This window comes from Mus caroli, unplaced genomic scaffold (genome assembly GCF_978045245.1).
Source record: "Mus caroli unplaced genomic scaffold, Mus_caroli_1 scaffold_15, whole genome shotgun sequence".
Taxonomy (NCBI): domain Eukaryota; kingdom Metazoa; phylum Chordata; class Mammalia; order Rodentia; family Muridae; genus Mus; species Mus caroli.
Genome location: NW_028227270.1, coordinates 25,182,218 through 25,426,010, shown reverse-complemented (window position 1 = coordinate 25,426,010; position 243,793 = coordinate 25,182,218). Strand labels below are relative to the sequence as shown.

At 43.3% G+C, this 243,793-nt stretch overlaps 1 protein-coding gene, 1 long non-coding RNA gene and 2 pseudogenes across 3 annotated transcripts; all 4 read right to left on the bottom strand.

The window, feature by feature from the left end:
• Positions 1 to 791: 791 nt before the first annotated feature.
• Sv2c (synaptic vesicle glycoprotein 2C) lies at positions 792 to 181,526 on the bottom strand. Of its 2 annotated transcripts, none has more exons than XM_021180140.3 (13): positions 181,306 to 181,526; positions 137,550 to 138,230; positions 98,972 to 99,152; positions 78,711 to 78,862; positions 36,669 to 36,802; positions 36,102 to 36,191; positions 33,785 to 33,895; positions 32,987 to 33,075; positions 28,884 to 29,048; positions 25,223 to 25,356; positions 23,768 to 23,971; positions 22,962 to 23,121; positions 792 to 7,522 (listed from the first exon to the last, which is right to left on the bottom strand). In XM_021180140.3, exons 2-13 carry the CDS (start codon positions 138,127 to 138,129, stop codon positions 7,339 to 7,341), a joined length of 2,184 nt encoding a protein of 727 aa, XP_021035799.1. In that variant the 5' UTR covers positions 138,130 to 138,230; positions 181,306 to 181,526; the 3' UTR covers positions 792 to 7,338. The 2 variants fall into 2 exon arrangements, with proteins under 2 accessions (XP_021035799.1, XP_029340839.1); XM_029484979.2 differs by having other exon boundaries at positions 181,144 to 181,332.
• Positions 55,680 to 56,246, bottom strand: LOC110307890 (stathmin pseudogene; annotated as a pseudogene).
• LOC115029198 (U6 spliceosomal RNA) lies at positions 153,341 to 153,441 on the bottom strand (annotated as a pseudogene).
• A 1,726-nt stretch (positions 181,527 to 183,252) lies between the features above and the next one.
• Positions 183,253 to 227,309, bottom strand: LOC147000871 (uncharacterized). Its single transcript, XR_015045377.1, has 3 exons — positions 227,055 to 227,309; positions 183,837 to 183,900; positions 183,253 to 183,352 (listed from the first exon to the last, which is right to left on the bottom strand). It is a non-coding gene; the product is annotated as an uncharacterized LOC147000871 (long non-coding RNA).
• Positions 227,310 to 243,793: the final 16,484 nt, after the last annotated feature.

The following is a 243,793-nucleotide window of genomic DNA, read 5'->3' as shown; positions in this document are numbered from 1 at the left end:
TACTTTCTTTTGTCCTCTTCGGGGACTTCCATACACATGATGCATATTTACACAGACACATGCACAGTTAAAAATGCAAAGAGGCCATGATTTGAGCTGGTATCATGACTACCCTGAAAACAGAGGTAGGAGGGTCCCTGGAGTGCAGCCTGTCAAACACAGCTAGATCCTGTATTAAAGAAGAGCAGGGGGTACTGGGGTGCTCTGTTAAAACCAGTCAAAAGTCTTCTTTGGCGAACAGCAAAGATGTGTCTTTGCAGTCTCCTGTTTCTGCCTCTAATCTGAACACCGTCAAATATAGCTTTTCCCCCTCATTGTTCTCAAATGAATGTTCCAAACAGTCATTATCAATTAATTAGAGGTGATATGTGAGATAGAAATCTGTTAAATGTTCTTGCTTTAGGGCAAACTAACACAAGCATCTGGTTCACCAGCAACCAGCCCCAATACAAACATTTTCTTCATAGAGGCTCTAGGTAACCATTGGAAGGTATTCCTGGGAGATCAACAGCCCAGTACCATGGACCCAGCCCACAAAAGCAACTAAGACGGGCCTGTGCCAGAGGAACCGGCTTTCTCTGGAACCTAGGACATAAACGTGGGCTTTTGAATTTGTTCATTTGTCTTGCCTCCTCTCTCTACCTGGGATAGTCTTTCTGTGTGGCCTAGGCTGGCCTCAAACTCTCAATTCTCTCCCTTCAGTCTCTTGAACACAGGCTTGTTACCCCCAACTCCCCATCCCCCACCCTCAGCAAAATGTGCTTGTGCTTTTCGAGTTATTTAGAAGGGACTGTCAGTCACACGGCCATCTTTATTTGAATATAATGGAGCAAAAAATGCTCTTTTATTAATCTGATGTACATTAAATACCTTTGCAGCTGTTACATGAATGATAGTTACCTGGCATATAAATGTATACACACTTCCACATGTGATAGGTCTACGCTGCACACGAGCCATCCCACACGGAGCATGCCCTGTCACAAGGATACACATGGCCGTCTCCGGGACTTTTAGTGAAGGTGCACTTGGCCCAACATTTTGGCAATCAGAAATGAGACACGAAGGAGCATACCAGAAAGATGAGTTCACAGCAGGGCCAGCAGAACTTGATGGAGACTCCAGAAAGCTGACATGGGAGTTACTGAGGGTCACACATGCAGCACAGATATACACTACAACAGGGGGACTGGACCACACAGTGGGACAGCAGACAGAGCACTAAATATAGAAAAGAGAAAGAATACAACGCCTAACACCCATACACCCAAACCAAGGACAGGACCGAGTTGCCAAAAGCAGGGTGGGGTTATAGTCCAAGGTGGAAGTGGACCTCTTCTAGGGCTTTCCTTCAGCTAGACCCTGGTCAGGAGCACATGGTCTGTTCAATGTATTCCTGGGTCAGGCAGAGAATATAAAACCACATTTGGGAAAGTGCATGAAATAGCTAACTTATTGCAATTCTCCCTGAAGGAACAACACCCAGAGGCCAATGGGTTCTCTGCATGACTGATCCTAGTCTGAGCCAATTAGGAATATGGAGAGAAGCCTTTGAGTATTGACATGAGCACTTGCTAAATCTTTCCTTACCGTGGACTTATGAGTAATGTCATGCTGACTCACAAGCCCAAGGGGACATTCAACCCCACCTGGCCTGGATCAGTACGTTGGGAGGCCCCACCTCCTTCCCCAACAAACCCAGGACCCTGTGCACGCTACGGAAGCATGCTACTGCCAAGTTATGGGAAGTTAAACAGTCTTCATGGCTTCAGAGAGTGGTACATTGGCGAATGTTTACCAATGCCTGGGGTGCTATAGGGGTAGGAGGAGTCTGACCCCGAGCATTTGTCACTTTCCATGCTGTAATTGTTACTGCTGTGGATGAGCTCAGCATAATGTCACTGACCCTGTCATTGGGACACCATTATTACAGTACTTCCAAAATAGAGATGTAATAGGCATATCATACTTTCCTCAAGGGCATGACTAATAAAAAATGTAGAAAGAAAATAAGTAGGAAGTGATGAGTTTTGAATATATATTGCTTTAAAATATAGCTGATTTAATTACAATGACGGCTACATTTCTTGACTGCCTTTCAAAATTTTCTGAAACATAAGCCACTGGCTCTAAGATTAAGGTTGAACCTGTTCCCAGCCATGGCTGGCTTTAGATGACACCATCCTTTCTGGTCTGGCTGGTCAATCCTCAGAGCACCAGGGCGCTGCTCAGGGACAGGATCTCCTGGCTGTCAGGGAAGGTATTTGGCTTGGTGTAAAAGCTTCTCTGAGTTTGAACCAAAGGCTGAAAGCTGTTGTCCCTTCTTAGTTCTCAATTTTCTTAGCTCTAGGGGCCATGCAAATATGGTAGGACAGGCCAAGGATGGGCAATGGTTGTAGTTTAAGCATCTGGCCTTCAGTTCTGTGTAGGTATTTACACAGACAAGGAGTGCCAGAGACTACACCCTCTCTCTCTCTGTCTTGCTTCCTTGGAGGATCCAGAACCCCAAAGATCCTTTGCAGCTTCAAAGCACTTGGCAACAACCCTGCAGCCCATTTCAAACTAGAACCTGTAAGCTCCCTGGCCTCCTGCTGTCAGAGCCTGTTTTCTGGGTGACTTATCGCAGAGGCAAGAGAAGGGGAAAGTCTGCAAGACAGTGTGACGGGGTCACAAATCTCTACCATCAGAAAGGAAACACCCCCAGGAGGGTTGGCTTAGAGGCTGGTCTCTGGCATGCTGAGGCCCTGAAAAGAGAGCTTCTAGCATGCCCAGAGGGGACACACTTACTGCCTAGCTCCCCATAAAGAACAGCTCTGGAGAAACAAACTTCTCCAGAGAGGCACCGGCTCTCTTTGCTGCTGTGTCTTCTTTGATCAATATCTTAGTGCAATTTCCTGTTGAGACCATTTAAAGAAACATAGACATGAATGTGTGTGTGTGTGTGTGTGTGTGTGTGTGTGTGTGTGAAGTACTGTTTAATACACCCTAGAAGCAGTTCATTCTTTCTCAGGTAACCCCCAGTCATGCATAGTTCTTGTACTAACTGTTTGTTGTAGATTATAACTTGCTTAACACTTGGAAAAATAAGACATTGGTAGAGACCTAATACAAGATATACGACTGTCTTGTCTGTCATTCCCTGCTCTGTGTTCTCAAAGAAACACTACAAAGGGTTAAATATCTGAATACAGCCCAATGTCTCAACACCTAGCACACGTGAGGCCAAGCCTTAGATGGTATTAGCCCAAAAAGCATGTGAAAGAAGAACAGATGTACTCTACCCAACTCTCTCCTCTACCCAGCTCCACCGGTTTAATCAGTGAGCTAACAGACACACAGGCTGTGTACCCTGTGGCTCAAAATGCTGGGCTTATTAAACTGCATCTGGGTGTTGAGAAAAGTATAGGGAAGCCCTGGCGATCGATCAATCGATGGTTTGTGTGTGATTGGTGAGAGACTGTTGACAGGGGAATGGGACAGTCAAGAGTGAAAGCGACAGAACAGGACGTGGAGAGCTGCCAGCTTCCTGAAACAGGGAAAGGGCATGCACTATGGCTAAGAGATCCTGACAACTTCCTTTGGTCAGATGACAAGAGAAATTTTACCTAAAATAGATACTTTGCTCAGCAGAATGCAAATGTGAAGAAACACATCGGCTACTTCAGGGCGCTCCACTGTGTAGATGTGTGTTTGTTGTCTAAGCATGCCTATTTTTGGGGTTAGGGGGTGAGGGGTAGGAGTAGTTGGTAACTATGTTTGGCACAATATGGGATTTAAAGGAAACCTGATATAGAGCCACTAGGCCCCAAACAATATGGTAATTGTCTACAGTTCCAGGTGAAGGTCAAATCTAGGCATCCTGGTTTCAGAGCCTTTTGTACGTGAACACGTAAGGCATCTTGATGAAGAACTAGGGAAAAGCCTTTTTGATAGAAGGTAGACACAAATTGGAGAATATCATATTCTATTGTGGTTGGCAGAGAGTGTTCCCACGGAATGCTCTGGAAACAATCCTAGAGTTTAGAATGTCTCCCAGGTGTGCTAATCTCATTGCTGGAACGTTATCAATGGAGTCACACCCCTTCCTCCCCGTTGATCTCCTAAGATATTCTGAAATTGAGTGAGGTTTTGGTGCAAACTTGAGCTCTGATTGGATGAGATTTGCAAATGAGGGCCCATCTACCAATTTATGTGTAACCATTGAGAAGCACTAGATCCATTTAAGGCAGCATTTCAAGAAAATAGTGAAGTAGATGGATAGGGGACTCTAGGATACAGCCATGTGTGGTCTACTTCCAAGTGTCTGTCTTTTAACTGCAGGGTGTCTTCTGGGGTGGTCCATTCCCTGGGTAGATAACAATGGCTCTGAACTGAGAAGCACTTAAAACCCAGAGGGTGGGCATAGGCAACAGGACAAGTGCTCTAGCCTATTGTATGAGGTCTTCCCAAGCCAACACCCACCCTCCTTAGAGACTTGCTTATTCTCTTGGAGAATAAAATAGAACCATTCTTTTTCTCTATAGGTGGAGAAACTGAGGACCAGTGTGCCCAGTGACTCGATTCTTGGCCTTTTGGCTAAGATCAAGTTCCTTCTCCTTAGAAAGATCTCTGCCTGCTTAAGGACCCATTGCTCTTGGGTCGTGGGCGAGTAACTAGTATGAGATGAGTCGGGAAGGAAGTAGGACTGAATGTGAGGCTTATGACCCAATACATAGGGCAGAGCGTCTCATGGAAGCCACAGCTCAGAGCAGCTGCTTAGCTGGCGCTACTATTTGTTTTCCTTTCTTTCCTACTGAGAGGAGTCATGGGGCATTCTGGGCTGATTCTGAGGAGTAATGGTGGGGGTTTTAGCTAGAAAAGGAGTTCAAAATGCAGGCACAGATGGAGCTGTGTCACTTCTGAAACAGCTTTCAATGTCCTTTTCCTGTATGTGAATGACACGGGATAGCAGATGTCTACCCTGGTGTCAAGGCCTGTGACACTCACACAACTGGGGCTTCTGTCGAATCTCATGGTTGGATCTTAACCTCTAATTATACCTGAACAAGCCACGGCATGCATTTGAGAAGCAACTCGAACCCTGTCATGGAAAGGAAAGGTTACACACAGTGAAGAGGCTGAGGGAAATGTGTGGGGAGTGGGCAAGACGGCACCAAGAAGGCTTGTGACCACTGATCGTCCAGGAGGTTATAGAAGAGATCCCTCATGGGCCACCTGGGAAGCTTGGGGTAGGTGACAGAAATGGTTTTCCTGAAGGGGACAGATGGTCTTATATAAAGAAGGGTTCTGTTGGGTCATCCCATGCTGGCCTAACCCAGTGTCCAGATAAAATTCTGAATAACTATGTCTTGCAATTTGGAATGTACTTGTAGCTAAATCAGGGAGCAGAGACAATGTGAGAGTAAAGACTATCCAGTAAGATCACTACCACAGCAGGCCAGAGTAGAGAAAGCAATGCCTTTGCATTTGTATGGGTTTTTTTGTTTGCTTGTTTGTTTTGAATGGGAAGATAGGGATTCATATCTTACTTTTGCAGCAATTTTGTTGCATGCCACATTCAACCAAAAGGTCTACTCTGGGCCTCAAATATGTTTTGTTCAAAAAGAAAACAACCATGGTGCAAATAGGAGAGAGAAATGAGCCTGCATGGAAAAAAAAATAGAGATTCTCCTTAGGCTTTTGAAACACAGATTTGTTTCCAGGGATGAGAAACAGAAGTGAGTTCTGTTCTGGCCCTGCCTCGTTGGTGTCTTTCAAATCAATGATGCTTCGAAGGTTTCCTGGTCAGCTCTGCAGCTCTGGCTCTCATAGCCTTGATGTCCAGGCTCTGAGTACTCAGGTTATCTGCAGGGAACCACTTTCTCTCTGCAGCTTCCCATCTTAACTCGAGGCTGCCCCCTCTACCAAGCCTGCATTACTTCATGGGGACAGTGGATTAATGGCTTATGTTAATCAAAGAGCTTTTCACAGAATTTCAGCTCCAGGAGGGATCAGGGAACGCATGAGGGGAAGGGAGGCAAGGCAGAGGGGACTCCAGGGAGCAGGGCCATCCCTGAACAGATTCTTGGAAACAGAAGTTTCTTTTTTTCTGGAAGGCCCGGGGCTGTGGTCATGCAAGAAAAGCATAAAATAAGCAAAGAGGATTCCCCCTCCAACAAGACAGAGGCCGTTAAAAAAAAAGAATGCTGTTTAAACACAGGCCTTGCGCTGGTTGCTATCACAGGCTGCAAATCTACAGGGAGGCTTCAGATTTCAAAGACGTGTAAAAGGATGGGCCTGGGGGAGGGGCACCCGGCAAGAGACGCGAAAGTCCTTTAGCTGACAGCTGGCCCGTGGGAACGTCCTGCTGACCCCTCCTTCCATGCTCATGAAGATTCCAGAGGTAAAACAGATATTCACCCACCAGGAAATGCTGTCCTGCCTGCCGGAGGGTTGCTTGGGAGAGCAGGCAGGCTCAAAAATTGTCCAGAGACAAGGCTAGGAGCCCACAGCCTGGGGACACTGGAGGGACATGACCTGATGTGGAGATTTGGGCTAAAAATGTTAACAGTGGACAGTTGATCAAAGGAGGGTGGGTGGCGTTGACCCTCAAGGGACTGTATGAGAGAGGCTCCCTTCTGTGTCCCAAATGACTTTGGTTGTGAATTTCTTACCAATTTCTATCTAAAAATCTGCCTTGTGCAGCTCAGGTAGGGTTTTGTTGCCAATTGGGGATAGACTTTAAACTTTTCTTGTTAACAAAACCACCTTAATCATCCTGCCCCAAAGAGCCCCGCCCAGAAGTGCTTGGTGTCACAATTTTCTTGAAACACCCTGCTGTAACAGCTAGAGTGGCTGGCAGGCTGTCTTTTTTCTAAGTAAACAGGAAGCATCGCTCAGTATGAGAAAAAAGAAAGAAAGAAAGAGAGAGAGAGAGAGAGAGAGAGAGAGAGAGAAGAAAGAAAAAGAAATCCCTTTCCTCAGCACAAAATTATGCCAATTTAAACTTCCTGTTAGTAGAGCATCGCGAGCAGGGTCTATTTCTTACACCAGCACAGGCTTTTTAGATTCTTGGTGAATGTAGTCCTTGGGGAAGCCTGGTCAACTGAGACATGTTAGGAACACTTCCACTGGGCACTGAGAAGCAGGAACATCACAGTTAGGAAAAGCTAACAGTGCATGGGGGGGGGGGGCTGCAAATCACACTGGAGGGGTAAGACAATACGCAGCTACACATTACATCACAGCAAAAGTTTGTGTTCTGATACTTGGCCACCTTTCTATACATAAAAACTCTGAAGCTTTGAGTCAGGCAATACGACCGACCCACGGTGGGAGAAGGGAATGGCTTTTGTCACGTCACATCAGAACCTGGGTTCGTGTGTCAGGCAGGCGCAGCCCCACGAGTCCTCCACACACGAGCACAGTGGAAGCCAGCAGGATGGGAATTGCTTTGGTGATGCTGACCAAGGAGCCGAAGATTAAGTTTCCCAGGACGGCCGCTGCTTTACAGAGGGCGTTCAAGAAGCCGAAGCCCGTTGCTCTGCAAGGGACAGAAACACAGACAAGGTTTAGAAAATGACGCTCGGGAGTCCAGCTTTAAACTTACATGTTCTGCGCAGTCATTCTGATGGTCTTTACGTGGTTTGTGCCGTATGTCAGTGAAGCAGATAATTAAATGCTTGTTAGCAAACGCGGAGGCAGAGAAGCCAGCTGTCACTGCTGCGGCCGGTCTCCTGATGACGTACATACAACTCTACTGACTCTTATTTTGGTACAGAAGAAAAAAAAAAGCTCTTTCTTGGTCCAATGTGTTGGAAGGATAATTTCACTCCGTGTAAGTCCTCTCAGGATAAAAGCAGGCTTAAAGCCTCTTTCTGTAGGAGTCAGCTAGCCTCTGCTTAGCTTGGGAGAAGCTGGGCCACCTCCTCTGTCCAGGGAGTGGGACTGGGCGATCTAGCAGACTCTCATGTCTTTACAAAAGTGACTTGTTATTTGTTTTATGTGTCCACAATCTCGGTGACACCTCTTAAATAGAGGAAATAAGGAAATTCAAATTTTGTTCCAGTATAAAATACAACTGCCTTCTGTCAGACACTATCAGCCTGCTTCTCAGTGACTCAGCACCTGTAGTTTACTTACGTCAGCATCCGGTGCTGTGCATTTCGACCATAGCTAAGAGTTCCCATCATCGCTAAGAGTTGCTATGCAACACGGACCCTTTAAAGGGCATCTGTCAACATCACAGTGTGCCTGTGTTCTCTCTCTCTCTCTCTCTCTCTTTCTCTCTCTCTCATTTTGTCCCCCTCATTTTAACTGTCTCTCAGTCTGTCTGTCTCATGTCCCCACTCTGAGACTGTTTTTGCTACCCCACCCCCAAACCTCTTGCTTTAGGTCTGTTGCACAGGGTGCTCTCTTAACAGCACACCCGGACCCACCCAGGTCCCTTCCAATGCTTTACCCTATCAATAGTGATATGGCAATGGGTTTCTCTAGGCTTATTTTATTTTCACTTTCCTCTTATTAGTTATCTAAATGAATATTCCTAGATTTTATTTTTATACTCATTTATTCATCTAGTATGTATGTGGAGATCAGAGACCTTACAGGAATCAGTTAGCACTGAACTTTCCATCCTCCTGTCTCAGCCTCTTGGGAACTATGATTATAGGGTATTTGCTGCCAGGTCGGTATAATGTGCTCAATTTTTAAAACATTTATTTATTTATTTACTTACTTACTTACTTATTTCTTTATTTATATGAATACACTATTGCTGTCTTCAGACACACCAGAAGAGGACATCAGATCCCCTTACAGATGGCTGTGAATTTATTGAACTCAGGATGTCTGGAAGAACAGTCAGTGCTCTTAACCACTGAGCCTTCGCTCCAGCCCGTGCTTGATTTTTAAACAATTAAAGTCAACTGAATTTTCAAGAGGTGTGTCCTCCTCTTTTAGGTACCAAGTATGTTTTTGCCAGTGGGTGGAGAACAAATGCAGCCTGAGCACGCCTGATCTGGAATCTGTGGGACCTTAGCTGTTTCAGGTTAGAATTTGGAATGTGTGCATAGCCATTCCTAGTTGAACACTTTCATCCAGAAACGTGCAGTCCAAAGTGCTTTACAATCTGAAACTCACAAGCATGTGAACTTTCAGAGTAGTGGTGTTCAGCATTAGGAACGAGCAAGTTAGTTCATGGTGAGCGAATGTAGTGTCACCATGCGCTGAGAGATGGCTCATTTCGTGTAAGTTCTGACTGTGAAGGCAGGAGGACCTGGATTCAAACCCTCAGAGTGCATGTAACAAAAGCATGGCTTCCTTCTAATGCCTGTAACTCCAGTGTTGGAGAGGGGGCTGGAGGAGCGGGAGCAGAGAAAGGAAGGCAGATACTGGGAACCAGTCAGTCTAGCTGAAACGGTGAGCTCCTGGTTCAGTGATAGACCCTGTGTGGAAAGAAAGAGAGGAAGGAAGGAAGGAAGAGAGGAGGAGAAGCAATAAAGGAAGATGACACCCAATGTTCTCCTCTGGCCTCCACATATATGTACACTTGAACATAACACATGCACATACACCACATGCCACACACAGACACACAGACACAGACACACAAAGACAGACACACATACAGACAGGCACACAAAGACACACACAGACACACAGACACAGACACACAAAGACATACACAGACACAGACACACAAAGACAGACACACATACAGACAGGCACACAAACACACACACAGACACACAGACACAGACACACAAAGACATACACAGACACAGACACACACAGACACACATACAGACAGGCACACAAAGACACACACAGACACACAGACACAGACACACAAAGACATACACAGACACAGACACACACAGACACACATACAGACAGGCACACAAAGACACACACAGACACAGACACACAAAGACATACACAGACACAGACACACACAGACACACATACAGACAGGCACACAAAGACACACACAGACACACAGACACAGACACACAAAGACATACACAGACACAGACACACACAGACACACATACAGACAGGCACACAAAGACACACACAGACACACAGACACAGACACACAAAGACATACACAGACACAGACACACACTGACACACATACAGACAGGCACACAAAGACACACACAGACACACACAGACACACACACACACAGACAATCACAGTCATTTCCTTATCAGAATTCTCTGGCTAAGTTACAGAGAATCATATTGTCGGCCTAAAGATCCTGTCTGTTGTGTTAGCATCTAAGACCTGCAGGCATGTGAGGTCCTTCCTCTTCCTGTCTCTTGTTATCTGCTTCCTTCCCCTTCCTCACCTCTTCTCACTTCTTTTCTGTTTCTTCTCCCTCTGGGGATTGAACCCAGAGCCTCAGACATAGTAAGCTTTGTCCTATCACTGAGCTTCACTCGCAGCCCGGCCATGTATAGTTTTTGGAAAATAAAAATCTTCATCTGTTTAGTATTCACGTGTTGGGTGGTTTTCTGTGTCCTTTCAGGCAGGACACGTCAATTTTCCCATGATTTTACATTTACCGCCATGAGAGTATGTAAATTTCCTTCTGGCACTCTGTCAGTTCGCTGTTTTCTGGCCTCTTGCTGAGAGTCAGTGGGGATTGAAGGCAGATTAAGTGTACAGCATTTTTAGGCTATGTTTTCATTTAACCCACAAAGGAACTTGAATCTTCTGTGGTGCAGATTGAAGCGGTTAGCACACACCGGTCTGAGGTTGATTTGGAAGTCTGTACGTGTAGGGTTTCCTTTGACAACTGCTCATCACGGCTCATACAGAGACACTTCCTGCACTGTGCGTTTTCAGAATCTGAGAAATGCATTGTAGTTCCTATGCAGTCAGCCCCTTGCTATGCCACTGAAAGAGATCAGCCTCCCCAAGGCCTTCTCACCCCTGCGAGCTCAGGAGGCCAGTCTGGGTGTTCATACACTCTACCGGTGGTCATGCCAGCTCAGACACATCTAAAAAGAGCAGTAACAACAACAACAACAACAAAGCCCAAAATCAGTAGAGAGAACTACACGCCCGATTTCCCCACTGACATAGAGCTCTGGTGTAGAAAGAGCAAGGGTTTCTTTCCTTCCTTCCCTCGCCTATCAATCAGAAAAGAGAAGAACAAGAGGATCTGCTATCTCTCTGCTAAGTCTGCCCTCTGCATGTCTCTCTAGCCAGACCTTGTTCTGAATTCTGGCTTAGGCGAGTCTTTAGCATGTATGTCCTTATCCTATACAAATCCTGCCGCTTCGGAAGCTCCTGTCCCCGTTCTACCCAGGAGCTTTGATGGGCTAAGCATTAACTAACATCATCCATCATTAGTGGACTCTCACCGTCAACACTACGACTCACTCTGGGTGTTGAGCATCCTGTAGGGTCTGACGAATAGAAGATGACATGTTTGCCCAACAATATGGCAGCACTCAGCATAATCTATTGTCTTAAAAATCTGCCGAGTGCCACCTTTTCATCCTCCCCCCCTCCCCCACCCCCAGACCCTGGCTCCCCTTGGTCCTCTGCCTAACAAACTGTCATGAGCCACACCTTCATCTTCTGGTGTTAAGATAAAGCGCATCCTGCTGGGGAAAACAGCTAGAACATGTGTGTCGCTGATAAGAAAAAGGAAAACATTCTCTCGCTATGGTGAAGCCTAGGACACCCAAGCTGCAGAACGCCCCTTATAGGATAAACATCTGGGCTAGAGTAGCCATAGGTCACCAAGGCATGACCCTCTGCTGTGACCCAGAACAGGGTATAAAATCTGGAGAGATATCTCCTCACACTACTGGACCTGGAGCTGGGGACAGGGCAACTGGAGATGTCTGGGTGGCAGGGATGGCTTTGGGAACATCTGGTACCCAAGGATTCTAAAAGAAAGACGTCTTATTTCTTGATACTCTCTGTCTTCGTTTCCCCAGCTGAAGCAGTACTTCAAATGAAATCTAGCGTCAGCATTCAAGAAATTGTGCCTGCCCTTCTCTCAGCACTTGAATTATTCCTTCAAATATCCGCAGCTGGAGAGTGTGATGTTCAGTGCATCCGAGGCTCAGCTGTGTTACAGAAACCATTTCCAAAGCAAGTCTCCCTAGGGGCTATCTGCTTTCTCTGAAGTCAAGCTTTTACTCAGTTCATCTCTGCTTTTCCTTAAAGCAAGGGATTAACTTTTGCAGGTCACCTCATGCTTCCACCGAATGCTTCCATGTCCCTTGAGGGCAGTCTCTGCTTGATTTCTCAGCAGCAGGCTGGGCCCTGTGTTCTTTTTCACACTGAGATATTTCTCTATCTCCTTTTACCCAGGCTTCGTCAAAAAGGAGATAGAAATGGTGCTCTCTCTCGATATATCTCAAAATATCTCCACTCCTTTTGCTTTTTCCAGGCAGACTTTGTTCTCTACTATTGCTTACACACATATAACACATAATTCCTTTCCTTATACTACCCCATGCCTCATTCTATCCTTGTTCCACAAACTCTACTGTACCCCCTTCCCGAGGCCGAAACGTGACTGGTTCTTTGGAGGATTTCACAATGTAGTGGGTTCTAGTTTTTAGTTAGATTGTTTTAGGATTCAGTTAATTACATTTTATTTTATTATTTTTTATGTATGTGTATTTTGCCTGCATGTATATCTGTGTATCACTTGTATGCAGTGTCCAAGGAAGCCAGAAGAGGGCATCTAATCCTTTGGAACTAGAGTTCTAGACCACGGTGAGGTGCTTGTTGAGCATTGGAATTGAACTCGGGTCCTCTGAAAGAGCAGTCAGTGCTCTTAACTGCCGAGCCATCTCTCCAGCCCCGTTCTGCATTTTAATGGAGGTTGGGAAAAGACAACTGCTGTCTCCATTGTGGATGGAGGGAGACTGGGGTTGCCTAACAGCTTCTTCCTTTGTACCTTGTTGCTGAGTGATGCCTGTGTTTTGGATGAAAAGGAGGAAGACCATCAGGTGTTAGGGTCATGGCTGACATGTGTCAAGCACGATGACTAGCTCTTGCTTTAGCATGCTAAGTCCCTGTCCCGCCTACTAATGAAATCACTTTGTAGAGGCCTGGAATAGCAGAGTTCAGACTCCTTTCACAGATGTCACCTGCTGAAAAAAAAAAAAAAAAAGGAAAGCCTTGTCGCCTAGGCTGAACTTCTGGAAGGAGCATTTTTCCAGTCAGCATAGTCAAGTGATCCATAGAAGTTATAAAAAGAATCCTCAAGACTCAGCATGGGGTATTTGGAAAAGTACAGGCTGTGCTTAAATGGAGGCTACACTGCGATGTAAACATTCATCTGGAAACCAGTTATTTGAAACACACGAGTTTCATTCGCCTCAGAAACAATTCTGTGAACAAAGGCTGGTTTCTCAGGTCAACTCCAAGCTGTTTTGACACTGAACCTGCTTGATTTCACAAACCATGATGCTAACTGTCCTGGAAGCCCTCGAATGCTTGTTAAGCAAATTGATCTTATTTGCACTCCTAGGAACAGGTTCACCTATGCACTTATTTATATCCATTTAATGATCACTCATTAAGTACTTTTTATATTTCATTTGCTTATGTGCCAGACTCGTCTTGAACTCTTCAGCTTCCTGCTTCCACCTTTCGAGTGCTGAGATTGCAGGTGTGCACCATCACGCCAGGCATGGAGCAACCGAGCATCTCAGATGTGCCGAGCGCTGCCCTATGCTGCACTGGCTACAGAGCTAAAGGCTGTCTTTCTTGGCGAGGGTGCAGTCGGGGAAGATGTCACAGAAGGGATACACAAGGACAGGACCAGCCTTGTTAGGACAGCTGGAAATTACCTGCTGAAGGATAACATACGAACAGGTACTCTGTCTCTCACACTATTCATTTGTCTTATGTCACGGTTGGTTCCCACTCAGTCCACCTTATCACACCCATAAAGACTTCTTTAATGCCAAATGGGCTATCTCTCTCCAGCTCTGAGTGCATGTTTCCTGCCTTTGTACATAGCTGTTGTCAACTTAGGGTTAGGATGGCAAGCTGATTGATCTAAGGTATGTGGGCAGGTACAAACACTCCCCTGCTACATACCATCCAACCTTGTAGCTTTTCAAAGAGCATTGCCTCCTGGATTCAGTGGCGTATGCTTATAAACCCAGCACGTGGGAGGCAGCAGTAGAAGAACTGCAAGATTAGGACAGCCTGGGCTACATATAGGACCAGCCTGAGCTACATGGGTGATACCCTGTTTGAAAGCAAAACCCTGAGACAAAATGCAAACAGTAATGGCCCATAACAATGGCAAAGGCCACATGTGTGGGGTAAGGGGCTATGCACAGACAGCCTGGTCTCCAGTTTAGGTCTTGAACCCCATGGGACCCGGTGGGTGGTAATTTCCACCTACATGGGACAGAAGGCGTTTGATCATGTCTCCTGGACCCCTGGCTCCTGTCAAAGTTACCGTCCCCACAGCCCCCCACAAGAGAAGGCATGTGGCTAGCAGTCGCATAGACAATGTCTCAAGCTTCTGGCATTCTGGCTAGACTCCTCCCCACAGTTACCTAGCAACAACAAGATAGCAACCCACTACTAAGAGGGGCTGCTTGGTCCCTCCTCACTCTCTTTAAGCTTTCTTACTCTCTAGCTCTCCTTCTTTCTTCCTTTCCCTTCCCACCTCTCTCTCTCTAAGCTTTTACCTCTCTTACTCTCTAGCCTTTCTTCTCTCTCTTCCCCTTCTCTCCTCATGGTCATGGCTGGCCTCTCCCTCTCTCTTTCTACCTTCCCTCCTTTTTCCCTGCCTTTCTACAATAAAGCTCTAAAACCATAAACTGTCTCTGATCATGAATGCCTGCTGTGCTTGAATGATGGGGTAGGCTTTCTCCTATCAAGCCACGGCTAACCTCACGCCTGAAGGCCTTCCTGAGCTGCAGCCATTGACAGGACCAAGCGCCCCCTCTCCCCCGCCTTCTTCCCCTATCTCTGGGGCGAGTGCTGCCCCAGGGTCCCTATTCTGTTCTCAGCTCCTCCTCCGTATCCAGCATGGGATGCTAGAGACTGAGAACCTGGTACCTGGGGCTGCCCTTTGTCCACCACCCGCCATGTGGTGTCAGTGGCTTCACACAGTCAGATGCCCACCCAGGGCTGTGTGGAAAGCGTCCACCAGTCCTCCTGAGTCTGCCTGCCCAGAGCACTGGAACTCTGGCAGGACTCAGGTTCTCTCCCACCCCCCTCTTTCCCTAACACCCACGGCCCCGCACACATGCACAGAAGTTCTGATTTTATTGCTCTCTAAGGGTCTAGGCATTGGTATTTTTCAGAAGTCCTAAGGGACTGCAAAGTATGCCCAGGACTGAGGACGTTGTTATCTTCCCAGGGATGGATGCTTTTTAAAAGTTGACTTGGGTGTACTGTTAAACACCAGAGGAAATAACAAAAGAAAACACGCATTTCCCCTCTGCCAACACATCATTTTCTCTCCGAATCCTTTCTGCCTGTTTCCAGTAATGCAAATTATCACAAGCAGAGCTTTTATACACTTTTGCTTTCTTTTCTTTTCTTTCTTTCTTTTTTATTTTAAATCACTCACATAAGGCTTTGTGTCATGTTGTTTGTGTTTGACTGTTTCATTTAGTTTGTATCCACCATTTCTCTAACTGCACCCTTGGCTAGTGAGGCTTCCAAGCTTAGGGTAACATCTATGATACTGCAATTAACACTCAAATACATAACAGACTTTGTCTGTGTTCATTAGGGAACGTTGGGCAGGATAGAGCAGCCAGGAAAAAATGGTGAGGATGCTGCCTGGTGGTGACTGGCAGCTGCAAGATATGCTGTGGCTATGAGATGAGTGAGAGGAGAGAGAGAGAGAGAGAGAGAGAGAGAGAGAGAGAGAGAGAGAGAGAGAGAGAGGAAGGAAGAGAGCAACGATGAGAGGAGGCTACCCTTCCTAGTGTGCTCCTGCTTCTTTTGTTTGTTTTTGTTTTGCTTCTTCGTTTGTTTTCAAGACAGGGTTTCTCTGTGTAGCCCTGGCTGTCAGGGAACTCTTAGATCTGCCTGCCTCTGCCTTCCGAGTGCTGGGATTAAGGCCATGTGCCACCACTCCCAGCTACGCTCCTGTTTCTGTTTGCTTTTATTGTTGCGTTTGTTATTTTTGTATTGAGAAGAAACAAGTCGGATACAGTACTCTAACCACCCCTGCCCTTCCCACCTCCACCTTCTGTTCTGTTGGTTCCGGTGGCGCTTTGTTTTGTCTTAGACGCAGTCTCTGTGTAGCCCAGACTAACCAATAACAATTCTGCCACAGTTTCAGAGCATGAAGACTCCAAGTCACGAGCCACCAAGCTGGCTCCTGCTCCTGTTCAGCCTGCTTTTCACATGTCCTATCTAGTTATTTTACCAAGTACCATCAGCTTCTCCCTAACCATCAGCTTCTCCCTAACCATCAGCTTCTCCTTAACCATCAGCTTCTCCCTAACGATCGTCTCCTCTCTCCTGGCTCCTCAGGGTTCCTTCCTTGAGGTTTCTGCCCACACCGATTCTCTCAGACACTTGCCTGCTGCAATCCGGGGCATCTGCTGGCCTGAAGTTAGCCTCCCAAAGACTGGCTACATCTGCAGGGGCTGCACAGTCCTTGCAGCTGCTCACCGCGAGCCCTCCGCAGAGGCATAAGGATGCCTGGGGTACTCAGTACATGAGCAACTTCCTGGCTGCTTCCAAGTATGTCAGAAGTAGATTTTCTAAGCATTTATGTGGGCCATTTTGGACCTTTTCTTAGGTATTAGTTGGATGATGTCTGTTTATTTGACTCTAAAATACCATCTTGCTTTCCCCCCCCCCCCAGAGAAAATGGCAAGCCTGGATTCTCAATTCAGAACACGGAATACAGTTGCTTGTTCTTTGCCTCTGTGTGAGCAGTGGGGACTGAACCCAGACCCTCGCATATGTGAGTCAGGGAAGCCATTAATGAGCTGTACCTGCCCCTCCACAGCCTTCTGATCTTTAACGGGGAATATTTGTCTTTCTGAGAAGAGTAGCATCGTCCTCAAGGAGGCTAGACACCAGCCTGAACCCCCACCAACCTGCCTTCCTCACCCCTCAGGTGTGGAAAGAGTTCCCCACAAGCTGGGCCGAGCAGTCTCCCTAGACTCCAAGTGGCTGTCCCTGTCATCCCAAAAGTCCCTCTACCATCAAGGGGCTTCCGGTTACTTTTTAAAGGTCCCTGTTCCTCGCTCCTGCCGAAATAAAACATTCCCATGAAACCCAGGCAATAATGAGAGCCTTTGTGTCTCATCACTGAATCTGATAAACCTGACTAGAAAGTGTGTGCCAGGGCCAGGGTGAAGAAGAAGAGAGCGACCAGGAATGCTGGGCAGCAAAGATGAGAAGATGAAGCTGGGAGTTCATCTGAGGTCAAGCACTGTTCATGCTGGTGTGTAGCCCAATAACCCATGAGCTTCTGGCTTTTATGCGGGTTTTGTTGTTTTTTTGGATTTAAGGTATTTTTTTGTTTGTTTGTTGTTGTTTTCTTGTTGTTTTAATCACCAAGGCATCCACACTGGCCTTGACCTTACTCTGTAACCCAGGTAGTTCTCCAACTTGCAAGTCTCCAGTCTCAGCCTTTCACGTGCTGGCATTACAGGCTTGTGCCATCCTCCCCGGCTGGCCCCAGGAAAGCTTCCTGGACAGACTCCACACTGTGTCTCAAGCCTCCTGGGAAGGCAGAGAGCTACACCTGCCACCTGTCTGAGGCTAAGTGACCCTGGACAAGTAACTTTCATGACCGGCTCTCCTCCCCTCCTCTGCAAGAAGAGCAGAATAACTACTCTTGTAGGGTGCGAGCTTTGGGTAAAGTTAATGTCTGAAATTCTCTGCACAGCATCTCATTCTCCATTCAATTCACAGGGGAGAGAAACAAGGGCCTGGAAGGCTGAAGGACTTGCCCCAGTCGGCAGGCTGATTTCCAACAGGGCCCGCACCTGAATTCACAACAGTTTTCTCTCCTCCACTGGTGCAGCGGAGCCAGCAGGACCTAGCCGGCAATGCGATGTGAGGGAGGAAGCTGACGGCCATGGATCCAGAGATCAAAGAGCAGGTGGCAGAAGTGGCAGAGGGACACTGAAGGGTCAGTGAAGAGAAGCCCACACAATTGTCTGAATGGCCTGAGGACTCTATAGTCCATTCCCGGGTGAATTTATTTTTATAAAGCTTTTTTGGTATTAGTTTCTTTTTTTTTTTTTTTTTTTTGGTCTGAGACAAAGGCTATGTAACCTAGGCTGGCCATGAACTTGTGTTCCTTCTCTCTTTGACTTCTAAGTGCTGATGTATGGGCCACCGTGCTCAGCCTTAGATATGTATCTCATTCATTCAGCAAATAAGAACAACGCGTCCTAATTTTAAGAAACCATTGCTTTAGTTAGTCAGGTGGTGAACAGTAAAGTCACCAACGTCCCACTGACATGCGCTCTATGGTGTGGTTCACTATGGCGGCTCACCAGGAGTCAACAGGCAGGGAATGATTGCACTAGAAGCATCTATCATAGAAGCCAGCATGATGGTGTGTGTGGGGGGAATGCTAATAAGCACGACGATGGGTTTCCATTGGTGGCATGAGTAGGGTTGAGGGCACGCAGTTGATTGGAAACAATGCCCTGCCCTCAGCACAACAGGCAATCAGGTATTCCCCCTGAGCCTGGCAGACTCAAACCATGGTAAAGTCTGCTTGGTGTGATTCCAGGTCCTAGAAAACACATGCTTTGAGCTTACAGGCTGGTGTTAGTGTTATTACTACATCCCTGTGTCTGTGGCCCTTTGATGCGAGGACTTGGTCAGTACCTGGAGCAGAGAGAGGCGACTTCATAGAGCTCAGTGGGCCGGATGACCGTCTTCCTCATCTGCTCCTCCCTCCTCCACCCTGTTCTAACCTCCAGCAGCATCCGTCCCCATGGCAGTGTAGCTGTCAGTCTGTGGTGTATAGAGGCAGTGCGTGCTCCCCATCCCTTATGCTTCCCTTCATTTTTCAGAGACGGGTTTTGCTTCATAGCTCAAGCTGGCCTGGGATTTCTATATAGCTTAGACTGGCCTAAAATTTGTAATCCCAATCCTCCTGTCTCAGTACCCCCAGTGCTGGATTACAGATACAGGCCACCATACTCAGCTCTCACTCTCCCGAGACAGAAAGAAAGACTCAGCTGAATGGCCAATGTGTAAACATACGGGAAAATGCAAACAGATCTAACAGAATGACATGGCATATAGAGACCGGTAAACGGGGAGTTCATGGGTTGGTGACAAGAAGGCTGTCAGTAGAGGGGACTCAGCATGACATTTTCTTCATCTTCATCCCACATCTCAAACAATCACAGCGCAGGCTAGCTGAGTGGTCTCCCTACAGACACACCAATGGTCAGTAGGAGAATCAAGATTGCAGGTTGGCTGTGGGGAGGAAATGGAAATATCTGTGTGAACAGCCGTAGTCCTGAGGGGAGGGTCTTAGGGAGTTAACTCTGGTCTGTGGTTTGATGCTAGCTCATTGAGAAAGAGAAAAATCCCATGGACTAGAGGGACAGCACAAACCATCAAGACTAACAGGGGGTGGGGGGTATGAGCTGCCGGGAGTTTACACCTCTGGGATCATAGCTGGACTGTGCGTACATGAGAAGTGGCCAGGGAAAGGCAGGAACTCTCTGCAGGAAGGACATACACCCTGAAGACAGGGTGAGCACAGATTACTAGTCTGGTAACTGGTGTGGTTCCTGGCCTGGGCTCCAGGGATGGAGGGCCACTAGGGTGAAGGACACAGAAATGCGGACTCTGCCATGGCCACACGGTGGCAGCAGAAAGCCACTGGCGAGATGGCAGCCGTGCTGACCAAGAAGCAAAGTGTACCAGAGCATACAGGCCACTTGGCTACTTAGGATTTGAGGGAAGCCTACAGTTTGACAAGAAAGGAGGATTAAAAACAGAAGGATGGAGACATTGAATGGCGTATAAACCTGGCTTAGGCACTCCTCCAACTGGTCCCTTCCCCTCACACCCTGAGGGCCTTGCCACTTATTGTCACCTGTGTTGTGAAAGATCTTTTTCAAAGCATCAAATGTCACCTTACAGGATACACATCTCCCTGGAGGATGCCATTACAGTCACAGCTCTCCTTCATGCCAGCATCCTCTTTGTCCCTGGACAGTTTCATTTTTCTCTACAGCACTCAGAACCAACTGATCGGTCTACTTTACTTAGCTAGTAGTTTATTGATTGTCTTCTCCAGCCCTGTGTAGGCTCCATTCAGCCTAGGCTTGCTGTCTGACAACTCCTGTATCCCAGTGACTGAAACCCCCCTCAGGGACCAGGATATGCATTCCCTAAGTATGTTTTGGATCAATGAGTCAACCACGGGCGCTCTCTCTAGTTCAGGCATCTTTTTGCTTCCGATATAAATATTCCAATGCCCATTGGACAGCTCCATGCAGACATGAAAATTCACCCTCCTCCAAATGGAACCCACTATCTCCCTGACTGAAGTCTGAAGGCTCTGCTCCCCCAGAGTGTCCCTGCCTCAGCACGACGTAACCATTCTGTCAACTGTGTAAGCTGAAACAAGGATCTCCTTTGAGAACCTTCCCTCATTTCAGTACGTAGACAAGTATGCAGTTTCCATTTTCCCTCCCAAACCATTCCCCACGAACACGTGGAATTCTGACTTCTCCTTTTTCCCATCTACATTTTCTCTAGATTTTCTTCCTCCTCAGGATGTAATGCAAGTGAGATTCCTGCCTCCTCTCTGGGCATTAAGAGTGAACTCTCAACCTATGACTGATATCTCTGTGTCTCTATAAGCCCCCTCTTCTGTCTTCATGGGACGATCAATGCACTGGGCTCGGTGACTGAGTTTCTGCTGGACTTTGCTAGCTCTCTTCCTTCCAGGGCTTTTTAGGTGGCATTTCGCAGACTACCCGTTCCACCCATCTCTTTGTGTGCCTGCCACCCACTATTCTTCAAGCTCAAGTTCAGATACTGCCCTTCTAAGAAACTCTCTCTGACACAGTAACCTCCACATCTCTTCTTCCATTAACACAGCCGGACCACGCTGTAACTGTATGGACATGCAACTGTACATCCTTTGCCCAGAGGAAACATCACGCAGGGCTTACAGAGTCCTTGCACATCCAGTCTCTTCCTTTCCTCATCTTTAATGGAGGACTCAAGTGAACACACACAGCAAGCTTCCCTTTCCTTTCCTTGGCATTTCTCCTTTCTAACCTTAGGACCGAGGCAGACCGAGGTTACCCAGGGGAAAGGATTACTCAATCCTTGTGTTCTTCTCTTTTTCTTTTCAAAGTCAGTGCCCCTCCCCAAGAGAATATTCATCCCTCACCCTCCTGTGAGCTGTGTGACAGGTGATTTAATCTAAAATCCCATCAAACTCACAATGTAAGACAAACAGGAAGGAGGCTCTCTCATTCAGCCTTGCTTTAACACGGAGGGTGTGAATTAAAATGTCCAATTTTGCCGGGCGTGGTGGTGCATGCCTTTAATCCCAGCACTCAGGAGGCAGAGGCAGGCGGATTTCTGAGTTTGAGGCCAGCCTGGTCTACAAAGTGAGTTCCAGGACAGCCAGGGCTACACAGAAAAAACCTGTCTCGAAAAATAACAACAACAAAAAAGTCCAATTTTGTGGGTCCAGGTTTTAAAATGAGATGCTGATGAAGGAAATTCAGTGACCTCCTGCCACACAGAGAGTGAGCATAGTGTGGATGGTGCAGGGGACACTGTGTGCAGACTGTACAGTTCCCACTGCCGGAGAAAATGATGGAGAACTTACTAAGGATGTGAATGAGAATGTTTGATAAGTAGTCTTTTAGGCCCTTGGGCTATGGATGTTCTATAGGAATTGGTCCTTTATACGAAGAAATGCTGTAAAGATGATCCTGAGGGATAAATGTGTGAGTGCCCCCTGTACAGGAAATACCCAGGGGTGCAATACGCAGGACTGGTAACAAATCGAGAGCTCAAATGTCTCAGTGTAGTCCTTTCTTAGAGGGCGAAGAACACCCTTTCTTTTCAAAGGCTACAGCGTACTCCAGTGCAGAGGACATACTTGCATGGCAATCAAACATGGGACTTTTCATGGAATGAAAGGCGGCACAGGGCATACGTTTCAGCTCCTGTCAGATGGCAAAGCAGGGCTGTAATACTTTGTTACTATTCAGCTGCAGAGTTGCACCAAGCCCCCTCTGATATGATGCCCAAGGCATCCGTGCCTCTTTTGGGGGACTGTGTGACTAAGTATTCCAGCTGCAACCTTCTTCTTAGAAAGAAAGGGTGTGTGTGTGTGTATGTGTTCATGCAAGCGCAAATATGTGCAAGCCACAGTGCACTGTGTAGGTCAGAGGTCAACTTATGGTGTTCCTCTCTGCTTGCCCTGAGAGTGTTACTGTTCGCTGCAACTTGCCCAGGCTGGCTGGCCTGGGAGTTTCTGGGGATTCTCCTGGTTTGTCCTCTCCCACTGGGAGCACTGGTGTTTCAGAAGGCTGCTACTGAGCTCAGGTTTATGTGCGTTCTAGGTCTTCCCACTTGGCATGGCAAGTGCTTTACCCATCGAGCCATCTCTCTAGCCTTCTTTTGATAATTATCAATATTTTAGGCTTTCTTCCAACAGACTAGAAAGGCCAAGAGCCACCTTCTAGAAACTTCTTTGTAGTTGCTAGGACAGGAGGTAATGACCTTCACAGGACTGATAAATACTCAAAACGGAGGCTGAGACAGGCTACTAAATTCTAATGTTCATGGTGACATTAGTGCTCCCTGTTATTGTTAGCCAACACGATAGATCACAGATGTAATTAAATATCTCCACTGCCCTATGAGCACCTGCTAGGAGCCTTTTTAAAAGATACAAGCAAACCCTCCAAGTTCATAAGCTAGATAGTTTGTGGATTTTCACAGCTTGCATATTTCTGTGACGACCTTCAGTGGTCCTGTGTCAGCCTACCTCCGGTCTGTGGGGTACAGTTCCACCGTGACGACATCGAGAGAATTCCACGCTGAGATGGTCAGCCCATTATACAAGCACAGCATGCCTATCATCATGGATTCGCTGGTGCCAAACCACAGGAAGAAGCAACTGATCCCGGAGAGCACCATGGAGCCTCCTGCCAACAGAGGACAACAGCTGGAGTCTTTCCTGTCATCTCGGATGATGGAGGACCTCTGGGCCTCCAAGTTCTTTCAGGAAGATAGTTCCACGGGGAAGCCGCAGACTGGGCTCCATAGAACAAAGTCCAAGTGCATCCATCTGTTTGAAAGGCAGTCTACATGCCCCATGAACACAGCTAGTACAAATGCACAGGACCCCTTACTCATCTACTTAACCGGGAGAATATACATTAGTTATATATAACTAGTTTTTCAGTCTGTAACTCACGGAGATTGCTCGTATGAATTTTAATTAGATGCAATTTCCACTCCAGTTCAGTCCTAACGAAAGGCCTAAGGGATTTCTTATAAACATGCATTTTGGGCTGGAGAGATGGCTCAGTGGTTAAGAGCACCAACTGCTCTTCTGAAGGTCCAGAGTTCAAATCCCAGCAATCACATGGTGGCTCACAACCACCCGAAATGAGATCTGATGCCCTCTTCTGGTGTGTCTAAAGACAGCTACAGTGTACTTACATATAATAAATAAATTAATTAATTAAAAAAATAAACATGCATTTTTTTAAGGGACAGGGACAAGGTAGGAGACCTCTCTAGATCACAGGGGCAGCTCTTCTCCTTTTCATGAAGATGGGCACACACCTAGCATTGTTAAACGCCCGATCCTGTCCATCAGGAGAGCAGACACGATATTTCCTGGCAACACTGCCAATGTCCCAAGAAAGTTGACAAAATAAATCCAGTAGGCACTATAGTCATCATCAAAAGTGATCTGGCACCCCGTCTTGTTGTGAAGAAATGAACAGTTCTGAAATTCACTGTCTATGAATTTATAGGGCTCAAAATCTGTAGAAAGAACAACAAAAATATCCATTAAGCTCTTGTCAGGTGTAAGAAACAGATCTGGAGGGTAACAGAAAGCCACTGAGATGCGTCAGCCAAGATCATGGCACTGCCAGTTCCTTGAGGACCCCATGACTGGAGCTTGTTTGACTTGCTAGAACATGAGAGCTGGGGTGTGTGTGTGTGTCACCTTACCAAGCAGCAGCATGGAGGGTTCCCTTGGTTGGATAAGGGAATGAATAAATAAAAGTGTCATTTTTTTAGGGGCTCTGAAGCACACAGAGGGAACAAGTCACTCTTCGAGTCCTTGAAGCTGCGTTTATAGTTTAAGGTCTGTGTAGATAAATAAATGCACAGGTGAATGAAGACAAAGCTGAAGGCCACCAGCATTCTTTCTATGCATTCCGCTGGTGTAGCCCATCATATTCCTGGCTGGTCAGAGTCACCCCTGCTCCCTCGATAGAGTTGGTGGTCTTCTGGAGTCAAGTGGATTAGAAGACAATGCTGACCTCATTCTCATTGGAGTGGGGGCAGAGCTGGCTCTTGACTGAGCATCGGAAAGGCAGGGGTGCCAACAGGGCAGATCGCACCTTCTCGAACTGCCAGCATGTGATTCTAGATAACTGTGAGAACAGGAAAGCATGGACACTAGTCACATGTGCCAGAGCCTTGAGGTTGGATGCACAACACCACTATTGTGACCAAATCACTTAACTTTTCTAATCCCAACAGTCAGGAGGCAGAGGCAGGTGGATCTCTGTGAGTTTGAGGCTAGCCTGGTCTATAGAGTGAGTTCTAAGACAGCCAGGAATATACAGAGAAACCCTGTCTTGAGAAACCAAAGCCAAAACCAAAATAAAAAAAAAAAAAAGCCAAAACCAAACCAAACCAAACCAAACCAAACCAAACCAAGCCTATTCCCCAAAGGAATCTATCCTTCTATTCATCTATCCATCTATTCATCATCTACCCTATCTATCTATCTATCTATCTATCTATCTATCTATCTATCTATCTATCATCTATCTTTGAACGTGGGTGAGCTTCTATATTAAACTCAAGAAGGCAAAACAATACCAATTTGCTTTCAAATCAACCAATACAGGGAAATCGTTCCTTCACAATGTATTCTCCCCCTTGCCAAGCAAGCCTCTTGGTCCACTGTCACATGAGTATGACATTTCTGCCCAGACAAAGCCCTTTAAAGGGCTCCCTGCTGCCATCGAAGTGGCGTAAGCAGTATTGAGAACCTACCTGTGTTATCAAAAAGGGTATCAATAAACGTGCAGTTCTTGAAGTAGGTGTTGACTGAGGTCACGTCGTCGAAGGTGCAGGACTTAAACACTGAATCTTTGAAGGTTACTGATTTGAACTTGACTCCGAGGAATCTGTACAGTGCACACACACACACAAATGAATTGATGCCATTGAGTTTCATCTACTTGAGTTCAAAGCTAAGTCTAATGGATTTAGAGACGCAGCACCCATCTTTAAGTTATAAAGGGCATCCTGGATTCGTTGGGTTTCTAGGGGTTTCTAGGGGTTTCTAGGCTTTCCCCCTTTGGCCTTGGATATACTGGTTTGTCTGGCTGCACCACTGTTCAGTGTTACTTCTTGTCAGGAGAAACAATGACAGACACACGAGTTATTTCTTTGCAGTGGTGGCAAAGGGTCTTGAGAGCTAAGCATTCTTTCCCTGTGGCTCTGAGCTGTTTCGTTATCATTCCTACCCGTTAGCCTCTTCACAGATCCTTCACAGATCAGGAAAGTCTTGACTGAGGCTTATGCATCTATCTAACCTGAAGATGTACTAGAGTCTGAACTTTATATTCTTACCCATATTTACATGTTACAGTGGTGGAGATTGCAATGTTAGACAAGTGCTCTGCGACTGGGCTTCATCACTAGCCCTCCGAGTTTTTCATAAAAGTCTGGGCTCTAAGTTTAGAAGCTTAGATGGCAGGGCATGGGTGTTCTGATTCTTCCTGGGAGGGGTGACTGACAAGGAGGAGAAAAGGTCACTAGTTTCCTTCTCACAGTCAAAAGATATTGCTTGAGGCAAACTGAAACATGACCATCCCACCCCCCACCCCTGGCCATTGACTTTGGAGATATACAGAATGATGAAATGGGTTCAAATACATATTTAAGGCACTGCAATAGGGTTCTGGGTAGTGAAGAGGATAATGGCCTTAATGAGCCTCATGTTTCAAAGGAGCCCGGCAGTCACTGATAGAGACTCACTGAAGCCCCAGGAAAGTGCACACCACTGAGTCTTGCTTCTTTAGCAAGAGGCTTCTTTGGCAAACCTCTCTCAGAACATTCTGCATACAGACAAAGAGGGACTGCCTACATTATCTGTGCAGCCTGCCTGGAAGGTATTCCACTGGGGAAAACTCTCAGGGAAGCTACCTTTGACTCTCGAGTCAGCAGCAGTATTTCACATTTCTCTGAAAGACAACCCACCCAACCCTTTTCCTATCATCTCAAATGTGTAACAAATACAAAAAAGATGTTTGCAAGGTTTCCCTTTGCTTGGAGTCCTAATACCAACCAACCAACCAGTCTCTCTCCTCTCCCCCTTCTCTGTGTGCAGGTTTGTATATGGGAGAGAGTATGGTGGCTATGGCATACATGTAAAGGACAGAGGAAAGCCTTTAGTGTTGTTCTAACGTTTCCACCTTGTTTAGAATAAGGTTTCCTTGTTTTTTTTTTCACTACACATAGCCTAGGCTAGCACATAGCCCAGGCTAGCACATGGCCCAGGCTAGCTGGCTGTTGAGCTTCTAGTGAGTCTTCTGTCTTCACTCCCATCTCCCCATAGGAATGCTGGGATTACACACATGTGTAACCAGGTCTGGCTTCTGTGTGGATTCACCAGGCTTTCATGGCAAGTATTTCACCCACTGAGTCATCTCTCCAGCCTGGGTTTCATCTTTTCAGGTCTTTTCAGATTTTGACTGTGGAGGCTCAGGTTGGCCTTAACCTCGAAGTCTTTCTGCCTCTGGGATTACAAGTATGTGCCACCATGTCTAGCTCAAGGATTTTAAGGTAAAATTGTTAAAATTATTAATTATCATATATTACTAATACATTGGACATTAATAAATTGGGCATCCAGTTTAGAATGTTAAGTATTACTAAAATGATGGCTGTTTCAGACCCAAAACAATACTTAACATTTTTCTCCTTTGCTGTTGTTTTTGTTGTTCTGAACCACATTCACATTGTGTGGTACGCATTATGTATGGTGCTGGCCTCAAGTTTGCCATCTCCTGACTCCCCATCCCAAGTGCTGGGACTACAGGCATGCACTGCTACACCTACTGCACCTTAGAAACTGCTAATGGAAAAACATTACTTAAAAAAAAAACAAATATTCATTCCATAGTCACAGAATTTGATGCTCAAGTTTCTTTGAAATACAAGTGCAGATTATCGGTGGTTCAGGGGTGTGTGTGAGGGAGCCAGGGCAAGGGGGCGGGGTAACTGAGGCCGATGCTGTGTGGCCTGGGCTGTGATGAGGTCTCTCTTTCTGGTGGCTTAATTCACCTAACCTGATGGTCTCCAACCATCCATTTTCCATAGAGTGGTATAATTTCTTCCTTTATTAGTAAACTTTAATCATGAAAAACTTGAAGCTGGGTGGTGGCGGCACATGCGTTTAATCCCAGCACTTGGGAGGCAGAGGCAGGTTCTGTGTTTGAGGCCAGCCTAGTTTACAGAGTGAATTTCAGAGAAACCCTATCTCAAAAAACTAAAACCAAAACCAAAACCAATCCAACCAACCAACCAAACCAAAAAACCAAAAACCAAAAACCAAAAACCAAAAACCAAACCAAACCAAACCAAAACCAAACCACCTCCCAAAAAGATTGAAAAAAAATTGAAAAACATGCAAATAAATAAAACCATCACACCACACACACACACACACACACACACACACACACACACACACACACACTGATTAGGCCTCTCATTAAATTGCTAATTACAATAATGACACCCATACTGCCAAACTGGCAAGTATCCATTATCCAGGCCACACACATTCCATAGAAAGTCTTTTTCATCTTAATAAACATGTTTTTGCCTTGGGGAATTTTGATTACTTTTTTTAATTCATCATTTAAAAAATTAAGACAATTTTCTAAGAATAATGAGCTACTGTGAGTTCATATCAGTGATTTTTTTTTGCTCAGACAATGCATAAATGAACATGGTTACCTGTCTATCCCTTTTTCTCTTGGAAAGGATGAAGCAGCTCCGGCTCCCTGGCTCCCCTAAGTCTCCTAAGCACCTGGGTCCTGTGTGCATCCTTGCTCATCCTCTGCGGTCTCCACTGCCCTTCATCCGGGAGAGCATTTCTGCTCCCTCCTCCCAGGCTCCCTGACACACCCACGGGAACTGCCCCACTGGAACTGCAGCTCTCCATCTGTATTATGTTGTGACCGGAAATGTGGCCCTTTTCAGAAACGGGAGATTCTCGTGGACACTCCGGTTTCTCCCCTGAATCACACAACTCTCTCCTCCTTCCTGTTTCCTTCTGCGGTCCCCTCTTCTCTTTCCTAACTTGTCCATCGCGCTCTTCAGGGGCCTCTGAGCTCTCCTCTTCCTGGGAGGTCAGCTTAGTAAGCATGAGGCAACTCAGTTTCAGAAGTGGTTTTGTTGCTTTTGGTTTAAATTCCAAGAGGCACATGATTAATCCTCTGCCAGCTTCTGAAGTAGTTTGAGGTGACTGACAAGTGTGTATCTTTAAAGTGAATTTTAAGTTATTAAAATTCATCCACAAGTAACTACAAATCGACAGAATTGAAAACCCGGTAGACTTTAGTTATTGCTAATTGTACCCCACCACGCAGCCAGTCTTTGTGACTAGCTAGCAAGTTAAGTTATGTCAAAGTTTCTACACCTGCCGTTCTCGTATTCCATTCCAGTGTGGATCTGGTTCTCCATGGTAAAGTTAATGCTGAAGTTTGCATATTTATCCTTTTGCACATTCCTTGTTAGCAGTGCATACTCGTCAGACTGGAGATGTTTAATGACATCAGGGAACCAAACGGACAACCCATAGTACCTGCAAAAGCAAAGAAAAATCGTAACAGCATGCACACGGCCTCCCTTACATATTCAGAATGGCAGAGGCTCTTAGGAGCACTTTTAGGTATGACTGGCACCTTGGAACCTTTGAACAAATGATCACACAATATTCGATATACTACCCCTCCCCTTGCAAAAACTAAGTAGAGAGACAGTCGGAACATCCAGGTGTGTAATTCCTGAAGCCCTTTGGGAAGAGATATGAATCCCATCCTGTACCTACCCATAATGCTATGGTCTGAGTGTGTCCCCCTGTGACAATATTAAGTGAGGCTTTTAGGCAGCATGTATAGATGGAAACATATAGCATGCTGGCCCTGATGTTGTTCATCAACCTGGGCTCCACTGAGGAACCCTGTCTCCTAGTCTGGTGGAACGGAGTCCTAAGATCCAGGAAGGAAGAGGTCGCAGGATGGACTCTTTAGTAATGGACCATCTTTCTTGCTTCCTACATGACTGTGGCACTTATAGTCTGGAGTAGGAGCCCTGTTTCCCAAAGGGGTTCAAGGCAGCAGGAAGGGACATTCAGGCCCCTTCCTTCCCTCTCTTCTCCTCTCCTCCACTCTTCCCCTTCTCTCCCCTAGCCGTCTCTCCCTCACACCTGTCTTTCATTCTGACACCAGGTCTCATATAGCCCAGATGGCCTCAAATGTCTTATGTAGCTGAGCTCGGAAGGCCTTGACCTTGTAGTCTTCCTGCCTCCACTTCCCTGGTGGGATCAGAGGCATGTGCCACCATGCCTGCTTTTCAGGTGCTGGGGGATCAAACCCAGAGCTTCATGAATGCATGGTAATCCCTCTACCAGCTGAGCTACCTGATTCCCAGAGGGGAGGGGATTTCCACTCTCTGCCTCAGGATCTCTATTGTGTGATTCTAAGAGCTGTGGTGTGCTGCTGTGCTATTAAAAGCCACTTATCACAGGAAGCCACGCAGTCCCTGAAAGATGGCCAGTCCCACATGAGATGTGCTGACAGCACTGGGTTTTCAAGAGTTTTTTTTTTTTTAAAAAGAATGTAAAATCAGTTAGTAATAATGTTATATTGATCATAGATACTACTTTGAATATGAGTTGAATAAAACAGTATTAAAATTAAATTTACATAATCTTTTTCTTTTTGTGGGTGTAGCTACCGAAAATGTCAAAAGGGGTATTTAGATCAAAGCATATTTGCATCGGATAGTGTCACTCTAATATAGTAGATTTCAATTTATAATTCCTGGATCCACATCTGTGATCCTGGCCTGCTCCAGGACATGATGAATCTAAGGTGGAGTGCACAAGGGGATGTCTCTGTTGTACACTCCAGTATTCTTCTAGTTTAACCCGGGGATACAGATGCCCGGGGAGTGAGTGGTTTACCTGCAATGTGAACTGGGCCCCTTGGCTGACTCTTGGCTTACTACACTTATGGTGACCAGGATACAGGACTAACCACCTCCCATAGGCTGTTGCTCAGATACAACAGGATGCCAAGTGCCTATCACACCACGGGTACCCAAACGAGCTGTAATTATCCTTACTGTCACCAGAAATCCTCCATCATCTCCACCTCCGAGTTCCATAGATTCCCACCCCTGGGCTCCTCACAGCCTATGTTTTGGAACAGTGGAGGTGTGAGGGTGGTCATGGAGCAAGAAGTGGCTCAGAACTACAAAACCAGTCGGTTGCTCTCTAACTAGAGTCACAAGGCAAAGACTTGACATTGCGGAGGAAAATACATTTATCTTGGGAAGTCCACCATCCACGACACGGAATTTTAACTGATAATTAATCTGAATGTCCTTTCGGCAGGCAGTACTGAGATTTCAGGAAGGAAGAGGCAGCACCTAATCTCTAGGCAGCAATGAGAACCTTACCCAGGTGAACACCAGGTACTGGCTACACCGAGGGCTACCTTTTGGTCCATCTTTGTCTTTTTCATATCTAACTGTGCTGAACTAATGATAGGAACCCACACTACTTATTTTCCTCTCCATCTTTCTTCTAAACTTATGTAATTTAAAAGTCAGGAGAGATTGCTACACGAACATCCCTCTCCTTCCACCCCCGGGACTGGAAATGGAGTCCCTGACCTCACACATGCCTGGTGAGTGCTATGCCGCTGAGCCATGCCTCCAACTCAAAGCCTCTGAACTTAGAAATGGGGAATAAAATCACATGGCTAACCATAGCAGAAAGGATCCCTGCCCAAAGCCTTCCCCTTTCCCTTCCTCAGACTTTCCCAACACTAGGAAAGGGACCACTCTGGTTCCTTTAATAAAACCATGACTTGCCTTTGCATTCTGAGAATGAATATATGGCAGTTTTAGTCACGTGACAACTATTTACCGAGCCCTTTTTATGTATCTCATACTAAATATACCCCATTCCCTCACGGTGCTTCCAGAGCAGGCCTAACTTTTGGTCTTGAAATTCTGGTTGTGAGCATTAGGGTTTTTTTTTAAGATTTATTTATTTATTTTATGCATATAAGTACACTGTAACTCTCTCCAGACACCCCCAGAAGAGGGCATCAGATCCCGTTACAGATGGTTGTGAGCCACCACGTGGTTGCTGAGAATTGAACTCAGAATCTCTGGAAGAGTAGTCACTGCTCTTAACCACTGAGCCATCTCTCCAGCCTCAGCCTTAGTTTTTAATGGCTATGTGATCTCTCCAGCCCTCTTTTAGTCTTTACAGCGAATTTACAAACACTTCCAGGGAGCTGCAGAGATGGCTCAGCAGTTACTAGCCTTTGCTGCACCCCATCACCCCTGTAACAAGCTGGCATTGTGCAAACACCTGTAAGTCCAGATCCTAGGAATCCAGTGGTCTTTTCTGGTATCTGTAACATATGTGCATATGGCCACTGCTAGCATTCTATCTAAGCTCCACCCCACAGTTACCTGGCAACAGCCAGGTAGGCTGACTCACTATAAAAGGGGCTGCTTGCCCCCTCCTCTCTCTCTTGCCTCTCTCTCTTGCCTCTAGCTCTCTTGCTCTCTCTTTCTCCCCATTCCCTTCCCCCATCTCTCCATGTAGTCATGGCCGCCCTCTACTTCTCTACTTTCTCCTTTTCTCTGCCTCTACTACCCTATTAACTCCCCTCCCCATGCCCTGAATAAACTCTATTCTATACTTTACCATCGTGTGGCTGGTCCCTCGAGGGAAGGGATGTCTTAGCATGAGCCTGCCAAGGCACCCCTCTTCCATACCTCACCACACCCCCATATAACATATCTTATACCTCTTTATCTTTTTATAAACACATTAGCCACAGATATGTAAATAAATAAAATAAATCTTAAAAAAAAAAAAAAAGCCACAAGCTTCTCTAGGAGCAGAAAGTGCCACAAGGAATAATAAGGCTGAGGAGGGAAGGGGAGTGTGAAATGGAGGAATAGTGATTTAAAAAGGAAGGAAAGGAGGAAGGAGGGAGGAAAAAGAGGAGGGAGGGAAAGGAAAAGGGCACAGAGCTGGAGCTAACTCAGGGAAGAGGTGAAGGGGTGAAGGAGTGAGGGCAGCTGCCTGGGATGCAGTTCCCGATGGAGGATGGGGGGAACAGTGCCCCCAAGCTCAGAGAAGAGCAGACAGGAGACAGAGGGCAGCACACAGGTAAGTCATCCAGGGCTTTGTGTGACTTCCCAAATGTCAAATGAATTTTCCAGCAAGATCAATGCAAGGGTTAGTTTATCAGTTATAAACACTGTAACTGTCAGCAAATGTAAGTTGAAAAAAAAATCTACTTCTCAGCTCTTCCCATCAAATTATAAAAGAGCTGAGTTCTTACAGGGCAGAATTCTAGCAAGTTAGCAGAATTGAGTCATGATTTTTGTTTTTAAAGAAAGCAAGTTTAAAAAGGACAAAGAGAGAAGTGACTGGGAGCTACAATGTGACGGTTGATTGTGTCCACCAAGAATTCAAATATCACTTACCCGAAGGACAGGGTGAACCAGACAATCGTAAGCTTGATGGTGTTTTCCCTGACTGGGTAGTTGAAGCATCTCATGAATGTCAGCCAAATCTGTAAAACACCACGTGGGTCGTTTTCTCACAGAGCTACATGGCAAACCCACTCCCCAGACCTTCCTGGCACACTATAAAAGAGCTGAGTTCTTACAGAGCTGAATTAATTTCAACAAAAATATAAAGTCTTAAAATCAATACAGAAGCAAAGGCTGGAATTTTCCTCCCTCCCTCCCTCCCTCCCTCCCTTCCTTCTTCACTCTCCCCCTCTTCTTTCTTCTCTTCTCTTGCAGTACTAGTGACTGAACCTAGAACCTCATGTGTGCTAGAGAAGTGTTCCAGCATTGAAATACACCTCCAAATCCCCTTTTGCTTTTTCTGTTTTGAGACAGGTTCTCACTAAGTTGCCCAGACTGGCCTTGAACTTTCAATCCTCCTGCCTCAGTCTCCTGAGCCTACCTGACATTACAGGTCTTACCCACCAAGCCTGCTCAGGAACGCTCACTTTTCATCTTTCTGAAAAGCCAATAGATACCAAGATGGACTTTCATGACCGTAACTCCCGGCCTGACACCTTCTTTCCTCAAGGTGGCGCACATTCCCTAGCTCTGAGCCAAGAGAGGTCCTGTTTTCTGTTCCTAATGCAAGAGACAAGTGTCCTAGATTGAGGGACACTTCCTCCTCATTGGAAAGGCATAGTCAGTCCCTCTTTGACCACCCCAAATGTTGGATGTTGACATACAGGTTGCTACGCAACGCATACTTACTCCGTACAGTTCGGTGCGGATCCGAACGAAACACCTCCTGTACCAGGTTCCCGTGTCGCTCTCAATTTCAATCAGCTCATCTATTTGTTTGGGAGTCTTGATTTTATTTACCTGCAGACAGCAGCAGAATACAGAGTGCTCACTTCTCTCCTGGGAAGTTGTCACATTCAGGCTGCTTACGTTAAACCGAACTCTTAACCGAAAGTGGTATTTGGTAAGAATTGTTCATACATAGAACACTGGCAAAGAGCTACAGATGCAAAGGCCATCTAAAGGAACTGAACACAATTTAGTGAGGGAGATGCCATGGAGAAAGCGGGGGGGGGGGGGGGGGGAAGGGGAGCAAGCGGGATGAGGTGACAAGAGACAGATGTGTCCTGATTACTATAAAGACCCACACCGGCAGATCAAACACCCTAGAGACGAGCGTCTGCCTTGACAGTTACTTTGCTTGGATATTATTTGGGAGTAGGGGCACCTAGTTATTTGATGAATGTGGCTTTTAAATGTCTCATCTGTAGCGCATCACTATAACCTGTTCTTCCTTTGCCCACAGGCCACACCCATGGTTTCTGCAATGGAAGATGTTTCTATTGAAAACTGTCAACCCCAACGCTTCAGCCACAGAAGGGAAATGACGAAGGTTCAGTATGACAAGGCACTCCTGTGGCTTGAGATAGCATCTTAGAGCAGACTTTCAATACTGGGAAAGAATGATGGGGGTGGGGGTGGGGTGGGGAGGGAGAGAGGGGAGAGAAAGTGCATGGAGAACTCACCTTCCCCTGTTTGGGGATAAAGAGAGCATGGTGTGTATGCTATCTTCCTTGGGGGCCGAGCAGGCATTTCTGAAGAACCTGCCAATATTCTGTTGGAGATACAGTTTGGAGCTGGGTCGCTTGCTGTTTTCAAATTGTGCTAGGTAGGCTGGCTCTCCTATTGACTATAAGTAAAGACACTGAACAAAGTGTCTTAACATAAAACTACTTCTGAATTAAATGCGAGTTTTCAAATAAAGTATTTGGAGAACTTTTTTTTCTTTTCTTCTTTTGAGAGGGTGTCTTACTATGTTGCCCAGGTCATTTTTAAACGTGAGATCCTTTTGTCTCAGGCTCTGGAGCACTGTGCTTACAACAGTGTATAAGCAATGCCCACTTTAAACCAAACCAACCAATCAACCAAACCATCCAGTATTTAACTTTGGAGAGCTTCTACCTCCCCAACTGTCAATATTTGTTTTTTCCGTAGTTCACTGGTTTTCCTGTGATATGATAAACATTATGCACCACAAAGAAGCGAGAACCTGCTCGTGGAGGGAAACTGTATTCACAGCCTCCATTTTGACTTGGCAGAGAAAAGGCCTCCTGGACTTGGTCAGAGGCTGACAGGGAAGGATGCTATTTGCCAAGTGTGGGAACTGTGGAGGAAACTCCAGGAGGGAGGGATACCAAGTCAAGAACATCCCAGCGCAGGAGAGAATACAGTGTGCAGGGCATTGAGGGAGCGGTTAGGCTTCTTGAAGATGAGTGGCAAGATGCAGGAAGTAGCTGTGGCCAGCCAAAGAGAACACTGGAGGTTTACAGAGAAGTCAGCTGAGGTCTGGCGAGATGACTCAGCAGGTAAGAGTGCTTGCTGATGTTCAAAAGCAAGAGGACCTGAGTCTGAGTCCCTGGCACTTCTGAAAACACTGGGTCAAGACAGTGCTGTGCTGGCTGAAGAAAAGAGCCCCATGGGACACTGCTGGACCTTGGCCTTGTTACTTGGGCCTTGAAGCAAGCGAGTAATGGAACTGAGTTTTAAACTCAGATATATCTGTTTTACTCAAGAGACACCATGTTACCTTGAATTTCACGGTTCAGCAACATGGGCAAGTAAGTTTCAACTGAGGCGGGGGAGTGGCCTGACAGGGCAGAGACCCCAGTCTTCTCCAGTATCAAGACAAAGAGAATCTATTGGTGATCCCTACAACCAAGGCCGCTGGTATTGAGCCAGGAAGAGTAAATCTGAGTTTGAACTGTGGTCTTTCTGTCTCTCAGGTTAGTGTTATTTAACCAGCCACAGAGGCTTGGAGTTTTAGGTGTGAATAGGTTGGTAGTCTCTGGGCTAAACACAGCCCCCCTGCCTATTTGTATAAATAAAGTTTTATTGGAACACAGCCAAGGCCCATGGTTTAGACAGTCTCTACGGCTGCTTGCATTTACAAGAACAGAGCTAAGTAGCTGTGACAGAGACTCTATGACTGGCAAGGCCTTAAATGTCTGATTCCTTACAGAAAATTCCTGAACTCTGACCTCAAGGCTTCTCTGAGGAGCAGACTCACCGTGAAGACCTTCTCTGGCTGGCCCCGGGCTCTCATGTTGGTGTCATGAATTAACTTCAGAATCATCCAGGCTTCATCATGTTTTCCCACCTAAGAAATACAGAGGCAGTCAGAGGCTAGGGCATTGATAGGCCTTGCTTTTCAAGAACTGCTGAGTTTTCAGAAGTTTCACGTGGAAGGCGACCGTGCAGATGCGGTTAGCTCTCCTATTCTCTACTGATGCACACAGGCTGAGGGGACCACTATATAGCAGCAGTTCAAAGAATGTGCCTTCAACTAGAAATACTACCTGTGGACAATATTGCTTGATTTATTAAACAGTGAACACCATCCCACTCACTGAGTGGAAGCTATTTGCTTAGGGAGGAGTATGCTGTGAGACAGCTTTTACCCCCTTTGCCTAAATCATGTCTCCATGAAAACAAAACCCGCAAAATTCCGTGGTAGGAAGGGAGAAGCCATCTCCCAAAGAGGCAGGCTTGCTTTTCTGGGAACAGCAAGGAAGCCTTTCCAGTGTACGTCGTTCCCAACCCCCCACCCCCGTGCTTCTGTAACAACAGGCAGTACCTCCAGCAAGAAACGAGGGCTTTCTGGCATGAAGGTGAGAGCCACCACAGAGGAGACGCACGGGAGCGCACAGACGATGACGAAGACGCGCCAGCTGTGGAACTGGTAGGCTGAACCCATGCTGAAGCTCCACCCTGGAAAAGGACAGAAGAGTGAGGGAGAGCCCCGGTAACCTGTTGCTGGATCAGTCACCGCGTGGTGCGGCCCCTCTCGAAAGCCAAGCATCTGCCCTGTGGTGTGACTCCATTAACACTGCACTCTGAAAAGGCAAAACTTTTTTGTCTGTTTGTTGTTTTTTTCGAGATGGAACTCACTCTGTAGACCAGGATGGCCTCAAACTCAGAAATCCACCTGCCTCTGCCTCCCAAGTGGTGGGATTAAAGGTGTGCGCCACCACTGCCGGGCTGACAAAACTCTTAAGACAGAGGAGAGACCAGTCAAGGCTTCCTGTCCACAGAAAGGCGAGTGGACCTGTAAATAGTTACAAGGACCGGCTCAATTAAGATACCCCCCACCCATCATCATGGGCAGTGCTGAGGACAAAGGTGCAAATCCAAAGGACCACAATCTAAGCATGGGGTACATGCGGGGCTCCCGCCACTGCGAGTATCTTCCCTTCACACCTACAGATTGATCACGCTCCACTCTTTCCCATCTGTCTATCAGGAAATGGCTCTCAGTGGACTTCATCATCCGGTTCCCAGCCAGGTTTAGGGGTGAGATTCAGACAGGCTTTTTTGTTTTTGTTTTTTGTTTTTTTAATGTAGCCCAGGCTGGCCTTGAACTCATAATCTGCCTCCTCCTCCTCCTGACTGCAATGATTATGCCACCTCTTACCACACTTGCTTCCTAACTAGGTTTGAGTAGGACACAATTTCCTTCCCTCCCTTCTCCTGTCCTTGGACAGGTGGAGGAGTGGCGAGGCCCTGGATGTTTTCAGCTCCCGGCCTCTTCCTGCTTCCCCAGCGCTGAACAGCCAGCCCTCCCACCACTGGCCTTTGAGGCTCAGGGATGCCAATGCAGCTCGCTCGTGTCTTACTGGTTTCCTTTTGCAGTTCCTACAACATTGTAAACCATCCTTTCATTAGAGCATCTTTAAATGGCTGTCTGTGGGGAAAGCTGACTTCACAGTGTCCTTATCAGGAACAAGGGCTTTTATCTCTGCTCCCAGGCATCATAGGGAATAGCAAGGTGAATCCCAACTTCTAAGGAGATGCTATAAAAATGAAAGTTTTGTTACACTATAATAAGAACAGTCCCGGTGGGATGCAGACAGAAATCCCTTCGGGAACTGGCATTTGCATGAATGTGGAATGAAAAGAGAAGTCAGCCAGCTTTCCTGAGGAAGAATGAGGCACATCCAAGCTAAATGAAGCCAGAGCTGGATCCACAGAGGGACCGGTGAACAGTGTGAGGCGGAAGGCTAGCCACCAGCAAAGCTTGGTGATTAGAAGGTGTCTGTGAACAAAGGTGAGGTAGTCTCCGCTTCCTCCCCCACCCCCAGGAGAACTGTACATTTGTCCTTTGTGGGACTCCTGAAAGCCTCCAGAAGTGACATACTTCCACAAGCTGAAGTCACAAAATTTTTACTGCCAGGATTCAAGTTGGAGTTGCACACCAGCAGCCAGGCTTGTGGCACTTGTCCACTGTGCTGTCGGCAAGTGGTGTCCACACTAGTGGCACGCTGTATTAATTTTTGCATTAGTTTTGCTCTGAAAACTTAGTATGGGGAGACTATGTGGGTTGCTACATTAATTATACGATCAGCTTTTGGGAAGCATGATTACTTTTAACATCTTATATAGCCTAGACTTAAAAGCCTCACATATCTAAAATGGCAGAAGAAATTCTATGGCCGAACAAAGAGACCATAATGTGTTCATTTCACATGATCTCAGAGCTTTGTATAAACTCTCTTTAAAGAACTCTAAACTTTGTTATTCTCCACACCGGGGGAGGAGACTTCCGTGACTGAGTTCAATGTCAGGTATAACACTTTCCACAGGATAGAGGTAGGAAGAACAAAGGCAAGAGCTGGCGGGCTCTGGCGTTGCTGGTCAAAAAAAAATGAGAGTTCACAAGGTGACCCTTTCTATGGAAAATAGGCCAGAGAGATGTAAGCACGCACGTCTCTACGGTGGGTGGAGCAGCGCACTTCTGTAACAGAAAAGCAACCCCACCCCAACCCAAGGTTCTCATATCGACCTCCATCACCTGAGGATGCAGATGTTTCAGGCGGAGGGGATCATGATTGTTTATAAGCCAGGGCTCCCCAGAGAAAGAGGATAGCCGGTTCTACAGAGGGGAGCCAAAAGCCATTGTAAACATTCTGAGAAAGAAGACAGGAGGGGAGGCACAGGTTTGCATTCTATGACTGTGGTAAATACCACGACCACCAACATAGAAATACTAGATTTATCTCATCTTAGAACTTTCATCTGCAGTGAAGCCCCACGGGGGAAGGAACTCAGACCAGGAATCTGGAGGCAAAACTGAAGCAGAGGCCACCGAGGGACCCTGTTTACCGGCCTGCTTCCCCATACAACCCTGGACTACCTGCCCGGGACTGGCATTGCCCATAGCGAGCTGTGCCCTCCCAAATCAGTCATTAACCAATAAAGTGCCCTCCAGTCTCCTCTGCAGTCCAGTCTGAGGGAGGCATTTTCTTACTGGAGGCTTCCTTTGCCAGATGACTAACTCCTGTCAACTTGATGACAACGACCAATCAGCACACAGAGGGAAACAAAGAAAGGTAAGAGAGGAGGGTAGGAGGGACAGAGGGGAGAGAGATTGGGAGGAGCTGCGTTGCAGCATTGAGAGATGTAGGCAGGGGCTACTAGTGAACGCTCAGAGGAGACTGGTAGAAGCTAGGAACCGCAAGGACCACAGTTGTCTCCTAGAACTGCCAGAAGGAGGCCCGCAGAGTCCCCATTAGCATATTCAAACATGTAATCTAAATTTATTTTGCGTACGGCCAATGTGTTTGATATAGTGGCAAGAGGGACCTGGCATGCTAAGTTAAGTTGGAAAGCTGTAGGTCTGCTCCATTAGACTCCCATGAGTTATTGTCTCATAGCTGTGACAAAGGCCTGATTGATCAACTCAGGGAAAAAGGAACTCTTTGGGCTCATGGTGTAGTCTCCTGGAACAGAGAGGGTGAAGCCGTGGGAGAATCTTGGGCTGTGGCCCCAGGTGCAGGAGACAACTGGTCCCACCATCGCTGCAGTCTGGCAGTAGATAGGCAATCAAGGTGGGAACCAGTCCAGACCCAGGAGGCCTGGCCCCAGCAAGGTACAGCCTCTAGTGAGGCCCCACCTTTTGAAGAGCCCACATGAGCCTACAGGGACATTTCCTATCCAGAGCCTAACAGCTGCCGCACCTGTTACGAGTTGTAGTTTCAGATGCAAGTCAGAGCATTTTGCTGTGTTTTGTGAAACTCTCCCACAGCTTCACATGTGTGTGGCATGAGAAGTATCATCATGGCTTCATGTCCTGTCTGAACTGGTCTCCGAGGTGAGGCCACCTCCTTCAGCTCTTTCTCTTGCTCATGTAGTGCAGCACCACTGACCTGTCTCCAGAAGCCCAGCCGCACATACAAAAGGCGCCGCTGTGTGAGATGTTTTTTGTTTTTGTCTTGTCCCTTACTACTCTCATCCTCAATGTAGACCTAGCAGTCTACATACATGCATCTGATATTTTCCCTGTAGGAAAGGCTTTGCCTGAATGCTTTGCATGATGGCTGTCACCCTCACTCCTTCTAGTTTGGCTCCTCAGACACAGGCTGCTTTGGTGTCTTGATGGGTACTGTCTCCTCCCCATTCTCTCTCTCTCTCTCTCTCTCTCTCTCTCTCTCTCTCTCTCTCTCTCTCTCACACACACACACACACACACACACACACACACACATTCATTTTCCTGATAATCACCTAACCCGTTTTCCACCAGAAAAATAGGAACCCTGCTTTCCTGTCTTGCCAGTATCCCCCTAGTCCTGGAGGTGCTACATGTGTGTGTGTGTTGTGTGTACATGAGTGTGCGAAAAATCACTATAGGTTATCAAGAACATGGGTTCTCAGGTGATCTCTCTCTCTCTCTCTCTTCTTTCTCTTTTTTTCCTCCAAGTTCACACTAACTATCAAAACAGCTTTGGTTTATTTTGTCAATGCACATGGAGCAAAATTATTTTTATGTCTATAAAAATGTATTTGTATATGTCTATGAACTTGACCAGTGTGTTCTGTCACCCCAAGACACCCCTGATGCTAATTGTCCTTTCAGGGTCAACTCTTCCTCCAGCCACCCTGGTGACCACTGGTCTCTCCTCTGTCTTAAGAGTTTTGTCAGCCCGGCAGTGGTGGCGCACACCTTTAATCCCACCACTTGGGAGGCAGAGGCAGGTGGATTTCTGAGTTTGAGGTCATCCTGGTCTACAGAGTGAGTTCCATCTCGAAAAAAACAACAAACAGACAAAAAAGTTTTGCCTTTTCAGAGTGCAGTGTTAATGGAGTCACACCACAGGGCAGATGCTTGGCTTTCGAGATGAGGTCTTGCTGTACAGCCCAGTCTGGCCTTGAGTTCACAATCCTCCTGTCTCAGACTTCCCACGGGTGTGATTACAGGCACACATCACCATACCTGGCCGGTATGTAACTTTGTGAATAAGAACTTTGATTCTTATATTTAGCATGATACATTTGAGATTCATACAAATTGTCACGTATGTTAGTGAGTTAAAGGACGTTCCCAGTTTAGGGTATTTATTAATAAATCTGCTATGGACATTTATATGTGGTATTTATGTGCATCAGTTTTATTTTTTAAAATATAGACTTAGACACTTGAATCATATGTTGATTTTTGTTTGGATTTATTTGTAAATTTTTTATTACATTTTATATTTATTATTTATTTATTTATTTCTCACCTGTACTGTCTCCCTACTGTGTGGGCTCTGGGAATTGAACTCAGGTCCTTAGGCTCAATGACAAATGAGTTACCTCAGTGCCCCCAAATATCTGGTTAATATTATGGGGACTACTTTCCTTAAGTCAGAAATTTCAAATAAATTCCTTTCCTCATTTTGAGCTATGCACAGTGTCAACGTTAGAATTAAAGCCTGTGCTTACGAAGTAGGCACGGCCATCCTAGACTGGTTACCCTTTACCTATTCTTGTATAACTGACAACAGGAAGAGAGGGGGCGTGTCCTGGGCAGTGGGAGGAGTCCTGGCAAGGGAAATGGACGCCCCTCCTCCCATGCCTACTAGAGTCAAAGATTCACAGGATTACGCCGGGGCCTGTGAGGATGGCAGGCACCCATGGGTACATTGAGAAATGACCTTGCGGATGCCTTACAAGATGAAAAGACACGAAGGACTGAATCCCTGACCGCCATCACCTTGGCTCAGCTCTCCTGAGCGCCATTTCAAGGAAACTTAAATCTGAACACAAACTCTAGGCAAACGCTTCAGAACAATCACCAAGCAGGGCGAAGAAGAGGACTGTGGGGTCGAATCCCATTCAGCCGGGAAAACGGGCTGTGCGTTTCACGTCTGCACTTAGTGAAATGGATTCTTTGAAACCAAATCTCATCTTTTGGCACTGTGACCTTTATTATTATTTTGTCTTAAAAAAAAAAAGATCCTTGCAAAGTTGATGTTTCTAATTGTCCTTTGGATTTTGCTAAAATATTCATTAAAATGTCACGCTGTGGGATTTATCCACAGATAATGTAAATTCCATGCAAGGGAGACCTCAATTAGGGCGGTACAGAAGGCAGTGAAAGCCTGGCTCTAACCAATGTGGTGCTACTAAAGAAAAGAGGGACGGATCTTGCATAATAACCAAGGCCCTTGCCAGCCTCCCCCTGCTGTAGCTGCAGTGCCCTATGGCTGCCTCCTCGGCTGCCTTCCAGCTGCCTGTTGCTTAAGGAATGCAGGCAAAGCATATGACACACACATAGGACACTGGCGCCTACATTTCCCCTAGGCTTTAACCTGGAAGCCCTGCTATCTCAGAATCCAGTTTGAGGGCCTGAATTCTGGTAACTACTCATGCAATATTGTCAAAAAAAAAAAACAAAAAAAACAAAAAAAACCAAAAACAAAAACCAAAACCAAAAGACAAAAGAACCAAACCAAAACAACAACAACAACAACAAACTGTCTTTGTCAAGACAGGAGATTTTAGATGCAAGACTGAGATCCAATGTACTAAAAGAAATCAAAACTCTTCAGTATTTCTTGTACAGGATGTCAAGTCTGACTAGCTAAGAAATAAGTTATCTGCAAGACAAAGACCAGCTAAAATTCTCTTAAAGTAGCTCAGAGTTCATTTTCTGTAGTGAGAGTGTAAGGCAGGGGGAATGATCAGGTGGGTTTCTGATATTGCTACGGAAATAAAAAATTTATATCCTTAATGTGTCACGGGCTTAAAATATAAAAACTACACAGTCATTGTAAAACGTGACTCTCTGCTATCGACTCAGGTTGGGTAGCCAGTGCCATCTGTGATGTTAGATGCTACTTCTACTTGCAGCTGGGCAGTCCTTCAGTGCTGTTCATCTCCTTTTGTAGCAAAATAAGTCAAGTTGGAAATATAAATAATGATGTTAGCGGGCAAATGGGGAGCTAAGCTGTGGCACAGCCAGCCATGCGATAAAAAATCACTCGTGTGTCGGACAAGAATGAGGCAGCTCTCTCTGATGGAACGCGGAAAACCTCCAGTAGAGAAAGAGAAGCTCCCCCCGACAGGGTGGACAGCAAGTGATGTCATTTTTATATGCACACAAAAACATATTATCTGATCTAGAAAAGCCACGGTTTGGAAATGCACTATGCTGTCTTAGGTAGTGACACAAGGTAGGAGGAGGTGGCTCGTGGGCACTGTTCTCTTCTGACATTATTTCCTTAATTTATTAACTTTACATAGCCTTTTATTGCTTCTCACTTAAAATGAAAACACCCAAACAAAACAAAACAAACCCAAATCACAGCCCCAAGCCTTTGACTTTTGAGTGACTTAGGTGCCTGGAGGAAGAAAAGGGACACTGGAATTATAGAGGCACCAATATTCAACACTGGCATTTTCTCAAGAAACGGCAGGGATTCTGACTGTGATCAATGTGAGCTTAAAAATACAGTGTGGACCTATGGGGACCCAGGAGAAGAGACCAGAGACAACCCTGTGTCTGCATAGAAAAGAGAACTGGTGTCTCTGACTGACCTTTTAGTCCTGGGGAGTTGAGGATGGAGGGACATTGAAGAAGGAAGGTTGGGGTAATTTAACCAAAGCTTAGGTTGTATGCAAAAGCTGTATGGAAACCCACTTTGTAAGATAATTAAAAATAATTAAAAATTATTAAATAATTTAAATACATTATAATTAAATATACAATAAATAAAAAAAAAGGAGTTTGAACACAGATATCCTACATGGGTTGATGGATGACCAGAAGATATGAGTTATTGTTATTATTACTGTTTTTTTTTTTTTTTTGAGATAGGGTCTTATTAAGATCTCTGGCTGGCCTCGAACTCCCAGAGATCTATCTGCTTCTGCCTCGCTAGTGCTGAGACTAAAGGTGTGTAGCACCACACCTGGCCCAAGTTAAATGTATGGGGCAGGAGACAACACAGCACACTTCGGTTTTAGGATAGGCAGGTGTGGCGAAATGACTTAACATCAACTCTAGGGACTCTTCTAGAGGACTAGGGTTCAGTTCTCAGCACCCACAGAGAGGGTAACAATCATCTATAACTCCAGTCCCCATGTAATCTGGCGCCCTCTACTGTCCACTACAGGTGCTGCATTTATATGATGCCCAGATACACACATCAGGGAAAAAAAAATTAATTAAATAAATAAAAAAATGTAAAAACATGTCTAGCTGGGGCTGACCTAAAAACCTTCCTTCCTGCTGCATAGCTTTCATGGTGGTAGGCCTATGGAGTGCTAGGCAGGCTACTAGGGAAGGAGAATTGTCAATGTGTTTACCCAGTGCTGAGCTCTGAGTGTTACAATGACTGACCTGCCAGGCAAGATGTGTCCATTGGTTCAACAGTTTTCTGAATGTCATGGGGTAGCCAGCTATTTTCTATTTGTCCTTGAGGCTTGCTTGTCAGGAAACAATACAAGCCTGGCATGGTAAACCTGTCAAAACTCCATGATGCAGGAGGATACAGACCCCAGAGATGGGGTGGGGGTACCCACAACTGTTGTTTTGCTAAATAGACAAGATTTATAGTAAAAAAAATGCTACTAAGTATTTATATCTGAACCCATAGATTGCTCTCAGCCTTGGCCAGAGAAGTTCCTTTCTGCTGTGGGAAGCAGTGGATGCTGAGATTCAAGGTTGGTTGAAGTGCAGAGAAACTTGTGAACCAGAAATGTGGGGGCAGCCCGCCACGTTCCTTTCCTTCCTGATGGTGTCAGTCACTGAGCAACGCAGCTCTATTTCTGTGATTTTCCAAATTGTGTTCCTTTCCCCCACTCATTGTACCTTTTCTGGGCCGCCTTACTAGACAAGGGCACAGTTGGCTCGGGTCTGCACAGCTGCACCTGCTCATGGCACACTTACTTATGCATGTTGTGTTATTGCTCTGAGGCCTGAGCCTTGCATCGGCCCATGGGCTTCAGATGAAAGGCAACACCTGACCTGGAAGGGAGCCTCTGGCTTTCAGCATTTGGCCTTCCAATCTCTTATGACCAAGGCTCTGCCATTAAGTAATTTGCCTGCTGCTTCTCTAATAAGAGTTCCCAGATTCTAGTTGGCTTCTTCTAGCTTTTATAGATCATCAAGAGAATTTTGGGTAATAAAAATTAGATCACAGGGGCTGGAGAGAAGGCTCAGTGGTTAAGAACATTGGATGCTTTTGCACAGGACTTAGGTTCAGTTCCCAGCACAGCAGCTCACAACTCCCTGTCATTCCAGTTCCAGGGGATCTGATATGCTCTTCTGGCCTCTGCAGGCACCACACATGTATGCAGTACCCATGCATGCAAGCAAAACACTCATACTTGTAAAATACAAATAAATCTCTCTTTTAAAACCACATTATAGGACCGGAGAGATGTCTCAGTGGCTAAGAACACTGACTGCTCTTCAAAAGGTCCTGAGTTCAATTCCCAGCAACCACATGGTGGCTCACAACCATCTGTAATGGGGAACCGATGTCCTCTTCTAGTGTGTCTGAAGACAGCGACAGTGTAGCCCTTGCATCTTTTGTAACCTTGTTTCAAAGCATCTTTCTACAAACTTGCAACGTTTTAGAAGTTGGATAAATTGGCCATGGGCAGTGAAAGCTTACTGACAGAACCCAAGGGAGGATGGAAGGCTTCTTAGCCATGCTGCCAACTGGAGGCCTGCTCCCCAGCCTTCTCTCCCCTTCTCACCTGAGCCATGACTAGGCTTGTCCTATCTCAGTGTGATCTCTGTGGAAAATGGACTTCCCCATGGATTAATGAATTTATTGCCTCATGGACATAGCTAATACTCCCTCAAGCACATAATAGCCTTCCTTTTAGAAAACTAGAAAATTTCCCAGTCAGCAAGTCAATAAGGAACTCCAACGGGCAGGTCTCCCAACACATCTATAAAGCATGCTTTCCTTAAGATTGCCTGAAGGGAGACTTTAGTAGCCTCAATCAATTAAATGGTTGGGGAGACAGACTCAGTTTGCCCATCCCTGATTTATGACCTGGCACTAGACATGAAAGTGCTTTTTCTCCACTTTCCAATCCTCTCCCTTTTCTTTCGACCCAGTCAGCATCTACCCAGAGTAGAATTTCACCTTTGCTCTCTTGAAAGGTTGACGATGTGAGCCATTAATCTTGACGTTCCTGGCTGCAACCAGCTGTGGAAATGATTGGTCCTGCTGCATCCTGAGGCATGGTTCTCTAGGGCTACGGCGCCAGAAAAATCAAACCCAGAGTGACTTAGTCTGGGACTGATGCAGCCATTTTTCATTTAGCATCACCGACTGCTGTTTGTGAGAAATGATCTAATAACCCAGGGAGCCCACAGCGACAAATCACTGTAGCGGCACAGGCAGACCGATGCCCTGGCTGGGGTGATGGACGCTGGCTTTGGCTGGCAGGCTGGTTCCCAGCACTTCAGACTCACATGGGTGCTCCTTTATCTTCAGGCCAGGCCACCTGACTGATGGCGGTATTGGAAAAGAACCAGAGGCCTGGGTAGAGATGGGTGGAGCAGAATCGAGGTTCTTAGAGTTTTAATAATCCACCCACTGTGTGCCAGATATCCTTATGTCATCTTGTTTTGTATACCAACAATCCTGATAGGGTGGGCAGATAAAAATCCAGGATATTGTTTAAATTTTAAAAAATTCAAATTGAAAGCTCTCTCTCCTTTTTTCCTCTCTCCCTCCCTCCCCCTTCTCTTTCTGTATATGTGTTTGCACCTGAGTGCAGGTACACACAGAGGCATCAGATGGAGACACAGGTAATTGTGAGCTACCTGACAGGGAGTTCACAGCTCCCTTGCAACCAAGCTGGGTTCCACAGCAAGAGCAGTATGTGCTCTTAACTCCTGAGGCAACTCGCCAGCCCCTAATTTTCTTTTAAGTGGACAAAGGCAGCGTATTTGCTATGTCATATTTTGGATATGCTTATACAAAAAAAAAAAAAAACAAAAAAAAAAACCCGTTACTTATCTGAAATTAACATTTAACCAAGCATCTTGCATTTGCTAAGTCTGTTAACCCCAGGAGACGTCTGGCAATGTTTAGGGACATTTTTGATAGCCATAACCTTGGGGAAGAAGGGTGTCTTTGACATCCAATGAGTAAGGCCAGGTATGCTGAAGAAAATTCAATGTATGATATCTCTATCATCAGCCCTGAGCAAGAACGACCAGACTAAGATATCAACAGTCTGAGAAATCTCGTAAACAACCCTAGGCCTATCCACTGTGCATCAACAGTCTGATAAATCTCGTAAACAACCCTAGGCCTATCCGCCGTGCAAATGGGTCTGAGAGATGCTTTGTTTTCAAATGGAGGCAAGGGGAGAGATGTGTAGGAGACCCTGCATCCCCTTCCTATACGAACACTTCGTTAATGTTGGATTGGCTATACATTTATCTGTCCTGGGTGAGGAGCTCGCTCGCTGCTTTATTCTCACTGTGGATCTGTAGGGTGGATCTGTTTCCTATTTAAGCCATCTCTGTGTGTGAAATTCAATGTCACTACAAGTCTAACATTTCCACTGCCCATCCTCAGAATTGATTCTTATACCTGAAAGTGTGTGTGCTTTCCTATCCTCAGCCCCTGGTAACCTTTTTTTTTTCCACTTCCTGTCTACATGGATTTGCTTACTCATGACACTTCATATAAGTAGGACCATGCAAGCCTTCGTGCCCAAGTTACTTCACTTAGCACAGTCTCTAGGGTCCTCTGTGCTATAGTAGATCTCAGAGCACCCTTCCTGTATGGGGAATAATGTTTCACATGTGAACATGTGCAATCTGCTCATCTGCCGGGACGCAGACACAGACTCACATGCAGACGCACACGAACACGCACAGTCCTTTGGGGTTGTGTCTCTCTTCTGGCTACAATGAATGACGCTGCTATGAACATAGTAAAGGAACCTCTCTTTGGGCCTCTGCTCTCAGTTCCTTGTGGTCCATCCAGAAATAGAATGGCTGGGCCATTCTATGTTTATGTTAATCGAGGGAGCTCTCATATTGACCTCTCTTCTCTGCAAGGGCTAGCTGAGGCTGTCCTGCTAGCCAGAGCTGATAGGCCTGACCCAAGGCTCCTTCCTCACAGTCAAGACTCCCTTTCTTCCAGCTAGTGCTCCATGATGTGCCTACGATTATTCAAGAGGACCCCTCTTCCCCCATTTCATCTTCAGTCAATGCACAATCCATCACACATTGTACACACACACACACACACACACACACACACACCATGAGCCACATAGGATAGTTCATTTCAGCAGCAGCTGTGAGTGTGAAGATGAGTGAGCAAAATCATGTATTAGTTGGCAAGATTACCCAATAAGAAAGGGATGTCTTTGCTTAATCTGGTAGTTTGTGAAGTCTGGGGTACTTCAGAACCTGTGCAGGTTTCTGAGTGTTTCAAATGCCTGGTTTGACAGCCAGCCTAAGTAATACACAAATGGGAGGCACACTTTGATACAGACACAGATGGAAGAAAACGGGAGAAGAAAAGGTAAGGTGTCGGGTGCCGTTCAGTGGCCGGAGGTGGACAGAAGTTCAAATGGAGTTTTAGAGGGCAGTAAGTCCTCCTGAGGAAGCAGCATTCGTCATCTCTGGGAAGGTCCGAAAGAGAAGCACCTTGACCTTGTGTGGGAGGGCAGGGGATGCAGATCTGAAAAGCTCTACAAGCAAGCAAGCTTTGTCCTGGGCAAGCTACCACAGTGCCCGAGCTCTGTAATCTCAGAGTTTAAGAAGGTGAGGCAGGAGGATCCCCTTTTGGGGCCAGCTTGAGTGCCACACTGATTTCCAGAGCACTTTGGGTTGAGTAGCCAAGCCTGGGTCACACATGAGGGTGAGGGAAAAAAGGAAAAAGAAAAACAACCGACCAAACAAAAAGGATTCCCGCTGCGAAAAAACAAAACAAAAAACAAAAAACAAACAAAAAAACAAACCTGTGTTCCTCTCCCTAAGAACTCAAGTCTACACAGGAGCAAATCCAAATGTGTTTTAAATACCCCAGGAGCCCCCGAATGGGCAGAATGTTCAGTAGTTAAAACAGAGAGCTTCTGATAAAGTTGAGTCTGAGACAAGACCTGCAAGGAAGGCTAAGTGGTGCACATCCCTGCAGGGTGTTTTAAGGAACAGTAATTGTGATGAGCTTTAACCAACACTGGAGGGCACCCTGAGCTCACAAGACAACCTCCACCCCCTCCGTCTTTAGGTTCACTAAAAGCCTCCTCTTGATAGCTTTTACTTGTAAGCCTGAGGGGTCCTTCAAAGTAGGTCAGGCTCTGCGGATCTAAATGTGAAAACTCAGGGCTAGGAATGCTGCCATGATTGATTTCCCGTCTCCTCTGGTTCGCCATCATTTCCCCAGTCTCTGTGCTAAGTCAGCTGCTGCCATCTTACACACCTTCCAGCTCTGAGGCCTGGGATCCACCTTCCTTCTGAAACTCTAAAGGCCAAGTGTACACTGTCAGGAGAAATGCCTGCAGATCTATCTATGCATACATACATACATACACACACACACACATATCTCCAGTAATATGCAACGGTACACCTTGTTGGTAGTGTTCTTCTTATATCACCCAGGGGCAGAGCAGATGAGAGTCCTTTGTTCATCCTAGCTTGATGCCTGGTAGCCAAAGCTGTCTTATGCCTGGGACTCATAAAAATCAAATCATCAGATCAGATCAGATCAGATCAGATCAGATCAGATCAAATCCAGGCAGCACAGTGCAGGAGAAGGAAGACAGACAGAGAATTGTGGACTGTCATGCCACCCACAGAGCTGCCCTCCAGAGCATGGCACAGGAAGGCCATAGACACCTGCTTGCTGTCACTCCTAGCAGCGCGGATGGAGGATGTCACCCTGGGGCGTGCCAGCTGCGTGGTCAGCCTGCAGCTGGCACCATCATGATGTGCGAGTATGTGGTAGTCAGATGGGAGAGAATGCGGAAGAGGAGCATCTTGGGTATTATGAAGAGAGATGGAACTGGAGACTCCAGAGTGGAGCGGAGCAGCCTGTTAGGACTGACCAGCCCTGGCACCTGGGCCATGGTGAGGTCCCAGCCTGACCTGCCACTGGGTTCATGGTGGCAGAGGTCAGTTTAGATGTCCCTGGCTCATATAACCACTAGAGAACACAGGGATGTTTTGGGTCAGGGCTGAGGCTGTGCATAACTGACCCCACCCATTACTGGACATAGCGCTTGGCCCCATCTCTTACCAGGCAGCAGTACTTGGGAGAGCAAGGCCTGCACCTCACCCAGGCAGCACAGTGGAGCTGGTCCTGGTGATGTGGCTAAGCCTGCCCTGAGGGCAAGAGTGTGGGAGACCTGATCCTGCTACTTGTCTGCCATGGGGCAGCATGGGTACAGAGATGAGACCCCTACCCCCAGCCTCCAGTGGTTGGGAAAGCTGCCCACAGGTTCAGGAGCTCAGGGGAGCTAGCCCTGCCCCTCACCAGCTGCAGCACTTGGACAGCACAGCAGAGCTGACTCTGGTGGCAGGATGCCCAGGTAAGCCAGCCCCCAAAGACAAGAGCTCAGAAGAGCTGGCTGACCCTGAGACTCATCTGCTGTGAGGCAGTATGGGTATGAAGGTGATGCCTTAATTTCCTTGCCCCTCACCAGCTGCAGCAGTTAGGAGAGCTGGCCCCAGGGTTATAAGAGCAGGAGAGCTGGCCCTGCCCCTTGCTGGCTGCAGCACTCGGGACAGCAGGCCTTGCACCTTGTCTGAGAGGCACAGTAGAACTGGCTCTGGTGGAGGGGGCATAGGTGAGCCAGCCCCGAGGGCAAGAGTATGGGAGAGCTGGCTCTGCTGCCACCACTCATCTGGCATGAGGTGTCATGGGTACAGGGGTGATGCCCCCCTGCCACCTGCCGTAGCTGTGAGTGCTAACTCATGAGGGTGGGAGATCTAACCCTGCCCCATCATTGGCTGAGGCACTTTGGAGAGAGCCCTGCACCTCCCCTGGGCAATACAGTAGAGCCGGCCCTGATGGTGAAGGATTGTGTGAGCTGGGCCTGAGGGTGTGGGAGTGGGAGAGCTGTACCAGCCCCTCACAGGCTGCAGCACTTGAGAGAGTGAGCCTTGGACCTTGACAGGGCAGCACAGTGGAGCTGGTTCTGGAGGCACAGGTGCAGCTGAGTTGGCCCAAGGGCATGAGAGAGGGAGAGCTGCCCCTGCAGGACCTCCATGACACAGAGCAACATCAGGATAACTGGGAGGAGACCTGATGGGATCCAGTATTGATGTCACAGAAGTCAGAGACCTTGAAAATAACTGATTGCAATAAACATTTGCAAGCGAAGATGTGTGAACAGAGGGCTACACTGTGAGACACACACACATGCTTCCACGATGAGATGTTTTCTGTGTTTTTGTTGTTATTGTTTGATTTTTTTTTTTGCATGTGTGTTTTAATTTGGGTGGGAGGCTGCAAAGGTGAAGGGCAGATTTGAGGGGACAGGAAGATGAGCAGGACTGGGGTACATGATGTGAGACTCACAGAGCATCAGTAAGAATAAAATATATATATATTATATATAAGATATAAATATATATGTGTCAGTTGACATGTGTTAGAGAACTAGAAATTGGCTCCAATTTGAGGTTGAGGAAAGGGACACCCACCCACCTGAGCAGAAAGAGGGGGCAGATCCCAAACTACAAGAAATAAAAACATAGAAAGAGGGTCTCAACACTTCTAGTCTTGTCTGTGAGTGGAAAGATTCTACCTGCAGTCCAGAGAATACTTCAGGATGGCTAAACAGGAAAGAACAAGCCAGCCAGCATCACACCTCAGAGAAAGCGCTGTGGTTTTGCAGAAAGAAACTTCAATGTCCCTGGAATTTTATTATCTGTTATTATTTTTTATTTTGTTAGACAGGGTCTCATTATGTAAGAGCACTTGTTGCTGCTTCAGAGGACCTAGGTTCAATTCCCAGGACACACATGATGTCTCCTGGCCATCTGTAATTCCAGTCCCACAGGATCTCACACACTCCTTTGACTTCCAAGAGAACCAGACACACATACAGCGAACATACTTATGGACAAACCCCTAACACATGGGGAGGGGAGGGATGGATGTGGGAGTGGAACAGGGGCAGTTAGGGTGAGGAATTGGGGGTGAATGTCTCAGCCTGCTGACAGAGTCCCCACCAGGTGTCTTCTCTCAGTTCTCAAGTGATTCATCTGCTGGCAGTATGAAGTAGTCAGGATAGGGAAGGCTTGAGGAATGAGGGCATAAGGCTACGACAGGGCAGTCAGTAACTTACAAGCTAATGGCTGCCTTTCTGTGGGCAAGGGCAAGACGTCCTCTTTGCCTCCTCTTTTGATAAAATGGAATAGTGAAAAGGAATATACCCATCCACTGAGATGGAGATGGAGACCAAGGTGTGCCAAGGTGGCTATAAGAAACCGGCTCCATTAATTCATCTACTTCTCTGATTCTGGACAGTGCAGGTAGAGCCAATATCATCTCTCCCTCTCCTTTATTCCAGGCTCCTTACACTGACTCAAAGGTCAGCAGTAATGATATTGATCAAATATAGGGATGAGTGGTTCCTGGTTCATACGGCTCACATAGAAAGAACATCTGTAATTGTTTTTCCGAGTTTGCATTACCGTTCATGCATTACCACATGTTCAGGACATCTAAAGAACAAGTGGGAAGAGCTGGCTCAGAGACACTGCATCCTCATGGAGTCTGCAGGATGTTTCTACAGCATGTAGAAATTTGTACACAGGAAACGATTGCAGCCAGGTAGACTGACTTAGCCGCACTAAGTCACCGTGCCCTCAAAGAAAAGAAGCAAGCATCGGCAGTTGCATTTTTGGTGTGAGCATATGTTAGAAATGAAAGTGTGCACACAGCACACAGTCAGTGTTTTATTAGGTTTGGACCCTCCTTGATCACATTTAATGAAAGAGAGCATGTGGAAAAACAAGAACAATCAAATATGAACCAGAAAGAAAAAGCCTGGGAACGTGGTGGCATTTCTCTACCGAAGAGGTAACACCTGGATAGGCTAATAGATATAAAACTTACAACCAGCAACTGTTTGATTTTCACACACGACTTCTCTATTTTGGAGGAAGTGGCTTTGGAAGGCAGAAGAGCACCTCACCAATTCAGTGTTTAAACCTCCCAGTTGTGCAGCAACTGCCACCACATGCCTCAGTGCTAATAGTTAACTGCTACCACAGGAAGAAATCTCATTACTGGGATCGTGGCACAAAACTGAGCTGCTAGCTGGGCGTGGTGGCGCACGCCTTTAATCCCAGCACTTGGGAGGCAGAGGCAGGCAGATTTCTGAGTTTGAGGCCAGCCTGGTCTACAGAGTGAGTTCCAGGACAGCCAGGGCTACACAGAGAAACCCTGTCTTGAAAAACAAAAACAAACGAACAAACAAAAACCCTGAGCTGCTGAATGGCTGGCTGGGTCAGCTGCCGCTCTGGAAATTTATGTACTTCAGGGCTCTGCTGAGCCTTCCACGACATCCAGTCCACTGCTGCTCCAACCTGGTGCACAGTCTCTCATGTGCTGTCAGCGTTTGGATCTCAAGAGAATGAGACAGGGAAAGGCTTGGGATTCCTTACCTCGCCACAGAGAAAGCAACGCAGGCACAGCCTCAAAGCGAGAGGAACCCAAGTCCAGGACGTTTTTGTTATGGATATTAGTTACAAAATCAGTCTTCTTGCTAACCACATAATAGCAGCTGCTGGGACTGGCATGATTATTCGGTCCTCAAATCTTATCAGGATGCCTCTCAAATTGGCTCTAAGTCACAATGTCACAATATTTTCAAACCCAATCTAGATAATTAAATGGCTAATGTGGCCACATCATTCAATTTCCTGAGTTATTTATTTCCCATGCCCCCTTCTTTCTTACTTTGAAGTAACTTTGTCACTGCAGGAGGATGTAAAATGATAAATATTTTGCATCTGGTGTAGGGCATTTCTCATCTGTGTGACTCCATCCAGAATGACAATGGACTCTATTGTAAACAAAATCTGTGGGAGCAGCTAACCTAAGCTTCTCACAAATATGGAAGTTCATTGTGCTGTCAGCCTTAAATCATAACATACGATGGAAGCCCCCTTGGAGAGCTGCGATGTGTACTTTCATGTGTGTATCTCAGACAGAGCTCTAAGCTCCCTCTTGCTCTGTTGTTACAAAACTCATTTTATTTATGTTTAACAATGATTTAATTAAACGATATTTAATTATTGATGATTTGATGATTTAGTTGATATTAATGAGCTTGTTTGTGTGTGAGGAGTGCACATGTAGATGAGAGTTATGCATACATGCAAAGATCATAGGGCAACCCTAGTGCCAGGCCATGTAGGTTATATAGTTTCCCCCTTTCACAGCTTCTAAGAATTCATCTGTCTCTGTATCCTGTCTCGTCATCACTGTGACTACAGATGGGAGCCACTGAGCCAGACTTTCATGTTTGTCTTACGGACCCAAGCTTAGGTCATCAGGCTTGGGAGGCAAGCTGTTTTCTAACCGAGCTATCTGTCTAACCCTGACATAGCTGTGTGTGGTGGTACATGCCTGTCACCTCAGCACCTGGTGGTATGTGATAGGGGTTTCTTCCTGATTCTTTCAGGAGTTCAAAACCATGCTTGGGTACTTAGCCAGGCCATGTGGGTCCCCAAACCTTCTCTTGCTCCCCTCTTCCTGATTCACACTGCTGTTTAGATTCCCTGACATCCATCCCCAGGTAATTCTAGGATAACAGTAACTCAGGAAGACCTTTCCCGTGGGAACCTAGAGCTAAGGATTTAGCTGGCAAGTTCTTTGGACATCCCAGAGTTAGAAAAACAGGTATGGATTCCTGACAGGGTGAGCAGGAGGCACACATGACTAATAACATTTATCTGAGAAAACTTATCATTATTATTATTATTTACAGCACTGTGCAGTTTGTTAACCATTCAAGTACAGTAGCATCTGGTGAGATTGGGACAGAATTGGGATTGCAAAGTGGACAGATATTCAGCATCTAATGGGCTGGAAGAAGCCACTACATAATCTTCACAAACGTCTTCCACAGTCAATACAGTACTAGCCATTAACCCAGCACACCGAATGTGCCCGAGTGGAAAAGATGCAACGAGAAAAATAGCTACATTAGAAAGACCAACACTTTAAAAAAGAGTAAAAAACTTTCAGTTTCTCCCCTTGAGCCCCTAAAACATCTCACGGTCTGGATCTACCTATACAGTCCTACATCGGCTTCTAGACTATCTGTCAGGAGGGAAATGTAAATGACACTGGCCAGTACAGTCTCTGGATATTTAGGAAGGGGTCGGGGAGAAAGTCAGTTCTCAGGACAACTTAGTCAGCTTCGGTCTCATCCGCGGGGTCTTTGGATTCTTTGTTCTTCCGTACCTCTTCCACGTGCTTGTCCTTCTCTCGCAAGCGCTCTAGCTTGGCCGCCGACTGTGCCTCCCGGTTCTCTTTGTTAGCCTCCATTTTGTGGGTCAGCTTTTCCTCCACCATCTCCTCGATGGCTTTCTGGAGCACCTCCTTCTCGTGCTCCCACTTCTCGGCGAGCTGCTTCAAGACTTCCTCCTCATGAGACTTGTGTCTTTCTTCCGCAGCTTCTAATTTCTTCTGGATTTCCTCCAGGGAAAGGTCCTTCTTCTTCTTTGCTGGGGGGTTGGGGAAGGGGGAAATCGGGGACAGATTCTTTTGACCGAGGGCTGAGAATCAGCTCAAAAGCCTGGCCTGAAGTGCGCTTCTCCAGCTCTTTCACCTGAATATCAGAAGATGCCATGTCGAACAGAAGACAAGAGACTGGCTGTACACTCTACACAATCCACTGGCAAGAAAAGCCCTGCTCGGTCTGAGCCGCCTGGCCACACTCTCCTGAGAAAACTTATATATTACTAATAGTTATTTTTCTACTTAGAGAGAAACCAGGAAATTCTGTCATGCATCCAGGTTGGGCAATATCAATGCTTTTTGTAAAGAGACCTCTACATCTACCTAAGATGATGGGAGGGAAAGGAATACTCAGAAAGACGCAGAGATAAGAACTCACATAGAGTTGTAAAAATAGGAATTGATAAAACTCTATTTTTTTCCTCCCTGGCTACTTTACAAACACCCAGGAAGCCTCCTGAGGAAAACAGAGCTACGAAATTGGCAGTGTATGACAGGTAGCTTTAGGCACAGTGTAAGAAAATGTAAAAGATGCATATATCCCTCAGGATCCCACAGCCACCATCATCTCTACACGCTGGGAAAGCATCCTTTTCAGCCCTGTGTGTACATGGCATCTCTTGTTCTACCCTGTTCACTCACCTGCACACACACACACACATACCCTTGCCTGCCTACACCGCTCAAATGAGCGTCCTGGTTTTACTGTTTACAGCAGTGCTTCAGCGGGCCATTTACAAACTGTCTTACATGATTAATCACATCTCTCCTTCTTCTTGGCTCCGATAACTTCGTCCTTTAAATATCTTTAGATCGAATGCCCATAAATCACACGCAGCCCCAAGCCAGCTCCATATTGTGCATCACTTCAATTACATAGCAGCCGTCCTTTAGGGGACCCGCAGTAACGGGATCATAGCCAAATAAACAAGCCAGGCCTTCAAACCAAGTCTATTCACATTTATAATGCCTAGCACTTGGGAAGCAGTATTCTAAAGAATGTATGAATTTATGAGAAGACTCGGGGCTTCTAAGGTGTGCCCGAGTGTCTCTGAAGGCTGCTGTCAAAGCAGCCCCTGGTTAAATCTAATAGGTTCTTCTTAGCTTCGATGCTCATGGAACATTTGATAGGATAATTTGCACAAACGGAGCTTGGGTCTTTGTCCCTGTTATTGCATCCTGGTTTCCTTTTACACATCATTCCTCTGTTCCAGCCACGTTAGTCTTCTTCACATAAAGCTGGCCATTTATTCCATTAGTTCACACATACTTATTGAGGACTCAGCGCTGGAGGTCACCAATGACAATTTCCTAGCCACGCGGCATTTAAAAAACCAGTGAGAACTGGAAATAGCGATACAGAGAGGAAAATGAGAACATAGCGCAACAAGCTAAATAAAACAAACAAATAAAAAAAGAAACCAAAAAAAAAAACAAAAAAAAAAACCAGGAGCAGGACAGAGTGCCCCAACAGCTTATCGTTGAGGGGAGCTGACCCAACTGGGAAATCTATGGGAAAAGCCAACACACAAGCCTCAAGAATGAGATGAGCTCCCATCCAGGAGAGGATGTAGGCAAAGGCTCAGAGCTCGGCTCTCCTCTTGTACCATCTTTTCATGAGTGTGTTTGCTACCAAGTGTTTAAGCATCTTGACTGTCTGATAGATCTATGTTGTCCAATATGTCAGCCCCTAGCTGCCCATGGCTGCTAAGGTGGCCAGTGGGACTACAGTACTGAATGAAAGGTTGGTTAGTTTTGATGAATTTATATTTAGAAAATATTGGGAATGGTTGGAACACTTGCAGAGATTGTCTTCCACCAAAAGAAGCGCGTACATCTAAGGTCTGGTGTCCCTAAAACAAATAATCAATGCAGAGAGCAGTGGAGAGCTATCCCAGGCTGCCAGGCAGGTCGTGAGACTCCAAATCTACACTTTCAACTGGGAACTGGGAAATGGAAATTTGATTGCAAACTGAGACAAGTTTAGTAAACTTGCCAGATTTGAAGATTTACTGGCAGAAAAACTATGTAAATATCTAATTTTTCATGTTAAATTCTGTTTAAATGGTTATATTTTAGATGATTAGTGGGTTAATTAAAATATTATCATATAATAGTATATCCTTTTTACTTGAAAATGTACATGCATGTGCGTGCGTGTCTGTGTGTGTGTGTGTGTGTGTGTGTGTGTGTGTGTGTGTGTGCTGTGTGTGCATGTTCGTGTGTGAACTAAATAGTAAGGAGGGTTAGAGGAGTCATTGCTACAGAAAGGGTACAAATAAACATTTCGGGGGACATGAACCTCATAGCATAATTTTGGCCTCAAAGGCTGAATCAGTAACTATAGCAAAACCTGAGTATTCACTGGCTTTAAGTACACAGTGGAACACAAATACACTGCCTTTGACTGTGTTGGTTTTTCCGTCTGTACTGATTGGCAGTCCCTGCCTCAGGAAAGGCAGTGACTAATTCTGATGAGGTCTGGCTAGCATGTGCAGCCGCTCAAGCTTTTATCTGTTGATTACACTCTCCCGCAGGATGAGATTCTCATGTGAGATCCCTCACCCACAGCCACCTCTCTTTGTATACCAGGGAAGCACAGGCCGCCCTTCTGATTGGCTATAACATACTGCATAAAGGAAGTCAGTTTCCCACTAAAGTGTGAGCCAGAGGGGAAAAAGGGACACAAATGAGCAAATCAATAGCTCTCCCTTAAGAGGAAACCATGATTTATGACGCTCTTAGGTGGCAAGGACGGGTGTTTCTCAGGGCAGTGGCAGTGATGCCGAAGGCGACCAATCAGAGGAAGCTGGAGTCAGGGTGAGATCTGCTGATCTGGACTCTACCACAGGGCAGGACAGCAGATGGGAGGAACATCCCCTCCGTGAAGTGCTCTGTTTGTGAGTCACAGTAGGAAAGGCACAAGGCGCCCTCCAGACTCTGAGCAAGTTCAAGGCTCTGACTAACCCCTTTCCTCTGCATGTTCTCTAGATCTTTTGTATAAAACCACTGCAGCAAGCCTTGAACGCATTGAGCTGGCTTTGATGAGTGGCAGGTTATGTGGAGGTGTCCATGTGAGTCACGGTTTTCCTCAGAAACACACAGAGTAATGATGGCTGCATTATTCAGTGTGAATGTTTGATACATACGCTTAATTTCGTACAAGCAGAAAGGACAAATATTACATTGCTGTGGCCGGGCAGTGTTAGATGCAAAGCAGGAGTATTTCTAAATCATAGACTCCATTACACTTAAATATCTATTGAATAATACTTCATAGTTATAAAAATCCAACCAATATGCCCATATGCACCCTGGATTATAGCAGTGCACTCTACTCTAAAGAAATAAGAATTTATTTAAAAGAATTACATATACTGAGACCCCCTCTAACAGAGCTTGGTTCTGTGCCCTGAGTTAATGCAGCTACATTGTTGTGGCATGAAAAGATTTAAACAAAACAAAACCCACACTTCCTAAGATCAGAGGAAGCCACAGCAGCAGTAGGCTTGATGCCCCAGTGTAGGGGAATGTGAGGGTGAGGAGGTGGGAGTGGGTGGGTGGGTGGGGGCACACCGTCATAGAAGCAGGAGGAGGGGGGATGGGATAGGGGGTTTCTGGGGGGTAGGAATCGGGAAAAAGGAATAACATTTGAAATGTAAATAAAGAAAATATCCAATAAATAATGACTAAGCATAAAAAGAAGAAAAAAAGTGGCATCTTTTAAAAATGGACAATGTTATATAAGATATTTAGTGGGCATGGTGATCTCTGTGTGTGTGTGTGTGTGTGTGTGTGTGAGGCTATGGTGGTGGCATGGCTGTGTCTTCTTCGTTCTGGGGATGAAATCCAATTCCTGATACATCTGATGCATGGGTTCTGATGCATGGGTTCCCTCACTGGGCTACAGTGCCGGTCCACACTATGATGTTTTGATATACAGGGTGTTCGCATTGTGGGCTGATTAAATCAAGCTCCTTAACAAACCACTTATCCCACGTATGTGTCAAGTGGTACAGTTTCACTCAGATGAGGTGGGGGTGAGCTTTAGGGACCTAGTGCACAGCTCATCAGATGCAGCTGTTTGGGGACCTTGGAAACGGCTATCCAGTGTTCACAGCTGCTAATTAACTACAGATTCCTACACCTGGCCAAACAAACAAACAAAAAAGTCAGAGGGCTCTTAATCCACGCCCCGACTTTTATAAAGAATTTACTATTGGGCCACAGAATGCTATGGTAAGGAGATGGCAAATGTTTTCCAGCGAGTGAGCGTCAGACACGAAGGCTTGGAGACTCCATGGGTGCAGGAATGTAGATGAGGACAGGCCGTGTATTCTCAGTCAGGGTCTCACTGTGCTTCTGTATTTCTGTCGTTTCTATATCTTATGCTTGGGTGATGTAAATGCAGCAAGAACCCTTGATGCTGGTTTTCTTTTTAACCTTAGGGACAGAGGGCGGCATCTTCCACCACACCTTTTGCACGGCACTGTGTAAATGAGGCTCATCATTTTGTATCAGCATCCACTCCATCCTCCCCAGTACCCTCCATACAGATGAGGTGTTTTAAATCATAGATCAGAATTTGAGTAACACCTTCTAAAGTGGGCCGTGTGTCTTTTCTTAACAATAGCAACATGCTCTAGACGCTTTGCTCTTTTTCTTATTCCTTCCAGGCTACACAGTTTTATGCATTTAGACCCCACTCCACATCTGTTCTTAACAGACATGCGGATTCCACACCTTTTACATTACCCATTGCCCTAGTGATGGGAACCGGGGTTGCCAATTATTTTTTCCACAAACACTATAACTATGACTATATCCTTTTATGGCCCTTACGGTTCTGTCTATGCATTCCTCTGGGCATATTTGAGGGGTGGAATGTACATGTCTATATTGTTATAAGTATCATCAGGTGACCATAGGTGTGTGGATTCATTTCTGGGTCTTCAATTCTATTCCATTGATCTACCTGTCTGTCACTGTACCAGTGCCGTGCATTTTTTATCACAATTGCTCTGTAGTACAGCTTTAGGTCAGGCATGGTGATTCCACCAGAGGTTCTTTTATCCTTGAGAAGAGTTTTTGCTATCCTAGGTTTTTTGTTATTCCAGATGAATTTGCAAATTGCCCTTTCTATCTCAGTGAAGAATTGAGTTGGGATTTTGATGGGGATTGCATTGAATCTGTAGATTGCTTTTGGCAAGATAGCCATTTTTACTATATTAATCCTGCCAATCCATGAGCATGGGAGATCTTTCCATCTTCTGAGATCTTCTTTAATTTCTTTCTTCAGAGACTTTCTTCAAAGTTCTTATACAGATCTTTCACATCCTTAGTTAGAGTCACACCAAGGTATTTTATATTATCTGTGACTATTGTGAAAGGTGTTTGTTTTAGTCAGGGTTTCTATTCCTGCACAAACATCATGACCAAGAAGCAAGTTGGGGAGGAAAGGGTTTATTCGGCTTACACTTCCATACTGCTGTTCATCACCAAAGGAAGTCAGGACTGGAACTCAAGCAGGTCAGAAAGCAGGAGCTGATGCAGAGGCCAAGGAGGGATGTTCTTTACTGGTTTGCCTCCCCTGGCTTGCTTAGCCTACTCTCTTATAGAACCCAAGACTACCAGCCCAGGGATGGTCCCACCCACAAGGGGCCTTTCCCCCTTGATCACTAATTGAGAAAATGCCTTACAGTTGGATCTCATGGAGGCATTTCCTCAACTGAAGCTCCTTTCTCTGTGATAACTCAGCTGTGTCAAGTTGACACAAAAATAGCCAGTACAATTGACCCCTTGTCAACTTGACACACAAACACATCACTAGTAAGCCTCAACCCTTACATTCTTATTCATCCCCAAGATCTAAATAACTTTAAAAGTCCCACAGTCTTTACATATTCTTAAAATTTCAATCTCTTTAAAATATCCATCTCTTTTAAAACCCAAAGTCTTTTTACAATTAAAAGTCTCTTAACTGTGGGCTCCACTAAAACAGTTTCTTCCTTCAAGAGGGAAAATATCAGGGCACAGTCACAAAGCAAAAATCAATCTCCAACTGTCCAACGTCTGGGATCCAACTCACGATCTTCTGGGCTCCTCCAAGGGCTTGGGTCACTTCTCCAGCCATGCCCTTTGTAGCACACACGTCGTCCTCTGGGCTCCAGATGCCTGTACTCCACTGCTGCTGCTGCTCTTGGTGGTCATCTCATGGTACTGGCATCTCCAAAACACTGCATGACCCCTTCAGTCCTGGGCCTTCAATTACAACTGAGGCTGCACCTTCACCAATGGCCTTCCATGGCCTCTCACAGTGCTGAGCCTCAGCTGCTCTGCATGACCCCTTCATGCCTTCAAAACCAGTACCACCTGGGTGACCCTTACACATTACCAAGTCCCGCTGCAGAAGGAGTACAATCTTGCCTATCTCTGGAACACAGCCTCTTTGTGCTTTCAGAAAACACTTCCCAGAAGATGTCACCTCAACGATGCTGGTCTTTTCTTAATCACCGCTAATTTCTTAGCTCCAGCTAACCAGCATCAATAGTCCCAGTAATGCAAAGTTTTTGCTTTAGTAGTTCTGGTATCTTGTTAATCACAGGTGATTCTTCAGCCCCAGCTAACCAGAACTACAAAATCTTCACAATCAAAACAGCAACGGCCCTGAAAAGAGTCTTTAATTTTCCCTCTGAAATTTCACAAACCAGACCTCCATCTTCTGCACTGTTCTCAACATTATCTTCCAAGCTCCTACACAACATCTGACAGAGCTCTTAACAACGAATGGATCTTCAAGGCCAAAGTTCCAAAGTCCTTCCACAGTCCTCCCCAAAACATGGTCAGGTTGTCACAGGAATATCCCACTCCTGGTACCAATTTGTTTTAGTCAGGGTTTCTATTCCTGCACAAACATCATGACCAAGAAGCAAGTTGGGGAGGAAAGGGTTTATTCGGCTTACACTTCCATACTGCTGTTCATCACCAAAGGAAGTCAGGACTGGAACTCAAGCAGGTCAGAAAGCAGGAGCTGATGCAGAGGCCAAGGAGGGATGTTCTTTACTGGCTTGCCTCCCCTGGCTTGCTCAGCCTACTCTCTTATAGAACCCAAGACTACCAGCCCAGGGATGGTCCCACCCACAAGGGGCCTTTCCCCCTTGATCACTAATTGAGAAAATGCCTTACAGTTGGATCTCATGGAGGCATTTCCTCAACTGAAGCTCCTTTCTCTGTGATAACTCAGCTGTGTCAAGTTGACACAAAAATAGCCAGTACAGTGTTGTTTCCCTAATTTCTTTCTCAGTTCGTTTATCATTTGTGTAGAGAAAGGCCATTGATTTAAGTCAGTCTGAAGGTTCCTCAAAAAATTGGACATAATACTACCAGAAGATCCAGCAATACCTCTCCTGGGCATATACCCAGAAGAAGTGCCAACTGGTAATAAGAACACATGCTCCACTATGTTCATAGCAGCCTTATTTATAATAGCCAGAGCTGGAAAGAACCCAGATGTCCCTCAACAGAAGAATGGATACAGAAAATGTGGTACATTTACACAATGGAGTACTACTTAGCTATTAAAAATAATGAATTTATGAAATTCTTGGACAAATGGATGTATCTGAAGGATATCATCCTTAGTGAGGTAACCCAATCACAAAAGAAGTCACTTGATATGCACTCACTGATAAGTGGATATTAGCCCAGAAACTTAGAACACCCAAGATACAATTTGCAAAACACAAGGAAATCAAGAAGAGGGAAGACCAACGAGTGGATAATTCATTCCTCCTTAGAATAGGGAACAAAATACCCATGGAAGGAGTTACAGAGACAAAGTTTGGAGCTAAGATGAAAGGATGGACTATCCAGAGACTACCCCACCCGGAGATTCAGACACTATTGCATATGCCAGAAAGATTTTGATGAAGGGATCCTGTTATAGCTGTCTGGTATGAGGCTATGCCGGTGCCTGGCAAATACAGAAGTGGATGCTCACGGTCATCTATAAGATGGAACACAGGGCCCCCAATGGAAAAGCTAGAGAAAACACCCAAGGAGCTGAAGGGGTCTGTAACCCTATAGGTTGAACAGCAATATGAACTAACCAGTACCCCCAGAGCTCGTATCTCTAGCTGCATATGTATCAGAAGATGGCCTAGTCAGCCATCATTGGAAAGAGAGGCCCCTTGGTCTTGCAAACTTTATATGCCTCAGTACGGGGTAACACCAGGACCAAGAAGTGGGGGTGGGTGGGTAGGGGAGTGGGGGGAAGGGTATGGGGAACTTTTGGGATAGCATTGGAAATGTATATAAAGAAAATATCTAATAAAAAAATAAGTATCATCAGATTTTTTCTTGAATGTGTACACTACAGAAACGTCCTCCACATACTTTAGAAAAAAAAACAACCTTAAAGCCTGATCCCCCAATCTCTTCATAACCCTTTCACTTTTTTTGTTTTTTTGTTGTTGTCTTGAGACTGGCTTTCCCACCATGGGTGACAGGGGACATGGGTGACAGTCTAAGGTGACATCCCTTAGACTTCACAGAACCTCCCTGCTTTGCATTTCCTTTGCCATAATTCATAGACAGCCTGTCTGGTTACCTGAGCCTCTTTCAGGATATCTCAGTGCCATTTAAACCATGGGCACATGAGAAGTGTTTCCTCTGACAATGCCCGAGGGCATGCTATATGGCTGGAGAAGGGACATGTCCTCTGATACAACAGAGTACCCAAGAATGCCCTGCATACTACATAGAGCAAAGACCACAGATATGATGCACCAAAACTCAAATGTAAAGCACAGGCTAGAAGACAAGGTGGAAGTAAGAAATCCACCTAGGAGTTTGAGACTACATTCAATGACCACACCACAGCAACCCTTTAGCCATGACAAAACCCCAGTTGCATGATGGGTAGCGCCAGGGTTCCTTATGATTCTGCTAAGCTAGGGAATTGCTCCTATAAGATCCGACATCTTTTCGACATGCTAGAATGGAGTTCTTTCACTCCAAGCTCCATTTCTCATAACAACCCCAGGGTGGGAACCCCATTCCTAAGCACAGTGACTCACAGGGCAAAACTCAGCTCACAGCACAAGTTTGATTAAATGAGTCAGCTGGGGGCAACTGCCTTTGACTATATGTACAAAGTGCTTTGATGATGGGGGTTTATGAGTCACTTCAACAAAAGACTGAGGTCAGACTAGATCAGACCTTGTATTCAATGCAGTTGAGGTCATGATGAAACTTGACTTCTAGCTTTAGAGTCCAGTAATTGCTTGGAGGACTAAAGACATATTTGTCTTTTATTGAGGATGCAAAGAAAATCCAAGGCAGAGGCATGTGATGCATCGGGCACAGGAAGGCCTGGAAGAAAACCCCAGCAAGGCTTTGGGTTCACAGCCTCTTCTGTTTGGTTCTATTGAGACTACCTCGGAGTTAGATGGAGGTATGCTCCTTCCACAATCTTTCATTTATTTTTTCTACTCTTGTGGAGACAGAAGCTGTATTGCTTGCCTTGAGTACAAACCATACATAGCAGAGACAGAAAGGAGCATGGTCTAAGTGAGGGGCTGGCTCTGTCACTTGCCCTCTGCTGCTGTCCTCTGCCTGGCTAGTCCCCAAGGGCAATACATGATCATGCAATGTGACTTTTCTCAACAACCTAAGATAAGGCTTCTGAAAAGCTTCACTGCGACCAGGGGCCATTATGACAGAAGGTGCCATAGCCTGCTCCTCTGTTGTTTATGCCACCTGTGTAGGGTCAAGCATCTCTAAGTTGGCCATCTCTGCCTTAAACTGTTGGGTGAAGTGAGCCAGGACTCCTCTATCCTTCACAATTTAGCCCCTGTTCCTTCCTTATTTCCCCAGCTCCATGTGTTCTCTAGGTGACATGAACCTGCCTCCACTTAGTAACACCATTTCTAAGGTAAAGAACAGAGAATCCAAGATGGCTCCAGCAAAGTTTACTTCCCAAGTTTATCAAAGTACTGGATGAAGGAGTGCTTGGTAGCTGTTGGGTACTGCAAGGCGGATAAGCATCAGGGCCTTTGACCCTTCACTGTTACCCCATATGAGATGTTTCTCTGCACACCTATCTTAGCCTAGAGGCTCTGATGGCTTCTAGACTCTGGCCAGGAAGAAAGGTGGCCATTCAATAAATATTTTCAGACCCAAAGCATACAGGTATACCTTTATCAAATAACTTAAGTGAACATTGAGTCCCATTACTGGCAAGGGGCTCACTTCTTCACTGGGTAATGTGAAGACTTGTTTTTTTACATTTCCTGCACAATGTTTATGCCTCTGTGTGGGTCTGTGCATGTGAGTGCAAGTGAACATGAGGCTGGAAGAAGGCATTAGATGGCCTAGAACTCGAGTTACAGGCAGTAGTGAGCCACTTCAATGTGAGGATTGACCTTAGCAAGAACAGTGTGTACTCTTCACTGCTGATGCACCTGTGCAGTGCCACTGGAGAGTTGATAATTTAAAAACAAATAGATCATATATATTACATGTATTATATATGTATGAATGTGTGTGTGTTCATTCCATGGCCCTCAACCAACTTACAAACTCATGCAAGTCATGTCATTAAGATTCCCTACCGGTCGCTCAGAAGACCAGGCAATGGATGAATATACATTGATTTAATTATTCAATCCTTTCTCCTATTACACAATTGCACAAGAGCATTGCCTAAGATCTAACAGGCCTATTTGACCATATTCTTCTCTTGTAATATTTTTGTTTCTTTTGATTTTCGCCAGATTTTGAGCCTGACCTCACTTCTCAACTACTCAGGCTTACTGCCATCTTTTTCAAAAATGTTCCCTTAGAATCTTGAGCAACTGCCGGGTTTCTTACACATTCTACAGCGAGATGGGCTGCCTATTTGGAGGGGCATTCAGGGTTGAGCGTAAGAATGAAGAGTAAATGAGAAATGGAATTTACTCTGTCCTCAAGGGACCTGTATTGAGGCGTTTCAGAAAATACCAGACCATTCCTATGGATTTGGAAGTACCTTCCAAACTTGAACAATGCTGTACCATTTAAAGATCTTCTTCTAATAAGATGCTATTGTGTGTGGCTAACTGTGCATATCAGACAATCAGTCATACAGGAATACTGAACAGTACTTGTGAGGCACATTTGCTAAGACCTCCTTGGATTGCCTTGATACCCTCTAAAAGCAACTCACAACAAAACTAAGGTGCCTTGATTTTGACAGACACCTTCATGCAACCTAATCACCATTATCATACAGTAAGAGAGTAACTTACTTAGCATCCATACCTCCTGCTGGTAGGTGATGTGAGGCGATTAGGTTCGGCTTAAGTTATATAAATGGAAGAATATTATGTGCCACCCATCAGATGGGTAATGCTAAAACTTTTAACCTTAACCATCTTGGATAGCTAAAAAATAATTAAAGCTTCCAAGGACGGCACTACACACATGGAAGGAAAATGATATCCAGGCTCAGCAACTTGTACCCTGAGATACAAAGGAAGACTTCTCTGCTCTTCTGTAAAACTCCATTTGCTGCTTCTTGAGGCAGCTCAACATCATTCATGAGAGACTGAGGAATGAACACAAGGCACACAGAGAGGCATTTTGGAATGGGATGGGATGGCTTTTTATGTTCCTCCAGGTGGAAGCTCACTTAGAAGCAAAGCAGTTAGTTACCAACACTCCATAATGATGCTAAGTGTAAGCCTTGGCTGAGGGATCTAATTAGGTTAATGGTGAAATCAGCCAAGCAAGGGTGCTTTTAGTACAGTTCCTCTCAGAGAGTTCTGACTGAACTTCACATATGTGTTTTGTCAACTCCAAAATATGGAAATATGGACAGAAAGGAGGCAGGAAGTTCTATGGACCATACAGTTACGGCAAGACCTTGGAAAGAGTATTATCAGGTTAGTTTTTGCACTTTGTGTTGAATAGCAATAAATATTAGGAAAAAAAAAAGACTATAGTCCAGTATCTTCTGAGGGTAGACTTGTTTTCTAATGTCTGGAGGGTTCAACCCCCTTCCTTTTGTTTTTTCCTTTTGCTAAGATTATGGTCAATACTGCTATGGGTCCAATTGTGTTTCCCCAAATTTATAGCTTAAGTATTGTAGTATGACTGTATCTGAAGATAGGGCCCTTAAGGCTCACAGAGATCTTAAGGATGGAGCCCTAACCAAACAGGAATGTGTTTTATAAGAAGAGATCTTGCCACTCATGCCATGTGAAGGGGCAATAGGAAGAGGCTTGTCTGCACGTCAGAAAGATAGCTTTCACCAGAACTAGCCCTCTTGGGACTTTGGTCTTGGACTTCTAGCAAATCATATCTGACTTCCTCCCTCCCATTTTTGTATCCTGTTGATCTCCTTTTGTCATCTAATTGCTCTGGCTAAAACTTTGAGTACTATATTGAATAGGTAGGGAGAGAGTGAGTAGCCTTCTCTGGTTCCTGATTTTAATGGGATTGCTTAGAATTTCTCTCCATTTAGTTTGACGTTGGCTATTGGTTTGCTGTATATTGCTTTTATTATACTTAGGCATGAACCTTGAATTCCTGATCTCTCCAATACTTTACACATGAATGAGTATTGTATTTTGTCAAAGGGTTTATCAGCATCTCGTGAGATAATCATAATTTTTTCCTTTGCGTTTGTTTATATAGTGGAACCCAGGATATCAAAAACTATTCTCAACAATAAAAAAAAACCTCTGGGGGAATCACCTTCTTAGGCCTCAAGCTATACTATAGAGCAATAGTGATAAAAACTGCATGATATTGGTACAGAGACAGGAAAGTAGATCAATGGAACAGAATTGAAGACCCAGAAATGAACCCACACACCTATGGTCACTTGATCTTTGACAAAGAAGCTAAAACCATCCAATGGAAAAAAGTCAGCATTTTCCACAAATGGTGCTGGTTCAACTGGCAGTCTGCATGTAGAAGAATGCAAATTGATTCATTCTTATCTCCCTGTACAAAGCTTAGGTCCAAGTGGATCAAGGACACTCACATAAAACCAGCTACGCTGAATTGAATAGAAGAGAAAATGGGGAAGAGCCTTCAATACTTGGACACAGGGGAAAATATCATGAACAGAACACCAATGGCTTATGCTTTAAGATTAATGATTGACAAATGGGACCTCATAAAACTGAAAAACTTCTGCAAGGCAAAGGATACTGTCAATAGGACAAAACAGCAACCCACAGACTGGGAAATGATCTTTACTAACTGTACATCAAATAAAGGGCTAATACCCAAAATATACAAAGAACTCAAGAAATTAGGCTCCAGAGAACCAAATAACCCTATTAAGAATGGGGCACAAAGCTAAACAGAGAATTCTCAAGTGAAGAATCTCACATGGCTGAGAAGCACTTAAGGAAATGTTCAACATCCTTAGTCATCAGGGAAATGCAAGTCAAAACGATCCTGAGATGCTACCTCACAGCAGTCAGAATGGCTAAGATGAAAAATTCAGGTGACAGCAAATGCTGGCGAGGATGTGGAGAAAGAGGAACACTCCTCCATTGCTGGTGGGATTGCAAGCTGGTACAACCACTCTGGAAATCAGTTTGGCGGTTCCTCAGAAAATTGGACATAGCACTACCTGAGGACCCAGCTATACCACTCCTTGGCATATACCCAGAAGATGCTCCAACATGTAGTAAGGACACATGCTCCACTATGTTCATAGCAGCAATATTTATAATAGCCAGAAGCTAGAAACAACCCAGATGTCATTCAATAGAGGAGTGGATACAGAAAATGTAGTACATTTACACAACGGAGTACTACTCAGCTATTAAAAACAACGACTTCATGGAATTCTTAGGCAAATGGATGGAACTAGGAAATATCATCCTGAGTGAGGTAACTCAGTCACAAAAGAACACACATGGTATGCACTCATTGATAAGTGGATATTAGGGAAAAAAGCTCGAAATACCCATGATACAACTTAGAGATCATATAAAGGTCAAGAAAAAGGAAGACCAGGGTGTGGGTGTCCTACTTGGACAGGAGAACAAAATAATCATGGGAGGTGGAGGGCAGGAGGGACTTGGGAGGAAGAAAAGAGGGGAAGGGAAAAAAGGGGGGTCAGGATCAAGTATGGGAGGAGGAGGAGATGTACAGAGGGTCAGGAAATTGAACAGAGATATGTAGCAATGGGAGATGGGGAACGTGGTTAGCCACCAGAAAGTTCCAGATGCCAGAAAATCAAGAGACTCCCAGGACCCAACGTGGATGACATTAGCCGAAATGCCCAACAATGGGGGGAGAGAACCTGTAGAGACCATATCCACAGGTTAGGCATGGCCCTCCTGTTGAGGGATGGGCCCATTCACCCTTCACAAAATTTTAAGAATTGCTCCTGTCTAAAGGAAACACAGAGACAAGGAGTGGAGCAGAGGCTGAAGGAGGAGCCATCCAGGGACTGCCACACCTGGGGATTCATCCCACATGCAGAAACCAAACCCAGGCACTTGCTGATGCTGGAAACTGCTTGCTGACAGGAACCTGAAGTAGAGGTCTCCTGAGAGGCTTTGTCAGAGAGTCTTTTGGATGCAGATATGGATGCTTGCAGCCATACATCGGACTGAGCACGGGAACCCCAATGGAGGAGTTGGTGGAAGGACTGAAGGAGCTGAAGGGGTTTGCAACCCCATGGGACGAACAATATCAACCAATGAGGCAGTCCAGAGCTCCCAGGAACTAAACCACTAACCAAAGAATAAACAAGGCCATGACTGTGATGGCCTTGTCTGGCATCAGTGGGAGGGGAAGCCCTGGGTCCTGTGAAGGCTTGATGCCCCAGAATAGAGGAATGCCAGGGTGGTGAGGTGGGAGTGGGTGGGTGGGTGGGCACCCTTGTGGAGGCAGGGGGAGGAGGTGGAGTAGGGAGTTTTCAGGGGGGAAAACAGAAGTGGTGATAACATTTGAAATGTAAATAAACAAAATAACCAATAAAAAAGATTTATTTATTCATTTTATGTATGAGTGTTGTACCTGCATGTACACCTTCATGCCAGAAGAGGGCATCAGATCCCATTATAGATGGTTGTGAGCCACCATGTAGTTAATGGGAATTGAACTCAGGATCTCTGGAAGAGCAGTTGGTGTTTTTAACCACTGAGCCATCTCTCCAGCCCCAAGAATATTCTCTTAAGTGCTCAACACGACTCATCAGAAAGCTAAAAAAGTTCTGAGGCCAAAAGAAAAGGCAGTTTAAGAAAAAGTGTCACAGAATCTGTCGATTGAATATCACCGAGTGTCACCGAGTATCACAAGCATCCTTTTGGCATAATTTTTCATTAAGTCATGCGGAGTTGTTTTCTTTGTGAGACACAAGCCTCCAAGGACCACTTGCTTAAGTATATTGTTATCACTGGAAGATTTCATTATGTATAGATTACTTTCTATTCCCTTCAGATAAGATGCTTCATACATATGGATGTGTGCCAGGTACTATCTGAAGGGTGGGTGTCATTCAAGTAAACAAGGACGTTGTATGTTGTTTTAGAGTAGTTACTAGGTATTCAAGATCCCAGCCAGTGTACTTCAGACTTATTTGGTCCTCAGATCATAGGTGACTAGACAGCTAAGTCCTCTTCAAAGTAAATGTGAACCTGAACCCAACCAGTAGACTAGAGCCCCCCAAAATACTGGAGAACTTGACCTCCCGTAGGAAAAAGCAGACATTTTCTTCTATTGTGAACAGTCAGGATTATTGATGTTGGATTTTGCCTTAAGGACACATATTTCATTTTGTAGTGTGAAATTTTCTTTTAAGAAATGAGCAGAGGGCTGGAGAGATGATTCAATGGTTAAGAGCCCTGGCTGATGAGATGCTGGATATAAAGTGGTAGTGCCAACAAGCAGCGGCAGTAGGACAGGCACATGCAGCTCTCATGTCAACATCAGAGCAGAAAATCACTACAATTCACACCCTTGTGCTATGTGTCCATTGGAAACATTTGCTTCATGGACATGAGTGGAGAGTGTGGCTTCCTTGCATTCCAGGCCCCTGGGTTTTACGATGTTATGTTCTCCTGATTCTCTTCCTTTGTCTTAACTGTTAGGTCCTTCTTTCTCCCCTCCGTCTCATCCTCTGGGCAACTGTGTGTTGGCTCGTTCTTGTGATTTCCCTGTAGTTTCTGTGCTCACACTAAGTACAGACATCCTGGTTATCTAAGGTGGGGAAGGAATCCCACAGTCAACCTTTCTGCCACTTTGCCTGTTTTCCTGTGGTGCTGAGGATGGGACGCAGGGCTTTGCTCAGTGGGTAGGAAACTCTATCTCTGAGCCCCCCTTTTTTAAAACTTAAAAATTCTTGAGATAGGGTCTCATTAAGTTGCCCAGACTGGCCTTGAATTACTCTGTAGTCCATTGAAGTCATACATTTGCAACCTTCCTGTCTCAGCATCCAAATAGCTGGGATCACAGACCTCCACCAATAGGCTTGGAAGTCGTTGCCACTTTTGATGACTGGATATCTACTGGGATTGCTATCTTTTTCTTTTTTCCCGAGACAGGGTTTCTCTGTGTAGCTATGGCTGTCCTGGAACTCACTCTGTAGACCAGGCTGGCCTTGAACTCAGAAATCCACCTTCCTCTGCCTCCCAAGTGCTGGGATTAAAGGCGTGTGCCACCACCGCCCGGCTTGGGGTTGCTATCTTAGTTAGGGTTTTACTACTGTGAACAAACACCATGACCAAGGCAAGTCTTATAAGAACAACATAAACTTTGGGCTGGCTTACAGGTTCTGAGGTCTAGTCCATTATCATCAAGGTGGGAGTATGGCAGGCAGCATCCAGGCAGGCATGGTGCAGGAAGAACTGAGAGTTCTACATCTTCATCCAAAGGCTGCTAGTGGAAGACTGACTTCCAGACAGCTAGGATTAGGGTCTTAAGCCTATGCCCAGTAGCACACCTACTCCAACCAGGTCACACCTCCTAATAATGCCATTCCCTGGGTCAAACATACTCAAACCATGACAGTTGCCATGGTTGCCAATTTCCAATTGCTCATTGGCAGTGCCCAGGGAGAACTTAGAGGCTTAAGAGCTCAAGGGAGTAGTGGTGTACAGAAAGATACTACTGGTCATAATTCCTTTCTTCTGTGGTCAAAGAGATGCCTCCTTGTCCCTTCCTTAGCCAGCTGTGGTCTCCTCTCCTTTCCTCCTCAGTAAGAGAGAGACACGTGTGTCTCGTCCAAGGACAGGTAATTTGGACATCATTGGGAAGATGTGTATTTTCCAGGCCACCATCTCTCTGTGGTTGAAGGGGTGGGGTTCAGTGGTGGACTTTGGCCATACAGATGTGCGTTTGGTTCTCTGATGTTTGCAGTGAAGGATGTGCCAGATACAGCCTGCGGGGCTGGCTCTCGGGTGCTGGGTGCACTGTGAATGAGCTTTTAGGGCCAAAGCTCTTCATGCTAAAAAATCCTCTCCCTTAGCTGACTGAGCATCCTTGCTCCTCGCTGGGATGTCCCTGCAGAAAAGAACAGCTCAGCCGATGCACATCCTAGTTTACCAGAGAGTACAGTGACGAGGGAGTATAATGGAGCAGACAGCACTGCAGTGCAGTAGCATCCCCCGCGTCCCGGCCTCACTGAAGGCTTCAGCAGGGAGGGCCAGGGCGATGATTCAGCCCGGCTTCCATTTCCCCCGAAGGTAATTGGGTTTCCATTAAACGCTGATGAGTTCTCATTACCGGAGAGCGTGCAGAGGGAGACGAAGGGGAGTATGCGGAGGACTCTTCCATCTGAACTGTGTCTGTTTTTGAAAATCCTGCTCATTCCCACCCACGGTCACCGGGAGACCATCACCTCAGTGAAAACTGCTGCCCTAAAACATCAAGGAGCGCTGCTGAGGATGGGGAGGAAAGAGGAAACTCTTGAACACGGTGTTAAGAATATGCGTGGTACAGCGACCGCAGACAGCATTGTGAAGACGCCTCAAGAGGTCTGGTGATGGCTCAGCTGGTAAAGATGCCCGTTGGCCTGATTTCCATCTCCATGACCCACATGGTGGAAACAGAGGAAGGACTCCTGTAAGTTGTGGTCCGTGCTTGACACACGCACTGTATTACATGTGTGTGCATGTGCACGCACACAACAATAAATGAATAAATAAACAAAGGCAATACCTAAAAACAAAGTGCCTCAGGGGTGTAGAATGAGGTTCCAGCCTCTTCCGGGTTTACATCTAAGAAAATGATATAAGCAAAGAGCCACCTGCAAGCTCCCGTTTGTCACCGTGTGAGCCACAGGTGCTGGCAAGAATCAACCCAGGGCTGGGGAGATGGCGTAGTGAGTAAGGTGCTTGCTGTTGGTCCTGGTGTTTGATTCTCAGAATTCACATGGTGGAAAGAGAGAAGCTATATGTGCATAATGGACAATATCAACATAAGCATAATACAACAAATCTAGATAGTTATGGCAATACAACTTCTGAAGCAGAGGAAAACCTGGCTTGTCCCTTTATGTGCTGGTAGCAGTTTCCACTGGGTCAGGTTCTGCGAGGAGGTGCCCAGGAGAGCTATACCCTTAGTTATGGCTGTTATGGGCACCTAGTGCTTGAGGCCAGGAGTGCTCCCTGGCTTTGCTGTCTCCTCCCTTACCCCTTGTTCTAGTGACAATGCTTCAGCTATCAGGAGTGAATCGGGCATCCCAGCAGCTCCTGCGTGCAGGTGGAGAGCAGGGGAGATGCTGGAGAAGGGCAAAGCCTGCTGTTCTGGGTCTTGAGACTTAGTTTGCTGGGAAGGAAGGGTGAAGGGAGGAGGGAGACGAGGGAAGGGGGAGCGAAGAGATGGAGAATAAGGCAGGGCTTCACTGTGTAGCCCTGCTCTGCTGAAATGTACTATGTAGCCCTGCTCAGTGCTAGGATTACAGGTGAGTGATTTTTATACTGGAAATCTTCAGGTATTACCAACTACCTGGCTCTGGATAAAGCTTTAACTTTACCAAAGACTGAATGAGCAGAGAAAAGTGCCATCACCATCCGATGCTGGTTCAAAGCCTAGGCTGGTCCCGTTATCTAGCCTTACCTCCCACCACCATTAGCACTCATGTCTTAACTTACCAGGCCATGAAGCCATCAAAACTCTCTTTCTGCTGCTCAAGAATTCTTTCAGAAGCCTTGGGGCAAACTTAAGATGTGTTTTGCCTCAGAGGTTTGTGTGGCACCATGGCCTGTATCTCAGTTGCTTCTGGCTCGGGATCCCCACTGATGCTCGTGCCCTGGAGGCAGAAGAGAAGCATCTGGACTCAGGGTTGCCAAGAGAGCCGTGTGTGTGTGTGTGTGTGTGTGTGTGTGTGTGTGTGCATTTACCAGCTGAAACATATTTGCAACATAGAGGTTGACCATCCATCCACACTTTCCTTCCAGATGCTACTGTTGGCTTGAGAAAAGCAATACCTAACTTCAAGTCATGACACCATGCTCTCAAATTCCCCCTTACACAGCCCTACATGGATAGAGCTCATGGATGAGAGAGGATGGAGTGATGGAAGAGGAACTGCTACCCGCTCGTGTTTCTATGGGCTTCAGAGTCTTTCAGACAAAGCAGGCTTTCCATTGAGAGTATAAAGCTTGCCCCTAAACATTTTGTTCTTTGTCTATTAAAAAAAAATTTTTTTTTGCATTTATTCCTTTATTAATGGTGTGTGTGTGTGTGTGTGTGTGTGTGTATCTGGGTGCACCTTGGTGCCCACGATGAGTTCAGAGAACAGCTTTGTGGAGTCAGTTTTTTCCTTCCACTATGGGGATTCCAGAGATCTAACTCGGGTTTTACAGGGTTAGCCACATTGCACCATACAAAGTTAGGTTGTAAAAATCAACTATATATAATTTGGTTTGTTGTTGTTGTTGTTCATACTTTACGCTGGAAAGGGTAAGAATAAAAACAATGCTGAGTCCTCACCTTAGAGGATCCAATTTGAGTGTGGGGGAGTAGAAAAAGTTTACGAAAAGGGGTAATTTCCATAGAACAATGCGCATGTGGCTAAGTCATTCTGTGAGGGACGCCCCCAAGAAAGCTGTTGTGACGGCAACCTCACCTGCAGACACCTCAGCCTAGGAACTTTTGATTTCTTCCTCTTAGACTAGGTTTGGTTTGTAGCCCTGGCTGTCCTGGATCTCACTCTGTAGACAGAGATCTGCCTGCCTCTTCCTCCCAAGCACTGGGATTAAAAGAGTGCACGTGCTGAAAGATCCTGACAGAATATAAAAGGTCACAGAAGCCCTGAAATTGGCAAGATAGATGTCACTGTTAGCAGAACTAGCTTCACTGATTTAGAAAAATAGAGGTGCACAATGCTCTGGCCACTCCTTGAACCCGTGTGTCTGCCAATGTTTTGACCATTCCTTGAACCCATGTGTGTGCCCACTGATGAAGCCCATTGCCAGGTGTTTGTGATATTGGTTGCTGAGAAAGAGTCAGAAAATCTCCCCAGCAACCACAGCCCGGCCAATCCTGAGTTGCTACACCTGCACCAGACTCTTTCCTTGTACCCCTTCCATACCCATTTCTTGAGAATAGACATTGTTTAGATCTGGAAATCCCCTACTCACCCCCTTCTCCTTTTCCCCCTGAGGGCCTATAAAAACTGGGACCTCTTTCCCCTCGAGGTCGACTCCTCTACCCCTGCGTGGGATATGAGTCATCCCCAGAGCTCTGGCTTTCCCCGAATAAAGCCTCGTGTTGTTTACATCAAGCTTGGTCTATCATGAGTTCTTCGGTGTCCGCTATTGTCCTGAGGCCTGAACGAGGGGCTCCTCTCGGAGTCTTTCAGTGCCACTACAGCCTTTGAAAAAGCAAACAAAGCTCTTCAAAGCCAACAGCGAATCTAGCAAGGGTGTCTAAAAAAAATAAAAAATCCCCACCCCACCCTGTTGGCTCCACTTGGCAGACAGGACTTGATTGTGATGATTTGCTGTTAGTTCTACACTTGTGGTCATGGAAAGACTTCCAGAAATTTGGGCCCTAAGACTTTACCATCCCAAGGCTGACTTTACTCTCTGGGCCATTGTTTTCAAGGTTCTACCCACATCACAATCAAAGCCAATCGCAGTCATCTCATTCTGTTAAATTCTCACCTTTCACAATGTGATTTGTGACATGCCAGCTAGAGATGGATTGATTCATTTTGATAGATGAGTTAGTTATAGATGAATTAGTTTGCTCTGTTTGATATTAAAATGAAAGAGCTTACGTGTGCTTATCCCTGGGGGTCAGCCACTGGCAAAGGCTGGCAAAGAAAAAAAGTGTGCAGGCCATGCATAGGTACAGGAAGGGAAGTGTTAGGGAGAGTCACAGGGGCTGAATCCCTAGCAGGAAAAAAAAGCCAGAAGCTAATCTAAGAGGGTTAGCATGGCCTGGAGATGAGAGCTGAGTGATATGGAGGGAGGGGAGGGGCCAGGAGAGAATCCACAAGCAGCCAAGGAGCTCCAGAGAGAGCCGGCTTTAGTCAAGGAGTGGAGGTGTCATGAGCAGGCGAGACAATGGAAAAGGCCGTCTTAGAGAGGGCTAAGTAGGGGTAGGGAGGAAAAGAGAGAAACAGCAGAGTGAATGGGGAGCAGAGACACAGAGAGAGTTATCTCCCTCTTACCCATGCAAAAATATTGAATGGAGCTGCAGTTTTGCCCACTCAGATGGTACCTTTTTAAAAAAGGATTTATTTTTATTCTTTTTAATTATGTGTATGTGTTTGTTTGTGGAGGGATATGTGCACATGAGTACCACCAGTGCCCATAGAGGCCAGAGATGTTGGGTACCCCTGGAGCCAGAGTTACAGGTAGCTGTGAACTGTCTGATGTGGGTGCTGGGAACTGAACTCAGGTCCTCTGCAAGAGCAATGCTTGCTTAGCCATGGAGCCATCTTGCTGGCCACAGCACCTCATTGCCACAAAGGCTGCCTGTGGGCCGACCAGCAGTAGCTCTGGGAACAACTGTGAGTAGGGTTAGACTTTGCACAATGTTTGCATCTCCTTTTCTCGTCCTCTAGTTCCCACAGAGTAACATGTCAAGTGTCTTTCTCTTTGCTGGTCTGAGTTGAGAGGCAGAAGCGCCTGGACACGATGCTGCTCTACAACTGGAGGTCCTGAGGACGCCTGAGGTCCTGAGGTCAGCTGTAATCTAAAGACGAAAAGCTCACCACTTGGGCTAACACATCCCTCACAACTTCAGCACTCAGCAAAGGGAAGCTCTCTACAGACCAAGACCATTCATGTCTCGATTTTGTGTTCTTGTTAAATATAATTTTGACATTTACATAACCTTTTAGGCTTATCAAAGGAAAGAGCGAGACAGCACAAGTTCTGTACTCAATGCAGTGAAAAGAAGGATAGCCTTGGGTCAGTTGTGAAGGACTGAGTCAGACCTGTGGGACCTGACTCTGAATGTAGGCATACAGTGTCAGAGACAGGCTAGACTGAAGGAGCCCCAACTAAGGGAAAGGCAGTGATGGGGTGACCCGAAAGCACTGTGCAGAAATAGCACAGGAGTCTCACTGTCATCCATATGCCCAAAGGACCACGTGACAGCCTTACTGTACACAGACCTTTCCACCTCCCGAGTGTTATGAAAGCCAGAGCTCAGAACAGAGAGGAAACAAATAGAGAGGGAAGTCATCTTACCGTAGTGGGGAATGATGGCCCAGGCCATGGCGGAGGCGTAGATGCCGCCAATCATCCAGAACATGCAGAGCCAACTGAGGTGCTCACCCCGCTTCTCCCGGGCCAGGACTTCAGCGAAGTAGGAGAACACAGTGGGAATGGCGCCTCCAATCCTGTCAAGAAGTGCAGAGGACACATGAGACTGCGCCTGGGACAGTGAAGGCGGGTGAGGCAAATCTAGAGTAAACTCACAAAGCATATTCTCTCCCGTTCCCGGCATTGCCAGCAAGCGACCTGGTTTTTCTGTGTGTCCATGGTGAATACAGACGCATTTCCATACCCAAACTTAAGATTGCAATTCGGTCATGTGGACAGCAGGTGGCAGTGGAACCCCACTCATGTGGTTTACAGCTTCGCTTGCAACTCTTGTGCTCAGCGTTTGATAGTCTACCTGATATCTACTAAAAATTACAACAATCTGGTGGCTTCTAATACCTTAACTGACTCATTAAAACAGAGAAGCCCTGTGGTGTGTCTCACCCATGAGACTGATGGGAACGCTGGGCACAGCTGTAAACAGCTCTAGAGGGCTGTCCACCATCTTCAGTCCCTGTTGCTACCCCACAGCAGACCGTGTTCCAGCTTGGTGGTGTGATGTGCTGGCAAACACAGAAATAACAGGCTCACCTCCTCGATTGGTTCTAGCCTTTATCCAGGAGGTAGGATGGCTCAATGAGTACAAGGTTGAGAGTCACTACTAAAACCAAATGAGCACAATATATTTCAGGTGGTCAGGGTAGTTGTTTCTACATATGATCTTTTGTTTCATTCCTCTGACTTAAAAAGATATTTGTGTGTGTGTGTGTGTGTGTGTGTGTGTGTGTTGTATATGTATATGGGTACCCATGCATGGAGACCAGAAGAGGGTGTCAGAGCTCCTCAGCTGGCAGGTGGTTGTGAATCACTCACTCAATATAGGTGCTTCCAACTGAACTTGGATTCTCTAGAAGAGCGGTAACCATTTCTAACCACTGAGCCATATCTCCAGCCCCCTGGAAGGAGCCGCCGGCTGACTTGAAAATCTGTTGTGATTAGCGGGTAGACCACTCATGCAAGGGGCTCTCAAGTGACAGGCTATACACTTAAAGTTTTGTCTGCGCTAGTAGGTAAATCCTAGATTTCATCATAATTTCAAAAGTCTTGACCCTAAGTTTTGGGTCAATTGCTTCAGAAAACCATACTTATTTTCACTTCAAATTACTGTCTTCAACATATTGTTGAAGAAAGGTGTAAAAACGATATAACCAGGGTGTAGAGCCAGCACCTAGAGATCAGCCTCAAAATATGTGCTCCTTCATTTATGGTACCACAAGGTAAATTGCTATTGGCATTTCAAGTGATGTGATGTCAAAGAGTGAAACGTGCTGTCCATGCAACAACTAGTTTTTGTTGAGTCTTATATACAATAAAGGAGTATTAGTCATACCTTCAGCAAATGCAATTTAAGGAAAGGTCATTTCATAGCAAATTGACCTGAACGAATGAACCACAGAATGCGTAATGCTCTGTGTAAATTGGGAGGTCAAAAATACGGAGCCATGTTAAGCATCAGAGCCCACTCACGATGACGCTGTGGTCATCCTCGAGTGGACACGGCAGACAGCACAGGGCAGCGTATTCAGTCTATGAGCCGTGAAATCAATTTAGTAATCTATATAACATCTCAGAAAATTTGTTAGAAATGAAAATATTTGATTGAAACTCAAGGAATAAGGAAAGGCATAAGTCCATTTTTTAAAACCTTTGTTTCTATAAACATTTTTAGTATATATTATGTATTTGGTGTACATAACATATTATATGTGTTATAAACATATATTTATGAGTATCACAATGAGCCATAGAATGTCTTTCTTTCTTTCTTTCTTTCTTTTTATTAGATATTTACTTTATTTACCTTTCAAATGTTGTCCCCTTTCTTGGTTTCCCCTCCCAAAACCCCCTATCCCTTCCCCCTCTCCTGGCTAAGCAACCCACCCACTCCTGCTTTCTGGCCCTGACATTACCCCACACTGGGGCTTAGAGACTTCACAGGACCAAGGGCCCCTCCTGCCATTGATGTCCTACTAGGCCATCCTCTGCTGCATATGCAGCTGGAGCCATGAGTCCTACCATGCCTACGCTTTGGTTGGTGGTTTAGTCCCTGGGAGCTCTGAGGGTACTGGTTAATTCATATTGTTGTTCCTCCTATGGAGCTACAAACCCCTACAAGTCCTTGGGTCCTTTCTCTAGCTCCTTCATTGGGGACCCTGTGCTCAGTCCAATAATAGCTTGCGAGGATCCACCTCTGTATTTGTCAGGCACTAGTGGAGCCTCTCCGGAGACAGCTATATCAGGCTTCTGTCAGTAAGCACTTGTTGGCATCCATAAAAGTGTCTGGGTTTGGTGGTTGTTTATGGGATGAATCCCCAGGTGGGGCAGTCTTTGGATGGTCATTCCTTCAGTCTCTGCTCCACATTTTGTCTCTGTAATTCCTTCCATGGGTATTTTGTTCCCCCTTCTAAGAAGGATCAAAGTACCCACACTTTGGTCTTCCTTCTTCTTGAGTTTCATGTGGTCTGTGAATTGTATCTTGGTTATTCTGAGCTTCTGGGCTAATATCCCCTTATCAGTGAGTGCATAGCATGTGTGTTCTTTGGTGATTGGGTTACTTCACTCAGGATTATAGTTTCTAGTTCCATCCATTTGACTAAGAATTTCATAAATTCATTGTTTTTAATAGCTGAGTAGTATTCCATTGTCTAAATGTACCACATTTTCGGTATCCATTCTTCTGTTGAGGGACATCTAGGTTCTTTCCAGGCTATTATAAATAAGGCTGTGATGAATATAGTGAAGCATGTGTCCTTATTACATGTTGGAACATCTTCTGGATATATTGCTGGGTCCTCAGGTAGTACCATGTCCAAATTTCTGAGGAACTGCCAAACTGATTTCTGAGTGGTTGTATCAGCTTGTAATTCCACCAGCAATGGAGGAGTGTTCCTCTTTCTCTACAACCTTGCCAGCATCTGCTGTCACCTGAGTTTTTGATCTTAGCCATTTTGACTGGTGTTTGGTGGAATCTCAGGGTTGTTTTGATTTGTATTTCCCTGAAGACTAAGGATGTTGAACATTTCTTTAGGTGCTTCTCAGCCACTTGGTATTCCTCAGTTGGGAATTCTTTGTTTACCTCTGTACCCCATTTTTTTTCAAGACAGGGTTTCTCTGTATAGCCCTGGCTGTCCTGGAACTCACTTTGTAGACCAGGCTGGCCTCGAACTCAGAAATCCACCTGCCTCTGCCTCCCGAGTGCTGGGATTAAAGGCGTGCGCCACCACGTCCAGCTCTGTATCCCATTTTTAATAGGGTTATTTGGTTCTCTGGAGTCTAACTTCTTGAGTTCTTTGTATATATTGGATATTAGCCCTGTATCGGATGTAGGATTGGTAAAGATCTTTTCCCAATCTGTTGGTTGCCTTTTTGTCCCATTGACAGTGCCCTTTGCAATTTTATGAGGTCCCATTTATCAATTCTTGATCTTAGAGCATAGGCTATTGGTGTTCAGTTCAGGAAAATTTCCCCTGTGTTTGCTAGAGGCTCTTCACCACTTTCTCTTCTACTATTTTCAGTGTATCTGGTTTGAGGTGGAGGTCTTTGATCTACTTGGACTTGAGCTTTGTACAAGGAGATAAGAATGGATTGATTTGCATTCTTCTACATGCCAACAGCCAGTTGAGCCAGCACCACTTGTTGAAAATGCTGTCTTTTTTCCACTGGATGGTTTTAGCTTCTTTGTCAAAGATCAAGTGACCATAGGTGTGTGGGTTCATTTCAAGGTCTTCAATTCTATTCCTCTGGTCTACCTGCCTGTCACTGTACCATGCAGGGTTTTTTTTATTGATGTTGTTTTGTTTTGTTTGTGTGTGTGGGTTGGTTTTTTTTGTTTTGTTTTGTTTTTGTTTTTGTTTTTGTTTTTTAATCACAATTGCTCTGTAGTACAGCTTGAGGTCAGGGATGATGATTCCACCAGAAGTTGTTTTCTTGTTGAGAATAGTTTTTGCTATCCTAGGTTTTTTATTCTTCCAGATGAATTTGCAAATTGCTCTTTTTAATTCTGTGAAGAATTGAGTTGGAATTTTGATGGGGACTGCATTGAATCTGTAGATTGCTTTCGGCAAGATAGCCATTTTTACTATATTAATCCTGCCAGTCCATGAGCATGGGAGATCTTTCCATCGTCTGAAATCTTAGATTTCTTTCTTCAGAGACTTGAAGTTCTTGTCATACAGAACTTTCACTTGTTTAGTTAAAGTCACACCAAGGTATTTTATATTATTTGTGACTCTTGTGAAGGGTGTTGTTTCCGTAATTTGTTCTCAATCTGTTTATCCTTTGTGTTAAAGAAAGGGCACTGATTTTTTTGAGTTAGTTTTATATCCAGTTACTTCACTGAAGTTGTTTTTCAGGTTTAGGAGTTCTCTGGTGGAATTTTTGGGGTCACTTAATTATACTATTGTATCATCTGCAAGTAGTGATATTTTGACTTCTTCCTTTCCTATTTGTATCCCCTTGATCTCCTTTTGTTGTCTAATTGTTCTGGCTAGAACTTCAAGTACTATATTGAATAGTTAGGGAGGCAGTGGGGAGCCTTGTCTAGACCCTGATTTTAGTGGAATTGCTTCAAGTTTTCTCCATTTAGCTTGATGTTGGCTACTCGTTTGCTGTAGATTGCTTTTACTATGTTTAGGTATGGGCCTTGAATTTCTGATCTTTCTGAGACTTTTATCATGAAGGAGTGGTGAATTTTGTCAAATGCTTTCTCAGCATCTAATGAGATGATCATATGGTGTTTTTTGTTTTTTGTCTTTGAGTTTGTTTATATAGTGGATTACAATTGATAGATTTTCATATATTGAACCATCCCTGCATCCCTGTGATGAAGCCTACTTGATCAAGATGGATGATCGTTTTGATGTTGAAAGTGGAAAATTACTGGCTACCTGAACTCTTCACCCCAGAGTCCACCTGAACTCTTCAACTCAGAGTCCTACCCCTCCCATCTGGAGATTGTTCCCGGAACACTCCTGAACTCTTCACCCCAGAGTACATTCCTGAACTCTTCACCTCAGAGTCCGACCCACTCCCAATTGAGAACTGTTCCAAGAACATTTTTTAGATAAAGGCTTCCTGGAACAACCCCAAGAACATTTTTGAGATAATGTTCCAATAGATCGGGTACATTGCCAAATATAGGACATGACCCCTTGGTTATGGAAAGCCCCTTGGAAAAACCCTTGGCAAAACCCCTTAGTTATGCAAACTTGTACTTTTCCTACCCTGCTCCCCCCTTGGCTTTTCCCTATATAAGCCTGAGAAAAATTTGGGTCGTGGTCGATTCTCCTCTACACCATGCTTGGTGTATGAGTTTCGACCCCAGAGCTCTGGTTCATGTGCTTACTCGTTGTGCCTTTATTAAATCTTCCTTTCTATATTCTGAGTTCGGTCTCAGTGTCTTCTTGGGTTCGCGGCTGTCCCGAGACTTGAGTGAGGGTCTCCCTTCGGGGGTCTTTCAATGTGTCCTTGGAGTCAGTTTGAGAGAATTTTATTCAGTATTTTTGCATTGATATTCATAAGGGAAACTTGGTCTGAAGTTCTCTTTTCTTTGTTTGTTCTTTGTGTGGTTTATGTATCAGAGTAATTGTGGCTTCATAGAACAAACTGGGAAGAATACCTTCTGTTTCTATTTTGTGGAATAGTTTGAGGAGAATTGAAATCAGGTCTTCTTTGAAGGTCTGATAGAACTCTGCACTAAACCCATCTAGTCCTCGGCTTTTTTGGTTGGGAGACTATTAATGACTGCTCCTATTTATTTAGGGGAAATGGGACTGTTTAGATTGTTAATCTGATCCTGATTTAACTTTGGTACCTGGTATCTGTCTAGGAGATTGTCCATTTCATCCAGGTTTTCCAGTTTTGTTGAGTGTAGCCTTTTGTAGTACGATCTGATGATTTTTTTTTTTTTTTGGATTTCCTTGGTTTCTGTTGTTATGTCACTTTTCTTTTTATTTCTTTTCTTTTGTTTTGTCTTTCTTTTTGCTTTTTGTGAGACAGGGTTTCTCTGTGTAGACCTGGCTATCCTGGAATTCACTTTGTAGACCAGGCTGTCCTGGAACTCAGTAATCCGCCTGCCTCTGCCTCCCGAGTGCTGGGATTAAAGGCATGTGCCACCACCGCCCAGCATGTCTCCCTTTTCATTTCTGATTTTGTTAATTTGGATACTGTCTGTGCCCTCTAGTTAGTCTGGCTAAGGGTTTATCTATTTTGTTGATTTTCTCAAAGAACCAGCTCCTGGTTTGGTTGATTCTTTGGATAGTTCTTTTTGTTTCCACTTGGTTGATTTCAGCCCTGAGTTTGATTATTTCCTGCTGTCTACTCCTCTTGGGTGTATTTGCTTCCTTTTGTTCTAGAGCTTTCAGGTGTGTTGTCAAGCTGCTAGTGTAAGCTCTCTCTAGTTTCTTTTTGGAGGCATTCAGAGCTATGAGTTTTCCTCTTAGGACTGCTTTCATTATTTCCCATAAGTTTGGGTATGTTGTGGTTTCATTTTCATTAAACTCTAAAATGTCTTTAATTTCTTTCTTTATTTTTTCCTTGACCAAGTTATCATTGAGTAGAGTGTTGTTCAGCTTCCATGTATATACAAGCTTTCTATAATTTATATTGTTATTGAATCACTATGGTGATCTGATTGGATGCATAGGATTATTTCAATCTTTTTGTATCTGTTGAGGCCTGTTTTGTGACTCATTATATGGTCAGTTTTGGAGAAGGAACCATGAGGTGCTGAGAAGAAGGTATATTCTTTTGTTTTAGGATAAAATGTTGTGTAGATATATGTTAAATCCATTTGTTTCTTAACTTCTGTTAGTTTCACTGTGTCTTTGTTTAGTTTCTGTTTCCATGATCTGTCCATTGATGAGCGTGGGGTGTGCGGTGCAATGTGTGCTTTGAGCTTTAGTAAAGTTTCTTTTATGAATGTGGGTTTCCTTGCATTAGGAGCATAGATATTCAGAATAGAGAGTTCTTCTTGGTAATTTTTCCTTTAATGAGTATGAAGTCTCCTTCCTTGTCTTTTTTGATAACTTTAGTTTGGAAGTTGATTTTATTCGACATTAGAATGGCTACTCCAGCTTGTTTCTTGGGACCATTTGCTTGGAGAATTCTTTTCCAGCCTTTTACTCTGAGGTAATGTCTGTCTCTGTCACAGAGGTGGATTTCCTGTATACAGCAAAATGTTGTGTCCTGTTTATGTATCCAGTCTGTTAGTCTACATCTTTCTATTGGGAAATTGAGTCCATTGATATTAAGAGATAATACTGAAAAAAGACAGTTGCTTCCTGTTATTTTTGTTATTACAGGTGGATTTTTTTTGTGGTTATTTTCTTTTTGGTTTGTTAAAAGAAGATTATTTTCTTGCTTTTTCTAGGGTGTAGTTTCTCTCTTTGTGTTGGAGTTTTCTATTTATTATCCTTTAAAGTGCTGGATTTATTGATACATATTGTGTAAATTTGTTTTTCTCATGGAATATCTTGGTTTCTCCATTTATAGTTATTGAGAGTTTTGTTGGATACAGTAGCCTGGGCTGGCATTTGTATTCTTTTAGGGTCTATATGACGTCTGTCCAGGATCTTCTGGCTTTCATAGTTTCTGGCGAGAAGTCTGGTGTAATTCTGATAGGTCTGTCTTTATATGTTACTTGACCTTTTCCCCTTACTGCTTTTAATATTCTTTCTTTGTTTTGTGTATTTGGTGTTCCAATTATTATGTGACAGAAGGAATTTCTTTTCTGATCCAAACTATTTGGTGTTCTATAGGCTTCTTGTATGTTCATGGGCATCTCTTTCTTTAGGTTAAGGAAGTTTTCTTCTATAATTTTGTTGAAGACATTTACTGGCCCTTTAACTTGGGAGACTTCACTCTCTTCTATACCTATTATCCTTAGGTTTGGTCTTCTTATTGTGTCCTGGATTTCCTCAATGTTCTGGGTTAGGACCTTTTTGCATTTTGCATTTTCTTTGACTGTTGTGTCAATGCTTTCTGTAGTATCTTCTGTGCCTGAAAGTCTCTCTTCCATTTCTTGTATTCTGTTGTTGATGCTTGCATCTATGGCTCCTTATCTCTTTCCTAGGTTTTCTATCTCCCAAGTTGTTTCTCTTTGTGATTTCTTTATTGTTTCTCCTTCCATTTTTAGATCCTGGATGGTTTTGTTCAATTCCTTCATCTGTTTGGATGTGTTTTCCTATAATTCTTTAAGGGATTTTTGTGTTTCTTTTTTAAGTGCTTCTACCTGTTTAGTTGTGTTCTCCTGTATTTCTTTAAGGGAGTTATTCATGTCCTTCTTAAATCCTCCATAAGCAACATAAGATATGATTTAAATCCACATCATGCTTTTCCGGTGTGTTGGAGAATCCAGGACTTGCTGTGGTGGGAGATCTTGGTTTCTGTTGGTAAGATTCTTGCATTTGCCTTTCGCCATCTGGTTATCTCTGGTGTTAGATGTTCTTGCTGTCTCTGGCTAAAGCTTGTTCTTTCTGTGGGTCTGTAAGCCTTTGTCAGCACTCCTGGAAGACCAGCTCTATCATGGCAGAACTTGTGTACAGAGAGCTCTGGAACAACCCAAGCTCCCCGGTGCAGATGGTGACTGGAAGGATTCTGTCCCAGCTGCTCCACTGATCTTGTGCCCTGTGTGCTCCTGGCCAGCTCCACTCCACACAGATATTGGAGAGAAAGTGGCTTTCTCACCTCCGAGTCCAAGAGTAAAAACACTCCTGGGAGAACAGGTCTCTCCTGGCGGGACCCATGCACAGCGGGCTGTGGAACAGCCTCAGCTCCTAGAATGTCTTTCTTTTATTTTCCCCATTTTCCTCTCCCTCCCTCCCTCTCTCTCTTCCTTGCTTTTCTAGTGCTAGGGATCAACCCAAGGGCCTTGTGTATGCTATGCAAACACCATACCACTGAACAATATTCCCCAGCCCCACAGAGCATTTTTTGGCAACAAGTCCCTCACTTAAAGCATTTATTTCTTTTCTCTAGGATGTGAATATTGTGACTACCTTAAATTCCTAGTGAGGTGACTGCAAACGTCTTTTATTAAACACACGGTGATTAACATCATCGCACACATGGGCAGCAACCAGGTCCTAGTTCATCAACCAAATCCTCAAACAGGAAACAAGCATGTGGTAGACTAGTCAGTGAGAACTGGCTGGCTCTAGACCAGAGTGCACTTATAATTCTCTGTCTGGTTTTTTGAGGAGCACATACTAGGTCAGTTTTAAGTTTCAACAATGTTTGAACAGCTTTTAGTGGTTACATTACAACCCAGGATATTAGTGGGAAATAGAATGTCACTCTCACAAATCATCTCATGCTATTGCCTTTCCATCTGCTGTGTAGAATCTATATTTTCTGTGACATAATCTCCCTCTTCTACAGCATCACCCCGTGTGTGTATATGTATATGTTTGTCTCTCTCTCTCTCTCTCTCTCTCTCTCTCTCTCTCTCTCTCTGTGTGTGTGTGAGAGAGAGAGAGAGAGAGAGAGAGAGAGAGAGAGAGAGAGAAAGAGAGAGAGAGAGAGAGAGAGAGAGAGAGAGAGAGAGAGAGAGAGAGAGAGAGAGAGAGAGAGCATTTGGAGGTCTGAAGACAGATCCAGCTGTTGGTCCTTGCTTCCTACCTAGTAAGAGACAGACTCTCTTCAGGTTCCTTGGTCCCCCCTGCACGTGACAGCTTGGCTCTCCTGCAAACTTCCAGGGATTCTCTTGTCTCCACCTCCCACCTCTCTCCATGCTCACACCATGCAGTCAGCTTTCACATGACTTGAGGGGGGATTCACGCTCAGATCCCCATGATTGCATGCATAGCAAATACCTTTACCCACTGGGCCATGTCTCTAGCCCTGGCATTGGTTTTCAGGGCATAAAAGAATCCCTAGTTTTGATAGACTCTCCATATCTTAATTAATGTTTTATCAGGATACTGGACACTCTGAAGGGAACAGCTTTTACTCATACTTCATGAAAGCAAAATGACATGCCAAGGCATGTCGGGCACCTTGGAACTGAGATAAATGTACTCTGACAAGGCTAAAAATTTAAGACTGCCTGTTAAGTTTGCAATAAGTGAGAGTTAAAGGGAGAAAAAAATGCTCAAAGTATTCAGTAATCGAGCTGATTTTGCTTCGTTGTCTTTTTCTTTTTCTTTTTCTAAGGTGGTCCTTTTTGCATGGATAGCTCTCATCTGTACACCAAGCTGCAAAGAACTCTAATTAAAAATAAGTGAATCTAGCCAGATGTGGTGGTGCATGCCTTTAATCCCAGTACTTGGGAGGCAGAGGCAGGCAGATTTCTGAGTTCGAGGCCTGGTCTACAGAGTGAGTTCCAGGACAGCCAGGACTACACAGAGAAACCCTGTCTTGAAAAAACAAAACAAAACAAAACATAAAAATTAAAAATTAAAAAATTAAAAAATGAATCTGAGGAGGTAGTGTGGAGTGCTAGCAAATCCTTTCAAACTGTCTCTATTCTTCAAGATCTCTAAAGCAATCCAAACACTCACTCTTATTGTGGCCAGTCATCTAACATTACCATCTTCTGTAGGTTGATTTATTCAGAGGAAACCCATCCTTATTGTGCTGAAATGTCGCCTGTCTCTGGTGTTTCACCCTCTATGCAAAGAGAAGGTGCACGCTGCCTGGTGTGCATCTTGTGCACCCATCACCTGGCCCAGGGGGTATGCACCACATATTTTCTCCTAAGCCTTTCAGACTTTTTCATGGTGAAGTAGACACACCAGCACACTCTCCTGGACTATGCTGTTTTGATGACTTGAAAGATCCTGAAAAACAAGGGCACACACCACTTCCTAAATCAATATGACCATGCAAAAGCAGGGGATGTCGAGATGCCAGTACTGAGTCATGGTATGAGTCAGCATACTTCCCAGCATTCCTGAGCTACCTTGTACTGTAGCCACTGTGCCTTACCTTATCTCACTTGGAGCTGATCAGAAAGCGCTGGGCAACCCTGATGGATACCCCAGGAGCTCTTAAAACACCTGTGTGCCTTTCATAAAAATGTTGTAGCTTCAATAATTATCATCAATAAAAATTTCTTGATAAGAGGGGAAGGCAGGTACTTTTATGTCTTGTAAATATAATTTAGTTCCTACAAAAAATAGTGATACCAAGATGAAGCTGCCCCACAGCCCAGCCTCCATTGCTTATAAATTAAAAAAGGTTTTCCATTGCTGTTTTATATTAACATTTTCAGTGAGGGTCAAGTCAGAATTTACCTGAAAGAAAGAAAGAAAGGAAGGAAGGAAGGAAGGAAGGAAGGAAGGAAGGAAGAAAGAAAGAAAAAAAGAAAGAAAGAAAGAAAGAAAGAAAGAAAGAAAGAAAGAAAGAAAGAAAGAAAGAAAGGAAGGAAGAAAGACAGGTTGACAGAAAGACAGACAAACAGAAAGTTTTAAAAATATGGACTAAGAGAAGGTGGAAATGGAGCCTTTAAACACAGCTGGTGATTATAAGTTGGTAGTCGAGATTTCTGGTTTCTTTGGCGACTCAGTTGTGTCATGTGTTTGTTTTTCTGGAAACTGTCTTGTGGGAGGATACATGTAGACACATAGGAGCAGACACGTAGGAGGATGTTTTGCTGAGAACAGACATGTGGTATTTTTCTGGAGGCAGCCTAGAAAAGGGGTATGTGATGTTTTGCTAGAGCAGAGGCTTGAGAGAGCACGTGATGTTTGGGAAGGATATAAATACAGCCCAACGGACAGTGGACGGCACTGAATGGTGCTGGTTTGCCTTGCTATTCTTTGTTGGTCACCACTGGGCTTTGCTGATGTTGTATGGTATTAGTAGGTCTTTGCATTCTTTCTTTGTCATCATTTGTCATGACTTAATGGAGAGAAACACACCAAAAAACTTCGGATGGTGTTCTGGTGACTTTTTGCTGCTTCTACAGATTCAGGCCACTGGTGGCTTCTTGCCACATCCTCAAATTTGGGTCAATTGGTAGAGCCTTGCGGTTTCTTCTGGATCAACCAGCTGTTGCTGATTGGTGAATGGTGTTTGTGAGAGGATCGAGCTGCTGCTGCTGATGCATGTGAACTGAACTGTTGATATCCTAACAATGCAGATTGGATTTGCTCCAAAGAAATATTTCTAAACAGATCCACATCCTTGTTTGCTTTATTAACCCTTTCCTCCCCACTACCTCTGGTGGGTTGTATGCTAGTTTGAGGTTAAAGCACTTAACATGGTGTCTTAGTCAGGGTTTCTCTTCCTGCACAAGCATCATGACCAAGAAGCAAGCTGGGGAGGAAAGGGTTTATTCAGCTTACACTTCCACATTGCTGTTCATCACCAAGGAAGTCAGGACTGGAACTCAAGCAGGTCAGGAAGCAGGAGCTGATGCAGAAGCCATGGACGGATGTTCTTTACTGGCTTGCTTCCTCTGGCTTGCTCAGCCTGCTCTCTTATAGAACCCATGACTACCAGCCCAGAGATGGTCCCACCCACAAGGGGCCTTTCCCCTTTGATCACTAATTGAGAAAATGCCTTACAGCTGGATCTCATGGAGGCATTTCCCCAACTGAAGCTCCTTTCTTTGTAATAACTCCAGCCTGTGTCAAGTTGACACAAAACTAGCCAGTACACATGTTAAAAGTAAGGTTTTTGAAAAATCAAAGCTTATGAAAGTTGCTCAATCAGTATATAAATCACTATTCTGGAGTTTCTAAAATATGAAAATGGAATTGCCATATACAATCCTACTATAATACTTCTTGGTTTATATGAAAGGAGTCTAAGTAAGCATACTGCAGTGGCACCTGCATACCCAAGTTCACTGCGACACTATTCACAACAGTCCAGGTATAGAACAACTGTCTACCAACTATTAATATTTTGGGTTGTGTGTTCTTCTTTTCTTAGAGAAGTGTTCTATTGGTGAGTGGATAAAGAAAGTGTTGTGAATATACACAGCAAAGCTGTATTTGGACATAAGGAAGAATGAACTTATGTAATTTGTAGATTTCATGGGATCTTTCTACTGTCAAAATAAAAAGACTGAGAAAGACAAACAAGTTTTCTCTCATACACAGAAATAGATTATCAAAACAGTACATATAACCCCAAAGCAGAAGGAAGACACATCGGGGGAGAGGGAGGACTACAGGGGGTGGGGTGGACAAGAGAGGCTGAGAAGGCAAACAGGAGCAAAGCACGATGCTATGCAGGTATGGGAATGCAATGAAACCCATATGCTAGTCAAAAGGAAAACCACAAGGGGACAAAATGCCTAACTACTAGTTCTTGTTGATGGTGCCTACCACATTATGATATAATTTCTGAGAACACACCAGAGATAAATATTTTGGTGGGAGTTCTCACAGTGCATGTATCAGTAGCTCTTTTATTGTTTGTTTGTTTGTTTGGTTTGGTTTGGTTTTGGTTCTGTCTCCTTTAACCATGACTGGGGTTATCTTTAGATGTCTAGAACTATCCAGAGGCATTGTTAGTTTCCCTAACTAACTCAGGAGGTGCTTCTGGCATCAAGAGGGTAGAGGCCAGGGAGGGTGCTAGATATCTCTCAGTGAATAGTACAGGTCCCCAGGAAAAAGGAATTACCCACCTCCAATTATCAACAGTGTTGAGGATAAGAAACAATTACAGTGAATGGAGATTTAATGTGAAAATATAATTGGTTTTATATTTTAAAAATCCATAATGTGAGGATTAAATAATTATCTTTTATGCTACTTGATGGGTGAGACCTCCATAAATTAATTCCCTTAGCATGGAAAGCTTATTGTTCATTATATCATGATAGTTATTAAAAGCTGTCCAGGATCCTTACTTTCAAGGTAATCTGTGATGGAATGTTTACATAAATGAAGCAATCAGAGTAGAGTGGTTCAAAGGAACTTCCTCAGCCCAGACATTAAGTCTATCCTATGAGCCTCTAAAAATGTCAAGTCTTAGTTACCCTTGGTACACGAGCCACAGAAGTAATACCCACTGGGATCCACATTCTATAGGGAGAAAATTATCCAGTTATAAATTTATATAAATTTGCACAAATGAACTTGAACATCGATAATTGGCACTTCAGAGTTGAAACAATAAAACTTTAAATAATTAATAAGTAACATTAACTTCAGGTTTTTATAACAATATTTATAAAACTATAAAAGCAAGAAGTTATACACTGAAGTATATTCCTAGAATAAGTTGGGACTTCCATCCAGTACACACACTTTCTTAGGTGTATGTATGATTCAATTCAGGTATTGAAATCTAAGACAAGGTGGGGTGGGATAATGTGCAAGACAAAGAACACACCAGCCTTGCTGGCAGGAATTCCCCTTTTTTGGGAAATGTGAAGCAGGTTAGTGTGTAGTAGGTGATGGAAGATGCCAAGGATTATTATCTGCACAGATTTTCCAGAAGCAGGAAAGCTTGACTGTCTTAACTCCCACAATGCTCCAGTCCAAAAGGGAGAGTACAAATGGGTTCTTGGACCAGGTCATATGGAATTGTACAGGCTGCTTTGGCTTGATAAATTTTCTCCAAAGACCCAAGCATCCCAGGCTTTGTCCCCAGCCTACCCAACATTGACAGGTGCTAACTTCTATGAGGTGGCATCGAGTGAGAGGTGTCATGTTCACTGGGGATGTGCTATGGAAGGGAGTATTTGCACCATCATCTTCCAGTCTTTTAAAAATATTTCTTCTGGTTTTGATATTACAGTATAATTACACAATTCTCCCCCTCCCATTTCTCTGTCCAAGTCATCCCATTAAACCCTCCTTAATTCTCTCTCTCTCTCTCTCTCTCTCTCTCTCTCTCTCTCTCTCTCTCTCTCTCTCCTGCTTAATCTGAATATTGTCATTTGTGCGTATGTTTTCAGGGCTGACTGTTTGTTGTTGGACAGCCAATTGGTGTGCTTTCCACTGGTAAAGGCGCCCACTCTCAGCTTTCCTTAGTTGCCTCTAGTTCCTTGTATAGGGTTGAGGCCTCATGTTTCATCCTCATCCACTCTGTGATGCCATTGTTGCCCTGGCTCAGCTTGTGTTTAGACAGCCATGTTGGCGAGACTTTATGGATGTAGCTTCTGACATTTCCAGGAGATAACCTCACGGCAAACACCCTGATCCTCTGGCTCTTACAACCCCCTGCCCCCTCTCTGTAATATTCCCTGTTCCTGGTGTGGGAGCCTTAGATGTGTCAGTTAGGACTGGGCTCCACAACTCTGTATTTTGATTGGTTATGGCTTTCGGTAGTGGTCTATATATGTCAAAAGGAAAACTTCCTTGATGAGTGGGAGGACTATACTTCTCTGTGGGCATAAAGACAAATATTTATTAGTTAGGGACTGTGCTGCTTAGTAAAGTGGTTCTAGGTTCTCCTCCAAGATCTCTTTTTTTAACTTCCCAGCTTGCATGAGGTGAGCAGTTTACTCTACCACAGGCTACCTTCTTTTTGATGTACTGCTTTGCCACAGGCCCCAAAGTAACAGAGTCAATCAATCACGGACTAAATTCTCCAAAACAGAGAGGCCTTAGTGACACACAAAGCCCACCTCCTAATCCTTCCCAAACAGTTCCACTAACTAGGGACCAAGCATTCAAATATATGAGACTTATGGGGCCATTCTCTTTCAAATTATTGCAGAATTCTACTGAGTAATTTTGTTCCACTTTTAATTCTTCAGTAAACATGTGACAGAAAACAATTTTATTCTAGGGGCTGAGGTGGTGGTACAGTGGGTAAAGTGAAGTCATGAAAACCCAAGTTTGCATCCCCAGCACCCATATAATAAGCCAAGCTTGGTAACATATGTCTATAATCCCACCACTGAGAGGCAGAGACAGGTGAATTCTGGGCAATGAACTGGCCAGACAGTTTAGCAGAAACTGTAAGTTCAGGGTTCAGTGAGAGATCCTGCCTCAAAAAATAAGACAGAAAAGCAATAGAGGAAGACATCCAGACTTCAATCTGTGGCCTCCACACGGGCACCCAATGTATTCAACACACAAACACATGCGTATAAAGAATATTTTAACTACATTGATTCTAGCTTCTTCACAGTGTAATTATCAAACAATCCTTTTATCTCCACCTTTCATTTATGTTAGGAACTGAGAAATTATGTGAAAAATAAGTAAGGAGGAGGTGGGAGACTCACTGTAATGTTCTGAGCAGATGATAAGCAAGACTCAGAACCCACCAGGACCAGACTCTAGCAGTTTTTATTCAGATGAGCATTAGGGGCATATGCAAAGAACAGTGCATGAAGACAGAGCACTCACGTACATCAATCAATCAATCAATCAATCAATTAATCAATCTTTAAGGAGCAGCAGCCATCATGTTTAGGGTTTGGTGTCGTACACAGTCAAGAATCATTTCTGGTAGAATTTTAGATACAGCAAGCCCAGTGGGTATGACCATCAGCTTTTGAGCCTGACAGCGGGGGTTTGAAATCTGGCTAGATCACTCACTGTGTGCCCTTGGGTAGCTACCACACTTTAATATGCCTTACCCTTGTCATCTATAATATATAGATAATCATACCTGCATGATGGCATTTCCTCATGGGGACCAATGAGGTTTAGGTGAGTCAATTCATGCAAACTGCGGAGCCCATCACCTCCCACAAAGCAAGCACAATTCAGATATTTGATAAAATATATTTTAAAAGTCTCAAAATAATAAAAAAAAACCACACAATGTTTACCTTTTTGATATGATCAGCAAATTATTTCTTAGGAGAAAACACTATTAAGCAGAAGACTGTATAGTTCTAAGTCAGACTAAAAATCAGCAACGCCAGGGACTGGGGACCATTTGGAAACAACAGCTTTTCTTCTGCCTTGATTTTCTTTAATTAAGGGAAAACATTTTTCTAAAACAGTTCTGAAAATAAAGCTCATGGAAGAATCATAGTTGGTGGCAAGGAATTCTGCACAGCCATAGTGTTCTTGCTGGCACCATCAGCTAAGTCAGCTAATGCATTCTGCTTACAGCTTTGAAGTACGAGTGACTCGGCTCCACCCACATTGGGAGACATGACCTTTCTTTTGTTTCCAACACACAGGAACAAAGACATTTCACTCTCATCTCTGTTGCTATTCTATTTTCCTCCTGATCATCATGCTCAACTGTCCCCCAGTGAGCAGCTCCCAGTTCTGACATTGCCTGGCGTCCAACACATTATTATCCCCTTAATTAACAGTGACTGGAAACAAATAATTTAATTCCAGGGCAAATGAAAATGAATCAATGGTGCCAACTCCATTTCCCAGCTTTCTAATCGTTGGTAACAACAGATAAGAGGGGCATGTGTTGCCTTGGTGTGAGATTCATCTAAGAAAATAAAAGACAGACGGACAATGCGTGAGGTCTCACTCCTTACCCCAATAAACACCAATGTGCCCAGCAGGAAAATCTTTCTTTGGACAGAATAAACATTTAAAAACCACAGAGATCATATATGTCAGCTGGATATTGGTTTTTTTTTCCTGGGAAGATATGACTCAAGACCGGCTTGGTGAAAAGGAAAAAAAAAAGCAAAAATCTGAGCCTAACAGTGCACACCTATGATGCCAGCTCTGGAGATGCTGAGCCTGGCAGTGCACACCTATGATGCCAGCTCTTGAGATGCTAAGCCTGGCAGTGCACACCTATGATGCCAGCTCTGGAGATGCTGAGCCTGGCAGTGCACACCTATGATGCCAACTCTTGAGATGCTAAGCCTGGCAGTCACATCTATGATGCCAGCTCTCAAGATGCCGAGACAGGCAGGAGGGTCATGTGCTTGAGATCATTCATAGTATGACCCTATCTAAGGGGTAGGAGGGGATGAGAACACACATAGGAGCATATGTGTCTATTTAGAGACAGTGAAGCCATAAGTGCAGGCATATCTCAGCCTACACTGAAACCTCCTTCAATCCTGTTTGCATTCACAAACAGAATTCAGGAGGAAGACATGCAAGCCTTGGATTTGGAATGTCCCGGTGATTTAATGAAGATGCTGCAAGTCCAGGGGACCGAGGATAACCGTTCCTGGGTCTAAATCTGCCACATGCAGAGTGTGCTCTTGGTGACCAGGACTTCTCTTTACGTTTTAAAGTTTAAAATAAATGGATCTGGCGGGCAGATGCTCTGCCAAATGTTACTCTGGGACTGCCAGGTACATCTCTCCCAATAGAACATTCTGGAACCTTAGAATCAAGCAAGCACAGGATGGAGTTGGGGCCTTCTGAACTAACAAATTGCCTGAACTAACAAAATATCGCTGGTAGGCTCTGATGTCACTTCATTCAACTAGAATCCAGTCATTATCCAGTCAACTCGGAGAAGCCTATTGTTATTTATTTATTTATTTATTTATTTATTTATTTATTTATTTATTTTCTTGACACATAAGTCATCCCCTTTGGGGAAGATTGTGAAAAGTATTCACAACTAATCCCCAGTGACATAGTAGCAACCAGAGGTTCAGAGGGACCTGACTTCTGCCTTTCGAGAGGATTTCGGGTATATAAAGTGGCACCAGCCTGGTACTTGACTAAGGGGCCATGACCATTTTTAAAGATGTGCGTGAAAGTTTGGTTCATTCGGTATGGAACCTCTCTGCGTATACAGATCAGGTAAGAATTTAATAGCTCTCTATCTTACTTCTGGATCTGCTTACAGAGTTAGGTCACCAGTCTACTGAGTCAGCCATTGTATTATAGCTTGTTCTACTGGGTTTTCTTTCTTTCTTTCTTTCTTTCTTTCTTTCTTTCTTTCTTTCTTTCTTTCTTTCTTTCTTTCTTTCTTTCTTTCTTTCTTTCTTTCTTCCTTCCTTCCTTCCTTCCTTCCTTCCTTCCTTCCTTTCTTTCTTTCTTTCTTTCTTTCTTTCTTTCTTTCTTTCTTTCTTTCCAGTATGATGGCTATCTTCCCTCAGACAGTTCACATGTGGAGCAGCTGTCCTGTACATGCAGACTCCTGTATCCGTGGAGTCTGCTCAGCACATCCTGCCGATATTCGGAAAAACATTTGTTGTAGGTGAATGTACATATGTCAGAGAGGAATATGTTGGTCTACCCTGGCTTTGGTCCACGCAACTGTGTCCTGCTGTGTAGTCTGTGAGCAAGAGTTGGTGGTAACTTTTCAAACTCGTAAACCACTCTGCATGCCTTACTTCATTAAAAAGTAACTGCGGTGCCTATTAACATTGTGAAAGGAGTGTCTTTAAGCTGTCAATTGGGAGGCTGAAGATTTATATTTCTACAAAAGTTTCCTTGTCAAAGCAGAGTTTCTCATAGTCTTATAATCAGGCCATGGGTTTTCCCACACATGGATCCAGAGGAGTGGTGTGTGATTCGATCCCTTTCAAGAAGACAGCTACATCATTGACTCTCCTATGCCCTGCACGTGGATAGTAGGACAACTTCCGTTAACTCTGTCCCAATCAGGAACTTTCAGACAGACTTACTCTACCTCCCAAAGTAGGCTCTCCCTCTAGTTTAACACACATAGGCCACCTAGACCAATAAAACCACCGTTATTTGAGACAGCTTAATCCTGGATTTAAGAGCAGTCCTTAAATAATGGGAACAGTCGTAGTAGGTACACTGCTTTCTTACTTAAATCTTCAAAAGAAGCCTGAGTGTTCAAATGTTTTTGCTGTGCAAACGGAATTCCAACCTAAGCAAAACCAGTCTCCCATAAGCCACTCATAACACATCCATGCCCTGGGAACATAGGTGTTTCAGGACCTTTGTGGATTTAAAAGCAGATAACTACATTTCTTTCTTTCTTTTTTTTTAAGATTTTATTTTTTAAGATTTTATTTATTATTATATCTAAGTACACTGGAGCTGTCTTCGGACACACCAGAAGAGGGCGTCAGATCTATTTATGAATGGTTGTGAGCCACCATGTGGTTGCTGGGATTTGAACTCACAACCTTCAGAAGAGCAGTCAGTGCTCTTAACCGCTGAGCCATCTCTCCAGCCCCCGATGACTACATTTCTATGAATCAACATTGTAGCTTCTTAGGCTAACACAAAAATAGAAGAACTATGTTAAAAGTTTTGTTCTTGCTCCTGAGATCTTATAAAGTAATACTGTGTGCAATCACGAGCAAACACATGACTTTAAAATATGAAGGAGAAAAACCTTACCCGAATCCAGAAAGCAACCGACAGACGAGAAAGAAGCCGTAACCTTGGACAAATGAGGAGAGGAAGGCAAAGAATCCGTTGACAGACATGCAAATCAGAAGAGACTGCTTCCTTCCTACTTTGTCTGCCAGTCCTCCCCAGAAGAACGCCCCCACCATCATCCCGAGGTACACTATGCTGCCTGCAACACACAGAAAACAAAGGAACAGATCAGAGATTGGGAACAAACAGCACATTTAGCAGCAAGCGAGGCACAGGAAACACTCCAGCACTTTACGCTGGGAAACACCGCTAAACGCACATCCTTAGGGAGGCAGAACTCAGTTCTCAGGTGGAAGGTCAGCCCTGCTGGGTCTTTGGTCACCCTGACCTTTCAGAGGTACTGATGGGAGTTGTTCCTTTCCCATCATGTTTAGAAGACAAGCTGGTCACATTCCACCTTAGCCTTGAGTGGATCCGTATGCTGTGGGGAGGTGTGGAACATCTCTTGGCACTCCTGGAGTTTGACCCTGTGTTTCTTCTCCCTTCCCTCAGTGTATTACCATGACAAGGACTCCATAAGAAATGAAGTCAAGGATCCTCAAAGTCAAATGGAGCCCCAAACCATTTCAAATCTCTGCTTACACCAGATGACCTGTGCTATGGCCAGACCTTAACCCTTCTAGATGATTCTATAGCTTCTTTCTTATCTAGTCCCTCTTGAAGGCCCTGCAGTTGAGGAAAGTAGAGTGGAGTTGGGCTAGTTGAGGAGAGTGGACTTAGCAATCACAAGGCTTAAACATAAAGAGTTTCTAGCTCTTATCATCAGAGAAGGCTCTTAGAGCTCAGGGTTCAAAGAGAAGAGAATGTCTCAGTGTGTTGGGAAACGTTAATGTTGACTTTGATCCCTAGGGAAGACAAATGGAAAATTAGGAATAAGATGTCCTTCTTGCTGTCCCTTCTTGCAAGGGAACACTTGAATTTTCTAATTCCCTCTCCTTTAAGAAAAACAAACCCCATGTGAGGATGAAACAATGTTAGATGTTGCAAATGTCAGATCAGAAGCCTCTCTGAAACCAAAACGCCTGAGAGAAAAGAGGCCAGTGAAGGTTTCTTAGGTCTAGATGAGGCACTAAAGAGGCTGGTACTTCAGTTTTCATCCATTTTCTTTCCTCTCTGTCTCTGTCTCTATCTCCCCATTATCTATCTATCTATCTATCTATCTATCTATCTATCTATCTATCATCTACCTACACATCATCTACTCATCTGTCTGTCAGTCTGTCTGTGTGTCTGAACAAGATCTTACTGTACTTACTGACTGGCGTAGAACTTACGGTATAGACCAGGCTTGCTGTGACCCTTCTGCCTTAGGTTAGTGCTAATATTGCTAAGATCATCAGCATGAATCATTTATTTGTCCAAACACTATTTTTAAATATACACTCCTGATAGTCTGACATTGAAGTAAGAAGGGAAAAAAAGACTAATTTACTGGTGAGCTTAGCTTGAGAAATATCCTGCTTAAACATTCACAGCCTCCTAGTTATTACTGACCACATAACTGATAAGTCAATATGAGGCTCAGAAGGAAAACACTTGGCCTGGCCTCCCGACCATCTTATGAAGACTGAGGACGTGCTTGTACAGCCACAGAGGATGGTAAGTGTCAGAACAGCTGTGACATCGCCACTTTCTAATCAGACTGGGGTACTGCAGAGAGGTGAATAGAGTCTTTGTCCATGGCTGATGTCATTTTCTCTTTACTATAAATCTGGACACACACTTCCCCCTTCTCAATAGAGATTACTCATATCATGAGATCCGAAGAGATGCTACTTCTCCACTGGTGAAATGAGCCAATTCAATCCAGATTAAATATAGATGTAAAGAGGCAGGTTTATTGGGAAGCTGCTCTCAAATTGGATTGAAAACACTAGACTTGGGGATCTGAACCATCCATTGGGAGGGTCCTTTAGAATTCCCCTTGGTCTGAGTTAAAACCTGGTGATGCAGGTCAATGCCTAGTGCCATAAAAGAACTATTCTGATTCCCAGGATGCTCTGGTTACCATATTGAATGTCACCTTAGAAATACATATGCTCAAATCAAGAAGCAGGTGATCTAAACTAGGATCTCTCTAGCTGTTGAGTTTGACTGACCTCAACCTTGTTCCATGTAAGGAAGTGAATCTGTGTGCCAGAGGCAAGTGCAGTTAGCCTAGGTCATCCCCACCACCTAGACTCTAACCACCCATGATCCACCCCCCACTTCCTCCATCCTCTCCCTGCCTCTCCCCACCATAAAGATATCTGGATATTCAGCCTCTTGAGAAAACATGGTTTCTAGTCTGAGCAGCTTATCACAAAGTAAGTCAGAGAGTAACATCCAGGCTAGACCTTTCACTGCCTCCTGGGGATAAACAGGAAGTATAGTCTATGTTCTTTGTAAACATTCAAAATGTTTAATTAGATTACACGATCAACAAAATTGGAGTAATGGTGAAGTAGGTAGTGCATGTGCCTTTAATCCCAGCACTTGGGAGGCAGAGGCAGGCGGATCTCCAAGTTTGAGGGCAGCCTGGTCTACAGAATGAGTTCCAGGACAGCCAGGGCTGTTACACAGCTAAACCCTGTCTGGAAAACACAAGGTAAAAAAGTCAGAAAGGAACATGCGAGAGAGAAGACTCGGGATATTGAGGTTCTCCACTGCTGGCAGGTACCACCAGAGTGTAACATCAAGCCATATCTTCCTTCCAGTTTTGCTCTGGTTAAAATGCTTAAGTATCTCTTGTGGTTTATATTTACTTAGTATTGATAATTAGTCTATGCCCCTGGGCAAGCTATGGAAAGGATCACACCTACCAAACAGCTTATTTGAGAGAAGCACATGGAAATTAGAATTCGCATTTGTTGATCGTGTAATCTATTAAACATTTTGAATGTTTACAAAGAGCATAGACTGTACTTCCTACTTGTGTCCACCTTGCTGCTTTGTATTCATGGTGTTGACGGGGAGTCCTTGAGAACCCGGAGGAGCTGGACATTCTAGATGTGCGCCTGCCTTCTCTGCTCTCCATGCCTCATGGTGCGGTGCTGGTCAGGGTTAAGCAGGACCTTCAGACAGAGCACCTCATTAGAAGTGAGAAGTTCTGAGAAGTGAACTTGAAGTGAGAATGCGAAGTTCTCATTTTAGAAGTGAAAAGTTGTGAGAAGGCAGAATTTGAAATTGCATCTTTTAGATCTTTGTTCTTCAAACTATGTCTGACCCTTGGGCCAAGGACTTTGATAGAAACACAGGTTCTGGGGCTTTCCGAGGCTGATTGGTTGACTCTTTACTTGACCCTGATCCCTAAGTGACCTGTATGCTCATGTGAACCTGAAAGCCCTCTTAACTCGGCATGCTTTCCATGGAAACACCCTCAGAAATAATTTTCTTACTTAAGGTCTAATATGTATTAGAGGGGAGAAGACACAGGCTACAGGCTGTTCTAAGAGAACAGATCTTTTGTGTTCATATTCCATCTTAGAGAACCTGACCTAAGGTTGAACTCCTAGCACCACTTTCCAGATTTCCCTACAACAAGACCTGTAGCTAGCATCAGTTTCTAGGCTACCCCCAACAAGACCTGTGCCTAGCACCAGTTTCCAGGTTATTTCTCAACAAATCTGCGCTCCCAGGATATAAGCCTGCCCCTGGAACTTCACTTCCTAACAACCACCAGTCAGGAGGAAAACAGAAGTTAAATGTATGGTTTGGCTCCCAGCACCAGCCATACAGCCATAATGGCTCTCCAATCAAAAGTGTGCCAGGCTAGATATCCACTTCTTGCCTCTATAAATGCTCCCCTGAACCTGGGATCAGGGCTGCACCCTCCTGTTCTACTGTGTTAGAGATGTTGGTGTGGCTCAAGCTCCAGCTTGAACAGAGACCCTAATGCGATTACATCAGAATTGGCTCCTTGGTGGTCTTTTGGAGTTCACAAACCCTTCCTGGTACAACATTTCTACCTCTGAAGACAGACACAGGACAGTCAGAGAGAGCTCCCTGGAGGAGCTGAAGACACAGGACAGTCAGAGAGAGCTCCCTGGAGGAGCTGAAGACACAGGACAGTCAGAGAGAGCTCCCTGGAGGAGCTGAAGACACAGGACAGTCAGAGAGAGCTCCCTGGAGGAGCTGAAGACACAGGACAGTCAGAGAGAGCTCCCTGGAGGAGCTGAAGCTCTCAAAAGGGTAAGCAGTGGTAATAGCCATGAAAAGGCTTTTGCTCTGGATGTGGGGTCCTATGCCTTTGATCCCAGCACTCTCTGAGTTCAAGGCCAGCCCAGTCTACAGACCAAGTATCAGGACAGCCAGAGCAGAACAGAGAACCCCTGCCCCCTGCTATGAAACTTCCACTATTAAAAAAGAAAGGGTTGCTGCCCTGGGACCCATCTTCTTCAGGTCTGTAAGTGAGCCTTAAGCTTAATTTTGGGAGAGTAATGGAAAGACACTCTGGACTCTTGAGCTTTCTCATAAATTTATTTAATCCAGTGAGGCTATCAGGAGGTTGAACCTGGTGGGCAAAGCCCCTGCTCCCTCCCTGACAATTCGGGTGAAGGCCACTTTTGACCAGACAAGTGTCTTAGTCTTCAGAGATGAAGCCCAAGGCCCGGGTATGCTTCCTCATCAAGGCATTTACTAACAAGGAGGCTGCTTCAATCTGATGTAATCGTATCCTCTCTTCCCCTGATAAATATCACATTTCCATTTTTGTCTCTGCTAGGCTACTTTTGATTCCTTCTGACAGTCCCCGAAGGGGGTCACATCCTTTCTCCTAACATCAGTTTAAACCACATTTAAACAAAACAGAACACTCTAGGAAAAGAGCTACAGTTTTTTTTCCCCTCATACTAACTGCCCATTGGTTTTTAAAAGTGGTTTTAAACATTTTGGTTATCTATTACTAATGGGTGACTTTAGAATTCACTGCACAGTTTAGAAACTGATTTTCAATGAAAAGTTTTCTATGGTGACATGCTGAATTCACGGGGGTGGAGGTGGGGGTGGGAATCTCCATGAGTCAACAATGATCTTACCTGTTGCATGGAGGGTTTTCTTGTTTTTGTTTGTTTGTTTATTTGTTTGTTTTTTGCTTGTTTGTTTGTTTTTTTGAGACAGGGTTTCTCTGTGTAGCCCAGCTGTCCTGGAACTCACTTTGTAGACCAGGCTGGCCTCGAACTCAGAAATCCACCTGCCTCTGCCTCCCAAGTGCAGGGATTAAAGGTATGGAGGGTTTTCTTATGCTAAAATGTCTAAGACAATATGTGAAATGAGTCATTTTGAATAAATATAACATTTCTGTAAATGTTTGAAAAGATTAATATACCATAGTCTGTTATATTCATAGAAGAAAAAGTGCCGTTATTACCAGAATTGTGTTCTTTATTTCTATATATAACTTCTGTCATAAGCAGGAGATGCACTTATTTCCCTCAAGTAGAGTTTCCCCCCATCACCCCTGGGTGTGGCTACAGCAGGAACTCACCGATGGAGATTCTCTTCCTGACTAAGCCTATCCAGCTACACTCTTCCCATCTCAGTTAGGTCCTGACTTTTGGTTACCTGCATTCCTCTCTACGTTGTTCAATTTTAGCAAGGTTCCTACTAAGTCAGGGTTCTCAGCACATAGTGACATCCCTTGATACCTAATCGGGCTCCTCGCCCTCTACCATCCCCCAGTAGATGTCTACGTAGCCTGGCTTGCCTTCAGCAAGACCCCAGCTGTATCGACACGGTGAGGATTCCTCCTGCCCTATGCTTTGTTCTCTTGCTAACTTCCTACCCATCTCCTAGGATCCTTGGAACTATTCTCTCTGGCCGTAGATTCTGACTTTTCCTTTTAGTAGGTATGAAGCCCAGTTTCCGCACTGCAGGGATCCCTATGCCTACTGGGATGGTCTTCAATAGAGCCAGCATACTGTCCTTTAACAGTAAGAAACTTAAATAAATAACCTTTAGTTTCATACTACTTAGCCATGATTTACTTACCCAACTCACTAAGTTAAACAGCCTCACCCCGACCCACCAACAAGCACATTAGGACCGGTCACTGCAAGCCTTTAATTCTGACTCATGCTTCTTTCTTCTGCTTCTGTGGGTGGCACTCCATGATTAGACAAAGCTGGCTGCGCCTGCACCTGACCCATTCTTTCCAGTTCTGTTTGTTGTTAATTATACATTTGCTTACAACTCAATCACATAAATGGTGAGATGGGTGTGAGAGGAATGGAAACTCTAACTATGAAAATGAACTTAAGACCCAGGAAAGAAGACAAAGGAGATGGTGCTGTGAAGTCAACATGGGCCACATAATTAAAGACCTAAAGAGGGAGTCCATGTTTAGACTGAAGACACAAGCCTTACGGCTCTCACATTATATTAAAGAATTCTGAACCTGAAAAGTCAAGGCTATGAAGAGCTGGGAGAATGTAAAAAGATGTTGTTGAACTCAGGATTGAAGAGTGCTTCTAGTGAAAAGGCTGTTCTGCACTCAAGACACACAAATGAACGTATGCCAACATGTTAAACACTCATTTAAGGACCCATCTTTATTATGCTTTGTGCTGACTTTTTCCAATACCAAGTATCAGTTATGATTCAATTACTTAATGCAAGGTTTGTGAAGTCATGCCTTGTGCTAAAGGAAACCAGGCTTACAGAAGTCACCTATCACTTACTTGCTAATAGGTTTGTCTTATCACTAAAGAAAAACAAACCTAGTTAAGACCAGCTCCATGGGTCTCAGCCTTTCCCTCAACAGTTCCTTTTGAGAAAGATCCTGCATCGTATTTTTTAGTCTATACTCGAAAAATACTTGGAGTGAAGTCAAAGCATTTGAACCTAGTTTGAGTCTTTCTTTGATAATTAGTTAGAAGGTCTTAGGCCAGTCTTTCAAAGTTTTCCTGGGCCAAATTCTTGCACTAGGGTGAGTGTGTGGTTAACTCTGTAAAGATGACTTAGCTTTCTGCTTCGGTCTTGGGGTGGAGCTCTGCTATTGCTTGTTTCTTCCACATCTTCCACATCTTCCACATCTATCCACTTCCCTGGAAGTTTCTACATCTGCTGTAGAGTGGTCAGAGTGCCCAGACCTCCAACAATGTTGTCTGAATTAGTACAGGCTTCCCTTGGCCAAACACCACCATAGTCCATAAAAGTCTGATCTTAGTGGCTTCTTCCCAGCTGCCAATCCCTATGCCAACTCAGTGCTTGGATGGCTACAAGTTCCTTCTTTGTCTGGTGCTTGAAGTAGAATAAATTTTTTAAAAAATGTCAATCAGGTTCAGCCCTTACTTGTTAGACTAAGTTCACTGTACTGCTGACAAGCACCAAGCATAATGAATGGTAAATACCTGTAATCTGAACACTGGGTAGGTGGGGGGACAACAGGATCACATGTTCAAGGCCAGCCTAGCTAGCTAGCAAGCTCTTGTCTCAAAAAAGAAGAGAAGAGAAAAGAGAAAAGAAAAAGAAAGATACTTAGAAGTGATCCCATTATCAAGGCAATGAAAGTTGAGGAGGGAGAAAAAGGGAAGGGAAAACTTAACCAAAAAGTGTATTTTTGGAATTATTTCTCCCTTCCCATCATTTATCACTCTGAATACTGCACCAGGCAACAACGAGTTAAGAGCTCAGGCCTTGAAACAGATAGCCTAGATCTGTCTCTCCCATCCCTGGGCCCATGGTCCTAGGTAAGTAAGTTACTAATTTTTTTCTGTGCCCCAGTTTTCTTCTCAGTATAATGGGGCTAATAATAGTTCTTATCTCACAGGGTTTCTGAATGACCAAATGGGATAAAGCAGTTTCTTAACTGGGTAAAACATGGTTGCTCAGTAGCAGCAATTTCTAGTATTTCTATTGGTGAGGGGTAGACAGGAATGGGGGAAAAAAAGGAACGGATGTAAGCGTTGATAGAAGAGGAGGATCATGGACTGACAATGCCTAGCCTCTCTCAGCTCAAGCCCTGAAAAGGAGCTACTTGAAGCAGCTCTGGAGAAATACTATAACTTTTAAAATCTCGGATATACAGGTATACAAATGCATGTGCAGGAAATACACACACACCTTCAGGTGCACACACTCATGCATGCGCATACATATGTGTGATTTTTGCAATCAGAAACTTTAAGAATTCATCACTAATAAGTTTTACCTAAACACAACATCTTATTTCATTTCTTCCTTCTTTTAAAATTATTTATTCACTTATTTTCATGTATGTATTGAAATGCTGGGAGTTGAATTCAGGGTCTCATACATGCTAACCAAGTTCCCTACCTCTGAGCTACCCTTCCATCTCCAGTTTTCAATTACTATTTACAGTAACCACCAGTAGGTGCCATTATATGCTCAAATATATCTGTGGACTTTCACAAAGTCAAATAGAACCAAGGAAAATAAATCAAAGGCATATGAATGAGGGCATGGGGTGGCTTTTAAGTTTGCACTGGAGAATATTTACAACAAAAGTCAGCTCACCTTAGCTAGAAAGAACTGTAAATATCAGACGCCATCCACTGCATACTTCTGACTCACATTTGGAAAGCCTGACATTTAAGTGTGTCATCCAGGCAGAGGCAGAGACTGTCTGCTTATATGGGCAATGCTCCCAGTTTACCCAGGTCCACCTAGGCACTAAACAGCATATGAAGTTCAGAGACATTTTGCTAAATCCAGTGAGCAGGGAGACTAGATGGAAGTCCAGTCTATTCTCTAATATCTCTGGTCCAGTGGCTAGGATACAGCATGCTTGTTTGGCAGGAGAAGAGGCAGTAAAGGGCTCTTTACAGGCATGCTCTTCCCACCCTTGAAGCAGGCAATTGCATTGTGCTTGGTATTTGAAGCAATCATCATCATTATAATAACAACAGGTGCTAAGAAAGAAGATTAATATGAGTCTGTTCATAATACGTGATGGACACCATATATTTGTCACACACCAATGGGTGTTTTTTAAGCTTCTCCTACTCCAAGCTGTTAGTTAAGGAAGGAAAGTGGTAACTGGATTTACTATCCTTGATCCAATGGGGGTAGGGGATGGGGAGTGGAGAGTGATCACTAATTATCACATCTCTTCTTTGAGTTCCTGCTGCAAGCTAGACATCTTGCTAGGCATGAAGCACAGAGAGGGAAGAAAGACCAACAAGTGGGAATAGGACATGGCCTTTCCTCTTCTGTAGTTCACTCTGAAATTCAAGACAGCTTTAAACCTAGATGTACATCAGAACCATCTGTTATGTGACAAAAGTTTTCCTGGGGAGATGGAACACACACATCTTCTCATCCAAGATAGGAATCCCATGAGAGACCAAAGTACAGATACCACCAAAGTTCAACTTTGGTAAACCAATGAGTTTTATTTAAGTTACTTACAGGAGTATTGGTGAAGGGTATTTACAGGATTACAAATGACTCAAAGACAGCCGCATTACCAAGGCCCACCCCAGCTTGAGTGGCAGCTCACACAAACTGGGAAACATGAAGTGCACTGCACACAGCCTGCAGGCAGCTCAACAGATTGGAGACTGTCCCCTTCAAAGTAACTCTGGTCTAAACGTCCAGTCTGCTCAGCTCATTTCTGCTTCTTCCAGACAGCTGGTCTGGTCTCAGAGTCTTCTTGGCAGCCTAGCTTTGCTCCTTTGAGAGGGAGTCTTAGCTTTTACTGTTTACTCTGACAGTGAAGGGACCTAGTGAATCTGGTTAGTTTCAGGGACTTTCTGCAGCTACCATTTTGAGTTGTTTACCTTCCTGCCTAAGGAGTTTCTCTGTAGCATGGAATGTTTCTATCTCTGAGGATACTGTTACACATCACCTTCTGAGGAGGGCAGTTGTGATAACACACACTTGTACTTCCAGTGCTCTGGAGACTGACTTCAAAGCAAGCCTGGACCACAGAACAAGTCTGTGTCTCAAAAACAAGCAAAACACCTAAAGGGGTTCACCCAGGGGTTCTGTGCCGACTCTAGGCCCAGATAAATGAAATCTGTAAAAAATTTCCCACATGATTCTAATGTAAAGATGTGTCTTTGAATCTCTTTTTTTTCTTGCTAAAAGTAATTACCACAAAATCAAATACGTGTTGTAATTAAAGTAAGTGCATTATGCTTATGGGGAAAAAAGAGAAAGAACAGTTTAATTAATTCTGGGGACTTCTGAAAAGCTCCACAAGGTGTTTATGCTGGGTTTTGAGGGAGGGGGTATGAGTATGTAAGGTAATGGTGACACACTGGGACCAGCTTCAGGGAGACAGATCAACTTCACTTGGGGTGATTCAAGGATTGTATGTTTTGGGGGATGGAGCGGAGGTAGGAATGTGCAGGATGGGCAAAAGTCACTGGCGGAAGGATTAAGATTCTGAGATGCTTCATTTAGCATAGGGAAGCTTTCCAGGAATCTCAGGTGCTAGATGACAGGATTCTTATTGGGAGAAAGGAAGTTAGTTGAACCTGTAGTCTAACTAAGGCTACATGACACTCTTCAGGTAGAGGCATGAGAGGGTTAAGGTCAGAGAAGGGAAAACCCTGCTAGTAAAGGGAGTCCTTCATTCCGTGCGGAGCCCTGAAGGCCATCTGGACAATGGTAGATGTTGATCTTAATTAGTACAGTTTTCCCACAGCAAGAGAGGAGGCTAGAAGAGACATTGTAGGCAACTCAAGGGTTTCTCCTTTGGCCAACTGAATAACAGATTGGACATCATCTGCACCCTAAGAGACTATTTTATAACCACGTGGGAAATAAACAGGCAGAATGAAGTACAAGGAAGGTAGAATGAGAGAGAGGAAAGGGGCCATGGAAGAAAGGTAGATAACTGAGCCTGCCGTAGTGCTTGGAGCCATTTGCTGAGACCTTGCCTTCGGATGGCAACTGTATATTTCCATATATACAAACTAGGCACTTCCTGACATCCTGTGTTCAAGCCATTCTCTCTCTTCTGTCTAGTTCCAACTCTGACTGCAAAGACCAGATGGAGAGAAATCTCTACACAGGTAAGTCCAGCTGCCCAAGGAAGACGAGAAGGTGGCCTGGTCTAAGCTATGCTATCAGGTCTAAAGAAGGGAAAGTGGGTTGGAGGTATCTTTAGTAGGAAGTGTTAAAGTCCTTATAAGTGTTGAGATGGAGATTTTAAGATGAAGATGAGATGAAAAAGAGCTGAAACTCTCACTGAGTATTCCTGGCTAGCAGACACTTCCCACAGCAGCTATGTAGTGATGGAGAATTAAAGTGGAACTTCTGAGAGGCCATGGAAATCTAGATACCAAAGCTGGGGTGAGGGAAGGATGAAATTTGTTTGAGAGACACAGCATAATGGGGTAGTTTGTAATCTGTAAAACAAGCAATTATCCTGCAAGAATAAACAAAGGAGAACCAAACCCCAAGGGAAAATGGCCATATTTGGAGGATAGGAGGGAAAGGAAGGATTTTAAAAGGCTGGCAAGATGAGGAGGGTCCAGGTGGAGGGGAGGGGAGGAGAGGCAAGGCCTGGTGATGCTGCTCAGAGAGTAAGAACTCAGGTCGACTGTTGAGATTGTCCCAGAAGTCACTGGTGAAGCCTGGAAAGGAAATTTTAAGCCATTGTTAATGACAAACACTCACAGAGAAGAGGCGATGAAAGGTGACCAGGAGAGCGAGACGTAGCTCACAGTGACTGCACCTCAGAGAAGCCAAAGCACACAGCTGAGGGAAGGGATGCAGAGCAAATGCAGGGGGAGCATGGGTTGGAGGGGGGAAGAACCTCAGGTGAGAGGAGAAGCATCTAAGTGTCTAGAGACCCTGGCCAAGGATAACGGAACCTCTTTACAGCACACATAGGCAAAGTAGCCCACTCCAAAGTGGGCAATGATGTCATTTTGTTTTCTTGAGGATACATTTAAAAAAAAACAAGTTTATGAAAAAAAATCAATCTCCTTGAACCAAAGAATAACCGAGGTGATGAATGAGCTTCGCCCAGGTAAGTCTTTGTTATGTCTCCACAGTGAACAAGCAAAGCACTAAATTTTAAAAACAACTGGAAGCTTGGCTATGCTACCGTGGGAAGTAGGTTCCAGAGTGAACTCAAAGGTTAGCACAGTGCTCAATCAATAAAATTGTTTGGAAATAAATCATACAAGTCATCCAAGTCCCACTCATGAGAAATTCTCCACAAAGTTTTTTGTTTGTTTTGCTTTTGTTTTGAAGTTTATGTGATAGGCATCAAAATAACCAGAAGAATTCACAGCACTTTTTATGTGTTAGGGAAAATATCTTAGCATTGTGATGCCCTGACATAACCTTTCAAAACCTTAGGCCTTTATACAGTGTGCTTTGGTCATGTTCACCAACCACCCTCCCTTAACTCCTCCCAGATAGGCAGACAGCTAGGTTGTCGGTCCAGGGCAGGGAATGTGTAGATGCCCAATGTGTAATCCACTCCTGGCAGGTGAAGATGAGCTGAGTTCAAGGCAGCATTCTTGATACCTGAGATTTATTTTGTCATTAATGCTGAAACATCAGACAAGGGCTCCTCCACTGCAAACCATCAGAGCTGTTGGTTATGGCCAAGAAAAGTGTGCCACTGTTGCTTCCATGAGGCTGTGGTGCCACACAGGTTTTGTTGTGGTTCATAAGTGCTGTAGCTGGGTAGTACCACTGATTATTTCCTTTGGAAGCTCGTGTGGTGATGCCTTCTGGTACCATGGAAGCTACTCCTAGACAGGATGCAGTTTAGATCCTCCAGAGCATCCATCTGAGGTGCACGGTGTCTTCATCAACAGGGACTTATCTCCCACCTCTGGGAGGCATACAAGGGTAACGGCATCAGTGAAGGTTTGGCTCAAACACTAATCCTTCATGTCACAACTATGCAATTGACAGGGATAATGTGAATATCAAATTCTGACTATAAAATCTTGAGTGCCTCAAGAGAGTGTTATAAACTACACACTTAAGACTTTTTGCCTGGAGAAGTGATTCCCAAATGTACATGTATACAAGAGACATTGTGAAAACGTTCCCAGCAGGCCACAGGGAAATGAGAAAGGAAAGAACAACAATGTGGTTCTTCCTGAGAAGAAGTTGCTCCATGTGGAAGACAGTCTTTTGCTCTAAGGGCCTGTTCTCCCTCTTGTTTTATGCTGAAACATCAGACAAGGGCTCCTCCACTGCAAACCATCAGAGCTGTTGGTTATGGCCAAGGAACGTGGCCATATGAAACATGGCTTCTGTCTTATGCATTGACAGAAGCAGAAAGAATGGAGTGTGCAGTAACAAGTATTGATAATTTACAATTCTTTCTTAAGCCAACTAGATGCCTTCTGTAAACCTTCATTTAAAACATTATACTATAAAATCCAAAAGACTTGGAACCATTAATATAAAATTCCCAATGGTAGAAATAATCTTTTAGAAACATCGAACTCTGAAAAAGGGTTAGAGAAAGAAAATTCATTTGCTATAACATAGAAGAGAATAGGGATGCATCCTGCACACGTGCACAGTGACTACATAACACTGCTGTGAACTTTGTGATATCTCGCTCTTTGATCTTGATTGACAATCCCTTAAGCCAATGAAGTGTAGCGGAAGTAGTACTCCAGAGCTTCCTGGATAAGGTCACAAAAGGTCACAATCTACACCTTCTTGAGCAGGACATGTGCTTTTGGGTGTTTACATGTGTTTGTGAGTCTGAGTAGCCTGAGGTTGTCATGTAAATGGTACCAGTAGGTGCTCTCCTGGAAAGTCCCACCCGAAATCTGATGTGTCCACAAGGGAGGATGCCTTGTGGAGTGCTGTGGGGTTGACAGCCTCAGTGGACAAGGCTGCCTTATTTCAGAACTTACAGTTTTAGCTGTTGGAAATAGTGAGTTTTAGGATTTTCTCTCTCTTACATTTTAATTCTCTAGCCATCTGAGAGACATTTTAAATTATTTTTCTACAGTTCTATTCCCTCAGACTGGTGCTGAGTGTGTCCTGTCAGAAAACAAGTTGTCTGTGATTGGGGAAATGTTTGAGCTTGCCATCATCATTCTACTGGGTGAGATCATTAAACAACGGTGAAGGTCACTAGTGTCTAAACATTCACTCTTGAACACAGTGTCCAATTTACCTTTTAATTAAACCTGTGTGTATAGTTCTACTTTAAAGGATACATCCTTTATTTACTTATTAAATTGTCAACATAGGGTCAGCAGAGGCAGCCAGAGCCAGTCTCCAACTCCCGATCTGATCCTCCTGCCTCTGCCACCCAGTGCTGGGATTCGAGGTGTGAGAAACAACGCCTACATCTACATTCTCTTTGAATCTAGGTAGACTTAATCTGGGTCATTTGGCAAAATATGAACTTTATATCTTACGTTTCAGGTTCTTTCCTACTGTGGTTGGCAAATTCTAGCCTTCAGAAGGCATCAAAGGCACATCCCCACAATCCCAGTGCACCCACAAGGGCAAACCTGAAAAAACGATGCCGGTATCACTGGGGAGGGGATACTCTTTGGGATCAAACAGTTTTCATAGAATTGTTTCTCCTACATCTCCCACTGCGGCTCCCGGCCTTCTTCCCCCACCCTAAGAACTGACCTGCCGCTGTAGTTAGGACTGGTTTCCATGAAGTAGTATCAGCATTGTCTTGTAGCTTTCTTAAGTGCCTCCTGGAACCCATGATGAACCTTATTATCATCAGGGTTCAGATCACACAGGATTTACCCATGCTTTTGCTAATCTGACAATGGCTTGGTGTTGTGGGTGAAATTCTGTGTTACTAATGGGGCATATGTTGGTTTTATTCTATCTTCTCTGATTCAGCTGTTCTCTCAGCTTCAGAAACAAAATCCCAACTGACAGGTCTAAGATAAACTATGCCTTTATAAACCTTTCTAATACCCTTGATTCCTGGGTTTTCACCTTGCCCTCTACAACGAAAGAATTCTTACGAATATGGCACCATGTTCAGATGCTAAGTCAGTGTGCTAGTCACAGTCACACAGATCTGAGCCAGCCTTGTCACATCAGTAAACTGGAAGACATCTATTATATCACCATGGTGATTCTGGGAATTAGGATGCTTCTGAATAGCTCAAGATCCTAACCGGCATTCCCCAACGGCTAACCATCCAATGCTCTTGGATTAATTCATCTCTGTACACATTCAGAGCTTCCTTCCATTATATGCATGCCTTTATTGTGCTATGCTTTCTTTCATTCTTAGTGGAAATGCTTGACACAGGATCCCAGCCGGGGCGGCAATACTTTGTAAGCAGTAAAGAGTGAAAAGCAAAAGGAGGTCTGCAGGTAACTAACTCATCAGGATCAGTACTAATTCCCAAAGGATAATGGAGCAATGGTGTTTAGATAGCCAACTTAGAGGGCAGGGCAGGGTAGGCAGGCCAGGAGGACTTCTCATCAAGGTCAAGCCCATTACTGGAGCTCTGCTAGACCATTAGTTTAGAATTACTAACACCCCTATGGCACATTACAGAAAAGGGAGTTCATTTTATAGTCTAGGAGGAACTTGAATACGAGAACCTTTGCTCTCTGACCTTTCTAGTGCAGTACACATCAGAATGTCATTCACCAGCCAGAAGGGTAAGAACTAACCAGGAAAGGAAGAAGCTGTTGGCCTCAGGTCATTGCACAGGAGAAGCAAGAGTGGTGAGAGAAGCCAAAGAAAAGAGCTCAGCGCTGCCTCCTTCAACAGCCTTCCAGATGAGACTCGCGAACTTCTGGTCCATGATTGCCACTGGTCTCCTGCTCTCTATCGTATCTGGTCCAATAATATTTTTCATTTAATTACCCTTAGATGAATCTAATATGAGTGTTTCTAAATTTTGTGGGAATACTCTTTCTTTCAGCCTGCTTTTGTTTGTGGACAGAATGGGAGCAAAGTTCCGAATATCTTTGTCTGACTTATATGCAAGATGGGAAAAGAGTGATGGGGAGGGGGAGGGGGTTGGGCAGTTCCCAGAAGCCAGGAGCTGAGTCAATTGAAACTCAGACTGTGAAATTAGATCATAATTCAGACTGTCAAATTAGAATACAAAACGTCCTGTCCTGAATACTGTAGAGGGGACAGGATTCACTAAATGCATTAGGAAACTCAGGAACTGCTGTATCCTAACCATGCTTTATAGGGGATGGGTAGCCTTTGCAAGGAGAAATCAGTGGGAGAGAACCCAATCCATGTAGACTGTGAGGGTCTGGCCATCCTATGTGACTCCACCATCAATCCTCCCCCACATGAAAGCCATTTCTATGCCCCACCTACTAAGTTCTCGTGGTCTCTGTGGCATCAAGTGTCTCCTCCAGGTTGGTATCATAAAAAGAAAGCTTAAGTGTAGCATAGTTGATACAGACTTAGGAGCTGGGTATAGTAGTACAGGCTTCGAATTCCAGATACTCTGGAGGCTGAGGCAGGGTATTGCAAGTTAAAGGCCATCTTGGGCCATATAGCAAGTTTGAGAACAGCTGAGCAGTTTAGCAAACATCTAGTTCAAACTAAAATGAAGAGCAATGGGCAGGAAGAAGGCTGGGGAGGGGGTATAGTTTAGTGGTAGAATGCTTGTCAGCACATGCAGAGCTCTGGAGTCAATCATCAGAAGCACAAAATAGGCAAAAAGAACAAGAAGATGCTGGTTCCTGGACCTGAGGTTCTTCACCATCACCCATGTGTTCAGGCTCTTTATCCCTCATTGGACTTAGCAGTGAAACGTCAGGCAAACTGTCTTCTCTGGTCTTGTTATTTTAAAACAAGAATTATAATAGCATCTTCATCATAGTGTTTGTGGCCACTTGAATGAGATGTCTCCTATACATCTCAGGCATTAAAATACTTTATTCCCTAGTTGGTGGAACTGTTTTGGAAGGACTGGAGGGATGGCTTCATCAGAGAAAGTGTGTACTAGGGGCAGGCTTTGAGGTGTCAGAAGCCTACACCCTTGCCCATTGCACTGTTTCCTGCTTGCTGTTTGAGATACGAGCTCTCCGTTACCTGTCAATGTAGATGGGATTTGCTGCAAGGAATTATTTCTAAGCAGGTCCACTTCCCCTGTATCCTTTCTTTTCCACTGCCTCTGGTGAGTGGTGGGCTAGAAGGGAGGTTAAAGAGCGTAGAAACCATCAATAAAATCACTGTCTTCTGCCTCTGCCATACTAGCTTTGGAATCATAAGCCCCCCCCCCCAAATTCTTCCTTCTATAAGTTGCTTTGGTCATGGTGTTTTATCACAGGGATAGAAAGTAACTAATATAGGGTTATTATGAGGGAAAGTGAGTTATATGTGTAGCTGTGTATCTGGCAATCAGTAAAACTCAGATGAACATTTGTTGCTATTATTAGCCTGGCTCCCCCTGTTTGTTAAGATAAGCCAGTGCTGCCTACTTTCAATTCTTACAAAAGCTTTGAACACACACATGCAGCTCAGAGCATTATGGCACCTACATACAGATCAGTTACCTCCAAGACCATTAAGGCACAGAACCAGGGAAAATACAGAGATGGAAAGGACGCTCGAAACAGGAAAACTATTCATTTTGTAGATAAAAGTAAAGCTAAAATCTGCTGTGCTGATAGTTTTATGTCAACTCAACACAAGCTAAAGTCATCTGAGAGGAGGGAGCCTCAATGAAGAAAATGTCTCCATGAGATCAGATTGTAGTAAGTCTGTAGGGTATTTTTGTAATTAGTGATTGATAGTAAAGGGTCCAACCCATTGTGGCGCTGTCTCTGGATGGTGGCCCTGGGTTCTGTAAGAAAGCAGGCTGAGCAAGCCAGTACATAGCACCCCTCTGTAACTTTAATTTTCTCAAAGCCCACTTTTAATGATGCTTTTTAAACGCTTTAACCTCCCTTCTAGCCCACCACCCAGAGGTAGTGGAAAAGAAAGGATACAGGGGAAGCGGACCTGCTTAGAAATGGGTCTTTTGAGCAAATCCCATCTACATTGTTAGGAAATCAGCTGTTCAGTTCACAGGTCTGCAGCGGCAGCTCAGTCCATTCTTGGATACTTCAGAGATAGACAAGCAGTCTAGTTCAGCAGAATCAGGATAGCAGCAGAGGTGGCACAACCTAGCAGGAACAGCCAGACCTCAGAAGAATCAGCATGAGTCAGCAGAAGGGGTTCGAACCAGCAGGAGCACCAGGAGTTGTCTGCTGTGTCTCTCTCAGTGAAGTAGAGATCAGCCACAAATGGAGCTCAACTACGCGATGTAAAGTGGACTAATACACGTGTGTTGTTAGTGAAGACTCCTCCATCACGTGTCCTTTCACGTACTTGCTTTACCAAAACATCCTTTCACCTGTGTCCACTTCAGGAAAATACTCCTTTATGTGTTGGCCCCAGCAAAACACCAGCTGACATAACCGACTTCCCAAAGAACCCTTAAGTTTCCACTTGACTCCTCCATGACCTCTGTATCAGTGCCTGCCTCCAGGTTCCTTCCCTGCTTGAGTTCCTGTCCTGGCTTTCTTTGATGATGAACAGCACATTGAAATGTAAACCCTTTCCTTCCTAATTTTCTTTTGGTCATGGTGTTTATTGCAGCAATAGAAACCCGAAGAGACTTGCAAATGGTCGCAGAGTGAATGTGGAGCCAAGAATTCAGCTCACAAAAGGGAACTTCTGATGGTAGGGTCCTTATGCTAAGATCACGGCGCATCAAATAGAGATGATACCCAAACGCCACTCAAACCTGACTGGCTTTTTCTCCTTCTTTTGAGGCATCATTATCTTTCTAATGTGCATATTGTAAAGTCTTACCCACGTGAACAGCAGCCCTAGATCACAACACTCTTGGGTGGAGTGTGGTCTTGAGACCATTTTAAATAAGGCAATTTCCCAATGAGTTTGTAAAATGTATCAAGGAGATGGAAGTGAAATGACCCCTCATACTTCTAGACAAGTCATTTGAAGGAAACATGACACTTTAAAAAATCATTCTCCTGTGACTTGAATACTTAAGGGCTTTAAGGAAGAATATAGTTTTCACTTTGACTTGGTGACTGAAATGGGCACAGAATGTCTCCATGTATGATGAAAAGAGGTCACACATGGGAGATAATCTTTCTTGTTAGATGGACCAGGAAGCACCTGTTGGACACAGTTGTGGGCTCCTGTTTTCTGAGATATGTGGGTAGGGCATGAGGAAAGACACATCCTAAACACAGCAAGCACTGGCCCATGAGATAGAAATTCTAAAAACAATTAGAGTTAGCATGTTAGTCTCCATAAGGAATCCAGTTAGAGTTGTCATAATGATTAAACTGAATTATAATCTGTAGATGAGCTTTTAGACTGCTGGCACCTGCACAATATTTCTTCTAGTCCATGAACATAATGCTTTTCTATTTATGATCAAATAAAAGGGGATAAAAGAGGGAACAGAGAAGCACCAGGAGCCTTTTTTTCTGCTTCCTCATCTACCCAGATGTGAGAAAGCAACGTTGTACTCCTTGAGGAAGCCCCGGTTCCTGTCACTAAAGCCAATCACTTGTGACATCACTACATAGCAATTAGAATAATAAAAGCATGTGGAATATGAATGTCTCCCCATAGACTTATGTGTCTGAATGCTTGCCAGATAGGGAGTGACATTATTAGGAGGTGTGGCCATGTTGGAGTAGGTATGGCCTTGTTGGAGGAAGTGTGTTATTGTGGGTTTTGAGGTCTCCTATGTTCAAGCTATACCCAGGATGACACAGTCATCTTTTGCTGCCTGTCGATCCAGATGTAGCATGCTCAGCTCCTTCTCCAGCACCATGTCTGCCTGCACAGTACCACACTTCTCACCACGATGATAATGAACTAAACCTCTGAAAAGGTAAGCCAGCCCCAGTGAAATGTTTCTCTTTATAAGAGTGGTGGTGGTTACGGTGTCTCTTCACAGCAATAAAACCCTAAGACAGAGCTTTAGAAACATTTACTAAGCACTTGAAGGGACAATTTATACCCCAGCTAAAGCCTGAGCATTGCCTCAATTGCAAGAGCATCCTTATATCACTATCTGACAGTGTCCTCTTCCCATCACCATGGCAATAAGCCTTTTTTTTTTGTATCTTTGGTATTACAATAATCTCATTAACCTACTGGCTTAGAAGACTTATTACTCTGATACGTAGGCTGCATCTAATAGAACTGAGAAACAGGTTAAATTTCAAGTTGGAGAACTTGTGATAAGAGCCAAATACTTTGTCTCTGTTATGTATTTTATATAGTTATTAAAATGTTGCTAATTGGGGCAGAAGAGATGGCTCAGCTGTCAAGAGCATTTCACGTTCTTCTAGAGCATCTGAATCCAGTTCCAGCATCCACACTGGGCGGCTCACAATGGCTTGTAAGTCCAGCATCCACACTGGGCGGCTCACAATGGCTTGTAAGTCCAGCATCCACACTGGGCGGCTCACAATGGCTTGTAAGTCCAACTCCAGGAGGCCGAAGCCCCCCTGGCCTCTGTGGGCACACACACACACACACACACACACACACACACATCTTAGAATGCTGGTGATCATTTTACTTGGATTTCTTACAGTTATTAGGCTGATGGTGTTGGAATAGTTTGTTGAAATCTTGAATGAGAACAAAATACAAATTTTAGAATTCCATAGGACCTTTAGGATAGGAATGCTATACAAATTTTAGAGTTAGCATGTTAATCTCCATAAGGGATCCAGCTGGGGTTGTCATCATGATTCAACTGGAGCATAACCTATAGAAAAATTTTTTGACTGCTGCCACCTGAACAATATTATCTTCCAGTCCACAAAAATGCTTTTCTATTTATTTATGACTTCAATTTCAGTAACCATTTTCAGTTTTCTGAATGCAAGTTTTTCATTTGACAGTTTTTTCCCTAAGAAATTTGTCACTTTTTAAAAAAGATTTTATTTCTTTTATCTATACAAGTACACTGTCTCTGTCTTCAGACACACAATTCGTCGCTTATGAATAAAATGTTATGAATAAGCATGATTTCTTCATTTTAATTCATTTTAGGTGGTTAAAATAATGGTCACACAATTGATTTTTGATTCTGTATTGACAGATAATATCTTTCCAAAGACATATGGAAGGTCACATGGTAGATGTGACGAGCTAAGGTATTGTCCTACTAGAAGATCACTGCTGTCATGACACAGGGTGAAGGTGGTCATATGGGGATAGAGGCAGATACTGGACAGCCCAAGAAACTGAGACATGCTAATAGACGCTAGACGCTAGTAGAGGCTAAGAGAGTCTCAAGGGGACTCCTAAAGATGTTGGGCTCTTCTCTCTCTCTGTGTCTCTTTCTCTGTGTCTTTTTCTCTGCCTCTCTGTCTCTCTGTCTGTCTGTCTGTCTGTCTGTCTCTCTCCCTGTGTTTGTGTCTCTGTCTCTCTCTCTCTCTTCCTCTCTAACTGTAGTCAGGAGAAAACAGTTTCCCTTGATTTAATCACCTAGTGGGTGGGACTTTGTTATAGCAGCCTCAGGAAGCCAGGATGCTGCTAAACTTGCTCACTGATTTTAATAGTTATATAGTTTAATAGTTTTATCATGGAGTCCTGAGGTATGCTATAAATGAGCTCCTGTCAAGCCTCCTCCTCCATGTCCCGGCCCTGGGCGACTGCTGGAGCTGCTACATGATTACATACATGTTAACACTGCAACAAAGTCAATTTGATGAAATATTGTGTGACCTGTAACAGAGTTGGTTGTTCCAATCTGGAAAAAAACCACTAAAACCAGAAGGTAGCAAATGACCCAGGCAGGCTGCTTATGTCCTGCGACTTTGTCTCCTGTTTATATTCTAAGTGTGATCATCAGCACAGAAAGACACAGAAGTACTAGATAATGAATATGAATACAAAATTTTTTTTTGTAGATGATGACTGATTTTTTTAAGCTATTCCAGTCCATGGTATAATTACATTATTAGACATTGTACTGGCTAGTTTTGTGTCAACTTGACACAGCTGGAGTTACCACAGAGAAAGGAGCTTCAGTTGAGGAAATGCCTCCATGAGATCCAGCTGTAAGGCATTTTCTCAATTAGTGATCAAGGGGGAAAGGCCCCTTGTGGGTGGGACCATCTCTGGGCTGGTAGTCTTGGGTTCTATAAGGGAGCAGGCTGAGCAAGCCAGGGGAAGCAAGCCAGTAAAGAACATCCCTCCAGGGCCTCTGCATCAGCTCCTACTTCCTGACCTGCTTGAGTTCCAGACCTGACTTCCTTTGGTGATGAATAGCAGTATGGAAGTGTAAGCTGAATAAACCCTTTCCTCCCCAACTTGCTTCTTGGTCATGATGTTTGTGCAGGAATAGAGACCCTGACTAAGACAGTAACCAAAGTACTTAACAAACAAAATTTAAAACACAGACTTATTTCCTTCTCCTGTTCTGAAAACATATGTATGAGTAACATTATGATTATACAAGTTATTTTAAGAAACACACACACACACACACACACACACACACACACGCACACACGCACGCACGCACACACACACCAATTGATGAAAAAGAGGTCATGAATTTGAATAGTCTTGTTTTGTTTTGTTTTTATTTGTGTTTGGTTGGTTGGTTTGGTTTTGCTTTTTTTTTTATGATAGAGTTTTCCTATGTAGCCCTGGGGTATATGGAACTCACTCTGTCCACTGTGCTAACCTGGAACCCAGAGATTCCCCTGCTTCTCCCTCCCAGCAGGTATTAAAGCACGCATCACTACCATCCAGCTGGAGGCCATAAATTTGAAAGAGAGCACGGAGATGTATATGGCAGGGTGTAGAGAAGGAAATTGAATCTGATGTGTGCTCTACCCTCCCCCGCAAGCCCAGCATAGCCTTCACACTACCACTGCCAGGAACCTTCTCTTAGTTCTGCGCCAGAAGTCCACACCAGCTTCAGGCATCTCCTTCTTCCTTTCCTCTTCCCTCTCTTTATCTCCAGGCAGCTGAGGCTTTTCCTACTCAACACACTTACCTGATGGCGTTCCCCTCTTTCCTGAAAAATCTGACCAAAGACCCATCCTAGCCCATAAGGTCCTCTTCTCTCTTGCCTTCAACATGCCATCCGATCCTTGGGGCTCAGTTTTACCTGTCTGACGGACATCTCCCCAACTTCCACCTGTAATGGTTTGAATAGATATGGCCCCCATAGACTCATGTGTTTGAATGCTTAGCCCACAGGGAGTGACATTATTAGGAGGTATGGCCTTGTTGGAATGGGTGTGGCCTTATCGGAGGAAGTGTGCCACTGTGGGGGTGAGCTTTGAGGTCCTATGCTCAAGCTCCACCCAGTGCGGAAGAGACCTCCTGCAGGCAGCCTGCAGAAGGCAGTCTCCTCCTGCTGTCTTTGGGTAAAGATGTAGAACTCTCAGATCCTCCAGCACCATGCCTGCCTGGAGGCTGCCATGCTCCCACCATAATGATAATGGACTAAGCCTCTGAAACTCTAAGCCGGCCCCAGTTAAATGTTGTCCTTTATAAAAGTTGCCTTGGTCATGGTGTTTCTTCACAGCAATAGAAACCCAAAATAAGATACCATCTCTAGGGTTAGTTCTGTAGGCAGCCCCAGTATTGGCTTCCAAACGCTTCCTGGGTGGTTTCTCTCAAACATCTTGCTTGACATCTCAAATATAATGAAAATTTACTGGCTACCATTTATCTGCTAGTTCTAAGTTAAGGGTCACCTGTAGGAAGATACTGTTAGGTATTCTTAGTTCTTGCCTATAGTTTTCTATGCATGAGTTCCCCCTGCTCTTACCACCTCAACTGAGCTGAAGTGGAGCCTGGGATTACCATGCATTTGTGCTCTTTCTCAGTCTGTTGTCTCTAGCCTCATTTCTGCATTCCAAATTCTACCCAGAATTCAAGCCAAGTTCAAATGCTATGCTTTTCTGAGGCCCTTCTTTAATCCACTTCTGCTGCAGATAGAATAAATTCCTGCCCTGGCTCTCATACCTTGTGTGCAGCGTCCATATCTGGCTGATCTTTGTATGTCATATGGTAGACTATATGTAATGCCTTGCACAGATTTATTAATAATGTGGTGAATAGATGGACTCACCCTTGCTGTGTCCTTTCTGTGTGAAAGATGCTGTACTAACAGGTAGATTTCTTATAGACACTGTTAATTGAACTTCTCCCTTTGTTGTATTACAACTTTTTCTTTATAGATCTTCATATTAGTTCTTTGAGAATTTTGTCCAATGAGTTGAATTTTGACCGTATCTATCCCTCTTCCAATTCCTCCCAAATCTACAAACCCTTCCCACCCAATTCCTCTCCTCTTTTTTTTTTTTTTTAAATCTCATTAAATTCCAGTTGCATTGAAGCTGTATTCATGGCTACGTGTTCTTCAACTGGAGCATGGTAGAGCTACCAGTGGCAACACTGAAAACCAAATGATGCTCTGCCTCCTAGAAGCAATCAATTCCCAATAGCTCCTCAGCTGGGGGTAAGACTCCATCTCCTCTCATACCACAACTAAGCAGGAAATAAACACAAAAAAAATGGAAGGAAGGCACTGGGTGGCAGCACGCACTTCTCACCTCTGTGGTCTATCCCTGGGTGGGCATGTGTGTTTACGTGAAGTTGACCCCCACAGCGAGACTTGGTTTTGTTCCAGTGAGCAGCATGATTCATACAGTTTTCAAACAGCTAGTCTGACACAATTGTATCATTTATTTCTGGTCTAACTATGTTCTCTTGAGAAAACAAAATTACTCAGAGAAAATTCATTAAATTTTATGGGGCTGGATAAGCAGGGCAAAATGATCTGAAGGAACCATATTCTAATTGCATCACCATGACACTGGCACCAAGATGCTATTTCCACAAAATAAAGTCACACCAAGCCCTGCACACCTGGAACCCACGCCAGGATTTGTGCCTGTGAATGTGGTTAGAGATGTGAGATTCCCCACACCATGAAGGAAAAGGCATAAAACATATAGCTACTATTTATTAGTGCAAAAAAATGTATATCCTTCAGCTGTTGATATTGGCTGTTAGAAAACAAAAAAACAAAATACTACCTCTCCTGAAATGGTTTGTAGCACCATTTGCCCATGGTCGTTAGTGTATGCTGGTAAGTAAGGCAAACATTTCCACTCTGTGCTGGTATTTGCCCAAGCTCCCACCCTGGCAACTGTTTAATCCTTACCACAACTGCCAGGGATGTTGGTGGGGAAACCTAAAAGCGAAAGAACAGGGTTCAGTGTGTACCACTCAATGTGAGGGTCACACCTCCAGCCTCAGCAACCTGATTCCAGATCTGCAATGCCCAAACCGCACACTCACAATATCCCCAGGCCTTGCAAATGCCATTATGTCGTAGAAACGCTGGGCTAGATGATGGAGTTTTAAAATTCACATTTTGAATAAGAAAGCACGGTGAGATGGGGTAAGACACACATACCAAATTCTGATGCACTGATTCCTAAGCTCTGGCCAGCACTGGATGTGACTCCAATAAAGAGAGACAAGGAGATCAATGAGCTGTATGCTAATACCAGGCTCCTAGAAGGCCTGGTATTAGCATACAACTCCCTCTACTCTCCCTTTATCAATACAGGCAGTAGCAAAGTCATCCAGATAAATGTGAATGCCAGATGATCAAATGATAAGTTATTATTATTATTTTAGTATCAGTATGTCCCAAATATCACACATGACATTTTTTATGGGAAAAAAAATTTTTTTTTTGGTTTTTACACTATTATTTCTACACTTTAAATGTAACTGGATTGTGTGAGAGTTCAAGTTTATCTGAACTCTAACTTCCCCTTATGCTGGAATATCTGGAGAGTTGTATCGAGTGGCAAATAGAGAGGAACATAGCAGGCTGCATTATGTAGCTTAAGGCTGTTCCTAAGAGTTCACACTAGCCTGCATACTAACTAGTCATGGATAGGATGTGGAATATCAGAACACAAATGGCAAGTAGGCTGTGGGGACAAGAGTAGCCATCACAAGAAGGGAGCCCAGGAGATAAAAGAACAGCTATAGATGGGGACCATGTCCCGGTGAGTAAAGAAGCTAAAATGTTGAAGCCTTCAATCTATGGTGTGTCAATTCCAAACTCTTAAATCATTTTTTTTTCTGACCATAGGAAAAAAATTAAGCTGCTGATGTAAGGCTTTTAACTGAGGCACGGTCATTAATCTTGTTTGAGTCTAGAGAAACAGACTTACAGTAATGGACCAAAAGGTCAAATTGCCACCATCCTTAGCCCACTTGGCTACGCGCCTGGCATTGATCTTCGTGCATCTTGGATGTGCGCCATGGGGTCCTGACTGGAGAGTTAAGCTCATACGCACTTTGCTGTTTATCAACAGATCTAATTATTCAGCTTCTTACACCACAGCACAGAGCATCAAAGGATGAACCAGGCACAGTTCAGATGGCAGCACGGACAGGAGAGAAAGGGCACAGAGGGAAAGGATAGCACAGAGGCTGTGCTGAGCCATCAGGGCGTGGTCTTAGATGTGTGTCTGTTTTATAGTGTGTTAACATTTCAGGAAACAAAAGCTCACCATGCTAGTTACCACTGTTGGGAGGCAATTCCCATCTCTCCCACTAAGCTACACCCCACCCTAAAAGGTTTGTAATTTGTTTATGATTTTCTTCATTTGTTTTTGCTTTTGCTTTTTTGAGACATTTAGAAAGTATGTAAATCCCATTGATTTCCATAGTTCTAGCAAAAGAGCTTTGGCTCTAACAGCTTAATTTATCCTCACCCCCAAAAAAACCTCCAAAAAATTCTCATTTAGCAAAAAAATTCTACCAGCAAGTGACATTTTATGATTATCTGATTCCACATAAACTAATAATTAACTGCTGAATATTTGAGGTCTTATGTTAGCCCCCTCTGGCTTTTAAGAAGCATATTTCATTGAAACCAAATCATTTCTTCAAATGCTGCCCAGGGAAAGGAACCAAAGTCACCAATCTGGTATATTCATGAGAGGTCAAAATAGTAAAAACCAGAGCCCTGAGTTAGCCTGAAATTGCTTAGGGGATGCTGCAAGAAGAGCCATCACTGACTAAGGCAGAGAGCACATCTGGACCCTGAATTCTGGGAAGCTTCTGGCAACAGGTAGAGAAAGAGAGAAAGTAGCTCTCATCTGTGCAGGGCTGATCATCAGTTCCAGCATCCCCTTAAACACAGAAAATGAATGTAGTCTCTCTCTCTCTGTGTCTCTGTCTCTCTGTCTCTCTCTCTCTGTCTCTCTCTCTCTCTCTCTCTCTCTGCATGTGTGTGTGCATGTGTGTGTGTGTGTTAGTTCTGTGATGTGTTAAATTTTCCCATTTTTAATTGTTTCTATGGAATGGCGCTGGGTCATGAACCCAGGTCCTCAAGCATGCTCACATGGGCTCTTGTACCAATTCATATCCTTACCCTATTCTTTTGCTTGTTTTGTTGTTTATTTGTTTGGCTTGACTTTTTGTTTTTGAGACAGTCTATGTAGCCCAGGCTACCTTTGAACTCTGATTCTCTTGTTTCAGCTTCCCACAAGCTCACACTAAGCTTAGGAAATATAGTAGACCACGCCTACCTGGAGATGGACCTACCATGGGATGGTGCACATTGCCAGAGATGTATAGTAGACATCCTAGTAGACCTACTGTGGAATAGAGGGCATCTCCAGAGGTGTGAGTCATTATCATTCTCCTTTCTATACACTTTGCATCGATTGCACATTACCAGATGTTTTAAGAATGTGGCCTGAAGCTCTGGCTACTTTCTGTCCCATCAGATCAGTGGATGGACCAGTGTTTTGCAGGTGACTTTGGTCAAGGTCTTTTCTGGTGCCAGAAACATTTCTCCTCAGGAGAATGCAAAGAACTGGAGGACTATATTGGTGATAGATTGTTTAATCTTATTTTCTTGTTTGGCAATAATGAATCCAAATAAGATTTTGCTAGTATAGGCGTACAGGCTGTACTTCATGAGCTAATAATTTTAAAATTCAATTAAGATTGAGGTGACAGCTAGGAGGCTAAACAGAGCCAGAGGGCATATTCACAGCCCAGATAAAAGCCCATCAAAGACACTGAAGTAGACATGGAGGACAAAGAGACCATTCCCCAGGAGACACAGCTGTGGATCCCCAAATACAGCAAACACAGCAATCAAATTTCAGAGCACACCTAGGGTGCCAAATAATAAAAAAATTGGAATAAACTTGAAAGAGAACAATCACACACCAGTCTAAGCAGCAACAGTGGGATTTTACATATTCTACCAACAATGGCACAATTAAGGCATTGTTAACAGCTATATATAAATTTTTCTCATTTAAGACACCAGCCAGATCTAGTGCTCTTACTCCTGACATACAGATATCAAAACTGAGGAATGGAATTGTTTAACTTGCCAATCATCCTACATCAGTAAAATAGATTTTTCCATGTCCATCTAACTTTTTAAGCCTCTCATCTGATTCACTTCTCACACCACACCGCTGCCATAGTAGTTTCCTCAAACCCTGATTTAACAGTCTGTTCCTGCTCACTTCAGGATAAAAGCAATTCCTTTTCTTGATGTTAAGGTCTTTCCCAGTACGGGTCTACAGCTTGACCTGTGTCAGCTCTTCAACAACTCCTAGTGAACTCTTCACAGGGTCCGTGCTTGTCGATAGCAACATTATCTTCCTAGAGCATCACTCTTCTTAACTGCCCAGGGAGCTCTGCATCATCCTTCAAATACCTGCTCAGATGTTACTTCCTAGGTGAGTTTTTGTAAGTTCTCAAAGGCAGACTCAATGACTCTGTGCTCTACACTACAGTATTATACTCATGATCATAGAGAGAACAGTGTATTAAAATCCACCTTATTACAAGTTACACCGGGGGAAAAAAACCCAAATAGCAAAGATCAGAAAATACCTTGCAAAGCACTTCACTCATAGCAGGTGCTCAATTAATGTCTTGTGACTTGGTTGTCCTTGCTACTTCCATTTTAAACAAAAAATTACTTGTCTTGGATGGAGGGATGGCTCAGTGGTTGAGAGCACTGGCTTCTCTTCTGCAGGACCCAAGTTTGGTTCCTAACACCCACATAAGGGTGTCTCGCATCTGTCTGTTAACCCCAGTCCCAGGGAATCTGAAAGCCTCTTCTGGACTTTTCAGGCACTGCATTCACTGCACATACTAACACCTCCATAGACATAGGATGCTTTTAACCTTGACTTTTCTTTGACAGTCTTATACATATATGCAATATGCAATAGTTATATTAGCCCCCATTGCCTTGTTTTATCACCCCCTTCTTTTCTTAGGAACCCTGTTTCCTCCCAGTTGGGCTCCCTCTGGTTGTTTCCTCCTTCAGCAACCATCAGCAGTCAACAGGGCCTCAAGGAGGGGTGAGGTCTCATGGATACCTCCTCTCTCTGTGATGGAAGGGTGAAGGGCCTGGTCTTGTGCAGCTATCCATAGCTGCTGTGTATTCGTGATGGCAATGGCCATGCTGTATCTGAATGGTAGCATCCCAGGTCATTCTTTCCCGTTGTCCACTTCTTAAATTCTGTCATCTCCCTCTTCTAAGATGTTTCCTGATCCTTAGGAGGAAGACATCTTCATTTTCTTTAATGCCATTCAGTTCTTCTTGTCCATTAGCCTAGTTCTTTCCTAATTATGCTTTTTAAAACTCATTTCCTCAAAATTACCACTGAACGTGACAATTAGGGATTATTGATGCAGTTTGCCTTGAAAAAGTTAAGGATTCTTTCCAGCTTCTGGCTATTATAAATAAGGCTGCTATGAATATAGTAAAGCATGTGTCCTTCTTACATGTTGGAACATCTTCTGGGTATATGCCTAGGAATGGTTGCTGGATCTTTCGGTAGAACTATGTCCACTTATCTGAGGAACTACCAAACTGATTTCCAGAGTGGTTGTACAAGCTTACAATCCCACCAGCAATGGAGGATGTTCCTCTTTCTCCACATCCTCGCCAGCATCTGCTGTCACCTGAATTTTTGATCTTATTTTTAATTAGGTATTTTCTTCATTTACATTTCCAGTGCTATCCCAAAAGTCCCCCATACCCTCCCCCCCACTCCCCTACCTACCCACTCCCACTTCTTGGCCCTGGCATTCCCCTGTACTGAGGCATATAAAGTTTCCAAGACCGAAGAAGGGCCTCTCTTTCCACTGATGGCCGACTAGGCCATCTTCTGATACATATGCAGCTAGAGACACGAGCTCCGGGGGGTACTGGTTAGTTCATATTGCTGTTCCACCTATAGGGTTGCAGATCCCTTTAGCTCCTTGGGTACTTTCTCTAGCTCCTCCATTGGGAGCCCTGTGATCCATCCAATAGCTGACTGTGAGCATCCACTTCTGTGTTTGCTAGGCCCCGGCCTAGTCTCACAAGAGACAGCTATATCAGGGTCCTTTCAGCAAAATCTTGCTAGCATATGCAATGGTGTCAGAATTTGGAGGCTGAATTTTTGATCTTAGTCATTTTGAGTGGTGTGAGGTGGAATCTCAGGGTTGTTTTGATTTGCATTTCCCTGATAACTAAGGATATTGAACTTTTTTTAGGTGCTTCTCAGCCATTTGGTATTTGGTAATTCTCAGTTGAGAATTCTTTGTTTAGCTCTGTACCCCATTTTTCAATAGTGTTGTTTGGTGTTTTGGAGTCAAACTTCTTGAGTTATTTATATATATATATATATATTGGATATTAGCCCCATGTTGGATTTAGGATTGGTAAAGATCTTTTCCTAATCTGTTGGTGGCCTTTTTGTCTTATTGACGGTGTCCTTTGCCTTACAGAAGCTTTGCAATTTTATGAGGTCCCATTTGTCGATTCTCAATCTTACAGCACAAGCCATTGCTGTTCTGTTCAGGAATTTTCCCCCTGTGCCAATATATTCAAGGCTTTCCCCCACTTTCTCCTCTGTAAGTTTCAGTGTCTCCGGTTTTATGTGGAGTTCTTTGATCCACTTAGACTTGAGCTTTGTACAAGGAGATAAGAATGGATCGAGTTCTTCTACATGCTAACCACCAGCTGAGCCAGCATCATTTGTTGAAGATGCTGTCTTCTTTCTACTGGATGGTTTTAGCTCCCTTGTCAAAGATCAAGTGACCATAGGTGTGTGGGTTCATTTCTGGGTCTTCAATTCTGTTCCATTGATCTACCTGTCTGTCACTGTACCAGTATCATGCAGGTTTTATCACAATTGCTCTGTAGTACAGCTTTAGGTCAGGCATGGTGATTCCACCAGAGGTTCTTTTATTGTTGAGAATAGTTTTTGCTATCCTAGGACTTTTGTTATTCCAGATGAATTTGCAAATTGCCCTTTCTAACTCTGTGAAGAATTGAGTTGGAATCTTGATGGGGATTGCATTGAATTTGTAGATTGTTTTGAGCAAGATAGCCATTTTTAGTATATTAATCCTGCCAATGGGAGTTCTTTCCATCTTCTGAGATCCTGTTCGATTTCTTTCTTCAGAAACTTGAAGTTCTTATCATACAGATCTTTTACTTCCTTAGTTAGAGTCACACCAAGATATCATATTATTTGTGACTATTGTGAAGCATGTTGTTTCCCTAATTTCTTTCTCAGCCTGGTTATCCTTTATGTAGAGAAAGACCACTGATTTGTTTGAGTTAATTTTATATCCAGATACTTCAGTTGTTTATCAGGTTTAGGAGTTCTCTGGTGGAATTTTTGGGGGGTCACTTATATATTATCATATCATCTGCAAATGGTGATATTTTGACTTCTTCCTTTCCAATTTGTATTCCTTTGATCTCCTTTTGTTGTCTAATTGCTCTGGCTAGGACTTCCTCAACAGAGGAATGGATACAGAAAATGTGGTACATTTACACAATGGAGTATTATGCAGCTATTAAAAACAGTGAATTTATGAGATTCTTAGACAAATGGATGAATATGGAGGATATCATCCTAAATGAGGTAACCCAATCACAAAAGAACACACATGATGTGCACTCACTGATAAGTGTATATTAGCCCAGAAGCTCAGAACCCTTCTATAGGTTCAAAGGGGGAACAAAATACCCATGGAAGCAGTTACAGAGACAAAGTTTGGAGCAGAGACTGGATGAATGACCATCCAGAGACTGCCCCACTTGGGGATCCATCCCATAAACAACCACCAAACCCAGGCACTATGTCAGATGCCAACAAGAGCTTGAGGATAGAAGCCTGAGATAGCTGTCTCCTGAGGGGCTTTGTCAGTGCCTGGAAAATACAGAAGTGGATGCTCACAGTCATCCATTAGACCTAGCACGGGGTCCCCAATGAAGGAGCTAGAGAAAGTGCCCAAGGAGCTAAAGGGGTTTGCAGCCCCATAGGAGGAACAACAATATGAACTAACCAGTATCCCCAGATCTCCTTGGAACTAAACCACCAATACAAACAAACAAAAACAAACAAACAAACAAAAAAACATGCTCTCAGTCCCATATTGAACTTGAGTTGGAAGAGGTGAGTCCAGTCTCAAAATGGAGAGCTATGATCCAAAGAAAGCAGAGCAGCTGAGGAAGCTGTTTATTGGTGGTCTGAGCTTGGAAACCACAGATGATAGCTTAAGAGAACATTTTGAGAAATGGGGCACACTTACAGACTGTGTGGTAATGAGAGATCCCCAAACAAAATGTTCCAGAGGCTTTGGTTTTGTGACCTACTCTCGGGTTGAAGAGGTAGATGCTGCAATGTGTGCTTGGCCACACATGGTTGATGGGCATGTGGTGGAACCAAAAAGAACTGTTTCTAGGGAGGATACTGTAAAGCCTGGTGCCCACTTAGCAGTGAAGAAAATCTTTGTTGGTGGTATTAAAGAGGATACAGAAGACTATAACCTGAGAGACGACTTTGAAAAGTATGGCAAGATTGAAGCCATAGAGGTTATGGAAGCCAGGCAGAGTGGGAAAAAGAGAGGATTTGCTTTTGTACCTTTTGATGATCATGACACAGTTGATAAAATTGTTGTTCAGAAATACCATTAATGGGCATAATTGTGAAGTGAAAAAGGCCCTTTCTAAACAAGAGATGCAGTCTGCTGGATCACAGAAAGGTCGTGGAGGTGGATCTGGCAGCTTTTATGGGTCGTGGAGGAAACTTTGAAGGAGGTGGAGGAAACTTTGGTCATGGAGGAAACTTTGGTGGAAGAGGTGGCTATGGTGATGGAGGTGGTGGCAGCAGAGGTAGTTATGGAGGTGGTGATGGTGGATATAATGGATTTGAAGGCGATGGTGGCAACTATGGTGGTGGTCTTGGTTACAGCAGTAGAGGAGGTTATGGAGGTGGAGGACCAGGCTAAGGAAACCAGGGTGGTGGATGTGGTGGTGGAGGAGGAGGCTATGATGGTTACAGTGAAGGAGGAAATTTTGGTGGAGGTAACTATGGTGGTGGTGGGAACTATAATGACTTTGGAAATTATAGTGGACAGCAACAATCAAATTATGGACCCATGAAGGGGGGGCAGTTTTGGTGGAAGAAGCTCAGGCAGTCCCTATGGTGGTGGCTATGGATCTGGAGGTGGAAGTGGTGGATATGGTAGCAGAAGGTTTTAAAATAAAACAGAAACGGCTATAGTTCTTAGCAGGAGAGCGAGTGAGGAGTTGTCCGGAAAGCTGCAGGTTACTTTGAGACAGTCGTCCCAAATGCAATAGAGAAACTGTAAAAATCTGCCACAGAAGGAATGATGATCCATAGTCAGAAAAGTTACTGCAGCTTAAACAGGAAACCCTTCTTCTTCAGGACTGTCATAGCCACAGTTTGCAAAAAGTGCAGCTACTGATGAATGCAATGGAGTGTCAATTAGATGTCCAGTCCTGAGGGTTTTTTTTTTATCTGTTGTAGCTTTGTCTTTGTCTTTTTCTTTTCATTACATCATGTATATTGCCCTGTAAATTGTGGTAGTGGTACCAGGAATAAAAAATTAAGGAATTTTAAATTTTTCAATATTTGTGTAGTTCAGTTTTTCTACATTTTAGTACAGAAACTTTAACAAAATGAAGTTTTGAAGCTCATTGTTAATTACGACTTTGTATGAATTTTGCTAAAGTTAACTGTAAAGAAACACCCACTGACTTGCAGTTTAAGGGGAATCTATTCTCCCCATTTCCAAAAAGATGATGAATGGGTGCTGACATGTGGAGAGAATAGATATTTGTATGTTTGCGATGTGTGTTTAAGATAATTAGAATTGGGAAATAAAAAATAGTGTATTTGTGAATTTAATAGCATTAAGATTACCTTCAAATGAAAAAAAACCAAAAAACCCAACACATGGTGGGACTCGTGTCTCTAGCTGTATATGTAACAGAGGAGGGCCTAAGTCGGCCATCAGTGGGAGGCGAGGCCCTTAGTCCTGTGAATGATCTATGCCCCAGTATAGGGGAATGCCAGGACCAGGAAACAAGAGTGGGTGAGTTGAGGAGCAGGGGGAGGGGGGAGGGGGGAGGGGGAGGGGACTATTGGAGGGGAAACCAGGAAAGGGGATAACATTTGAAATGTAAATAAAGAAAATATCAAAGAAAAGAAAAGAAGAGAAAAGAAAAGAAAAAGTCAAGGAGCCTCACATAGGATGTGTAATCATTACATGACTCCATATTATTTATCAAGCACCTTCTTGAGCTTTCCAACAATCTTGTACCAGTCCTTGATGACCATGGTAATGTTTTGATTCCAAACTACTTATTTTTGGAACTCTAAACATGAAAGCAGTTGAACTAATCACATGGCGTTCTCTGCTTCACCAGGAAGGTCTAAGAAGAAGTAAGTCTGTGAGTGAGATGGGGAGGGGAAGGAAGGCCAGCAGCAGGAGGCTTGTCCTTTGGTCAAGGGACCAGGAGCTGGGGCATGGCTGCACCCGATATGATCACATCTGATTACTCTGTTACATCTCAATGTGCTTGCTCACTAAGCCTTGGGGCAGGAACTAAGCCAGTCATGGCCCCACAGGACACCTTGAGGAGCATTTGCTCTGAGCCTCAGCAGTGGGAAGAATGGATGACTGATGTCTGAGAGGAGCCTACCCTGCAACCAAGGGCAGTGAATCTAAGAGCTGTGTTCATGTTCCTACATTTTTAACCTTGTTCACCATGCTTATACAAAGCCATTTGCAGCAGCCAACAAATCAAGTTCCAGACTTCAAGGCTGGTTTCCGTCTTTGCTGTAAGACTAAGCATTATTTTCCGAGAGCCATCGTTGCTCTGGTGGAGGCCACTAACACTGACACCTTCAATGCAATGGCTCCTGACTCTCTGGCACTTGAGTCACAATAGGGAATAAACCACAGACATTTCTATTCTTCCCAAAGACCCCAAAATGAGACCGCATGGAAATGGGAATTTTCCTTCCTGCTAATAGCTACATTATACATTCCTAGTTTGATAGTTTCCAGTGGACTGCTTTCCCTCCATTGGACAATTTCCCATCCTTTTCCAAACTAATCCATAAGCCAATCCTTGCTGACCACCCCTGGACTAACGCTCATTTTCTCATTGTTACTTTACACAGGATCCTGCCCCTTAATAAGTCTGTCCTGTTTTCTTTTTGGCCACGAACACTTGCTTCCTTGTCCTGGGAATCTGCAGACACATCTATTTCTTCTAGACTCTAATTTCTCAGGGTAGGTATTCTCATTCTCTCTCTCTCTCTCCCTCTCTCTCTCTCTCTCTCTCTGTGTGTGTGTGTGTGTGTGTGTGTGTTTCTCTCTCTGTCTCTCTCTATCTCTCCATTTTCTCATACATTCCTGGTGGTGGTACTATGCTTTGCATACTATAAATGCTTTAAAAATTGACTTTAGCAACAGGGAGTGAATTACCTCAAAAGGAAAACATCTATCCCCTGAAGAAACAACTCATTAGATAATTAAATATTTACTCTCTCTCCTTCCAATCCAATTAACAATGTTATCTGTGCACACAGGCAAATGTACACACAGTGTGCCTTAGTTAACCTAAGTCAATCTTTTGGCAAACACAAAGACAGGCTCAACCTCACAAATAATTAAAACATAAACTGGGTCATATGCTTGTTCCTGGTTTTCCTTGAGAAAACTGACGTGATGTTTAGTAGCAAATGAAAATTTATTTTGCAAATCCATATCCACAAAAGTGCCATCAAGCATGGGTCATGCGTCCTCCTTTTCTGATTTTGTTCCCACTGCTATGACTTAGTGTGGTAATTATATTACAAAGCCATTATCCGATGAAATGAGAATGGCAAAACAATTTAAATGCTTGTCTAAAGAGACTCTGTTAGAATGCAATTATGAGTGAAATTACAATGGAAAAATAATTGAAATGAAAATCTGGAAGGCAGAGTCATAAAACCACTAAAGCGCCTGTGTTAGGGATTCACCCTTGAGTGATTCACCCCAACTCCTCCTGGGGACACCGATCAATTCACTAAAGCAGGCAACACTCATAGACAGATGGAGCGATCCAGGTTCCTCTTTTCCTGCAGTATTATCTACACTTTTTAATGGCACCTGCGGATGTGTCTCCTCACCAGGTGCTGGCTTCTGTGATGGACTGATAAGGGAACAAACACTATGCAATGCTGTGCAATCCAGCACCATGAAGGCTATGGGAAAAGGGCAAGCATGGACTAGGCTTTTCTGTGAACTCTCCAATATAAACGCTAGCGTCATAGATTGAAAAGGATTTTCAAATACAAGCCTGCAATGGTTAACTAATCATGTGAATAAAATTCTAAGGATCTGACTTGACACATTCTACTGAAATATTCCCTTAGCAAAGTCTTGAAAGTTCTTGGACAACCAGGCTCACACTGATACTCTTGCTCACCAGAGGAAAAGAAAATCAACAAAGGAAAAATAGTGCCAGATACAAGCGATCTGCTGAAATAATTTGATGACTAGCTAAGCTTTCCCCTCTAAGGCATGGTGATGTCTGCATTTTGATGGTTGAACACACACAAATCTATCAGCAAAAGTATTCAAGTTATTCTTCCAACTTCCACCCCGTGGCCCCTTGCAATCTGCTTTTAGGGACCTGGCTCTTTCACTCACACAGGAGAAAGCAAATACCCACACAGGAGGAGCTAATTTAAATAATAAAAAGCTTTAAAGGAATTAAACAATGTTGGTTCTTAATTTCCTCTGTAATTATCTCTTGTGCTGTCAGAAAGTTGGGAATCGAATCTAATTGTACACATTTCTTTGCATCAATGATTATGATATTATTTAATAAACTATATCACAAAACAAAAGTTATATGCTTTCTGTTTCTCAAGCTTAGTTTAAAGACATCTCCTGGAAATATAGACACTAGTAGTCTAATTTCTTTAATAGACTCTCAAGCATGTAAAGTCTACAAACATGTTTTTAGAGACACAATTTGTAAGAGGAGCTTGAAAACCCTTCGGACTTAAGGTATCAAGGAGTTGACACAGACACTTACAATGTGTGTATGTCTCCAACTTCTCTCAAGAGCATTAACTACAGCTCCAAAAGAGCAAGGACCTCGAGTTTAGTGAGCTGGGTATAAAAGTAAAATCTGATGTCTAGACAGCTTACAAAAGACATATTGCAACACATGGAATTGAATTATTAATAAAATTTTAAATCAATTTTAAAAACCATATTAGACAATGAAGTTTGTCCAGCTTGGGTATAAACACTGAAAACCAAGTTATAATCACCTACAGAAAATTATATTACAAAGCTAATTGGGGAAAAAAATAAGCAAACATTCTCAGGGATCATAGAGGAAAAAGCATCAGTGTTTTAAAAACAAATGACAGCATTAGATGCAATATTTGAAACCAACATTTACCATTTTTCTAGATTATACCTCTATTTAGACAGTGTCAAGTCATTTTCCTATGAAGGTCCAGGGAATGAACCCAGGGTCCCACATATGTCTGGTGAGGGCTTTACTACTGTGCTACATCCCCAGCTCCACCTTTGACTTCAGTAAAGTAAGTCTATTCTGCCATGTACCCACATGACATATAAGAATGTGTTGCATCCCCAAAGGCTATATTCATAATAGTGACCCAAAAACTGCATTGCTAGTGATGTCATAGTTATCTCTGCAGATTTTAGTGATAAAAATGAAATCTACATGTAGTGATGCACTTCCCATTAAATGTCACACGACTTTTCCTAGAGTAGGCTAAAATGCATTTCTCTAACTTACCTTTTAAAATGCACATAACTAGGTGGTAATGATGGCTACATAAAACCTGAAGAAATCATCCAAAAAGTTAGCTACGGAACCCAAGTGACTCCATGCAGGTGCTCACTGCACAATTTCTCTCCTTCTTTTGTAGTTAGAAGATTTGTCATTAAAAATTGCTGGAAAAAAATGCAATGCTCTAAATCAGTGGCTCTCGCCCTTCCTAATACAGCTGTGACCCCTTAACACAGTTCCTCATGTTGTAGTGACCCCCAATCATAATATTTTCATTGCTACTTCATCACTATAACTTTGTAAATATCTCATATGCATGATATCTGGTATGCAACCCCTGTGAAAGGGTCATTTTACTTGCAAACGGATCACAACCCGTAGGTTGAGAACTGTTGTTCTAAATGAAGGTTATTTATGCTGTGCTCCATAAATAAAGCATTCCAGAATGCTTCACTGCATAAGGTACTCACCTAGCCATCCGGATCCTGAATTTGGTATGCATAGGTCTGTCTCTGCACTGGGTAACACGAAGCCCACTACAAACACCTCCACGCCATCTGCCATGAGAGCCATGCCCAGGACGAAGAAAAGGGCCCACTGGAAACGGCCGTGGCCACACTCTTGGATTATCAGCTCATACTGCTGGGCGAGCTCTTCCTCATCAGCCCTCCTCTCTGACTCTAGCTCTCTGCGGTCCTTGTACTCATCGCCTTTGGGCTGTCCTACGGACACGATGCTGTCCTTCCCCTGGTTCGTGCTGGGGATGCCCTGGTACTCCCCTTCATAGATCTCATCCTCCTCGTCGTGACCCTCAGTGGCCTCACTTGAGCCTTCGTCATCATTGGCCTCCCCACTGTAGGTTTCGCCAGGTGGGTAGTAGTCATCATCGTCCTCTTCATCCTGGAACCGACTGTAGGACCGCTGGGTGTATTCATCCTGGGCCCGGTCCACTGCCTGGTTCACCTTCTTCACCGTCTGCTTCTTCACCTCTTTGGCAATGTCCTTGGCGCCCTTCATCAGTGAAGTCCTATCCTTGTAGGAGTCTTCCATTTTATCTCAGCAGATGGGCAAGGTGTGGCAGGGAAGAGTCCACGGAGAATGTTCAGCAGCTCAGCTGCAACAGCATCATCCACTCGCGGTCCAGAATGGAGCTGCACAAGAAGAGCCAGGAGAGATACACATTAGTCCTTTCCCTCCAAGCGCGCAGGCTCTTCTCACTGTCCCACATATGAAGACACAGATGCACCGTTCCTGCTTTGATCCCCCGCCCCACACATGAACACTTCTGTGCTGCTTCTCTGTTCAACGGCAATCAGTGCCTGGAGTAGCTGGCTAGGGTTGTTACTATAGTTTTTGTTTTTTGTTTGTTTGTTTGTTTGTTTAAATTGTTCTTAGGATAATGCTACTCAGGTGTTCTATCAAGAGTGAAGATAAATTCCTTATAGCTTTTAAAGTACAAACATCATGTCTCAACCACAGTCCCGGCCATGTCCCACACTCTAGTACTTGGACAGCACAAACTGAACTCAGAGCAGGTGAGGTTTTTGTTTGTTTGTTTTTGTTTTTGTTATTTTAAGGAGGAGCACAAAGTTAGGTGGGTAGGGAGGTGAGGGGTAGATCTGGAAGGAATTGAGGTTAGAGGAATGAGTATGATTGTGATCAAAATAAATCATAAGAAATGCTTCAATAATTAAAAAAAATTAAACGGCTGTAAGGATATACCTTGACTCACAAGCCACACAGCCACATAGACTCACAAAGCTTACACATATCCACTGTGAAGGCGTGACTGGATGAAACTAGAACCCCTCCTCCCCCAAGCTTGTTTCCTTTTTGCTGAACAGCTCATTGTACAATTCTCAGCCTTGTTTCTAGACGAATTATAGAGTATAATGTACACTGTGCACCAGGCGCCAATTTTCATTGAAAATCATAATTCACTGAAAACCGATGGGCTAGAAAGATGGCTCAGTAGTTGAAGCTCTTTCTACACAAGCGAAGAAGTGGTGTTTGGATCCCCAGATCCTGTGGAAATGCTGGGTGGCAGCTTGCCTCTAACTCAAGTCTCCAAAGGTGGAGGACAGAAGATCCTTAGATAATGCTGACTAGACAGTGAGCCATATGGGCCAGCTTTGGATTTGACTAAGAGATTCTGCTTCAAAAAAGAATATGAAAGACACATCAAGGAATATTCCCAAAATAAATCTCAGGCTCCCACATGAACAGCTGCATACATGCATGTGAACACACATGCAGACATACACACACAGACATATATACACACATAACACACAGACACACACACACACCCCACATATATGCATACCACATACTATGAACATACAAATGGTTGGTTTGGTGCTTACTATAACAAGTATGTATGAAGCGTTTTATGTGCATCCTATATTTTTCCTTGTTCTTTCAGTCTTATAAAATAAATGTGATAGTCTCCATCTTTCATAAGAGAGTACCAAAGCATAAAAGGGATTAACATGTCCAGGGCCATAGGGCTTGTCACAGAAACTGGGGCTCTCTCAGATGGGTCTAAGGCCAGGGTTTCTGCCTTAGCCTCATCCAACTCACTTGGTGCTCCCACTAGGGTCTGAGTAGGTGCTCCAGCCTGCTTTCTATTCTTTTCCTCCCTGAACTAAACTTGTTTACCACCTCTCCTCTGAGTTATACCATGGCTTTATAGTAAAAGAAGTTGGAGGTATTGATATTTTTCACCAGTGATGCCTTTAAATGAACAGTGATTCTCAAGTGCAGTCTTGTTTTTTCAGAGAAATGATCACAATACAGTGCCTGTCTTTGTAAAGATAATATGATGAAGTTAAATACGATATTGTGATCAAGAGGACAGGAACCTAGGCAAAGCCTTGAAAATTTCACAATCTCCAAGGGGCCCGTGTGGTCCTTTCTTACTCTTTTGCTGTGGGATGACAGTGGTGATTCTGTATTGTAGTGAGGGCTAAATGACTTGCAGTTTACACTGTTTTTAGGACAGAATTTGACATCTATGAAATCATGTTGCTTAGAGGCAGAGCCTCCCATCAGGAGTCAGATGCACATCTTTTAGGAAAGAAAAAGGGTCAAAGGTCAGGGAGGGCCTTAATGAGCAGAAGACTTGGTCATGCATGATGTAAGCTAAGACCTCAGTATGGTCTTTCAGGAAGATGCCAGACATTTAGTGATGTCTCCACCCAAGCTTTCACACTGCCACCCCTGTCAAGTGTCAGCTAAGGGCACCTATGGGTGACCCTGAAATACAGGTGCTTTCATCTCTCTGCACAGAGGTGATAGCAGCTTCAGCACTGCGGGGCAGTCTTTGAAAAGAACAGGCAGATGACGGAAACAAGGCACAGAGGAAATCTGGGAGAGCACAGAGAGAGGTATCCAAGCCTGTGTTGGCCGCACAGGAAAGCAACTCCTCCAGAGAGTGTGCTGTCATCTTTCCTGCATTGGCAGGACTGGAGATCAGACTCTGAACAGGCTGGGCAAAGACACTGACACAGAGCTATAGGCAGTCCTCACGCTCCTGTGTAAATGCCCTGATCATCATGCTGAGCCACAGAGCTCATAGCTGACTAAAACTACGTTTTCAGAGGTGATAATTAAAACAAATAACTTTACATCAAATGACATCTTCTCTATTAAATGATAGGCACATTTTGCACAAATATAGAAAAGATAACCTGTATATATCAATGAGAATTATTCTGGCAAGATGTGTGATGTATGACTCTGTGTGTGTGCGCCCGCGCCTCCCAAACACATTTCCTCTTTGGGTGGTTCACAAAATAGCATATATCGAGTAATGCCACATAGTATTTTAAAGTTGGTTCACACATGTTCCCATCACACACATACATGAACACACACACACACCAGAGATAGATTGATAGATAGATAGTTTCTGTTTCTTCACAGACCCTCTGCTTTCAGTCTTTCCCTCTCTTGTAGCCCTCATCAGCTATACTATAAACAGTTCCTAGGATGAAGGAAAGACAGTTGTTATTAAAAGCTAAACAACAGCACATCTTTCTCATATCTGCCTTTACATAGACTTCAAAGTGTGGTGCACTCATTGCATACTGGCACCCATAGCAGCAGCTAGTCTGTTTTCTACACAGCCCAGATATCAAACCAGGCAGCCCCACTCCGGAGCTCACTGGTTTAAGCAGTGAATCAACTACCTTTTAGTGAAACTGTGAGCCTGTGGTGGAAATGAATCTTTGTTAAAGGAGAGTACCACACCAGAAGCCTGGGGATCATCTGGAATTTTTTGCAAATGCCTGGTATGCAGGGATTGTGCAGAGGGGATTATTATGAAAGAAGTTAGTTCTCAGAGGCAGGGAGAATAGAATAGAGAGCAGTTACTAAAAGCATGTAGAGTTTTTATTTTTACAAAGCGAAAGGGAAGGAAGAAAGATGCTGATGATGGTTGTAGAATATTCTGAGTGTACAGTTAAGGATGATTAAATGTTTATTACATTTATTTTATCACAATAAATATATCAGAAACAAGAATTTTAAATATATTTTATTAAATTCTTGATAATTTTATAATATGTATTTTGATCATACGCTCTCTTTCTCCCCCAACTCTTCCCAAATCCACCCCCGACACTTCTCCGTGTCCTTTACAAAAAGAGAAGATATTAGCTCCTAGAAGATATCCTGGAAAAATTATTTAAAATTATATAGAATCAATCTCTGTGTGTCTCTTTGTGTTTCTCTCTCTTTGTGTCTCTTGTGTGTGTGCACACACATGCAAAGAATAATGTATGTTTCTACAACCTAGAGATCCTTAGCCTTAACAGGGCTCAACTTTGAACACTCAGACTGTGCAGAGGAGCAAGCATGGAGCACAGAGCACAGAGCACGGAGCAGGGAGCACGGAACATGGAGCATGGAGTTAGTCACTGCACGTGTGTACTTGAAGCCCAGTTCAGATCACTTTAGCATCTCTAACTCTTCCAGTGTGGAATTCCCCACTGGTGCCAGTGGCTCTCTCAAGTCATACAGGACTTCATGGCTTTGTGTTGTCTGTTTTGACTGTCAGGACACCTTCTAGAACAGTGGTTCTCCGAATGTCACCTGTGGATCTCCAGCAAACCCCCGAGGTAACACTAGGAAGCTGTGAGCTTCTATAACAACAGAGTGGTTGTTTGGTTTCATTCTCCCAGGAGTGGACAGTCATCTTTGCAGGAGCTACCTGCTAAATAGTAACATCCCTTCTCTAGTCGGTGATGGGATGTCCCTGCAGACGCTTGTGTTAGAGAAAACATTCCCAGGCTCAGCTTCTAATATTTCACTAACAGCTTTAATCACAAAATGAAAGCTCCTCTATCACGAATAAGTTTTAAAATTGAAAGCAGGTCTTAAAATATAGAACTACTCTTTACAGGGTACAATCCAGCACTGTGAAGCCTCCTGTGGGTTTTCTGTTTTTGTTTTTCCTTTTGTTTTAAATTGGGTTTTGTGGTCACTTCTGCTATAGCCCCAAATGGGTAACAAACTGTTGAACTAGTTTGCCTATCATTTTCTCTCAGTAATTCTGGATTCCAAATTGTGTACAGCTGCTGTAAGACTTGGGGTTTTCATCTTGGATAAGTGGTAGAGAGCTATTGGCTGTCCTTCTACCAGGTAGAGGTGGACGGTGTTTTCTCGTCTCCCAGTCTGCCTGTTAACCACACCCTGGTTACAATCTTACAACAGTCTCAGTCCCCGTGCTTGCATGCCCTCCTTTTCGTTAAATTCCCTGAGGATTTCTTTGTCCTTCAGGGATCAGTCACTTTGATCAGTATTTTGAAATATTACCCAGGGCATGGACTAGGGTATAGGGCTGGGGAGAGCAGACTGGAAATGCATTCAGTCCAGGTGGATGCTTTCATAATTTGCTTTGATATTGCAACCTCTCTAGCTTTTCAATATTATTCTGCCACTTTAATTTACATTGGGCTTTAATTTATCTGACCTGACTCCTGCCATTGGGCAATTAGGCATTTATTATTATTATTATTAGCAACATGTGCTGAGAATTCCTGAGGCCAAAAGGAAAACAGAATTTTGGTAATTTTAAAATCATCGCAATGTCATATGGGAAGGTTAGAAGGATACTGTTTTCCTGTGTTTTCACCTATACCGGAAATTGGTGGCTGGGATGAATGAAAAGCTTGCTTTAGCATGTTAGGTGGCATTTGACCTCTGGTTAAATTGAATGTTTCTCATGAAATGTTTATCCTGTGCCATTCCCATTTTGGGTTGACAGTAGGTTTAGTGGTCACTTCCAGAAAGACCTGTCTGTGTTTTAGCCACTATTTATAAGATATATAAATGATAGCTGAAAAATTAAGTTAAAATATTGAGATAAATCTCCCTGGACTATGCGGGTATGTCGAAGATCGAGGGACAACAGTCCTTGTGAGAGCGGACAGAAAAGACACGGAAAGGAACCAGTCCAGACTGCAGCAACAGCCAGATACCAAGGGGTCCCAGAGTCACCCACCCTGAGGGACAAGGAAGACATCTCTCTTAGAGAGGCTGTGGTTCTACTAATATCTCCATGCTCGGATTCTGGCCTCTAGAGCAGAGAGAAGATAAATTTCAAATCACTCAATTTGTAGCAATCTGGTAAGGCAGACACAAGACACTAACACAGTCTTTTGCTTACTGAATTTTAAGAGGAACAGAAGCCTTTTTGTGTGTGTCATAAACATTTTTCTCAGATTGTCTTATCCACAATGAATTTTTGCCATGAATAGCTATTATAAATCACTTTATATAATCTACTTAAGTAGGTTCTCTGTTAGTATTTTCTGCCTTATTAGCAAATTTATTAGGGCCCTGTTGAGCTTCTAAAATATGTGTCTGTAGTAGAACTAGCTTTTGCCTAGTTGTTGAATATTTAGTTCTGTACTTATTTTGTATACTGTATGAGGTAGGGCTAGCTACTAAATATTTCAGAAACAGTTATGAAAACATCCCCGTGGCAAGAAAGAAAGTTCTTACAGGTGTTCATGCCTCTTCAGACCCTATTCTGCCTCAACGATGGCCGTCTTCTGTGAGCTGGACTTGCTTGATCTTTTATCTTTTGTTATATTTTATACCGGTGCATGCTCCCCTCATGGCTCATCCTTTTCAAGTATATTTTTATTATTTTCATCTGCATCCTCTTCCAAATAAGTCTTAGAGTTACTTAGCCATTTTTTAAAGAATTCTCCATTAATGTTGCACTAAGTTTAAAAATTAATTCCAGAACTCAAGTCTGATAGTCAACTCACTCAATGCATATAAATATGTTATCCAAGCCTTCATTAATTCTACTCAGTGATATTTATATAGTTCTTTACTGTGCCAATTATTTAATAAACAAAGCATATACATACATAATACATGTACTTAAGATTTTTATATTGATTTGTATATTTGCTTACTGGTTTCTCAGACTATGACATATACTCTGGCCACAAGCTCTTGTTCCTGTCAGACACATCAGAGGGTCTGGTGGCTGACATATACTCTGGCCACAAGCTCTTGTTCCTGTCAGACACATCAGACAGCTGATAGCTGTCTCCTGTGGAATATCAGCATCTATGGAAACATCCATCAAGGAGCAGATGAGGTGGGCTGCAAAGACTGAGTCAGACTTATGAGAGGATAATTCAGCAAGGAAAGTCTGAGAACACCATGTTCACAGATACTGCTCTGCAGGAAGAACTGGCAAACAGACCTAGGGCATCTTCAGTAGAGCCCACAGAGCATTCAGTACTCCTAGATTCAGTCCCCAAGTCACCAGTAACATCCTATGACCCTTTGGGGAAAACCAGATGCCCAAGAAAAATTCAAATAGTTTACATTATGAAGAATACTCAGATAAAAGAAAGAAAGAAAAAAATTCAACCACAAGCAACTCCTATTTGTGAAGAGTAGAAGAACATTCACTTCCATTGAATGACCAATCACATTCTCACAAAGGGTTTCCCCACATTGAGGGATTGCCAGGCTTGAAAAGGGACATCTGTGAATCTGCCTCTTCCATTGGGACCCCAAAATCACATAAGGGGAACACAGTGGGCAAAGTCAGGAGCTGAGGTCCCTTCAGGAAGCCTGGCCTGGAAGGTATGTAGCCGGGGTGGGGAAGAGCAGTAGGCTTCCCTTCATGACGCTCCTTTATTTCCACAGTGAATAAAAGATTCTTCACACCGTATTTATTAGGGACTGATGATAGATATATCAGGCATTATTTTAGGAACTGAAAATCAGAGACTGAACAAGACACATTAAACCTCTGGTTGCATAGAATTTCTTTCTCAGTCATCACAATGGGGGAAAAAAAAAGAACATACTTCCATGCAGCAGTTAGTCCTAGAAATAAAAACAAGACAGGGTGGGAACTCAGAGCAGCACTGCTCCGTGGAACTTCCATGTTGATGTTCTATATCTGAGTTGTCACTTTGAAACATAATGACTACACATAGCTAGTGGCTGCCCAAAGACATCAATCAGGGTTGCCCAGTGGAGGAGGAGGAACTATAGGAGGCATGGTCCAGAGAGTGCTGATTGGAAGGTGAGCTTGAATAAGAGCTGAATCCAGCTAGGGGATAAGTCATGCTGCTACCCAGGGGCTCAGACACAGAACATCGTGCAAGAACGAGGGCTGTCCAGTGGGGAAAGTCAGAGAAGGTGGGTAGCCAAATAGAGTCAGGGGTGGGGGAGAATCAATGAAGTGACTAGGAACAAAGCATTGGGGACTTTGAAGGTTATGGGAAGAGCCTTGTGCTTGAGTCTTAGATGAGCAGAGTACAGAAATACATCAGTTCGTTTTCCATTGCTATAGCAAAATACTGTACTCAACAAAACTTAGAGTTTAGCTTAGAGTTTCAGAGGCTAAAAGCCCAAGATCATGCAGTTCTCTTTGTTCCACCTCTGACAAGGCCCCCCCTTAGCCAAGACACAACAATGGCAAAGAAGCAGAGAGGAAAATGGCTGCATGCAGAAGAGATTCCACCGTGAGTCAGTAAGCCAAAGACCAGGGAGGAGCCAGACTTGCTCTATTTCTGATAACTCACTGCTGTGAGTGTCAACTCCTTTCATGAGACCAGCGTTAATCCTTTGAGGGCAGTGCCATTGCAATGTAATTCCATTCACACTCCACCACTTCCTGCCAGTGCTGGGGATCAAGCTCTTAAGCCATGAGCCCTGAGAGGGTGAACCATAAGCAGGAAGTGGTGGGATCTAGAAGAGTACAGCTCAGTGGTGCAAAACAAGGGTTTCCTTTAGGGCTAGCTTCACCCAGTCATTGGAGACACGGGATCTTTCCTTGATCCCATTAGCTCTGCCCTTTGACATTTGTAGACAAGTTTATTGTGACTACAACCATGTTATAATGAATCAATGACTTCTATGTGTTTAATGTCCTTAGAGGCAAACTAGAGGAAGGAGGATAAAAAGTCAAAGCAATCAAAAAAAATAAAAATCTGGCTGTGCCCAGTAGCTGTTCCATAAGTACCCAGATAAGACTGGAGTCCTTTATTCCCTGCTTTTTTTTTAAATGGTTTTAGAGCTTTATTGTAGAAAGGCAGAGAGAAAGAGAGAAGGTAGAGAGAGGCCAGCCATGGCCATGTGGAAAGAGGGGGAAGGGAGAGAGAGAAGGAGGGCTAGAGGGTAAGAAACGTGAGGGCTTAAAGAGTTTATTCCCTATTTGTAAGGGAATAAAGAGAAGTAGAAGAAAAAGAAATTAATTCAACTGTTACAGGATATTTCATGGCACTGAGAACCCTGAGATTGTGTTATTTACCGGAAAACCTGTTTCTAGTTGTGGTGTAGCTCAGCCCTAGTACACATCTTTAATTCAAGAGTTTCCAGTTTATTGTCAACAGGATTAAATAATATCAACCACAGGTCAAGAGGCAGAGCAAGCAACCAGTTGACAGGAAGTGAACATGGGGAAAAAAAACCCACAGAGAGTAAGAGGGAGTCAGGAGGATGAATAGAGAGACACACAGGAAGTGGAAGGGAGGGACATTCAATTTTAGGGGTTTTGGAGATAGTGTGGAGAAGGAAAACATCCTTTTGGGGTGTCGGCTGAGGGGGAAGGTCAGCTGGGTGATTTCTCTGCCTCTCTGAGCTAGCAGGCTTTCATCACAGTTTCTGGCTCCTTAGTCTTTACTGGTAAAATGGAATGTTTGGGGTTTTGTTTTTAAAAACAACACATCATCTATAAATTAGATATGTCTACCTTGTATGTTTAAAGGTTGCTATCGAGCCAGCTAAATACTCATTGACGTAAAGATGAAAAACTAAAAGTAGCCATATGTCCCATCTATTTCCTCAGTACAACAGGTGCTCCCCATGCCGAACAAAAACTCAGCATCTCTTGAGAAGCAGGCACCTTAGACATCTTGAAATGAGCTACGCTGTAGACATAAATGGTGGTCTTGTTTAGGAGTCAGATACACACGTGGGCCCCAGCACTGCTTTTGTCCATATTAGCCTGACAGCACTCATTTGAAATGGGCAAGAAGAGTGATTTAAGACTAAAAAGAAGAAAGGCCACCCTTGGCCAACAGGATCTTCTAGCTGGTGAATGTCAGTTGACTCGGTATTAAGGAATGGAAGAGTGTAGCTTGTAGTCAGAGCTTATCACTTAGCAGTGATGTTGAAGTTTCCTTTCCAGGATGGAAAGACTGATAACTGGCTAGGTTGGCTGTGCTCTGCCCCACCCTAAGAGCATAGCTGGATGTCAAGGGGCTGAGACTCACTCTCTCTATTGTTTACCACCGCTGTGTCCACCAAGGTTTAGCCCACAAAGGAAAACCCTACTAGGCATGTGTGTTTCTAGTTTGTCTGTCCATCCTGCTGCAGGAGCCAGGGTCATGTGGTTGGCAACTTTGTAGAGATTTGGTGCAATTTGAAAGCATAGCCAGAGAATTACCTCTGCCTCCTTTGTATCACCCTGATTGGAGGCAAGAACTTCCCCAGACCCCAGTTAAGCCCCTGGAATGTCAACAGGTGAGCTGGTGTGCTTTTTCCCCCTCAATATCTCTTGGTTTCCTTTTGCTTTGTCTAAGTTTTACTTGGTAAATACTTCATTTTGCCAGGTTCCTGGAAGTGGCCACAAATGCAGCTGCCTGTGTTTACTTGGGCCACACCTGAGCACAGAGACAAAATCCCCAGAGCACTGTCCCTGTGGAATACCCAAGGCCTTGTTTCCCTAGCTTGTAGTCTCCAGAAAGGAGGGGCCAGAGCCTCCGCAAACATCACCATAGATACTCTATGGCTCTAGGGAGAAGCAGCTTTGGGACCAAGAAGGTTATTGATGCACAAGTTCCCCACAGAGCTTGGAAAAAGCAAGAATTCTGGACCAGCACAAGACTCTATGCTCTGTGTGTTCTAGCCAGGGTTCAGTGGGTGCACAGCAGTCCTGTGGGCTGAGAAACGGGCCTGGAGAGGCAGGTCTTTACTTCAAGGATCTCTCTCTCTTTCCTTCTCTCTCTCTCTCTCTCTCTCTCTCTCTCTCTCTCTCTCTCTCTCTCTCTCTCTCCTGCATGTATGTGCATATGTGCTTGAGTGTGTGTTTGTGTGTGTGTAATAGGAAGAACAATGTAAGGTGCTAAAGGAATACTGTAAAAAAAAACACTCTCATTTCTATTTTCTAGTAAAATCTTTACTGTCTCGGGAGACAAGAGCTGCTGAGCTAACTCATTCACAACATGTAAAGAAAAGACAGGGTGCTTCTCCCTCCTCTGAGATATTTCTTTCTCAATTACAAAATTGAACAAGTAGTGTAAGTTGCAAATTCTTATGCTCAGAGGTTGGCTCTGAAGGTTGGATTTTGGAGGACAGGACGTACTTCTGCACTGAGGGCCCTCTACCTGGGCTACTGAATATCACACCAGTATATGAGAACTGACTTGCTCCCAGAGTCACAAGGAAAGTCAGAAGCCATCCAAACACATGGATGGATTCCAAGTTCTATAAGGGAAGGGGCAATGTTTTGGTTCATCTTGGATTCTTTTGTTTTTGTTTTTGTTTTGTTGTTGTTGTTTTTGTTTTTGTTTTTCAAGACAGGGTTTCTCTGTATAGCCCTGGCTGTCCTGGAACTCACTCTGTAGACCAGGCTGACCTCAAACTCAGAAATCCGCCTGCCTCTGCCTCCCGAGTGCTGGGATTAAAGGCGTGCGTCACCATGCCCGGCTCTGGTCTTGGATTCTTAATGCCTGAGACGATCTCAAAGCTCACTGCATGCATCAAAGTGATCTGCTGTGCAGTGGGTGCAAACCCCCCGAAACTGTAAGCACACAGAAGTGAAATAAAGGTCTCTGGGTGCTCTTCATCCAGGGATGTTATTTCCTGTAGGAACACACTACAGTCAATAGCCTTGCAGTATCCCAGGAGCTATACGCTGATACTATGGAGTGAATAGGGCCTAAACTGAGATAATTAGCCCAAAGGTAGACAAATAGAGGTGCTGACTGGCTAATGAAAACATGTAATAAGAATTCAATATAGATTTAAAGTAAACCACAAAGCCTACAACCCAAACCTAGTCTGAGTCTTTCGCACACACCCATGCTGGATACTGGGACTATCCTGTTTCTAGAGCCAAGTATCATTCACCTTTGACCACATGCACCAAAACTAAGATGGTTTTTGTTAGCTTTGGGGGCTCCAAACCAACTGCAAATTGGACCCCAGAAAAAGCTCATTCCTGACCAACAGAAAGACATGATTGGCAACTGATCATATACAGGGATGCTTCTGAAAATTCATCACACACACAAAAAAACTTAGAAGTTTTTCTTAAACAAGAAGGAAGGAGAAGTTGCACCTAAAACATCCAGAAAATGTCTGGCATCTTCTTCCAATCTCTGAGCAAGTCAGTTGCCTTAAATAACATCACATGTCAGCTGAACACTCCGAGGGTATCCTCTTTGTGGATGAGGTCCTATCTTTGGCCCTTTGGTGTCTCTTCTCCACACATAAGTCACAGAAATTCTTCCAATCACATGACAGAAGACATTCCTCCCCTCTGTAGGCTCCTGAGGGGCTTCCTTCCCGTGCCCCTGGCCCCACGTGACCTGATCCAGCTCCCCAGTTTCACTGTCCACCATTGGCTTCTCTCTATGTAGCCATACTGACCTTTGACATGCTAAACCCCCTTATGCCTCAGAGTCTTTGTGCTTGCCATTCCATCTTTTTGGAATGTTCTTCACTTGGGTTCACTGCTGGAGACCCCCTCCCAACTTTTTTTCTGGGAGGCAGACCCAAGAGGGTCAGGAAAGATCGTCTTCAGCTACATATAAAGTTCACTTTCCAAGAATGAATAAATAAATAAATAAATAAATAAATAAATAAATAAATAAATAAATAAATAAAATAAGCTAAAAGTGGCACCACATAGAGCCATAGGCCATAGCACCCCTACATCACCAAGGGTACTGAGCAGTACTCTTGATCAGTACCTACTCTGACAACACAGTACACAGAATTAACTGTTCATTGTCTGACTTACCCCACACAATAACCCTCATGACAATCAAGACTCTCCCTGGGTCATTTGCATCGAAATCCTAACACCTAAGAGAACATGAACATATCATCAAACCACTTGTTAAACAAAGAAAAATAAACAGCGTCAGGCAAAGACACTATCAGGCAAAGATAAATCCTATTTGCTGGCCTTCTCAGAACTTCTGAAATGCTAACAGTGTTGGAGTGGCATAGTTCCTTCTGAAACCCATAGAGCATCTCCCCTTGGCATTTCCAGCATGCTGTGGTATTCCTGGGTCCCAGCATTCCTTGTTTGTCTCTCTGCAGTTCTACTTTCCACCACAGCTCTTATGACTTGCTTCCTATGTCTGTGCCCAAATTTCCTGCAAGGCTACCAGATGGACTAGTTTAGTACTCCATCTTAACAGCTTTAACTTAAATTGACTACCTGTACAAAGATCCTATTTCCAAACAAGGTCATATTCGTAGATATTGGGGGTTTGGATCTCAATTCGCATACTGGTGAGACTGTTCAACCCACAAAAATCTTAAAGAGAAGTGACTGCATGAAATTAATTCACATTTGACTAAGTTTGTAATTTACATCACCAGTGTTATCCTGTATACAGGTTCTGACAGATCTCCAAAATGAGACTTACAGGTCCTTCCAGTCTCAAAGACACTTGCTGCTCTCCAGAGGACCTGAATTCAGTGCCCAACACCCACATCAAGTGCTCACAACCACCTGTAACTGCAGCGGCATCTGCTGGCACTTACACATGCGTGACTTCAGCAGACACACAAAAGATGCATGTACACACACACACAACTTTTAAAACACACTATTTATAAGCATGAATGGAAACAATCCTAGCATTCTCCTTGACTTCTTTTTTTTTTGGTACCCCATCATTGAAAGCTTAAGTGTCAGTTATATGTAATAACATTATAACCATTTACACTTTGGAAATTAATTCTCCAATAGGTTGCCATTTTGAATATTCTACTCACGAGGACAAAAAAATTAGTTGATTCCATAATCATAAATTCACAAGAACCATCAATGGATAAAGGGTAGGACAGCATGCACTCACATCCTTTGTTTGCCAGTTAGCAGGGAACCCTCAGCTAATCCAAGAGACAGCACAAAGGTCAGTCAATTCCTCTTTATGCCGAACAAATGATAACTCTACTTAAAACAAAAAACCACAATTAACTAAATTAACAATTTATCTCCCTTCAATGTAGGATGGGAATGTTGGACTCAGATTTCGTATCCATGTAATCCCCAGGTCTAATAGCAAAGCATAATGAAAGGCTTTGGCCAGAAACCAAACTACAGTCTTTCTTACCCAGAAAGGTTAAGTGCTAACATGGCAACCCAAGGAAAACAATTTTTTTTCTATAAAATATAAACATCTCACTCTGTAGAAGAGAATACTGTCTTAGTTAGGACTTTCATTACTGTGATTGAAAAAAAAACAAGTTGAAAAGAAAAAGGGTTTACTTGGCTTAAGCTTCAGTCTCATCAAAGTCAGGACAGGAACTTAAGCAGGGCAGGAACCTGGAGGCAGGATCTGATGCAGAGGCCATGGAGGGTGCTGCTCCCTGGCTTGCTCATCATGATTTGCTCAGTCTGCTCTCCTACACAACCCAGGACCTCCAGCTTAGGGATGCAACCACACACAATGGCCTGGGTCCTCACACATCAATCCTTAATTAAGAAAATGTCTTACAGGCTTGCCTACAGCCCAATCTTACGGAGGCGTTATTTTTTAAATGGAGGTTCCCTCCTCTCAGATGACTCCAGCCTGGGTCAAGTTGCCATAAAACCATCTAGCACAAACACAGTGAGGAGAAGAATGTGAAGAGGCCCTGGGCCCAGGAACTTCACATAAACCTAATATACTTCTTGAGAGCGGCTTTTGCACGCTTGATCCCTGTCTAATCTTGCCTCGTCCCCATCCCTCCATCTCTGTTTCCATATTTTTATTAGTACATCTGTCCTCTTTTTTTTTCTTATGTGGAAGACATCCTTCCCGATTCATCTCTGGAACAGTAACATAACTTTAATCATCTGTCTTTGTTGTTATTTAAAAAAAAACAAGAATTTTTAAAACCCTAAATATTAAAACATCCTAATGCTGCTTTCTCATCTTCTGATCATTTGTCGACTTTCCACCTGTCAATCAAGTGGGCCAGCACACACCCCAGAAAGGTTTCTTGAGCTCTACAAAGCATATGAAGAACAAATAGCTTTAACATTTTCCTACTTTGTTGTATAAACTAAGTGTGAATGACCTTTTCTTCAGATGTGATTCTTACATATTTTGGTTTTCTGTAAAGTTTAAAAGGATCTGTAGATGTTTTACTGGCTTTGAAAACAAAATATTTTAGATGCGTGTGGTGGCACATGCCTATAATGCCAGCATTCGGGAGGCAGAGGCAGGAGGATTGCTGCAAGTTTGAGGCCATTCTGTTCGGGAGGCAGAGGCAGGAGGATTGCTGCAAGTTTGAGGCCATTCTGTTCTACATAGTAAGTTCCAGACAAGCTAGAATTTCACAAGATGCTTTATCTAAATAAATAAATAAATAAATAAATAAATAAATAAATAAATAAATAAATAGAAACCCAATCTTTAAGAGAACTCTACATAATTTAATTCTACTGAGAAAATGGATCCTTTTAAGGGTTCTGCAAGTATTCTTCATATATTTCATGCAATCAGTTCTCAATTCCTTCTTTCTTATTTAATTATAATTATTTTAAAATATGGACTGCTCCAATTTGCATGCCATCCTTGTATGGTAACTATGCTAATCTTCTCTGTGTCATGCCAGGTTGGTGAATGTGCTTCAAGCATGCATATATATAATCAATTCCTCCCCACTCAACACAGTGCCGAATGCACGCACCACTTGGAAACTACTATTTACTTGTTCTATTTGGATTGTGATTCTGTAAAATCTGACTTTGGGTCAGTCCACTGATTTACAAAAGAAACAAGATTGTACCACTGTCCACAGCCAGAATTAAGCCAAAAGATTGATTTTACAGTCCCATTTTACTCTTGAAGAAATTTCCAAATGTGTTAATCATTTCAATGCTCACTGATTTTCCTGAGAAGTTAAATATTAGAGTTATTTATTTTTCCATTCGACGACTTAGTCAGTTCCGTTAGTAGTTAATCCTTTGTGTCTTCATTTGGTGGGGGGGGGCATTAATTCAAGGGTTCAGCATATCACTTGAGCTCTTGTTCATCTCCGAACATCTTTACTTTTTCATCATTGGGTATGTACTTATAGACTCTGGTTTTGTGTCAGGAACTTTAAACACTTGGGTTACAACAAGAAAGATCCCCGCTTCATGGAGCATGCATGCTAACAAACAAAGAAAAACGTGAAAAGAAGAGCATAGTTTGCTGAAAGTGAGCTGTACTGTTAAGAGGAAAAAATGAATAAAGGCAATGAGACCTAGAGAGTGACCTGGATGTAGCTATAATCAGATAATTCAATTAGGGCTTACTGAGTCGAGACTTACAGGAGGAAAGAGCCATTTGAAAGGATAAAGGGAACAAGAACGCCCGAAGCAGGATTGGAGAACAGAATCCCTCGGCGAGGCTGACACATGGTGTATCAGAGGAATAGAGAGGATCCAACAGTGAGGCTGGAGGAGAGCAGCAAAAGGGATAGCAGACGTTGACCTCCCATAGGCAGTAAGGAGTAGGGTCCTGTGAAGCCTGTCATTCTCCTAAGAATTTGGGCTCTTACAGAGTCCTAAGCAGAGAAGAGATGTGGTCAGACTCCACTCCAGGCAGTGCTCAGCCTGTACTCTGCATCCTAGAAGGACAAAGGCAGGAACAGAGACACTAAAAGAGGGGCAGGGCTTTGGTACTTCAAGCTATCAGACAATTGTTGGGGAAGGCAGTAGTCATAATGGGAAGTGGTCATATTCTGGTTATAATTTAAAGCTAAAGGCACAAGAACTGTCTGATGGAGACTGAGAAGAAAGGGAGAAAGTGGAGTGTGTGTTTTTTATCCACAGAGTAGAGGAAGGATAATGAAGCAGTGGGAATTGGTATGCGGTATAGAGAAGGCTTAGAAGTTTGGCTTTTGCATCTATTATATAGCTTAGGGAGAAGTGGGTGCCAAGTGCATCCACATCCCTGGATTTTAAATAACATAACAATGAATGGAATCATCAGAAGAAAAGTCAAGGGAAGAAAAGAGAAGACAGAGGGAGAAAGGAGACAAGAGAAGAGAGGATTACAATCTGACTCATGAAGGCTAAGAGGTGGAGTGGGTGAAGAGGATATGCCCCAAAGCCAAGCAAGAAGGGATCCATGTGGAAAAGAAAAACAAAGAATGTGACATCACTGGCAATTCATGTGAAGATCCAAGGAAGAGGTATACATTAGTTAGGCTCTAGATGAGAAACCAAAAGGAGGGAACTTAATGTAATTAAGAGTCAAATCAACAGCTAACAAAAAGATGAAAGAGAAGTCCAAGGCATCATAAAGGTGGCAGCTGCCAGAAAAGTGACTAACCTGCCTCCAGAGTTCAGGGAGGGAGTGGCAGAGCAAAGATGAGGAATTTTAGTTCTTACCCAAGTTTATAGGAAGGGCCCATAGACCTGAAAAATCAGACTATCAAAAAATCAACTGCTCTCTGCTGGTCTGCAGGACCAAGAAGAGACTCTGAGAGGAGTTTTAGATCCCTGATCGACAATGAGGATGCTCGATACCTCCTTGAGGCAGTGATGGGCCAGTGTAAGGCAGTATTTTCATTCTTTAAGGCCACCATAAAATTACCACAAGTGCCATGGCTTAAAATAACAGAAATTCATCCTTACATAGTTTGAGAGCTAGAAACAGGAAGTCAGGGTATCAGCAAGGCCACACCCTCCTGGGGGCCCCGTGGAGAAACCACTTCTGTGCTTCCCTTCTGACTTGAGGTTGCTCATAATTTCTGGCATTTCTTGACTGATGATCTGTTATTCCAGTCTCCACCTCTCCTTCACATAGTCTTCCTGTAAGTGACATGAGTCACTGGACTTAAGACCTTCCCTGTCCCTGTATAATCACATATAACTATTTTGACTGCAAAGGCCCTATTTACAAAAAAAGTCATATTCTGGAGACCTAGGAAAACGGGTTTTTATGAGGATACCATTCAATGCACACAGGCAATTTTTCAATTGTCTTGCAAAATAAAATCTGAAATTTTGTGCTGAAGTAAGAGGATACCACATTTGCGACAGTAGAGATTTTCTAAGGCATGTTATCCCGAGAACCACAAGAGAACAGAAGACCACAGGAAGCAAATGAGAAAGTGAAGCCTTCTCCCTCCCCTAGCCTCTCTGTTTTTCTCCAATCTCCTTTTGGCCAAGCCTAATTGGGAACCATCTCAGGAATCTAGTCTGTGACTACCCTTTCCCTCATGGCAAAGAAAGTATATGACGGTAGGTTTGAAGCACAGAGATAATGCCTTCATCATTAGCACTGTTGCTGGCTGGAGAAGGCAGCTGGATCCTGAGAATTGTCCTCTGGATTTAGCTTCAATTCCTTCACTAAGTACATACCTGGGGAAATTCGGTCCTTGTTTGTTCGTTCCTGAGTCAGGCTGGCCAAGCATTTCAGCACGTTGGTCAGCTCCGTGGCCAGCACAGCACAGTTAATGGTCTTCACAAACTTGTAACCTTTTACATACTTTTTACATACCTGCAGATAGCCCCTTGGTAGACTTTTAATATGATAACTGCAAATGAGTTAAAGCAGTCTGGGAAATGAACATAACTTTGCATTCCAGTAAGATGTCCATAAATGATTAAAAGCAGGTGGTTAGTCTTAGTCTACTTTTTCTAGAGGTAAAGGAGAAATTCCATAAATCTGGGGGAAAAAAGTCAGTTCAGATTTTAGACACCTAGATACATATGTGAGACCTCACTGAGTTTTCTGTTTCCTCTTAAATTAAAATTTATAAAGCAAGCTAATATTTGCAATATTAAAAAAAAATCACAGAACATAAAGTAAAAACAAGGATGCTGTGGAAAACTGCATTTGTTATTAGATACTTCTGAGAATTTTGATGATTAGCCGAGGATGAAACTGAAACTGCTATGTTATGCTCTATAAAAGCACCCTCATCCCTGATATAGCTGTCTCATGTGAGGCTATGCCAGTGCCTGGCAAATACAGAAGTGGATGCTCATAGTCATCTATAGGATGGAACACAGGGCCCCCAATGGAGGAGCTAGAGAAAGTACCCAAAGAGCTGACGGGGTCTGCAACCCTATAGGTGGAACAACAATATAAACTAACCAGTACCCTAGAGCTCGTGTCTCTAGCTGCATATGTAGCAGAAGATGGCCTAGTCAGTCATCATTGGGAAGAGAGGCTCCTTGGTCTTGCAAACTTTATATGCCTCAGTATAGGGGAACGCCAGGGCCAAGAAGTGGTAGTGGCTGGGTAGGGGAGCAGGGCGGGGAGAGGGTATAGGGAATTTTCGGGATAGCATTTGAAATGTAAATAAAGAAAATATATAATAAAAAGGAAACACAAAACAAAACAAACAGACAAAAAAGCACCCTCGTTTTTCATAGAAAGGCAACAACAGATTCCTAAGCTAACGGGAACTTAAAACCCTGGAAGCCAAATTGGAACAAAAATGCTTAAATTGTATCTCACTGTTAGTTATTATTTGTGACTTTCAATTACTTCATAGAATTAGTTATACGCATCTAAAATAAATAGTAAGACAGAATTATAAAACTCCTTTTAAAAAGGGGGTAGCAACAAGAAGAATTATACTCATGAATCAACACAGAACAGTCCATTAACCTAAGCGAGCTCAGCCACAGGCTAGTCTTGACTTCTCAGCACATTAACCTAAGCAAGTTCAGCCACGGGCTGCAGTCTTGACTTCTTTGTGCTGAGTGAGACCAGAAATTTCATTTTCATATTTGTGCTTCAGCCCTCAGAGCCTGAAACCCCACAGAGGAGTTTCTATATTTTGCTGAACACATAGACTGTGGAAAATTCATCTAACTGGCATTCCACTGGATGTGTATCTGCTCAAGCAAAGCTGAGGGAAGCATTTACTCTGTGCATTACTGACCATGGTCTGGAATAGTAGACTAGTTGCTGATAAGTATCAAAATAGAAAACCAATAATTCGATAAAACTTGAAGTAATCTGAAAACAAACAATTAAAGGATCTTTGGTCCGTGTGTGTATGTGTGTGTGTGTGTGTGTGTGTGTGTGTGTGATGTGTGTAAAATAACAATTCTATCTGGTGATACTTCTAAATATTCTTTGCAGTGTTATAATAGAGAATGTAATTTGAAATTCAAAACAGAAAAAAATTAACATTCCCAACAGTGGCCTAGCAGGTAAAGCCTGTGACCCTGAGTTGGATCCCTGGGATCCACATGGCAGGAGGAGAGAACCAATCCCAACACCTTATCCTCTGATATCCATGTGTGTTCAATAAGTAACTACCAATAGTTTTAACATTTTTGTTTGACTTTTTTTGAGACAAGGTCTCACCATGTAGTACTAACTGTCCTGAGTGTACTATGTAGACCAGGCTGGCCCGGAACTCACAGATATCCTGGAGTACACTATGTAGCTAGGTCGGCCCGGAACTCACGGATATCCATCTGTTTCTGCCCCGTAGGTGCTGGGATTAAAGGTGTGCTCCTCTACTCCTGGCAAGGATCTTTTAAAAATTATATACTTGAGTATTTTCCCCACATGCATATAAGCACACCATGTGTGTGCCTAATGTCTATAGAGGTCAGAAGAGGATGTTGTATCCTTTGGAACTGGAGTTATAGATAGTTGTGAGCCACCATATTGGGCTGGGAATGAATCCAGGTTTTCTGGTTTTGCTCTCTAATCCTTGCTCAACTAAACAAATGTGGGCATGATGGATTATCTTTCTTAATTTCTTTTGTTGTTGTCTTGGGCATGTGTGTGTGGTATATGCATGTATATGCAGATGTTTATGCACGTATATGCAGAGGTCAGAGGTCAATGTTCAATGTCTTCTTCAATCCCTCGCCACTCTATTTTTTTTTTTTTTTGAGATAGGGTTTCCTCTGAAACTGAAAACCACAGATTGACTACACTAGCTCTCCAGTTAACTTCAGTGATCCACCTGCCTCTGTCCCACCAGGACTTAGATTACAAATGCATGCTATCCTACTCTGCTCTTACACTGGGTTCTGGAAAGCCAAACTTTGGTCCTTGTGCTGTGTAGTAGGAACCTGACTGACTGGTCCATCTCCCCAATCTTTCTCATAAATTTCAATACTAAATTTGGTAGCACTGGCTATGTGCAGCACCCTGGGCTTATAATCCCAGTACCCAGAAGGCAGCGACAAAGACACTGAGAACCCCAGGTCAAGCTTAGCTTATAGAGCAAATTCAAGAGATCTCAAGATACACAGCGAGATCCTACTTCAAATGACAATACAAGTTTGAGGACATGTATGTCTGTGCAAAGAGGGATTTGAATCTGGAGCATTGTTTTCTTGTAATGCCTTTGTCTTGTTATAAATCAGAGTAAGACTGGTCCCATGAATGAATAGGGAATGGTCCTTCTCTCTTAATTCTGAAAAATGCTTTCAGAAAATAGACACTACTTTTATTCCCAAATGTTTAGTACAATCTATACTAAAATTTTAATTGCACTATTCTTAAAGATCATGAGAATTAAATGAGCATTCAATATATATTTGCTATTATAGTTAACCTGTTAATTTAATCCTGTATAAGTAGTTAGCATATTCATAGCAGGGCAAACACTCATGTGTGAGGCCACAGACTGTATTTATTTATCACAGGTTGGCATGCAAAGCCATATATGTCCAGAAGTAATGATGGTAACACACCCAGAGCTTAAACAAGACCAGAACAAAAAGAATTTTGATATCTTTGTAACAATTGTTATTGAAACACAGTTAAGACTCACTAATATTTTAAGAGAATATCACTATTCTACTACTCAAAACATTGCTTCATAATTATTCTTTAAATCTCTTTAGGCTCAAGGAAAAATGTCATTTTCTAAAGTTGCAAAACTGGAAATAGTCAAATGCAGATGAATAATATAACAAGATTCTCTTTTCCTTTGTCCATCTTTCAATACAGTAACTACAAAAAGGCACAAAGACTAAATGAAGAATGTTAAATAATGGATCAAAGGTACTGTCATTTTGGAAATCTATTACACAACATGCTGAATATTTCAGCAGTTTTAATTATGCATCATTACACACTCCATTACCTTCTCCGACATCCTGGTATGGTTTTGCAGACTTTGACATTATAACAGAATGGGTAATGGAGCAGTGAAGCAGACCAGGTGCTATAACAAAAAGCATTTGTGTAAATGTCTAATAGAATATTAATGAAGCAAACTAATGGGAAAAAAATCTAGCTCTTCCAAATGTTAAAGCTTCCGGAAGCTGGCTGTAAGCAGAGGATAAGTCAAGCCTTCACAGTTCTAAGCTGGTGAGAATCACAGATGCACATCAATGAGGACCTCGTACATAAAGTCAAGGGCATGTTTCCTGTTGGATTAATAAAGGATACTTATTGAACATCTCTCAATAAGCTTACGAGTAAACTACATAAGCCAAATTCCTGTCTACAATGCTGACAGAGTAGCACAGAACACCAAGAGCCTGTTGGCTTATGGACAGAGCCTGGTTTAAGACAAGAAGACACACACCCAGTGTTGAAGCACTGTGGTCTCATGTCAGTGGTGCTTGCTCTCTGGAGTCAGTCACTTTGCTTATATAATATGAACCACTTGTTTCAGGCTCAGTATATCCTGGATCTACTGGGGACCCTGAAGAACCCCAGCAAAAGATGAATATTCATGAGTAAGCTGAGGATATGGTACCTCAGCTGCACATTGGAAGACACCTAAGTCAGACCCTGGAAGAAAAGGAAAAACATCATTTTAATCAGGCAGGAAGGATAATGGGCGTTATCTCAGTGAGCTGCTGTAAGGACAAGCAGAAGCTTGTCCAGGGAGGCAAGAAGGACCAAAGGAGGCAGGAGAGCAGATTCCCAGCAGAACCCCAGGAAGTTCGGTGGAGCTCCTCATGAGGGTGGAGCCATTAGTGATCCTTAGCAAAACTGATATGGTGTTTTCAATTTTACAAGATAACTTAGGTGAGAAAATGGATTAAAGACACTAACCAGATGTGTTTGCCTGGAAACTATTGTATTGTTTTAAGTTTCTGGTGAGGGAGGCCTGGGCTGAGGCTGTGAGAAAACAGAGAAACGAGTGTCCGTTGACACAGCCAGCCAGTCACATCCTTCTATCCTTCCTCTCTTCTATTAAGCCCCACAGTATTTTAAAAACAAAACACACAAGTAAGCAAACAAACAAAACCCTCTCCAAATGCCCTAGTGACTGGATGGTTAAACAATTCCACAATAAAAAGTATTCTTTCACATGTCTAGAGGGGAAATAGGCAGTCTAGTACCGCTCTTTTTGTTGTTAGATTACCTTAGGATGGGATTTCTAATAAATGTTGATGCAAATGCAGTTTTGTTTTGACATTAATATGTTTCAGTTAAATGTAAGGAGCTTTATTGCTAGTCTTAGGAAAGACTCCGGGGAAGACTGTCATGTGATCAAACTGAGCAGAGAGGGGACAAGATTAATTAGACTCTACTACAGAAAGAGCTTCAGTGCCTGGTGGAGGCAAGCCTAGTATGGCTTTCTCTGGTCAGCCCTGGAAACATATACACAAGTAACATTAGACATACCAAGCAGGTTGTGGTTAATAAAACTATACACTTACATACATGTAACAGCAATCAATGAAAAAAAAGAGGCCATAGATTTGAAAGAGAGCAAGAAGGCATATGTGAGAGGGTTTGGAGGGAGGAAAGGGAAGGGGAAATAAGTAATTATATTATAATCTCAAAATTAAGAAAAAAAATAATAAAAATTTATCTCTGCTACACAAAACTGAGATAAGCTCATATATTCTAGTGGAGAATTAAAATCATATTAAAATTTGTTTTCAACACAAAAAAAAAAGTTTTGAGAAAAAGACAAATGAAATATCAACAGAAAAGCCAAGATGAACACAACTCCAGGCATGGTGCTTTGGCTGGTAGAAGGGAGCAAAACCTCTTCCAGAGGAGATCATGGTGTCCCTGGAGAACAAGAAATAAGCTGTACGGCCCTTAGGATAAGCTCCCACCACACAGCCTTGAGTACGGTTGGCTGAACATCCTGCTGTGACTTCTCTGAAGGTCAGGCCAGCAGTAGAGAAGAACATGCCAGTTCATGTGACTCTGGGCTGCAGCCAGGCACCATCTTGACGAGTCCTTTCAAACTATGAAGGTGAACTACCTTAGGGGACAGTGAACAGGGAACAAGCACAATTCAGGGAGCCTGAATTTCACTTGCCAAAAGACCTAGGATGAGAGAGGACCCTGGGTGGCATTTGTAGAGCTAAGTGATAGGGCCAAGCTGAAAAATGCAAGCTGCAGGATGCTTGGCTCAGGCAGGGAAGACCAGCCCAGCACTTAGAAGCTGAGAACTGGTCTCCTCCACAGAGAACAGCCCAGGAGTTTGGTAGTCCTGAGCCTGAGGTTGGTGGGTAGATCAATCTCTTGTGTCACATCTTCTCTTCACACAATGGAAAGTGATTTTTCTCCCACAGGGTGACTAAGACTCTTCAAAGTATGAAGCTGGGACCTCCACCCTTCAGATGTCAGGGCTGAAGCTACTTCATGCATGCCCAATGCATTTTGGGATACACCAACCTGAGCACAGGCTACCCCAGGGTGAATATATGATCTGGGGAATCTCTGAAGGGTGGGGAAACCTGTGCAGTTGCAGACTGTGATGCTGAGTGTGACCAGCAAGTGGTCCAAGGTATGCAAAGAAGCTTAATAAAGTGAAGCCAGCTCAGCAGCCATCAGGTAGCTATGCAATGCAGACCCAACACCAGCAAAAGCAAAAGAAAGAAGTTCACAAGTTCAAATGTGGCAGCGTCTGTTCACAGTTTTTTTTTTTTTTTTTTTTGGTTGTAAGAAGTGGTAATCCCGGCACTTGGGAGGCAGAGGCAGGCGGATTTCTGAGTTCGAGGCCAGCCTGGTCTACAAAGTGAGTTCCAGGACAGCCAGGGCTATACAGAGAAACCCTGTCTCGAAAAACCAAAAAAAAAAAAAAAAAGAAGTGGAAGACCAATAGACATCTAATGGGTAGGGACGAGAGGTGTTACCCATCCTGCAACTCAAAGAACAGTTTTCACAAAGAATTACCTGGTCCCGGATGTCAGCAGTACTGAGGCTGGGAAACGTTGCTTTAAGCAAGTGTTCCAAATCACCAAGGGCCTGGGGACGGCTTGGACTGACTCTCACTCTGAATCACAGCACCGATGAATGCGATCTTGAACACTTCGCCCATACCCATATGCTTTTGTGACCATGGGCTGCGTTATTCCCCTCCTACTTTCCTAATGGTGGGCTATCCCTTGCCTAAGGGAGATGGCTGGCTTGTTGACTGAAGTTGATTGAAATCTCCCTCTTTCTCCCTGGCTTCCCCCATCCGTCCCCTGATTGCGAACCTCAGGCTGGGCTAGACTTGCTATGTAGAACAGGTAGAAATTAACCTCCGACCCTCCTGCTTCAGCTTCCCAAATGCTTACATTACAGGCATGCGCAGCAGCACCCAGCTTCAAGTTTGTTGAAACTCCTGTTACATTCTTAAAAGAATATTTCAAGTCTCTACCCAAACCTATTTATCCTATTTTGTTAAGAAGAAAAGAAAAGGTGACCATGACCCTTTAAGTACCTAAAGACAGTCATTAAGTCGTGTGTCTGTTTTCCCCTCTCTACTTAAATTCCAACCCTGTCATTATTATCCTGCAAGAACAAGTGCCTTCCCATGGCAGCAACTGGTGAAGTAACTAAAGTTTTGATGATAGTGTTCATTATCTGCTGTGAAAACTACATTTATTTCACTTAGCTGAGTTGTGGCTTATGAGCTAATACATGAATAAATAGCCAGTCTTGACCTCCAGTTAACTCAAGGCAGCTTTACATAAGCCAGGATTAAAAATTAAATGCCATGTGTAATTGACAGCTTCTCTTTTCACGGTCATCCCAATTTTTGAAAGAGATAATAAACATTTGCTAATTTTATAGTTTATTGACAGTATAAATGTTCACCAGGCATTTCACAAATGAAATATCACGGGCAATTTGCTGGCAAGCCTGTGCTTTAAAGACTTTGAGCAATTCAAATTCAAATAAGAGCTGGGGTGTCATTGCTTCTGAGCTATAAGAAATTGGTCTTCCTAAGGAATACACACATGTTGTTGGGTTGGGAGAATTGTGGTTTGGGGTAAATAAGACAAATACAAATGGCCTGAAACTTATACAAATCCCTCTTGCATCAGTGTGTGTGTGGGGGGGAGAGGAGATGACAGTGGGGGTGGGGAGAGGGGGGAGCTGAGCTGCCTGGATGATGGGGCCAAATGGCCTGTGGGTCAAACATCAGCGTGATGGTTGGCCTGAGAAGCTGACACTTCAAGAGGCAGACATCTCGATTCTCAATGCTGTCAGTCAAAGAGACAGGAAAAATGTTATAAAGAGAGTTCTGTGTTGTCGTATGTCAGCCAGATTGAAAATCAGTGGTTAGTTCTCCTGTGAATGCAAGAAACCACCCTTCCAAGCAGAAAAGCAGTGTGACCAGGAGACCCTGAGAAAGGCTGTTAGCTGTGTTGTGGCTTTCTGAGTGAAGATGTCACAACCCATCGATATTGGCAAGAATAAAGATCCCCCCACCACCACCACCACACACACACACACACACACACACACTGAAGGCACTTACACAGAAAGCTAGAAATACAATGGAAATAACTTTAAAACATCTCCAACATTCTCAACAACTCAGGCACAATACAATCTTTATAAAAAGATAGCTTTATGCTTAGATTTGTAAACTTTATGATACCAAATTTCAAAATCATGTTGAAACTATTTATTTTTCTAAAGCAACAGATGAGGTGTGATATGAACAGTAATTTTCTAACTTATTGGGAATCTCATTGAATAGATTGTATGTTACATCTAATGTCTGACATAGTGACCAACCAATCAATGAAATAATAATAAGATAACAAGAAATGATATGGTAATAACAAGAAGGCGCACAATGTCCCCCGATCAAAACTTAAGATCAAATGAATTACTAAATGTTCCCTTAATCTAGGATTAGTTATACAAGTCTTATGTTTAATTTACAACGCTAATCATAAGCTTCTCTCTTCAGGCCTGCTGGGAGGCTGATGCTAGCCTTTATATGGCTTTGTTGAGTCAGGTTTTTTTTTGTTGTTGTTACTGTCTCTGAATACAGTCTAAGTTTATTCTGCACACACATCCACACCCCAAAGGGCCCACCATTATGTATTCATTCACAATAATACATGTTTGGGAACACAATTAGCTGTAATGAATTTATCAATAAAAGAGGAGGGCTCTGCCCCAGCAGTAACAGTGCCTGCATTCACAGATAAAGACTGGGCAGTTCTTATCCACACTCCACATGTAGAAAAGAAGGCACATAAGAAGGCATGCTCTATTCTCTCCTACACCATCCTCTCAAAGCCTTCTGATTTCTTTCTTCTGAATTATCCTTAAATCAGTTTTCGCTGACAGGAAAATCATCCCATCCTCAAACTCATTGGTCATGGTGGGCAACTAAACTTGCCATCCATAGTAGTGGCTCTCAGCCTGTGAGACCACAGGGTCATGACCTCTATAGAGGTCATATGTCAGATATGTGGCATAGCAGATGTTTACATTACTATTCATAACAGTAGCAAAATTACAGTTATGAAGTAGCAACAAAAATAATTTTATAGATAAGAATCACCACAATGTCAAGAACTGTATTAAAGGGTCGCAACCTTAGGACGGTGGAGAGGCACTGCTCTAGAGTCTCTTCTGGAAGCCATACAGAATCCTGCCCTCCCCAGTGTCCCTAGAAAATGAAGGCAGGGAATCCCACAGGAAACACTGCTTGACAATGAACTTTAAGAATAGGAGGATTTAAAAGCTCATGTTAGGAAGAAGTCACAAGAATCCACCAGGTGTCTCAGCAGCGCTCTCTCTCTCTCTCTCTCTCTCTCTCTCTCTCTCTCTCTCTCTCTCTCTCTCTCCCTTTATTATACACTCATTCATCCAACAGTTTATCTTATTTTTTATGCATTTCAAGATAAATTGCAGTCATCGATGACTTCCCCCTCCCCCAGGAAAGATTTTTATGTCTCTCCCTCCCTCCCCATGCCCAATTTACAAATGGCAAACCTAAGATTTGGAGAAAAATGTGCTTGAGTTCTTGAAAACAGCAGTTGTTGAAAATCTAGGGTAAGCAGGTAGGTAATCATAACCTGGGACTTTCATTTGATGATATTTTAAAATTCAGAATAAAAACAAAAGCTGGCTGGTATGGTGCATGCCTGTAGTTTCATCACATGGAAGGTGGAGGCAGGGAGATTCAGATTTCAAGGTTAGCCTTGCCTACAAAGGAAGTTCGATGCCAGACTATATCACCAAATTGAACACATAATTTGGTTTTCCTCCCCTTCAAAACTTACCTATTCTTACTAAAAATAATCAGAGACACCCTGAAAATCTCAAGGCCTTCCCAGCTAAAGCCCCCACCTTCAGTTTCAAGTGGGCTCAAGAGCTAGAGTCATGACAAAGGATTGTACATTCTCTGCAAACACCACTGTCTCCACAGACAAATCTGCTCCCTTCAGAATCAATGCGGATGTGGAAAGAGTCCCTAAGCCATAAGCCATTCCTCCCTCATTTCCAACCATATGTATCATTTTATTACATAGCACTAAAATACAAAGAATCAAAAACTGTCCAAAAATCCATAGAATAGAGTAAGTTTTATACTGCCTTATTAAAATCTATTCATAGATAAAATAACCTACCTTCACACATACGTTTAAATATTAAGATACTACTTGAATTACATTAAATAACTTTTTAGATGTGAGGGAAAGAGAGATTAGGGCTTTGTACATGATTGACTGGTAGAAAATGTTCTACCATTGTACCGGCTAGTTTTGTGTCAACTTGACACAGGCTGGAGCTATCACAGAGAAAGGAGCTTTGAGGAAATGCCTCCACGAGATCCAGCTGTAAGGCATTTTCTCAATTAGTGATCAAGGGGGAAAGGCCCCTTGTGGGTGGGACCATCTCTGGGCTGGTAGTCTTGGGTTCTATAAGGGAGCAGGCTGAGCAAGCCAGGGGAAGCAAGCCAGTAAAGAACATCCCTCCATGGTCTCTGCATCAGCTCCTGCTCCCTGACCTGCTTGAGTTCCAGTCCTGACTTCTTTCAGTGATGAACAGCAGTATGGGAATGTAAACTGAATAAACCCTTTCCTCTCCAACTGCTTCTTGGTCATGATGTTTGTGCAGGAATAGAAACCCTGACTAAGACAACCATTAAACTACATCTCCAAATCTCCTTCCCTTTCTTCCTTCCCCCTCCTTCCTCCCTCACCCCCCTACTGATATCGGGTTTTACTATGTATTATTAACACAGGCTGGCCTCAAACATATGACCTTCCTGGCTCAGCTTCCCAAATACTTAGGTTGCAGGGACATGCCATGAAGCCTGGCTCCAAACTATGTTTTCAAGTATGTAACTAAAGAAGATCACAGATCTAACAAACACCAACTAGACAAAGATGGGTTTCTTCTCAGTAACTAAACACCACAGACAGGTAAACATCACCTCCACGGGTGATGTAGCCTTCTCTTTGTTTAAAAGAAATTTCACTCCAATAAGACATTACACTGCAAGAAGACGCAGACGCTGGTATATTCATACGAAATATACCTCAGTTCTAAGCTAAACCACTGGAAACTAATTTTTTGAGTGACTAGATGTGCGGTGGGATGCTGGAAAGATGCACAATACCTTATGCAGATTGCCATGTGCGTTATAGGTCTTATGGGACTGTGGGCTAAGTGACAGGGTGCCAGTTCCCATGCTCAAGAAGTAATTACTGGCCAGAGAAACAGCTATTAGGACATACGCAGGTACAGATATTATACAGATATGAATATAAAAGTTATTTAGTGCAGTTAATTAGTTTACACAATTATGGAGGCTGGGAACACCAGACCCATGATACAGAATTCTCTGTATGGAATCTAAGTCTGAATCCAAAGCCAAATCAGTAGTCTCGCCACAGGACAGACCAGTGGTCTCGCCACAGGACAGTCTCATATAAAAATGTTTCCTTTTTTCAACTTTTTAATCAGTCTTTAAATAAGTTCTATCCTCACTAGGGAGTACAGCCTGCTTTACTTAAGACTATGGATCCAAATGGTGACCGAATATAGAAATAGATTCAAAGACACACCCCCAAATAATGTTTAACTAAATATTGTAGCATCCCAAGGCAGCATAAGTTCCTTGCTACTCAACCCAGTGTTCTGGATTCCTGACCCCCCCCCCCCACACACACACAGAGCCTTATATTTAATATGCATTAAACAGCTCCATGGCTAGGCACTTCCAAACCTCCCCGAAGCTACAGTCTTCCCTTTGATATTCCTGAATTATTACTTTCTAAAAATGGCCACCCTGGACCCAGGCCTGCAGCCCTCCTGGGTCATGATCCCCGACTCTTACATGTTGGCAGTCTCTCTGTTTCTCTGTCTTGCACTTCTCACACCTGGTCTTTCTGCTTTCCCAGCATGCTGGTTCCAAACCCTCTTTCTCTTAGTCCCTTGCCCTAAAGTCCCACCTCTGTCTTCCTGCTTAGCCATTGGCCACCAGCAACTTTACTTACTAATCCAAGTCAACTGAGGACAGTGACCCGAAGTATCTTACATGAGGGATTCTTGTGCAATTTTGGGAACCCAATTAGCATAATACAAGCGGTAAACTAAATCCCCACCCAATGGGCGCCCAGCCCTCATATTCCACTGAAACAGGAAAAGTTGCTAGGTAACTTTCTTCCTCTTTAAAGGGTCCTGGATAATTCTACCTGACTAGGTAAAATTTCCGGAATATCTATAAAAATTTACCTGAATATTAGGGGCAATGAAGGAAATACAACTACATATAAGAAGCAGGAAGTCTTATAAACAAGAGAACTGTAATGACAAACGACTATTCAGGATGTCTAGCAAAAGCCTGGTTAACATTGATATATTTCTTTTTTAAAAATGCCACACAGCATTTCACAGCAAAGCTAAGTGAGAAGCAACTAAAATCCATAGTAGTCTATATTTCTAAGGATATTGGTGTAACAGTAAGAAGAGTCTAAAAAGCATCAGATAAAGTACACATGCGTTCATTAAAGAATTTCAGCAACTTAGAAACAAAAGAAGCTTATCAACTCTGATGACAATAAAGCCATGTAAATCCCAGTGGTTCTCACCATACTCATCGTGAAGTAGTAAATGCCCTTCCCTAAGATTAAGAGCAACAAGGGACTATTATGTCTTTCCATTTCTAGTCAACATTATCCTGAAGCCCCTAGACTATAAAATAAGACAAGAAAAAGAAAAACGATGCAGACTGAAAGAGATGAATCCAATTAACTCTAATTATAAGTAACTATTATTATATGTAAAATACTGCGGAACTTATGAGGGAGGATCTTTCAGGACGAATAAATGAAGTTATAAAGGTTGTGGGACACAAGGCCGATAGGAGATTTAACTATGTTTCTTTATACCAGCAGCATAATATAGAAAATTGAGTTTAAAAATAATACGAGTTCTTTACACAAATGAGAAGACTCAATAGTCAAATGTGTCAATTCTTTCTAACTTCATGTAGTCAATGTGATCTGGTTAACGCACCCCCAACTATGCTGTAGACATCAACAAACTGGTTCTAAAGTCCTATAAGAAGCCAAATATCAGCCTACATTAAAGAACAAAATCATATCCATTGTTGTCCTTGTTTGGCTCAGGTTGGGGCAGTCATGTCGGTGAGACTCTATGGGTGTAGCTTCTCTGCTTACAATCCTCAGATATACAATCTCACAGCAAGCACTGAGCCTCTCTGGCTCTTACAGTATTTCTGCCTCCTCTTCTGAAATGATCCCTGGGCCCAGAGGCCATGAATTCGAAAGGGAACAAGAAGGGTCTATGGGAGAGTCTAGAGACATAAGGTGAAGGGAGAAATGACGTAACTATATTATAATCTAAATAAAATTAAAAGAAATAATTTTTAAAAAGAGCGAAGTCAGAGAGTACCTTCTACTTGACATCAAGAATTTCAACAAAAGCTACAATAATCAAGACAGGAACCCATCGGAAAAAGATCTGGACACCTAGATTGAGAGATGAACTAGAGAGCCCCAAAGATAGGCTTTTTAGTAAATGATAATAGACAATCACACAGTCTTGCAAAAAAAAATCTAGATTTTTAAATTTCTTAACAAAAATTGACCAAATTGGGTCATAGACATAAATACAAAAAACAAAAGCTACAAAACTTTTTGAAGCACACAGGGTAAAATCTAACTGACTTTGAGCTTCACAGTGACACTTTAGATGCAACACTAGAAGCATGATCCATGAAAGCACATTAGTAAGTTGGACTTAATTAAAACTTAAAATGCTTCAAGCCAGAGAGATGGCTCAGTGATTAAAAGCATTTGTTGCTCTTGCTGATGACCCAGGTTTAGTTCCCAGCACTTACATGGTGGCTCACAATCACCAGTCACTTCAGTTCCAGGGGACCTGACACCCTCTGTTGACCTCAACAGGCATCAGGCACACATATATGCAGATGAAACAGTCCTATACATACAAACAAATAGATAAATTTTATAAAATCAATTCTAAATGTTGTTTGTAACTTAAAGTTGTATGTGAGGTGAATGGAGGCAGAGCAGAGAAGGGAGGCTGGGAGTGGGATGTGACAAGGCTACCCAACAGTATGTTCAAGGCCACCTAACAGGATGCTCAAGGATACCCAACAGGATGCTCAAGGATACCCAACAGGATGCTTGCTCAAGGCTATCCAACAAGATACTTAAGGCTACCCAACAGGATGCTCAATGGAATCCAGAACTATCTAGTAAAGCAGTCTCTTATCAAGGTAGAACCATAGCAAATGCCTGCTATTCTCATGTGGCGACTACTAGCCTTGGGATGAGGTTCTCTCTTTGAAGGAGGAGCTTTTAAAGTTCAAAGACTTCTTCCAGAAAGCAACCCAGTAGCAGCTCTAGAGTACATTTCATTACCAAGATTTATAACCCTGACACAGCCAGGCTTGGAAGAGGATGTTCAGAAATGTCTCAGGGTAAGAGGTCACTCAGCACCGTAGATCTGAGCTGTTCTGTTGCTGCAGCCCCTGAGGGCTCCTAACCCAGATGATGCAGCAGCAAATGATGTAACAGAGATGTGGAGACCAACAAAGCCCACACCCTAGAAACAGCTAGAGTGTGAATTATGCTGCATGCAACAAATAATAGCTACTCCGGCCATCAAGTGATCTGTTCTTTTGAGACCTCTTCCTTGTATATTTGTATTGAATGGACAGTCTTTACAACAATGCAGAAGAAAATCCCAAGCCCTGGCAGGTCTCTGGATTAAGTAAGTGCATTTTAGAAATGTGTGCTTTCTGCTGACACACTGACATAGAGTAAGGAGAGTCTATTAGTATTTGAGTTGTAGAGAAAGGTTTAAAGCCTTCTTAAAACTATAAAAATCCTCTTTGGTTGTATTTACCAACTTCCCCCATCCCCACCCCATCGTGGCCTAAGTAAAATCTCTGTCAATGAAAGCAGTTGGGAATTTCATTTTATTTTTTGAGAGAAAGTAGTTTTATCTTAATTTTAAGAGCTATTTTCTTTTCTTTTTGTTTTTATCTTTTTCTGGTGTTCTAACTGCATTTATTAAAGCAGTTGACTGGTTCTTTAGAACAAGCTTTCAGAGGCTTAGAGAGACAAGCTTCATTGTTTGACAATGGGAGCATCAAACAAACATCGTGGCCCTCACAAATATCACTTGTGACTCTGCCATCAAGTGTGGATTCTCCCTTCAAAGCATCTGGTGACCATTTCACAGGACTTATCTGGGGACCTTCAGAAAGCCTGAGGTTTTAGTAAGAGCTTCTCTGTTATCCTAAAGAAAATGCTCTGGGCTTTGCAAAAGACCATTGAGAGGACAAAAAGTAACTCTACAACTGATAAAGGACTGGGTTTTAAAACAACAACACCACCTCTGAAAGTTCAACGGTAAGAAAAAACACCATTGGAAAAATAGTCAATAGCTCTGAACAAATACTGGATCAAGAAGATGTAAAGATAACAAATAAGACTACGGAAATCCACCCAATCTTCTGTGCCATCAGAAAACTGTAAATTAAGAGTCAGTGAGACAGCAGTGTGGGAGTGGCGGAAGCCTTCGTGAATGTGTGGTGTTGCATAAATGTGTCAAGAATCCTAGTGTCTCAGAGCCATGGAGTGGCAAAAGAAACAAAAACAAAAACAAAAAAAACAACCTCCCCAGATGAGACTCAGAGGTATGGATGGAAAAGCCGCTTTCTGGCCAGAGTTTCTACAGTGTGTGTAGAAATCGTCAACCACGGAGGCACCCAAGACTGATGCCCTACCGAGAGCTCCTACTGGGACTAGCTAAATCTGCTCCCTGATTCATCCTCACACCATGAGCGCACCTCCTTATTCAGCTGTAAGCAATAAACCTGCTTCCTCATACGTACAAACTAAGCAGGCTGAGGTTCTGGGCTGCAGTTGGTGAGGTCCACAGCTCTATGTTTTGATCAGTTGTGATTTTCTGTAATGGTCTCCATCTGTTGCAAAAAAGATTTTCTTGATGAGGGGTGAGGATTATACTATTACGTAGGTATAAGGATGAGTATTTAGTGGAGTGTTTTATAGAACCAAGGATATGTTTTACAGAGCATGGTATAGTGCGGTGGTAGGGGGTGACTCAGTGGGCCCATGTTGAGAAATCCCCCCCTCAGGGGTACAAGCCATAGGACTGGTCTAGTATAGAATAGAGTTTATTTGGAGGCATGGGAAGGGGCGTTGAGAAGGGAGTAGAGGCAGAGAGAAAGAGAGAGAGAGAGACAGAGAGAGAGAGAACAGAGAGAGACAGAGAGAGAGAGAGACAGAGAGAGAGACAGAGAGAGAGAGACAGAGAGAGAGAGAGAGACAGAGAGAGAGAGACAGAGAGAGAGAGGAAGGAGAGGCTGGCCAGGAACACATGGAGAGAGAGGGAAGGGAGGGAGAGGGGAGAGAGAGAGAGAGAGAGGGTGGACAGAGAGTCAGAGAAAGAGGGAGAGGCCAAATACACCCCTTTATAGCAAACCAGGCCTACCTGGCTGTTGCTAGGTTACTATTGAGCAGACCATAGAAGGAATAGTTATTAGGAATTGTGCTGGTTTAGTAAAGTGACCCTTGCAGGTTCTCATCCAGGATCTATGACCTCAGTACTTCTGAGCCCTTGGCTAGGCTTCCAGTACTATCCATCATTCTCCTCTTAGTGAGTAGGGCTTAAGCCAGCCAGCTGTTGGCTACCCCCAAGGCATGTGTGCCTCTACTGCCCCAGTCAGGGTTATTGTGCCATACTGGCCATTGTTGTGTACATCAGTATTCTATGGGTTGCGCTGTTGGCTGCTTCCCTGCTTTGGAAGCTTCCATGGAGCCTTCTGGGACCATCAGTCTTCAGGTTGGGGACATTCAGGTCCAGCTCAGATCCTCTGAGTCCTGTGTCTGCCATGCCTAGTGTCTTCAGCAATAGGGACTTAACTTCCTACCTCTTGAGGGGAAAATAAAGGACAGTAGCATCAGCCTATAATGCTTTGAGAGTATCTTGGGCAACTCTGCTTAAAGGTGGGGCAGATAATGCAAAATAAATGCTCTCTCTCTCTCTCCCTCTCTTTCTCTCTCTCTCTCCCCCCCCCCCCTCTCTCTCTCTCTTCTCTCTCTGTCTCTCTCTTTGCCTCTCTCTGTCTCTGCCTATCTGTCTCTCTGTCTCTGTTTCTGTCTCTGTCTCTCTCCAAGATCTTCTCCAACTTACTCCCCAAAGATGCCAGTTTGGACTTCATTTTTTCCATACTTTTAAATGTATCTCAGTTTCTCTTAAATAAAAGCATACCATATCGTCTGATAAACACTTGGTAAGTTTTTAATGTTAACATGTATCCAAAGGGTTTCCTGTTCATGCCTGCCCCTCATTCATTTCAATGGCTGTACAGTGCTTGGTGATTTGGATGACCCAATTGACCTGCTCAAATTCTGACGGACATTTATGCTATTTATAATTGCTCACTACTGCAAATAATTGACTTCTAATGATTCTTCTCATCTCTGATAACTCTGAGCATGTCTAAAGGGGGGAGATGAAGAGGTCTCCTAGAAACCAGCTCTTTCCAACTGAAAGGAAACTTGGGTGGCACTCTCTACCATCCTAAGATAATAGGGCTGCATCCGAGGAGACAATTGACAGCAAGTACAGAACGCTGTGTCCCTGGAAGTGTCCTCTCACCAGCCCCCATGCTTTCTCACTCTTTCTCTAATCTCCCCAAGGACAGTAAGAGCTCATGGTAACATCAGCAGGTTCTATTAATACCGCACAGAGGCCAAGCCAGTCTAGGCAGTGAAGGCAGCCAGGGAGGTAATACATCACTGACTACAGGGAAGCAAGCCTGGAACAAGAGCCACAGGGAGCCCAAGCAGAGACTGAGGATTCCAAGGAGTGGGGAGTCTTTGAGGAGGCTGATCCCAAGAAGCAGAGAGAGGACTGTGGGTACCATCACGGTCTCTGTTTCTCCTTGCCCCTGCTGTGTGACGCACGGGAAACCCAGCAAGCATATTAAAACGGAGTCTTTAAAAGTTATGGTTAAATTTCTTCAGTGTTCCGTGTGGCAGTAATGTGTTTAGTGTACATTAACTAGAGCATACAGTCTTGTGCCAAAAACTCATAGAAAGGATGCCAGAGTCACTAGAACATCTCTTAAGTGCACACATTCAGAAGTAAAGAAAAATGGCAGAAGGGCATGCTTAGAACTACTAACATGAGTAGCTTTGGGATTGGAAGTGGTGTCATTGGTAGAGTGCTTAGCTAGCACATATGAGGCCCTAGATTCAAATCTCAGTATGGGGCAGGGACAGAAAAAGAATGCCTTTAATGAGAACAGACAGAGCTTGCAGTGACAAAACAAGTCGTCTGTCTATGAGCTGCCAAAGTATTTGGCTGTTCTCTGCAGCAGAGGCTCACAGGTCACATGACCCTGCTGACTAATTTAAAGGAAAGGGTACAATACCTCAGATACTTTTCTTAGGAAAAATGTCAACCTTCCAAGATCACTTATTTGTAGATGTCCAAACCTGAATCTTGGAGAAGACAGAATCTTATAAGCAAGTTACTGGGCCCCCATAAAGGCATCCCTGGAACCAGAAACTTTACTTCCTCCACAGTCACAGGGACAATGATGAGATGGGAGACCCATTCATTCCTAAGGAGACTGTGTGACATTGCTCCACAAGCTCACGATGCACACTGGATGCTTACAGCCAGGAGGAGGCAGGCACAGTGCAGAGGGAGGGACAAACACGGGAATCAGGTGTCTGCTGATATGTTTCAGTCTGGGGAAAAATTATGAAATCTCTGAACAATAACAGGCCTGGGTCATAATAAAATCTAACTATGCACACAGGTCTGGTCTGTGTGCACACGCTGTATATGCATATGCATATGCATTATATAATTAGGAGGGCCCAGAACCAAAAGAAAGCATGGAACCCCTTGCTTACAGAACCTCAAGAGGCAACCGGACCTCAGTGCACTAAATAAGGCACACAGTGCCCTTCGAAACTTGAGGTACTGTATATCTGCCTAGGTAGATAGTTCATGATGCAGGCTCAGGGCAGGACTATTCCAGAAATAGACTTTCTTTGAGAACAGGGCAGTTCTAACTACACAGTTAAATCCTCTAGGAACTATTTGGTTGCTTCTGGGCGTAAATTTTGATGAAGAGAAAAGGAGATTCATTCATTAAAAAGGAATGGAGTTCTTTCTTTTACAAAATATGAGATGAGAAGAAAAGGCTATTTTTTTAAGTCGGCATGCAAAGTAGTACAGAGCCTTTAAAATCAGAGTCTGCCTATTAATAGCTTACTAGTAGCATTTTGTGGATCGTCACAGACTACCCTAAAAGCTAAACATCATCTTTCACAGCAGGGGAAATGAACGATCAGCAAGGTTCAACAAAGTTCCGACTGGGTGTGGTTACAGTACTGCCCTGCCCTGCTCTGCCCAGCTCCCATGTGTCGTACTTTAGTCATTTGAGAGTGTTCTTGAACTTGGGTGGAAGACAAAACAATGGCATCTCCCCAGTCTTGTCCTCAAACTGAAGTTTAGTGAAGGGAGACTAGGATTCGAAAAATTTTTCAGTTTTCTTTCCTTTTTCTCTTGTGTGTGTGTGTGTGTGTTATGTCTGTGTGTGTGTGTGTAAGTAAGAGAGAGTGAGAGAGTTAGCTAGTTAGTTAGCTAGTTAGCTAGTTAGCTAGTCAGTGGTCAACATACCTCCCTCAACCACTCTCCACCTTACTTTTGACATAATGTCTCTTGCTGAGCTTGAAGCTCATGACCTCAGCTAGGCTGGCTGCCCAGTGAACTCTAGGGATCACCCGGCCCTGGCTTCCCCAGGTTTACCCACACAAATCAGCACACCCTGCCTTTCACAAAGCTCCAAGCTCAGTGCCCCACATTCGCTCACCAAGCACTGATGCTAAGTCCTCACCCCAGCTCCTTTTGTTTCAGCTTTTTAATGGTGAGATGAAGGAGCTTTAGACACATTGGCTGCATTTAGACATCGGCTGCATTTAGTAAATAAAATAACAGGGCAATGAGACAAGTTTAAAATGTTTCATGTAAACAGCAAGCAACATTATAGCGTAAATGCACCTGCTGTGGCTGGGTGTTGTAGTTCTCCGAAGTACCAGGAGTTTAATCCCCAACGTGACAGCATTGGAAGTGAAGAAAGTGCTGCTATAACAAGTGGGTTTGTGCCTTATGAAAAGAAGTGAGAGGGAGCCGCCAGTCCCTTCTGTCATGAGCACTTCTGTGAACAATAGGACTTCAGTATGCTCTGTGTGTAGAGACTCCTTGATCTAGAGCTTTAGGCCCACATAAATGACTGGGTATACTGGCACGCACATATTATCCCAGAACTCAGAGGTGGAGACAGCAAGATCCATGGAGCTCTCTGGCCAATCTAGCTGAAAGTGAGCCCTGGGGTTACTGAGAGAACCAGTCCCCAAAACAGAATGCTGGGAACATAACTGAAAAGACATGCAACTGGCCTCCATGTGCATGTGCACACACATACCTATACCACACACACACACACACAGATGATGGAAGAAAGAAATTGGTACCCTTGTTCACTGTAGAGTGTAATGTAATGTGTTATAATCATAGTGGAAAATAGTGTCACAGTTCCTCAAAAAAGTACAAATATAATTAACACAGGATACAGCAGTTCTACTTCTGGATACACGGTCCAAAGAATTGAAAGCACAGTCTTAAAAGGACATTTGTATACCAAGTTGGAAAAGAACAATTCATAAGAGTTAAAATATAAAATATCCCAAGTGTCCATAGCTGAGTAGAGCCATGCACACTGTTGGCTATCATTCAGCCTGAGTGATAGAGAAAATTCTAACACATATTAAAACATGGAGGAAACATCTGGAAATTATGACAAGAGAAATAAGGAGATCACAACACATCAAATATTACATGATTCCATTTATATGAAACAGAGTGGTCACTGACAGAGGCAGAAGGTGGCCTGGTGACTGTCAGCAGCTAGGGGAGAAAATGGAGCCACCACTCACTGGATGTGGAAGGCGAGAGAAAATACTTCTCAATGTTGGCAGTGATAGTTGCACAACAGCATTAATATACTTATTGCCACTCTAAAATAGGAACAATAACATATTTATGGTATATATATAATATATGTATATATATATATATGCATATATTTTTCCCCACAGCTTTTAAACTGGTATCATGTATAGTAGCACTTCATAACACATCTGCAAAACTAAAAGCTAAAAAGTAAAATATTTATCCTGTCTTAACTGTAGAAAGGACAGAATAAACAAAGAAAATAGAATGCTAAAAAATTCAAGCTTTGAACATTGATTAATTGGAAGTTAGGCTACACATACCCTAAAAGACACAATATAGAATTCAATGGACCACTTTCTCTACAAAAACAGAGCTTCATTTAGTATTCAACGAGTTAATAAAATATTTCTATATTCTATTTTTTTAATTCAAATTTAAAATATATGTCACCTGTCTTTCTATTTCTTGGCATGGAAGATTTTAGAACCAGGAAAGAGCTAACTACCCAACTCAGCCGATCTGTTTGCTTGCTTTATGTCAGTCGATTTGCCCAACAGTGTAAGCTGCCACGATAGGCAATGATTACAAACTGGCCCTCGCTGTACGGGGATGTGATAAAGCCAAATGGCAGCTTCACATAGCATAAAGACATTTTCAGCAAGGGTTAAACAGTAATTCCAGCCTCTTGGTGCTCTCAGCTGTCTCAAGGAAGACCCTCCCAATTCAATCGGCTGCAAAATTTTATACTGGATTCTCAAGAAAAAGAAAATTTAAAAAGCAAAAAAAAAAAAAAATATGTAGCCATGGATGAAAAAACTGTATACAATTGAGGAGGGAGAGAGGGAAGAGAGCTGCCCCTTATGCTTGCAATCAAACCTAATCTAAAGGACGAATTTAAACAAGTATGTGCTCTGTGAACCTGTGTCAGATAGAAAGCCCAACAAACAGAACCAGGAAAACACACCGGTGGATTGAGGTTTCTCCCCTAAAGCGACTGAACAGACTCTAGAGAGCCGTTTCAGTTTCACCATCCCAAGAAATCTACTGTTAGGTGTCTAAGATGAACAACAAGACTGAGCTGCCCAAGATGACACACTGACAAATCGGATGCTTTTATTCATAGAATAGTCTTCAACAAACTCATTTCAGAATGAGCGCTCACATTCCTAGTCACAAGACAATGGGTTTTCTGGCGATCATGTGACATGCGGCACAGTATGGCATCTTTTCAGTAATCACCCTGAGGCTGGGAACTGCATCTTGCTCTCTGAAGCATCATTCACGTTTAAGAAACATAATAGAATAATCACCATTTCTACCTAAAATTTCTTAGGTTAATCTTTTGGTGAGGCCAGAGAAGCGAATTTCCCTGTCGTAGAGCCGTGAAAACAAATGTACTTCTCCACTACATCACCCAAAAGCAGTCAGATGTCCTCCAGACCCTTCCGACTGAGCCCGCCTTCTCCAGACAGCAGCTAATGACATTTGCGTTTAGAGTATCAGGAAAGGACTGTTGTCTGCATCTGTTGATCTGAGCACCAAATTGCATTAAAGAACGATGTAGGAAGTCTCCATACATTTCTTTTAAGAAAACTATTTTCTTCCCCCCATCCCCCGCCCCTGGAAGGTGTTTATTTCATCCTTTCTTGTGCTTCCAAGGCTGTCTGATCACAACTCTGAGGAAACGAAGCCCTCCAAGGGCTGGTTTTCACTGTTCTTTGCTGTGGAGGATGAAAGCCAGCAGCTAAAATTCTAGCGGCCAATGACCATCTTTGGAGACATAGGGAGCCAGATCTTTGTCTGGGTTTCTTGGTAACTACGACTCTCCCATCCCACTTTCTTCCCTGCTAGTCCATCTCCCTTATTCCTTTTGTTTCACACACTACAAATTTTGGGCTCATTCAGTCAAGGCATTTGCTATAGGCTTCCCAGAATGTAGTCTTTTAAAAAAAAATAGATGGGATTTTTAATATTCTGTCAGGGAGTGCAAGATCAGTCAGCAGTACTTTCAACACGAATTTTTATGGTTTAAAAAACCAAAGCGCCACTTTTTTTTTCTAAGCCTTTCTCAAATCCCACTTAGATGCCAGGCCTCTGCCAAAAAGCCTTAGGAAAGGATTGGCTTTAGAGAACCTGATGAACTCAACCAAGAAAGCATTTGCTTGAAAAATTGGTCTGAGCACTAGGAAGCTTGCTAACATAAAATGAATGGACTCTGAAAGAACTGTCTTACTCCCGCTAAGGACAAAAAGTAAACTGAAAAGCGCCCCCCCTACCCCCCGCCCGTTTTCTTAGTCAATCAGCTATGCAGGAAGGTAAGGAGTCTGACGAGAGAAAGGAACATCTGGGCATCCCTCAGAGACTTAAAAGAGGTCTGGGCACCCGGGGGAATCCTGGTTGCTGAGACGACGCCTTCCCAGTGCTACCACTGCGGCACACTGCGGAGCTCTTTGCCTGCCTGCAGCCTCTGTATTGCCCGGCATCCCCTGCCACCCCTGCCGCAGTCTATCCTCCCACCCGAGTCCCTCCAGTCGCTGCCGTCTGCACAGGGCGCGCCACAGGGCATCCATCACTCCGGAGCCTTTGACGCACACACGCGCGCGCTCCCAGACAGGCTGGGTCTCCTAGCCCTCCCTCCACCGCGCCCTCCCCTTGCGGGGCTGTATTTGCATCACGCCCACACGTAGAGGGTGACGCGAGCGCCCTCCCACCCCCGCTCCCTTGGTCCAGGCGGTACTTCCAGAGCTGGTGACTCAGCTCCTCCCTCTCCGCCCCCGCGCGTGGCGGACTGAGGTTCCCGCACGCCCACAGAGATGTTCCTTGTATCTGCGGTGGGGTGCTGGCTTCCCCAGCCAAGTTCATCCTGGCATTCTAAAATCTTTCTTTCCTTCCTGGCCAGAGGCGTTCCAGTTCGCGGGAGAAAGTAGTCTCGATTCTAGAGCCCAGTTGGAGAGGAAAAGTCCACCAAGAGAAGATGGTGGGCTGTCGCCCATTTCCTCTTGGCCTTAAATTAGATACCTCGGTAGTAATTGTTGCTGCCATCATCATCATCATCATCATCTTTACTGGGGACAGTCCCTCTCCTAAGAAATCCTCACTCTTAGATGCGCTTCGCTGCGCCTCCAGGCGCATAGTGGACGCTAGATAGGGTTTTGCTCAATGGAGGTGCAGTGTTGGAGAAGTGTTGATTCTTACAAAGGGCCACAGCCAGACAGCACGCTTTCCTGCTTTCAGCTTTTTTTTGGGGGGGGGGGGGGAAGAGTTTGAAAATTGACGGGTTTTCTGCTAGCCTCCCGCAGAGCCGACTGCGGCTCCCCGTGCTTTCCAACCACTTCTGCACATCTGCAGAGGGTTCCCCGCAGAAAAAGTTGAGCCAGAGGCTGCGGTGATGGCTCGCTGATAGTGGGCGCTCCCGGCTGCCTGTTTTGAATAGTCTCTCCAGCCCTCCCTGAAACTCCCCCACCCCTGCGCCCCCAAAGAAGCCGGGAGACGCCTGCAGCTGCCCACCCACCTGCCCTTGAATCCCGAACATAGCGCACCTTTGACCTGCCTCTGCCTAGTAAACCCGGCACTCAACTGCCTCCGTGAGATTTCCTTCTTGCCATCCCAACACAGGTACCCAGCGGGCAGCATGCCTCACCTGCAGCCGCTTTTCCCGGGCCAGAGCCCGTAAAGTTGCGCTAGTTGCGCTTCTGGAAGGCTGCAAAAAGTTCTCTGGTTACAACGCTGGGTCTCCCGGCACAGAAGAGAAACCTAGCTCGGAGCGAGCCCTTGCCACGGTTGCGGGGGACTCCTTACTCACCGTTCCAGGCGCCGGGGACCCCCTGCCCTGAACCACCGCTCTGCACTGCAGCCGTCGCCTTGCGAGCACCCCTCCGCTTGCAGCCCGGGGCCGCCTCGGTCTGCCACTCTCTCCTGCAGCGCGCGCAGTGGTGACTCCTTTGAGCTAGTCGGCAGCGAGAGGAGGGGCGGGAAAGTGGCTCCCGGCGGCCACGCTGCGGTCCTCCTCCTTCGCCTCCTCCCTTCGGTGCTGCAGTGGCGGGCGGCGGCGTGGCTAGAGTACAAGCGATGCGCAGAGAGGGGGTTACGGCGCGCGGGGGAGGAGGGCGCTGTGCAAGGCTAGGCGAGCTCCCGGTATGATGTGGAGGTGTTGCTGCGATGCGGGTCGGGGGTGAGGAGGGGTGCGGTGGGGGTTGGCTCCAAGTGGCAGGTACTTTTGGAGAAGTCAGAGCTCAGTTTGTAGCAGGAGGAGGAGGCGGGGTGGGGGACGTCGATAAGGCACCCGTGCTGAATTAGTCACCGAGTGTGACTGTGCGCTGCTCATTTGGCAGCCCCTTGGGTCGGGTCCATCAAGGCACAAGGAAATTGTTGATTGCTGGAGGCCAGTGACTCGGGAAGGAGGGCTTTTGTTCTGTTTCTGAGCCTGGAACTGGTTAATTTTGACTAGGCTTTCCGTAAGTCAGTAGGCAGGAGTAGCTGATCATTCCCCCCCCCCCCCAATCTCCATGCTAGCACACGAGACAAAACTTGGGGTGTAGCGGAAGGAACTCCACGTGCGGGATGTGTGTATGTGTCCCTAAACCAGGGAGCAGCCGGAACTCCGGGTGGGGGGATTTCTAGCATTTTTAATAGAGAGAGAGAGAGAGAGAGAGAGAGAGAGAGAGAGAGAGAGAGAGAGAGAGAGAGAGAGAGAGAGAGAGAGAGAGAGGCAGGCGAGAATATTGCTCTTGTTCTCAGGAATGCTTTAAAGGGTGTTAGCGCTGGGGCTGGACTATACCAACTGGAACTCATCCTGGAGAAACCACACCCAAGTATCTACTCCGTCTTGGCAGGGCAGAGCGCCGTCCTGTTACCCATCCGCTCATCGCTCATCAGAAGGGACAAAGTGGGAAGCCAGAGATCCTCATAAAGTAGACCCTACCAGCTCCGAGCTCACGTGTAACTCGTGTACTTTGGAAGCTCCCTGACCCCCGGCAGGTGCCCGCCGCGCAATTATTACCCTTGTAATGGTAACCCCGAGGAGCGAGACAAAGCAAGGCGCTGGTGGGGGCTGCAGTGGGTGGATCTCTCACATAATCTCTCCCAGGATGAGTTCATGCGAGTAAATAGCCTGAAAGATTGAATAGGTGGCTAAATGGTTGGTTGTGCGGATACATAAGTAAACAATGCATGTAAATGTCTGTGTTGCTGGAGAAGAGCAGCCGCCGGGCTCTTCTGAGATCCAGGCGGTCTGGAGGCTCCCGCTAAAGAAGCTGGTGGGGACCACGTGGACCGCCTGGGACAGATAACTCCAGCTTTCTGTAATCCGTGTGTGCCACAATTCAAGATGAGATGAAGAGAGGAAAATGGAACCAGCCTTCAACCTCTGGCTGCCCCCTCCTTGCGGCTCTGGCATTTTGAGACTCAGGATTCCCAGGCCCCTGTTGAGCCTACAGTTTCTGGACCGGTCTTTGAAAAATCCATCTGGATTGTGTGTTTTGCTTAAATGCTTTGCGGTTTGTACCACTTACTGTGGTGTTGTGAGATGAATGATTGAATGGCACAAAAATTAACCCACTCATTTAGACATCCTTTCTGTGCATTCTTACTTAATAAACAATTATTTGGGGGTAAAACATCTGTGTTGCTACCAATGTAAGATACCATGTAGGCACAGGTGTGCTCCAGCATCGGCGTGAAATTTTTAAAAACGTAAATCGTATCTGGATCCCACATGTGGCATCGAAAAAAGGTGCTGGTAATTCATTTGCTGCCCTTATGGCTACCTCTTTAAGGGCGTGCCAGTAATAGTTGCATAGTAATTTATTATTTCTCCAAATGATGGATGTATAGAGAACAATGAGATGAACCTTTAAAAAAACAAAACAAACAAACGAAAAACAGTCAACACGCTTCTTGGTATGCGGACTCTTCCTTCAACCAATTCCTGTGGGGTTCATGGACTCTCTCAGGGTGAGTGGACTTTCTAGCTCTGGATTTTCCCTTCTTGCTACATTTGAAGATAACAGCTCCTGTACTTCCCCTAGACAGAGCTGAGCTATATATGGCATTTAAACATTGTATCTTTGAAGTACAGGGAAGGATTTCCTTTGGTGATGATGAGCCTACGGGGGAGGGAGGGAGATAGCTTTGATTGGTCCTTCTGAGCACACTTACTAGCAAGTAAGCCAGCTCTCTTACTAGCTAGTGTCAGCCATTTTCTTTCTTCTAAAAACATTGGTCTCATAGGAGCCTATGTAGGTAAAGCTGCATAACTGCCCTGTAGCCACCACACCTCAGGGCTCTTGAAGTCACTACCTTTTCTACCAAAAAAGAATTTCATTCAAAACCCACCTCAAAAACCAAGCCTTCCTGAGCAGCCAATAGGATCTGTCTTTGCGTCCGCAAACTGGTTTCACTTTTTAGAAAAGACATACAGGTGCTATAGTTACTATTTCAAAATATACACAAGAACCATAGTGCCTAACACGGAGTGGCCACAGAATAAGAATTATTCCTACTTCCCCTTTAAATAGAGGAAAGTTTCCCAAAGCGTCTGTATGATGCTTCCTGCAAGCTCAGAATAGCATCTGGCTTCCATGGCAGGGGTCTAGAGAGAGCCCCATCCCTTTGTATCACAAGCCCCTACGTATCCAGCTCTTTTCTCTGTCACTGGGAGTCCATATCTAGCTACAGACACTTGTTCTTCCTGCTCTCCACACTCTTCCCAAAGATGCCCTACCGCCGTGCCTCTCATCAAAACTGTAATGGCTGTTCGTTTCCATGACCACAAACAGCCCAGAATCTCAACTGTGGTTTACATTTACATCCTGACCCCCATACTCTGTCGTCCCCCCCCATCCAGCTCTTTAGCTCTCCCTTCTAACACATAATCGGCTAGCACAATCAATCCTTCCTTCCCTTCTCGTTCTAATGGAATCTTCCACTCTCCTCTTATTGAATCATACTGTTTCAGAAACTCAGTTTGTTAGAACCAAGACCATACATTGCAAATGACTGATATGTCTCCAGATCTTGGTTCTGTCTCTGTCTCTCTCTGTGTGTCTGTGTGTCTGTCTGTCTCTCCTCCCTTGCAATTTGCTTGGCTGGAGAGAGAATCTGTTCTGTAGTTTTCTGCGGCCTGGTTGTATGCTCTTTGCATCACTTAAGTGTTCTGCTCAGGACTTCCTATAACCCACAACAGACATCTAAAGGTTTATTATATTTTTTGACAAAACTGGTACATATAAATAGCATGTACTATTTATATGTATCTAAGTGCAGGTTTTTAAAAACAATTATTGGTAAGTATTGCTTTTGCCCCACTATTTCTTCAGGTTTTGATAAATGATGATATTCCATTGACCATTTTTCAAATACCTATTCTCCTAACCTCTTGAGAGATGCTTGAGTACTGGGTGTAGTGGTTTACACTGTTGATCTCAGCTTGGGAGGATCTTGTCAGTTAGATCCTCTGGGAGTTAGATGTCAGCCTGGTCTACATGGCACGTTCAAGGGCAACATTGTGAGACCCTGTCTCAATTAAAATAAAATAAAATGACCAATATGACCAATATGGTAAACAATAGCTCCAAGAGTTGGAAGAAGAAAATACAAAATCCAGGACTTGAACAATCAAATCTAATAGAGGAAGCACTGGCCACCCCTCACTATGAGCAACCTTAGTCAGCTTTCCGTCACTGTAACAAAAATCTCAAATGTTATCAACTTATTGAGATAAAGTGTTTATTTGCCTCAGAGCTCTCCAGGTTTTGGTCTGTGATCCACTGCCCTTGCTCTGGGCCTGTATCATGGCAGCACACCGCAGTGGAAGCGCGTGGTGGGACAGAAACGCTGACCTCACTGTGACCCAGGACTCAAGGTGAACAAGGAAGGACCCAGCGCCCCGCCCCCACCCCACCCCACCCCACTGTCCTCTTGGACACATTCCCAGCTGCCCACCCCTTCTATAGGTGCCATTGCCTTCCATTATTTCTGCCTTATAGAACAATCCTTTAACATATTGATCTCAGCGGGAGAGGGTGTGCCTAGCACGGCTGGGACCTGATGCCCCAGGGTGGAGTGGGGACTCAAGAGGTGCTTCTCTTCCCTGAGGAGAAGGGAAAGGGACAATGATGGGAAGGATTTGTAAGGGGATTGGGAAGAGAGGAGGGATTGGGATGTAAAGTGAATAAAAAAGTTATAAAAAAATTAAAATTGAAAAAAATTAAAAATTGAAAAAAAGAAACCAATTCCATAGGGGAGAAAACAAATGGTCCTTTGAGGGACTTGCAGGCTCTAAACAACGGAACTCCCCAAAGGCTCACACTATGAGTATAAGGGAAACCAGATGTCAACCCCCACTACCATCCATCACAAGAGGACCTACTGAGTGTGTTGCTTTAGGTGGAATAAGTCAAAAGAACATGGACATGAAGGAGGGGTAAACAGACTTATTTAAGAAAATTTTGGTGAATGCTAGTTGTAAATGTTTGTATCCCCAAATTCTGTTATTTTGCATAACTGTTTTTAAACAAATGCAGAACTATGACATGTGCAAAACTGGTAGGCACATACTTTGCATTTCCTGATAATAATGGACAAATCCTTTCTGGGGGATCCCTCTTACATCCTAGAAACGAACGAAACAAAAAGTCCCACAAATATTTTAAATAAAAGGTGACAGTAAATACACAATAGATAATGTGCTCTAGGGACATCACCATGAAGGAGAGCCAGCTATGCAACAGAAGAATCTGCAATCTCAAAGACGATGGAGATGCTGGCCAAAAAATTTTTCTTTACTTGAAGAAAACTAATAATAATAATAAAATAAAATAATAATTTAAAAACAGGTTGAAAGCACTTATAACTTCAGTGGAAGAGGATGTGCCTACACCTGCTGGTCCTAGATGCCCCACGGTGGGGTGGTACCCAAGCAGGGGTGGGTCAGAAACTGGAAGAAATGGCCAATCATCTTTGAAGAGGCACCCAACCTCTGTCAGCCTGTTCCCAACATCCACCCTGTTTCCATACATATAAACACACCCCACACTTTCCTAATTTTATTGAGGGATTCTCCCACTTTTAAAAACTCTCAAATATTTGACAATATAGTTTTATGTAGAATGCTAAAATCATTTCTCTTCCTATTTCAAGAAGACCTTGAAACATCATAGATATATGAATATATTCAGAAACACAGCACAACAAAGCATGGCTTCCAAATAGATACAGAGCTGTTTGTGTTAGAGTTTAGTGGTTCAGTGGTGGAAATCAAGAGGGGAAAGAATGTGTGTGTTGTTTGATATAACTGATTAAAAAAATGAGAGACTAATAAAAAAATTTAAGGGGTGTGTCAAAAGAGGCAGTGTCTTGACTTAGAAAGACAATAAATTTGGAACTTTTGTGCCTTGCTCTCTTTCTACCAGCCAGGTCCTTGAAATTTTGTAACAAAACAAACCGACACTAAAATGCTGCAAAATCGAAGCATACTGTGACTTTCCAGGGCAGACGTGAATATCTATCTGCCCCAGAGAGAACACCAACGGTAGACCAATGAAATGGTGTCCCTGAAGTCTGGTTTAGTGAGCTGATGAGTTTCCAGGGTTTGCTTACAGGAGCAAGGATGGTTCAAAGTGTCTGTGTCATGAAAAGCCCGCTTCAACACGTGGGTCGTGAAAGCTGGGTCCCTAGAGTTCCCTGCATAGTGTGCAGGCGGCTTGACAGCTGAAAACTCCCCTGGCTCCAGCAGTCGTTATGGCTTGTATAATTTCAGGGTGGGGTCCTGTGAGCCTTCGAACCATATGAACTTCCTACATCTCTTAAAACTCAGTAACTTCCTGACCCTTACGATCCCCTCACCTTTCCCTAAGGGAAATTGTTTCAATTAGGAGGAATTGCGATGCAGTGTATATGCTTTCTCTTTAAGCTTCTACAGAGACTTTCTGCCTAAATGGATCATTCCTTTCCAAGCTTGCCTGATTCAAGCACAGATGTGCAGCATGTCGGACCAGGGGAGAAATATCCGGTAATGGTACCCTCATAGCACTAGTAGGCAAGTCTTTCTTTGTTCTTTCTTGATTTCCTCCGATGTCACACTAGACTCTACTGCCATCTTCTTCCTATTAAGTAATTCTGGAAAACGCTAGCCCAGACTGGGACTCCCACAGCAAACTAAGATCTGCTCTGGCTATGTGCTTTAGGGAATGGGCTAATTATATATGTATTTTTCCGTCACCTTTTTCTTTTTTAGACACTAGGACTTACCTATGTAGCCCAGGCTAGGTTGATATTTCCTACATAGTCCAAGTTGGCCTAGAACTTTCAGTCCCCAGGCTCCCACATTCTGGCACTGCGGGTGTATGTATCCATGCTACTGTTACTATTCCTTGCTTGGTCCAAGTCAGTTGTGTAATCCTTTCTTGTTCCCAGTGGCTTGTTTGGGCATGGGTTGGTTACATGATTCTGGCCAATGGCGTGTGAATGGAGGACTTCTAGAGAGCTTTGAAAGGTTTCTTCAGCTCTGAAAACTTAACTGGAGAAACAAATGCCAGTTTCATCTTTTAGACACTGTGCTCTGTAAATGGCATGAAGGTGTCTACATTTCCAGACACAGAGGCATTGACACTGAGGAGCATGATGTGCAGACAGACCCTTTGCAAGTACCCAGTAATCAATCAATTCAATGACAAAACACACACAAGAGGCAAGAACCAAGCAAAATGAATGAAAGAACTAACAAAAGAAAGAATGAAAGAAAGCAATAACTGAAGGAAGGAGGGAGGGAGGGAAGGGGAGAAGAAAGGGAGGGAGAGAGGGAGGGAGGAAGGAAGAAAGGAGGGAAGGAGGGAGGGAGGGAGGGAAGGAAGGAAGGAAGGAAGGAAGGAAGGAAGGAAGGAAGGAAGGAAGGAAGGAAGGAAGGAAGGAAGGAAGGAAGGAAGGAAAAGAGAGTCAGAGCCAGGTGTATCACAGCCAGAGCAGCCTTGCTTCCTTCCATTCTGGGGTCACAAATTGCTTTCTTTTCAAAGAACCCAACTTAAGTTAGAGTATTTGTTCCTAACTGAAAGCATTTTTATGCTTATACCTCCCCGTATACATCTCCAAGTAAAAGTGCCTGCTATGTAGTACAGACTGCGCATATCTTCTACTTTGAGTTGAACAGTGTAAAGTTCATTTGTGTTGGGAAAGCAAGAAGGATGTGTCTGTCTGGTCTATCCCAAGCATCTAGCACAGTTCTGGAATCATAGAAAGCACTTGGAAATATCTGCTTAAAGCCAGCATGGCTTCAGGATCCCAGCAAGCAAAACGGAAGCTTTAGAAGTCCAGATGGAAGGCTGGAAATGAGAAAAAAGGGCTCAGTGAACACTCAAGTTCTGGGAGGATCTTCCTGCTCAAATGGACAAGGAAAAGAGTCTCCCCAGACAGATTTAGGGAAGTCTAAGAGTCCTCTAGCTAAATGTACGGTAGCTCAGAGAAGAAGGCAGCATGCCACTTAGCATTCTTGCTGGGTTGGAAATGAGGTGGAAAAAAATGCCCACAAGAGATTTTCTTGGTAAAAAGAGAAAGAATCTGATGTGGAGCAAACTTCCTTATGAAGAAGGGGAAGGTGAATTCTGGAGCATTCAAAGCTGTTCGAGACACACCCTGGGTGTGTTTGTGGGAACCTAGTTATTTTCCTCAATATATTTGTTCTCATTTATTTGCATGTCTAGAATACAGTCAAATTTGTCATTGCAAACACGTTTAGTGCATACACACTCCGAAGCTGATGGGAAAGACGGGGGAAGCAGCCCGGGATATCTGACAGGTCAGACAAAGCATTGCAGAGGCTCACATTGGTTAGAGACAACGAGAAACACAAGTGTGTGTCGGCAACTTGCCTGCTCCAAACTTCTTAATGACTGAACAGAAACCGGTTCCAAGGAAAGGGCAGACTCTCTCAAGTCAAACAGCCATTGCCACAGACAAAGTGCTAACCGAATAGCTCATGACAGCTTGATCTATCTCTGACCTAAGCCACCCAGGGATGCATAAAAAGCCCATTAACCTTCAAGCAACGAGAATGAGGATTTTGAAGTTCTCCTGCGTGGAAAAACAGTTTTGAGGAATAACCTCAGAGAGTTGTCAGTAAGAGAGAACCTAACTGCCTACAGCAATCACTGTAACACATTTATCACCTAGTGACTTTCTTCCCTGAACCTACAGCCTCTCCTGCTGACCGTAGTGCGCTATGTGCACCCGAACCCTACACTGACTCCAACCATAAGCCAAGAAAAGCCATCAGTAATTTGGCTCCAGGTTTCCTCTCCGGTTCTTCACCCCAGCATTTCTATTCTTGGTTTTCTGCTTTAGATATCCTGGACACATTTCCCTAATCCAAAGATACACTGTTTCTCTGCCTTCCTTATCTACACTCCTGTGATGCACAGCTTCTGGAAAACCAAATGCTACTTTCTCCAGGGAATCTGACAACCTTCCTAGGCTAAAGCCTCCTTGCCAGCGCCACACTCTGAAAGCTCAGAGGTCCAACTGCATATACAGAGCTCACCACTTACCAGCTTGGCTATGAATAATTCTGCTTCATTTCCTGTAATACAGCAGCACTGTGGTGGCAAGGACATCTGATTATGAACGATGTTAAAGCCCACATACACCAGCCAGCACACGTACTATGCCTTCGACTGCTTTCTTAAATGTCTTTGGAGCGTAAGCAATCTTCCACGTTCCTTTGTAAATGTTTCTTCCTAAAATAAGGACTTTCCCAAGGGTCTTCCCGTGTGTGGGGTTATAGCTTGAACTTCTGAAAAACTTCTAAATTGTACACCACTCTGAGAAATTTCCTGCATTCTTAAGTTTTGCCTTGATTTCAATTTTAAAGAACACAGGTGTCCCCTTTATAACAACAACAAAAAAGATCTCTCTTGCTTTGCTTCTCATTCTTTATTCAGTGACGTTTACTGCTGCTTAGAGCACAGCATAGGCATATTGCAGCTGATCTATAAAGCCCACATCTGAATCTGTCCACTGGGTCTCTAACGTTTTCTCCAGCTACACGTCCCTGTAAGCATTCTACCCCAGGTCTGCGAAAGCCCCGAGTCCTAGTAAATCATTCTCCTGCTCAAAGGAGAATTATTGTTTCCATGTTCAGAATCTGTCTTGCATAATCTTTCTGCTCCAAATTAGTGTTCTAACACCCAGCCTTTCCTTTTTAATAATAGACACGCTGATTTCCCTACATGATCTAGCTATTAAAATGTACATAGTATACTCTTGAGAAGTGAGGTTCACTTCTATTTTTAGGGTGATCCGTAGGTATTGGGTCTGACCAAGTTTCAGGTCACAAATGGCTTTTATTTTAAGCAGCAGCCAGACCGTGCATGTTAATGATGGAAACATTGGTATTAATAGTTGGTCTAATTTGTTTCTCTTCCTCTGCGTTTAGACTAAAGCTGTTCCCTGATGACCAAAAAAAAAAAAAAAAAAAAGTATTTTAAAACACCTCCCACCCCATACTCACCACTCTAATGTCAGTCTTAAGAAGAGGGTTCTGAGAAAGAGGAGCACTCCTCCATTGCTGGTGGTGGGATTGCAAGCTGGTACAACCACTCTGGAAATCAGTTTGGCAGTTCCTCAGAAAATTGGACATAATACTACCTGAGAACCCATCTATACCACTCCTGGGCATATACCCAGAAGATGCTCCAACATGTAATAAGGACACATGCTTCACTCTGTTCATAGCAGCCTTATTTATAGTAGCCAGAAGCTGGAAAGAACCCAGATGTCCCTCAACAGAGGAATGGATACAGAAAATGTGGTACACTTACACAATGGAGTACTACTCAGCTATTAAAAACAATGAATTCATGAAGTTCTTAGGCAAATGAATGGAACTAGAAAATATCATCCTTAGTGAGGTAACCCAATCGCAAAAGAACACATATGGTATGCACTCACTGATAAGTGGATATTAGCCTAGAAGTTCAGAATACCCAAGATATAATTCACAGACCACATGAAGCTCAAAAAGAAGGAAGACCACAGTGTGGATCCTTTGATCCTTCTTAGAAGGGGAAACAAAATACCCATGGAAGGTGTTACAGAGACAAACTGTGGAGCAGAGACTGAAGGAATGAACATCCAGAGATCTCCACCTGGAGATCCATCTCATAAACAACTACCAAACCCAGACTCTAATGTGGATGCCAACAAGTGCTTTCTGACAGGAGCCTGACATAGCTGTCTCCTGAGAGGCTCTGCCAGTGCCTGACTAATACAGAAGTGGATGCTCACAGCCATCCATTAGATGGAGCACAAGGTCCCCAATGAAGAAGCAAGAGAAAGTACCCAAGGAGCTGAGGGGGTTTGCAGCCCCATAGGAGGAACAACAATATGAACCAATCAGTACCCCCAGAGCTCCCAGGGACTAAACCACCAACCAAAGAATACACATGGAGGGACTCAAGGCTCTAGCAGCAGATGTAGCCGAGGATGGCCTTGTGGGACATCAATGAGAGGAGAGGCCCTTGGCCTTGTGAAGGCTCTATGCCCCGGTGTAGGGGAATGCCAGGACAGGGAAGCAGGAGTGGGTGGGTTAGTGAGCAGGGGGAGGGGGGATGGTATAGGGGGGTTTTCAGAGGGGAAATGAGGAAAGGGGATAAATTTGAAATGTTTGAAATGTAAATAAAGAAAATATCTAATAATAAAAATAAAATCAGCCATGTTTTTCTTTTTAAAGGAGAATTCTGGTTCTCTATTTGCTGGTTCCTGAATAGCAGCCTATCCTGTATGTAAGTTAAATCTCCCATGATGCACTTGGGCTCATTTATACATAAATTGGCAGTCCAGAACTGAAGGTACCCTTATGTGTCTCTTTCTCACATTCTTCCCATGATTCCCTGCGAACCTTAAGAAAGTATCTCTCCACCTTTATAAACAACAGTAAGTCAAACCAAACTTACACTGGGCCATTATCAATTCCAAGTGTGCATAGGAAGACTCTCTCTGCTACTTTACAGTTTAACCAACGGCCATGTTTGGGTCATGGGGCATGTGCTGGCTTTCTCAGAAGTGCTTGGAGGGAAGCCCCTCTCCTTACCTCAGTTTTCTCATTTATCCTGTGGGAAGTAGGGTCACATCACCCACAAGAGCCTTAGTCATACAGGCAGCTCCACCTTGTTCCCATCTCTCGACCTCAAATGGCATCTTAACTAGGTGTAGTCATGGCATCTAAAATATCTAGCTTTCTTTGAACTTTTCTGGGGACCTCTTGGAGGAAGAGAAGTTGGTTCAATGTTTTTATCTCAAAACCACATTTCTTAAGACAGGTATTGAAATCACATCTCTCTAGGTTGGACTGGAGGCAATGAAGAAGTGGCCCGGAGAGTAGAGGATCCTCCAGACCATTGGCTACCATAATGCTTAGTGATGGTTTCTCTATATGACACCCAGACAGAGACCAGGAGACCATCGAGAGTACAGCATTCATGAAGTCTCACAGGATAGCTAGCATTTGGCAGGCCAAACGTCACCTTGGTAAAACACAGTGCCCAATGTCACTGTCTAATTACCACTTTTTCCAGAAAAAAAAAGCTGAAAAGACCCCAGGACAGAGAGCTCAGGGGGAGTGTACAGGAGTCTTAGAGATGTTTTGCTGAGACCCAACAGTATGGCAGGAGACACAAGTGCACACTCTTTTTTTTTTAATTTTTAATATTTTTATTACATATTTTCCTCAATTACATTTCCAATGCTATCCCAAAAGTCCCCCATAACGCCCCCCACTTCCCTACCCACCCATTCCCATTCTTTTGGCCCTGGCATTCCCCTATATTGGGGCATATAGAGTTTGCAAGTCCAATGGGCCTCTCTTTCCAGTGATGGCCGACTAGGCCATCTTTCGATACATATGCAGCTAGAGACAAGAGCTCCGGGGTCTGGTTAGTACATCATGTTGTTCGAACAATAGGGTTGCAGATCCCTTTAGCTCCTTGGGCAATTTCTCTAGCTTCTCCATTGGAAGCCCTGTGATACATCCAATAGCTGACTGTGAACATCCACTCCTGTGTTTGCTAGGCCCCGGCATCATCTCACAAGAGACAGCTATATTTGGGTCCTTTCAGCAAAATCTTGCTAGTGTATGCAATGGTGTCCGCGTTTAGAAGCTGATTATGGGATGGATCCCTGGATACGGCAGTCTCTAAATGGTCCATCCTTTCATCACAGCTACAAACTTTGTCTCTGTAACTCCTTCCCTGGGTGTTTTGTTCCCAATTCTAAGAAGGGGCACAGTGTCCACACTTTGGTCTTCATTCTTCTTGAGTTTCATGCGTTTAGCAAATTGTATCTTATATCTTGGGTATCCTAAGTTTTGGGCTAATATCCACTTATCAGTGAGTACATATTGTGTGAGTTCTTTTGTGATTGTGTTACTTCACTCAAGATGATGCCCTCCAGGTCCATCCATTTGGCTAGGAATTTCATAAATTCATTCTTTTTAATAGCTGAGTAGTACTCCATTGTGTAAATGTACCATCATTTCTGTATCCATTCCTCTGTTGAGGGACATCTGGGTTCTTTCCAGCTTCTGGCTATTATAAATAGGGCTGCTATGAACATAGTGGAGCATGTGTCCATTACCGGTTGGGACATCTTCTGGATATATGCCTAGGAGAGGTATTGCTGGATCCTCCGGTAGTACTATGTCCAATTTTCTGAGGAACCGCCAGACTGATTTCCAGAGTGGTTGTACAAGCCATTCTGACTGGTGTGAGGTGGAATCTCAGGGTTGTTTTGATTTGCATTTCCCTGATGATTAAGGATGTTGAACATTTTTTCAGGTGCTTCTCTGCCATTCGGTATTCCTCAGGTGAGAATTCTTTGTTCAGTTCTGAGCCCCATTTTTTAATGGGGTTATTTGACTTTCTGGAGTCCACCTTCTTGAGTTCTTTATATATATTGGATATTAGTCCCTTATCTGATTTAGGAAGGTGAAGATCCTTTCCCAATCTGTTGGTGGTTTTTTTGTCTTATTGATGGTGTCTTTAGCCTTGCAGAAGCTTTGCAGTTTCATGAGGTCCCACTTGTCAATTCTCGATCTTACAGCACAAGCCATTGCTGTTCTATTCAAGAATTTTTCCCCTGTGCCCATATCTTCAAGGCTTTTCCCCACTTTCTCCTCTATAAGTTTCAGTGTCTCTGGTTTTATGTGAAGTTCCTTGATCCACTTAGACTTGACCTTAGTACAAGGAGATAGGAATGGATCGATTCGCATTCTTCTACATGATAACAACCAGTTGTGCCTCCAAAAGGAAACTAGAGAGAGCACACATTAGCAGCTTGACAACATACCTAAAAGCACTAGAACAAAAGGAAGCAAATTCACCCAAGAGGAGTAGACGGCAGGAAATAATCAAACTCAGGGGCGAAATCAACCAAGTGGAAACAAGAAGAACTATTCAAAGAATCAACCAATCAAGGAGCTGGTTCTTTGAGAAAATCAACAAGATAGATAAACCCTTAGCCAGACTCACTAGAGGGCACAGGGAAAGCATCCTAATTAACAAAATCAGAAATGAAAAAGGAGACATAACAACAGATCCTGAAGACATCCAAAACACCATCAGATCCTTCTACCAAAGGCTATACTCAACAAAACTGGAGAACCTGGATGAAATGGAGAAGTTCCTAGACAGATACCAGGTACCAAAGTTGAATCAAGATCAGGTTAATGATCTAAACAGCCCTATATCCCCCAAAGAAATAGAAGCAGTCATTAATAGTCTCCCAACTAAAAAAAGCCCAGGACCAGATGGGTTTAGTGCAGAGTTCTATCAGACCTTCAAAGAAGATCTAATCCCAGTTCTTCACAAACTATTCCACAAAATAGAAACAGAAGGTACTCTACCCAACTCATTCTATGAAGCCACAATTACTCTGATACCTAAACCACAAAAAGACCCAACAAAGATAGAAAACTTCAGACCAATATCCCTTATGAATATTGATGCAAAAATCCTCAATAAAGTTCTTGCTAACCGAATCCAAGAACACATCAAAACAATCATCCATCCTGACCAAGTAGGTTTCATCCCAGGGATGCAGGGATGGTTCAATATACGGAAATCCATCAACGTAATCCAGTATATAAACAAACTCAAAGACAAAAACCACATGGTCATCTCCTTAGATGCGGAAAAAGCATTTGACAAGATCCAACACCCATTCATGATAAAAGTCTTGGAAAGATCAGGAATTCAAGGCCCATACCTAAACATGATAAAAGCAATCTACAGCAAACCAGTAGCCAACATCAAAGTAAATGGTCAGAAGCTTGAAGCAATCCCTCTAAAATCAGGGACTAGACAAGGCTGTCCACTTTCTCCATACCTATTCAACATTGTACTTGAAGTCCTAGCCAGAGCAATTCGACAACAAAAGGAGATCAAAGGGATACAAATTGGAAAAGATGAAGTCAAAATATCACTTTTTGCAGATGATATGATAGTATATATAAGTGACCCTAAAAATTCCACCAGAGAACTCCTAAGCCTGATAAACAGCTTCGGTGAAGTAGCTGGATATAAAATTAACTCAAACAAATCAATGGCCTTTCTCTACACAAAGAATAAACAGGCTGAGAAAGAAATTAGGGAAACAACACCCTTCTCAATAGTCACAAATAATATAAAATATCTTGGCGTGACTCTAACTAAGGAAGTGAAAGATCTGTATAATAAAAACTTCAAGTCTCTGAAGAAAGAAATTATAGAAGATCTCAGAAGATGGAAAGATCTCCCATGCTCATGGATTGGCAGGATCAACATTGTAAAAATGGCTATCTTGCCAAAAGCAATCTACAGATTCAATGCAATCCCCATCAAAATTCCAACTCAATTCTTCAACGAACTAGAAAGTGCAATCTGCAAATTCATCTGGAATAACAAAAAACCTAGGATAGCAAAAACTCTTCTCAAGGATAAAAGAACCTCTGGTGGAATCACCATGCCGGACCTAAAGCTTTACTAAAGTGCACACTCTTATTTAGAAAGGATATCTGGATTCAACTTAGAGAAAAAGAAGAACATCCATCCATCAAAAGTTTCTTTCTGCTGCCTCACAGAAGGCCTTGCTTTAGGCACAGCAGACAAATGCGTGGTATAATATGGTCTGGACAAGAAGTCCATTGGTTTCATCACTGTCTCTGTGATAGGATGTGAGGGCACTTACACCCCTGCTTGCCAGAAAACACTTCCATATCAATGGGGCAGCTGCTGAGAATCTCTAGATGAATCGAAGATGATTCTCAGAACTCTGCTCCAATCTTGGGTTGGTGGGTAGCAAAGATCTGCTTAGAGGGTAGGCTGATAGATTTCACCAGGAATACTGGGCACCATGCCTAGTTGTAGACCAGGGTCATGGAGGTCTGAACCCAGAGACGAGGCCAGCATCCGGGAAAGGATGAGAACAATAGAGCATGAATACCAGGCTCACATAGGCCAGAGAAAATTGGAGACTGGAGGAAAACAAAATCGCAGGAAGACCCAAAGAGCCACAAGGAGCAGAACGACAACTGGGAATGTTGGGAGCTCGTCAAGAAAGTGAACATTGGCCCAGAGAAAGATGGTCAAGGCAAGGGCCATTTTTCTAACGCACTCTCCAGGACAGGAAATATTCTGGGTCAGAAATTTTGACTGTGGGGTTGTAACCCTGTTCCTCCACTTGAGACCCTGTCTATCTACTGGAGGTGAACTCTTCAAGTTCCTTCTCCCTGTGTTGGGCATTTTGGTTAAGGTCACCTCCAATGAGTCCTGAGAATTTTTCGCCTGCTGCAGGCTGGTCTCAATCGGTCCCTCAACCCAGAGGAGAAATCAGGGTCCCGGTACTCAGTAGGCAAGGAGTCAGCGAGTTACAAACAGATACAAACACAAGAGAGTGTTAAACCTGAATGCAATTTCTCAAAGCAAGCATCAGATGTATATTACAAAAGAAAACAAGGAATTTAGGTGATGCATCAGCCAAGGTACATTGAGGTTATCTGATGCATAATGACTCTTTACACAAAACAGAAAAATGTATATATAGTAACTGGCAGGAACCAGGCAGTGTTTACAACTGTGACAAAGTCAACCCTATCTAAGGGCAGCTTATTCTTAGAAGCCAGGTGAGAGGGCTATATGCCCAGGTGCAATTCTAGTCTACTGTATAACCCACCACTAGAGGTACCTTAGTAAATACCTAATTATGCTATTCCTCAGGGCCTAGTGAAAAACATGCACCAGGGGGGTTCTGCTCTTGTTAACCTTTTCATGAATAATACAATACTCTAGTTCCTCCTTAAACCACAAACCACCTTCTTTCTACTATTATGTAATATAGTCTGCCATACATGACTTTAATGAGAATTCTACATTTACTTTGTTGAATTAGTGTAGCTGCCCACAGCTCCAGGAACCGGGTTCCTGAAAGGGAGGCTGGGGCTGCATGGGAGAAAATGGTGAGAGAAATAACAAGACCAAGAGAAAGATACTGATCAAGGCCCAAAGTTTACTTAAGAGTCTGAGCTTATATAGGGTGATCCCATCCCCCACCACACCAGGCTCTCCTTTAGTCAGGATAATGTCAGGAGAACAGGTTCAGCCTCTCAGCAGGTAGTAGCATCTTGGAGGGAACCACACAGGTGACAGAACAATAGACCTGTCTAGGTAGGAAGACTCCACCCTAGGTGGTCTCACTCACAGTGGCAGAACAAGTCTGAGCCAGCCTGCTCAATTATAATGAAAATTAGCTGGACTGGGGCGTAAAATTTACTTATGCTCCAAGGTCCTGCCTGGGAATTATGTTGGTTGGCGGCTGTGCCTGACTTAGGACTGCCATATTATTGAACTTATTCTTATCCATCCTGGAGAACACATACGACTTGTTTGTGTTTATTTGCACAACCATGGCTCTATGGTGTTATTATGAACAAACAACGGCCTCTTGGTACATGCCTCTGTCTTAGATTGAAATCAGTCATAGACCCAGTGGCCTGTCCTTGGCTGCCAGCCCTCATTGCACACCTTTCCCCCAATCAGACCAAAGTCACAATATGCACTCAATGCATCTCTTCATATCAATCAATTTCTGCCACCTGCGCTTGGTGAAGGTGAGTCTGCAAGCTTGCAGAAAGCAAGCCTGCACAGAAGTAAATGACCTGCTTGAAATACAAAGCTGAGAGTTGGAAAGCAACAGGAAAAAGGCTATCTGTGGGGGGAAGTCCAGGTACTCTATTCAGTTGCAAATTAGCAACATTCAAGCCCAAGCTCTGGCATTCTAGTGTGGGGGAGGTGACTTTGAGCATCAACAGAAAAGCTGTTTCTTCTCATGTAAATAGGCTATGCTCCAAGTTAACTCTGCAGGCTAATAAAGATTTTTAGCTATCTTCAAAATAGGAATCTCCAATATTGGATTTATTACTAGACCGTCCATGATTGAGTCAGAATAACTGATCACATTAAAGGAAAGAGAAGAGTCATTATAAGTCCTCCTTTTGAATAATTTTTCTTTTCTTTTTTTTTTCTTTTTTTGAGTTTCCACAGTCTCTTATGTTCTCTGTCCCGTAAGGTTAAAAAGCTTGAAGCAAGGCAGCTTAGTTTGTCTCATCTGGGACAAAGGCAAGCAAAGGTGGATCAAGAGCATATACCCAATACAGCTTTCCTGTCATCATTGTGAGGGCACTCAGCAAACTCACAGGTCAGCCTGTCACACAAATAATTCTGGCAGCGGCATGCTCCTGCAGCATTCTGTGGAGAAAACACAAGCATGTCCTCTTCCCCATATTAAGTACCTGGTCGGGATCAAGCCATATGTCAATAAGTGGGTCCTTCCACCTCACCTAGGCGTGAGTATGTCGAGTTGTAGGATACTATAAGGCACTCAGCAATTTAGGCATCCAAATTCTAAAATTTTAAAAATAAAAAGTGTGATTTAAATAATGTGCCGAGGATATAATTTCCCCCTTTATTGTTTTTTAAGAAGATATAGTTTTAAAAGTCCCACAATACCTTGTCTTTGAGAAATATAAAAAAATCCCAATAACATGGGTAAGATTAAATTGTTGACAAAACATCTCAAATGTTTGACTGTAATAGCCAGTTCCAATATCTGTTTTAATCTGATTTGGAACACCAAGCCAAAAAAAAAAAAATTAACATAGGCAATGACTAATTACATTTTTAGTTGCTTCTCTTGTTAGAGCAGTTGCAACTAGAAAGCCTGAAAAGGTATCAATAGTCCCATGTGCATATTTTATTTTTCTAAAATCAGAAATATGAGTATCCATTTTCAATAACTGATTAAGTATAAGTCCTCGAGAAGTAACACCATTATGTGGAACAGGTAAAAACTGAGGACACTGAGAACAAGTCTTTACAGTATGACATGCACATTCTCTAAACATACCAAATTATTATCTCAAGCCATTACTATTTTGATGATGTAAAGAATGAGATTATATGGCCAATTATTCTTGTGTAAAACCTATAATCTGCCTAGCATAAAAATCTAGTGTGGCCTCACCTTAAGAGGTCTTGTCCAGGCAATCTAGAATGAGTTCTTAAATGTCCAAACATAATCCTTTACAGGAACAGTATTTTTTCTTAACTTGAGTTTTATATGCATAAACAATTGCAAATTTGAGAATTTGTAGTATTAAGAAACTAACAATTCCAAGTAATTGTAAGCCTTTATATATATATATATATATATATATATATATATATATATATATATATATATAAATTAAAGCTTGATTTTTTAACATTTTAAAACATTGGCTACATCTTACAAATCAAAATTCCAAGCCCAGAGTCAGCTCAAGGACTGCCTAAGATACTGGGACACTGGTCAGGAAGCAATGTTCAATCTAACTTAGCTATTTGTCAAATCATTTCTTGGGGGCACCTATAATAAAACAATAATGAAAGAAAGCATGCAAGACCCTCCACACTATCGAAAGGATAAACATGGATCCTTTCTGTGTTACGGGATGCCAAAGACTCCAGGAGACCAGTTTCTGTGAAACTTTTTGCCTCAGGACTGCGGCCAAGCTTTTGGACTTCCCATGCAGACTCCACTGGAGTGGGTGTGGCACTCACCTCTTGTGTCTCTGCTATTTTCTACATGGTCCCCTCCACCTCCCACCTCCCGAGGCCGCTTATTTCCATTCATTCTCTTGTCCCTCTGGGTTTCTTTCTTGTCCAACCCCCCATATCTGAACCTATTCTCCTTTTCCCTTCCGTCTCTTTCCCCCCATGTTCCTCCCTCCCTCTGTCTTTTGTAATTATTTCCTTCCCCTTCTAAGTGGGATTGAAGCCTTCTCAATTATTTCTTAAATAAAAATCAGTGCAAACCTCAAATAAGGTAGAATATAATCCCTCAATGGTCCTGGAAGTGAGCTGCACTTGGGTTCTGCAACATTCAGTGCCTGGCAGCAAATGAAACACATGAAACTCTGAGACTTGATGAGGGTGAAGACTTTGTGAATGTAGCTTCTCTGACAATGCTGGGAGATACACGCTCACAGCAAAGTCATTGATCCTTTGTCTCTTAAACCCCCTCACCTCTTCTTCCACAGTGTTTCTGTGATGGCCCCCATCTGTTGCAACGAGAAGCTTCCTTGGTGAGGGGTGAAGACTGCACTTCTCTGTAGGCATAAGGGCAATTGTCTATATACTATTGTTAGAGACTCTGCTGGTTTAGTAAATCAATAGTTGTAGATTCTCCTCCAATAACTAGGACTTCCCTAGCACTGAGTAGTGATCTAGGTCTCACTCTTGTTGAGTGAGTTTTAAACCCTATTAGAGAACTGTTGGTTACTGTCAAGGCATGTATGCCACTGCTGCACCCTTAGGGTTATTGCACCATATTGGTCATTGACGTACTTCATACACTTCATAGCTGGCTAGGACTGTTGGTTTCCTTCTTCCTTCAGAAGAATGCATGGAGCTTTCTGGTGCCATAAAAGTAGACTGCAGGGAGGGGGCATTCAGGTCTATTCTAGCTCAGGGATCTCTGGGCCCTGTGTCTGAAGTACATGGTGTCTTCAACAACGGGAACTTACCTTCCACCTCTAGGGCAACAAGAATAGGCTATGTGCTTTAGGAATCTCTTTGACAGTCCTGACCGAGACAGCATAGAAGAGGGCTTTTTGTGTCTGGTGTTGGAGTTTTTGTTAGGTGGTCTTTGGCTCTTGGAAAGACAAAGGTCTGGGCTCTTGGCAGTCCAGATGATAAAAGTTCATTAAAACCTTATGTATTTAGACATAGGATTGTGTGTATTACAGGTTATTTTGTAAATAGTTAACCGCATGATTTATTGTGCCTTTTCAGATATCCTTTCTGTTATTTTACCGACTTCCATCCTTCTGTATTTACCTCCCTCCCTCTCCCTATGGAGCCCCCCATTTCCCCAATCTGATCAGTTGTATCCTGCTGTCTCCTTTACCCACTTCCCACCTTCTCTATTTTAAAGGGTTACTTGGTGACAAGAGTGGTCAAGTCCTCAACTAACACAGTGCTTTGTGGCTCCTTGTCTCTGCATCCTTTTCTGTGGGACACTATTCTGTTACTTTTGTAGACAGAAAGGAACAGATAAACTGAGACATGGCAGAGCACCGGCTATAGAACATCACACTGTGTTCTGTTTGTCCCCGGAATAGTTCCTTAATGGAACCCATCCTTTAGAGGGGCTATGGAAGAAACGTCCAGCCTACTGTTGAGTACAGCAACGCCACTTTCTGTGGTACTCCCTAAATAGGAATCTCATCCACAAAGCCATACAAGGCAGTGTTTTTTTTTTACAATAGCACTGAGTTAGGACATGTTAAACATCTATGAATGGAAGAGTGGGTCAGAACACATGGTGTGCCTGAGCAACCAGACATGCATCTGTTAAAATGGTACCAGTGAAGAATTTCCAACAACATGGATACCATGAAATTTAATTAGGAGAAAAGTTAGGGAGCATGGTGCTGTGTGTGCAGTCTGGCCTCCTCTGCATTTACTAAATCTCACGCAATCAGACAAAAGGAGTGACATACCTAAGGCTGGAGATTACTTCATATCTTTCTGTGCTATTAGTCAGAATGAGATGTTCATTTTTAATATAGAGAATAAGCTTAGCTGCACAATACTGAGATACTTTGCCAGATAGTTATGTTTTGTGTGCCCAACTGGACACATTCTGTCTTCACGCATGGACGGCAAGGACAAAGCCTCTTTTTGCCTTTGAATGCTAAAGTTTTCTGGCCTTCTGACATTTCACACCTTGTCAGTAGTGTGGCCCAGAGAATTTTAGGTAGAACATCTAAAAATACTTTTTATTCTTCATGTTATCCAGAATTGGCTGTTAAGTAATGTATTCTGGGAAATCCTGATCAGACAAGAACATCATGATAGTTTAAAAAACCATAAGTGCTTCTTATTGTCTCAAGTTATACACACTAAAGATCCGATCAGTGTTTGGGTCCCACTCAAAGCATGCCACAGTTCTAGAGAGACAGACAGCAGAGATTTTTCTTCCTCCATGGATGTTGAAAGTGTGATATTAAATAAATCTACCAGCAATAACAAAAACAAGCTACATATCAAAGACAGCACTATACTTATTTCCCCTTTAACATTTCTTTTAGATCTGACATTTTTGAGGAAAAAAAAGAAGAAAGAAAAATAGCTTTCCATTCTATTCCTTTGATTATTCCTAAGTACACCATGCTTTGAATTCAGCTGTATTTGATCTTAAAATCACCTTCAAACAGAGAAAGCAACAGTTAAAACATTTTGATGCTTTCAGAGCAGTGATATTTAGATGAGGCAAGATTGGTCTTAACCTTCTGAATGTCTTGAGCCAGTTCCTGCCTTCTCCTGTGAGGAGTTGGCCAAAGAAAGTGATGGATGGGCCTTTTGTCGAAACCTAAATTAGAAATGTCTAGTGGCATGAATAGGTATAGCACAAAAGTCCCCCAACTGGAATCATTTAACAGCTTACTGGGGTTGATGCTAAAACAAGTAATCTGAAATATCTAAAACTAGAAGAGACTTCTTGGGTCACTCCCCCAACCCAGCGAGCTGTTTGTGTGTAACACGTTCACTGCGCACATTGTTTATTCTTTTTTCTGCACACTGCGCTGTTTCATGTTTATTGTGTTTGCTTGCAATGCTCCCTTGTTGACATGGCTCCTTCACACTGGGAGGAGTCCCTGTTGACACACAGCTTCTCAGTTGTCCAAGAGCCGAGCAGGGAGGACAGGGAGGAGGGCTCAGCCTGGAGATTTGGAAGCTTCTTTCTCTTCCAGACCTTTTGAATATTTTTGTCCCACACTCCCCTCTCCCAAAGTCGTATGATTAATTTCCCTTCTACATTCTCCCACAAGGAGGCTTGTTATTACTCTTGTTCAATAGAGAACATAGTAGAATACGGTAAGGATTGTCTCCTGCTTGTGTATTTATGTTAACACATTTCATGCTTTCCTGGTATTTTCTTTCCTTAACTACAATATTTTGTTGTTGCTATTTCCTCCTCCTCCTTCTCCTCCTCTTCTTCCTCTTCCTCCCTCCTCCTCTACCACCTTCTCCATCTCTTCCTCCTTCTTTTCCTCCTCCTCTTCTTCCTCTCCATCTCATTTCTGTATGTTTTGGTCAACAAAGCTCATGGCCATCTAGGGTATCCTCACCTTACTTTTCTGAATTGCTCTAAGAACATCATGTAAAAGTATTTTAAAGTTACTTAGGGCTGGCAAGATATCTCAGAAGGTAAAGGCAATTGCGACTCAGCTAATGAACTTTGCTTTATCCCTGGGACTCATATGATGGAAGTTAAGAACCAGATTTCATAATTTGTCTTTTTACCTCAGCATGTGAACCATAGCATGTAAAAACGCAATCCTAAATAAATGTAATAAGAATTTTGAAAGTTGTTTATACTTTTTCAAACATATTTTTAAAAACTCAAAGTAAAATATGAAGACTAAGATAATTAAAAATCAATTATAAGTCTCTACCAGAGGCAAAGCTATACAATTGTAGTGTTGAATAAAAAATGTCATTATAAAAAGAAAACTCCATTTGCATCTCTCTGTGTGTTCTTAGTTATAAACAGAGTGCAAGACAATTCAGTCAGAGGGGATCTGTAAAAACAGGTTATGTCACATCCACGATCCCTGAGAGGATCACAGTGACAGGCTTGGAACAGGCACTTACGATCACTAGCTAGGACCTGACACTGTCACTTCACCATGATAGAAGGCCAGAACCTTCATCACCGCATCCCCTACCATCATCAGCACCTGACTCTGCAAGCCTACTCTATCTCCTCAATCAGATGTCCTCAGATTGGATATACCTAGGACATATACCTAAGCCTTTGCTTATAGGAAAACTCAGAACATTTTTTTCTGATTTCCTCATAAGAGAATATGGAACACAAAATGTAAGGAATCTCAGAAAAGCATGGCCCGGTAGGACAAATTGAAGAGCTCTCCATAAGAGGAGACAATCCACAGCTCTAGGAAGGAGATGATTCTACTTTCAGATTGAATTTGAAAATGCATACATGGTAGTTCATAGACATTGGTGTGTTGCAGCATAAGTAAGGTTTTACTAGGCTGGGTGAAGGGTTTGAAATCAGTGCTTACTGTTGTGAGAGGCAGGTTGGTATGGTATGCAGAGGAGCCTAACCTATGTTTCCAAGTCATGGGAATCTGAAGTTTTCCATAGTTCTTTAAGACCTTACTGAGGTTTAATCGCAAGCATCTCCTGTGACGTGGCAGATTGGCACAATGAGAAATGTGCTATTGTTCCTAATTATCCTTTTGTCTTCATGTTAACCCAGGCCTGGGTACCGATCTTCAATAAAATGTCATTCCTATTTCTTAGATATGGTTTTCACCCCGGGTCCCCAGAGTGTAAAGCAATAGTAGAAACTGAACATGGCAAAATTACATTCTCTCTCTCTCTCTCTCTCTCTCTCTCTCTCTCTCTCTCTCTCTCTCTCTCTCTCTCTCTCTCTCTCTCTCTCTTTCTCTCTTTCAAGAACAACCAAACCCTCATTCTCAAGTTCATGCAACATCTAAATCCTTCTCTTATCCCCTTTTCTTCCACTCTAAAAACCACATCAAACAAACCAAGTTCATATTAGATAAAGATGGTGACAGGTTTTATAAATGTTTTAGAGAGCAATAAATTCCTTCTCTCAGAATTAGAAGCAAGTCCAGAAAAAGAAAAAACTATTTTAGTTACATTTCATCGTGGTTTTTTTTACACTAATGGGATAAAAATATGAGCTAAAATATACACAACTCCCTCTGAAGAAACTGTCATTCTGCATTTGACACAGCCATCATTCGGATGATTATCTGATTCCTGTTAAAAAGTCTTTTAATTTATGTTTATTTCCCAATGTCCACTGCAGAATGTTTTAAGTTAAATGAACACAGTAGTAGCATAAACTTTTGGGGGCAGGTTTCTTTATGAACTATACACTATACATAACCTTGAATGTATAACAGAGTTTCAACACATGAGTAAATTCTCCATCTCCAAAAGATAAGAATGCAAAAAGGAGTTCTATTACTCTCTCCATTTTAGATATAACTCTAAATCTGTCCAGAATACAGAACAACTTGGGGTTGAGAAGGTGGGGAGTCTCATCTCCATTCTGACATGATGATTTTTAAACGAAACTACATGTTGTTTGTTGGAATAAAGATGACAAACATGGGCTTTAAGAAACTGTCAGGGGAGCCCCATCTTCTCCTTAGTCTGCACTTCCACCCAGAGCACATCAGCATGCCTACATCCTCTCACACTCCATAGCTTGCCTGTCTCCTAGGAGGTCTGCCATAACCAGGGACATAGGTGAGACTCCCACCTCAATATCCATGCCATCTGGGAACTGCCCCCCCCCAAATCCCAGACGACATGGGATCTATCTCGCTATGCCTGAGTTCCATAGTCTTCCAGTCTGTACCTCCATCTGCAACTGAGCAGATCTTGACCCCAGATTCCAAAGCCTACCTGTCTCCCAGGAGGTTCACCCTAACCAGGGACACAGGGGTTCTGCCCTAACCAAGGACACAGGGGACCTGCTCTAACCAGGGACACAGAAGCTCTCTCTAACAAGAAATAGCACTACCTGCCTACCAGGAGGCCGGTTGAACCCAGGTCACAGGGCTCTACCTGCCTCTAAGAAGTCAGGTTCCAATCAGAGACACCCAGGCCAGTTAACATCAGAGAAAATCAGAGGCAAGCACAAAATACAAGCAACAGAAGTCAATGTAATTTGATACCAGCAGAACCCAGTTCTCCCACTACAGCAAAGCCCTGGGTACCCTAACACACCAGCAAAGCAAGATTCTGACCTAAAATCCCATCTCATAAAGATGATAGAGGCCTTTAAGGAGGATATTAATAACTCCCTTAAAGAAATACAGGAAAACACAGACAAACAGGTAGAAGCCCTTAAAGAGAAAACAAATAAATCCCTTAAAGAAATACAGAAAACCACAATCAAGCAGGTGAAGGAATTGAACTAAAGGGTTGAAGACCTAAAAATGAAATGGAAACAATAAAGAAATCACTAATGGAGGCAACACTGGAGATGGAAAACCTAGGAAAGAAATCAGGAGCTATAGACACAAGCATCATAAGAGAATGCAAGAGATAGAAGAGAGACTTTCAGGTGTACAAGATACCTAGATGATATTAACACATTGATCAAAGAAAATATAAAGTGTAAAAAGCTCCTAAGCCAAAACATCCAGGAAATTCAGAATACAATGAAAAGACCAAACCTAAGAATAATAAGAACAGAAGAGTGTGAAGATTCCCAGTTCAAAGGACCTGGAAACATCCTGAACAAAATCACAGAGGAAAACTTCCCTAACCTAAAGAAAGAGATGGCCATAAACATACAAGAAGCCTGTAGAACACCAAATAGACTGAGCCAGAAAAGAAATTCCTCCCATCACATGAAAATCAAAATACCAAATGCATTAAACAAAGAAAGAATATTAAAAGCAATAAGGGGAAAAGGTCAAGTAACATATAAAGGCAGACCTATCAGAATTACACCAGACTTCTCAGCAGAGACTCTAAAAGCCGGAAGATCCTAGATAGATATCGTGCAGACCCCAAGAGAACATAAAAGCCAGCCCAAGCTACTATACCCAATAAAACTCTCATAGATTGAGAAACCAAGGTATCCTATGACAAAACCAAGTTTAAACAATATCTTCCCACCAATTCAGCTCTGCAGTGGCTAATAGAAGGGAAAAAAATCTAACACAAGGAGGGAAACTACATCCTCTTTGCAGGAAATTAATCTTCTCGCAACAAACACAAAAGAAGAGAATCATACACATATACTACCACTCCCAACAACAAAAATAATAGGAACTAACAATCACCCGACTTTAATATCTCTCAACATCAATGGACTCAATTCTCCAATAAAAAGACCCAAGCTAACAGACTGGATATGTAAGCAGGACCCACCATTTTGCTACATATAAGAAACATACTTCAGTGACAAATACAGACACTACCTCAGAGTAAAAGGCTGGAAAAAGTCTTCCAAGCAAATGGTCCCAAGAAACAAGCAAGAGTTACCATCCTAATATCTAATAAAACACACTTAAAGGAAACATTTCCTTTAAAATAAAGATGGCGCCATCAGGTCATCCCTTTAAGATGTTACTCTGTGATACTGGATAATTCAGATGACTCATAAATAATATCCCTATTTCAAAGGAATATATTTTTTTCTGCTTGCCATAGTTTTTCAAGTCGTCCATGAACATGGTCATATTGTTCAGTTGGTGCGATCTTGGGTTCATAGACCCAGCTATTACTAAAAGTAGCTGTAGCCAGTGATGTTGCTCTGACCTCCATGGTCCCTAATACAGAATCCCTGAGTAGTGGGCACTTGCTGCACTCAAAGTGATGAAAAACTGAGTCTAAAAACCAGCTTGTTCAAGGTCACATGTCAGCAGCACACAAAAGTTTAAAACTGTCATATACAGTATCTACGTTGCAACTCTGGTGATAATGTAATGCTAACAAACTTGTGTGGATCCAGACTACAGTGGTCTTTTTAAAACATGCTACAAAGACCATTTCAAAATTAAGTCCCCCAAAAGGCAATAAAGAAACAACTGAAAGATTTGGAAAGTGATTCAGTCAACAAGTGCTTGCTATGCAAGCATGAGGATTCCAGAACTCATTAAAGAAGCTGGGCCTGATGGTCCACACAAGCGATGTCAGCACTGAGGAGGTGGACCCCTAGGGTTCCTAACCAGCCAACTTGCCTTCCTGTGATTTTTACTCCAGTGAGGTATCCTGTCTCAAACCAACCAACCAGCCAACCAACCAGCCAACCAACCAGCCAACCAACCAGCCAACCAACCAACCAACCAACCAACCAACCAAAGTTGAACAACACCTGAAGAATGACAGAAATAACACCCTCTGGCCTCCACATGCATAGCACAGGAAGCCACACACATGCACACCCATCCATGAACATGTGTGCTTGTGCACACACATGAAGAGGCTACAAAACAATAGGAAACAAAACAAAACATACTCTACTCTGAACGTGTGACAGCGACAGCTCCAGACCAGTAGGCATAACCAGTTCTTCCTTTTCTTTTTGATTCTAAGTGACAAAGCCATTATACAAACATTCCCAAAAAAGTAACTGTGGACAAGGAGAACATCACACTTGCCTGTTGACTGGTTTTGCTCAGGTAGAAAGAGATCAACCTCACTGTGTCACATGTTAATCGATTAGCTTTCTTCCAAACTGGGACTCAAAGTTGATGGACAGGCAACTTCAGAACCAGCGGATCAGATTATCTTCTACTTGATCTGATGGCTGCTTTCTTCTGAACTAAAAGTACATTTCTCTTATTTCAGTTCCAGAGACCAACATTGGGTCATAGAGCTTGTTTCAATCAAAGATTTGTTGAACAATGTCACATAGACTCAGGACCTAAAGGGTTGAATTGACAAGATACATAATATCTAAAATAAAAAGGGTAGTTATCCTTGGATGCCTTAGGGATGAAAGAATCCCTTGGGTGTCCTCAAGGGTTGTATACCCAGCTCGGATGGCACTTCTTTCTGTGGTTTTACAAAGAAACTTCCATACTCATCTGATGTTCAGTCTACACCCACGGCAGCCAGGAGTATGGACTCCTCACTTCCTGTGACATCCTCATCAGCATTTGTTATTATTCTTTTTTAAGATTATGTTAAAGGCAGGTTTATTAGGAAGCAGTTCTTGGGCAAGTTCACTGACCCCAAGGATTGAAACCAGGGGAGTCACCATTGGAAGAGAAGGCAGGGAAGGGGAAGGGATAGAGAGTAAGGGGCACACAGAGAGAAAAGAAGGAGAAGAATTGTCATTCTTGATGATAATCATTTTCATGTGCATGAGACAGAATCTCAAAGCAATTTTAATTTTCATTCCCCTTATGATTAAAGATGTTGACCACTTTGTCAAACATCTACCAGCCGTTTGTGTTTCTTCTTCTGAGAACTGTGTCTCCTCAATGCATCAGCCCCTGTAGTAGTTAAGAGACTTTTTTTTCCTAGTTCTTTCCTGTCTGGTATAATCAGTAAAGATTTTTCTCCTGGTCTATAAACTGCCCCTTTACCTTTTACTTTGCTCTTTACTTTAATGGAATCCCATTTGTCAGCTCTTGGGTTTGTTTCCTGTTGCCATTGGAATCCTTTTCCAGAACGATTTTGCCTGTACTTTCTGTTTTGAAGTGTTTTCCCTGCTTCCATCTAGCAATTTCAAAGCCATTGATGCAGTTTGAATTGATTTTTGAAGGGTAAAATAAATGGATCTAATTTCATTTTCTACATGCAGATATCCAGGCTCCCCAGCATCATTTATTGAAAAGATTTTTTTCCAATACGTGTTTTTCATATTTGTGTTTTTTAAAGAAAGTGGCAGTGGCAGCCCAGGTCTATTCCTAGGTCTGCTACTCCATTCCACTGGACTGCTTGCCAGTGTCTGGCTCACTATCATTCTCTCTCTATCACCAAGGTTCTGTAGTGTAGTCCCATCATATCTACAACCTTGTTCTTTCTACTTGGGATTGCTTTGGCTGCTCTGGATCTCTTTTGTCTTCATATGAACTTTAGGATTATTTTCTAAGTGCTGTGAAGAATGTAGCTGGAATTTTGGTGGGGACTGTGATGACTTTGTAGGCTGCTTTGGGCAACACAATATTAGTTCTACCAATCCATGAATGCAAAAGGATGCTCTTCCCAGTGTTTTCTTCTATTGATTTCTTCCTTAATGTTTTCAATTTGTTGCCTCCTTGATTATGTTCATATCCACCTATTTTTGAACTTATATTGAACATGATATTTTTCTTAATTTTCTTTTCATTAAGCTTGTTATTGATATAAAAAGCTGTGCTTTTTGTGTCTTGATGTTGTATAGTCTACCAGAGCTAAGTGCTTTCTTAATGGGGTCTTTAGGGTCTTTTACATATAGGAAAAACATCATCTGAAGAATGCATAATTTGCTTATTCCTTTTCTGTTTGTATCTTGTTTTTTCCCCTCCTATACGTTGTTCTAGTTATAACTTTAAGCACTCTACTGAGTAACAGTGATCTCTGCTGTCTCCTGCCATAGTTTAATATAAATATTCTGCTTTTCAATATCTAGTATGAGGCTCTTCATGTGTAGCTTTTATGTTGGGATACATTTTTTAATCCCAAATCCCTTAGAGGCTTTTTTAAAAAAATGGTACATTGATCTTCTATGGGATCTATTGAGATAATTGTGTTATTTCTGTCCTTAAATTGTTTATATGATGAATTGTACTTACTGATTTGCATATGGTAAACCAAGTTTGCACCTCAGGATAAAACCGACTTGATTATGATGCCTGATCATAATGCAGTCTTGAGTTCAGTTTGCATGTAATTTGTTGTGAATTTTTATAACTACCTGGAAGTAAGTCCAGCAGCCAGCCACTTTGTTTTTCTTTGTTATGTCCTCATCTGGTTTTGGAGTCACAGATAGCTGGCTTCATATAATGTGTTTGGTAGTATACATTCCCTTCCTATTTTGCGGAGCAATTTGAGAAGTGTTGGTGTTAGCCATACCTCAAAAGCTCCATAGAACTCAGCAGTGAATATGTCCAACCCTGAGCCTTCATTTGTGGAGATGCTTTTAATCATTGCTCCCAGAAACACCAGTAAGGGCTGGCAGCATCTACAGTGACCTAGGCCCTCCCACATCAATCAAGAAAATGCACCAGAGTTTGCCCATAGGCCAAACTGGTGGGAGCATTTTCTTAATTGAAATTTCCCTCTTTCCAAATGACTCTGGCTTGTTTCAAGTTTATATAAAACTTGCCAGCATAAGGGAACACTGCTGGCTATCACCATTGATATTTTTCTCCCCCACTAGCCTACATAGCATCTTCTGGCACCATGAAAGCTAACCACTATGAAAGCTAACCACCATGAAAGCTAAAAGCCATGAAATCTAACCACCATGAATGCTAACCACCATGAAAGCTAACTGCTATGAAAGCTAAAAGCCATGAAATCTAACCACCATGAAAGCTAACCACCATGAAAGCTAACCGCTATGAAAGCTAACCACTATGAAAGCTAACCACTGAAGGTAGGGTTTCAGGCCTGCTTCAGTCTGATTTCTCTATCTTGCAACCAAAGTGTGTTGTGTCTTCAGCTATATGGGGTCTTACCATCCAGTTATGGCAGGCAGAAGAACAAGGGCGATAGTCTGTATTGTTTTGGGCTTTCAAGAAGCCTCTGGGGCCTCCTTGAAAACCAACTCCTAGGGAGGCATTGCATTCCCTACATTTGTACCTTCATTTAATATCCCATATCTTATTTGGGTAACTTAATTCGATTCTAAGAATTTAAAAATTTCTTCTGATCGTTCATTCAGATGTGTATTGTTTGGTCTCTATTTGCATGGTTCGCTGATATGGTTGAATTTTTGGTTTTGTTCCTCTATGATATAAATGGATTCAAGAAATTATTTTATTTTTGCCCGTGAAACTTGTTTGTGATCTGATATGTGGTGTTTTAGGAATGAGTCCATAGGCTACTGAAAAGACTGTGGATTTTGTATCTGTTAGATTGAATACCCTGTATAGTCAGTTAAGTCCATTTGTTCTATGGCATAGTTTACTTCTGAGACTTCTTTGTTGACTTTTAATGTGGATAAGACTGTGGCCTCCCTTCCCCCAGCCTGGAACCTGCTTGCTCAAGGGTGGAGCTTCCTGCTCATTCGTCCTGCCACGCCCACTGCTGGAACCTGCCTTTGCTGCCTGGAGGCACACACGTGTTCGTCCTGCTACTGGACCCTGAGTTACTTGGCGGGATATTGGGTTCCCTCCCCCTTCCTTTATAACTGAGTGTCTGGAAATAGTAAAATTGAGCTTTGATCAGGATGTTGTCTTAGCTCCATTGTTTCTTCCGCCCCGTCTAGATTCCTCTCTTTTCAGCGAACTGCCATTCTCAGTTGAACCGTTCGTGTTGTGGACTGCGGGCAGGCCGCAACATAAGACTTCTAAAGATAAGATGGGATCTAAGAATCTCCCAATCTCATCACAGGAGGACCTATCTTGTTCTTATGTCCATTCATGTTTGTTTAGTGAAATTGAAAGTTCCAGCCTCTGGTGGATACATGTTAGCAATTGTTTTATCTTCATGATATATAGTTTCACTTATTAGTAGGTAGTGGCTTTCTTTATCTGTTCTAATTCACATTTGAAATATACTTTATTTCATACATCATTATATCATACTCATACATTACATATATCAAATAGTGATGTGAACTTGGTTTTTATTTGCCTGGAAGCTTGGTTTCCATCCTTCAACCCTCAGTTTGAAGGTAGTTTTGCCAGTAATGAGTGTTTTCTGGTGACAACAGATAACCGGGATCATGGTTTTTTTTTTTTTTTTCATCTAGTCAGCAGTTTTGCACAGTTTTTAGATGTTATGTTTATGTATTTATCTATTTGTTTTGTGTGTATGTGTTTGTGAATGTGCGTATGGATATATGCGTGCCTGTACCAAATATGTAGAGCTCGAGGACCATTGCAAGAATTGGCTCTCTCATCATATAGGATCCATAATACTCAGGCATTCTGGTTTGTCAGCAAGAATCTTTACCTGCTGAAACATCTTGCTGCGCATCTTAAGTGGTGAGTTAAGGCTATTTGCATTCAGGGTGATTGTAGTGGGAGTTGGTTACTGAGGCTTTTCTTCCTTTCCTCTTTGTGTTAAGGGTTAGCAGGTTCACTGTATTGGACAGGGAGAATCTTTCCAAACTCGTCTTTACCTGTCCATTCCCTCTTTGTCTTTTGTTTTGAGATTATGATATAATTACATCTTTTCTCTTTTCTCTTTCCTTCCTCCAAAGTCTCCCATACACTCCTCTTTGGTCTCTTTTAAATTCATGGCATCTTTTTCCATTATTTTAGATATGTGAGTGTGTGTGAGTGTGTGTGTGTGTGTGTGTGTGTGTGATGTGCTCAGCCCATGAGTCCATATAATATTATTTGAATGTATGTTTTCAGGGTTGTCCATTTGGTATTGGACCAGTTGATGTTGTCTTGCATGGAGAAGACTATTTCTCCTGCTATCAGCATTCCTTTGTCGTCTTGTAGCTCTTTGCATAGGATTAAGGCCTTGTCCTCTTCCTTGTGCACCCCCTACCCCTACCAGGTTGCTGTGTCTATGGGTGTCATCTTTGATCAGCTCATGCTTGGGCAACCATGTTGGTGGGACTTTATGGGTGTAGCTTCTGATATAACTAGGAAACTCAATCTCACAGCAAGTTTCCTGATCCTCTGGCTCTAGCTATCTTTCCACACCTCCTTCCTCAGTGCTCTGTGAGCCTTAAGTGTGTAAATCCATTCTTCTTACAAAATTTTATATTTCTTATGATCCTGTGAATGAGATTATTTTCAACCTTCCACAGTTCCTTTAGGTCACTTCTCTAGTGCTAACTTGGCTATCATGAACTGCCCCAGTCTGTATTTACCTTGAAATATTCTTTTTTTTTTTCCAGCAATCTTGAAAGATAGCTCTATAGGACATAGAAATTATAGTGGAAAGTTAGTTCCTTTCCTGGCATAGGTTACATCATTTCTTGCTGTCCAGGTTTTTTAGGTTGCTGATGAGTGCTCTGAGGATATCCTGTTATATCTGTCTCTGTAGAAGAATTGGTCTCCCCTTCATTACTTTTAATACTGTTTCCTTGCTTTGTGTGTTGGCAGCTAGAATATAGTACATGACAGAGTGGTTCCTCCCAAGATATCTATTTGGAGTCTAAATATTTCTTCTGTTTGGCTGTCCATTCTTTCTCTATGTTTGGTAAATTTTCTGCCAACTTTCCATGAATTAATTTTCTGTTTCTCGAGACTTTATCTAACCTCCTCTTTGATCCCATGGTTTGGTCTCTCAATTATATCCCAGAGTTCTTGGAAGTTTTCATCATGCTCATTCATTTTTAACATATTATTGTTTGGATTTGTCTTTAATACTGACATTTGAGCTTCTGATTGCTTTGTTTGTTAATGATGCCTACTACTGTTGACTCTTTTGTTATCATTTTTTTTTATGTTCTGTTGGTTTTCAAACCCCATCTTTCCTTGATGAATTTTAATTCCATGTTTTTAGAGTCTTTCCTCCAAACTGAGCATTCCATTCACTTTGCTAACCTTGTTGCCTAGGTTCCAAGTTAATGTCCTTAGGTCATTCATCTGTCTAAGTCATCTATGTGGTCATTCGGCCTTTTAAATGTTTTCTATTACAGCTTGTTTGTTTATACATGTGTATTTATTTGTGTGTGTGTGTGTGTGTGTGTGTGTGTGTGTGTGTAGTAGAACACGGGACATCATTCAGAAGTTGGGTCTCTCCTTCTACCATGTAAAACTCAGGGATCAAACTCAGGTTGTCAGGTTTGGTAGCAAATGCCTTTACCCATTGAGTCATTTGTCCTTTGAAAAAGTTAGACTCTAAAATAATTTTCTGGCATTTAAGCTTAACATTATCTTTGGTGTCTGGTATTGAAAGCTGTAAGCTTGTGGCTGTGGTTTGTATTTTCATATTTGTTGTTGTGTCTTTGTAGTCTTATGCATCTGTCGGGAGGAGGTGTCCTCTAGTTTTTCTTTCTCACTTTCCTGCTCCTCTTGTTTGTTCTATTTTACATGTCGAGAGCTTTCGTCTGGATTAGTGTTCCTCTGCACTACTAGGCAGGAAGGAGACTTCTTTGATAGATGTGGTGATTCCACAGCAGTGCTGTTCTCAGCTTGTACTAGAAGACATTTATCTGAGTAAACTGTGCCCTGCCCCTGATTAGGTTCACAGACATAGGCACTTAGTTGTTGGTTGGAAAAATATAGATTTTTGTGGTTTTGTTAGTACTATATTAACAACTAAAGGGTAAAATGAAGAGCGAGTGTGAAAATGGGAAATGAAAAAATAAAGCTTGAAGTGTATGTGTCATGGCTACAAGAGATAATAAAGAAACATAGTAGATACAGTGAAAAAAAGGACACACATGAAAGACTAGTCAGGCAAGACACAAGTTAAAACAAATTGCATAATTTGAATACAAAAGTGTATATAGATTAAAAATAGCAAATAAGATGAAACAGAAGACACTGTGAACTCAGTTTTCTCCCTGTTTGGGATGAATGCAATTTTGCCTTCTTCCTCAACTGGCCTGTGGATCAGGCAGTGGGGAAAGCCAATAACCCAAACCTGATGAGTTGGTACATCTTTCCTACTGTGATGGATTTCTATGTGGGTCTCTGCTTTCCCACATAGGGATTTTGTTGAAGATTGGTGCTAGCTTTGAATCTGTATGTGCAGATGCTAAAGGTCCTTGTCCCCAATTGGTTTATGATCTATGAATAAAGATGCCAGTGACCAATGACTGGACCTGGGACTGAACACTTAGAGTCTCAAGAGTAGGATACAGGGAGGAACAGGAGGAATGTGACTTGGGGAAGAAGAATTGGACACAGTAGTGGCAGGAGATAAAGCCAACAGCCATGTGAGATTTTGGGTAACTGGCCACTGGCCACTTCCCTGTTTGAGCCTGGGGTAGCAGGGGAATGTTTAAGAATGCCCAGCCTTTGAGATAGCCAAGACATTTAAAAAAATAAGCTAGTGTGTGTGTGTGTGTGTGTGTGTGTGTGTGTGTGTCTGTCTGTCTGTCTGTCTGTCTTTCATCAGCAAATAAACAGATAGCTTCTTGGCAGGTGTTCAGTATATACTGCTGGGAGCACAAAGCAGTGCATTACTATAGCAGATGATGTCCAACACTGGGCTCAAACCCACAACTCTAGGGTTAAGAGTCTCATGCTCTACCAACAGAGTTAGCCAGGGATTTTAAATTAACTGGTGTGTGTGTGTGTGTGTGTGTGTGTGTGTGTGTGCTTTCCATTCATGGAGCAGAGATAGCTCTTAGGTGAGTGCATGACCAACCAAGAGCACAAGGCTGTTCAGCCAAAAAACTCACTGCTACAGGATTTACCAGGAATTTTTTACCAGAGTAATTTTCCATGAATTATTCAGTCTGAATTACACACCCCCTACCTGTCAGTTATAGTCTTGCTCAAGGGTTAGCATGGTTGCTCTTTCCATGTGAGGCTTTCTGTGAGAACCCTGAAGGAATGTGGAAGATCAGCCCCGTGTGTTTCATTTTGTTCTTAGGTAGTCTTCCCAGAAAGACTGCACCCAGCCCAGCTCTATGTTCCTCACACTCCTGTGTTGTTGCTCACCAGGTAGTGGCAGAGGAGGGGTCAGGGCTGGGGGCTCTTTCCCGGGCTCTTTACGATACCTGTGGAGAATTTCTCCTCTAGTCTTCAGTGTGTCCCACTTGTGTTTCTATCTTGGCAGTTGGTGCTGCTGTAGTCCTTTCTCCTCCTGTGGTGTATCTAGCCACTAGGTACACATTCAGGACCCAATCAATCTTCCTGGCTCACTGTTCTTTCAGTTCCCAGCTCCAGACATCACCCACGCCATCTTGTCTACAGCTAGGCACAGATCCCTGCTTGCTACTTTGCAGAGTTATTGCCAAGGTCCAATTATTTATTTTCTGCAGTTCTTTTATTCATAAGAATAGAATACATTATTTTTCATTCTTGCTTATCATTTCCCTGAGTCACAAAGAGTTGGCTGCTCATAGGACATCTTGCCCAGATGCTTTAAATTTTTCTCAATGATTTGTGTAAATATATTCTAAATGTGTCCTTTATTAGTTCCATTTGCTTCATGCTCCCATTTTTGTGTTGGCTATGCTTTTAATAGCAAGAACCACAAATATTTTAAATCTGCATGTAGTCATTTATATGCACACTTACTTTGTGATCTATTCTGCTCATTACTGGATTTTTATACAGACAAATAAGGAAGTTTGGATGCATTTCTTTCTGAAGCAACTTATCTATATTTGATGAGAAGGAAAATCATGTCTTTCCAAATTTCAAATGCATCCTGGATTTAGTCTATTTTTAAAACTTCAGTTAAATTTTTATGATTTTTTTTGCCTGAATGTATGTATGTTTATCATTGTATGCACAGTGCCTGTGGATGTCAGAAGAGGGAAGTGGCCATACTTCCTTTGGAACTGGAAGTATGTTCAATTGTGAACCACCATGTGAGGGGCTAGGAACTGAAGCCAGGCCCTCTGCAAGAACAGCAAGTGTTCTTAACCACTGAACCCTCTCTCTAGCTTCTGGCTTCAGTGATACAATTCTGATTTGTAGATAATTTCCTTTGGGAACTTTGATTCAAGCACATCAAGGTAAAAGAAATGCAGTAAATTAAAGTAGAAGTTTATAAACCTTTTATTTCATATATGATTACTCGAGTGTGTATGTGTGTGAGTGTATGTGTGTGTGTGCGTGCGCGTGTGTATGTGTGTGTGTGCATGTACGTGTGAATATGCATGTGCATATGTATGTGTGTGTGAGTGTGTGTGTATGTGTGTGTATGTGTGTGTGTGTGTGTGTGCCACAGTGTACACATATAGTATAGGGGACAAATCCTACTTGCTAGATTTGCTCAGCAACACCTTTATCTGCTGAGCTTCACAGGCTCATAAACAGGTTTTAAGATGAAAGTTTTTAAAGTTCTGGCATCAAGAGGTGGGAAAGGCACACTAAAGAGTTAAAACTTTCATAGAAAAAAATGAGAGAAGTTAAGGAATGCTAAGTAAGTCATAAACAAACTAGGGAGGACACTGCCATTAGTTAGGCGATCCACCATCTTCTGCACTTGATGAAGGCGATTTTAATTTCTGGGTCTTTGGGACTTCAGACTTCTCTCTCTCTCTCTCTCTCTCTCTCTCTCTCTCTCTCTCTCTCTCTCTCCCTCTCTCTCTCTCTCTCTCTCTCTCTCTCTCTTCAAACACACACACACACACACACACACACGCACCCGCACATGCACACATACATACACGCACAACCTGATAGCTTACATTGTGTATATTCAGGATTCATAGCACAACACGATATAGTGAATTATATACACACTGTGGAATGACTAACTCCAGTTAATTAACATATGCATCAGGTCACATAATTACTATGAGGTATAATTACTATCTCCCACAAATTTCTTATGTTACTTCTGCTAGTGGTGATGGAATACCCGTTAATAGCATAATCCTTTTTTCTCATCAATAACATATGAGATTTATGGATTTAAAGCCATCAGCTTATATGCTTTAGCCTCATTTGGGAATAACCCAAATGCCATTACCAGAGGGCACAGACACTTGAGGTCCAGCCACAACTATAGTTACACTGGACATTGAGGAAGGCGCAGACTGCAGCATTGGCCACCACCCTGATCAACCTCCCAGGCATGTTGGGAGAGAGAAGTAAGACAGGAAAATGCACTGTGATCCCAATTATAGATATGTTCAAATCAGGCAAAATGGTAACCTGTTATCATGGTTCCTCTTGGGGCCAGAAGACGGATGAGGCAGTCCTGAGTGCTGGGGTGGTTTTGTTCTTCGCTTGGGCGCTGCTTATTTGAATAGATTCTTCTTGTCAAAATCCACAAGTCAGGGCACCTAGAGTCTTTTTACTTACTGTATACACACATCACGTTTCGATCACAGGTATACCCAGATAGAAGCACTGGGGGAAATTCCATTAACTGTGAGACTGTCAAATGATAACAACGGGAAAAATCACAATTCCTGTTCTCAGCAGATGCATAGAAGTGCTGTTTAGATGAGGGTTGGAAAGGAGCCAGAACATTAAAGTAATAAAGACAGGGATGGAAAAAAGCCCCAATTTCCGTAATGGGTGGAGCCACTGGCAGAGAGTTGTGACTAGAAAGAATGCTTGAGGCAGTCCTGCAGCAGACATCCCTAAAGAGACATGGCAGATTTCTGCTAGGATTTCACACCACTATGAAAGACTGGGGTCTGTCTCCGTCCCTAAACACACCTTCAGAGACGCCTTCTGGGATCAGAGCCCAAGTCTTTTCATTTTAAAAATGCCAACTTGGCAGCTCCGGTTCGTCTGCGAGCACTGTTTTGTTTCTTTCTCATTTTATTTGAACACTGTAGCACTGTGGAGTTCAGCAGGCTGTTAGAAAAAGCTCTCTCGGTTCAGTAAGGAAAGCCTTTCAGAGCCTATGTTTGCAATAGTGTGTCCTTCAGACAACCACACGGATCTGAACTGCTCTGCCAAGGTTTTGAAACAGATTCTACTCATCTAGTCAGACACCCTGTGATCAGCCTTGCTCTGTTTTAAAAGATTCAGACCTACACACATACTAGCAACATTATATAGACCAAGCAGGTTGTATATATATATATATATATATATATATATATATATATATATATATATAGGTATACATACATACAACATACATATGCACACATATGTATAAACAATGAGAGACAATGAGGCCATAAATTTGAAAGTCTGCTGGAGCAAGGGTAGTTTATTGGGAGGGGTTGGAAGGAGGAAAGGGAAAATTTATATTTTTGTTTCACAAAACATAAAATGACTAATCAACTCACACCTCCTCTGCAAAGCCCTCCACACAACCTTTCCAATGCGCTTTCTCACTGGCTTCTGTTGAACTCACCTGGACCTTCATCTTAGCTCTTTTAAAGGGTGATGGCATAATATAGTGGTATGGTGGCCTTGGGGTTATAAAACTTTTAAAATAATTTTTATTTTCTTTGAATATTCCATTTTCCCAATTACTAGTTAAGATTGTTTTATTAAGAATGCTTGTGAAGTATCTGACATAGAAGATATATCAAAGACATTGTTCCCCCTATTTTATATCTTCCTTATCCTGTATCTGCCTTATCCTGTACCCCCTTATCCTGTGTCCCCCATCCTGTATCCCCTTACCCCATAACCCCTTATCCTGTATCCACTTGTCCTGTATCCCCCTATCTAGTATCCCCTCATCCTTGTGTTGTCTGCCACTCACCAAGTAGACCAATCCTGGCACAATGCAGAAGAAGACTGAGTAAGAGTTGTAAGCACCAGGCACTGGAGCCCATTGGAGACCATCTTGGAGGCTGGATACCAGAGGTGGACAACATGACTGAATGGAAGGCATCCTTCTTTCTAAATGAGCTTTCTTCATGAGTAGGATAGCTTGCACCTTAGCCTTAGGTACTCAGGTTTCCAATAAGCAAGTTATGTTAACCAGCATGAGCATTCTAAGATAACACACAGAAGCTGCCAGTTCTCCTAATGTCCTGGGATTAGCTAGAAACCACATCTGGCCATATTCTATAAGGTAAACCAGGTCCTTATGGGTAGTTCAGGCAGAGAGGGTAGGATAGACACTACATTTGCAGCTTTGTAGGGAAGATAGTCTACTCTAAGTAGAGCAGAGAGTGCAAAGGAGAGACAGGATAGGTTCTCTGGGAGAAGTGAGCCCTGAGGCTGCCTTTGACATAACTGAGACCAGGAGAGAGGAGGACCAGCACTAAGGCCATGCAGAAGCCAAAAACACTCTGCAGCTGGAATAACAGGAATAGGTCAGAAAGCGTGAGCCACATGTGAGATGCATGGGGATCTCTTGGCAGGGGCGTATATGAACAGACAGGAGACAGGACAGAAGAGAGCCACCAAAGGATCCTACATGCTACACTGAACTCCCAGACTTGGAAGGATGTTCTGTAAGTTTTTGACATGCCCTTCACATGTCCTTGAAGCAAGGATTTGGACATTTATGAAATATTGACCACATGCTGGGTGCTGAGCTAAATATATACACAGTTCATTTCATTTTTACCACAAATTGGTAAGGTGAGTCTGGTCTTGATCTTATAGAGGGAGAAACTAAAGCTTATGAGTTTGAAGTTCACAATAGTAGACCATCTGGGACTCAGACTTGAGTCTGTTCGAAAGCCTGCATCCTCAACTCATCATCTCTTGTCATAAGTCCCCAGGGACAGAAGACTTCAGATATTAAAAGGGACAGCTGAGAGATGCACACTGAAGGGCTGACTTGTAGTCAAGATTACCCAACACCCCCAAGGCTCATAGAGAGCAGCAGTGGTGCAGATAACAACGGAGGCTGGAGGAGTTATAAAAGGCAGAATTGAAAAGCTGATATAAGAGCAGATGGATTGACCCAACAGAGCTGAATGGCTGCTTATGTAAGAAGGCACAGTAAGGCCTTTGGATTTTGAAGGATTCTAGTAAGACAATGCCAGCCTCTCCCCAACCTGTGAACAGTGGCAGGCCTCCCTGAATAATAGTGTGGCTTTGGGAAGAACCAGTGAGAAGCAATGAGGGAAGATAAAGTCCCCACCAGGGTCAGATTGACAGAACCAACTTTGGTGCCCAATGGAGATGAGGAGGGGGTGGATGCCAGATACTACACCCAGCTTATTCTCCCAAGTGCTTCTTAATCTTTCCCTGCCCTTCATAGAACAAGGTTAGATGAATCTGCTGTCTTCCTGCTCTGGCCTCATCCTTCAAGGAATCTTTAGGCCAAAGACATCAATGTGTCCATCCATTAAGCTCTTGGATCCCAGAATTCCCTTCCCAACGATCCCGGGCATACGTTCAAGATCACTGTGATCCTCTTGACAGGGTCCTTCTCGTACTTTATTTTATTTATCTATTTATTTATCTTACATTTTGAATTTGTGTGTGTGTGTGTGTGTGTGTATGCACATCTGTAAGCCTACTCCAGTAACAGAGTGAAAGTCAGAGGATAACTTGTAGAAGTTAGTTGTGTACTGGCTGGTTTTAAGTCAACTTGACACAAACAGATTCATCAGAGATAAAGAAGCCTTAATTGAGAAAATCTGGACTCTAAGACCTGGAGAGGATGTGGGCACACTTCTAATCACTGCTGTGCCATCTCTTGCTCCATCATGAGCATTGCTGTTCTCTATCTCTCAGTTCTTTATTTATACAAAGAGTGACTTGGGCTAGTTACAGTCTTTTCTATGCTTGATTTTCTGCGTACTGAAGAGGGCATGCATGCACTTTCATAGTTATATTTTTAAAAAAAGTGTATTTATTCTAGATACTATTTGAGAGATTCTAGATGGTTTCTTTAAACCATAGGAACAGACAAATTTAGATACTTCCTCTTTTAGCAAAGCTGCGTCAGGTCTCCTGAGCTCATGACTGAAATACCTTCTGTGTCAATCTTAAGGGTAGAGCCAAGCCCACAACCTCATGGAAGCCACACAGTTCCATGGAGGCTCAGAACTAAACTGTGTGAAGGACCCTGGGCACATTGCTAAAGTATGGATCAATTCTGCACCCATTGCAAAGAATAAAGCAGTATGTGAGACAAGCAGCAAATGCAATTAATAATATGGTTTCTAATGTCAACTCATTAATTCAAGCTGATTACTTTTGAATGCCACTCTGACCATTAACAAATTAGTATCCTGTCATAATGTGACCTGGGTAATAATAGAGACATTGACTATATTAAATCCTCTGGCAGACTTTTATGTGCTGATTTTTTTTAATATAGCTTGCGCATTTATCAACAGATGCTGGGAGAGGATCCGGACCCTTGAACAAGAAAAACAATTTCTTACCCATGGAAACTACATATGATGGTGGCATGTGCCGATGATGCCCAACAACAGAGCTGGACAGCTAGACCTGGCAGTATCCAGGAGGGGATGGGGTATCAGTCGGGTTGGGAAGGAGCAGGGAGCCTGAGTGCTGCCACAGCTCAGTCAGAAGGACTCATGGTATGGGAAGTAGGTGTTATGACCAGCAGGGCCAGAGCTGCAGGTTGTATAGTGCACTGGATTGTACCACATGCTGGAACCATGTGAGCTGGCTATGAAGGCAGGCACCATGCCTAGAGGAACACAAGAGCCAGGAACCAAAGCATGATCCAGCTAATGGGAGTTTTGCTGGAGAGCTCCGTGCAGTCCCTGTGCAAACCTGGGGATCAATTAGCCTGTGACATCTGGGTCACACGAAAAACTAAATCTCCAAGTCTGAAAATCCATCAAATTTCTTCTAAATAACTTGAACATTTATAGGGTCGAGTAAGCTAGAGTAATCTCTACTATCTAGTTTATTTGGAAATGGCCATAATTTCTGCTATGTATTGTTAAAATTTTTTTCAAAGATTTGGTTTTTATTTTATGCATAGAAATGTTTTCCTACATTTATATATGTGTACCATGTGTTTATAGTGCCAATAAAAGCCAGACGAGGCCATTGGAGATTCTGGAGCTGACTTTATAGACAATTATGAGCCACAATTCGGGTCCTGGGACCCAAACCCAGATCCCTCTGCAAGAGCTGCCAGTGTCCTTAACCACAGAGACATCTCTTTAGCCCTCAGTAAATATTTTTAATACCATAAAATCTTTTCATAGAGAAGCCCCAGATTGGAATCAGCAAAATGTTCAGTGGCTGCCTCTGTTCCAAAAAGAGGTCTATTTCCAAGATAGACAGTCTCTGGAGAGACCCAGTCAGGTAGATTGCATATGCCCAGCTACGTGGATTTGGCTTCCTAGCTCTCACAAAGTGATGGCCTTGAGCCATGTCCCCATCAAGGGCAGGTCTCCTCTAACGTATATGACATCACTTTTCACAATGAGTCAGCAGCACTTATTTCTACTGGCCCCTCTCAACGGCTTTGGATGGGTGGGGAAACAATTCATATTTAGGCAGAAATGTAAACTTTCCCAAAAGAGACTTGACCATGAGAGAAATCAAATCTCTGACCAAAGCTATCTGCCTTTCTAGAAAACTAATGACCCCAATTTAAGTATGTAAATGTCTCTTCCTAAGATTATATGAGCTCTCTTGATGGCTGTGTATATTAAGAATTAAACCCTTTTTAGTTATGTAAAATTTACTGGAAATTTTTTGTTTGTTTGTTTTAAGAAGTATGAACTAACCAGTACCCCTCAGAGCTCCCTGGGACTAAACCACAAACCAAAGAAAACACATGGTGGGATCCATTGCTCTAGCTCCATATGTAGCAGAGGATGGCCTAGTAGATCATCAATGGGAGGAGAGGCCCTTGGTCCGGTGAAGGTTCTATGCCCCAGTATAGGAGAATGCCAGGGCCAGGAATGGGAATGGGTGGGTTGGGGAGCAGGAGGGGAGGGGGAAGGGAGAGGGGATAGGGGATTTTCAGAGGGGAAACTAGGAAAGGGGACAGCATTTAAAATGTAAATAAAGAAAATACCTAATAAAAAAAAAGAAATAGGTAATCATAAAATTTCCCCTATCAAATGGCTTCCTTAGGCTTTCAACCCTATGCAGTGATTCCCATTCAAATTGGAGCCGAAGATCACCTGGATGAAAATCTGTCTCAGGAGGTGGGGATCCTATCCAGTGAAACTCTAAAAGTGTTGCTGATGTTGAGAGCACACTCACTTCAGGAGCTCACTGCCAAAGCAGACTCTAGCTGATGGATATACACAGAGTTCTAGTAAAGGATGACAAATTAAACTCTAAACGGGCATTCTGCCGACGTTTACCCCTAATAAACTATGGCAAATGGCCAAGGAAGGACAGAGGCAGACTACCCTGAGTATCTTCATTTTAACTCCTGAGCTTATAGGAAAGCCAGGTATTTATTTCCTTCTCCATGAAGTTACATTGTGTGTGTGTGTGTGTGTGTGTGTGTGTGTGTGTGTGTGTTTCCCAGACTAATAGCTAATTTGAAGAAATTTCTTTGGATTTTTAAGTCAGTCAACCTCTTTTCTATGCCCATTTTACCTCTGATATCACAGAGCTTTCCTAACAGAAATTGGCTACCTAATCATCACATTGGATGGAGATGGTAAATGGGACCAAATCCCTTATAAAAGGTTATATCAGAATCCTGGATTAGGTCTGTAGTTTTAAATTATCTCCTCTATTCACGTCCCACACCCCTAATTGAAAATGATCAAATGTTAATGCTTTGACTGGTTTCCTTGAGACCACACAGAAACCAGGTAGACCTTTTCTTTTTCCTATTTATTTATTTATTGTTCTATCAAATACACAAGTTCTTGGTCACCATATCCCATTCCTCTGGGTTTCCAGCTACAAGCATGTATTATAAACAGTGTTGCAAATTGTGCCTATAGAAGTTCATGGGCTTAATGTCTCAATATAGAGGATAAATTTTGGATGATATTTTTTTTTCAAAATTACAGACTTTTAGTAGATGAAATGACATTTTAAAGAATGTTTATTCTAATACATTTTCTTACAGGGAAGAGAACTCCAAAGCAATGGGCTATTTCAGATGTTAGACGGAGCTTCCAAAAGGCCTGTTTCCTACACTGTTTGAATAAACAGCCCTGCAGCTTGCAAAAAGGCATCACGCCATCAGAGCATATTAGTCTCCTGGCTGCCTTGCTCAGAGTAACTCTGCACCTCTTGACTGAATGCTCGCTGGCAGAATTCCCAGTCAGGAATGCCCCACAGCCATCTGCTCTAACTCTGATACCCCTTAGTGTTCCAGCGGGCCAGCAATCTCCCAGCGCGCTACTTGGTTGCTTGAATTACTATAAAGGGGCATTGTAAAAAAGAATTGCTATGTACTCAAGGCGTGTGTTGCGTTTTTATGTTGCGATATTTTATTATCCCTTGTTGCCCTGCATTTTCAAGATGACTTTCCTCTTTATTGTAAACATGCACAGATGGAGTATAGGATAGGGGCAGAGTGAGAAGACTGGCTCCCTGGAGCAGTGCTGAGGGGGAGCCCTCACTGGGGAACCGAGCCCTGTCTCTGCTCTACTCTACTATCAGCTAAAGTTACAATTCTGAGCAAGAGGCTCTCCTTTTATCTTGTATTAAATGTTTTCCCCACAGAATGGACCCTACAAAATAAAGGGATGGTACTACATTTAAAATCAAATTTAAAAGACAATGACTTGTAATCCCAAAATTTATTTATAATAAATGTGGAAAAGGGTTAATATCTATATTAGTTAGGGTTTTACTGCTGTAAACAGACACTAGGACCGAGGCAAGTCTTATAAAAAAATAACATTTAATTGGGGCTGGCTTACAGGCTCAGAGGTTCAGTCCATTATCATCAAGGCAGGAGCATGGCAGCATCCAGGCAGGCATGGCACAGGAGAAGCTGAGAGTTCTATGTCTTCATCCAAAGGCTGCTAGTGGAAGACTGATTTCCAGGCAACTAGGGTGAGGATCTTATGCCTACACCCACAGTGACACGCCTACTCCAGCCAGGTCACACCTATTCCAACAAGGCCACACCTCTAAACGGTGCCACTCCCTGGTCCAAGAATATACAAACCATCACAATATCCTTAACAAAGAGCTCCAGCAAATTGGTGAAAAAAGAAAGCAGAAAAGCCTCTACCCAATACCCAAGACTAACAATTAAGACAGCCCTTGGTACAAGTTATTCCCTTTGGGATTATTATTCAGCGAGGTCCCACGGACTCCCAAACATTACAAGCTACTGTGACTGCTCTTGGTTATAGTTCAGAAATTGACAGCCAAACCCTACTGCTGGGGACCGGGAAGGCTTCAGTCATAGGATGTAGAAAATCAAGCTGGGACAAAACTAAAGCTTTTATCCAATTGGCTAGCTTCCACAGTGCAGGAAAGTGCATTCAAGCTACTAGAGGAGAAAATTGATCATTAGTCATATCCAGACACACACCTTTTGAGCTATAATAATGACTGCCCAGGACAGACATACCCAACTGGTGTAATAGTAGCATAAGTATCATGGTAGGAGCCAAACACTTTCTGATTTGATATAAGTTCCATTCCACAGGATGAAACCCATGCCTGGCACCAGTCTCAGGCCAAGAACCTATGGCTAGACAGGTCATAGGCCCTGGGGGAGAACCCACTATTTTTATGCTGCTAAGTAGCCATGATATTGAACTGATTCTTAGCAACTTACTGTTATACCCACGGATCCATGCATCTTAACCTTCATCCGAGAATCTTGTGTTTACAGTAGATAGTGACCCTCAACTAGCCAAGGTGCAGAGAGTGAGAGAGTACAGAATGCACTGTCTTAAAGGGAACATATATACCACAATCCTCTTAAAAGGCTCAGGCATCCTTGTGGAAGGGAAGGAAGAAGGAGTGTAAGAGCTTAAAGCAATGGATGACTACAAGAAACATCTAGACACAGCAGGTCAGCTGCACTTATGAGCCCAGTAGTTGTAAAAGCATGTGCAAATCCCGTGCTATCTTGGCTAGACCAAACTCCAGTGGGGAGATGTGATGTGAGCCCAAAATCCTACTGCTAGTTCTGGGGATAGTGGCAATCATTAGCTGCTGAAAGAGGGAGAGTAGATTAGCCACGCTCCAACAGAAGTCCACACAGCTAAGAATATTTGGGCATCACAGATTGGTCTCAAAGGTTTTTTTCCCCCTTTTTAAAGATGGCACGAAGTTGGGAGGATAGGGAAGAGTTAGGGAGACGTATAACAAAAATACGGATGGAACTCTCAAAGGACCAGGAAAAATAGGTACAATAGGCAAAATAGGTACAATAGGAAAGGATAAGTCTAGGTCTATATAGGACAATAGACAAATAATAAATTAGGTATATTTAGTGATTATTATAAGAAAAGAACTCCCTTGTTTCTAAATATGAATCATTATGAATTAGCAAGACAAATGCAAATCAAAGTCATATCAGGGCATCATTTTTATGCACCTAACAACAATGTGAAGAAATATGATTATTATCTACTGCTGGTGAGAGTAGAGCAATACTTGAGACATTGTGGTGGCAGGTGAATTCTTATAGGCTATGAAGAGGCAGCCTGAGAGTGCTCTGCCAGTCTTACTTGTACAAATCTGTCCTAGAAAAACAAAGCACTCCTATTTAAGGGTATGTATATACTGGTTTTTACTGAAGAGTAGAGGAAAAGCAAACAGGAAATACCCTGAGAAAAATAAATCAACACTGAGACAGGAGTGGCTGAATAATTATGCTAGTGACTCTCAGTGGGGAATGTTTTCTCCTCAGAGGATATATCAGTGATGTTAAGGTTGAGAAACCCATACATGTATATTTAAAGTGTGTGCGTGTGTGTGTCTGTGTAAAATGCTTGTGTCTAGAGGAAAGTAAGGAACTATCTATAGCAACCCAACAGCACTGCCTACATTGAGGAGAAGCACGGGAGATAGACGGAATGGCGTTGAAGGAACATGCCCTGCGCTCGCTCACAGGCATGCATGCACACATTTTTTTGTTTGTTTGATTTTTGGTTTTTGTTTGTTTGTTTGTTTGTTTGTTTGTTTCCAGACAGGGTTTCTCTGTATAACCCTGGCTGTCCTGGAACTCACTTTGTAGACCAGGCTGGCCTCGAACTCAGAAATCCGCCTGCCTCTGCCTCCCGAGTGCTGGGATTAAAGGCCTGCGCCACCATGTTCCTAAGTCACCAGTAGCTAAGTCAGAAGTTCATTAGACTCTGTTGGAATAATCATGTCTTCCTGGTCACATTTGAGAGTTCTTGCATCAAGTACCATGGATCTAAATATTTTAGAAGACGGTGGGTTCCTCCCTTCAAATCCGTACAAAGGATCTTGTAGCATAGGGAACCCTTTATTGCCTTAATTAGACAGCAAAAGACTGCTCAGAGGGAAGTACAGTTGCCCAGAGGCTCTGGGCAGTGTTAACAGAGGTCACCTGAAGGAATCAGCTAAAAAAAGATACAGTGGTTTTAAAACATAGAGGAAAGAAACATAATTTATATGTATTGATTTACTCCAAAATTTGAACCTGATATCTGTAAGTATTAAATGTCATTATAAATCAGCCTGCTAAAACAGTCAGAGGCTGTGTGGGTGAGCATGGGGAATAGGAACAGTTACAGCGTGCAAGCCACCGCCCCGTGTGCCCCAGTCGCATGCTTCGGCACTGAACTTTCCAGTGACAGGATAATATGTGATTTTTAAAACTGAAAAATATAAATAAAAATAAGTATAAAATAATAAATACAATGTCACAAATCTTATAAATTTTAATTTTTATAATTGCATATAAAATACAATTGTATATAAAATGAGTGGAAATCTGCAGCTGATGGGGGTGAGGAGATGGGGGCATCTCCACAACAAGGAAGAGACCTGGGATAAGGGAGGCGCCCAAGAATCAATGGGGACGACCTTAGCTGTGACTCACACTACTGGGGATATGGAACCCGAAGAGGCCACCTCCTGTAGCCAGGCAGGAACTCCAGTGGAGTGATAGAGACAACACACCCACAAAACATTCAACCTAAAATTTATCCTGTCTACAAGAAATCTAGGCACAGAGGATGGAGCAAAGACTGGGGGAATTGTCAACCAACAACTGCCCCAACTTGAGACCCATCCCATGGGCAAGCACCAGTCTCTAACACTATTAATGATACTATGTCATGCTTACAGACAGGAGTCTAGCATGGCTGCCCTCTGAGAGACTCCCCCAGCAGCTGACTCAGACAGATGCAGACACTCACAGCCAAACAGTGGATGGAACTTGGGGACCCTTATGGAAGAGTAGGAGGAAGGATTTCAGGCCCCTAAGGGCATAGGAACTCCACAGGAAGACTAACAGTCAACTAACCTGGACCCTTGGGGCTCTCAGAGTCTGAACAGCCAACCAAAGAACATACATGGGCTGGACCTAGGTCTCCCTACACATATGTAGCAGATGTGCAGCTTGGTCTTCAAGTGGGTTCTAAACAACTGGAATGGGGGCTATCCCCAAAGCTGTTCCCTGTGTGTGAAATATGTTCTTCTAGCTGGGTTGCCTTATCTGGCCTCAATGGGAGAGGAAACACTTAGCATTGCAGAGACTTGAAGTGTCATGATACCCAGGGGAGACCCACCCACTTAAAGGAGAAGGGAAGAGGGTGGAAGAAGGATTGAAGGAAGGGGTGACCAGGAGGGGGACAGTGAGCGGATATAAAGTGAATAAAAATAAAAATTAAATTTAAAAAGTTATAAAACTGGGAGTATAAAAAATATATAAATAAAAATAATTGTAAAATTTAGCTTTACAAATAAAATGTTATACATTTTATAAATTTAAAATTTTATAATTTTTATAATTGTATATATATTTTATAATCTTATACATTTAAAATATAATTTTTCAATATATAGATACAACTCATAAATAAATTTCAAAAAAATTACAAAAAATTTATAAAAATTAAATAAAAATAAATAAATAGCTTAAGACATATACTTATTTTCCATTCAGAAAGACTTGAGAATAGCAGACTTTTCAGTGATTTCCCAGGATAGTCTAGTCACTGTGAGAGTTAGGTCTTGCTATGTTTGGCAGCCTCACGCCTTCATGTCTAAGTGAAGATGAGGTCATATAGAAAAGGATTAGATTTTTGCTCATGTGGAGGAGAGAGAGGAATTAATATGGAACGAAATTGGCAGGTGACATTGTGAGGAATGCTCTTGCCCACCAGCTGACTTTGTTGTAATAGATAGTGGGTGACAGAGAATTAGAGCAGTGTGGAGCCGAGGCTGGGTGTGGCCATCCTGAAGTGTGCACAGATCTATTCTAGTGCCTGCCACTCACAGGAGCCAGGTTCTTGGGATGCCCATATAACATTTTAAGGCTGAGAGGGCATCTGTTAATGCACCAGGCATGCTGAGAGAAGAAAGCCATCCTCCAGTGCACAGAATGACACTCGTGAGCACTTATTTAATGCAGCTGTGAGGTATTGCACCATGGGGAGCAAGTGAGTGGGGAGAAAGGCATCCGAGTGAGTGCCCAGCTCCCACCCTAGCCTTGCTCTGCTGCAAAGTGGTATGAGATAAATCACTGTAACCCAGGCTCCTGGTTTTGCTCAATGACATTATTAATGCCAGCCCTGCAGACTGGGGACTAGAAACGAGATCCAAGAACAGTGTAGGAAGACACAGCACAACACTGATAATTTCAATGTTTTTTTGAGATGTTCATTTTGATTTTAAAAATAAGCTCAAGTAATATCTATTTGCCAAGAAGATTCGGATATAATCAAAGGTCAGGTAAAAGCTTTCATCCTAATTCAATACTCCAGCCATTTTTGCGTATGAAGGTATGAGGCTAAACTCTTCCCTGTGATTAATGGGGTGAAATGTAATATAGAACAGGTTCATATGAATCACAGTAAAATATCCTTTCAATTATAGATAACTTTCTGAGGAAAGAAGAAAAACGGATGTTAGCAGATAAGTAAATACATAAGGGAACCTGACACTTTCCCATATCACTTGTCATTTCATAGTTTCAAATTAAGCTCAGCTCCCCAATATCAATTAAACCCTTGCAGTGCGAAGCACGTTGCTGCGTATTGGGAACGGTGAGATAAACGTAAAGCGAGACAAAGATGGGACATTAGAGTTGCCGTGGAAGTGGCTGACAGGATGGATAAAAATTTCTCTGTATCGTGGTAATTGAATGGGGACACGAGTCTATTAATATCAGAATACAATTTGTTTCTAGAATGGGCATTCATTTATTATGATCAGACGCTTGCTCTTGCACTGCTGGAGACGCTGTGTTGGACTCATATGACTCACATATTCAAGTCAAGAAGGCTGGCACTCTTTATCACTGTTGCTCTTCCATATTTGTTTTCTCTGTCTTTCCTGACAGTTTCTCCTGAAGGAAGACACCCAGTGCTCGTGCATCTCCTATCAGTCTTTCTTCTATTACCATGTTCTTAATGGAAGGTGTGTGCTCACACCTCCATTTCTCTCACCCCATTTACCATTCAACATACAACAGTCTGGATTCTGCTCTTACAATATATCAAAATTCCTCTACGATTGACAAATGGTTGGCAAATCACCATATGCAGTGATCTCTCCAGATCTACAACATATGCAAGACCTTGACAGTACTGGCAGTGTCTCCTCAAAACGCACAGCTCCACAACCTTTAGTTCTTCTTCTTCCTACCCTATCACCAGGGGTTGAGTTCAGAGCCAGTCAGGTGTTCTACCACTGAGCAGTATCCAGCCCTGGTTTACAGTTTATTTCTATGTGGGGTCTCACCAAGTGACCTAGGCTAACCTTGACCTTGAACTTGTGATCCTTCTGCTTAGGCTTTCCAAGTCACTGGGATTAAAGGTCTATTCCAGCAGGTCAGGCTCTCTGTCTCCCTTACCCACTCTAAGTGACTGACACACTGATCATATTTTCCATTGATCAGGCATCTCCTTACACACTTACACCATTCCTACTAGAGGCCTGATACTCAGCAGACGTCTAACACACTTACACCATTCCCACTACAGACCTCAAATCCAGGAGAACCTTCCTTTCACTCACCAATGCTTCGTGTTTCACACGTTGTTTTCTTCTGACTAAAATACGTTGGAGATACTGGCTAAAGTTTAGATCAGTTTTCAGACCACTATACATCAGCTTTTAAAGGTTCTTATGGTCCTTGTACAAAAAGGATTTTTTCCTTGGATTTTTTCCTCCAGAGTTCCTGAATAATCAAACACATCAATGCCTTTCCTTCCTACATCCCCCAACCGTCTCTGTCTCAACGTTGCTTCTCAGTTGCATCATCAAAATAGCCAAGTTTTAAAAAGACCTTATATATTTTAAGGACAAAAATTATGGGTATTAAATTGCAGAGATATTACCCTGTGTATAAGTTGCAGAATATTTTATGTTTAATGGTTTTGCTATACATATTGACATTTTGTTGGAACATTTATGGTAACAACAATAACTATAAATGGAATCATAAAACCTAAAATAAGGGAGTTACATCTAATGGGAAATGGAGATAATAAACTTTATTATTAAATAACATATTTTTCAAAATAATGATTGTAATATTCTATCTTATTTTTTATTTTATTTTTTTTATTTTTTATTTTTAGGTATTTTCCTCATTTACATTTCACCGGAGAGGGTTTTTTATATATTAAAATGTACTCTTGAAACTGTATTTTGGACAGTCATGCTGTTAATACTAAATACTGCTAAATATAATAAAACCAATGCAGTTAAGTATTTAAGCCCTCATAAAAAGAAAGATACTAGTTATTCAGCAGTCAGCCTATACTAGGACATTTTTTATTGATGGATATTGGTTAGATAACATTAGACAATATCCAAAATATGTCATCACACTAAAGCCCAAAGAAGAGGTCCAAAGTGGGGGCCAGGCCATGTTGTTTTACATCAGTGAACTCGAAAGACACAGGGCAGTGGCTATTTTGTCTGTTGATCAATTTGAGTTTGCTATCATTGTTGGCAATGAGTGAATCCTGTTGCTTATTCCTTCCCTGTATTGATGAAAGGTTTTCTTATCCGATTTTATTTTTTCTACATTCTTACCATATTTTACATGTCTGATTTACCATCTGTGGTAAATTACAGATGGTCACATTTTTTTTTAAATTTTTCTCTTTTTGATATGGTGTCTGTTCCCTCTCCCCTTGAATCTGGGTTTGACTAGAACTGCTTTGACTAATAAAATGTGAAATTGACTCTAAAAAAAAAAAAAAACAAAAAACAAAAAACCCAAAATAGCCAAGTTAAGGAAAGCTGTTTTACCACTGTAACGTTATTGGTAATTCAACTATTGGCCCCCAAAATGTCAGACTTAGTCTTTATGATTTATATGTTGGACTTAAATATTCAAATATCTAAATGATAGGGTGTACATAACACTTATAATTCATGCCACTCCACAAACACCCTCTCAAACAATGCAAATTTTGCTATTTTTATTGTTTGGGGAAAAAACTTTTCTCTTATTATTTTATTCCTAATGATAGGAAGTTTACAGAAACCAGAATTTGAAATTAAACGGGAACTATGGCATATGATTATTGGGTTTTTTTTTTTTTTTTTTTTGCTGAAAATGGGGGGTGTCCATTTCTCCTTCAGCTTGTGCTTTGATGTTAGAATGAAACAGAAACTTAAGGTTCACTTCCAATGAAAGGTATGTACTAAGATAAAGAGAACAGTGGCCACTATTCAATCATGCATGGGAAGGTTTATTCTGACCTACTAAGGAGTTTTCAGAAGCACTGGGGTATCTGAGGTAAGAGTTTCTTGGATGAATTTTCAGGAAATTCTTGAAGCCATGTGTGGTGGTTTGAATAGGAATGGCCTCCATAGACTCCTGTGTGTGATGCTTGGCCCATAGGGAGCAGCATTATCAGGAGGTGTGGCCTTGTTGGAGTGGAAGTGGCCTTGTTCGAAGAGTGTCATTGCTCACACCCCACCCTTCTGCTGCCTGTGCATCAAGATGTAGAACTCTCAGCTTCTTCTCCAGCACCATGTCTGCCTGCATGTTGCTTCCCACCATGATAATAATGGACTAAACCTCTGAAAACTGTGAGCCAGTTCCAATGAAATGTTTTTCTTTATAAGAGTTGCTTAGGTCATGGTGTCTCTTCGCAGCATGCAGCACAACTGGGAGACCCAGGAACCTGCCATCTACTCAACAACTGGAAAACCACCAGCTCCAGAACAGAGCTGCCCCTGTCGATCTGAAATCATGAGACTTTTCAAACACAATGGAACACACGGGCAAAGCAGCTTCTTCCCGCTTACCTCCCCTGACCCACTGAGCTTGTGAGCAGATACCAAGACTATGATCTCTCCAAACTGTTCCTCAGCAAAGGTGGCAGAAGTTCTGGCTTCCTCTCATTGCCATGATTGACATCTGAACAACATCCAGAGCTTTGCTGCAGGGTCTTCAAAGGAGGAGGTGGTTTTTGTCTTTCCTATGATCCTCTTACTCTCTCAACAGTATACTCTAAAACAGATCCTAGAAGCAAGCGGCTACAATCGGATGCTAAATGGTTTTTGCATTACTTACATAATGAAGTTTCAGGACAAACTCAGCTACACCATGAAGATTAATGAAGAAATGCCCAAGTCCTACTTTTTAAAATTAAATACTATAGATTTTTTTTGAAAACAAAAATTAACTCATTATTATTAATAAAGCCCAAGACACTGAAGAATGGAAGTTTCATGTTGCATAGTTTGTGGGAAAGTTACACAAAGCTGAAGGTAAAGCTAGGAGCCTGGGCTGGGAGATGAAGGCGATGAGTGTGGCCCAGGCCTGATGTCAAGTTCATGCTTCATGATGAAATTACAGGGAGTGATTTCTAATCGAGCGAAATAGAACCACCTCTCCATAATGAGTGAGAAATTACTGCGGAAACGTTGATGAGTTTTGATAATAAACACAGCTGCCTTGATGCATACTGCAGGTGTGCCTTCTAATGATGCGAATGACATGGCTCACCTTCACCTGCTGTACCAGGCAGAGCTCCTCTTCCAATAAAATGGGGACTGGAAGAAAGCCATGCATGCTTTCAGCAGCCATGGCACTCGTCAACATATAGGGTTCCTTTAGCTCCTAGGTCATCCAGTGAACTGGATTTAGGAAGCCATTTGTCCTGTACTTTCTACATGCCATTGAGTAAGGGCTTTGCCTTCTTATACTTTTCATTGTTTCTTCATAGGAATCTTGGAGGACTGGCACTCCTGACCACCTGTTCTGCTTTGCACATGGAGAATTGTAGGTTCTGAAAGAATAAATGCACAAGTTCATGGAGACAGTGGGATGCTGAAAGGCTTTAAACTCAAATGTGTCTGATCTGTAGTGGAATGGAACTATCTTGTCTGCTTAGCATTCTTCCCTTTCTTCTGACAGAAGCACATTTAGAGAACTGATTCCCCTTGTCCTCAGTTCAAGTGGTTTGGAAGTTTTGGATGTTATTGGCAGATGTTGGCACTGGACCCAGGCATGGGCACCCCACATTAGGTCCCCATGATCAGAGTGGTTAGGAATATCATGTCATACAATTGCTCAAAAGAATTACATTTTTATTTTGTAGAGAATCAAAGGGAGGCTTTCATTTCCTTTCTGCTTCACTGGAATATTCTAGCACAAGCCTCTAATGGCTACCACTTTCTTACTAGCAAGGGGTAAAGCCTGCTAAGAATGGAGCCACACAATACAAAGCAGAGAAGACACGTGAAAAGAGACCGGACTAATTCTATGCTTTATAACTGAAAACTCAGAAATCCCCAACTCAGAGAACTCATAGACCTTTGAGGCAAGAAAATAAATTCCTTTGCTTCCTAAATGCTAGATAATACATACCCCAAACCCCATGTTCTGTCCATAGGATTACACACCTTTAAGTATCATAGCAAAAACAATTTCCAAAATAAAAAAATAAGATTAAACAAAATAATCCTATACATGCATAGCTTATGATCGATAATAGTGATCTTCGAAAAAATAAAAGCCATTTGAGTGGTTTTGCAACAGGCAAATTGGCTGGTTATGTTACAAAAACCTTGCTGGGAAATTTCTCCAGTCAGCCAGGAATAGCTTCATCATAATTTTCTCTTAACATTGAGCTCTACTTCTTTACTTCATTACAAGCCAGTGATAAATGTCATGAATTAAGAGGCTTTCTAAATCTAAGAAAATAGTGTATTCATATATTTCTTTGAGGGCATTTTAATAACCTGACTTAATGGCAGGTCTTAGTAGAATATCATTTCTCCATGGAATACAACTCAAAAGCACAGACTCTCCTAAGGACAGGCAAGGTAAACGCGGGAGAAAAGGGCTAGGATCTGTGCTCCTTCTTCATATCACACTGAGTGGTGATTAAGTTTCCACGAGGCCACACAGATCTGGAACTACATGTATTGTTTTCACTTGGCTTCATTTTCATTCAGCTCTGTTTGTTTGTAGATTGCATCCACTGTGGGCCAGAGAGTCTGATCTGCAAGATCACTCAGCTCCATCAGCTTGTCACTGCGTCACCTAGAAAACTCAGTTTCTCATCTGCTGCCACAAAGAAGGGAGAAGTAGGGTGCCCACCCCCTTTTCATTTCTCCTGCTACCTCCACAAGAGACTGGATATGCTCACTGCTTCTGTCCACATGACTAAAACCAGTCATGTGGGCTCAGCCTTAGCAGCCAGAAACACTGGGAACAACAATAAGTCCTAAAGAGTGAGGAGTGCCAATGTCTCTTGTGGTGTCTTAGAGCAAAAAAATGAGCATGCTGGCATGTCTGCTGCTGATGTTTTGTCTGCAGGAGGTCACAGTTACCACTGTCACGTCACTTTAACTTTGTTTAAGCTATTTGTCTATTTACAGAGTCTATTTACAGTTTGTAACCCAGGCTCTCTCTCTCTCTCTCTCTCTCTCTCTCTCTCTCTCTCTCTCTCTCTCTCTCTCTCTCTCTCTCTCTCTCTCATTCTGTGTGTGTGTGTACACAGATTGGTTACAATGAAGGCAAATATTAAGATAGCCTGACTCTGGAGTCTCTATAATTGCCACACACATACACATATACAAATAAGAACAAAGCCCAGAACCATCTCAGTAAATGGCACAGTGTGCGCCTTAGTCAGGGTTCTGCTGCTGTGAAGAGACACCATGACCATGGCGGATCTTGTCAAGAAAAGGACTTAATTGGGTCTGGCTTACAGTTTTGGAGGTTCATTGTCATCATAATGGGGAACATGGCAGTGTCAGGCAGACATGGTGCTGGAGAAGTAGCTGTGAGTTCTACATCTAGATCTGAAGACAGCAGGAAGAGAGCGACTCTGGGCTTGGAGTAAGCTTTTTGAAGCCTCAAAGCCCATCTCCAGTGACACACTTCCTCCAACAAGCCACACCTGCTAATCCTTTCAAATAGTGCCATTCCCTGGCAACCAAGTATTCAAATTTATAACCCTGTGGGAGCCATTCTCATTGAAACTGCCATAGTGTGTGACAATATGTGTGTGTGTGTGTGTGTGTGTGTGTGTGTGTGTGAGACCATTCAAGAAGTGTCAACCCTTCATCTTCAGAGTTCTGAGTGAGCCTGCTTTATTGCTTTGTTAGCCTCACCTGACTGTATATAGGAAGATGAATATTCAGAGTGAAGATGTGATTTTTACGAACTAACTTGTAAATCTCGTGAGGGCTTTCCCAATGTAGTCATGTCTACTGGAGGTGCTACTATACCTTAGGCAATGTTTTGAAAACAAGTGCTGATGGTTGTTGCATTTTTCTGGGTTTAGTGTGGTTTGTTGCTATTATTATTGCTGTTAAAATAGTTGAAATCCTCCACTGGCTAAAGTGTCACTTTGCATTAATGTATGTGCATGCATAATCTAATGGATATATATATATATATATATATATCGAACAAAATGTGAGGATATGGTTTTAATATTTATGACATTTTCAAGAACTAAGCTATCATAGAAATGCATGGAAAACTGCCTTTTGCTCAGAGATTTCCCCAAAGGTTTCTATATTGGAAAGTCACATTATCCATGTCTACAGTGCTTCTAATAGTATCTCATATAATGAGTTTCCACATTCACGCAATTACATGTGACTACTTGGAGACACTAGCCTCCAGGTGTGTTCATGCTTTCTTATTTGCATATCTAAATCTAAATGATTGCATCATAAATTATTCTCCATTCATCTCTTTTTTTGCATTGCATCATCACAGACTGCTGAGAGTGTTATAAAAGTACAGGGTTGTCAGTAATATACATGAATTTTGACAGTAGAATAATAAAAGAAGGTTAGAATAGCTGTTGGATCTAATAAGGTTGAGATACAATAGCCTTAGGTCATATGGAATGATACTTAAAAGCATGGTGTTAAGGGATACATAGGTTTGAACTCAAGGTGAGTTCTAAAATATGATTTTTGGCAAAATATTAGCATCTATAAACTTCACTTTTCTCATGCTACATGGTAGCATGTCCTACATGAATTCTTTTGAGCTCAAATGTGGCAACCAGCAATAGAGTTAAGCTTCTAGCCAGGCAGTGGTGGCACACACCTTTAATCCCAGCACTTGAGAGGCAGAGGCGGGCAGATTTCTGAGTTCAAGGCCAGCCTGGTCTACAGAGTGAGTTCCAGCCAGAGCTACACAGAGAAACCCTGTCTCGGGGAAAAAAAAAAAAGGAGTCCAGTTCCTATTTCAAAGTCATTACTACTTATGAAGCCAAAACTTCAATGCAAAACATAAAAGTCAGGTCCGAAGAATTTTTGAGATCTTACCTGTCAACTGTACCCTCTTTTTTCACCATTTTCTGTAGGGATGTGGGAGGGGTGGAACTCTATCTTCAAATCCTTGATAAGCCCTGCTAAGTCAGCTAAGGCAAGTAAAAGTTTTGGTGTATATATAGAACCCCTGGGTTTCTTTGTCAGCATCTCTCTGCCTCCGTTTTTTTTCTTTTACAAAAACAGTCACTTTCTCTGAACACACACTACCAACTAACAATGCGCAGTCCACCCACAGAGTCTGCCATCTCAGTGGGTGTGAAGGGGGCTCTATTGTTACCTGCCTTCAAAAGCTCTTTGAAAACAGGCCGCTTGGCTCTGTGGGTGGAATCTGGCTGTTCACATACTCCTTTCAGGTCAGCATAACAAAGTTGTAATGGTCCCATGAGCCAAATCTGCTCCAGGGGATTTAACAGCCTTCCTTCTTTTGGCTTCATAGAATGCCTACTACACACACAATATGAGAGGCCCTCAAATCCTACACCCTTCCAGACCTGAGACAGACTGACTTGTTTCCCTGTGGTTCCATAAAGCCAACTAAGAAAACACAGAAATGCTGAAATGTTAAGTCTCTGTCCTAGGAGGACCCCTAAGTAACATCAATGACTCGGGACTAGCTAACATCAATCTCTTATCATGAATGGTTTCATTTCCTTGGGGTTCCTTTAAAACTCAGAACACTAAATGGTTAAAAACAGAACAATGTAAGGGACAGATTTCTTGAGAGAATTTTGCTGTTCATTTTTCTTACTACCCGAGAGCTATTCTTTTATGAATCCTCATAAAATTGAAGTCTGGAATTTTCTAGGATTCATACTCTTGAGCATTCACATTAACCAATTTGAGGCAAATGGCTGTACTTTACAAGCAATACCATAATTCAGCTGTCTTTTAACTGGATGAATAGTGGCCAGTGATCGCCCACCCAGAGAAAGCGGTGGAGAGGGGAGGTGTGACTGAGCCCACAGACAGGCTCGCTGTAATTACAGGCTCGCTTGTACCCTGAAAAGAGCAAAGGATGCTCGCTCACTCTTCATTCTGGGTTTCAGCTTGGTCTTTTCTCAAGAAATGACACGAATTCATCACCTAGGCACTGAACACTTGCTCTGTAACAGGTGTTGTCAGTACTGGAGACACAACAATGAGAAACAAAACAAAACAAATCTCTGCTTTGGCAGGGTACACTCTTGTGGGGAAAAAGACAAGAGCTGAACTGTACAAGCACATTTTATATGATACTAGAAGGTGATGTCTTAATGGAAAAATGGGAATTAATGTTGGGAATGGCAGAGTGGGATGTGGTTTTCGTAGGATGGACAGGGCAGACATCCTTAGAAGGTGACATTACTAAGAACTGGGGACGTGTATAGTACTCTCTGTGGGGACAGCTTTCAAGATCCCCCTGTAGGGATAGAGAAAAGTCTCCATGGAAAGGCCTGCTAGAAAGGCATGGGATATTGTGACTAAATGGGGTGAGCAAAGGTTCGTCAAAATGAGGCCAGGCAGGTGACAGATCCGGGACCTAAGGACATTTCACTATGAGTGTAGAGCTTTGGATAGAGAAGTGAGATACTGATCCTAATTAAGTTCAAGAAGGATCCATGGAGACTGAGAATGGCCTGCCTGGGGACTAGCATGAAAACAAGGAGTGCCACAGGAGGTTCCTGAAATAACTCATGCAGGAAATGCATGTGAGTTTGTCAGTAGCAGTGGGAGCTATGGCTGACACTCTCTGCTGTGGCCTGAATTTCTCACGTGACCTATACTTCAGGAATCCAGGATAGGCCACTAGGAAGCCATTGTGGTTGGAATGAGAATGTCCCCCACAGGCTCACATGCTTGAACATTTGTCTCCCAGCCGGTGTTGCCGTTTGGGACAGTTGTGGAATCTTTTAGAAGTATCTTCAAGAAGTAGAACTTCATTTCAGGAAGTAGGTCACTGGAGGTGGAGGCAGGTCTTTAGGGTTCATAGCTTGGTCCTGTGTCATATCTGCTTTCTGCTCCTGCCATTCTACCATGCCTGCATACAGCTAAGTCTTCCCTGCCATGAGAGAGTGTGTCCCCTTAAACTGTGAGTCGATCTAAAGTCTTTCTCCCTTAAGTTGCTTTTATCAAGAGCGTTGTATCACAGTAGTAAGAAAGTAGCATGGACGGGAGCAAACCGGAGTTTACTAGGAAAGAGATTGTATATTCTTAGGTTTAAGTGAGGGTATTAAGAAAGGGATGCACAGCTCTGGACACGCTTTTGTAGCTTTTGAAGTTATTCTCAACAGATATGATTGACAATCAGGTCCAAAGATAAGCAAGGATCAAAAAAAATCAAACTTAAATATGGGCTGATTTACTTTTTAACTAAAATCATTTCCTTTTGTAAACAAATTTCCAAAGTGCTTTGTAAAGTACATTTTTTTCAGGCTTACACATAATAAGATAAAAATGGAAGGTCACATCTATTTAGCCTTAAGCATTATCTTAGTCAGTGTTCTATTGCTATAACGAGACACCATGGCCGTGACAACGCATATAAAGGAAAGCATCTAATTGGAGTTTGCTTACAGTTTAAAATTTAGTGCATTATTGTGGGTTAAAGTGGTGTTGTGTGTCTGGCCCAGGGTTTGGGCCACTGGGCAAAGTGGGACGCAGGAAGTTTGACTGTGTGCACCCTATACCACCGTAGGGCGGGCACTGGGCTGTGAGAAGCCGCAGGATCCTGCTCCAGGGTCCCACACATTATCATCATGGCAGGAAGCATGGTGGCATGCAGGCAGACATGGTACTGGAGAAGTAGCTGAGAACTGTGCATTCAAATCTGTAGGAAAAGAGAGACTCTGGGACTGGCTTGGTCTTCTGAAACCTCAAAGCTCACTCTCCTACACAGTGACACACTTACTCTAACAAGGCCACAACTCCTATTCTCTCTCAAGTAGCACTCCTTCCTAATGACTAAACATTCAAAACACATGAGCCTGTGGGGGCCATTCTTATTCCAACGACTACATTTCACCCCCTGGCCCCATGGGCTTGTAGCCATATCATAACACGGAAGTGCATTCAGTCCAACTTCAAAAGTCTCCATTACATTTTCAATCTTAAGATTGTTTAAAAGTCCAAAGTTCAAAGTCTCTTCTGAGACTCATGCAACCTCTCAATGGTAACCCCCTGGTAAAATCAAAACCAAAAAGCAGATCACATACTTCTTGTGACCAATGGATTTTCCCTGTCCAATTACATTAAAATATTAGTGCAGCAGGAGGCCTGTGATTGGACAGGGAAAGGGAAGCAGAGCTAAGAGTTGAGAGACAGGGAGCATCACAGGAGAAAAGGGAAGAGCAAAGATGGAGATGGACAGACATGAAGAAGAGCCAGATCCAGTGTGGTTTTAATAGCCACAGGTAGTTATGATGTCATAGAGGATAGAATATTTGGGATAATCTGTCTAGTCTAGATGGGCAGCTTTTATCATTATCAATGGGTTCTGAAATTATTGTATTGGCATCTTGTGAACTGAGAATTTACTGATACATAAATCTGTTTGGTTAGTTATAAGTTTTTAGAGTTTTCTGTCTACCAGGTTTCTGGTATTACAGTGACTGACTGCAGGGTGGATAGTTGTTGCTTGGGGCTGGCATAGCAGCAAAAGGAACTCAGGATCTCCAGCTCCACCAGAGAGTTGATGGGCAGAGACAGAGCTGGCGGGACCACAGCAGGGCCGAGAGTTGCTGACACAAGT

Excerpts from the sequence above, each read along its gene's own strand:
- Sv2c (XM_021180140.3), bottom strand. The coding sequence starts at position 138,129 with ATGGAAGACTCCTACAAGGATAGGACTTCACTGATGAAGGGCGCCAAG. Across the intron at positions 36,192-36,668 it reads GCCCTCGTTTCTTGCTGGAG|GTGGGAAAACATGATGAAGC; the intron begins GTACTGCCTGTT and ends TGTATTTCTTAG. Across the intron at positions 29,049-32,986 it reads TGGTTCACCCTGTCCTTCGG|GTACTATGGGTTGTCCGTTT; the intron begins GTAAGTGATATT and ends TTGCTTTTGCAG.